Source organism: Manis pentadactyla, chromosome 4 (assembly GCF_030020395.1).
Source record: "Manis pentadactyla isolate mManPen7 chromosome 4, mManPen7.hap1, whole genome shotgun sequence".
Classification (NCBI taxonomy): Eukaryota; Metazoa; Chordata; class Mammalia; order Pholidota; family Manidae; genus Manis; species Manis pentadactyla.
The window spans coordinates 96,264,227-96,508,019 of record NC_080022.1 but is presented as its reverse complement, the minus strand read 5'-3'; the positions used below and the strand labels follow the sequence as shown (position 1 = coordinate 96,508,019).

General features: G+C 37.6%; 6 protein-coding genes and 1 non-coding gene across 21 annotated transcripts; 1 reads left to right on the top strand and 6 right to left on the bottom strand.

Annotated features, from left to right (window-relative positions):
- Positions 1-584: 584 nt before the first annotated feature.
- PHTF1 (putative homeodomain transcription factor 1) lies at positions 585-57,558 on the bottom strand. Of its 6 annotated transcripts, XM_036923402.2 has the most exons (19): positions 57,081-57,555; positions 56,731-56,805; positions 56,041-56,097; positions 35,685-35,754; positions 35,048-35,206; positions 22,812-22,968; positions 21,452-21,586; positions 14,027-14,186; positions 12,821-12,994; positions 12,619-12,708; positions 11,404-11,625; positions 8,491-8,619; positions 7,831-8,103; positions 7,058-7,189; positions 6,480-6,566; positions 3,279-3,434; positions 2,198-2,293; positions 1,648-1,773; positions 585-1,110 (listed from the first exon to the last, which is right to left on the bottom strand). In XM_036923402.2, the coding sequence occupies exons 2-19, from the start codon at positions 56,773-56,775 to the stop codon at positions 1,090-1,092; spliced, it is 2,289 nt and encodes a 762-aa protein (XP_036779297.2). In that variant the 5' UTR covers positions 56,776-56,805; positions 57,081-57,555; the 3' UTR covers positions 585-1,089. The 6 variants fall into 6 exon arrangements, with proteins under 6 accessions (XP_036779297.2, XP_036779300.2, XP_036779301.2 ...); XM_036923405.2 differs by lacking the exon at positions 8,491-8,619 and having other exon boundaries at positions 57,081-57,558; XM_036923406.2 differs by lacking the exon at positions 7,058-7,189 and having other exon boundaries at positions 57,081-57,557.
- A 2,041-nt stretch (positions 57,559-59,599) lies between these two features.
- RSBN1 (round spermatid basic protein 1) lies at positions 59,600-108,311 on the bottom strand. Its single transcript, XM_036923401.2, is given in 7 exon segments — positions 59,600-64,180; positions 64,804-64,912; positions 68,935-69,102; positions 75,025-75,167; positions 75,566-75,703; positions 96,799-97,472; positions 107,591-108,311. Coding segments are annotated over 7 exon segments (2,412 nt in total). The 5' UTR covers positions 108,297-108,311; the 3' UTR covers positions 59,600-63,706.
- On the bottom strand, positions 92,716-92,818 carry LOC118931198 (U6 spliceosomal RNA). Its single transcript, XR_005032300.2, has one exon. It is a non-coding gene; the product is annotated as a U6 spliceosomal RNA (small nuclear RNA).
- Positions 108,312-110,249: 1,938 nt separating the features above from the next.
- On the bottom strand, positions 110,250-175,512 carry PTPN22 (protein tyrosine phosphatase non-receptor type 22). The gene is made up of 21 exons (XM_036923398.2): positions 175,328-175,512; positions 151,018-151,126; positions 150,678-150,754; positions 150,420-150,515; positions 149,945-149,983; positions 148,277-148,348; positions 148,101-148,160; positions 147,368-147,510; positions 146,023-146,089; positions 145,125-145,202; positions 142,628-142,714; positions 130,679-130,755; positions 129,358-130,175; positions 127,732-127,815; positions 127,448-127,578; positions 124,955-124,982; positions 122,282-122,365; positions 121,917-122,032; positions 118,438-118,468; positions 114,130-114,207; positions 110,250-110,368 (listed from the first exon to the last, which is right to left on the bottom strand). The coding sequence occupies exons 1-21, from the start codon at positions 175,457-175,459 to the stop codon at positions 110,304-110,306; spliced, it is 2,472 nt and encodes an 823-aa protein (XP_036779293.2). The 5' UTR covers positions 175,460-175,512; the 3' UTR covers positions 110,250-110,303.
- A 12,965-nt stretch (positions 175,513-188,477) lies between these two features.
- Positions 188,478-195,238, bottom strand: BCL2L15 (BCL2 like 15). Its single transcript, XM_036923397.2, has 4 exons — positions 194,626-195,238; positions 194,207-194,328; positions 191,407-191,631; positions 188,478-190,773 (listed from the first exon to the last, which is right to left on the bottom strand). Exons 1-4 carry the CDS (start codon positions 194,750-194,752, stop codon positions 190,756-190,758), a joined length of 492 nt encoding a protein of 163 aa, XP_036779292.2. The 5' UTR covers positions 194,753-195,238; the 3' UTR covers positions 188,478-190,755.
- A 23,648-nt stretch (positions 195,239-218,886) lies between these two features.
- Positions 218,887-229,929, bottom strand: AP4B1 (adaptor related protein complex 4 subunit beta 1). 7 transcript variants are annotated; one of them, XM_036923391.2, is made up of 11 exons: positions 229,858-229,929; positions 229,296-229,485; positions 227,647-227,871; positions 227,053-227,183; positions 226,529-226,676; positions 225,450-225,946; positions 224,365-224,448; positions 222,663-222,766; positions 221,761-221,968; positions 221,271-221,552; positions 218,887-221,014 (listed from the first exon to the last, which is right to left on the bottom strand). In XM_036923391.2, exons 2-11 carry the CDS (start codon positions 229,406-229,408, stop codon positions 220,587-220,589), a joined length of 2,220 nt encoding a protein of 739 aa, XP_036779286.1. In that variant the 5' UTR covers positions 229,409-229,485; positions 229,858-229,929; the 3' UTR covers positions 218,887-220,586. The 7 variants fall into 7 exon arrangements, with proteins under 7 accessions (XP_036779286.1, XP_036779285.1, XP_036779284.1 ...); XM_036923390.2 differs by lacking the exon at positions 229,858-229,929 and adding an exon at positions 229,685-229,794; XM_036923389.2 differs by lacking the exon at positions 229,858-229,929 and adding an exon at positions 229,645-229,763.
- DCLRE1B (DNA cross-link repair 1B) lies at positions 229,031-235,357 on the top strand. Of its 4 annotated transcripts, none has more exons than XM_057500522.1 (5): positions 229,043-229,211; positions 230,167-230,416; positions 231,089-231,254; positions 231,611-231,793; positions 233,469-235,357. In XM_057500522.1, the coding sequence occupies exons 2-5, from the start codon at positions 230,228-230,230 to the stop codon at positions 234,533-234,535; spliced, it is 1,605 nt and encodes a 534-aa protein (XP_057356505.1). In that variant the 5' UTR covers positions 229,043-229,211; positions 230,167-230,227; the 3' UTR covers positions 234,536-235,357. The 4 variants fall into 4 exon arrangements, with proteins under 4 accessions (XP_057356506.1, XP_057356505.1, XP_057356504.1 ...); XM_057500521.1 differs by having other exon boundaries at positions 230,154-230,416; XM_057500523.1 differs by lacking the exon at positions 230,167-230,416 and having other exon boundaries at positions 229,031-229,215.
- The last annotated feature ends 8,436 nt before the right edge of the window (positions 235,358-243,793 follow it).

Genomic DNA, 243,793 nt, shown 5'->3' with positions numbered 1-243,793 from the left:
TATGTATAACTGATACACTGATTTTATATAAGCACATACTTTACATATAGTAACCAAGTTTGTAAATTATTTCCATTTAAAAATTCACAAATGCTTACCACGAAAATGTCCAGGCTTTTAATTTGCCTCAAAAGATTCTTCAAAGCAGGTAACTTAATGAGCAAGAATAATACGTAGACTACTACAGTTTTCATCAACATATGTATATGCATGTGTAGGTAATGAGGGATGCTGATAAGAGAATCTACACCATCAAAGGCATAACTTGGCTAAGTACATACACTGAGGTCCTGAAATTGTACTGAGGGTTGGATATATTAAGTTGCATAACAGATAAACTATTAATAGGAAACACCTCAGATGATTTACATTGAAACCATGTTGTATGATGGACATGGATGAATATGCACATACTTGCATTTCTCATGCTAAATAACATGGCCTAATATATGCATGACTCTTTCACCACCACTTACTAGCATTAACTTCAAAATCATAAACTAACAAAATTTCTTCATAGTTTAACAGAAATACAGTTTAAAAGCTTTTCCCTTCAACAACAAAAAAAAGCCTGGAAACTGAAATTTTCCAATAGTTATTTATTTGGGTTCAACCTAAAATAGTTTAAATTTGACCTCCTTTTACTAGAGAAATTTCCAATTCCATAGACTGTAATAGAAAAGTACTGAATTTGCATATTTCCAATAAAGGGTATTTGCTTCATGCTTCGGGCATCTACCATAGTAACCCAAAAGACTACTTCCAGTAAACATAACTTTTGCAGCACTGAAATGCCCACAATAAATTTCCTAATGTAGAAAATTGTCCCTATGTTACCATAACAGTCTTTAGTCTCCTGACTATTCATATATTGTTTGAAAACCATGAAAATACAAGTTTTTAGCATGCATTCCCAGTTGGAAAAGGATTTGTCCCTCTGAAAACCATTCGTTAGGTTAGGCCGAGCTTAGGGCACCTCTGTGTGTGAACAGGCAGGTGGGTTATCTCATGGTTTCTGCAGTCCTCTCTCTCCTTAATGGGTCAGAACTGATGCGAGCAAGGGGACAGGCTCCAGGCACATGACTCAGCTCATGATTTAATTTTCCACAGCTAAGAGAAGAAAACCACCAAAATAAGTTAGTTTTAAGACAAATAGGAGGGGTGTACACCCTACAGGTACACTTACATGACTATGAAACCAAGAACCCTTTATAAGAAGGAAAGGTATCAACTCCAGCAACAGCCACCATAGAGAAAAAAACATGGACAATTTTTCCAGGATCAAAAATGACATACTTCAGTTCATGGATTTTTGGTTTTCATTCATTTGGCCTCTGTACATTTCCCTAAATTAGATATGACCCTATCCAGACCATGCTATTAAAGTAACATGAGAGTCAAACTTGATTTTTTGTTCCATTCAAGAGAATAATCTATTGTGCTTGTGTAAAATGAGAAAATATAAACTGACCAGTAACCAAGATGTTTATTTCCTTACCTCGAGTTATTTCCATGCCAGTCTCTAGTCTTACACACACACACACACACACACACACACACACACACACACACAGTGTGAAAAGCAAAGATTATTATATATAATTTTTAAGACAAAAGCAGATGTTACAGAGTGATAGTCACACTTACTCTTATATTAAATCCTAGAAGATCACTTATAACACCTGAGACAGCAGAAAGGATAACTACTCGTGTGATATTGTAGATTAAGGGATTCATTGTCAGTCCATAGAGTCTAAATGGTGTGTCCAGCTCCTATAAAAATACGGAAAAATTGAGATGAAATACATGGTTTCTCAATAGCTGTCAGTAATTTCTGGGCTGTTTTCTAAGTCTTGGGTAAAGATGACAGCTTATGGCCATCTTTCCTTGAAGTTCAATAGCTACCTTCAAAAAATGTGTAATGGATTCTCACCTACTTTTGACTAGCTAAGTTTTTAAGGCAGATTCAAGCAATATGTTATTTGTGATTTTTATGAATTTATTTTAACAATGTGACAGATATTAGCAATTACCAGAACCTGGGTAACAAGATTGGAAATTTTTTCTTACGTAGTCATTAACCTAAGATTCTCAAGTTGGCATTCTGAATCTACAAGTCTGGCATCTATCTGTTACTCCAAGAAGTAAAACTGATTTAATTTAAATGGTAGTAAAAGTATCATAGGATATGACTTACTTTCAACAACTTGGTAGACAGTTTTAAGACATTATTTACTAGAGTAAGCTGTTCTTTCTTATTTGGCTTTTTTTCCATCTTAAGATATAAATTAATCTAAGGGGAGGAACAGAGATGAAGGCAAATGTCATCAAAAAAAAAGATACAGATAGACAGATAGACAGATACGATATTACATCTGGCACATTTCAAGGGTAATGTTTTCAAGTAAAATAAATTTTGAAATTCCAACATCTATTTCTAACAGAGCACATATGTCACTCACCCTAGCCTCCATACCTAATCAGTCACATGTGCCAAAGAGAAGTTATTCAGTGAAGAAAAAAGTGATGATGAAGCAATTTAAATGTCAAAGTGAAAAATTTAATATTAATTATAACAATTAACATGTAAACTGTTAACATGTAAACTCCTTGAGTTCAAAAACTGCATCCTATTCATCTTGATGTCCCCCAAATAATCTAACATCCTCATTAAACATTTATGAGATGGAAGCTGCTTTTAATTTACTAATCCCTCATTTTTTTCCCTTATGGAAGGAATTCTCCACTATAATTCTAAGGTGGAAAAAAAAAACCTGATACCAAATGTTTTTATTTAAAATTTATTTATAAGAAGGAAATTAAAAACAACTTTTACTACTCTGTATTTACAAGAAGCATTTCCCCATCTTAATATCTATTCACATACTAAAGAGCAAGTATTTTCCACACTGAGTATATCCTATGGCTGATACAGAGGAAATTCAAAATGCTTATTAAACAAAGTTAAATGGTATGTATTCTAAAGATGTACTACTTGATCAAGAATAGGAAGCATACTCTACTTCTACCCATACAAATATCCTTATAATATACAAAGTATTTCAATCCATTAAGTTTTAATTACAATCCTGGGAGCAAGTGGGGAAGAAATTATCCTCATTTTATAAGGAGGAAAAAATTTACATAGCGACAAAGTAATTTTGTAAGGTCATCGAGCTAGAAAGTGATAGCATCTAGACTCAACCCTGAATCCTCTGCACAGACCTTATTATGCCATCCCTAACCACTGAACAAAATTGACAGGGACCAATAAATACCTGTTCAGTAAGTAATATTGAAACATTGCTGTATTTCTTATTGGTTTCAGACCCCAATGAGGCCAGGCGCAGTAAGAAAAGTAGTAAAGCTGTTTCCCAGATCAAAAATTCCCAATTATAAGCATCATTCAGGAAAGTTTTATGTCCTTGGAGAACCTAAACAAAGGAACCAAAAAAAGTAAAGTTTTTCATTTGTTTTAAAATCTGTAATTACTCCTTTTCTCTAGCAATTTAAAAAATTTACAAGTTACCAATATTTAATTCACAAAGCATTAGTTAATACTCATAAATTGTTATTTAATTAGTTATTATGCATTTCTCTAAGTTCACTAGATTTTTTCCTTTGCATGAACGACAGAAAGGGTCTAGAAGTAACAAAAGAGGAAAACATAACAGAATAAGTAAAATAAGATAAATACATTTCCAGTCTCCTTAAGCACTAGTGTGCCCACTCACAATTACATGGTGGCCATTTTGCAAAGTATTAAATTTGCTTTATGACTAGTACAACTCCCTAAAACATGTGGCTCATCTCACTCATATGATTAGAATATCCTGAGGATCAGTTCTTTGCTCCATTTTAGAATCTGAATAACAACTGCAGCAGCTACCAGTTATTGAATCCCTGTTATGTGTCAGGTTTTCTGGCAAACATTTTTGTTTTTCAAAAGTTTTCTATTGATTGAAAAGTAAAGAAATTTGCTCAAGCAAGCCCAAGGTAAAATGGAATTTTCTGAAAACATACAGAGAATCTTTACAGAAACCAAATGCAGGCCTTTTGAAAAATAGTAAGTCACCAAGCAGCAAACCCCCTTGTCTCCCACTAGGGAGAATCCTTTGCGACTTACATCTCCACTCCTCTTAGGTAAGCCATGGCCTTGCAAGATGCTTGTTTACTGCTCCCTCCTAACTTTGACTTGTTCCAGCTTTGATTTGTCATAGCACCTAATGGCCCCACTAACCCCTACTGACCTTTCTTCTCCAAAGGCTACCACTGATATCTCAGGTTTTTAGTTCTAATTTCCAAAAGGGAAAATAAATTTAGCTTAGTCTGGGTCAGGCGTTTACCCCTGCAAATTAGTTATAACTAGGAGAGAAAACAGCAGCAACTAATAGTAACCTAGGTGACCTCATCAGCAGGATGATGATGATACATTTGTTGTGCAACAGCAATAAGTAACTAATACACAAACCATGGCCACATTGCTATAAAACCGAACACAAAGAAAAACTTTTAAAACCAGCCAGTGAAAAAAAGACAGCACTTTTAGAAGAGCAGCAATAAGACTAATGGCTGACTTCTGAAGATAAAATATGGAAATCAGAAGACAAAAGAATTCTAAAAATGCTGAAATTAACTAGCAACCTAGAAATCTTTACCCAGTGACAATATCCTTCAAACATGAAAATGATAAAAGACATTTTCAAACAAAAACAGAGAGTTCATCACCAGTAGATTCTTCAAGCAGGAGGAAAATAATCCCAAAGGAAAAAAACATAGAAATGCAGGAACTAATGGAAAGGGTAAATATGTAGATAAAAATAAATAACTGATTACAAAAGCAATAAAAACTATGAATTATGAGTTATACATAAAATAAAAATGAAGGACACCAATAGCACAAAAGGGAATGGGTAAATGAGATAAAGTATTCTAAGGTCCTAGCATTACTGAGGAAGTGGTAAATTAATAATTTTATTGACTATAATAAATAAAGGAGATATGTTATAATATAATAAAAGAACATATAACAAGTTAATGAAGGATTAAATGTAATATTAAAGAATATAATTAATGAAAGATGACAAAAAAAGAAAAAGGAAAATTAACAGGTGGACAAAATAGGAACCAAACAGTATTTGTATTCATAGTTTATATTGTTTAAATGGGTCAGATACTCCAAAATACTAAGACTGTGAGGGTGGATTAAGAAACTAGCTACCAAAAAAGGATATATTGATTACAAAAGATACAACTCAAATATGAAGACAAAGATAGTAACATTCAAAATTAATAAGACAACTGATAAAATTAATATCAAAGGGAGTTGATTTTAAGAAGTATTAGAAATTGAGACATTTCATAAGTTCATGAAAGATATAAGAAATCTGACACTATTGTACAACAGAGACTAAAGTGATGTGATAACTAAATGCAGTATGTGATCCTAGATTGAGGAAAAACATAACCCTAAGGAGCATGAACGTCAATCCACCAAGATGGATGACAATTCTAAATCTGTATCATCCAATAACACAGCTTCAAAATATATTAAGAAAATTGACAAAAATAAACCCACCATCATAGCAGGCTCAAACACACTGCTATCATTGGCTGACACAGGAAGCAGACCAAAAGAATGAGTAAGGACATAGGAGATGTCAACAATTCAAGTAATAAACCTAGACTAATTCATATAGAGGGCTTTGCTCCCCAAAATGACAGAATACAAATTCTTTCAAATGTTGATGGAAGATTTAATAAAATTGACCATTTGCTGGTAATAAACCAAGCCTCTACATTTTTCAAAGGATTGAAAACATTCGGAGTGTGTCCTGACACTAAAAATTAAGTAAAACCCAAGTGGGGAAGTATAAAATAAGCCTTGCAATGAAGGCTTCTTGTAATGAAGCAAGCACAGAAGTGAAAAAAAAAAAAAAAAAAGATACAGGGACCTGTCAACAGGACACAGGAAAGGGCTCTAAGTATCTCCCACTGGCCAAATCTAGGACAATTTAAGGCATCAAACAAATATGATAGATTATAATCCACTGGATAAAAATAATACATGAGTCCATAGTATAATAAATAAATGAGTGGGAAAGGAAAGGTCTACCTTAAGAGTGACAACTAGTAATTACCAATTAAAATTAACTTAGAGTGACCTTAGAGTCTTAAAGGACTTCAAAACTACCTTTATTCTCATTCCAAAGTTAGGAAAATTAACAAGTGTTCAAAATAGCAAAAGAAATTTAGACACATTAAAAATACACATACTTCAACATAACTATGCTGGCACCCTCATCTTAACAATTACCCAGCCTCCAGAGCTGTGATAAATCCATTTATTATATATTAAAAATAAAAAATATACACACATACACACAAATATACACTTAAACACAGAAAAAAATTTGAACCTGTCTTACAATGAACCCTGCTGGAATTTCTATTTTTCATTAAAAGATACGAAATGTTACCTGGGCACAACAAATGAAAGCAATCGAAAGTGTCAGTAAGAAGACTGAAGATACAACCACATCAACTGAACGCTGTGGACCCCGTCTCTGTGGAGTGAGACATATATGTTACTGTCTAGCACTGGAGACAGCAACAGCCCTCACACATTAACATTCTGAATTTTATTATGTTAATGTGAAAACAAATGCTTTTTATAAGAAGTTTTTAACATAGGAGTTTACCATATTTTAGACAATTTTAAATAAGCACTGAAATCCATACTGTCCCAAGTTAAAGGCATAATTGATCATTGACATATTTCAGCTAGAATATTTCTCAAAAGTCAGAAAAAGATGCAATATTCAACTTACTACGTCTTTGCCCTAGGAATTTAATTTTTTCCCCCTTTCTAAGCTCTGGCTTATTTATCTCTACCAGCTTTGCAGATAGAGCACTTCCAACTTGATATCCAGCAAGACTATCAGCCACTGATACAATCTTCCCAGTACACAGAACTACACTGCCTATTGAGTATCTGCTGCCAGAAATTTCAGTGAGCATGTTTGCTGCATATTCTAGTTAGTCAAATAAAACTCACCTTAAGAAAGGAACGCAGTGATAACCATATCTTAATGTTCTCTACTTTTTTAAGTCTGAAATGAGGTATTTCATACTTCCTAGCTTTCCTGGCAGAAGTAATATGGCTGAAGAGTTTTGCAAATAAAAATCTCTAGAGGAGGTTAAAAAAAAAAAGTGAAATGTACATACATCTCTGTGTACATATTTAGATATCTGTAAATAATATCCCCAGCATGTTAAAAGGATGAAATTCTAATCAGTGATCACTAAGACAGACAGTGAAAAAACTCTGTCCAGTTTCTTCTCCTTGGAGACTTTGTGAATTCCCAACTTCACAAACTCAAATGTTTATATAGAATTCTGGCTAACTCTCAAATTACATTTCCATTCAAAATCACATCTCTTACACATAACACCAACATACTAAGTCCTCAATCCCTCTTATAAAATTTTAATAAATTTAATTATCACTTCTGTGATATTTTTCACAAACATTTCCCTTTGAGGATTACTACATATGCTATGGATGAAAATAGCAAAGGTACATTGAGGTGCAGGTGCTAAGCAGTCAGCTAGGCTCACTCACTTGCTAAACCACTTCTACACATGGGTTCAGCAAAATTTCAGATTACACTATGTCATTTATGAACAATCAAATCACAAGGGCTAAACCCACAAATACCCAAAGCCTTCACTTGCCCACATTAACTTTTGGAGAGAGAACAAAAACAACTTAATGGAATATCATATACAAAAGCATAGGGAAGAAATCTTACTCAGTTTTCTACCAACCTGTTTATATGTTCTCTCTGCCACACACATCATGAAAAAAAATATCCAAGTAAGACACAATCTTTCAAAAAAATTAATTAGAGACAAAATAATAATAGGTGTAACAGGTGGTGCCCCACAAAAGAGAGTTAAGATCTCCTCAGCTGGAATGGACTTTAGCTGGTCAAGGCTCTTCTCTCGGAAAAGTCGATGTAAAAAAGGAAAAAATGCTAATCCAATGGTGACGACATTTCCTAGCATCTGATAACCTACTCCTTGCTGATATGCATTCACCTGGGAATTAATTTAAAATGTTCATTATTATTGCATAGCTAAATGAAGTTACAAAGCAGTATTTATCAAATGCTATTTAGATTATTAAAAACTAAATTTGTTTTAAACCTAAAAGTACAAATAAAAATGATGCAGGGATTTATAACTTTTAGATCTTATTAAAAATTAGACTTAAATAAGATAAGGAATATTTGTAGAGTATACCTGGACAATTGATCATGCTCATAAAGACTATGGTAACAAATACAATATATAATATTCTTCCCTCTCTAAGTAACAAGTAAAACTCTGACTAAATTAAAAATATGTATTTGTGTTTCAAAAACAGTGTCAGGTTGTGATCACTAAATGTGTTCTATGAAACAGCTGAGAATCTATTAATCTTACCCTGCTCATGATGATGCCACTTATTTCCAACACAGACATATCCATCTTTTTGCACTCACTCCCTTCCCAGATTATTGCACTAACTCTATCAGAGGCAGGACTTGAGTTCTGAAGCCAGAATAAATGGTTCTGAAAAGAAAAAAATTAAGTTGTTTCCATCTACTCCTTCTTCCTTTCCTCCATTAGGTTTTTTTTTTCCCCTTTGCCCAGTTCCCAGGCTACATTTACCCATGTTCAGCCTCATCATTCTATTATCTCCTTCACAAAGCTCATCACTCCTATTACCATCTCTGTGATGCTGACTTCTGGGCACTTTTTCTTTCTTAAGCCATTTTCTCACCTGGAGAGAGGCTAAATGTCTTCTGTGGTGATGAGAGGTAGGATTCCATGATCTCCAAAAGTTGTTTCCCTCTCTAAACATTTGGCAGTGAAGGTAAGCTTGGTACATACATGGGCTATAAAGGAGGAAAGTATTTCTCAATCAACGCAACTATACTGGGGGTAGTAGGATGATAGGTAAGGGAGGTGGTGCTAATATATCTTAGGTTATCTAATGAATGCTAAGGAGTTAAAACTTTCTCTGGTATAATCAGGACATAGAAAAGCACAGAAAGCTCAACACGAGAAGGTCATAATGAGCGAGTCCCCATTTTCCTCTGCCATGTCACATCTTATTCCTCAAGTACTAACTCAAGTCTCATTCCATCGACATGGTCCTCTGACTGCCATAATCTTTGCTTGTTTTGCCCTTCTCTGAAATTAAAAACCCTTATGGTCTATATAAGATAAATTATCATCTAATTAATGCTGCTTTTATAGTGTCCTGTAGTTATTTCCCATATAATCACCTTCTTCCTCAACTAAAATAGAAGTTGCTAAAAAGGGGCCAGATAGTGTATTTCTTCTCTTTCCACCATGATGTTTAGCATAATGCTAATAAATATTTATTGATTTATTCAGATTTAGCAAAAAATAAATTTATTAAGCACCTACTATGTAACATGCACTATGGATATAATGGAGAACAAGATAGATGTGGTCACTGACATCAAGAATTACAAAGGAGACATGCTTAAATCAAGTTACTACAGAGGTATATAGGGTTATATAAGAAAGTCTTCCTAAGAAAGTATCATTTTATCTAATACCCCAGCTGAAGGAATGATTATTAGAGAAAAGTGTGTTCCAAGCAAATAAACCAGTCTCTGTAAAGGCCCAGAAGCACATGAGAAAGGGTACATTTCAGAAACTAGAGAAGTTGAGTTAAAGTATATATACCATGTGAGAAGCAGGGAGGGAATGGTCAGAAATTATAGACTGCATCAGAGCAAATAAAGAACAGAAACCAATAGTCAAGAAGGGAAAAACAGCATTTATAGGATTTTAAGGGGAATGTAATCAGATTTGTATTTTAGAAGCACCATTCTGGCTGCAGTATGGAAAATGAAACAAAGGGCAGCAAGCCTAAAGAAGCCATTGCAGCAATCCAGACAAGAGCTGATGAGGGTCTGCACCAAGCAGGGGCACATAAGTGGCCAGATGCAGATACTGTACAGCAGAATCAAAAGAATGTGACGACCGATTAGAAACACGGTGGAAAGGGTAGGGTCAAGAATGACTCCAGGGTTTCTGGCTTGGGTGGCTAGTGGTGGCATTCAGAAATATAAAGAACAAAAGAACAGGTTAAGTGGGGGAACTGGGAAATGATGAATTCTGTTTGACAAGGTGAGTTTAATCTTATTGAATTTTCTTATATATGCCTTAAAATTATACTGTAAATCTCAAAAGTGCAAAGGAGGACAAGTTCATCATGATGTCATGTATAACTACTAAGTGCTAATATAATTTAGATGAATCCGCAGACTAAATATAGGAATATTTAGATTCAAGCTTTGATAGCAAAATTGGAGAAGGAAGCTTAAAACTTTAATGAGAAAATGTATGTATGTGGTTTCCAGTTTTTTTTAATTGTATACATTTAATGAAGTAAGACTTTTTTTATGAAACTGTATAACCTAAATCTTGAAATCAATAAAATTCAATAATTAAACAAATCAATATCTATGATCCACTATTTGTAAGTCACTGTGGAAATACTGAGCCTAAATAACAAAAAGCTAAGAATCATGCTCATTGTGATTAAACATCTGACAAGATGATGAGACCCATTTCTTAATCATTCAGTCTCTCCAGCAGCAGAACAAGCTGTCTCAAGAAATAACAGTCACTCCAGCTCCTGAAGTATTTAAGCTGAGGCTGACTGACCATCTGATGGGAATAACAATAGTAATGCTAACATTTATTGGGTGCTTACTCTTCTCCAGTCATTGTGCTAGGCACTTTATGTTGTCTCATTAGATAGATCACCATATTCCTAAGAAGCAGGAACTATTATTACCATGTGGTAGATGTTAAAAAAAACTTTTACAGTTGTAGAATGAATTCCTGTGTTGGTTGTAAGGTTGAAATACCTTCTAAGGAATCTCCAATTCTAGGCTATCTGACTTGATATTAATATAAAATTTAAAATTAAAAGAATCACTTGGTTTACGCATTATTATAGAAGCAAGCAATGCCATTTCCTAGTAATTCATATATAAAACTGCGATGTCTGTGAAAATATAAGGTACCATTCAAACAACCCTGCTTATGTAAAATGAACGTTAAGGGTTGTTCTAAGGAAAATAATGAGAAAAAGTACTATGAAGAAAAACGTAAGGTTAGGGCAACTCTAGAGTGCTTCCCCCTGAGTTCTAATTCCAACAGCTTCACTGACAAACTATGCTCAATTTCCTCATCTTTAAACTAGAGATAATAATAGCATCTATCTCACAGGATCAAAGTTGAATACAGTGCCTGGTACATGGTAAGTACACAATAAATATTAGTTATTATATCACTGCCTTTGCAGACCTGCTGAAAAACATCCTCTTTGGGGTCACGTTTGGTTCCTGAGTGGAGGGTATTCACATGCGCCCCCTCACTATCACTGCTGACAGATGACCGGCACTCTGGGCCATGCAGCAGGTCGTCCCATAACATATCCTCGGTCTCTGAGTCGTGACGGGTGCTTTCTGAGTCTCTTCTCAACATGTTGAGGCTTCGAGAGCCGCCACTCACACCAGACCTAGAGCCCTTTAAAGGAAAAAGAAAATTGTTTTCATTCATTTTTTTAAACAATTATATATCTGAAATAAAATTAAGACAAGTTAATTAAGGTGATGGCTGGCAAGCTTTCATAAGTTGATCACCATGTATTCATTTGTTCACAAGCCTTCATATAACAATAATACATTTTAATATTTAAATGCTAAACTCTAATGACTCTCTAACAAGCAAGTCTTTAAAGGGACTCCCTCTAAGAAGTTACTGCCAAGTCATGGGATTGTTCAACTAAGGTGCCCTGGGATAGGAGTGACTCCTGCAAGGAGTTCACCTCCGGAGGACCCACCCTGCATGTAGGTGTGGCTGAGCCTTTGACTTACCCAAAATGCCCCCTCCTCTAAGCAACATGAACTTGCTTATAGAGCTTGAGTCAAACTTTGTCCACGACCCCAACTGCCTTGTTAATCAAAACAAAAACCACACTACCATCATGTACTCTGCTCACCTCTGAATGACAACATTCCAAACATACAACATACCCATTAGCTTTCATGATGAGATTTACTGCTCCCATGTCTCAGAGGTCCTTTCCCAAAAATCTGTCCTCAGCCTCAATCCCATTTACATTGGAATGATGCTTAAGAATAAACTCCATATTCCAAGTTAATATTAAGTAGCCTTCTCATCATTTGGAGTCTGAGGAATCTTCCTGAGCATCATCTATGATACTTTTAAGATTAGAGTCAAAGTGAAAAAGAGTTCATGCTCTTTCAGCACACCTGGGACCAGTGAGAGTGACCCTGGCCAAGCTCTTTCCCCAGGAATCACGCTCAGGAATTCACCATTCTCATTACTCATTCACCTATGAGTAGTCATATAAAAGCTGCTAGATAGATAGATAGACAGATGGAGGCAGGAAGGACAGGCAAATATAAACACTATTTTAGGTCAGAAAAGGAAATGATGAAGCTATTACATTCAAGAGTATATCTTAAATAATGATCTCTCAAAAAGATACATTACCTGACCGAAGGCTGCAGATTCAAACTCTGATTCAGCCAGACTATCCGAATCTCGCACAATATGACAGCATTTAGTAGAGGTCTTCTTTACCTGCCAAAAAACCAAGGCAACAACACAACAGGAAAACATGTTAAATACCTTGTTACTATTCAGTGATTTAGGAGTTAATGCCTATACTTTTATAAACTAATATAAAAATTACCTGAGTGTTTAGGTGCCTTGACAATATTGACTTTCTAGTTTTAACTTCACAACCATTGTCACTTGAGGCCCCTTCCACACTCCTACGCAGTATCATCATCTGTGTCTGGGCTTCACCATCTTCCTCACTTGACAGATCATCTGAAATTCCATTACCCAAACGCCTAACAGCCTCCTATAAAGAGAACAGCAATTTCTTCATGGGGAACAGCCCAAAATACTCTTTATGTGTAAAAACTAAGAAGCAACAAAAGTAAACTAAACCAAAACTGAACAAACCTCTATATTACTTGGTCTCAATAAGAAAAATATTGAACTTTCCTGAAGCTAAATAGCCTAAATGATAAGGCAGTGTTACCGAGAAGTTACAAGCATACTTGAGTCAAACTCTATGTCTGAATCCCCAGCTCTTCCTTACTAGCTATGTAACCTTAGGCAAGTAACATCATTCCAATGTAAATGGGATTGAGGCTGAGGACAGATTTTTGGGAAAGGACCTCTGAGACATGGGAGCAGTAAATCTCATCATGAAAGCTAATGGGTATGTTGTATGTTTGGAATGTTGTCATTCAGAGGTGAGCAGAGTACATGATGGTAGTGTGGTTTTTGTTTTGATTAACAAGGCAGTTGGGGTCGTGGACAAAGTTTGACTCAAGCTCTATAAGCAAGTTTCTCTGAGGCTCAGTTTCCTCATCTGAAAAGTGCTGATAATAAAATCACCTATTTCAGAGTTGTTGAAACAATTCAATGAGTTACTACATGTAAAGCACTTAGTAATGGATTATAGTAATGGCTCAAGAAGATTAGCTATTATTGTAATTACTAAATGCCACAGTCTAACAAATGAGAAAATATTTTAAGACCATAAAATAGAAGTGCAGTGAGTTTTACAGCAGAACATCTCTACTAAATCTAGAAAACAGTTTTCCAAACCTTACCATACTATCACTGCCTCACACTAACCTATTAAATCTAGCAATCTACTGCTAAGGCTGGGGCAATAGCAGATGCAATAACAAGTTCCAGTCCTAGAAATTTGAACAATGAGCTAGTCTTTATGTGATATTCTCCTTTTCATGTCCTTTATTTATTTCATAGACAAATTACACAAACCTAATAGTATCTGTTTTGTATAGAGCCTAAGAATAGCAACATTTCACATGGGAAAGAAAAGGTTTTGTTATATTTGTACTCTTCTAAACCTTACCCTCCAGCACTTCTCTCCATCTGAAAATTTTGCTTTCTCTCTTGTTTGCCACATTCTAATCTCTGGTCGGCACTGCCTCTTCTTAGTCACAGGATGCAGACAACTTGAGTCATTGTCAGTTTCAGTCCCTTTGTTGCTTATTAATTTTTCTCTTTTAGTCCTATTTTTTAAAAGGAAAAAAAGAAATTACCAACTAGTTCTCTGAAAGTAGTATTTCTATGAAATCATTCTTTTGGGAATACAATGTATTATTCTAAAAACCAAGAAAATTCAGAAATCATATTTTTCAAGTTCTAACTCGTTCAAGCGTATATAGGAAGCCACAATATAATTATCTCTAGTCTCCAAAGACGCATCTCAATTGGTTGAGAGTAAGCCTGTTCTCTGAAGTTTTCCAAGTAAGTAGGTTCACAGCGTTTACCACTTTCTCTCTCAAATATAATGCTGCCTCCTACCTCATGTCACTTGTTTATGCCACTTCACAGAATGTCTTCCCCTCTCCTGTCCTTCAAAGCCCAGCAACTCTCAGCCCCTCCATGACACCTACTGGCTACTTCACTCCATCTGCTGAACTGCATGGCCTTTAGTCAGCATGTAATAATTTCTAATACTCCAACACTGATGTGACTTCATCATACCTACTACTCTTATCTTCCTAATTAGATGGTAAAATCAGTGAGAACAGGGATGCATGTATTCAACATGAAGAACTCAAACACTTCAACTAAAGAATGTAAATACAGCTTTAGAAAAATATGTAACCATCTGGGTACCCTCTGCCTTTCAAAAGCTCACATAATACCACTCTGCTTTATAAAAGACCCTCATCAGTACCTGTTCTAACTGAAAAAAGTCCCAAGAGGACTTTCAAGTTTGCAAAAAAGGCAAAAAAACAAATAAACACAGCGTTCAGAGTTTGTCTTGCAGCAAGCACCTGTAAGGGCAGCGCAGCCCGTTCCGTGAGTGGCCCCACCTAGCTTCTTCCCAGAAGTCGTGCTCAGCAGCTCACCATCAAGCTGCCATGGCTTTGAACTGTGCCTGTGAGCATCTGTGCTTCATCTCAACTTATTTTGTGCATCCCTTAGCAAGAGGCATGTTCAGGTATAAGAAAAGCTGAAGAGAAGTTATTTTGAGGGTCTGGAAACACTCAAACAAATTTCATAGAAATTAACAGTAATTGCTTCTCTGCTTTATGCTATTTCAGCTTAGGAGGGATTCACAGGAATGCTCTACTTTCCACACAGTGGGGGAAACCTGTACTTCATCTTCAGAAAAGGAACTACAAAAGAACTTTATTTTTGACTCACAATCATCAATATATGACAAAATAAGTATTTCTTTGGGTTATACTAGTGCTCTCACAAACTGAAAAATGAGAGGCAGAATTATCCAGGATCCATTTCCCTTTCTATCCTACAGCCAATCCACACCAGCCTCTTGTCCTGTATCCCATTTCTGAAGAGGTAACGGATCATTTTTAAATCCTTCTCTTCCTTAAGATGTTAACTGATATTGTTTAAATATTATCCTTTCAGAGTACTTAAACTTCTGTAATCTTGTGGTCTAAAAAATCATTTTCCATATCCAAAAGCTGCCACAGGTGAGCAGCTGCCCGGCACAGGCAGAGAATGCCTGGGCAAGGAGCGAAGGGGCGCCGTTCTCGCAGGAGAGCACACAGGCATGCCTGCCTCTCCCCTCGGGGCTCGGGGCTGCCCCACCCATCACGGCTCAGGAAATTAACCCGGAATCTGCTCCCAGTGTGCGGGTAACTGGCACAGGCAGTGGAGAAGGGCACGGCAACCAGCAAGCAGGAAGGGACTTTGTTCTCCCAGCTAACACAAGTGCTACCTGCCTATGACTACCTCTATCACCATGAAAAGGTAGAAGGATTTGGTCCAGTCCAGAATCACCCAGGCAACCCCCAAGAGAGGGCCTGGGGACACAGATGTAACCAATCTTCCTGTAAAAGAATTTAAAATAAAGGTCATAACCATGCTGATGGACCTGCAGAGAAATATGCAAGAGCTAAAAGATCAAGTTGGGAGGGAGAATACAGAAATAAAACAATCTCTGGAAGGCCGTAAAGCAGACTGGATGAGGTACAAGAGGCTGTTAATGGAATAGAAATCAGAGAACAGGAATACAGAGAAGCTGAAGCAGAGAGAGATAAAAGGATCTCCAGGAATAAAAGAATATTAAGAGAACAGTGTAACCAATACAAAAGGAACAATATTTGCATTATAGGGGTACCAGAAGAAGAAGAGAGAGAAAAAGGGATAGAAAGTGTCTTCGAAGAAATAATTGCTGAAAACTTCCCAAAACTTGGGGAGGAAAGAGTCTCTCAGATGATGGAAGCCCACAGATTTCGCAACATGAGAGAACCAAATATGACAACACCAAGACATATAATAATTAAAATGGCAAAGATCAAAGACAAGGACAGAGTATTAAAGGCAGCCAGAGAGAGAAAAAAGGTCACCTACAAAGGAAAACCCATCAGGCTATCATCAGACTTCTCAACAGAAACCTTACAGGCCAGAAGAGAATGGCATGATATATTTAATGCAATGAAACAGAAGGGCCTTGAACCAAGAATACCGTATCCAGTACGATTATAATTTAAATATGAAGGAGAGATTAAACAATTCCCAGACAAGCAAAACTTGAGGGAATTTGCCTCCCACAAACCACCTCTACAGGGTATTTTAGAGGAACTGCTCTAGATGGAAGCACTCCTAAGGCTAAACAGATGTCACCAGAGAAAATAAAATCACAGCAAAGAAAGCAGACCAACCAAATACTAACTAAAGGCAAAAAATAAAATCAACTATTCAAAAAAGCAGTCAAAGGAGACACAAAAGAGTACAGAATAAAACACCTAACATAAAGAATGGAGGAGGAGGAATAAGAAGGGAGAGAAATAAAGAATCACCAGATTGTGTTTACAGTAGATTAATACGCGAGTTAAGTTAGACAGTAAGATAGTAAAGAAGCTAACCTTGAACCTTTGGTAACCATGAATCTAAAGCCTGAATGGCAATAAGTAAATATCTTTCAATAATCACCCTAAATATAAATGGACTGAATGCACCAATCAAAAGACAAAGAGTAATAGAATGGATAAAAAAGCAAGACCCATCTATATGCTGCTTATAAGAGACTCACCTCAAACCCAAAGATACACACAGACGAAGAGTCAAGGGATGGAAAAAGATATTTCATGCAAACAATAGGGAGAAAAAAGCAGGTGTTGCAGTACTTGTATCAGACAAAACAGACTTCAAAACAAAGAAAGTAACAAGAGATAAAGAAGGACATTACATAATGATAAAGGGGCAGTCCAACAAGAGGATATAACCATTATAAATATCTATGCACCCAACACAGAAGCACCAACATATGTGAAAGAAATACTAACAGAATTAAAGGAGGAAATAGAATGCAATGCATTCGTTCTAGGAGACTTCAACACACCACTCACTTCAAAGGACAGATCCACCAGACAGAAAATAAGTAAGGACACAGAGGCAATGAGCAACACATTACAACAGATGGACCCAATAGACATCTACAGAACTCTACACCCAAAAGCAGCAGGATACACATTTTCTCAAGTGCACATGGAACATTTTCCAGAATAGACCACATACTAGGCCACAAAAAGAGCCTCAGTAAATTTAAAAAGACTGAAATTCTACCAACCAACTTCTCAGACCACAAAGGTATAGAACTAGAAATAAACTCTACAAAGAAAACAAAAAGGTTTACAAACACATGGAGACTTAACAACATGCTCCTAAATAATCAATGGATCAATGACCAAATTAAAATAGAGATCAAGCAATATATGGAGACAAATGATAGCAACAGCACAAAGCCCCAACTTCTGTGGGATGCAGTGAAGGCAGTTCTAAGAGGAAAGTATATAGCAATCCAGGCATATTTAAAGAAGGAAGAACAATCCCAAATGAACAGCCTAAAGTCACAATTATTGAGATTGGAAAAAGAAGAACAAATGAGGCCCAAAGTCAGCAGAAGGAGGGACATAATAAAAATCAGAGAAGAAATAATAAAATTGAGAAGAACAAAACAACAGAAAAAAATCAGTGAAACCAAGAGCTGGTTCTTTGAGAAAATAAACAAAATAGATAAGCCCCTAGCCAGACTTATTAAGAAAGAAACAGAATCTACACACATCAACAGAATCAGAAATGAGAAAGGAAAAATTATGACAGACCCAACAGAAATACAGAGAATTATTAGAGAATACTATGAGAATCTATATGCTAACAAACTGGAAAACTTAGAAGAAATGGACAACTTCCTAGAAAAATACAACCCTTCCAAGACTGACCAAGGAAGAAACAGAAAATCTAAACAGACCAATTACCAGCAAAGAAACTGAATCAGTAATCAAAAAGCTACCAAAGAACAAAACCCCCGGGCCAGATGGATTTACCACAGAATTTTATCAGACATACAGAGAAGACATAATACCCATTCTCCTTAAAGTTTTCCAAAAAATAGAAGAGGACGGAATACTTCCAAACTCATTCTATGAAGCCAGCATCACTGAAATACCAAAACCAGGCAAAGACACCACAAAAAAATAAAATTACAGACTAATATCCATGATGAACATAAATGTAAAAAGACTCAACAAAATATTAGCAAACCGAATTCCAAAAAACATCAAGAAGATCACACACCACGATTAAGTGGGATTCATCTCAGAGATGCAAGGATGGTACAACATGCAAAAATCCATCAACATCATCCACTACATAAACAAAAAGGACAAAAACCACGATTATCTCCATAGATGCTGAAAAAGCATTCAACAAAATTTGACATCCATTCATGATAAAAACTCTCAACAAAATGGGTATAGAGGGCAAGTTCCTCAACATAATAAAGGCCATATATGAAAAACCCACAGACATCATACTTAACAGCGAGAAGCTGAAAGCTTTTCCTCTGAGATCGGGAACAAGACAAGGATACCCACTCTCCCCACTGTTATTCAACATAGTACTGGACGTCCTAGCCATGGCAATCAGACAAAACAAAGAAATACAAGGCATCCAGATTGGTAAAGAATAAGTCAAAACTGTCACTATTTGCAGATGACATGATATTGTACATAAAAAAACCCTAAAGACAGCACTCCAAAACTACTAGAACAAATATCTGAATTCAGCAAAGTTGCAGGATACAAAATTAATACACAGAAATCTGTTGCTTTCCTATATACTAACAATGAACTAGCAGAAAGAGAAATCAGGAAAACAATTCCATTCACAATTGCAACAAAAAGAATAAAATAGCTAGGAATAAACCTATCCAAGGAAGTGAAAGACCTATACCCTGAAAACTGCAAAACACTCTTAAGAGACATCAAAGAGGACACTAACAAATGGAAATTCATCCCATGCTCTTGGGTAGGAATAACCAATATTGTCAAAATGACCATCCTGCCTAAAGCAATCTACAGATTCAATGCAATGCCTATCAAAATACCAACAGCATTCTTCAACGAACTGGAACAAACAGTTTTAAAATTCATATGGAACCACAAAAGAACCCCGAAGAGCCAAAGCAATCCCGAAAAGGAAGAATAAAGCAGGAGGAATCTCGCTTCCCAACTTCAAACTCTACTACAAAGCCACATAATCAAGACAATTTGGTACTGGCACAAGAACAGAGCCACAGACCAGTGGAACAGAATAGAGACTCAAGACATTAACCCAAACATATATGGTCAATTAATAAATGATAAAGGAGCCATGGACATACAATGGGGAAATGACAGCCTCTTCAACAGCTGGTGTTACAAAACTGGACAGCTACATGGAAGAGAATGAAACTGGATCATTGTCTAACCCCATACACAAAAGTAAATTCGAAATGGATCAAAGACCTGAATGTAAGTCATGAAATCATAAAACTATTAGAAAAAAACATAGGCAAAAATCTCTTGGACATAAACATGAACAACTTCTTCATGAACATATCTCCCCAGGCAAGGGAAACAAAAGCAAAAATGAACAAGTGGGACTATATCAAGCTGAAAAGCTTCTGTACAGCAAAGGACACTATCAGTAGAACAAAAAGGCATCCTATGGTATGGGAGAGTATATTCATAAATGACATATCCGATAAGGAATTGACATCCAAAATATATAAAGAGCTCACGCACCTCAACAAACAAAAAGTGAATAATCCAATTAAAAAAATGGTCAGAGGAGCTGAACAGACAGTTCTCCAAAGAAGAAATTCAGATGGCCAACAGGCACATGAAAAGATGCTCCACATTGCTAGTCATCAGAGAAATGCAAATTAAAACCACAATGAGATATCACCTCACACCAGTAAGGGTGGCCGACATCCAAAAGACAAACAACAACAAATGTTGGCGAGGCTGTGGAGAAAGGGGAACCCTCCTACACTGCTGGTGGGAATGTAAATTAGTTCAACCATTGTGGAAAGCAGTATGGAGGTTCATCAAAATGCTCAAAATAGAAATACCATTTGACTCAGGAATTCCACTCCTAGGAATTTACCCTAAGAATGCAGCAGCCCAGTTTGAAAAAGACAAATGCACCCCTATGTTTATCGCAGCACTATTTACAATAGCCAAGAATTGGAAACAACCTAAGTGCCCATCAGTAGATGAATGGATAAAGAAGATGTGGTAGATATACACAATGGAGTATTATTCAGCCATAAGAAGAAAACAAATCCTACCATTTGCAACAACATGGATGGAGCTAGAGGGTATTATGCTCAGTAAAATAAGCCAGGCAGAGAAAGACAAGTATCAATGATTTCACTCATCTGTGGAGTAGAACAACAAAGAAAAAAACTGAAGGTGCAAAATAGCAGCAGACTCACAGAACCCAAGAATGGACTAACAGTTACCTAGGAGAAAGGGACTGGGGAGGATGGGTGGGAAGGGAGGGATAAGTGGGGGGAAAAAAGAAAGGAGTCATTATGATTAGCATGTATAATGAAGGAGGGGGCACAGGGAGGTCTGTACAACACACAGAAGACAAGTAGTGACTCTATAGCATCTTACTACGCTTATGGACAGAGACTGTAATGGGGTATGTGGGGCAGACTTGGTGATGTGGGGAGTCTAGTAAACATAATGTTCCTTATGTAACTGTACATTAATGATACCAAAAAAAAATCATTAAAGCTAAAACAGAATAAACTTATTATGGTAGATTACTAGACTTCCAGGTAACATGGCAGACAGTAGAGACATTTCAATTAAGCAAATCCTTCTAGAACCCTTAAAACTTGCACCACAATGATAATACATTTACACTGCAATCTCCCATGACCTAACCAGAGTATATACAATGTAAACACTGATGTGAATACAAAATCAAATAAAAGTTCCAATGTAGCACTTCCCACCTGTTGCCAAAGACAGTCCACCAAAAACCACCAATGAAGGGTGCAGATTCCAAAGTTTCTACTCCTCTGATTTTGTCAGAGGCATTACTTCCATTTTCTCGGCTCACATCACCATTTACAGTTTTCCGTAATTTTCTACAAAAAAATATTTCAATAACTTCAGATCATTCAATATCCTTTCCATTTCTACTCAAAATATCCCTACAGAAAATTATACCAATGGATTACTACCTGAAGTTAAATATAATGAAGTTCATATAATGAGGATAAATTATGCAAGAACATTTCTGACTTAAGGGCAAAACAGATTCCAAACTAAAGCCCTGTATTACCATGCTGTTCAATATTTAAAGAAATAGAGCTATTATTCACTACTAGAAGGAAAATTTTCACATGTATGACCAATTTTTTCAGGTACTTTCAACACCACTAGCAGAAGGAAGAATTTCTTTAAATATGAATGTCAGAAATCTAACCCATTTGGGACATTTATCAGTAGAACACAAAATAATAGTAACTGATCACCTTTTACTGATATACTATGCAGATAAAAAATATTGCCTATAAATACCAATGAGACACAACCCAGCATTTGATTTGATAGAAATCTTTAAATCAATTGAACTTTCAAGGAATCTTTTCTTTTTTGGAAATAAAAAGTGAAAATAACATTTAAAAATAAGAATGAATATGTTGAAATTCATTGCACCAAATGAAAAAAATCTTAGTTACTGCTTATGGAAATAAAAATCTATATATTTTGAGGAAAGAGAATAGCACTTGGAAGATAATAACACATATACCTTATAACCCTGAACAGTTCCAGGACCCATATGTAGCACATAACCAATAAAAACATGACATGAATTAATGTGTAGAAAAGTCAAATATATCTTTATTAAAAGTTTAAAACACATAGAAATCCATTCTTAGTATACATTATTGAAAAGGTAAAAACTTTAGCAGTATTAACCCTTGAGCAATTCTTTAGTAGCACCAACCCTTTAATAATATAACCCTATGTACTAAGATCCTTGTTTACATAGTGAATTTTCACCAAATTTTGATTGACTGAATGAATAGGAATGTTTTTCAAGATCATTATTTAAGAATTTAAGATTAATTGGAATTTTCCTTTTAAACAACTGTATTGAATGACAAAATCCCACCTGGGATTAAAAGTTCATGACAATCTTAGCATCAGGGAGAAAAGTGAAAAGTAAAACATTTTTAAGACAAAAAATAATGAAAGGTATACACAAAGGAGGAAGACTTTCTATTAATTTAACCAAGGATTTTTGTAATCTCTACAATGCTTCTCCCAGAAAATACACAACTACAGTGTAATTTCTCATCTCACCTTCTTCTCCGATTTCCATTGTTTCCTGATGGCCTTGTTATCTGAGTAGACACAATTTGACAGTGGACAGTTCCCATGAGTAACATAAGGCACAAGGGTCCAAGTACTTCACTTACATTCACAATAGGCATCATAAAATATAACACGAGCGCTATGACTGAAAAAAGAGGTTTCAAAATTAGAGCTTATCTTTAAAACTAATTCTGGTTACTATATACATTATTTCTATAAAAATCTATCATTTTTAAAAGTGCACAGTAAAATCACTGAATTTCCTACAGTACAATCCACCTGCACATTAGATGAGGGAAAACCTGAAGCCTTAGATCACAGAGCAAGTAAAGAATAATGTGTTCAAAGGATCTGCCTTTCTGGCAGTATGATAATCTAGGTATTTCAAAAGGCTTTCCACCAAAAAACAGCAAGATTCTGTATAACATATATACTTTGAAGTGTTCTGCTCAGAGGAACAATGGTAATACAGGTAGCAATTAGTAAAACTGAGATTTGAACCCAGGCCGTAGGGCTCTGAACCCTTACCTTACTCTTAACTACTAAACTAAATGGCCTCTTTGTATACGTATATGAAATGTACAAAGAAATAAATGACGAAACAGAAAATAGAACAAAATTATCTCCAAAAAACTTCCAGATAGAATCCTACTGATGAGTTCTTTCTCAGACTTTAAAATAATGATAATTGTTGTGCTATATAAACTATTCCTATATGGAGAAAAAACTGTCAAATTAATTTCATGCCCTAATACCCTGATAGTCAAATAGCACCAAAACAATAAACTAAAAAATATGATTTGTGAATGCAGATATAAATTTACCACTAACATTATTAGGCACCATGAAGGGAGGGATTTTTGTCTACTTTCTTCATGGCTACACCTAGGTCAGTATCTAGCACATAGTAGGCACTCAGTATTTGTTGAATGGATTGAAATACTGTCAGTGTAAATCCAACAATACAACAAAAGAACAATTCAGCAAAACCATGTATGGTTTATGTTAGAAGGATAGCTGGAAATCTACCTCACAGCCTGTAATAGTGCTTGGTACAAACATGGTAGGCACTAAAGTATTTGTTGATGGAACTGATTTAATCTAATAATTTAATATGATGTAATTTTGGACACATACATACAAATCATCTCAATTGACAATTGTGTAAAAGGTCTTTGTCTTGATTCCTGAGAAGTAACCTCTAAGCCCTTGAAATTTCCCAAGTGATGGAAGTATCTTTGTTTTTCATGGTGACCCCCTTGGACCATACCTGATAATTTATGCTAATGAGGTGACAAGATGGGGGTAGCTATACTAGAAAGATCAAGCATGTGATTAGAGGGTTGGGGTTTTGAGTCACACTGTATCAGCCTGAGTTCTGGATAGTGGGAGGGAGTAGGGGAAAATAAAGATTGAGTGCAACCACTTAGCCAATGATACTATCAATCATATCTAAATAAAAGCGCCTCAGTAAAAACTCTTGAGTACTGGAGTTTGGATAAGTTTCCCTGATTGGTAATGTTCTGTGCATACTGCTACCCATTATGGCTAGAAGGGTAACATATCCCTGAGAATGATGGAAAAATTTCTCTTTGGAACCCTCCCAGGCTATGCATCTCTTCTAATGTGTATTCTTTTGCTATTAAAAAAAAAAACTGATTATAAGTATAGCACTTTCCTGAGTTGAGTCCTTCTAGCAAATTAATGAATCTGAGGGAATGAGTGGGGGACCGTCAAAACTGAAGCCCACTTATCAGAAGTAAGGGTAGCTCTCCGGACTCCCAGAGTGAGGCTGGTGTCTGAAGTGAGGGCAGTCTTGCAAAGGACTATGCCTTTAACCTGTGAAGTTTGGTCCAACTCCAAAAGTGAAAAAGCACTTAACCTTAAATGCCAATATTTTCTAAATACTAGGAATATAAAAAATATTTCCCTAACATACTAAAGAACATACAAGAAAAATCAACATACATCATATTAATGAAGACATTCTGAATCAGAAACAAACCAATGATAACCATTCTTACTGTTATTACTTAACACTGTTCTGATAATGTTGCCTAAGTCAATAAAAATGAGTGAAAGTATAAAAAAGGAGACCAGATTTACATTATTTGGCAACAATACAGTTGTATAATTAGAAAATCTGAGAGAAGTACTGGTAAACTATTAAAATTAATGAACTAAAAAAAGTGACTGGTTATCACAATTTTAAATAAAAACTAATAGCTTTCAAAATGTGACATTACCCAGTTAAATTCATTAAAAAAATTTTACAAAAGCAGCAGCAACAAAAATTAGAACATATGGAAGCCCCCAAGTGTCCACTGATAGTTAAATATACAAACAAAATGTGGTATATACATTCAATGGATTATTATTCACCCTTAAAAGGAAGGAAATACTGACTCATGCTACAAATGGATGAACCTTGAAAACATGATACTAACCAGAGTAAGCCTGTTGCAAAAGAATAAACACTGTACGATTCCACTTATATGAGGTACCCAGAGTAATCAAATTCACAGAGACAGAAAGTAGGATGCTGGTTGCCAGGAGGGCAGACGGAGGAGGAATTGGAACTAGGGAGTTGTTACTGATTTGCAGGTACAGAGTTTCAGTTTGAAAAGCTGAAAAAAGCTCTGGAGATGGCTAGTGGTGATGGTTGCATAACAATGTGAATATACTTAATGCCACTGAACTATATACTTAAAAATGGTTAAGATGGTAAATTTTGTGTCATGTGTATTTTACCACAGTAAAAAAGGTTTAACTTCAAAATGATTTAAGCAGGTCTTATAAGAAAGAAAAAACCTACAAAGCTTTACTAAGAGAGATAGCAAAAGACCGAGAGATATATCAATTTTTTCCCATTTTCCTCAAAATGTATCTGTATCTATATCGGGAAGAGAGGTGAATTCCAGTCGAAATTCCAACTTTTGGTGGGGCTGATCATGATAAAATGATTCTAAATTATCTTGGAAAGAATAAGTAAAAACACCCCAGGAAAATGTTGAAAAAGCAGAAGAGGGAAATACCTGTCCTGTTCAATGTTACCACATATTAAACAACTGTAGTAATTTAAAAAATGTGGCACAATCTCCAGGAATGAAACAATGTTAAGAGAACTGTGTGACCAATCCAAAAGGAACAATATCCGTATTATAGGGGTCCCAGAAGAAGAAGAGAGAGGAAAAGAGATGGAAAGTATCTTAGAAGAAATAATTGCTGAAAACTTCCCCACACTGGGGGACGAAGTAATCGAACAGACCACGGAAATACACAGAACCCCCAACAGAAAGGATCCAAGAAGGACAACACCAAGACACATAATAATTAAAATGGCAAAGATCAAGGACAAGGAAAGAGTTTTAAAGGCAGCTAGAGAGAAAAAGGTCACCTATAAAGGGAAACCCATCAGGCTAACGTCAGATTTCTCAACAGAAACTTTACATGCCAGAAGAGAATGGCATGATATATTTAATACAATGAAACAGAAGGGCCTTGAACCAAGGATACTGTATCCAGCACGACTATCATTCAAATATGATGGTGGGATTAAACAATTCCCAGACAAACAAAAGCTGAGGGAATTTGCTTTCCACGAACCACCACTACAGAACATCTTACAGGGACTGCTCTAGATGGGAGCACTCCTAGAAAGAGCACAGCACAAAACACCCAACATATGAAGAATTGAGGAGGAGGAACAAGAAGGGAGAGAAGAAAAGAATCTCCAGACAGTGTATATAACAGCTCAATAAGCGAGCTAAGTTAGGCAGTAAGATACTAAAGAGGCTAACCTTGAACCTTTGGTAACCACGAATTTAAAGCCTGCAATGGCAATAAGTACATATCTTTCAATAGTCACCCTAAATGTTAATGAGTTGAATGCACCAATCAAAAGACACAGAGTAACAGAATGGATAAAAAAGCAAGACCCATCTATATGCTGCTTACAAGAAACTCACCTCAAACCCAAAGACATGCACAGACTAAAAGTCAAGGGATGGAAAAACATATTTCAAGCAAACAACAGTGAGAAGAAAGCAGGGGTTGCAGTACTAATATCAGACAAAATAGACTTCAAAACAAAGAAAGTAACAAGAGATAAAGAAGGACACTACATAATGATAAAGGGCTCAGTCAAACAAGAGGATATAACCATTCTAAATATATATGCACCCAACACAGGAGCACCAGCATATGTGAAACAAATACTAACAGAACTAAAGGGGGATATAGACTGCAATGCATTCATTCTAGGAGACTTCAACACACCACTCACCCCAAAGGATAGATCCACTGGGCAGAAAATAAGTAAGGACACGGAAGCACTGAACAACACAGTAGAGCAGATGGACCTAATAGACATCTATAGAACTCTACATCCAAAAGCAGCAGGATATACATTCTTCTCAAGTGCACATGGAACATTCTCCAGAATAGACCACATACTAGGCCACAAAAAGAGCCTCAGAAAATTCCAAAAGATTGAAATCCTACCAACCAACTTTTCAGACCACAAAGGCATAAAACTAGAAATAAACTGTACAAAGAAAGCAAAGAGGCTCACAAACACATGGAGGCTTAACAACACGCTCCTAAATAATCAATGGATCAATGACCAAATCAAAATGGAGATCCAGCAATATATGGAAACAAACGACAACAACAACACTAAGCCCCAACTTCGGTGGGACGCAGCAAAAGCAGTCTTAAGAGGAAAGTATATAGCAATCCAAGCATATTTAAAAAAGGAAGAGCACTCCCAAATGAATGGTCTAATGTCACAATTATCGAAATTGGAAAAAGAAGAACAGATGAGGCCTAAGGTCAGCAGAAGGAGGGACATAATAAAGATCAGAGAAGAAATAAATAAAATTGAGAAGAATAAAACAATAGCAAAAATCAATGAGACCAAGAGCTGGTTCTTCGAGAAAATAAACAAAATAGATAAGCCTCTAGCCAGACTTATTAAGAAGAAAAGAGAGTCAACACAAATCAACAGTATCAGAAACGAGAAAGGAAAAATCACGACGGAACCCACAGAAATGCAAAGAATTATTGGAGAATACTATGAAAACCTATATGCTAACAAGCTGGGAAACCTAGGAGAAATGGACAACTTCCTAGAAAAATATAACCTTCCAAGATTGACACAGGAAGAAACAGAAAATCTAAACAGACCAATTACCAGCAACGAAATTGAAGCGGTAATCAAAAAACTACCAAAGAACAAAACTCCCGGGCCAGATGGATTTACCTCGGAATTTTATCAGACATACAGGGAAGACATAATACCCATTCTCCTTAGAGTTTTCCAAAAAATAGAGGAGGAGGGGATACTCCCAAACTCATTCTATGAAGCTAACATCACCCTAATACCAAAACCAGGCAAAGACCCCACCAAAAAAGAAAACTAAAGACCAATATCCCTGATGAACGTAGATGCAAAAATACTCAACAAAATATTAGCAAACCGAATTCAAAAATACATCAAAAGGATCATACACCATGACCAAGTGGGATTCATCCCAGGGATGCAAGGATGGTACAACATTCGAAAGTCCATCAACATCATCCACCACATCAACAAAAAGAAAGACAAAAACCACATGATCATCTCCATAGATGCTGAAAAAGCATTTGACAAAGTTCAACATCCATTCATGTTAAAAACTCTCAGCAAAATGGGAATAGAGGGCAAGTACCTCAACATAATAAAGGCCATCTATGATAAACCCACAGCCAAGATTATATTGAACAGCGAGAAGCTGAAAGCATTTCCTCTGAGATCGGGAACTAGACAGGGATGCCCACTCTCTCCACTGTTATTTAACATAGTACTGGAGGTCCTAGCCACGGCAATCAGACAAAATAAAGAAATACAAGGAATCCAGATTGGTAAAGAAGAAGTTAAACTGTCACTATTTGCAGATGACATGATACTGTACATAAAAAACCCTAAAGACTCCACCCCAAAACTACTAGAACTGATATCGGAATACAGCAAAGTTGCAGGATACAAAATCAACACACAGAAATCTGTGGCTTTCCTATATACTATCAATGAACCAACAGAAAGAGAAATCAGGAAAACAACTCCATTCACAATTGCATCAAAAAAAATAAAATACCTAGGAATAAACCTAACCAAAGAAGTGAAAGACTTATACTCTGAAAACTACAAGTCACTCTTAAGAGAAATTAAAGGGGACACTAACAGATGGAAACTCATCCCATGCTCGTGGCTAGGAAGAATTAATATCGTCAAAATGGCCATCCTGCCCAAAGCAATATACAGATTTGATGCAATCCCTATGAAACTACCAGCAACATTCTTCAATGAACTGGAACAAATAATTCAAAAATTCATATGGAAACACCAAAGACCCCGAATAGCCAAAGCAATCCTGAGAAAGAAGAATAAAGTAGGGGGGATCTCACTCCCCAACTTCAAGCTCTACTATAAAGCCATAGTAATCAAGACAATTTGGTACTGGCACAAGAGCAGAGCCACAGACCAATGGAACAGACTAGAGAATCCAGACATTAACCCAGACATATATGGTCAATTAATATTTGATAAAGGAGCCATGGACATACAATGGCGAAATGACAGTCTCTTCAACAGGTGGTGCTGGCAAAACTGGACAGCTACATGTAGGAGAATGAAACTGGACCATTGTCTAACCCCATATACAAAAGTAAACTCAAAATGGATCAAAGACCTGAATGTAAGCCATGAAACCATTAAACTCTTGGAAGAAAACATAGGCGAAAACCTCTTAGACATAAACATGAGTGACCTCTTCTTGAATATATCTCCCCGGGCAAGGAAAACAACAGCAAAAATGAGTAAGTGGGACTATATTAAGCTGAAAAGCTTCTGTACAGCAAAAGACACCATCAATAGAACAACAAGGATCCCTACAGTATGGGAGAATATATTTGAAAATGACACATCCGATAAAGGCTTGACGTCCAGAATATATAAGGAGCTCACATGCCTCAACAAACAAAAAACAAATAACCCAATTAAAAAAATGGGCAGAGGAACTGAACAGACAGTTCTCCAAAAAAGAAATACAGATGGCCAACAGACACATGAAAAGATGCTCCACATCACTAATTATCAGAGAAATGCAAATTAAAACTACAATGAGGTATCACCTCACACCAGTAAGGATGGCTGCCATCCAAAAGACAAACAACAACAAATGTTGGCGAGGCTGTGGAGAAAGGGGAACCCTCCTACACTGCTGGTGGGAATGTAAGTTAGTTCAACCATTGTGGAAAGCAGTATGGAGGTATATCAAAATGCTCAAAACAGACTTACCATTTGACCCAGGAATTGCACTCCTAGGAATTTACCCTAAGAACGCAGCAATCAAGTTTGAGAAAGACAGATGCACCCCTATGTTTATTGCAGCACTATTTACAATAGCCAAGAATTGGAAGCAACCTAAATGTCCATCAATAGATGAATGGATAAAGAAGATGTGGTACATATACACAATGGAATACTACTCAGCCATAAGAAAAGGGCAAATCCAATCATTTGCAGCAACATGGATGGAGCTGGAGGGTATTATGCTCAGTGAAACAAGCCAAGCTGAGAAAGAGAAATACCAAATGATTTCACTTATCTGTGGAATATAAGAACAAAGGAAAAACTGAAGGCACAAAACAGCACCAGAATCACAGAACTCAAGAATGGACTAACAGGTACCAAAGGGAAAGGGACTGGGGAGGATGGGTGGGTAGGGAGGGATAAGGGGGGAGAAGTAGGGGGGTATTAAGATTAACATACATGGGGGGGTAGGAGAAAAGGGAGGGCTGTACAACACAGAGAAGGCAAGTAGTGATTCTATAACATTTTGCTATGCTGATGGACAGTGACTGTAAAGGGGTTTATAGGGGAGACCTGGTATAGGGGAGAGCCTAGTAAACATAATATTCGTCATGTAAGTGTAGATTAGTGATACCAAAAACAAAGCAAAAAAAAAAAAAAAAAAGGGCAGTTCCTGTGTGGTAACCTCCAACGAATTCTACACAAGGGTATAAAGGGCATATAAAAGTGTAGGCAAAGGGTCTGTTTGTGTTTATACAGAGGATCAAAGCCTAATTGGGCTATCCTGAAAATGAACTAAGATACGATATGAAAAAGAACTTCCAACATCTGCACTCTCTGGAAGACTCATGCCAGAAGATGATCATCAAAAAACCCCAACAAAGATCCACGCACTGCTACAGCAGTAGATGCACTCATCCCACCAGTTCATGGACTTGCCATGGGAATGAGGAAGGAGATATCTAAGCTGGCCTGTGCATACAGTAAAACAACAAATTTGACTGGATCTATACTGTTGGAACTCAACCAAGAATTTGGAGAAGTGCAAATTGTAGCGCTCCAAACTCTTACAACTACAGACTATTTACTGTTAAAAGAACATATGGCATGTGAACAGTCCCCAGGAATGGGTTGTTTTAATTTGTCTGATTTCTCTCAGACTGTTCAAGTTCAGTTGGACAATATCCACCATATCATAGATAAGTTTTCACAAATGCCTAAGGTGCCTTAATGGTTTTCTTGGTTTCACTGGAGATGGCTGGTAATTACAGATATGCTTTGGTTATGTAACTATACTCCTATTATGTTAATGTGTGTGCGCAATTTAAGTAGTAGCTTAAAACCTATATATGCTGAAGTTACTCTACAAGAAGATATGTCAAAGAAATAATCAATCTTCCCATGTTTTCTGCCGCCTGCTACTTCTATAACTTTTCTTCTTCCTTCCTAATTACAACCCTTAAATAGAATTCGTGCCTCATATCAAATTTACCGAGTATCATAACTCCTCCAAGTGGTAAAGATACCTCAAGACAAATGCTGGGCATAGAAGCCACAGGGCATAAATATGCAAAGAAGTAAAAAGCTAACCTTTTCAAACAATAAGGCTTCTCTCTCACTTACCAACTCTACATTTCCCTGTATGGCCCTGGAAGATGACTGGTTAGCCAGAGACGGGTAAGATTCCTCAAGGGAGGAACAACCTAAGACAGGCACAGTCGCAGGGGGGCCATCAGGTGAGAAATTGGGGATCAACAGAGGTGAGGCTTAGAACCTCACCCCCCCTGTTCTGAGAGAAATCTTCTGCATACGTGGATGTTTTATTGCCCTGGTCTAGCTTGGATTAACACATAGTCTACAGGCACACACCTGATCATCTACATTTGCTCTCTTACAACACTAAACTATGTTTTCTACCTTTATCTTGTATCTACCTACCACTTCAGCATTTTATTAAAAATAGTAATAATAAAGAGAGAAATGTGGTATCCACATATAAATCAAGTATAAAAACCAAATGAGTATTCATATTTGAACTGACTGTTTAGAGTTCATAATGCATGAGCAAAACCAAAAAGTTTCTGTGATGACTGCCCTTGTACTGTTCACCATGTAACTTATTCATTATGTAAGAATTTGTTCTACATGTAAGAACTTGTTTGTTATGCCTCAGAAGATTTGAGACTGACGAAAATTAGGCTTGGGGTGGATTAATGATTGTGCATTGAGCATTGACTCCCCTATACAGAATTTTATTGTGGTTAACAACCATTTGATCAATAAATATGAGAGATGCCCTCACAAAAAAAAAAAAAAAAAAGACAAAAAAAAAAAAGGACAGACTTCCAATGGTAAAATAAATAAGTAACCGGGATGTAATGTATAGCATAAGGAATATAGTCAAGATAATGTAACAGCTTGGTAGGGTGATAGCTGGAACCTCGAATTATGTATATAAATGTTCTACCACTGTGTTGTACACTTGAAACTAATGTAATGTAATACTGTGCGTCAACTACCCTTCAATAAAAAAATAATTATTAAAAAAAAAAAAAAAAAATGTGGCACAGAGATGAGAATAACAGACAAATCAATGGTGCAGAATGTGTAGTCCAAAAGTAGACCACGGTGTAGATGCAAATTTAATACATATGGTTTAAATACCTCAATAACAAAGAAATAAGTTCTTCAATAACCAACACATGGAAAAATATTTAACTTCAAGTGACCAAAGAATTGCACACTAAATGAGCAAAATACTATTTTGTGTATATCAAATTAAGCAACAACTTTTAAATTGTAATAATGCTGGTAAGATTATGGTAAAACAGGCACTCTCATCTACTACTTTCCAAAGGACTGTACCACCAGCAATTTCACTAGATGTACTAAAAACCTTAAGATGTTTATATTCTTTGATATGTTAATTCTATTTCAGATAATAAATTCTAAAGCAATAACATAAAATATGGAAAATCTTATTCATGATGGCATTATTAGCAGGAAAAAAAAACCCAGGAACCACCTAAATGCTCACAATATAGGAACAGTTTATAAATTATGGTACTTTGATATAATGGAATATTAAACAGCTATAGAAAAAGAGTTTATGATAAATCCTTATGAGAGATTCCCAGAGACACTGAAAGGATAGTTTTAAATGATGGTATGTCCATATGATGGAATACTATGCAGCCATTAAAATGACAGTTATGAGGACTTAATTATAATTATGCAAAATTAAAAATTCAGTTCCTTATTCATGCTATCTACATTTAAGTAGATAGGCACATATGCCTAACAGCTACTACACTGGGCAGGGCAGAAATAGAACATTACCATCATCACAGAAATTCTGTTGGACAGCACTGTGTCCAATAGATTGGACTTTAAAAAATTAAACTTCTAGATTTGTAAACTCATAGATACATCTTTCACTCTATAACTTACACAACTCAAAAAAATGACACAGATAAAGAAAACAAAAATCACCCCAAATCCCTTTACCCTAAACCAACCTACACCTACTCTTTGTTCTAATTCATGTCTTTTTATTCAAGTATAACCATAGATATGCTGTCCACTTTCAGAAAGTATACCTGGTAGACAATTGGGCAATACAGTGGTAAGGAGAACACACTGGGTCCCTGTACATAGTGGGAAGAGGAAAAAATAAAAACAAAAACATCAGGTAGTCATGTGTAATACAGAAATTAAAATAGATTCCTGTGATAGTGATGGTGAATGGTAGGACTATTTACAAAGTATAGTTAGGGATGGCCTCTCTATCAAAGTTACACCTCAGATCTTAGCTACAAAAAAAGACAGCCCTGTTAAAAGCCTTAAGATCATTAAGAAAGCAAGCTCTGCGTGAGGAACAGAAAAGGGGCCACTGTGTTCAGAGTAAGCGAGGAGGAGAGTGGTACGATGCAGCACCGAGAGGCCGGCAAAGGACAGAGCATGTATGGCACTGCAGGCCATGGTAAGGACCTGGATTTTCATTCCAAGGGCAATGAAAAGTCTCTGAAGGGCTGTAAGCAGGAAGTTATGGTTTCCATTTTATAAGATTTCTCTAATTGCTGTGAAAAGAATGGTTGGTAGAAAGAAGGCTCAGAGGAAATGTGATTCCAGGTCTAGGCTCAGAGATGCTCGTTCTGTGGACTATTATATGACGGTGGCAGTAGAGACTGAAATAAATAGTCGAGACATATTTTGGAGATTGAATTTAGATTTGGTGACAGATTGGTGTGAGAGCTGATGGTAGAGTAGAATAAGAAGATAATTTCTCACTTGAAAGCTGGTTGGTTGATGATATCATTTAACAAGAAGAGGAAGACCTGAAGAGGAATAAGTCTGTACAAAAGAGTTTGTTAAAAAATAAATCAAGAGGTTGATTTTGGATATGATTAATCTCAATACCTTTTAAATGTTCATATGGAAATGTCAAACAGGTTTACACATCTGAAGTTCAGCAGAAAGATCTGGCCTGAAGATATAAATTTGAGAATCACCAGCATATCAATTATATTCAAAGCAGTGGGGCTACATCAGAGAACCCAGAGAACAGAAGAGAATCTGAGATCAACTTTGAGGTAATCCAATTTTCAGAGGTCAGAGAGAAGAAAAGATTGAAAAAGCCTGGCCACTGAGACAAGCAGAAAGAAATTTGAGAGAAGAGCAAAATAATATTTTTCGCTCTCTCTGAGCAAATAAATTTTTTTAAGTCTCCAAATGGTGTATGCCCCTTCATTTCTTCGTACTTCAAACCATCAAATGAAAAGGTAAATGTAAGAAGAGTAAGGTCTGCATTATCTCATAGCAAAAGCAACAAACAGAAACTTTCATAATTTATTCTAACTCCTTAAATTACCTTGCATGAGGTAAAGCAGTAGCAGCCAAACAAAGATTCTTAAAGAGGTAACCTGAATCCACCAACTGCTGAACAATGGGAAAAAAACGACTCGAACGAGCCCCTTCCGAGTCAGAGATGTCCATGGAATTTCAGGCTTGGCTTTGGCAAATGTTGAGCCTTTAAATATACAATAAAACAGAACACGAAACATTTATATGGCACTATACTAATGCACACTTGTAACACTGCATTAAAAACAGGTGAGAGCAAAAATCAGCACATAACCTGTTCAGTTAAAAAGAATCCGCTTAGATGTTGATTAAATATAGTAACTTCTTGCCTCAATCACTAGGACAGGAGTTCAAAATAAGTGAGGATCACCTAAATGTTATAAAATATATTTTTCTTAATTACACAACAGTAAATCTTCAAGTTCATTCCTCTTGCACCTTTATGAAAATCATGTAATTTACATAGCAACACAGTACTAAAGCAAAGGGGAAAAAATGCTGAAGCCTGAAAGATGAGGGCAAAACATTACTTTTGTAAATTAAAATACATCACCATATAATGAATATACCTAAAAAGAATCTTTAGTACCACTAGGAAATAATAGAACAACATATGTAAGAAACAAACCAACTTTAGAACTCACCTCTGATTAAGTCAACATCAATTAAGTCTGGCTTTATGTGACCCATCTTTTTTGGTTTGTTTTTGAAGCCCTAGGGAAAAAAAAAAAGTAACAAAGTAAAAAAGTCCTCTGAAATACAAAAGGTAGGCTTAGGCTTCTTTTTCTCTGACTTCTTTTACTGGAGGCACTTCAATCCTAATGTTCCTTAAAGGAACTTGTCAGTATTCGTTTTAGTTTTTAGCTTTATCAAGTAATGCATGCAACATTTTTATCGTTTTTAAATATTATCAGTGCCACATCACTAATTATCAAGGAAATGCAAATTAAAACCCCAATGAGATATCACCTCACACCAGTTAGGATGGCTAACATCAAAAAGACTAGGAACAACAAATGCTGGCAAGAATACAGAGAAAGGGGAACCCTCCTACAGTGCTGGTGAGAATGTAAATTAGTTCAACCATTGTGGAAAGCAGTACAAGGTTCCTTAAAAAACTAAAAATAGAAATACCATTTGACCCAGGAATTCCACTCCTAGGAATTTACCCTGAGAAAACAAGTTATCAGATTCAAAAAGATATATGTACCCCTATGTTTATTGCAGCACTATTTACAATAGCCAAGATATGGAAGCAACCTAAGCGTCCATCAGTAAATGAATGGATAAAGAAGATGTGCTACATATACACAGTAGAACACTATTCAGCCATAAGAAGAAAACAAATCCTACCATTTGCAACAACATGGATGGAGCTAGAGGGTATTATGTTCAGTGAAATAAGCCAGGAGGAGAAAGACAAGTGCCAAATGATTTCCCTCATTTGTGGAGTGTAACAACAAAGCAAAACTGAAGGAACAAAACAGCAGCAGACTCACAGACTCCAAGAAGGAACTAGCGGTTACCAAAGGGGAGGGGTGGGGAATGGTGGGTGAGAGGGAGGGAGAAGGGGATTGAGTGGATTGAGGGGTATTATGATTAGCACACATGGTGTAGGGGGGTTTACAGGGAAGACAGTGCAGCACAGAGAAGACAAGTAGTGACTGTGGCATCTTACTACACTGATGGACAGTGACTTCAATGGGGTATGGGGGGGACTTGATAATATGGGTGAATGTAGTAACCACAATGTTTTTCATGTGGAACCTTCATAAGAGTGTATATCAATGATACCTTAATTTTTAAAAAAGCAAATAAATAAAAGTAAAAATATATATATATATTATCAGTGCCAAAAGATCTGTAAGTGAAAAATAGTAGTCCCTTAGCTCACCTCTCTCCTCCTCCCAATTTCATTCATTAAAAACAAATAATTTTCATCTTTTTTAGCTGTTTCTCTGGGCATTTACTTCTGTACTTCTAAATAATGTTTGTACTGTTTTTTAATTTATTGACTTTAGAAATCATCTGCCGACTCCTAATATAGTATCTAAGAATTGAGCTCTTATACCACTAATACCCACATCCTGACTTCCATCCCCAAAACATATATCCTCACAATAGTTATATAAATTTTTGATAAATCAATAATCAGTACAGTATGATCACTATGGAATATCATTCCCTGTAAACTATGTTCTTCCGTTTATTCTATGAGGTTAGGAAAATATTTCTCATTTTCCAAGTACTCAAATGCCAGAAAATTAATCAAAGTCTTCTCGGATTTTTCCTAAAAAATTTCTGGAAACACCCTTCCCAGAATCCTCTACTTCCTGCTCCAATAGGACTAGTTGCTCGCTGGGCCTGCTACACAGCTGTAATCTCAGGACTCCTCTTCACCATCATCCTGACACTTCCCTTCACCACTCTCTCTGCAGAACCACTACTTCCTATATCCCATGTCTTCTTGGAGAACATCCTTCAGTAGCTTCCTGAGAAAGGGGTCACAGAAGATAATTTTTTAAACTCTTGCATTTCTGAAAATGAATTCATTCTACCCTCATGCCTAATTAAAAGTCACACTAGATACAGAATTCTACATTGTTAATGATTCTCCCTCAGGAATTAAGACATCATTCCACTGTTTTTTAGCTTCCAATGTTGCTACTGCAAACTCCAAAGCCATTCTGATTCTTAATTCTTTGAACATGAAATGTTTCTTTCCTCTGAATCCCTGCTTTATTCCTGCTTTTCAGAAATTTCATAATGATGTGCGTTGATATGAGCCTCTTATCATCTGCTGTTCTGAGAATCCCTTCTATATAGAAATTTGTTTCTTTCAGTTTTGGGGAAATTTTTGTATAGTTTATTTTTTATGTTTCTTTTAACTTAAAAGACTTACTTTTCTCACCTACTTCCTACCTCCTTTGTCTTTTTTGCTCTGCTTTCTGGAAACTTCCTCAAATTCCTCATTAAATTTTTCATTTCAATTTTTTGGGTTCATTTCCTTCTATTCCCTTTCATATTGGAGGATGCTCTCCCAAACTACAGTTCTCCCCCATATAATTTTATCAGTTTTATTGAAATCAATGTTTGATGTTTACAATGTTCTAATTACACAAATATTGTTCCCAGCTAAGTAAAGTAGTAAATAATGATTATATTTTTCTTTAAAATGTTGTTTATCCTAGAATTGTAATTGCCTCATTTTTTTCTTTTTCCCCCTACTTTTATTGAGATATGATTGACAAAAATTGTACATATTTAAGGGTACAATGTGATGCTTCTATATACATATGCATTGTGAAATTATTATCACAATCAAGTTAATTAACATACCTATCTCCTCACATAGTTACCATTTTTTTGTGTGTTTTGGGAACACTTGAGATCTATTCTCTTGGCAAATTTCAAGGATACGATACAATTTTATTAACTATAGTCACCATGCTGTATATTAGATCTCTCGAGCTTATTCATCTTATAACTGAAAATTTGTACCCTTTGACCAACATCTCCCCATTTCCTCCATCCCTCAACCCCTGGTGACCATTCTATGTTCGAGTTTCTGAGTCTGATTTTTTTTAGATTCCACATGCAAGTGAAGCCATGCAGTATTCACTTTTTCCCTTTGGCTTATTTCACTTAGCATGTCCTCCAGGTTCATCCATGCCATGAATGGCAGGATTTCCTTCTAGCTTAAGGTTGAGTAATATTCTATTGTGTACATGTGTATACACACGTGTGTGTATATATACATTTACCACATTTTCTTCATCCATTCATCCATCAACAGACACAGGTTTTTCTATATCTTGGCTATGTGAATAATGAGGAAATGAACACAGGGTACAGGAATCTCTTCAAGGAAGCAATTTTATTTCCTTTGAATAAATACCCAGAAAAGGGATTGCAGGATTGTATAGTAACTCTATTTTTAATTTTTTGAGGAGCCTCCATACTGCTTTCTATAATGGCTAAGCCAATTTACATTCCCTCCAATAGTATAGTTTCCCTTTTCTCTACATTCTTGCTGCGTACTCTCTTTTAACTTTCTGATAATAGTCAGCCTGACAGATATGAGCTGATATGTCACCATGGTTTTGATTTACATTTCCCTAATGATTAGTGATGTTGAACACCTATTGGCCATTTGTATGTCTTCTTTGGAAAAATGTGTAATTGGGTCCTTTGCCAATTTTTAATTGGATTTTTAAAACTATTGAGCAGTACGAGTTCTTTGTATATTTTGGTTTTAACATTTTATCAGATATATGGTCTACAAATATTTTCTCCCACTTCGTAGATTGCCTTTTCATTTTGTTGACTGGTTCCTTTGCTGTGCAAGACCTTGTAGTTTGATGTAGTCCCACTTGCTTATTTTTGCTTTGGTGCCTATGCTTTTGGTGTCAGATCAAAAAAATTCATGCCAAGACCAATGTCAAGGAGCATATTCCTTATGTTTTCTTCTATAAATTATAGTTTCAGGTCTTACATCTAAGTCTTTAATGGATGTTGAGTTTATTTTTATGTATGGTGCAAACTTAAGGTCCAAAATAATTCTTTTGCATTAGCATACACAGTTTTCACAATATCATTTATGGAAGAGACTATCCTTCCCCTGTTGTGTATTCTCAATACCTGTGCCAAAGATTAATTGAGCTTATGTGCACAATTTTATTTCTGGGCTCTCTATTCTATCCCATTAGTCTATGTGATGTTTATGCCGGTACAACACTGTTTTGACTACTGTCACTTTGTAATATAATTTGATATCAGGAAGTGTGATGCCACCGCTTTGTTCTTCTTACTCAAGATTCCTTTAGTTATTCAGGGTCCTTTGTGGTTCCAAATCAATCTTGGGATTGTTGTATTTTTCTTTATCTGTGAAAAATCCCATTGGAATTTTGATAGAGATTGCTTTGAACTCTAGATCACTTTGATAGTACAGATATTTTAATAATATTAATTCTTCCAATCCATGAATATAAAGTATCTTTCCATGTATTTGAGTCTTCTTCAATTTCTTTCATCAGTGTTTCATAGTTTTTGGTGTACAGATCTTTCAACTCCTTGGTTAAATTTATTTCTAAATATTTTATTAATTTTGGTGCCACTGTAAATGGAATTGTTCTCTTATTTTTCAGACAGTTCATTGTTAGTGTACAGAAATTTTTATTTCCATTTGACTCTTATCGTATTTCTCCTTCAACCTAGTGGTTGTTCAATAGTGTATTAATTTCCAGATACTTTTGAATTTTCTGGTTTTCCTGCTGTTACTGATTTTTAGTTTAATACCATTGTGGTCAGAAAAGATAACTGATATGAATACAATATTCTTAAATTTATTAAGCCTTCTTTTATACTTAACATATTATCTAACCTGGAGAAGGTTCTATGTGTACTTGAGGAGAATGTGTGTTCTGTCACTGTTGGGTGGAATGTTCTGCACATGTCTGTTAGGTCCATTTGGCTTAAAGTGTAGTTCAAGACCAACATTAATTTTCTGTCTGTATGATCTATACATTGTTGAAAGTGGAGTACTGAAGCCTACTATTATTGTCTGTTTCTCCCTTTGGGTCTGTTTATATTTGCCTCATGAATTCAGAATCTCCTATGTTGAATGCATAAATATTTACAAATTGTATATCCTCTTGCTGTTTTCTCAATTTCTCTGATAGTTCATTCTAGTGTATAGAAATGCAACAGATTTTTGTATATTGATTTTGTATCCTGCAACTTTACTGAATTGGTTTATTAATTCCAGCCATTTTTTGATGGAGTTTTTAGCATTTTCTAAACATAGTAGCAGGTCATCTTCAAACAGTGACAATTTTACTTCTTCCTTTCTGATTTGGATGCCTTTTATTTATTTATTTTTGCTAATTATTCCGGCTAGGACTTCCAATAATATGTTGAATAAAAATGGTAAGAGTGGGCATCCTCTTGTTCTGGATCTTAGAGGAAAAGCTTTCACCTTTTCACCACTGAATAGGATGTTAGCTGTGGGCTGTAAAATCTTGCCATTTTCAACAACATGGATGGACATTATGCTAAGTGAAATAAGTCAGACAGAGAAGGACAAATGTCAAATGACTTCTCTTAAATGTGGAAACTGAGAAGAAAAAGAAAGAAAAAACCAAGCTCATAGATAGAAATTGGTGGTTGCTAGAAGTAGTGGGTAAGAGAAAAGGGTGAACTCAATTTTTGGGGGGAGAGTTAAATATGAATAAAAATTAAAATAATAATAAGGAAATACTGGTCTTAACACATTTGACGAGATTAACTTAACAGATATACACAGAATATTCCATCAAAAAAGTAATAGAATATATATTCTTCCCAAAGGAACATGAAATATTCTCCAGGATAGACCATAACTTAGCCACAAAACAAGTCTTAATAAATTTAAGATGACTGAAATCATAGCAAGTGTCCTTTTTTACCACCATGGTATGAAACTAGGAATCAAGTACAAGAGGAAAAATGGAAATTCATAAATATGTGGAGATTAAGTAACTTGCTACTGAACAATCAGTAAGTCAAAAGAAGAAATCAAGAGAAAAAAACACCTTGAGAAAAATGAAAATGAAAATACAACATACTAAAACATAGGATGCAGCAAAAGCAAGGCTAAGAGGTAAGTTCATAGTAATAAATGATCACCTTGAAAAACAAAGATCTCAAACAACACTCAAATGTACCCCTCAAGGAACTAGAATAAGAACAAACTAAGCCCAAAGTTAGTAGAAGGAAGGAAATAACAAAGAGCAGAGCAGAAGTAACTAAAATAGAGATAAAAAAGACAACAGAAAAGATCAGCAAAACTAAGAGCTGAATTTTTGAAAAGTTAAACAAAATAGACAAAACCTTAACCAGACTGAGAGAAGAGAGGACTCAAATAAATAAAATTGGAATTGAAAGAGAAGTTACAACTGGTAACACAGAAATACAAAGGATAAGAGATTACTATGAACAATTATATACCAACAAATTGGACAACCTAGAAGAAATGGATAACTCTTAGAAGCATACAATCTACCAAGACTGAACCATGAAGAAATTAAAAATCTGAACAGATTGATTATTAGTAAGATGGAGTAAATAAGTAATCAAAAACCTCCCAATAAAAGTTCAGAACTAGATGGCTTCACTGGTGAACTCTACCAAACATTCAAAGAATAATTAATACCAATTCTTCTCAAACTGTTCTAAAAAACAGAAGAGGATAAGAGAGAACACTCCCAAACTCATTTTCCAAGGCGAGCATTACCCTGATACTAAAACCAGACAAGAACACTACAAAAAAAGAAATTACAGGGCAATGTCCCTGATGGATATAGATGCAAAAATTCTAAAAAAAAACCCAACAAACTAAATTCAACAATACATAGAAAAGATCACACACCACGATCAAGTGGGATTTATTCCAGGGATGAAAGTGTGGTTCAACACTTGCACATCAATGTGATACACATTAACAAAATGAAAGATAAAAATTATATCATCTCAATAGATGCAGAAAAAGCAGTTGATGAAATTCAACATCCATTTATGATTAAAAAAACACTCAAAAAACAGTGGATTTAGAGTGAACATACATAAACAATGATAAAAGTCACACATGACAAGCTTCATTTTTTTCATTCACTTAATTTTCTACATATCTACTAATAATTCATCTTGAAACTCCCTGTATTACAAATCTGTTCCCAATGTGCTCAAACAACAAATACTGGTTTCTTTTTTCTCCCTTGAAGGGTATCTATACCATAGTTTTCTGTACTCCTGTTCCAATCTGGTCTGGTTGTTTTCTAGGATTGATATAAACTGTCATCCTGGGACATCTCTTAATGACCCTAAAATTCCCTTTTATACATAAAATTCCTTTTTATCTATAAAATTCCCCCTCTCTGCGTTAGCTATCCTATTTCCTGATACTACAGATTCCTCTTTTTTGGTTTACTCATGCATCATAATACAGTATGTCTTCCCATGCTTTCTGAGACAGGGGACATAGGTAATACTGTTTTGGGGACTTTGAAGGTCTGAAAACATCTTCATCTATCTTTATATTTGGTTAATAGTGAGGGAGGGCATAAAGTTTTAGGTTCAAAGTCATTTTCTCTGAGAAATTTGAAGATTTCATTGTCTTCTAGCTTCCACATGAGCTAAAAGTTGCTGCTGAGAGGCTCAATGTCATTCTAACTTTCAATTTTGTATATGATCTATTTTTATCCTTCTCTCTACTCCCTGCTTCACTTCCCTTTACTCCCTTCTGACTCCAAGCTTGAATCCCAAATATTCTTGTGGTATTATGGTTTATAATAAATATTAAATTGGTCTCTGTCCCCAGTTCCTGACACAGGGCTCCTGAAACCCTTAGAATTTCCTGGGTGATAGGCATGTCTTTGTTTCTAATGAAGTGACTCTGGGAGGGCTCCTGGACGGATTTCAGATGAGGGCTGGTCACCAGAAACAACAAAAACCATGATTAGCAGCTTGGAATTTTCAGCCCTACCCCCCATTCTCTTGTGAAAGAAGAAGGGCTAAAAACTGAGTTATGATGGGTCATGCATACATTAAAATCCCAATACCGCTCAGAGTTTCCAGGTTGACAAACACATCCACAGCAGGAGGATGACACATCACAGCTCCACAGGCATAGAAGCCCCTGTGCTCTGGACCCTCCCCGGCTTTGCCCTACATATCTCTTCATTAGGCTGTTCACCTGTATACTTTATCATATCCTTTAACAAACTGGTAAATGTAAGTGTTAGACTGAGGGAGTTAACTTGTTTGCTACTGGCATTCCCTCTTAGATATTTAACATTGTTACTTTCTTTACATTCACTTTCCAACTTTCAAAATTGTGTCAATAGCTCTCACTTAGCTATAGTCTTCACTCCTAGAATTTTAATCCTTGTGGACTGATATCTTTTTCCTCTTTGTTGTAATTTTAGAGAGATTTCAGAAGAGATCAGATGGAGATAAATGCACATATTCAAACTGTTACCTTTAATAGTCTCATCTGTTATGTACCCTCCATCTGGCTTAAGAAATAAATAAAACATTACAAAAACAGCTGAAGTCACCTCTCTGCTTATGATCGGCCTTTTAAATTTTTCTAGCTATAAAATCATGTCAATTTTCAAAAACTGGTTTCTGTTACTGTACTAACTAGAAAAAAAATCGAAGAAAAATATTTTAAAAGATAGTACTAGAATGTTTTCCTCATCTTAGCAAATATATCTCAGTCAGCATGTTAAATAGTACTAATAGAGGCCATTCTTGTTTTATTCTTTTTAAGAGGTACTAAGTTGAGCTTTATTGAAAATAACATTAGACCTTAGATTTAATATATTCTCTCAATGAAGAAATTTTAGAAGACAATTTTCATTAGGAATATGTATGACTTTCTTATGTACTATATTATGAATGCTATTTTTTTCTATTGTGATTTAAGAAAATAGCTATATTGTAATGTAACTTACATACTATAAAACTCACACATTTTTAGGTGTACAATTTTAGTAATTAATTAATCTAGGGGACTTTTAATAAATTTGTAAAGTTTTGCAACCACCATCACAATTAAACTTTAGGACATTTCCATCACCTCAAAAACAAGAATGGCAGTAAATCTCTGTTCCTATACCCTAGCCAGAGGCAATCATTGATCTACTTTCTACTTCCATAGATCTGCCTTTTCTAGAAGTTTCATATAAACTGACTTATACAATATAGTCTTTCATTATATATCTTTCTGGCCTCTTTCACTTAGCTTAACTTTTTTGAGGTTTATCCATGTTGTAGAATATATTGACAAATTTTATTACTGAGTCATTCTCCACTGTATGGATATAACACATTTGTTTATTCACCTACCAGTTGATAAACATTTGAACTTTTTTCCACTTTTTAGGCTATTATGACTAGTATTGCTATGAACACTTGTATGTGCTCATGTTTTTTTTTTAACTTTTTTATTTTGATATCATTAATGTCCAATTACTTGAACATTATGGTTACTAGACTCCCCCCATTATGAAGCACTCCCCACATACCCCATTACAGTCACTGTCCATCAGCGTAGTAAGATGCTATCCAATCATTACTTGTCTACTCTGTATTACTGCCTTTCCCGTGACCCCCCCTACATTATGTGTGCTGATAGCAATGCCCCATTTTCGCCCTTATCCCTCCCTTCCCAACCACCCTCCCCAGTCCCTTTCCCCTTGGTAACTGTTAGTTCATTCTTGGGTTCTGTAGGTCTGCTGCTGCTTTGTTCCTACAGTTTTTTCTTTATTCTCACACTCCACAGATAAGTGAAACTTGTCTTTCTTTGCCTGGCTTATTTCACTGAGCATAATACCCTCTAGCTCCATCCATGTTGTTGCAAATGGTAGGAATTGTTTTCTTCTTATGGCTGAATAATACTCCATTGTGTATATCTACCACATCTTCTTTATCCATTCATCTACTGATGGACATTTAGGTTGCTTCCAATTCTTGGTTATTGTAAATACTGCTGTGATAAACATAGGGGTGCATATGTCTTTTTCAAACTGGGCTGCTGCATTCTTAGGGTAAATTCCTAGAAGTGGACTTCCTGGGTCAAATGGTATTTCTATTTTGAGCTTTTTGAGGAACCTCCATACTGCTTTCCACAATGGTTGAACTAGTTTACATTCCCACCAGCGGTGTAGGAGGGTTCCCCTTTCTCCACATCCTCACCAACGTTTGTTGTTTGTCTTTTGGATGTTAGCCATCCTAACTGGTGTGAGGTGATATTTTGCATTTCTCTGATGATTAGCGATGTGGAGCATCTTTTCATGTACCTGTTGGCCATCTGAATTTCTTCTTCGGAGAAGTTTCTGTTCAGTTCCTCTGCCCATTTTTTAATTGGCTTATGTACTTGTTTGTTGAGGTGCATGAGCTATTTATATAATTTGGATGTCAACCCCTTATGAGATATGTCATTTATGAATATATTCCCCCATACTGTAGGATGTCTTTTTGTTCTACTGATGGTATCCTTTGCTGTACAGAAGCTTTTTAGTTTGATATAGTCCTTCTTGTTCATTTTTGCTTCTGTTTCTCTTGCCCAGGGAGATATGTTCATAAAGAAGTTGCTCATGTTTATGTCCAAGAGACTTTTGCCTGTATTTTTTTCTAAGAGTTTTATGGTTTAATGACTTACATTCAGGTCTTTGATCCCTTTTGAGTTTACTTTTGTGTACAGGGTTAGACAATAATCCAGTTTCATTCTCTTACATGTAACTGTCCAGTTTTGCCAACACCAGCGATTGAAGAGGCTGTCATTTCCCCATTGTATATGCATGGCTCCTTTATCGTATATTAATTGACCATATATGCTTGAGTTTCTATCTGCAATCTCTATTGTGTTCCACTGGTCTATGGGTCTGTTCTTCTGCCAGTACCAAATTGTCTTGATTACTGTGGCTTTGTAGTAGAGCTTGAAGTCAGGGAACATAATTCTGCCTGCTTTATTCTTCCTTCTCAGGATTGCTTTGGCTATTCAGGGTCTTTTGTCATTCCATATGAATTTTAGAACCATTTGCTCTAGTTCATTGAAGGATGCTGTAGGTATTTTGATAGGGATTGCACTGAATCTGTAGATTGCTTTAGGCAGGATGGCCATTTTGACAATATTAATTCTTCCCAGCCAAGAGCACAGGATGAATTTCCATTTATTAGTGTACTCTTTAATTCCTCTTAAGAGTGTCCCATAGTTTTCAGGGTATAGGTCTTTCACTTCCTTGGTTAGGTTTATTCCTAATATTTTATTCTTTTTGATGTAATTGTGAATGGAATTGTTTTCCTGATTTCTCTTTCTGCTAGTTCATCATTAGTGTATAGGAATGCAACAGGTTTCTGTGTATTACTTTTGTATCCTGCAACTTTGCTGAATTCAGATATAAGATCTAGTAGTTTTGGAGTGGATTACTGGAGGGTTTTTTATATACAATATCTGCAAACAGGGACAGTTTGACTTCTTCCTTGCCTATCTGGATGCCTTTTATTTCTTTGTGTTGTCTGATTGCTATGGCTAGGACCTCCAGAACTATGTTGAATAAAAGTAGGCAGAGTTTGCATCCTTGTCTTGTTTCCGATCTTAAAGGAAATGCTTTCAGCTTCTCATTGTTAAGTATAATGTTGGCTGTGGATTTGTTATATATGACCTGTATTATGTTGAGGTACTAGCCCTCTATACACATTTTGTTGAGTTTTTATCATGAATGGATGTTGAATTTTGTCAAATGCTTTTTCAGCATCTTTGGAGATGATCATGTGGTTTTTGTCCTTTTTGTTGATGTAGTGGATGATGTTAACAGATTTTCAAATGCTGTACCATCCTTGTATCCCTTGCATAAATCCTACTTGATCATGATGGATGATCCTTTTGATGTATTTTTGAACTTGGTTTGCTAATATTTTGTTGAGTATTTTTGCATCTATGTTCATCAGGGATATTGGTCTGTAATTTTCTTCTTTTGTTGTGTCTTTGCCTGGTTTTCATATTAGAGTGATGTTGGCCTCGTAGAATTGAGTTTGGGAGTATTCCCTCGTCTTCTACTTTTTGGAAAACTTTAAGGAGGATGGGTATTAGGTCTTCACTAAATGTGTGATAAAATTCAGCAGTGAAACCATCTGGTCCAGGAGTTTTATTCTTAAGTAGTTTTTTGATTACCAATTCAATTTCTTTGCTGGTAATTGGTCTATTCAAATTTTCTGTTTATTTTTGGGTCAGCCTTGGAAGGTTGTATTTTTCTAGAAAGTTGTCCATTTCTTCTGCATTATCCAGTTTGTTACCATATAATTTTTCATAGTATTCTCTCATAATTCTTTGTATTTCTGTGATGTCTGTAGTGATTTTTCCTTTCTCATTTCTGATTCTGTTTACATGTGTAGACTCTCTTTTTTTCTTGGTAAGTTTGGCTAGGGGGTTATCTATTTTGTTTATTTTCTTAAAGAACCAGCTTCTGCTTTCATTAATTCTTTCTATTTTTTATTCTTCTCAATTTTATTTATTTTTGGTTTAATCTTTATTATGTCCCTTCTATTGACTTTGGGCCCCATTTGTTCTTCCTTTTCTAGTCTCATTAATTGTGAGTTTAGACTTTCATTTGAGATTGTTCTTCTTTCCTGAGGTAGGCCTGTATTGCAATATATTTCCCTCTTAGCACGGCTTTCGCTGTGTCACACAGATTTTGTGTTGTTGAATCATTGTTGTCATTTGTCTCCATATACTGCTTGATCTCTGTTTTTATTTGGTCATTGATCCATTGACTATTTAGGAGTATGTTATTAAGCCTCCATGTGTTTGTAGGCCTTTCCGTTTTCTTTGTGTAATTTATTTCTAGTTTCATACCTTTGTGATCTGAGAAGCTGGTTGGTAGAATTTCAATCTTTTTGAATTTACTGAGGTTCTTTTTGTGGTCTAGTATATGACCCATTCTTGAAAATGTTCCATGTGCACTTGAGAAGAATGTGTATCCTGTTGCTTTTGGGTGCAGTGTTCTGTAGATGTCTGTTAGGTCCATCTGTTCTAATATGTTGTTCAGTGCCTCTGTCTCTTTACTTATTTTCTGTCCAGTTGATCTGTCCTTTGGAGTGAGTGGAGGGTTAAGTCTTAAATTGCACTGCATTCTATTTCCCCCTTTAATTCTGTTAGTATTTGTTTCACATATGTAGGTGTTCCTGTGTTGGGTGCATAGATATTTACAACAGTTATATCCTCTTGTTGGACTGACCCCTTTATCATTATGTAATGTCCTTCTTTGTCTTTTGTGACTTTCTTATTTTGAAGTCTATTTTGTCTGATACAAGTAGTGCAACTCCTGCTTTTTCCTCCCTGTTAGTTGCATGAAATATCTTTTTCTATCCCTTTACTTCAGTCTGTGTATGTCTTTGGGTTTAAAGTGAGTCTCTTGTAGGCAGCATATAGACGGGTCTTGTTTTTTAATCCATTTAGTGACTCTGTGTCTTTTGATTGGTGCATTCAGAGCATTTACAGTTAGGGTGATTATTGATAGGTATGTACTTATTGCCACTGCAGGCTTTACACTCATGGTTACCAAAGGTTCAAGGGTAATTCCCTTAATATCTAACAGTCTAATTTAACTCACTTTGTGTGGTATTACAAACACAACGTAAAGGTTCTCTTTTTTTTTTTTTTCTTCCTCCTCCATTCTATGTTATGAGTTATATTCTGTACTCTTTGTCTATCCCTTGGGTGACATCTATTTAGTCTTAGGGACACTTCCGTCTACAGGAGTCCCTCCAAAATGCACTTTTGAGGTGATTTGTGGGAGGTAAATTCTCTCAATTTTTTCTTATCTGAAAATTGTTTAATCCCTCCTTCAAATTTAAATGATAACCTTGCCGGGTATAGTATTCTTGGTTCATGGCCCTTCTGCTTCATTGCATTAAATATATCTTGCCACTGACTTCTGGCCTGTAAGGTTTCTGTTGAGAAGTCTGATGATAACCTGATAGGTTTTCCTTTATATGTGATCTTTTTTCTCTCTCTCTAGCTGCTTTTAAAAGTCTGCCTTTATCCTTGATATTTGCCATTTTAATTCGTACATGTCTTGACGTTGTCTTCCTTGGGTCCCTTGTGTTGGGAGATCTGTGCACCTCCATTCCATGGCTTGAGAAACTATCTCCTTCCCCAGATTGGGGAATTTTTTAGCAATTATTCCCTAATCTGGGGGACACTTTCTATCCCTTTTTCTCTCTTCTTCTTCTTCTGGTACCCCTATAATATGAATATTGTTCTGTCTGGATTCATCACACAATTCTCTCAATATTCTTTTATTCTTAGAATTCTTTTTTTTTCCTCTTTGTGCCTCAGCTTCTTTTTATTCCTCTTCTCTAATTTCTATTCTATTTACCATCTCTTCTACTACATTTAATCTGCTTTTAAATCCCTCCATTCTATCTTTCATTTCAGATTGAATCTCCAACTTAAATTCGTTCCTGAGTTCTTGAATATTTTTCTGTCCCTCCATAAGCATGTTTATGATTTTTATTTTGAACTCTTTCAGGCAGATTGGTGAGTTCAGTTTCACTTGACCCTTTTTCTGGGGTTTGTGAGATTTTCGTCTGAACCATGTTCTTCTGATGTTTCACATTTCTGTGTGGTGCCCACTAGTGCCCAGAAGCTCCAGTCTCTGGAGCTGCTCAGCCCCTAGAGTGAGATTGCAGGGCATAGGGGAGCAGAGCTGGTGCCTTGGTGGAGGAAAGATCCATTTCCTGATTCTTGTCTGCGGTGCCTGTCTCCAGTGTCAGAGCCAGTGGGCCAAGCACACAGGTGTAAGCCTCTGTGCTTTGCGTCTCTAGCTGTTGTAGGTGAGGCCTCCCTCTGGCTGGCCTGATGCCAGCACAGTGACTGGAGTTTTGTGAATTGGTGTTGGCAGGCTAGGAGGGAGGCGCAGCAGGCTGCGTGTCACAGTGGGGGGCCTCAGAGCTGAGTAGGCAGCCAGGGGGATGCAGCACCTGGAGCTCCTCAAAGTTCCCAATCAGCTGGGCAGAGTGCCCCCAGACAACCTTGTCCAGCTCTCCCCTCCCCCACGCAGCAAGCTCCGTGAGAACACCACTCCTTCAGCAGCCCTCTCACTGCTAGGAAGCCTCTCAGACTGCCTACCTTTCCCATCTTCCAGATCAGCCAGGTGTGGATCCCCTCCTCCATAAATGGCTGGAATCTGTCTCTCAAGCACTCCACCCGTCTGAGTTCCCCAACATCCAGAGCACCACACAGTGTAGGGTTCTGCTCCCAGAGCAGACCTCCAGGGCTGGGTGTTCAGCAGTCCCAGGCTTCCACCCACTCCCCCACTCCGTTTCTCTTCCTCCTGCCAGTGAGCTGGGGTGGAGGAAGGGCTTGAGTCCCGCCTGATTAAGGCTTTCAGTTACCCTGTTTCGTGAGGTCTGCTCTGTTCGTGAGGTTTGTGTGCAGTCTGGTTCAGCCTTCTTTCTTGTTGTTTTAGGGTTAGTTTTATCAATTAACTACATTTTCATACTGTCTGTGGTTTTGGGAGGAATTCTCTGTCTCACCTCTCACACCGCCATCGTGAATCCTCTGTGCTCATGTTTTTATTTCTCTTGGGTAGATACTAGGAGTGGTAATGCTGGTCACATGGGAAGTACATATTTAACTTTTTAAGAAAGTGTCAAAGTATTTTCCTCTTTCCATTTCCAACAGCAAGTCTATGAGAGTTCAAGTTGCTCCATGCCCTTGCTAACACGTGGAATATCAGTCTCTTTAATTTTAGCCACTCTAATAGGTGCATAGTAGTATCTCATTGCAGTTTTAATTTGTACTTCCCTAATGACTAATAATGTTGAGCATCTTTTCATGTACCATTAGCCATTCATTTGCCTTCTTTGGTGAAATAGCTATTCAAATATTGCCCATTTTTAAATTGGGTTTTTCATCTTCTTATTGAACTGTAGTAGTTTATATATTACAGACACAAATACTCCATTATATATATATATATGATTTGAAAATATTTTCTCCCATTCTGTGGCTTGTCTTTTGATTTTTTTTAATGGGATATTTTGAAGAACATTTTTAAATTTTGATGAAGCCAAATGTATCAGTTTTTTTCTGTGTTTCTATGAAATCTTTGCCCATCCCAAGGTCACAACAATACTCTCTGTTTTCTTCTAGAAATATATATATATATATATTTTTTAGTTCTTATATTTTAAGACCCTTCAGTTTATGGATCTACTTTAAGTGATTTTTGTGTATGGTGTGAGAATCAAATTTCATTTTTATACTTATGGATATCCAATTGTTCTAGCACCATTTGTTGACAAGAGTATCATTTCTTCATTGAACTGCTTTGGTATCTTTGTCAAATATCAGTTTATCAAAACTATAAGGATTTATTTCTAGATCTTCTATTCTGTTCCACTGACCTATTACTCATCAAATACTGTACTACCTAGGTTGCTACAGGAGTAATTACAGTAAATTTTTAGATCCAGTAATGTAAGTCATCTCTGTCCTTTTTAAACTTGTTTTGAATATCCTAGATCCTTTATATTCCTTATCAATTTTAGAATTAGCATATCTGTTTCTACAAAAAAAATATATTGATGGTATTTTGAAGGGATTATATTGAATTTATAAATATTTGGAGAGAAGGACCATCTTAATAATAGTGTGTCTTTCAGATCATGAACATGAATGTTACTCCATTTGCTTAGATCTTTAATTTCTCTTAGCAATGTTTTGCTTTTAGTGTACAGGTCTTATACTTCCTATGTTAAAGTTATTCCTAAGTATTTTATTCTTTCTGACACTATTATGAGTGAATTATTTCCTTAATTTCATTTTTGGATTACTCATTGCTGTTGTACAGAAATACAAATAATTTTTGTATATTAATCTTGCATCTAGAGAACTTGTTAAACTAATTTATTAGTGTTAGTAATTTTTTTACAGATGCCTTACTTTTTCTAAATATGGGATCAGGTCATCATGAATAAAGGCAATTTTCACTTTCTTTTCGTTGCCTTCTTGTACTGGCTAGAATCCCCAACACAATGTTTTATAGATATGGTAAAAGAAGACATCCTTGCTTTATTCCCAATTTTAGAGGCACAATACTGTCTTTAATCATTAAGGAGTGATGTTAGCTATAGGTTTTTTGTACACACCCTTTGACAGATTGAGGAAATTACTTTCTATTTCTAGTTTCAATGGAAATTAAATTTTGTCAAATGCTTTCTTTCTAGCTCTACAGAGATCATGTCGTTTTTGTCCTTTCTTCCATTAATATGGTATATTACATTATTTTCAAAAGTTAACCAATGTTGCATTCCTAGGATAAATACCAATTGGCCATAATAGATAATCCATTTTATATGTTTTGAATTTGACTTTGTTAACAAGTATTTTGTTTAAGATTTTCACATCTATGTTCACAACGAATTTTCTTATCTTTGTCTAGCTTTGGAATCAGGGTAATACTGGTCTCACAAAATGAGTTGGGAAATATACTCCCTCATGTATTTTCTGAAAGAGTTTATGTAGGATTAGTGTATTGGTTCTTGACCTAATTAACTAGTACTTATTCTTTAGATCTTATTTGAACCATCAATTACTCAGGGAAGGATTCTCTGACCCCCTTGACTAGGTCCATTTCCCTTTTATATAAGCATAATAGCTTGTAAATAATAACTGTCCTTCTTAGTGTTTACCACAACATAATTTTTATTCATTCATAGTATTATTTTATTATTGTTTCTCTCCCACTTTACTAGAAGCTCCATGAAAAGGAAAATATTGAGTGTTTTTGCTCATCATTATGTAGACATAGTACCTAGCCTGCTGCCTGACACATGTCAGGTAGGTACTTAGCAAATAGTTTATTAAATGAAGGATACATAATGACTGTTTTAATTTTTGATGCTTTGTTCCATTCCTTGACTTACTGTTTTTTTTCTCCAGATTTTTCATAGAACCACTTGAATCACTGTAACTCTATCAATCCAGAGATTTTTTGTTAATACAGACATTTAGAGTGATAATTTCATTAAGCATTACTTTGGAAGTACTCCATAGATTTTGTTATAATATCTATATTTTTATTTCTATCCTTCAAAAATACAGATATGATATGGTCCTGCTACTCAAATAACAAAAATTTTTCCATTTTCTAAAGAAAGTTCTTAGTAAAGCAGCCAAATCAGTTTCAATCCGATTTATGTCCCATCATCTCATCTACATACTTAAACTGCAATCAGACTGGGCTACTTACTCTTCTCTTAAACAACTACTATACTTCTTTTTATAAATACCTTTACTCTTGTGCTCAACATACAGCAAAATACTTTTAACATAGTAGCCCAATAAGTGTTAGTGGAAGAGTTCATACCACTCTTCATGATCCAAGTTAAGATTTTTTAAATTTATATCTTTTATAATTTTTAATATTTTTATTATGTAATCTCTAACTTTATTGTACTGACCTGATGTTAATATTGTTTATTAATTTTTAATTTTCTTTTCATTTTTTGTTTTCAAAATATATTTCTATAATTTATTTTTAACATGAATTAAATATTTCTTTGTATCCTATACCGTGCTGTGGTCAATTTTTGTCTAAGACTTAAACATATTTAAAAAGATATCATAGTTTCCTCCTACCACCATTCATGAAGTCAAGAACCATGTGTGTCTTGTTGGCTGTATTCTTAGCACCTAGGACTGTTGGTACATTAGCTTAGTAAGTTTTTAGAGTTGCCCTTAATTTTACTCTTTCCACTGCTGCTAAATTAAAAAGTATACACTAAGGAGTTGTTAGGTAGATTACTTTATGAGAGAATAATGAATAAAAATATTCATAATAGATGGGGTTCAATTGAATACAATAGACGCTGAGTTCCTAGTATGAATCAAGATGCTCTAAGAATGGTATACAAACACAATTCCTGCCCTTGAGACTTATAAAGGCATACAGATTTACAAATAGCTTTGATTGATATGATATACTAAAAGGAAGGGATGTATATAATGGCATGGAAGTTAAGAGTTACGGAAATCTTTAAATTATGTAGTGGAAGAAGGTAGGTAAGAAATTTTGTGGCAGAAAGTAAAATTCTTTTAAGGATAAGGAAACCAAAACCCAAACAAACTACAGTGCTTGTTCAAGATCACAGAGCTAGAGAACACAAAAGGAGATCTAACTCCCAGTTCTGTGCCCTTTCCATTATACCATACTTAGTATCAATACTTTTTAGCAGCTCAAAAAAGAACAAGGGAACAGAATTTAGAGAGTTAAAAACTAAAATTTGCAGATTTAGTCATCCTAACGTCATGTCCTACTAATATAAAAAGTCAAGACTGTACACAATTATGAAAAGCTAGCCAAGTACTATGTAAGTCAAAGAACTTTCTAGTTGACTGGCCATTTAAAAGAATGCACCCTAAAAGTGTTGGTTAAATGTATTTCACTGGAGATTTAAACATCCCAATCTAATCAATGTTACTTAGATGTAAATAAAACAAATGATTAAGTTGTATTACACCAACACATACATATTTTTTTTAAGTGTTAATAGAGGGTCTGCACCAAATCTTTAAAAATAAAGGCCCCCAAAACAAGAATCTGCCAGCCATTATTCAGCAATTTCCAGGGAAGTAGACTGTGAATCTGTAGATCGAAGCACTGAAGTCAATAGAGAGAGACATTCTTTCAGAGGCAGGAATGGTGTTTCCACACCCCTCAAAACTATCCAGTTACATTTGACTTACTGAGAAAGCTTTCTAGGACTAATCTGCACCATCCTCTCCCCCAGTACATGCTGACCCCTCAACCCTGACTTTGAAACATTATGTAACCCTACCCTCACCTACTGAAAAAAATTAATAAACTGGAATTCTGAATCCACATCACTTTTAGGTTGCTTGGTGAGCATGAATTTGCTCAGTTCTAAGAGCACTGTAGAAAAATGTTTAAGACCTGAAAAACTTAACACCATACTACTCTAAACCAGTAACTGAAAAGTGATTCAGGCCACAAATGGGTTTCCCTGGGCTCACAAGGGCAGGAAGAAAGAGAAGAGGAGCAGAGGAGAGAGAAGAGGAGGGGGAAGGGAGGAATGAATGTGTGTACATTTTATACATATAAAATGTATATTCCCAGCTTCTCTTGAAAACTCTGGCAATACTGGGGCTGCAATGCCACAAAGTAACAGCAGCTGGAGTTAAGTAGCCATAGCTCCATTTACATGTGACATTTGCTTTCAAATTCATCATAGACCAATCACTTCTAATTTCCCTGATATTGAGGATAAATGTCAATTGCCATTTATCATTCTGCTTGCAGTGATGTTTTCTTTATAAACTTCAAAGAATGCCACACTTGATGGGTAAGTGCAGATTTTTTTAAAGTATGTACAATACACTCTTCCATTAAAGCAGTAAAACAAAGCTAGAATTTTAAAAAATCAATTTACCTTAATCTGAGTCTGCTCGATTGACTTTTCCCATATCTGCTGATCATATGCTCCAATCTGAAATAGAGAGCAGGCTTTTTAAATGATGCAGAGGAAATCCTTTTATTTCGGTCAAGTCTCACCAAAGTCATGGGACTATTAAGTATCTATATGGTTTCTGGAAAATGCGCTTCTCAGAGGTTAGAATAAATTAATATTTCCAAGGTCTGTTTCCTTCAAAATTCTAACATAGCTGGATCTAAAAGTAAGTTAAAAATCAATGTTCAAAATATTTCAAATTAAGTATTATCTGAAAAGATATGTCCACTTTTTAAGGAAAACATCAGTGGTAAAACTAGAGAGGAATAAAACGTATTCAACAGCTCAGTAAGACTGTTGCCAGTACAAACCTGAGCTGCGCAAATAAAGTTTCATGTCTGAAAAAACAGCAGTTGGGTCAGAAGCAAACTATCAAAGCATGGCTGTGGCATTGCGTGTCCAGCATGGAGAAGGGAGGTGACTTGAAAATCTTATTCGGGGACCTGGAGCTAAGTTCAAAAGACCTGATGACCTTGTACATCAGTTTTCCATTTATGTTGAGAGATAACATGCAAGAATACCTGGCAATACCAAGTTCAGGGAAAACGAACATCTTCTCTGTGGGAGCTTTTTACAGGAAGTATGTTTTACGAATAAAAATATTGATACTACCTTCTTTTGGTACCACGATATAGCATCTCTCTCATTTGAGGCCATCTGTGTCTCCAGCCAGAGAATGGGATTTCACTGAAAATGAAGGGAAGCCAGTCGGTGAGTCCAGTTGCTGAAAGGTACTCTTCCAATTTGGGTAGAACTCTAAGACCACTTCGCTCAGCCCCTCCATGAGCTGCTGTCGTTTTCGCCGGCTGCTTGCCGGAACAAAAAAAAGCCAACCCCAAAAACCTCTGGCGCAGTGGCGACCGGAGAAGCCTCTCTGCGATATTTTGTGCGGGTGTGCTCAGGAATGAGGGGGAGGGGAGGCGAGGACGCAGGAGCCTCCGCGCCCAGCGTCGGGTTCTCACCTGGTGCCTGCTGCCCCTCAGCCCGGTGGCCGGGACCTTCCTCCTCAGTGGCCCCGGCCGGGCCGTAAGGCCGGGGGCGAGGCGATGCGCCCGGCAGGCCCCATCTTCTCCCGGATGCGGAGACGCCAGCGGGGCCGTTACCATGGAGACCGCGGAAGCCGCCCCAGCTTAGAGGCAACCGGCCGCTCAGCGCCCAGAGGAGGGCAGACCTGGTGCCCTCCAAACCCGACCTACAGGGTCACCAGAGACTGACCCAAAACAAATAAAAGAACGAACTTGGAAAGGAAGGGGATAAAAAGTGAAGGGAGTCCTTGCTAGGCCGCTGGTCGCCACGGCAATGGCAAAAGGCTTTTGCCGACTGGAAAAGTCAGGTGCAAAGGCCGCAAGACCCGGAGGAAGATGCTTGGGGGCGGCGGACGCGTCCTCGCTCGGCCGGGCCTGATGCGGCCATGACTCAGCCGGCCGAGAGCCGGGCGAGAGAAGCGCGGCAAACCACGGGGCAGGCCGGCCGCAGCTTCCGCTTTCCGGGTTTTCCAGCAAGGGTGGCCCCGCCCTCGGCCGGGCCTTCGCGCGGCGCCTCCGCCCGGCTGCGGGATGGAGCGGCCTGCGTATTGCGGCAAAGCGATCTAATCTGAGCGCAGCTCCCCCGTTCACCCTTCGGATCACTTCCTCAGAAATGACTTTCCCAGCCATTGATCTGAAGGACGTCGGTCCCGGTATTCTAATAGATTCCCGTTCGTTTCTGTTTAACACTTTTATGTCCTTTTTTGTGCTTCATTAATTACTGTCGGTTTTCCCCAGTGCGCCGTGGTCTCCAAGAAATCAGAGACCACGGCCTGGCACGAGCCTGGAACATAGGTTTTCCCATCTCTGCCGAGTAAACGAGTGTTTTCATGAATTTACGCTGACCTGGAACGAAGGGCCTGGTAGGCTGCTGTTTAGTAATTCCCTTCCTCTCCCGCCCCTCAGCAGTTCGGGGGCTTTACTTGCTTTCTGGATACTCAAGCTTAAGGGAAGAGGAGGAGCAAGGCTTCGGGCAGTTCCAGGGCCCTTTTCCCAATTAGGGTAGGTAAAGGTGGCCGTGGGGAGGTTTCTAGGTTAAGAATTAAAGCAGGCTGAGAGGTCAGGAGAAAGGAACGGCACCCAAAAATGAATATTTAAGGAAACGTTAGTAAGGTTTAAGCCTTTTTCCTCCTATATACATTTCTTGGCCATTAACAGAAAACTGACTTCTTACTATCATTCTCACCTCACCCAGAGCAGAGTACTTTCCCAGCATGTAGCATTTGGGTCGGGTAAAGCTACTGACAGACAAATTGGTTAGATTAGCTACCACTGAAAGCCTAAGTGCGGTTCTAAATGTTTCACAACATCACTGAATCATCCTCAGGTGGATGTCATCCCCATTTTACCGATGAGGAAAATCCTGCTAAGAAAATTAAAAAACTCCACAAAACTCCACAAAAAAAAACCAGTTCACCCAGGTTTGTTTTTCTATTGCATACATTGGGTGTTTTCCTTTTTGCTTTCCCTTCCTTAAAGCATTACAATTCTGTTGGGTTTTAAGACAAATGCCCAACTTAAAAAAAAAAAAAAGATAAATGACAAATGGAAAAAAGTCAGTTTTTGTCTAATATTTAAGATGTACATTACATTAATAGCAAAAACATTTTACTTCATTACCTAGCACACAGAGGCTTTTGGAGTTGGTAGAACATGGAATCAGGTTGAGTTCATTAGGGAATAGTACTAAGCAGCAAATCATCTTTCAGGAGCCCCTGAATAAACTTTTCAGTGTATCATAAGGCTGCCACTTACCAAAGCATGAGTTTTGAACCCAGAACTGAATTCAAATCCATGTTCCAAATAACCAAATAATGTGAGCCTAGGCAATTTATTTAACCTAACAAGTCTGTTTTCCCACCTGTATTATGATGGAGACTGGATTGTTACCTTCCTACTGAAGGATAATGGATTAAATGAGATACCCTCAAATAAAATGCCTGGCCCACTGTAGTTAACTAACCTTAGTTCCCTCCCTTTTCCTTTCCTAATCAGAGCCAAGGGTTCTGTGCTTAGGACAGATAACTCAATAAGTTCACACAAAAACTGATGAGGAAAAAAATCCATTGCATTGTGACACTTAACATATCAATGACATCTGAAAAACCTAGACACCTTCATTAACACTGCATACATGTACTTTAAAAAATACCATCACCAGATTAAAAATTTGATCATCCTCTCATAAAGATATAAACCAATTTAAGCATCAGGCAGGAGGCATAACTGCCACAAATGCCAAGCGTAATTTTTTCTTCTTCTCCAAAACTACTTGCATCTCAATGTGTATGGAATTTCTCCAGATACCTACTACCTTTTTAGGAAAGAAAAGTCTCAAGATTTTCTAAAATATTAGAAAATAATAGGGGATCACAGAAGGATTAATACTTTAAAAACATTTTGATTGCAGGTAGCTAAAATTCACATGTGCTATTCATTTTGTCATGAAACATCAGTAAAGGACAAATCAGACTTTGTTTATTAAAAAAATACTTTACAGGAAAAAAAAACCTATGCATTCCATTGTCCTATTTTACAAAGAAATAGCTTAACAATTTAACACACTTAGACAGCTACAAAAAAGCACTGTGTTAAAAGGATTATTATTCACACAAATTTAGATTTAAGACTATTCATTAAAAACCTTTTTAAAACACTTGTTAATGTCAATAAACAAACTAAGGCCACAAAACGCAAATAGTCCGCCAGGCAAATTATACATTTCATCTATATGCAAAGACCTCTTGGATAAATTAAAGCCACAGGAAAAAAGTCTTAGCTGCCAATCAAAATGGAGTTTAGTCACAGAAAACACTATTACATGAAAATTTACAACATGTGATAGTAGTACATAAGTATTTCTTTAGAGAGAATTGAAAAGTGCTATATTAAGAGACAGTGGTCTCAATTACATGCACAAGTGGATCCTAAAAAATGTATGAAGAAAATGGAAGGCCATAATATTTATGGAGAGATACTTGCTTTTAAAGCAACAAACTTCCAGGATGAGGATAGGTCCCTTATGTGCTAAAGAAAAACATTTGTACATTTCCTCTACTTACTGCATGACCAATAAATACAGCTACAACCTGTTTAAAAAAAAAAAAAAGAATTAGCAGAAATAAGAACCTCTGGCATGTACTAGTGCAAGGTTCATTTTTTAAAAACCTTGTAGCAATGCCAAAACATTACAAAGACATAAACTCAATTATCCTAAAGATATAATAAATGCAAATAAATTTTTAATGGCAAATACAGATGAAAATATAATGGGCTAATATTAATAATCAAGAATATATTCACTAAGGGTTTTCTTGAATTTTGGAGTCTTGCTCCTAAGTTAGCTTTCATTCTAGACAATATTTATAGAGGGGAAGGCAATAAGGAAAACGGTTCTCCAGTCATTAAGTCAATTTATGCCTATTAAAACTTACACAAGATGATGCTATACATCTCCTAACATTAGTAAAGGATTTTATTTAATAAACGTCCCCCTGCCCCGACAAGAGCTTGTTTGCAATATTAGTCAACTGATTTTCCAACTGTCTCTAAGGGGAAAGGGCACCTTTCAAGTCTTCGAAAATAACAAACTACCAGTGAAACAAATTATAAGTACAGAATAAGCAAACAAAGTACAATTAAGCCTAGGAATTCACCTTTAAAGAGTTAAAACTTTGGAGGGGGAAACTAATATGTAGGTTATTATTATTATTGCTTTATGAATTTGGGACACCTCTTTGAATCATAATCCTACTCTTAGCATATCTTGGTAAACAGAATGACTTCTGGGGCAGGGGAAGACTTTTATCCTTTTTAATGAATACCATAAAATCGCTCTAGTTACTAAGTTAGGAATATTCATTTATTGGGTCCTTTGCATAAGCACATTTTTAAAATATCCCTCTGCTCCACAAAATACTAAAACTTATAGCCACATTCTGCAAGTAATCTCAAAGAGTTGGCACAACAGATAATATACCAAAAAGGAAGATAGACTGAAATTTCAGTTACAACTTCACTGCCATCACTACTTTACAAATCAGAAGACGCCAGATTGCCCCATGCCTCACTCCACCAAACCAAGTAATTTAAAGATTTAGAAAAGTTGCAATCATTTGTATCACTAACTAGGATACAGCTTTGAAAGCAGTAAGAAACTCAAAACTTGCTCTTTTATATTCATCAGTCTTTAAAGCATGCTATTAAAATCTAAACTCACATAGGACATTCAGTTTCCAGATACATTACTAGCTAAGTGTTTCTCTCTCCATTCTATTGCAATTCTAACATACAATGAATTTATTAGTACATGATTTTAAACATTTTTATACTCCTTTAATGTTTTTATATTGGAGGTGAGGGTAGACTGTTTTATAAAAGGAAAATGGGGATTTGCTTTTGATTGTAGGTCTTTGCAGATCCGCTGGTTCCTGAGTGATTATACACAGTGCTGGCTGTCAGGAGACAGTCTCCTTGTTTATTAGCAATGACCAGCTTAGATGACAGATGGCATCTGCTGGACGGCAAGTGGGAGATGGGGAAATCGGATCTTGGAAGACAAGAAAAATAAAAATAAAGTTTTTGCTTTAACAACCTTGTTCTTTATGATTATTTTAAAAAGCAAATGTTGCCTGAGAAGAATTTTACTTTGCACAGCCTAGTAAAGCTCTATGAAATTCTTCTGGACAGAAAACAAATACAAGAAATAACCCAAATCTGCATACTTTGTGATTATCTCCCTCCCCTCAAATAACAAAAACACCCTAAAGTCAAGTCCCTTAAAAACTAGTCTTGCTAAACCACTTTACCCTAGAATTTATACCCAAGATTTTATAGCACCCCTGCAATAAGCACATTACTTTTCATACCATTCTAATTACCTTATTTACAAAGATAACTAAAACCAACATCAGTTCCAATTCACAAATGGTTTACACTGAATGTTTCTCTATTTCTTCATCCTTTGTAACAGAGAATACATACATATACATATATATAAGGAATAGTACAGATTCTAACTAATCACTGCAGTATTTGCTGATGGTTACTTTTCTATCGGTTTACACAGTGACCTTTCTACTTTGCTAATATGCATTTAACTACACAATATTGCACAAAGTAATATTTATATAAGATTTAACCTATTTCAGAATATTTTAGAGAAAATTCGTATTTGATATTTCAAAAGATGCAGCTAAGTTTTCATGGTGACAGACAATAAAGCAGCATCTTTTTTTTGCCTATGTTAATGTAAATATTCCAAATCTCACCCTCCAAGAAAAAGAAAATCTCCAATTGCACTATAACCAGGTAGATACAAGAAATCTGGTCTTAGGTGTGGGGAGTACTCTCCCTTTAATAAACAAAAGGTCTACTGTATTATTAAATAAGAGAAAGCGAAATGTGTATTACATTAACATTCTAAAATAACAGGAAGTTAAGACTACACTAGCTATATGAACTGTGCCTGTTTGGAAAAAAATTTAAATACTCAGGCACTAAGCATTAGGATACCTGAAACTCTAGGATGAAGTCGAGTGCCATATTCTTTATTAGTAGCAACACAGAGTAATAGTAAATAAACCCAGGTTTCACCAGTAAAAACTGAAGTGTCTCAACAGATCTTTATCATGAAGAGGTTGATGCCAGCTGACAAAAATGGTTTTTCCTAAGTTTCACGCACAAAATATGGCAGCTTCATCAGAAAGATTGGTATCATTCTCTATGTTTGATACTCGTGATCAGTTTAAGGAAGCAAAAGTATCCACACAAAATGTGAGGATGCTAGGAAGCAGAACAATAGAGTATCATGTCAACATTATCTTTTACCCAAAATATCTTCCACAGTTATCATCTATTCTAGAAGAGATTAATGAACCATGGATAATGAGTGACCAAGGACTATTCATCTTTATATATTTTTAATTGAAATGTCCACTGGGCTTTAAATAACAGATACAAAAAAGACAGTTGGATCAGAAAGTGCTGTGCTTTCTCTTTTGTTAAGAAACCAGAGAGCCACTGAATTTTCCTTATAAACTACCTGTTTTTTATGGTTGGAACCAGATAACTTACTTGCCCAAGCACAAGATGCAGGAACTCTTGCCTGCAATGTATGCCATTTTTACTGTAGAAACTGAATCTGTGCCATAAAGACACAAATACTAAACTATAAACCTGATCTTCTATCATAAAAACAGCAAATATGGCAAGAGACAAGGCAAGATAAAATTAAGGGAAGTGACTAATTTACCAAATAAGAATCTGTTATTCCAGAGAATTCTCATTTTGATTTGAAGAAGAGATTGAATTGTTACCTCACACCTTAAAACAGAAAATAGCAGCAGACCCACTATTACATACTGCACTAACGGGATAAGATACAACTCTTAACTTTGCATAATCTGGTAAAAAAGATATGCTTGACATTTGTGGAATGTCATTTCTCTTTATAGAATTATAGGCAAGATTTCTCCAATAAAACTTAACTTAAGCCAGTTATAAAACTATAACTTCACATCAAAATTTAAAAAAGTTAAAAAATGTGTTTGAATATGTACATATCACACAGGAGTGCTTGAATGTTCCTGTAGATTGTGTTGCTGGTCAGAGTCCAGTCTACCTTCCACCTTTAAAACTGGAATAGGCTGAGTCATCTGATCTTGCTGCAGATTAAGTTCTGATGAAGGTGGGAAGGATGACGAGGCAGTTGTCAAAAGCTGCATCTCTGTGCATGTTTCTTCAGATTCAGTTTTTATCCTCACACACGGGGGTTCAACTTCTAATTCTCGCTTTCCAGTTAAATCACAGTCCATGTTAGAACTACTTTCTGTGTTCTGAGTGGCTTCCACAACAGGGTGGTACTGTTTAAGCCTTATATGCCAAGCTAAGCTGCACACTGCTGACACTGTTTTGAACTGATGAATGACATTTCTAGGGATGAAGTAAATATCATTGTCGCATAGCTGAATTCTAGCATAACGAATGCCTTCTCGCCTCATTTGGTTTAATTTAGCTTCATCCACCCACTGTACACACTGAAGAGAGGAAAAAAGCTGTATGAGACTTTAAAATATGTAATAATTTAGTCAAGTTAAATATTACAATTAGCACAGGAAAACAGGGACAAATTAAAGGCAACCATTACTAAATGATACACAATTTCCTAATTTTCCCATAATCCATGGAAAACATTTTTCCTCTTATTTACCTCCTCACTAGTTAACAATGTACAAGTTAAAGTCAATATGACCTAGGGAATCATTTAAATAAGTATTCGAAAGTGCAGCCAAATATTAATATTCTTTGCAATACATAAGGGCAACTTTATCTGCTCTTTCAACCTCTGGCATGTGAGGGCACACAGTACCACAGGGTTAACAGCTGAGACTGCTTATGGCCCCAACAGTGCAGCCTGGGCCCTGTGACTATCCCAGGCTTACCTAGCATCCCAAAGATTGATGTGATCTTAAGCATTCCAGTTGGGAAGTTGTTTTAATTATTTCCAACACCCTCCACCCACACACAGCCTTTAACTGTAGTAAAATTTAGTTCACTATTTCATGTATCTAACTTTAAAATAAAAAGCAAAATAAAATGGGTACAGATACTTATTTCCAACATCTCATTCAAAGGGTAACAAAAAACCAAGAGTTATTACCTGGGAAACTGGAGGTTCATGAAGGTCTAACTGAAGTCTCTGTACAACATCAGTAAAATCCTCAGCATGAAAACAAATCACATCTTTGGTTATGCGAGGTTGGTCACTCCTACGATTAACAAAACTGAGCTTTAGAAGCAAGTATCCCATAATGGAAAATGATGACAAATGTTAGTTGTCCTGTTCCTGGAAATGCTACTACTAGCACAGGAAAGGATGTATAGTTCCTAAGGACAAAGTATATATTTGCTTCTTTAGTCAACTTTTAAAAAATAAACAAAACACAAAAAACTACCTAAGAACAAAACCCCTGAACCAGAGGGTTTCACTGATAAATTTTATCAAACATTTAGTGAAGACCTAATACCCAATCTCCTCCAAGTTTTCCAAAAAGTAGAAGAGGAGGGCATACTCCAAATTCATTCTACGAAGCCAACACAACTCTAACACCAAAACTGGGCAAAGACCCCACCAAAAAAGAAAACTACACACCAAAAACCCTGATGAACATAGATGCAAAAATACTCAACAAAATATTAGCAAACCGAATTCAAAAATACATCAAAAAGATCATCCATCATGATCAAGTGGGATTCATCACAGAGATGCAAGGATGGTACAACATTCGAAAATCCATCATCATCCACCACCACAACAAAAAGAACAAAAACCACATGATTATCTCCATAGATGCGGAAAAAGCATTTGACAAAATTCAACACACACTATTGATAAAAACTCTCATAAAATGGGTATAGAGGGCAAATACCTCAACATAATAAAGGCCATATTGACAAACCCACAGCCACAGCGAGAACCTGACAGCTTTTCCTTTAAGATTGGGAATAAGACAAGGATGCCTACTCTGCCCACTTTTACACAATATAGTTCTGGAGGTCCTAGCCAGGGCAATCAGACAACACAAAGAAACAAAAGGCATCCAGATTGGTAAGGAAGAGGTCAACTGTCCCTGTTTGCAGATGACATGATATTGTATATAAAAAACCCTGGAGAATCCACTCCAAAACTACTAGATCAAATATCTGAATTCAGCAAAGTTACAGGATACAAAATTAATACACAAAGATCTGTTGCATTCCTAGACACTAACGATGAACTAGCAGAAAGAGAAATCAGGAAAACAATTCCATTCACAATTGCATCAAAAAGAATAAAATACCTAGGAATAAACCTAACCAAGGAAGTGAAAGACCTATCCTCTGAAAACTACAAGACACTCATGAGAGAACTTAAAGATACCAATAAATGGAAACACATCCCATGCTAATGGACAGGGAAGAATTAATATTGTCAAAATGGCTATCCTGCCTAAAGCAATCTACAGATTCAATGCAATCCCTATCAAAATACCAACAGCATTCTTCAATGAACTAGAGCAAATAGAACCATAAAAGACCCCAAAGAGCCAAAGCAATCCTGTGAAGGAAGAATAAAGCAGGTGGAATTACACTCCCTGACTTCAAGCTCTACTACAAAGCCACAGTAATCAAGACAATTTGGTATTGGGACAAGAACAGAGCCACAGACCAGTGGAACAGACTAGAGAGCCCAGATAGAAACCTAAGCATATATGATCAATTAATATACAATACAGGATATGCAATGGGGAAATGACAGCCTCTTCAACAGCTGGTGTTGGCAAAACTGGACAGCTACATGTAAGAGAATGAAACTGGATTACTGTCTAACCCCATACACAAAAGTAAATTTGAAATGGATCAAAGACCTGAATGCAAGTCATGAAACCATGAAACTCTTAGAAAAAATATAGGCAAAAATCTCTTGGACATAAACATGAGCAACTTATTCATGAACATATCTCCTCGGGCAAGGGAAACAAAAGCAAAAATGAACAAGTGGGACTATATCAAACTAAAAAGCTTCTGTACAGCAAAGGAAACCATCAGTGGAACAAAAAGACATCCTACAGTAAGGGAAAATATATTCAAAAATGACATATCTCATAAGGGGTTGATATCCAAATTATATAAAGAGCTCACGCACCTCAACAAACAAAAAGCAAATAAGCCAATTAAAAAATGGGCAAAGGAGCTGAAGAGACAGTTCTCCAAAGAAGAAATTCACATGGCCAACAGGCACATGAAAAGATGCTCCACATCCCTAATCATCAGAGAAATGCAAATTAAAACCACAATGAGATATCACCTCACACCAGTAAGGATGGCCAACATCCAAAAGATAAACAACAACAAATGCTGGCGAGGATGTGGAGAAAGGGGAACCCTCCTACACTGCTGGTGGGAATGTAAACTAGTTCAACCATTGTGGAAAGCAATATGGAGGTTCCTCAAAAAGCTCAAAATAGAAATACCATTTGACCCAGGAGTTCCACTCCTAGGAATTTACCCTAAGAATGCAGCAGCCCAGTTTGAAAAAGACAGATGCACTCCTATGTTTATCACAGCACTATTTACAATAGCCAAGAAATGGAATCAACCTAAGTGTCCATCAGTAGATGAATGGATATAGAAGATGTGGTACATATATACAATGGAGTAGTATTCAGCCATAAGAAGAAAACAAATCCTACCATTTGCAACAACATAGATGCAGCTAGAGGGTATTATGCTCAGTAAAATAAGCCAGGCAGAGAAAGACAAGTATCAAATGATTTCACTCATCTGTGGAGTATAACAACAAAGAAAAAACTGAAGGAACAAAACAGCAGCACACTCACAGAACCCAAGAATGGACTGACAGTTACCAAAGGGAAAGGGACTGGGGAGGATGGGTGGGAAGGGAGGGATGGGGGGAAACGGGGCATTACGATTAGCATATATAAGGTAGTGTGGGCACACAGGGAAGGCAGTATAACACAGAGAAGACAAGTAGTGATTCTATAGCATCTTACTGCACTGATGGACAGTGACTGTAATGGGGTATGTGGGGGGGACTTGATAATAGGGGGAGTCTAATAACCATAATGTTGTTCATGTAATAACTGTACATTAATAATAGCAAAATTTTTAAAAAGTGCCTTTGAAAAAAATAAAACACCAATAAAGCTATTTTTTAAAATAAAATTGAGATTAGTTGTTAAAAAACTAAAACAATGACTAAAGATAAATATTTTTATTTTAAATCAGTTGTATTTTCATCCTCTCACCACTATGCCCAGATACCTCCATGCTAGCCTATTTTAATGTCACCATCAGGATGGACTAAAGTAAAGAGAACACATCTCAGCCACACGAAAATCATACCTTCCAGTTTCCAAAGTAGCAAGTGGGAAAATATGCTAAATAATCTTTAACTTGAAATACTTACCAAGCTGCGATTGAACTATACTTCTAAAAAAAGTGAGATCAACTTCATACTGAATACAGAAGGCCCTGAAGTCATAAATATGAAAAAAAAAGTAAAAGTTTTTTTTAATAAGCTAAATTCTATGTTCTGAGCTTTGTCAAAACTGTGCCCTAACTGAATGTAAAAAGGGGCAGCCAGTATGGAAAACAGTTTCCAATAATTAAAAATAGAATCATACTGTATGATACAGCAATTCCACTTCTAGGTATAGGCCCAGAAGACTTAAACCAAGGACACAAGAAATATTTGTTCATAGCAGCCAAAAGGTGGAAGCAACCCAAGTATCCACTGACGTATGAATGGATAAACAAAATGTGGCATATACATATGATGGAACACTAACTATTTAGCCTTAAAAAAGAAATTACGGCACATTGTACAATATGGATGAACCTTGAGGTTATTATGCTAACTGAAGTAAGCCAGTCACAAAATGACACTGTATGATTCCAACTTATATGAGGCATTTAGAGTAGTCAAATTCACAGAAACAAAAGTACAGTGAGGATTATCACAAACTGGGGGAAGATGAAAATAGGGAATTATTGTTTATTGGGTACAGAGTTGCAGTTTTAGAAAATGAAAAAGTTCTGGATCTGTTTCATAACAATGTGTATATACTTAACACTACTGAACTGTACACAGGTTAAGATTTTAATTCGTAATTTTATATTATGTGTATTTTACCACAGTTTTTTTAAAAACCTGGTCCCCAACCTCTTAAATCACATTCTCATCTCCTTAAACATTAACCAATCTTGCAGGTGAGTTCCAGTAACTTACCATTCACCAAACTGTACAGCTTTCAAAACCCCAACAGCAGCCGTACTCTGCCAGTCAAACCCCTGACCTACATGATCAGCATGAGCTCTTGTCCTATCTTCAAAGAGGACTTCACGGGGTTCACTGGTCCGAGGTAGGTACTGGAGATTTTTAATTTCATTCATTGATCTGGAGTTGATTTGGTTGTGAGTAAAAGGGGAAAAAAAAGTGTTAATAGCCTTAAGTCAAAAAATTCTGCTAAAATACCAGATTTTTAATAAGATGGGGGCTGTGAAGGGATCAATGACTTTGATAATTAGCATTTAACACACTATATTGTAATGTTTAATGTTATTATTCCTCCCTCATTATGTCATAATATAGAGATGCTATATCTTTGATTTGACTCAAATGTAGTGCTTGAATACATATAATTTAGTTGTCTAGCAACAGAAAATACAATTCAAATTCAAGACTGTACATTTCTTTACCCTGTCATTTGTTACTTCTCAAAATATTTTTAATATTTTTAATTCTACAAACATTCTACTAGACTTGATGCAAGATGGCAAACTGACCATCTATTATAATATCCTTCCACAGTAAAATGAGAGTGAAAGGCTTTAAACTAATATGGTACAGGTAGAAGAGAGTGTAGATGGGGAAATGGATGGGAGTATAAATTAAACAATTGGCTGTGAGATGATAACTGTTGATATTGAATACATGGGAGTTCATTGTATCATCTGCTTTTTGTGTCCTCTAAATTTTCTAAATACAATCATCTAAAGATGATAGTAAAGGAATGAATAAGAAGTAACAAAGAAAATGAATCAGTGAATGAACATCAACAAACTTTTGGAAGATGGAAAATGATTGTATCATAGACTAATAAAACTGAGCAGAAAAACCACAACCTAGGATATATAAGAAGGGAATGGCTGCTAAAAAGGGAGCAGGCCTTAGAGAAAGCCCTACCCAACAGACCTGGAAAGGCTAACAGTCCAAAAAAAAATGCTAAGTATAATGACAATAATCAAACAGAAATGAAGGCTGAGAAAGGGGAGATTAAGGTGAAATTTTGCAAATAAACCAGTCACCCAACACTCCTGTGGGTAAAAATGTGGATAGTGAGGCCTTCACCCCCATGGAGAAGACTATGAGTGCCCCACCCATCTTCCATCCCTTATCTTTATTTCCCTGTCAGAACTCTTAACTGTCATTAGGTATCTGCTCCTCCTCCATATGAAACCTCATTCACAAGCTCAATAGTTAGATCCTGATAAGTCCTGACAAACTGTAGTACACTCATTTTCCCTGCCAATGACTGATTAAGGTATACAGGAGTGAACTGATTCTGGTGAGCGGTGTGAGAGGAAATATGCTAAGGAGATTTCTGGGAAGTTTCCTAGATTCTAAGAAAGAAGTGAAAGATAATCTCTTCTATTAGATACAACCAGATCTAGATATGATGACTAGAACTACTGCAGCCATCCAACAACCACAAAGGAAGTAATTATGAGTACAAATTCTAGGCAAAGAGAATGACAAAGCATAGAAAAAGAATGGACCTGGTTCCTTGATGACTCTACATTGCTGGTTACTGACCATATGGTGCTTAGAGTCAACCTCTATGGACTTGATATATAGGACGACATTTTATTTTATGAACCAGTGTGAATCAAGATTTTTGCTGCTTATAGCCAAATGTAAAATGTATCCTGATAAACTTTCAGCCAAAAAAATCCCTATACGTTCTTCTCTAGACACAGTGAACTTACAATATGAATAGAACTAATGTAATCTTCTGGCATTTGGACATATCCTTTAGTGACCAGCTCTATACCTATTAACTCTAAAATGAAATCTACCTATTGACAAACCTTAAAACACCCAGTTAGCCCAATGCTTTATTCCTATATATGAATGGGTCAACCAAAAATCACCAGATATGTGAAGATAGTATGTAGCAGTCTGACAAAGACCATAAACAAAGCTAAAATTTAAGAATCAAGAGAAAGGTTAGAAGATAAAAGTTAGGTATATGTCTCAAAATCAAAAGAAAAAGATAATAGGAAATATGAGGATAATCAAACTGGGAGATCTATTATTCAACTAATAGTAGTTTCTGAAAGAAATAATCGAGAAAATGAAGAAACTACCAAAGTAATTAAGCAAGAAAAATTCCCAGAAATGAAAAGACATGAATCTTTAAATTTAAGAGATCTACCAAATAACAAAAAGGATTTAAAAAATTACTGTAAGATTAGAATAAGAATGAAAGACCCTAATAAAGACTTATCATTGTGAAATAAAGTTTTCAGTGAGGAAACACGTTGCCTACAAAAGAATGAAAAATACAATAGCATTCATAATTCACATAAACAACATTAAGATACCAGAAGACAGTGGGACAATGCTAAAAACCTAGGAAGAAAATAATTGTAATTCAGAAAAGCATTCAATAGGAAGTCCTAGGTTGCTAACTGCAAAACAAGCTTTTCACAGTGAAGAGAACACAGAGCTGCAAAAGATTTTCAGGTAAAAAAAAATGATGTGTTAGAGCAGATAGTATGAATTCTGAATTCTTGAGGACATGACAAAAGTACAAAATGCAAGGTAATTACCAATAATCTATCCCAAAAAAAGCCATATAAAAAGCCATAGTCAACACAGAGGAGAAAGTCAGTGCGATTCTAGAAGAAAATGTATCTTAGGAAATAAAAAGAATAGAAGATATTAGAGATATGGTCAAGAACACTGTTTGTCTGCCCACCTCAGAATCGGGCAATCAGAAACTGTAGAGAAAATAGAACAATTCAAAAAAAAATTGGCGCAATCCAATTACAAAACAAACTAAAATGTGGCAAGATTTTCATTATCTAGGTGAAATACAGGGAAAAAAAGATTCTCTTGTATATTATTCCTTTGAGTGATGATAACAAAACACTGGAACTGAACCTCTTTTTGGCCTACTAGTTGGGTCTGTAGTAAACTCACCTAACCATATTATTATAAATGACGTTTATTGGCTATCCAATTTCAGAATACAACTATTGACAAAGCATATAAAACCTAATTATGGTTTTAAAACAGAATATGCATTAACTTTAACAATGCAGAAGGAGGGAAGAAGGGGGTAAAGCAGAGGTCATTTATTTGGACAACTCCTGAAGGGAGGAATACCTATCATACCAAGAAATTGACAAACTTCCTGTCAAAGCCTTGAAACAAAATAAAACAAAAAAGGCATTAAAAACTGAAATGGTTTTTGACTTTGGTAAAAAGATGTTTGCCTCTGGAGGGAAAGGTGGCCAGGATTTTATTATGAACCCTACTGTACTCTTGATTTTTTTAAAACCCAGTGCATGTATTTCTTTTAACTCTAGAGTTCACAAATTCAAAGCTCTTCATTAGCACTACCCTTGATAACTAGACAGCTTCTCACACTGGTTCCATAATTTTCAGCAACAGGTGTTCTAACACAAAAAGATAACATTAGTGTTTAACTTCTCACTTATTCACTCTAATTCAAAGTGCTTTTGAATGCCTCACTTAAGTATATTTAATCCCAAAAGAAATAAAATTTGACAGTACCTCAGATTAGTGGAGAAATAATAAATTATTAAATAAATGATGTTGGTACTCCTGCCTAACTTGGAAAAAATATCAAACCTCTCCCTCTATACTGAAATCAATACTAAGTAGATAAAATACACAATACTAAAAACACAGAAATATGAGAAAATGTAGGTGACTATTTTATAATACTGAATAAGAGAAGGCTACTATTAAGAGAGAGACCGCAGAGGAAAAGATAGGTATGATCTGACATCTGAACAAAAATTTCTGTGAATAAAGCAAAAAAAAGGAAAAAAACTGTGACTAAAGAAAAAATTGAAGCTAAAAGAAAAAAAGAAAAACTTGCAACATAAGAAAACAACATAAGAAAAAATTCCTAACACATAGGGAATTTTTACAAAGAAAAACACCCCAAAAGAAATATGAAGAAAGTTAAAAAGGAATCACAAAGAAATACAAACCCTTCAAAGGAAACTAATTAAAATGAGACATTTTTGTTCAATCAGACAAAGTTAGAGAATGTTAGTGGAAGGTATGAGTAAAGAGTACTACTGTCTTACTATATGGGTGGAAGTGTAAATCGGAACATTTGTGGAAGTCAATTAGAAATGTGCATATACATTGAGCTTTTAGGAATTTCTACTAAGAAAATAAGCATACATATGAACAAAAATATATCTACCTACCTATAACCACCAACCTGCCAGCCACAGCCATCCAGCCAACCATCCATCCATCCATCCTCCTATCCACCCATCCAACTCACAATCAGTGAAGTGTTATAGATGTTTAACAACTAACTTGTGGGGAGATCGTAGCATTGTGGGGAGATAGCCAATCTGTAGCTGATTTGTTGATTTCTGTGATATAAATACTCCCAACACGGTGGTCAATTTCAAGCTATAATGAGACCTCACTCAATGTGGAATTAAGAGGCTAATAATGGCACTGTAGGTCAGTACAAACTGGCTCTAGCACACTACTGTCGTATTTGTCAAAATACTGTTTTTTTTAACTGAAAAACTGGGAACAATTTCAAGTGAAAGGTAATTGGTTAAATAACTCTTGATATAGCCATACTGTAAAAACTACACAGTCACTTAGAAATGATACAGTTCCATCCTGATATAACATAAAGGGGAAAAAACCCAAGTTTTTAAGTACACATCATGTAAAAAATGAACCCATTTGTGATACTTCAATTAAAAAAAAAGAATAAACCCATTTGTGTACAAAGAAAATTTATAAGTATATATAACTAAAATTTGAACATTAATATGCCTAAATAAGTGGGATTATGGGTACTTTCTGCATTCTTTCTACTTTTTTCTATTATCTGATTTTTTTAAGCTTATAATAATCAGGAAACAATAGTCATTTCCTTTTTGGAAAGATTACAGAACAAAAATGTATACAGTACTTTAGAATTTCAATATTCATCACCATGATGTACAAAAACTGCTGGGGTTTAGCAAGGTGCGTAAGTTTCAATATACTGCCAGGTTTTACCATGCTACCACCTTGCATACATACATAGTTTTTACAAAGTATTTTCACGTATTATCTCAGATACACAAGGTTATTCCATACTTTAGTATTATTCTCCTATGTGCTTCAAGGTAAGGTCTAGACTAGTCCATTTAATTCTAAGTATATATTTTGAGTTACTATTTCCATATGCTAAACAAACATAAATCATTTTCAGTCTCATTAAATGAGACTTTTTATAGTACTAGAGTAAGTTAATCTTTATTTGTTTTTGTGTCTGAAACACAAAGTACGCTAGCCCAATATGAATTACTATAGACGACACTGCATAATTATGAGTATAGACGATATCACTCAGCACACACTAATCACCTGTTACGTGTCATGAAGACATAGAAAAATAAAATGAAGTCCCCATCCTCAAAAAGCTCAAAATTTAATAAAAAACAAAAATATGCAAGCAGATCATTAATGAACAAAATGATGTGTGAGCAGAGCTGGTAGCAATTAGTTGTCTAAAAGAACAAAAAATGAAAGCTTCACAAAGGAAATGACATTCAAGTTAAGTTTTAAAAATTTTATATTAAGAGTTTGTCAGGCAGAGAGGAAGATGGGGGAGGAGATGCTATTCCAAGCAAAAAGAACACTGCAAAAGCATTATGAACGACTATGGTTTGGAAACTGAATTCAGTATGGCTGGAGTGGACTACAAGCACATACATCTAGAAGAGGTACTGCTGGGGCCAGATTATAGAAGATACTTGTAGACTACACAAATGAGTCTGGACTTTTATCTTACAGGCAGTTAGGAACCAGGTTTTAAGAAAAGAAGTAAAAATTAAATTTGTTTTTTAGGAGGATGCTTTACTCTGAGAACTGTGTAATGAGTAGACTGAAGTAAGGAACTGACCACTAGAAGAAACTGCTCTTCAAATAATCTAGACAAATAGCTTTCAAACTGTGCTCAAGTCTCAATCATTTTTATAAGCAACCAGGTAAAAGAAAAGCACTTTTGCTTATTTGAAAAAAATAAATATTTACCGTCGTCTTTTGAAGGGTGACTTTGGCATATCTGCTGTAGGGATCATCTGCTCTCCTGGCCTTACCCACATAATAGGCCCATCATCACTCTGGGACCTACACTGGAGTCGCAGGCTGGAAAGGGTACCCCAGGGCAAAGTCATCTAGAAGTCAGATGAATGAGTCACATTAAAAAAGAAATCTCATAGACTATTCACAAGTTAACTGCCACCACCCATCCCTATCCCAAAAGAAAGCTCTTGGGAAGCCTATTTTGTGTGTGTATACATATATATATATATATATATATATATGTTTTATATATATATATATATATATATATATATATGTATGTATGTATATAAAGAAACAAATGCTGTGTTAGTAATTTCATGTAAAAAAGAATAACTGAAGTTAAGTATTTTGTACCAATAATTTTCTAAACATTCCTAGTCAAAACACTGGATAAAATTTAATTTTAATAGACAAGATTAGCTTAATACTTTTTAATGGGAAGTGTCCACTTAAGATCAGAACTCTAATAATCTGAATTAACACTCACTTTCAGAAATGGTGATTCTTCTAACATATCAAGGAACTCTGGGAAGTAATCACCGACTTCTTCATCTACTGCTCCAACAAGACTTATCTGCCGCATAGGACCTGCTCGGTAGGTGCCACAGCAGTACGTCCTGTTGACCTGAGATAAAACGAAAAAGGGAGGAGAAAGGACTGAAATACACTATAACATAATTAAAGAATTAGGATAGGATATTGTTTCCAATGTTGCTATTTCTTCTACATACTAAAACTCAATGGTCAGTACCTTGGATAAAGTCCAGTTACAGAAAGGTTCCCTAGCACACTGATAAATACACTGAGATATGACTGCTATGTGCCACAAACAGAAATGTCAAGATGTGAGTTGGTCTATGGTCCCAACATCTCAAAAAAATACTGAAGACATTAAGATGTACTTGAACTTCTCTGAGAATGATGATTTTTAAACTCTGCAGACACTTCAAAGTGATCTCTATTTAGGAAAAGAAAAAAAACAATAATCAACAGTAAAATTGGCAGGCCATAAAAGAAAAAAAAAGACCATGATCAGATTAATCTTCATTTTGTACTCCCTCGCTTGGAAGTTTTCACATCAAGCCAGACACCAAGCTTACTGTTATTAAACCCAAGCTCCCATTACTTCCAAATAAGATCCTCTACCCAAAGCAGACTGACCTTTTTCTCTACCCAATTTATGCCAAACTTATTTCTACCTGCAGTGACTTTCCTTTTGAATCTGCCCTTCTTGGAATGTCCTCTTTTCTGTAAACTCAAGTCTTATCTATCTTTCAAAGATCAGTTCAAGACTTCTTTTCTTCTGGAAGACTTCCTGATCACCCTTCATGATCTTTTTTCCCTTTTCTGAAGTCTAATGTTACCTGTAAGGCACAGAGGTATTTTCTCTATATCAACTCTTTAGTGAATTTAGGGCACATTTTAAACAAATTTGTAGCTGAGAATCCCAGCATTCAAATGGAACCTACCAACTGATTCAATACAGACTGATACTATTGTTCTAGTCATTTCATTATGTTTATTTTATACCCAAAAGAGAACAGTTAAGATGATTAGTGACTTGAAAACCATATAAATTGAAAGAAGAGTGAAGAAATTTAAAGTATTTTGAAAGTATTTAATTTAAAAAGATTAAAGTGGGAATACAACAATTTTCAAACACTTGGAGACTTATCACAGAAGAGGAGATTTATATATAATCTTAAAAAAAGAACAGAAAGCACAGGAAAGTCAGTATCATTCATTAATAAAAGTATGCCAGGCACTGTCCTAAACACAGATGCAGCAAACCAGACCTGTTACTGGCTCCCAGAAGCTCAGCCTAACAGGAGAAGCAGAGGCTAATCTAAACAAATATTTAATTATAAACTGTGACAAATCCTCAGAATGGAATGTGTAAGACATATATATATTCCAATATATAACATATATTTCAGTACGATCGTTCTTATACTTCCACCTCCAATTTAGAATGAATGGTTCTCAAGGGTAGAGACAGATCCCATGCATACAGATGACAGAAGATTCTAACCATCTAATCCAGAAGATGCTGGATTCTAACTAGGATCTCCACCTCAGATCAGTACCCTAGCATTTCCTACTTTAGTTAAGATGAAGATTAAGTTGAAAAGCCTAACATAAGTTGTCCCTGTATATATCGGTCTCTATTGAACATTCAAACAAATTTTTTTAAGAATCACTTGTTACTGTTTAAGTACCTCCTATTTTGCTTCAACACAAAACATAAATGACCATCTAGTACTGCTTACACAATTCTTTACTATATTAGTTCTTCAGCAACATTTTCAGAATGAACCCACTGTTTTCCAACAGATAATTTAACATCACCCCTAACCCATCCACATACACACAGAGAAAAAGTCTTAGATCTTGTTCTCAAAAAGCAGGGATTTCTTAGTTCTTTACAAATTTTTCCCCAACATCACCTTGGGTGATCCTTAAATAGCAACTGCCCAGGCAAAAATTATCTCACATGTATTTGCATGAATTACCTTCCATTCCTTTGTATAATCATCATGATATAAAAAACCAGGAGAGGCAGACTAGAAAAAGGAAGATCATGGTATATAGAAAAAAGGAAAGGGAAGTGAGGCAGCTTTTCTAGGCAGTATTCTAACCTTTCTAAGGCAAGTACCCTAACATAACTAACAGATTTAATCTTCACTACTACTTCTAGGAATTATTTGCTTTCAGGGGTAATATGAAATATGTCTTCCCCAAACACCTCTCCCAACTATTCCCAATTATCAAAAATTCCTTTACCAAGAAAGGCTTTCAAATTAAACTGAATAGTGGAATTTTATGTGAGAAATATGCTAAAGGCCTATCACAATTTAAAGTTCACATAACTCAAGACCAATCCTGAAGTACACTGCCATGTGGCAGTTTTCAATTTACTTGGCCTGCTGCCTTTGAGATTATGCAACTCTTAATGTGTTATTAATCTGAAGAAATTCACATTACTTTAGATTTTGCACACAAAGTGAGACTCAGTATTTTTATGTTATAGTACTCCAAGTTTACCTAATTTAAATATCACTAAACTCAACAGTAATGAACTTATCAGACAATTTAAAATGCAAACACCTAGAATAATTAATATGTGACATGAAGAAATATAAAGCATCCTTTTCTATGTGGAAAGAGAGAATAAACCTGACAATGAGGAATTACTGAATTTATGTTTACTTAGGCTAGAAATGAAGTAATCTGCCATTAAACTCAGGTTCCCCAACACCCCTCACACATACACACAAAAGGTAGTAATAATAAAGTTGATTAACAGTATCTACCCCTGGTGAAAAAAAATTTACTAAGTGCTATGTTTGTTTAATAAATGCTAATGTTTGCATTTAAATAATTAACAGCACAAGTTAGAAGATGGACAGACATTTATGACCAGAAATTCAACATGTATCAACTATGACACTAATGCCAAACAAGCAAACTACGAATTGTCCCCAGTATCTACCCTTCTTCTTTTAAGCAACAGAACTTCCTGGGCATACTGCTAATGAGTTAGCTCCTTGGCAGTTAAGTGTAGCCTGTGACTAAGTTCTAGCCATTGAGATATTAGCAAGAGTTACATATACAATTTCCAGAACAGGCCTTTAGAAGTTAAGTAGCTTGCTCTCTACTTCCTCTTTTTGTCTTTTGAGGGCCAGGTTCAACCATGCACACAACACTGAAGGGATGGCAAACCTTAAAGACAGAAGGAATGTAGAATCCTGGATGGCATCATCCAACAGAGCTGCTTACCTCTGGACTTATCAGTTGAGAGTGAAACGTTTATTCTGTTCTACCACTGTATGGGAAATCTCTTTGTTATGGTGGTTTAGCTCTATCTTGTATACTGTGTAGTAAGGGAGGCAATACTCTCAGAAGAAATCTGGAGTATTATCTCCTGCTCTGGGCTAAAAAGAAATCTGTAACTAAGAGCAAACCCAAAAGAGAACAATTAAGATGATTAATGACTTGAAAACCATACAAATTGAAGGAAGAGTGAAGAAATTAAAAGTATTTTGTAAGTATTCAATTTAAAAAGATTAGAGTGGGAACACAACAATTTTCAAACACTTGGAGACTTATCACAGAAGAGGAAATTTATATGTAATCTTAAAAAAAAAACAAAAAATGCAGGAAAGTCAGTATCATTCATTAATAAAAGTATGGCAGGCACCGTCCTAAACAGATGCAGCAAACCAGACCTGTTACTGGCTCCCAGAAGTTCAGCCTAACAGGAGAAGCAGAGGCTAATCTAAACAAACATTTAATCATAAACTGTGACAAAACCTCAGAATGGAATGTTAAGACATTATGAAAGAAACCCACAGCCAACATCATACTTAACAGTGAGAGCTGAAAGCATTTCCTGTAGGATGGGGAACAAGACAAGGATACCCACTCTCCCCACTTTTATTCAACATAGTTCTGGAGGTCCTGGCCATGGCAATCAGACATCACAAAGATATACAAGGAATCCAGACCCATAAGGAAGAAGTCAAACCGTCACTGCTTGCAGATGGCATGATATTGAACATAAAAAAACCCTAAAGAATCCACTCTAAGACTACTAGATCTAATATCTGAATTCAGCAAAGTTGCAGGATACAAAATTAATACACAGAAATCTGTTGCATTCCTATATACTAACAATGAACTAAAAGAAAGAGAAATCAGGAAAACAATTCCATTCACAATTGTATCAAAACGAATAAAATACCTAGGAATAAACCTAACCAAGGAAGTGAAAAACCTTTATCCTGAAAACAAAAAGACACTCTTAAGAGACATTAAAGAGGACACTAATAAATGGAAATTCATCCCATGCTCTTGGGTAGGAAGAATATAGCCAAAATGGTCATCCTGCCTAAAGCAATCTAAGAATCAATGCAATCCCTATATCAAAATATTGACAGCATTCTTCAACGAACTGGAACAAATAATAAAATTCATATGGAACCACAAAAGACACCAAATAGTCAAAGCAATCCTGAAAAGGAAGAATAAAGTGGGGGGGATTACACTCCCCAAGTTCAAGCTCCACTACAAAGCCACAGTAATCAACAATTTGGTACTGACACAAGAACAGACCCACAGACCAATGGAACAGACTAGAGAATCCAATATTAATCCAAGCATATATGGTCAATTAATATACAATAAAGGAGATCTGGACATACAATGGGGAAATGACAGCGTCTTCAACAACTGGTGTTGGCAAAACTGGACAGCTACATGTAAGAGAATGAAACTGGATTACTGTCTAACTCCATACACAAAAGTAAACTCAAAATGGATCAAAGACCTGAATGTAAGTCATGAAACCATAAAACTCTTAGAAGAAAACATAGGCAAAACTCTCTTGAATATAAACATGAGCAACTTTTTCATGAACGTATCTCCCCAGGCAAGGGAAACAAAAGCAAAAATGAACAAGTGGGACTATATCAAACTAAAAAAGCTTCTATACAGCAAAGGACACCACCAGTAGAACAAAAAGGCATCCTACAGTATGGGAGAATATATTCATAAATGACATATCTGATAAGGAGTTGACATCCAAAATATATAGAGCTCACGTGCCTCAACAATCAAAAAGCAAATAATCCAATTATAAAATGGGCAGAGAATCTGAACGGGCACTTCCACAAAGAAGAAAGGCAGATGGCCAACGGGCACATGAAAAGATGCTCCACATCCCTAATCACCACAGATATGCAAATTAAAACCACAATGAGATTATCACCTCACACCAGTTAGGATGGCCAACATTCAAAAGACAGACAACAAATGCTGGCGAGGATGTGGAGAAAGGGGAACCCTCCTATGCTGCTGGTGGGAATGTAAAATAGTTCACCTGTTGTGGAAAACAACATGGAGGTTCCTCAAAAAACTCAAAATAGAAATACCATTTCACCCAGGAATTCCACTCCTAGGAATTTACCCTAAGAATGCAGCAGCACAGATTTAAAGAGACACATGCACCCCTGTGTTTATCACAGCACTATTTACAATAGCCAAGAAATGGAAGCAACTTACATGTCCATCAGTAGATGAATGGATAAAGATGTGGTACATATACACAATGGAATATTATTCAGCCATAGGAAGAAAAAAAATCCTACCATTTGCAACAACATGGATGGAGCTAGAGGGTATTATGCTCAGTGAAATAAGCCAGGTGGAGAAAGTCAAGTACCAAATGATTTCACTTCTCTGTGGAGTATAACAACAAAGCAAAAACTGAAAGAATAGAACAGCAGCAGACTCACAGAACCTAAGAATGGACTAACAGTTACCAAAGGGAAAGGGACTGGGGAGGATGGGTGGGAAGGGAGGGATAAAAGGATTAAGGGGCATTATGATTAGCACACATAACATAGGGGGGCACAGGAAGGCAGAATAGCACAGAGAAGACAAGTAGTGACTCTATAGCATCTTACTATGCTGATGGACAGTGACTGTAATGGGGTATGTGGTGGGGACTTGATAATGGGGGGAACCTAGTAACCACAATGTTTCTCATGTGATTGTATATTAATGATACCATAACTGAAGAAAAAAAAGACATTATGAAAGAGCAAAAGCAACACTGAGCTAAAATCTGTAGAACAAGTTTCAAGGAAATAAAATTCCTTAAGCATCTCCCTTACTAGGATGTAAAAGGTCTAGGGTCTAAAAGAAAGCTACTGATACTAAACCAAAAACAATAAATAAATAATAAACAAACATTGGAGCCAAGATGGTGGCGTGAGAAGAGCAGCGGAAATCTCCTCCCAAAACCACATATATCTATGAAAATATAACAAAGACAACTCTTCCTAGAATAAAGACCAGAAGACACAGGACACCATCCAGACCACATCCACACCTGCGAGAACCCAGTGCCTCGTAAAGGGGGTAAGATACAAGCCCCGGCCCCACGGGACCCAAGCTCCCCTCCCCCCAGCTCCCGGCGGGAGAAGAGTAGGCAGAGCGGGAGGGAGACGGAGCCCAGGACTGCTGAACACCCAGCCCCAGCCATCCGGGCCAGAGTGCAGGGCCCTCGATACTAGGAAAACAGGGCAGCAAGAACAGTGAGCGGGTACCAGAGGCCTGGCGCCGGAGGACATAAGAAAAGCGAGCGGCCATTTTGGGTTTTTTTTTTTGCTGTTTTGTTTTGGCGAGCGCTTTTTGGAAGTCTTAAAGGGATAGGGACCCCAATACTAGGGAAACAGGGCAGCAAGACCGGTGAGCAGATGCCTGAGGCTGGCGCCAGAGAATAAAGAAAAACGAGCGGCCATTTTTTATTTTATCTTTTTATTTTTTTAATTTTACAAAAATTTTTTTTTTGGGGGGGGTCGTTGTTTTGTTTTGGCGGGTGCTTTTTGGAAGTCTTAAAGGGTCAGGGCGGGACACTTAATCCAGAGGTAGAGAATCTGGGGATCTCTGGGCACCATAATCCCCTGGGCTGCAGGGAGCTTGGAGGCCCCTTACGGAGATAAATAGCCTCAAGGCCGCTCCCCCTCCAATGGGAATCCACCATTTTGGAGTAGCTGCCCGAGCCAGGCCACGCCCACAGCAACAGCGGAGATAAAACTCCATAGCAGCTGGGCAGGAATCAGAAGCCCTGTCTGCGCGCAGCTGCCCAGCACAAGCCACTAGAGGTCGCTGTGCTCCCAGGAGAGGAGGGCCACAAACCAACAAGAAGGGAAGTTCTTCCAGCCGTCACTCGTCCCAGCTCTGCAAACTATTCCTATTACCATGAAAAGGCAAAACTACAGGCAGACAAAGATCACAGAGACAACACCAGAGAAGGAGACAGACCTAACCAGTTTTCCTGACAAAGAATTCAAAATAAGAATCATAAACATGCTGACAGAGATGCAGAGAAATACGCAAGAGATATGGGATGAAGTCCGGAGGGAGATCACAGATGCCAGAAAGGAGATTGCAGAAATGAAACAAACTCTGGAAGGGTTTATAAGCAGAATGGATAGGATGCAAGAGGCCATTGATGGAACTGAAACCAGAGAACAGGAACGCATAGAAGCTGACATAGAGAGAGGTAAAAGGATCTCCAGGAATGAAACAATATTAAGAGAACTGTGTGACCAATCCAAAAGGAACAATATCCGTATTATAGGGGTACCAGAAGAAGAAGAGAGAGGAAAAGGGATGGAAAGTATCTTGGAAGAAATAATTGCTGAAAACTTCCCCAAACTGGGGGAGGAAATAATCAAACAGACCACGGAAATACACAGAACCCCCAAGAGAAAGGATCTAAGGAGTATAACACCAAGACACATAATAATTAAAATGGCAAAGATCAAGGACAAGGAAAGAGTTTTAAAGGCAGCTAGAGAGAAAAAGGTCACCTATAAAGGAAAACCCATCAGGCTAACATCAGACTTCTCGACAGAAACCTTACAGGCCAGGAGAGAATGGCATGATATATTAAATGCAATGAAACAGAAGGGCCTTGAACCAAGGATACTGTATCCAGCACGACTATCATTCAAATATGATGGTGGGATTAAACAATTCCCAGACAAACAAAAGCTGAGGGAATTTGCTTCCCACAAACCACCTCTACAGGACATCTTACAGGGACTGCTCTAGATGGGAGCACTCCTAGAAAGAGCACAGAACAAAACACCCAACATATGAAGAATGGAGGAGGAGGAATAAGAAGGGAGAGAAGAAAAGAATCTCCAGACAGTGTATATAACAGCTCAATAAGCGAGCTAAGTTAGGCAGTAAGATACTAAAGAGGCTAACCTTGAACCTTTGGTAACCACAAATTTAAAGCCTGCAATGGCAATAAGTACATATCTTTCAATAGTCACCCTAAATGTTAATGGACTGAATGCACCAATCAAAAGACAGAGTAATAGAATGGATAAAAAAGCAAGACCCATCTATATGCTGCTTACAAGAAACTCACCTCAAACCCAAAGACATGTACAGACTAAAAGTCAAGGGATGGAAAAACATATTTCAGGCAAACAACAGCGAGAAGAAAGCAGGGGTTGCAGTACTAATATCAGATAAAATAGACTTCAAAACAAAGAAAGTAACAAGAGATAAAGAAGGACACTACATAATGATAAAGGGCTCAGTCCAACAAGAGGATATAACCATTCTAAATATATATGCACCCAACACACGAGCCCCAGCATATGTGAAACAAATACTAACAGAACTAAAGGGGGAAATAGACTGCAATGCATTCATTCTAGGAGACTTCAACACACCACTCACCCCAAAGGATAGATCCACTGGGCAGAAAATAAGTAAGGACACGGAAGCACTGAACAACACAGTAGAGCAGATGGACCTAATAGACATCTATAGAACTCTACATCCAAAAGCAACAGAATATACATTCTTCTCAAGTGCACATGGAACATTCTCCAGAATAGACCACATACTAGGCCACAAAAAGAGCCTCAGTAAATTCCAAAAGATTGAAATCCTACCAACCAACTTTTCAGACCATAAAGGCATAAAACTAGAAATAAACTGTACAAAGGAAGCAAAAATGCACACAAACACATGGAGGCTAAACAACACGCTCCTAAATAATCAATGGATCAATGGCCAAATCAAAATGGAGATCCAGCAATATATGGAAACAAACGACAACAACACTAAGCCCCAACTTCTGTGGGACACAGCAAAAGCAGTCTTAAGAGGAAAGTATAATAGCAATCCAAGCATATTTAAAAAAGGAAGAACAAGCCCAAATGAATGGTCTAATGTCACAATTATCGAAATTGGAAAAAGAAGAACAAATGAGGCCTAAGGTCAGCAGAAGGAGGGACATAATAAAGATCAGAGAAGAAATAAATAAAATTGAGAAGAATAAAACAATAGCAAAAATCAATGAAACCAAGAGCTGGTTCTTCGAGAAAATAAACAAAATAGATAAGCCTCTAGCCAGACTTAATAAGAGGAAAAGAGAATCAACACAAATCAACAGTATCAGAAACGAGAAAGGAATAATAAACAAACAAAAACAATAAATAAAAACAAATAAACCAATAAATAAAAATAAAGATGAGACTGGAGAAATGAGCCATGGCTGGATTCTGTAGAGCCTTGAAGACCACATTTAGGATTTTGGGAAATCACTAAAAGATCTAAAGCAGTAGAAGGAAAGACCTGGTGTTTTTTTAAGGGAAAGGGGGACTGCTTTGTTACTGTTTTGTTTTCTCAGGGGAGCACTGAAAGACAAGAATCATTTAGGAGGTTTCTGTAATATTCCAAGTAAGAATGATAAACCTAAGCTAATAGAAGTGGCATTGATTTTTTTTTAATTAAAAAAAATGATTTGAAAAATATCCAGGAGCTAAAACTGCCAGGACTTGGAGAAAGACTAGATATGATAGAGAAGAGAAAGGACTATCAAGGATATCTCCCAGGTTCTGCCCTTTGCAAGCAGACGGGAAAATACCTTCTCTAGTGGAGGAAGTACAGGTTTGGGTGAGGAAGATATCTTCAGTTTGGGACATGATGAGCTTGAAGTATGTGGTAGGCTGAATAACGGATCCCAAAGATATCCAGGTCCTAATCCCTGGAAACTGGGAATGTTTCCTTACATGACAAAAGGACTTTGCAGCTGTGAATTAAAGCTCTAGAGATGGAGAGATGGGTCCTGAATGTAATCACACTTATAAGAAGGAAGCAGGAGGAGTTTTTGATGATGGAAGAATAGACTGGAGCCACTGCACTTTGAAGATGCAGGAAGGAACAAGCCAGGATATATAGGCACTAGAATTAAAGAAGGCAAAAACAAGACAAGACAAAAAAGCACACAGATTCTCCTTCATAGAAAAACTGTAAGAGACTAAATTTGTGTTATTTTAAGGCAACTATGTTCATGGTAATTTGTTACAGCAGCAATAATAACTAATACAAGGTACCTTTGAAACACCCAAGTGGATACATCAAGAAGGCAGCTGGGTCTAAAATCAGAAGTCTGGACTGAGGACAGAAATCCTGGTCATTGGCAGAAACTGGAACTTTAATCTTAAAGAGACTTGATTAGAGAAAATATATAGAGTTCAAAGAGCAGTGGTCTTGGAAAGCTCCAATTTAAAAAATACAAAAGGGAAGAGAAGTTGACAAAAAAGAATGTAAAGGAATTCTCAGATGATCAGAGAAGTTACAAAGAAAACTAAGAGAGCACAGTATCATGAAGTTCAAAAAGAAAGAATTTCAACAGGAGTTTAGTCAAAATGCTGAGAATTCCAGTAAGATGAAGAAGAAAAATGCCTATGAGTGACCTTAACAAGAGATGTCTCAGAGAAATTGTGAGGGCAGAAACCAAATCAGTGTGGTCTGAGGAGAGATAAGGAAATAGGGACAGCAGTGTAAACAATTCTTTCAAGAAGTTTAGCTGCGAAAATAAGAAAGGTTGGTAGTTAGAGGAAATGATCAAGGGAGAATTTTTAAGATGGTAAAGACTGAGCAACCCCCAAAAGGTGTGTAAATTTTCGATCCCACCAGCAATGTGAGAAAGGTATGTGTTGCTCACCTCATGAATAGAATGCTATCAAACTTTTGGATTTTTTTACTAATTTGATCTTTTCAGACATGAAAATTAAAGGGCCATTTGCATTTGTTTTTCTGCAAACTGTCTATTCACAATGCTTGCTTGTTTTTATAGTGAGTGAGCTAGTATTTCTCTTCTTTTTCTGGGGCTCCTTATAGGTTAGGAAGGTTAATCGTCTCAATGATATAAATTGTAAATAATTTTTCAAAATTCATCTTTTGACTTTGTTTAGTGATTTCTGTTTTCTTTCTGTCATACTTAGCTCTTTCCCACTCCAAAGTTATGAAAAAATTCTCCCATGTTTTCTTCTATTACATTTACATCTCCATTTCCTACACTTAAACTCTTTGATCCCTTTTGGAATTTACCTTGGCATACAGTGATACAGATACAAAGATAAATTCTAGATATATACCCTTATACCCCAAGACCAGCTTTTCTCTTCTATCAATGATCTGAGATGCTATCACTTTTATATATCACATGCCTATATGTACCTGGGTTTATTTCTGGACTTACTATTCTGTTTTACTGAAAAGGATTCATAAAGTAGTACACACTTAATAATTAAATCTTTAGAATATATTGGTATCTGATAGGGCACTCCTCCATCATAGTTTTTCTTTCCCAAAGTTTTCCTGGTTGTTCTTGCCCAGTTACTTTTTCATATAAACTTCAAAAGCAGCTTGGTTGTTCCAGAAAAAAACTATTGATATTTTTATCGGGATTGTGTTCAACTTATTATTTAGAGAAAATCGTCATTTTGGTATTGGTTCTTCTTAACCCAAGAATACAGTTTATTTAATCTTTTGGGTGATGTTTTAATGCTAATGGGAAGAATCTGGTAAAGGTAAAAAACTGCAGAGGGCTACTAGTTAAACATGACAGACTGAGCACATGACTTATTTCTATTCATTATCAAAACCTCACTTAATGAGAATAAAACAGAAAGGCTATAAATCCCAGAAGCTCAAAGAGAAAAGTAAAAAACAACAGGTACAAGCTATCAAAACATTTATAGAAGGTCAAAAGTATATAGGGAAATTGGCAGACTAAGGACTTTCAATACTGAGTAAGTACATAGAAAATACCCAAAGCCAGTTTGTGCTACATAATCTGGTATCACAAGATGGGAACAAAGCATGGAACTGAAAAAAGAGATGGGTTTAGAATCTGTACAAGGGTCCAATGGACCCCTCCACTTACCTTCCAGCTCCCCATCCCATATTTTTTCTCACCCTATTTTGTGGAGAAATTGAATCAAAAAGACTATAGAAACCAAGATAGCACATGGATTGAAGAGGGCCATTATATTGAAAATAGGGAATTATGTATAATTCCATACTTTTAACAATGAAATCATCTACCTACTTCCATGGTTCAGCTCTAAGAATTCTAGCAGACAAGGGTATAACCTGCTTTACTACTGTGGCAAAAAATATGGTGGACTCTTATCTGTAAAAATTAAAAGCCCCAGAGAAAGATCCCTAAATGTTGACATTTGGAGTTTTTCTTACAATAATATGGCCAGATTCCCTACTCAGTCATCAAATGATAAGTCCCACCTATGTGCTCACAGAGTTTTCTAATCATATTGTACTGGTTGATGTTTAACTCTAAACAGATCACCAGATGTTTGAGGAAAATATCTACATAAACAGAAGATTAAAACAAAAAAGAATTTGTTGAAAAATAAACAACTAGTAGAATAAAAGAGAATTTCAAAACCAGTATAATTAATATTATCAGAGAGGTGAAAGATTTTTTTGTATCCAATAACAAGAAGTTATCAGAGAAAAAATAACAAATAGAAAATGAGAACAGTCTTAAATTCAAAACATTACAGCTGAAATGAATCAACAGGAAGACAGTTAAATCTCCCCAGAAAGTAGAACGAAGAGACAAAGAAAAGTAAGAAAATTAAGTAAGAAAGTAAGAAAATTAGAGGTCCAGTCAGGAGGCCTAATATCCAACTAATAAAAGTTTTAGGGAAAAAAACCAGTGGAAACTGAGGTAAGGAAATTAGCAAAGAAATAATATAAGAAAATTTACCCAAACAGAAGGATATGCATTTCCATAATGAAAAGGCCTAAATGCTCATCAGAGTGAATATAAAAAGCTTCACACCAGCGTTTTTGAGGTCTGAGAAAATCATGGGAGCTTGTGGGGGTGGCCTTCAACTGCATTAGTGATGTTTTATTTCTTGCACCAGGTGGTTAAGAATACAGGTGTTTATTATTCTTGTACCTCTTTGTATGTCAGAAATATTTCATAGGAAATTAAAAGACAAAAAAACACAACAAAACACCCATCTCAAGGCACATTATCCTCAGTATTCTGAAAATTTTCAGTAAAGAGGTTTTGGAAGCTTCCAGAAAAAAAAAAAAAAAGACACCTAAAAAGCATCAGGAATCATATGACACTGGATTTCTCAGCAACAACAACAGAAGCTTAACTAAAGAGATGGAGTAAAGCCTTTATAAATCTGAAGAAAAATCACCTCCAGTCTAGAATTCCACACCTATCTGAACTACCAAATAAATGGAATTGTAAAGGAAGACTTTCCAGACACACGAGGTCTCATTTGAGTCATTATATTCAGGCAACAGAATAGTTATAGAATCTCAGGAGAAAAAAGCAAACAGGTATCTCAGGCTATACATACATAAGATACATAGGATGTATCCAGGATATACATCCCAGGACAAACCTCCACATATATTCTTACTGCAACACAATAATATTATAAAACTGTAAACAACCTAAATGTACAAGAACAGGAGAATAAAAAGTGATACAGTCAATTAACAAAATACTAAATACACAGGTTAAAATGCATGAACGAGAGTTACATGTATCATATAATTATCAAGAGCAATGCTGAACCAAGGCAAACTGCATGATGATACATGTAAAATACTACTTATAAAGTGTTAAATCACACAGAAGTTTATATGTTCATACATGCATAGCAAACATTAGAATATGCAGGAAAATGATAAACCACAAATTCAGAGAAAGCTGAACTGTGTCCCCAATATGTATACCTTTTAAAAAGGACATCTTAAGTCAGTTGTAAACTTAGAGGATAGTAGCTTTATTCATACTTTGACAAAATTTGGAAGCAACCAAAATGTCCTGCAGTAAATGAACAGATAAATAAAACTGTGGTACCTCTAGACAATGCAGTATTATTCAGCCCTAAAAAAAGAAATGTGCTATCAAGCCATGAAAAGACATACATGTTCCTAAGTGAAAGAAGCCAATCTGAAAAGTCTGTATGATTCCCACTATACCGTATTCTTGAAAAGGCAAAATTATAGACAGTAAAAAGATCAGTGGCTGCCAAGGGTTGGGAGGAGAAGGAATGAACTCAGTACAGGTTTTTAGGGCAGTGAAAATACTCTGTGTTACTGTAACAATGTATACATGTCATTCTACATTAGTTCAAATCAAAGAATACATACCACCAAGAGTGAACCATAACGTAAACTATGGACTTTGGGTGATTGATATATAAGATAGGTTCATCAAATGTTGATATAACACTCTGGTGGTGCATGTTGACAATGGCGGAGGCTATGGAACTGGGGGCAAGGAATATACAGGAAATCTCTGTACCTTCTCCTCAATTTGGCTCAATTTTGAACCTAAACCTGCGCTAAGTAAATCAATAATTTTTAAAAAACACACAAAAAAAATAGAACACCAAGCTAGAAATACACTGTTTGAGAAACCCTGTGTTTATGGGGAGGCAGGGAATGGTAAGGATTCCATTCCCTAGTTAAGCCTAGTTAAGCTGATTGTTTAAAAAATAGAAAGGAAGAAGCTAGCCAGCAATCTTCCTAACCTTGTGACCTGTGAATAGAAAGGCATTCATTCCCACTTTAAAACAGTGAAAAAGCAGTGTGAGTCAAAATGAGTTTATTATTAGCCATACTTAGAATGAGAGGAAAAAAAACCCCAAAACCTACCATTTTCTGTTTTATTTTATAAAGTCAGTAGTTAAAGTACTTATTTCTCCTTTTATGTAACACATTGATGTGTAGTTCCTTATGAGCTTCTCAGGTATCTACCAAGCTACAAAGTACTCTACTAGTTCTACTCTCTCAACTAGTACTACCAATTCACTATATATCAATAAAAAATGGGGAACTAATAAGCCCATTTTAGGCCTTGCCACAACATACAATGAGGAAATAATGTTTGTTATTTCTTTGGACAGTAGACATTACCAATTCATAGTAATGAAAGTAACATTTATAAAAGCTTCTGCTACCACCTAAATAAAGTTAAAGAGCTATGATCCTCAGTGAGAGACTTCAATATTGTATGTATACAGACATTTTTTTTAAAAAACAACTTAAAATGTACACATTTGCCATATAAAGAGCATAAAATCCTATTTTAGTATATGTGCTTTTTTAATTAATCCTCTCTCCCCCCAGCACATGCATATATACACTGTTCTCCATATACACCCTTCAATTACTTAGTTGCTAATGAGATGAAAACAGTCTCCAATGGTGATACTTAAAACAACTCCCCATTTTTCACTACATTTTTAGTGTCTTGTTGCTTTTGTTTGAGTTCATTATAGAATTCAAGACCTACTGCCTTGCTGGTTCCTGGACCAGCAATATCAACATCATCTGAGATTTTGTCACAAATGTGGACTAAAAAAGTCCCAACTCAGACCTACAAAAATCAAAATCTGCACTTTATATGCACATTATAAAGTGTTAAGTCCTCATCCCTATAGAACTTGATACCATTCAAAGACAGAGGGAAAAGAATTCCTCTTAGAAAATCGGCCACTGTTTAGCCTTGGGGAAGTTCACAACCAAAATGTGACCTCATCTATAAAACAAAAGCTTTGAAATGGCTCCTTACCTGCTCTAAAATTCTGTTAGTCCATAAAATGACTAGAAGAATATTTGAATCAGCTTATCAGCTGCCACTGAATTTTTATAAGGCGGGAAGTCAAGAACTGCACATTTCAAAACCTAAAACCACTAAAATAAGTTCTCAAATAGCCAATAATTCAAGACAATAACAACACCTAAGCAAAAAAAAAATCAAATCATACTTGTTTCTCAAATATATATACTTATTTTAGGGAGAAATGTATTTCTAAGTAAACACTAATTTTTCTCCGTTAACTGACCAAAAGACTCCACAAACACAAGCTTTTGATCAAAGCTGTTATTTAGCAAATGACTATTTAAAACTTAACTGGACCTGAATAATCCTACAGATTTATAAAATACCATACCGTGTCAATACATATATAGTCCTTCAGATTAGAAAGTCAACTTTACAGAGTTACCCTGTATCAACTGCAGAGAGTTAAGTAATCAAATTTGAGGTTTAACTTGGTGCTTCAACTGATATTTATCGTGAACTTACCTCCTCTGGTGTTAGAATATTTAAAAGAATATTAAAAGAAAACAAACTATTATCTGCATCCTAGCTTTGCCACTACAATAATTTAAAAATATAAAAATAACAGAAGCTATAATTTTTCTTGCACAAAACAAACCTACATTTTACTTCCTCTAGCTAATGTGGAGTTCTAAAAGTACTGCTTCTCAAACCTAAATATGCATACGAAATCACCAGGAGACCTTGAAAAATGCAGATTCTGACTCAGAAGATCTGGGTAGCAGTCTGAGAGTCTGCATTTCTGGTGATGCCAGAACTCATACACAGAGCAAGCAGCAAGGTTCTTTAAAAAAAAGCAAAATTTACAATATTTAGATGGCCAGGGTTTGCAAAGCACTCCTTTTGATGTTTCCAATTAAATTTCTAATTGAGCAACCTAACATTTTCCCATCCTTATCTTACTTGAGCCCTAAAAAAAGATGTGATATTTAATCACCCTATCAGTTTTTTTTAATGTACTGTTGCTATACAATCTTATACTGGTTTCAAATACACAACACAGTGGTTCGACAGTTACTCATATTATTAAATCCTCACCCCTACTAGTGCAGTTACTATCTGTCAACACAGGAAGATGCTACAGAACCACTGGCTATATTCTCCAAGCTATACCACTACCCCCCCGACCAAAAAATATGGACTTCTTTGAGAATTTGCATGTTATCCTTGTGTAAGGACCATACTAATCTTTTCTGCACCATTCCAATTTTAGTACACGAGCTGCTGAAGCAAGGACAACTCTATCATTCTTAAAACCTAGAAAACCTGTATCCTAATCTTCTTTCTATCCATCTTTCTTTTTTTCTTCCCATGTTCCTCATACTTACATGTGGGTGCACCAGAGGACTCCACTCTTAGCTTCATCTGTTTTTCACTCTAATGCTGTCCCTGTATCACCTACATGCTAATGAATCCAACTTCTCCATCTTCAGCCTATAGGTCTCCCAATATTTAGATTCATATAGTCAACCACCTAATAGACATTTCTAACTGTTAGTTTTCACAGGTACCTTGTGGATAAAATTAAGTTTCCTGTGGCCAGGATTCTCACCTGGCCCTGGTTGGCTAGCTCACTACAGACATGTGGGCAATGCGTCCTTATTGACTCTATATAAAGAGCCCTGCCCAGTGCTCTGGGCGACACAGTGGCACGGCTGCAAGGCTGCAGAAGAGAGGCCCAGAGGCAGAGACTGGCTTGCTGCATGCAGACTCACTCTGAGTGAACAAGATTTTAGTGACTGACCTGCTACCGTGGAAATAAAGTTGGGTATAACCCTTTCACCCCAAGAACGTTCTAGTGTCATATTTTTGGTCATTGAATTGAATCCATAGTGGACTTGCCCGGGGCTGAAACCCATTGGCAAGACATACATCCAACATAAAATACCTCAAAATGAACTCATCAACACCTTCCACCTTTAGAAACCAGTTTTTTCAACAATGTATTGACTTTGTGACCAGTACCCCCATCCCACCCATTTGTCAGAACCACATTTTGTCGCTAGCTTTCTCTCTCACCAAGTGCAATTAGTCTCATCTAATTATTTCTCAAAGTTCATTCCTTCTAGTGTCAACAGAAGTTTGGACATGGATCATTTCTGATCTGGTTACCATAGTAATCTACCTAGTCTTCTTACTTCCAATCTCCTTTTCCTCCTCAACCCCATTCTCCACACTATTGCATAATCTTTGCAAACATAAGTTGATAACACTCCCCTATTAACATTTACTAATTAATCCCCGTTACCTTTAAGAAAAAGTACTTTTTCTTTTTTAGCACATCGTATAGAATTCTTCACAATCCTGATTTTGTCTCTGTTCTCAACTCCCACCACCCCTTAATACTCAGCATATACTCTTGCCATGTCAGGCTATTTGCAGCTCCCTCATAGTGCCACATTCTCTAATGCCTCTGTGATTTAATAAGTTATTACTCCCTTTGCCTGATATGCTCTGATTAAGCTAAGTACTAATCTTCTTTCAAGACTCTACTTATAAGCATCACATGCTTTAACATGCCTTTCCTAATCACCTCAAGTCTGAGTTAGGTAACACCACAAACTGTGTTCCCTCTATTACAGGGTTTTTCCTATGCATACCTCGATTCTAGTACTTATCAAACTGTATTGTACTGCTAGTTTATTCATTTTCTCCACTAGACTGAGCTCATCAATTAGTCTTTTTAAGAACAGAATGGCCAGTACATAGTAGGTTCTCAATAAATGTTTGCTGAACAACCTGTCTTGAAATAGCAGGAATAATTATTATGGCTACATATTTAAACTATAAATAACTTCCAATAACTGTGCCTCTAAGGTAACAAAAAATTTACTTCACTTTATTTATAGACTAACAGAACTTCATTAAGACTTCAAAAACACAGAAGTCCAAAATACTTAGGGTATTCAGTTCTCAACAATCTAAAGGTATTTGTTAAAAATATTACAATAGTCTTCTGAATACTGTTGTTAAACCGAGATGTTTTAATTTCACTGACTTCTACTTATTAGACAAAAGCACTAGACTCTTCTTCAAGGACTGAAGTGAGGAGGAGGAGTATGGGAAAATGATAGGCATATTTGTTTAGGTGGCCTAGGTTTGTACCCTGACCTCTTCTACTTATTTGCTACATGAACTTAGACAACAATGAATATTTCCAAGCCTCAGTTTTGTTGATGGAAAACAAAATAAATTTCTTGCCTATCCCACAGGTTGTTTCAAATATCCAGACATGAATGTGACAGCATTTCTATAAACCATGAAGTGTTAAATTAATGTGAACTAGTGTGCTAGCTACCATCCCAACATTTATAGGTGCAAATTTAAAGTTTCATGGTCTACTTCACCCTCCAAAACCTACCTCATATTTCTAATGACTGAAAATTCATAAGTAAAGGTAAGTTCCAGGATCCCTGGAACATGAGACTTGATACACCTTAATATTCTTATATGGTTGAAGTGCTTAATCTTACCTAATTTAATAATAATCTGGTATGTTCTTAAAAAGTAGCTATTTTGTAAATCTCAAAGCAAATCTTAAGGTAAGTTGTTGGTACAGTCATTGAAATTTCAGCTCCATTTAAAAAAATTAATTGGAGGACAAAAATCAGCAGGGAATTTTTAGAGATATTTTCTTTTATTAACTATTCTGATTGGTAACTGGCTACAGACATATAAGCTTGATCCACTTTAGACTAATTAATATGAAAGTTAAAAAGTCACCATTACAAAACCAAGACTTTTTCCCCCCAAGTTTCTGACTTCTCAGATATGCTTGCTGGTCTATCAATTAGAAGAGAAAATTTGCTGCATTTTTTCTTAATTAAAAAAGTGATAGAGCATGTTAACTCTGCTCTCAGCAATATCTTTCTTTGTTAAATAGGGACTTACAGGGATTATAAACTTTATTAGAAGTGTTTTCAGTCCCTTCTGCAATGTTTATAAAAATAAGACTCCTTAACTTTCAAAGGGCAAAACTCCTTTACAAAAAAAAAAAGAAAAAGAAAAAACAAAATCTACTACAAAAGTCAGCACTTCGGTACCTGATTGTGGTAACAAGGCCAAAATCCAAGACGAAGCCTTTTATTGCACATCGTGTTCCAACGTCATGAGCAGCCCCATCTTGCGACCTCTCCAGATTGGCTGCTCCTGCTCTCTCTACTGCAGAGAGAACTTCAATTAGAGAAATTCTGAAGCTCAGAAATCTAAACTGGATACTCCCCTCAGTGGAGGTAAGGATGGTAAGAATAACTAAAAAGATTCAAGTCAGAGGAGGTTTCGAAATGGCTTGAAACCACTATAATGCAGGCAGCTGAGAGTCTTATTATGCAACAGTCTATTTACCTAAAAAAAGTCTTAAGGAAAAGAATGGCAGCATATTGTTAGAGAACCTGAAAAAACAGGTTATATAACCACAAATCTCTAAAAAGTGAAATATTATCCACTAAAATTGTATAGGATTTATATCTATAATACAGACTTACAGCTGACCATTCATGTTCATAATCCTTATGAGAAAAACAAGCAAGAAAAACTAGGACATATAATCAACTTCTTGTTATGTCCTAAAATAACTTCATTGAAAAAAGGTCTGGTTAAAACCCACTGGTTAGGAAGGAGAGGTTTCCCTGCTGACTTAAGCCTAGCTGCCCAAGCAAGGCTTTAGAAAATGTCTTCACCTACAACAGTGCATAGGCAGAAGGAGCAAAGGCTATGGCGGTCTTCCTAGTGACACTTCCAAGTCACATATAAATGGGATATATTTCTGGGATAGACTGCCAACAAGTTACTGAAAGAAGAGAAACAAAAACAGCAAAAAACCTGGCAAAAACAGTCCAATGCCCTCACATGTTTTATTATGACACAAAAGGTAAGTATTAACTAAAACTACTTTGAAGCTACCAGATCTAAATGACATCATCCATACTAACATACCTATCTGTCAAAAACTAGATTCACTTTCAAGCTGGTTTTCTATAAAGACTTATGATCATGTATAACATGTATAAAGCATTTCTTAGACCAAGCAAGTAACAAGTCACCAAAGAACTCCAGCAATTCAGATTTTTCAGTTAGAGAAATAAACAAACAATTTGAACCACCTTTACTACCATAAATTTTTATCAAAAGTGTGCTGGTATGTCCTATGCAACATAACAATGTTAATACTGTTGACGTACTGTTACTAAATATTAATGATGATTTTACCTTACCTGAGTGTGAAAATTTGAAATGGTGGTTGTTTCGATATCTTTCTTGCCCAGAATTTCCATTTTCACTGGAGTGTTGGGGAAATTAAAAGCAAAGTAATCCAAGAAGTCTGGGAGATAAGCAGCCGCTCCATGCACTATTGCTAAAGCATAGTAAGCAGCATTTTTGTCATTTTCACTGAATGTCAAAGCAAGAAACTCCTCAGAAAATCTCTCCATCTCCATTGGAGACAAAAATGAGAGTTCATCCATGTAAGCATGAAGGACAAGAGCACCACCATTGGACTGGTGTTCCTCATGGATAAAGTTGCTAAATTTAGTACCTGTTTTTAAGAAATTTCTACGAATAGAATGTTCCTGGTGAGTCATAAAAGGTGTTTGTACTCCCTGGGGTACCCGATATTCTTGCATGCCCAAATTTAATCGGCACAGCTGTTCATCTTTCAGATACCTGAAGGATTCCTTATTAACTCCTGAAGTGCTATTTATTTGTCCTTGGGTGAGGATTTCCTTACTGATGCGGGTCAGACCAGCACAGACGGTTTGGACTTCCTTATTGTACATTTTAAGGCGTCTTCCTCTCATATCTTCTCGGTGTTTCTTTTTCTTTTTCTTCTTTATTTTCTTCAAGACAAAATCGTCAGCTCTCTGGGTTTTACCATTTTCATCTGGTGTTTCTGGCCACAATAATTAAAAAGAAGTTAGTTGCTAGGCCTAGTGTCAACATACAAGCTTCTTAAGGTACTTTGATCTCAAATTAAATAGCCTATTCTCAGTTTCTCTACATTTGCCATTATAACTTACATGTTTATAAAACAAGTGAGACAAAGAGCTTAAAATACAGCAATATTCTGGGTTGAAGAGTATGCTAGAAAGTAGATAATACAAAGGTAAGCATATAATTTAATATGACTGGCAACTGAAACTACAAGAAATAGTCAAGTAATTTCATATATGCCGTACTCCATGGAATATCTATTTAGTAACCATTATAAAATCCAAATTGAAGCTCATCATATTTTGCTGTCCATCAACAGATTACTATGATGCATATAGGCAAATAAAACAAAGGCCAATTCAGCTGTAAGACAGCATTTTGCCTCCCAAATTCGCAAGATGTTTTTTATTTTAAATACTCTCATATACTGTTGCTATAAGTATAAACTGGTACAACTTTCATGGCAAGATATTTGTTGCCCTCCAAAATGGATATGTACCAAAAGGCTTGAAAATATTACCCAGAAGTCAACTAACACATAAAAATTACCTAAGAAAATAAATGAAGACACATAAAGAGATCCGTGAAAGTGTCACTTAGGGACTCCCCTACATATGTAATAAAAGAATATAAAACTCTGGTGCTTACATACTAATAAAATACTGTCCAGCCATTATGAATTATACTACAGATGAAAAGAACTGCCCAATTACAAGGTTACAGAATGCTTACATTGTCACTCTTCCAGAAAGCCTTCTCTAGCAACTCTTTCCCACCCAATGTGGATAGCGTACTATCCTGAGTACTTACCTCCCCATCATATCACTTACACATTCTGTATAGTATGTGTTTCATTTCCCACCTTTCCTATAGACTGTAAGCAATCTAAGGTAAGTGACATATATCTTAACTTTTCTTTCCAGAGCATCTATCTAACACATATATAATCTGACCTCATTTTTATTTCATTCACTCAAACAACTATTAAGTACTTACTATATGCCAGGGATACTTCTGGGCACTAGGAATGTGGCATTGACTAAGACAGCCACAATTTCTACTTCTGAACCTTACAATCTAGTTGCACAAGAAAAAGCAAGTATCAGTAGGCTACTCTAGATGCTGAGGAAGCTCTTTTTGGGAGGGGACATTTAGGTAAAGTCCTAAACAGTAAGACAAGCCAGGCATGTTTTCTAGGTAAAAATATTCCAGGGAGAAGCAAAGGATTGAAGAGAGGAAAAAGTCTGACTGATCTGTATGTTTTGCATATATACAACACAGAAATATATCCAGAGAAATATATACCAAAGTGTTAATGGTCGTTATCTACACTGGTAGGATTTTAAATGTCTACCTTTTATCTGTATTGCTCATTTGTCTTTTCTAACTTTCTACAATAAATATATATTACTTTAATAATTAATAAATTTTATTTTTAAAGGATTAGCATGGATGACAAACCTAAAATAGAATGGCATCTTTTATTTACTAGTTGGAAAAAATTCCTATCAGGAAATTTTTAGGATTAAATAGCAGGTGTAGTCCTGACCACCTTCAAGCTTGGTGTGGTATTTACTGTACAGAATTTATCTACCCAACAGCAGTATTTCTAGTATGATTCAAGTACTTCATTGTTAGTAATTCATTCTAACTCATTAAGACAGATAATTAATCCAATTATTAAATCTAAGAAGAACAAGTTAAATAAATTTTATAGCAAAGAATTTACTTGGTGTAATATGTAAGTATGTGACAGTTACAGGATGCTATACCAAATCATTCTATATCACCAGACATTAAAAGTTATGAAACCATCTTAAGAAAATATTCAAAAGTGCAAGTCAAAAGACTAAAGCTGTACAGATACCAAATGACTTTAATTCTGTTTAGCATTTGCTTTTAAACAACAGAAAGAAAACCCTTCATTTGCAAACATATAATTAAGCTGAGATCACACACCAAAATATGCATGTTATCAGACTGCTTCAATTGGCAAGAGAAAAAGCAATCTTTTATTTAATATGCAACTAAATCTTTGAGAATTTGTTAAAACAATTATTTTTCTTACCAAATAAAATTAATCTAAATACTTTCACATAATCAAATCAGTAATTTAGGCAATTCTCCCAAGCAACTAAATGTTAACGCCATTAAAGGTCAAACTAATTTTAAAACAGTAATTTAATTACCTTCTGCTAAGTGTTTTAGCAATTTCATAGAAAAAAAGGAAAGAAAATACCTCTGAATAGTTCCTGTTATTTTAAGCTTCAAAGGAGGTATTTGGTATGCAGAAGATGAATTGTGACCTAGATCTGCCACTGAAATTAACATGAAGAAGGAGCTGCCTTGATTGTAACACATTTTCTGTATTACTATCAGCTTACCAATGATATTCCTAACATGGCCAAGTCTCTGTGGTTTTTATTCCAAAACTTATTTATGTGAGAACCATTCAATTAGTCCAGTATGACTCATTTCAAAAAAACACTGTGTAAGGAAATGAAAAGGACCTTAAATTGATTGTAATCTCGTATTTCAACATGATAAGTTTAAAATATGAAATGAATTTCATATTCTAAGAAATGAGTATGAATAAAACATGAAATATTTAAAAATAAATAAAATATGAAATAAATCTACCTCCTAACTAATCCTGTTTTCCTAATCTAAGGCTGAGATATAGAAAGCTAGCTTTTGTTTTCAGAGAAATTTGAGACTATTTTTTCATACTAGTTAATGAATTTCCATGAATCAACAAAATTTATTTCTGAATTATTGTGGTGACAACTACTGAGAATGGCATACATATACAAACTTGTTAAAGATTATTATTATTATTATAAGTTAGCCACTGCTGCTTTATGAGAATGACATAGAGGTTGCCTTGCCTTGAATTAAAAACGTTACTTAAAAATGTCCTTTCCATATAAATTATCAAATCAGTATGTTATTATACCCTGAGGTATACAATGTGATCTGTCAACTGCATCTCAATGTGATATGAAAACTGCATCTCGATTTTTTTTTTAAGTCAGTATCTAAAGTCTTCACAATCTTTCCATTTCTGGAGGAGTGTTTTAACTTCCCAACAGAGAACATATTCAGGAGTTCATTTTGAGTACTACCCTACAGAGAAAAAGCTCAAAGTTATTAATATCAGTTCTTTTATAGAGAAAGAGCCAAACTACACCATACCTGTAATTAAGGAAAGCTTTCACATGTCAAATCATGAGATTAAATATAAAGAGAAGCATATAATTCTACAGAGGAAGATACAGGCATCCATCTGAGACAAATTGCTATTTTAAAAAAGGTCACTAAAACTATAACTAGATTAATATAACACCATCAATAAAATCCTATGTGCTATTATCAATATTATCAACTATCCAATAACATAATTTATTCATATCATTATTGATAGTTTTCATTAATGTAAAATTACCTTTTCATGACATTTTCTTACACTTGAATTACAGCTTAGAACCAAAAAAAGACCATGTAATATCCTCAATTCCTAAAAATAATGCTAAATAAGCAAAAACAAAACTACAATTGCTTATATTTTGTTAATCATAATAAAGAAAAAAGCTAAGGTTGTTTTCTGAAAAGAAGTTCTTGTTGATCTCAAGAATTCTTTCAATTCTATATAAAAACCTGACTAAAAAGGAAAAACAAAAAACTGTTCATTTCAAAAGCCATAATTTAACATCATTGTATGTTTATAACATTGCCTTATTTTACCCCCCTCTAAATTAGTGTTTCAGAGAAGCTGGCAAGATTCAAATTCCTGTCCTACCACTTCTAACGGTTTTACTATTTTCAAGTTATTTTCTCTGTACCTTCCTGCTCACTGGTAAAATGGGGGAAAGTAACAGTGCCTCCGCATAAAATCAGTGTGCAGGGTAAATGAATGAAACAAAGCATACAAGTACTTACAATAGTCATAGAACAAAACAAATATTCAATACATGATGTTAACTACCATTATTACCCCAAAATAGGTGAATTGTGGAGGCAGTAGTGTGCTATTTAAGAGCAGGTGCTTCACAGTTGAGCAGACCTAGTTTAATGTCCCAGGTCTACTGCTTACTAAGGGCTCTGGGCAAGCTCATAAATCTCTTTAAATTTTAATTTTCTCACATTAAAATCTCAGAGTTACTATAAGGAGTAAATGAGACAAGGACTGTAAGTCCCTCATCCCAGTATGTGACACACAGTAAATGCTCACCATCTTTATATTTTCATAATGGTAGTATTTGATAACATTCTTTGAAGTAACTGGCAATAACTCTGGGATACCAAAACTAGAGCTAGAAATTACCAACCTAGAGTACAATGCAGTGTACCACAGAGAAAAGAAAAAGAAAAAAAGTTATCTTAAAGAAGGAAGAAAACTATTATTCACCTAGTATCTGCTGGAGATCATACAGTTTACCTCATTTTAATCCTCAAACAAACCATGAAGTAGATGAATATCTACTATCACTTAGATTAGGTCACAAAGTTAGGTGACAACCAAGATTCAAACTCTCACCTGTCTGACTCCAGAACTTAAGCTCTTCCACCACACTACGCTACAGTCTCTTCCTTTTTGCCTTCTCTATCAACTCCTCGATGCAATACTCCCATTAGATCATCAACTATAATTATCTAGTTAGAATTACCAGACTTAAGACAGCCTGGAAGAACCTCCAATAAAGGGAGCACTACTTCATTCAACAAATATTTTACTAAATGTCCACTACATAACTCTGCATGATCACAAAGATGGCATTATGTTATGCAAAAATTTTCATGCCCTTAAAAGCTTTTTTTTTTTTTTGCCTCTTTCTGGATGAGTGAGGAAAAATTAGTCCCTGAAGTTGTTGCTCTGATAAATGAAATCATCAATTTCAGTTCTCTGTACAAACCCAAAATAATTTCCTATTCTTATCACCAAAAACAAAAACAAAAACAAAATTCCTGCCAATAACTTTCCGACATCACAGAAATTTTCAATTAGTTGTGCGACTTAGGGACAGAAGCTGGGCAGTTGGTCAAAGATGAAAAAATGTTGAGAAGGGAATATTTAAGAACAACCCTGATATTTGATGACAATGGAGAAGACAGGTATGGCAATCAATGCCTCTTCCTCTTAAAAAACATTAAAATTTTACTGAAGTAATAAATTTACTAACCAAGAAGTTAAAAAGAAGCATTACTTCTTTTGATGGGTTCTTCTGAGAAGTTTGTTCTGTGCTTTTTATGAGTGTTAGGAAGGAGAAAAAAAAATTAAGATTTCAAAGGATACAGATAACCATCAGTTTAATTAAGACTCAAACCTGTTGCTTTTAAGAAATAAAAACATTCTAACATCTCTTTATTAACTAACAATCCAAATGTGCTTGGTGGAAAGTGTAAACCAACTAGACCATGAGTTAAAAAAAATGGGTTCTAGATTAGGCTCTATAACTTAATAAGTAGAAAATTTTAAGCATGTTACTTTAACTCTTCAAAAATCACTTTATTTCCTATGAAGCAAATTTACCTTAGCATTTACAGATTAAATTTTTGTTTCACGCAACTCCAAACATCTGGAATCTGAAATTTATGAATAACTTATACATGAATTTGGACTGAGTACTGTTGGACTAGTGTGCAGGAACATGTCTCTCAGCTGAAAGATCTACCTCAGGGGACAGCAAAATTTTTCTATAAAGAGCCAGACAGTAAGTTTTACAGGCCATTGGGTCTGTCTCAACTACTCTTCTCTGCTATTGCAGTGTGAAAACTATTATAGACGATACATCGGAATGAGCAGAGTGGTGTTCCAATAAAACTTTAATTAGAACACTGAGTTTGAATTTCATATGATTTTCACACATCATGGGCTTTTTCAAACACTTGAAGTGTAAAAACCATTCTGAGCCAACAGGCTGTACAAAAATAAGCAGTGGAACTAATTTATGACAAAGGTGCAAAAGTAATTCAATGGAGGAAGAACAGTCTTTTCAACAAAATAGTCTTTTCATCCAATTGCTGCACCAACTGAATATACATAGGAAAAAAAAAAAATTCACCTTGACCTAAACCTTTCATCTTATACAAAATTAACTCAAATGGATCAGAAATTCAAATGTTAAAGTTAAAATTATAAAAATTTTAGGAAAAAAAAAAAAAGTCTTTGGGACCTAGGATCTTGGGACCTTAGACATGATACTAAAAGCATTTCCCATAAAAGAAAAAAAATCAGTAAACTGGACTTAATCAAAATTTAATAAAAGTTCTGCTCTGTGAAAGACCCTATTACAAGGATGGAAAGACAAGCAACATAGTGGGAGAAAATATCTACAAACTACGTATCTGACAAAGAATTTGTATCTGTAATATACAAACAATTCTCAAAACTTAATATTAAAAACCAACAAATTCAATTAGAAATGGGCAAAAGACATAAACAGACATACCATTTTACTGATGAAGATATATGGACGGCAAATGATGACATCAAAAGATGTTAAGTATCACTAGCCATGGGGAAATGCAACTTAAATGAGTTATCACTACACACCTATTAAAAATAGAATCAGTAAAATAGTAACAGTACCACATCCTGGTAAGGATGTAGAGAAAGTGGATCTCTGATACACTTCAGATATGATTGTAAAATAATTCAGATATTCTAGAAAACTGGCAATACCTTTACAAAAAATTATAAAGAGAACTAAATCATATATTTACCATATGATCCAGCAATTTCTTTCCCAGAAAATTTATATCCACTCAAAAACCTGAACATGAGTATTCACAGAAGTTTTATTCATAATAGCCACAGTGGAAACAACCAAGATGTCCTTCAATAGGTGAATGGTTAAACTTGACATACATGCAATGCAGACTACTACTCAACAATGAAAAGAAGTGAGCTATTGATACATACAACTTGAATGGATCTCAAGAACATAATGCTGAGTGGGGGAAAAAAACTCAAAATATCACATAGTGTATTATTCCATTTCTACAACAGTCTCAAAATGACAAAATTACAGAGTTGGAGAACAGATTAGTGGTTGCTAAAGGTTAGAGAAGGTGGGGATACATAGCAGGTGCCTAAGATTATAAATGAATAGCACAAGGGAGATCTTCGTAGTGATGGAATAGTTGTGTATCTTGATTGCAGCAGTGGTTAGGTTAATCTACAGTTGATTTTTAGTGGCACAGAACTATCCACACACTGGGTTGTACCAATGTCAATCTCCTGGTGTTGGTATTATACAACAGTTATGTAAAATGTAACCATCAGGGGAAAATAGCAAAGGGTAAGGACCTCTCTACTATTTTTGCAATTTCCTGTGACTATATAATTACCTCAAAATAAAGTTAAAAGTTTCTGAAAATCTGAGGAAAAGGGAAGAGAAGACATAGCTCTGTAAATAACAAGAGTGTAGAGACTCCTTATTAATCTTAAGAGTTGTTTCAAGGGCCAAGCACAATAAAATAACAAAAGTTTAAACAGTACCTACTATCAGCCAGATACTTAAAGTGCTTTCCATATTATTGCCCCCACTTAATCCACATAACATTTTATAAAAGAAATACAACAACCCCACTTTACAGAGGAAAACTGAAGCTGAAGGAGGTTAAAGTCAATTTGTTCATGGTCACACAGTGAGTGGTCAAGCCATGACTTAGACTCAGATTGACTCCAGAGACATGCCTCCTGCATACCACTGTATCAAGTAAAAAGATGTTCAGTGGGGACAAAAAAGGTATCCTTCAAAGAGTGTGCAAAAGCTTGGATTAAACAAGGTTAAACCAGTTTATCCTCCGTAGGGTTCTCAGAACTTTTAAAATGCCAGTGTGTATCTTTATTTAGAAGGCTATGATACATGGTTTTTCCCTCAATGTATTTGCTCAGGGAATCCTTCCCCCAGAATATATAATCCAAGAGCCTCTCATTCAAAAGTCAAAATGTTTAAACTAGACTTGTAGCAATCATTTCACTATACATTGAATCATTATATTGTACACCTGAAACTAATATATACACCAAATGTATCTCAACAAAAAGGAAAAATATTTAAATGACTTAATTTTAATCCTGTTCTCTGCTTCACATATTGGCAAACTACAAATGCTTCAAGCTGTGTTGTCAATGTGGTGGCCTCTAGCCAAACTATTTAAATAAAAAATTCAGTTCTTCAATCACACTAGCCACCTTTCAAGTTTTCAAGTTGGCTCAAGGGCCACATATGACTAATGGCTGCCATATTGGACAGAACAGATAATAAAACATTTCCATTATTAGAGAAGTTCTGCCAGACACTAGGCTAAAGGTTTTTGTTTTTTAAAGAATATGGGCCTGCCCAATCCTCAGAGAAGCCACGCTATGAGTTATACATGTAATTGCCACTATACCCCTATAAAAGGGGGCTGGGTGAGAATTTTTTGGTAAGGCTGACTACCGCCACTCTGAGGCCAAGGCAAGGGAAAAAGGTAAGCAAAGAAGTGGAAAAAATAGCAAAAAGAGAAAGCAACCATATGCAGCTGGGGAATGAAGCTTGAACTGGGATTCAGGAGACCTGAACTCTACTCCCTACTTTGCCAGTGATTCATTAAAAGAAAAACTTTTTAATTTTTATAGGTGGTGCTAATCAACTGTGACTTGATCAGACAAGTCTCTTCACTACTTTGGGCCTCAGTTTCCTCTTCTACAATACAAACTTGAATTGGATGATCTCTAAGATTCTCTCGAGCTCTGTATGGTCAACACATACACACACAGACACGAACTGAGAAAGTGAGAAAAAGGGGCAAAAATAAGAGACTGGTGGTGGAAACTGGCATTCTTGTCAGGCTGCCACATTTCTATTCCTGAGGATAAGATACGGATACTACCAAAGAAAGACTTAATTCAATGAAATAAATACGTACTGAGCAAATATTTGTAACAAACTGCACTATCTGGAAGTAGCACCACACTCACGCACACACGCACGCCAAATATGATTAGCTTGAAAACCAAAATACTTGAAGGAATTCAAGACTCACAAAACTTTAGATTGAAAGACTGGTTCTTTAAAGTGTAGTAACTGGCCTACTGTTAAGAAACATTTAAGTATCTTAAAATCTTGAGATAAAATTAATCAATTACATAAAATCATATACAAAGTACAAACACATGGCTTAATCAAAACTCATACCCCTCACCCCTCACCCCACCTCTTATAGACATAAACACAACGGGTTACTTGGGCATAGGAAGACACCAATTCTGGCCAATCTTATTTTTTTTCTAAAACCCACACTTAATTAGGTAGTCGTAAACTTTCTGGGTTAAATATTCATAATTTTACTGAGTGTGCTGGAATTAAATAAATTTTCAATTTGTTATGCCAAACAAAATAAACTGCAATTGGAATTCTTTACCGTCTACTTCCGCGCACGTCTTACTTTTCAAAGGCACGGTTGGTCCTGTTCCCTAGTATCAAAGGGGAGAGAAAACCCTCCCCCCACCTCTTTTCTGAGAATCAAGATTCCGTATGAAAATTAAAAATGATTGTTACCTCCAGATAAAAAAGAACCAACATAAACTGCGTTTGATATTTTACGCTGCAGAAGCTAAGGTAAACAGTGAGTTGACTAACCTCTGGAAGAATTCAAACTCATTAAATCATCAAACCACAGCCATGAATATTTGGGAGCAAGAGAGACTGAGTATTAACGCATTACATCAAGAGACAAACCTTTAGTTTATAAGGGCAGTTTTTAAATACCCCAGTTACTAATCCTACGCTGAGGACCGCGCGACGCGGAAACCCTGGCAAATTTGAAAACAAACGTTGGTAAAGGCTGGGGGTAGTGCGTGGGGGATACTGGTAAGGGGTTAGTACTGACAGCTGGGCCTCGAAGCGAAGAGCCTCAAGTAGGTCAGACTGTTGTCAATGGTTTGAAATCCAGAGTCCACCCCAGTGGGCGCACGGGAGTAGAGCAGCAGGAGGTAAGCAGGGGTTTGGTGTCTTTCAGCGCTTAAGGGCGAGACATCGGAACTGAGAGACCTAGAGCCCAAGCTCGGGGCAGTTCACCTGCTCTCACCTCTCTTGGGGGCCTTCATCACAGGAACCCCTCCAGTCCTCTCGCCGTTTTCCTGCTTGTCCTTGTGCTTGAAATCGCCAGGAACGCAGGAGCCGGGGTCGCCATCGGAGCCGCGGTGGTGATGGTGCTTGTGCCGTTCCTTGTGGCCCTTATGCTTGGGCCCGCCCGCGCTCACCGTCAGGGGCGAGAAGGTGAAGAGGGCCGAGGTGCCTGGGGCCGGGAGCGGGGCAGCAACAGCGGGCCCAGCGGGTGCGAGCGAAGGTGGCGGCGGAGGCGGCAGGAGCAGAGGCTCAACAGGGCCTGGGACGGTTGGGGCAGCATTCGCTGGCGGCAGCGGCCCGGGATGTTGGCGGCTGCGACGCCGCCGGTGAGGGGGAGCGAGAGGGGGGTCCTGGCTCGGCCGCCCCCGCTTCTCCTGAGATCCCCCACTGCTCGCCCGGCGCTGCCGCTTCACTCCCCGCGGCGAGACCCCAGCCTGGGGTTTCTCTTTCCCTTCTTTGTCCGGCTCCTCCTGCGCCGCCACCGCCCGTACTACGCGCACTGCTCCGACCTGCGCAGCCATTTCACCCACAAACACACATTTAAATGGCCCGACCGCCCCCCCGTCCGCGTATCGCGCAAGCGCCGCCCGCGCACGGCCCGCTGGGCATTGGAGTCTCGCCCCCGCCCTCCGCTTCTCGGCCGTTCTTCATCCGATGCTGAACATGCCGGAAGCGGCAGTTCCGGCGCTTTCTCCGCAAGCCTCACCAACCCAGCTCTATTGTAAAGCACCCTGGGCCGCGCAGAGCCTCATGGGAGTAGTAGTTCCCTTGCGCCCCCCGCCAAGGCCCTGGCTGGGTGAGCGGAGGAGCCGAGAGAGAGCGTGCGCCGAGTCACGCTTCTGGCCGCGACGCAACTGCCGCTGGGCGGAGAGTTGCCGCCAACCGCCTCAACGGCCTAAACAATGTTAGTGGCTTTCAGAGTCTGTCGGCGCGTTCTCATTATTATCTTCGTGTGCCCCTTTGTTATTTTACACGGAGTAGGTAGTCTCCATACGTACTTTGAAAGTTCATATTCCTCTCATAACCTTTGTGAGATAAAAATATCCGGCCTTTTATTTTGGACAAGCGGTGAATGAAGAGGAAAGGGGAACTTAACATGTAAAATAAGGGCAATTTTGCTTTAAAATCTAATGAGGCTGCAATTCAGCAATTTTTTGATCCTCTTCGTGGGCACTGCTATGGTTACAGCTGCAGGCGTAACAAGGCAGGTGCTAGAACTGCCTGGGAACCTGGTGAGCGCTGCCCAGCATCCCCTCTAATGCCAATAAAGGTAGAGTCCATCATTTATTTCGAAGTCATCCTTACAGTTAGGAAAAAATTCTAGATGGAAAACAATATTTTAAATTTTTTTTCGTAGGATTTTTTCAAATTATAAGTGTAACGTTGCATCAGTCTGAGAAGTGCGTCTATCAGGGAACGCTCCAAAACTCGTAACTGCATCAAGGTCCCTGCTCAGGAATTCATTTACAATTTCGTCAACTTAGATTTTATTTACCTAAGATTCTTTTAATATATTTGGTCCTTGGTAAAGATGTTTGAAAATAATTGGTTACTATAAAGTACGCAGATAACATCACTGTGTTTTGATACACCAGTGTCTGAAGAAATACTCAGCTAAATTAACAATACACTAAAGATAGTTGAAAAACAAAAAAGTTTATTGAGCACCTACTGTATACATTGTACTACAATAAACAGGTAACAATATTTCATCCGGTTTGCACCAGCATTAGGCTTCCTAAAAAATACTGAGTAACAGTTTAAATACCTCATTTTTCTGAAAGTTTTAAGTAAGCTTTTTAAAATTAAGTTAAATCATTAAAACTAAGGGGAATCTTTTGTAATAGAAATTACTGTTACATAAAATTGGATTTGAAAGATAAGATTTTAAGACAGATCCATATTGACATCGAAATTTTTAAGTAGGAATACCTCTGGCTATTTGGATGTAAGCTGCACGTGTTTATATAGAACCTTTGAAATAAGGAAAATGCCACCAGAAGATAGCTATTTTGTTGATAATTCTTCTAGATTTGGTAATTGACTAACTTCAGTTATAAGTTATCATAAATGTAGGTGAACATTTTGTTAGTATATCCTAATACTAAACTATTTACATTTTATTCTCTTAAAATACAACTTTTCTTACTACTCTACATTCCCACAACATTTTGTTGAGAAGAGGTACAATGTATACTTCATTTAGGCAAAAATTACTACCAGGGAATAGTCATTGTGACAAGCAGTAATTTTGTACTGCAACCACAAGTAAGATTTTTTTAAACCCTTTTTATAGTAAATTATAGCAAGGTGGACATTTAATTGAGATCCAATTCTTATATACCTTTTTAAGTTTATATTTATGTAGAAACATACAGTAAAACTAACTTACAAAAATGAAAAATCAGTTCATGCTAAAATTGTTTCTCATACAGCATTCTCTACATAAACTCAAGTGAAACACTTTAATTTGTGGTTGCCAGCCCAATAAAACTGAGATGAAAATGTAAAACTTCTAGCACTTGTTTATATATTGTTTTCCTTTTAAAAGCTATTGAAACATTATCATATCTTTGTTGTTGAAATTACGAATGCCGAGCAATTATTTTAGCTAGCAGTATTCTAGTACATTTTTTTGCAGATGCACTTGCAGCCTATATTCCAAAATTGTGTTAAATATTCCAAGTTGGTGGTGGGTTCCTTGGTCCTTTGGGTTTTGAAAAACGATTTGCAAAACCTGGGAAAGACAACAAAAAATTGAATGAGAAAGATGTTTGTTTTTTTTTCTGTAGAAATGAATACTTGGACTTTAGAGTGTGTTATAATGTATGCAAGTACATGGATTTTTTTCAAAAGGGTAGGCAGCAGCGTCTTTGATCAGTTTAGTAATAGATTGTAAAGGCATAGTGATTAAGCTAATACATGGTAACAATAGAATACTGATAACATTTTAAATTTGTAGAACACCAATTTAATAATGGTAGTAATTAGATGAAGAACCCTTGTTATAGTAGTCTTTGGTAATTCACCATATAATATCTTTTTTCCTCAGCTTTATGAAGATACTATTGACAAATAATATATATACGTTTAAGGTGTGCAACATGATGATTTGTTACACCTACATACTATGAAATGATTACTACATTCAGTTTAGGTAACACTTCCATCCCCTCACATAATTACCATTTTTTTGTGGTGATTACATTGAAGATTTACCCTTCTTAATGTTCAAATATATAATACAGCACTGTAAATACAGTTGCCATGCTGTACATTAGATCCCCAGAACCTACTATATTATAGCTGGAAGTTTGTACCCTTTGACCAGCATCTCCCCATTTCCCCTAACCCCACCCCCAACCCTGCCAGCCTCTGGCAATCACCATTCTACTCTGTATTTCTATGAATTCAGCTTTTTTAGATTACACATGTAAGTAAGAACATCAGTATTTGTCTTTGTATCTGACTTTCCTTGTTTGGCATAATGCCCTCAAAGGTCTATATCAAAAGGATCACAAAAGGCATGATTTCCTTCCTTTTTTTGGCTTAATAATGTTCATATATGTGAAATAAAATTTTTTTCTTTATCCATTTCTTTATCTGTCAGTAGACACTCAGGTTGTTTCTGCATCTAGCTATTGTAAATAATGCTGCAAAGAACCTGGGGTGTAGATATGATAGTTCTATTTTTAAATTTTTGAGGAATTTCCATACTGTTTACCTTAGTGGCTGCACCAATTTATATTCTCACCAACAGTGCACAAAGGTTCCCCTTTCACTAACACTCATCTGTTGTCTTCTTGATAGTGGCCTTTCTAACAGGTGTGAGGTGATAGCTCATTGTGGTTTTGATTTGCATTTCCCTGATGATCAGTGATGTCCAGCATCTTTTCATGTACCTGTTGGTTGTGTATGTCTTTTTTTGAAAAATGTCTATTCAAGTCCTTTGCTCACTTTTTTAACTGGATTGCTTGTTTTCTTTTAAATAATATCCTTTATCTACATCTTCTCACACACCTCCCACTCATCAAAAAAAAAAAAAAAACAGGGAAATTTCAATTTCAGAAAAATAAGCACTATTGCTTTACAAAATTATCGTTAAATACAGTTATACTTCTACTTGAACCCAGAAAGCCCTCAATTTACTAAAGTACTAAGTTTGAAAAGCTTAGGGGAAAACAGTAATAAACAATCTTGAAAAACTAAGTAACTGGTCATTTTTATTTCGCTCTCTCCCTCAAGCACTCTCCTTCTCCCTCCCAAGGAAGGAAAAGGAAATTTTCCATGACCAGTGAAGGCTATTTTGGGGTTACTTTCAAAAGATTTGCAGGATGAAAACATTGGTTATCACTTCAGCAACACATGACTTTTCTTTGATGGAGGTATATTTTCAAGGTACTCTTACACTTGGTAACTTTAGGGGCTCAAATTGAGCAATAAAAGTTTTGAAATATAAGGGGAGAACAGAGAATGGAAACCTTTAATTTCATCAGCCTACAAAATTATATACCTTACAGAATGGACCAAAATGTGATGAAAGGATCAGATGCTGTATTTGTTAAAGCATCCAGCACAATGCCTGGCACAATGTAACTACTCAAGTATTACTTAAATCTGAACCACAAAAAAATATACCAGAACTGGAAGAAAAGGAGAATGGGGAAGAGGAAAAGCAAGCAAGATAAAAACAAGAAAGCCACTAACATTTACTAATGGTGATGGTAAAAAAAAAACTGGTGGTACACAGCCTAGTTGATGTACATTTTAGTCCCCTGAGTAGAAAAAGAGATAGAAGGAAAAATATTTCAGGTTAAATAGTTTGAAATAATAGTCACAAAAATAGTCACAAAATCATCCATTTGATGCAGGTAGCTGAACTGTAACCCAACTGGACTGAGACTAGATGTAAGAACATAATATGCAAGTACTAAGTATCTGAAATTTGAGTAATACCTACATTCTGTCTCTTTCAGCTGATCAGTTCTCAATAGTTGAGAATACTGAGTTAACTTCTTTTTGTATGTAGGCCAATTCAGGAAAAATAAAAATGTCTACCAAGCACAAAATTTTTTCATTCGAATTTAAATACTTCTCTGAATACAATATTTTCCTCCCTTTATGAAAGAGAGCCAATGGAAAAGTTAAGTGCTGCTTTTGAAGTATGTAAAATATTCAAATCTAGGCATATTTGAGAAGAAACCACATAGAGGCAGCATTCTAATATTTTATGCTCATATTAGATTACAGGCTGTTATAAAGTTAGATGGGCCATGAGTTACTCAAGTGGTATCACTGAGGGAAAAGAAGGAAACAAGGAACATTTATTTGTATTCCAGGCAAACTTTGGTATTTTTTTCATAGGTTATATAATATACTCTATGAATATTTTTAAATGATTTCAAAGGAATAATAACATTTTTCTAATAACATTTCAAACCTTAGAGTTAACATAATCCATATAAAATTTTATGGTCCAACAAACACCAGAAGTTTAGTTAAATAGTTTGCCAAGGTAAGATAGGGACCATAACCCAGGTGTGGCAGAGATCGCTATCTGTCCACCAAAATCTTTCTTTACTTCTTCTTTAACAGAATTGTAAATGACAGCTGTCTGCCTTGCATTATTCTATCTCCCAGTTTCTCTCTCTTGCAATTTGGATATAGTACATGTCTAAAGGGAAGGTGAGGTGACATAATGTTGCCATTTCCAGGCCAGTGCCTTAAGACCAAAAACACTTGGTCTTAACACCTATTTCACATTTTTTCCTCATCTTCTTGCCACCTGCAATCTGAATGTGGCAGCAATCCAATTTTGGCCATACAGAAGAGGACAACACCATAGAGCAACAGTTCTCAAGTGATCCATATGGGGGTGCCCCAGACCCTTTAAAGGGGTCTGTTTTCTGGTTAATAATTTTTAGTAGTAATAGCCTACATAAATTCCTACACTTCTTAGACAAATTTATCATCATACTAAAATATGAATTTATATCATAAAATAATAGAATGATTAATATAAAATCATATTAAGTTTATAGCTTACATTTAAGGGTGATTGAACAAGTACTTGCTTTAAATTGTCTGAATTGTGTTTCACCTCCTACTGTTGAATGAATTATACAAGATTTGATAGTAGCAACTGCTGTTCTTTTCATCACACTTGCATATTTTTATAACTTTGCTTAGATATGAACTAGACTATTAAAACATCTCAAAATTTCTTCATTTGGCTAGTCACATGCGTTTACTACAGGCCAACATAATTATTTGGTTACCTAGCTTTATTTTCTGCCCATACTAGGCAATTCAGTCCTACATAAGATGCTAAGAAGTAGCTGAGGTAAAAAATAGAAAGCTAAGTTGCATGGAAAAGAATATAAATACAAGGACCTATAGATGCAATCCTAAATCATATTTAAAGTTGTATCTCTGATATTGTAAATGAGTAATTTAGGTAAACATTTTTTTAACTCTGCTGGAAAATAACACACATACCAAAATTCAGGAAGGAGCTAGAGTTACTTGACCGAACAGAGTCTGCAGGCTTGTTTGATGGGGAAGAATTACAGATACCTACAATCAAAAGAAAAAATGTATGGGAAAAAATGAAAACGGATTCAGATTACTACTTATCAGACCTCATAATTGTTAAGAATAAACATTTCCTCCAAAGTTATTAAAACTCCCAAATAAGCATCGCTTCAAATGTAACAAAACAAAATGGGTTGACATTAAAACCTTATTTTTGTGTATTTTTTTAAAGTTTCTTTTCTTCATAAACAGATTGTATAGTAAAGCCCAACACTACAGAGAATCACCAAAGCATCTGGAGTAAAATCAGTTATATTGTGAATCAGCTTATTAGGGATTCACATTTTGGCTTTTGATTTTATCTTACTGCATACTCTAACTACTCTCAGTATACTTTGAAACAATTTGTTCTCCATATTAGTTCATCCATCACAAGTCTGTGATTTTTCTTACATTATTCTCTACCCCTGGAATATCTTTCTCCACTTTGTAGCCCACTTTTTTCCCCATCATTTCCCCACTAGGCCCCTTAGAAACTCTCAAAAGCATTGTTATGTTGCTTTATTTTGCTATTTTACCTAAATATAGATAGGGTTAAAAATATATTTCTCTTCCCAGCATCTTAATATATTCATACATCAGTTTCTGCCCAGTTTTTAAAACAATCCAAGAAAACATGGTCCACATTTTGCACATGTACTGTCCAGCAGTGAAAAATGATAATTTAAGGTTTACATATCTTTCCAAAAACAGCACATAATCAGGGAGAAATTATTAAATATTCATTTGTTTTGGTTTTTAACATTTTTTAGAATGTTGTATGAGGATTGCATATGTATTTGTACACACATACCTAATACTAGGGTTCTAGAAACACTTCCCCCTTCCTGGAGATAGAGCATCAATCACTAAAGTACATAGTGAATTTCAATCAGATTCAATTAAAGTATATATTTATTGAATACCTACCATGTGCCAAGCAGCGGGCTAGGCACTGAGGATAGAGATTAATAAAAAGTAGGTGACAGTGAGAAAGATCAGGAGATATCAATCACTTCTATACTATGTATGGGCTGAGTGTTGTATACATCCTTTAGAAAGAAAACTATTGTCCCAAAAGAAATACTGGATATTTACATGAGACAAAGATTGTGCAGATACATTTCAGATGGAACTGGTATTTTGCATATTGGCTTGTCACAGCTTTTTTGTGGGGTTTTTTTTTTTTACACAAAACAGCAACACCATACAGTTGAACCTAATGTAAGTACTTAGTTGTATTATTACATAACAGGACTGATTGTCCTGTAGCTTACTTTTCTCATTTAGTGAAATGTCTTGGTTTTTTAACTAAAGCAGCTCCAGTGGAACTACATTATGTCATAGATACATTTATGTTGCCTGCCTAATACTAATGCCTCCCTTCTCTGATAGTGAAATTTGGAGAAACCATTCCTCCCCAATATTCAGCTCCCATACTTATGAGTGGAGCTGATACTACTCTAGATAAAGGAACTGACCTAGGAATAGGGCTAACTCAGTTGATTAGCTGCCATGGCACAACAGTTGTTTAGGACTGAACTCATTCCTTCTTGGTCAGTTTCCAAGTGTAACAATTATTAAATATTGTTATGACCCTGTCTTGCTTAATCAGGTCATTGAATATACTGGCAATAATTGGTTTAGGGATGGGCAGATGAACCAAACCAAGACAATCAGGCCCAATCAGCACTAGTCACCAGACTGTTGCATGAGCAACCAGGAAAGATTATTTTTTTTCCATCGTAAGGCTGAAAACACATGGTTAAATCCTGTCTATGAATGAACTAACACAAAGTTAAGCAAAACAGGAGATATGGACTGAGAAATTACATCTCAATTACATCGTTCCCCTTTTCTACTTAAGCTAGTTTAAATTGGGTTTTCTGTCACTTGAAACTGAAGGATTTCTGAGCAAATTGGAAGTTTCTCACCCAAAGCAGTCATCAGGCATCATGGTTGAAAGCTTTAACTCTTGGTCATTCTATAATTCATTCTCCATACATCAGCAAGAATGATATTTTTCACAAACAGATCATGTAACGTCTCTGCCTAGAAACTCTTTTATGTTGTGCCATTACACTTAGAATAAACTCCAAGTTACCCATAAGGATCTAACACCTCTTTCCCACCTCCACCATCTTTTCAGCCACACTTTACAATCCTTTCTTCTCTTAATACCCTGCAGCTATGATGGCTTCCTTTGAGTTCCTACAACACACCATGCTCACACCTCACAGCTTTTGTATATATTATTCTCTCTCTCTGGAATGCTCTTCTCCCAGTTCTGCTCCTGGTTGGCTGCTCCTTCATGTCTCAGGTTTAATCATCACTTTTTTGAAGACTCCTGGATCACTCATTCTAAAATAGGCCACTTTTGTTATTCTTATAATTACCCTCTTGGTTTCCTGCACAGTGCTTTTCACAATGTGTTATTATGTATGTATTTGTGAATGTATTTGCCTAATGTCTGAATCCCTCACTAGACTTAAGCTCAACAAAAGCAGAGCCTAATATCTGTTTTGTTCACCCTTATATACCCAGTGTCTTGCAGAATGCCTGGCCAGAGTAGGAACACAATGAATATTCAATGGTGAATGAATGAATGAAGAAAGAAAGAAAGACATTAGGCTTAGATGCTAGCTTAAAATAACAAACGAAGAATCCTAATTTCATTAAAAGTAGGACCAGCTTTAACTACAGACCAATAAGAGATTCAGGCCAACAGGAGAACATATGGAGTTCAGGTGTCATGAACCATCTGGAAGGGGAAGAGGACACGTTTCAAAGTACAGGAAGATAAGTCTAAAGCTTCAAGATCAGTTTGGAGGGCCATGTTTTGTTCTTCATTTAAGGACAAAAGATCAGAGGATGAAAGCAACTGAGAAATAGAAATTAACCTGAATCTAGAGAATGATCTAGGAGGTTTTAGTTAGAAATAAGACTCAGAGTTTCTGAGAATCCCACTATATCTCGAATCTATGCCAACCTACATCCACCTGAAGTTTCTGTAACTTTGACATCCCTAAGACAAGGTTGGAGACAGAGGGGAAAAAAAGGGTGTGGGAGGGTTGTTTATTGTAGTGAAAGAAAACTGGATGTTTCATAAGCTCAACTGATTAAACCAATCTGGCTAGCTACTCATTTCTTTCTTTTCACTATTTTATTTTCCCTATTTTATACTATAATTTCCTCTTGAAATGTTTAGATTCTCATTTGACCAAATTTACAGGAAAGAGTACATTTTCCAATCATACTTTAGCCATCATAGGTGAGAAATCGATTGACTTCAGAGATCAGGCGTGGTGGCAAAGCAGACTAGCACATGTTTATGGATAGGGAGATAGAATTAAAACTCAGTTAAGATTCAGCTTTCTTATTTAGACAATAGCTTAAATCAAGTTTTCTCAGTGCTCTTTGTCCCTCCCTATAAACCCAGCATAATACCTGAAGGCAATTCTGGCGCGCTAAGACCCCCATCCCTTAAGATCCAATCACCACCCACCAGATGGTCGCCCACCCCTTCAGATCCAGTCACCAACGCAGAACACACCGTACCCCTACTCCTTAAAAACGCGCTTTCTCACCCACAAGCTGCTGCTCCCTCTCTCTGGGGGCAGCCATTTTCTCTTTCAGATAATAAAATCTCTTGCGGGCAGTGTCTCCTGAGTGGTTCTGGGGTAAGGAGGGTCGCGGCGAGATACCCTTTCAATACCAAGTAGTTATTTGGTCCTTGATGATTAGCCAAATGGATCAAGTTTGTAAAAAGTATATAGCCCTGTTTTACATACTTTGCAGTTAGTTGTGAAAAAGGATCTCTAAGATAATTTTCCACAGTTTTTGGGTTTTGTTTTCATTACAATCTAGCAAAAATAGTAAGAAACAAATTTCTATTGCTAATAATACATGGTAAAAATGGAAATGTGTCAATACTTACTTCATTAAAGCAACACATTTGTTTGACTGTGGCTATTTTTAAAAAATACGTCTGAGGCTAGATTTCTGGGAATTTAAAATAAAAGTCATATAACAGCACCTTAGGATGGGTAGAAGGTGCCAAACATTATACTATTATTCCTCTCTGTTAAACAGGAACTTGCCCTCCCCTCACACTCTACTCAATATTAGCCTTGTGGAGCCCAGCACCACTTCATGGAGTGGTTATGTAAGAAATAATTACATAATTGTGAAAGTGGTATAAATATTCTAAACAATAAGTATAAAGAAACTTACTCTTTTTCATGTTGCGTAAAATTTTCAAACTCTACAAAAAGAAAAAAGGAAAATGTTAGTTTTTTTTCCTGTGAAATAAATACAAAGCACTTTAAGTAGAAATAGTGACTTTAGTAAAAGGATTAATTTCCTTAAAAATAGCCACCAAAGTGCATAAAATTACTTTCCCATCTTGTAATTTTAATTCAGTGCAAAGTCTCCACCTGATTTCATCTTGCTATTTTTCCCATCCTTATAAGAATCACACTGTGTATTTAGAAATAGTGCTATCAGAATACCAGGGGAAAAGATGGAGGTTCCTGCTTCTCTTCTGCATTCTGAAATCCACAGTGACTTCTGAAGCTAGGTTGATACACAGCCATTCCCATTCTAACCAATAATTTTTGCGAATCATACTCTACCCTCAGTTTACTAAGGTCCACTCCATGCTGTTACCGTGCTGCTTCCTCCCCCTTCCTTTTGGCAAACCCACGTCCTCTGCCTCCATCATGGTGGAGTCTCTGACTGACTTCTCCCAGGGACCTACCCGGATTTCTTTTCTTCACATTACCCCAGCATGAATGTTTTTAATCTGTTTTGTGGTATTTTACTCTTCTTGATAATTTTCATGTTGTTTCTCATTCTAGGTATTCTGCTCCAATAGATTAACTGTACTCTTTTCGAGGGCTGTAGATATCCTTTGTGAAATTTCTATTTTCCTAACACCTAACAGAAAGTACTTTTCTATATAATAAATATTTTTAAAACTTTCTATATAATATTTTTAAAATCATTTAATAAATGATTTTTTTTAATCTCAATAAAATTTTCCTCCCCCTGCAGATAACCATTGTTGTTAGTTTCCTGTGTAACTTCTCAGTTACTTGTGCACATATAATCCAAATATAGACCATATTTTCTCCCTTTTAAGCAAAAGTTAATGAATTGTACATAAATATACTGACAGTCATCATTCTTTTTTTAGCAGCATTAGGTCTTCCATTGTATACATATACCATGATTTGTGATTTATTTCATCAGTTTCCCTAAAAATTAACATTTGTGTTAATAATAAGTTCCAATTATTTGCTCTTATAAATATTCTAATTTTAATTTTAATCTAATTTCTCATCTTAATGCTGGTAGCAGGGTGGAGCAGAGAAACACCTTCAGTAATGGAAAGCCTCTGGCTTGTTTCCTAAAACTCCCATGTTCTTATTTTTTTAATTACCCATTGGACAACTGGAGTTTTAAAATAAATTAATATGTGCAACCATCACCACAATCTAGTTTTATTATTATTATCTTAGCTTTTCAGAAGTTTATTTTTTATTATGATGTCTTTTTATTAAGGTATCACTGATATACAACCTTATGCTCAGGTTTCACATGAGCAACACCACAATCTACTTTTAGAATGTTTTGTTCCCGCCAAAAGAAATCCCATACCTATTAACATTTACTCTCCACTGCACATCTCAAAACATGTCCCGCCCCCGTCCAAGGCAACCACTTATCTACTTTCCATCTCTGTAGAGTTATCTATTCTGGGTATTTCCTATAAATGGAATCATATATCATGTTGTCTTTTGTGACTAGCTCCTGTCCCTAGGCATAATCATTTTGAAATTCATCTATGTTGCATGTGTCAAAAAGTCATTCTTTTGTTGGTGAGCAGTGCGCCACTGTATGGTCACGCCACACTTTGTTTTTCCTCTCAACTCCTGGTGGTCATTTGAGTTTGCTGATGGACGATATTTAGGACTACTACAAATATAGTTGCTTGCAGTATTCGTGTGCAAGTCTGCATGTGGATGAATGCTTTCATTTCTCTTGGATAACTGCATAGGAGAAGAATTGTAGGGTTATGCGGTTACTCTATGTTTAACATTTTGAAAAACTGTCAAACTGTTTTCCAAAGTGGCTGTGCCACTTTACAGTCCTACTTATGAAATGAGGGTTCCAGTTTCTCCAGATCCTCACCAATACTTGTTTCCATCTATATTTTTTTATTACAGCCATGATAGTGGGTGTGGGTGTGAAGTGGTGTCTTACTGTGATTTTGATTTGCATTTTCCTAATGACTAGTGATGCTGAGCAAATTTTGATGTCTTTATTGGCCACTGGTATAGCCTCTTTGGAGAAATGTCTGTTCAAATCCTTTGCCTATTTTTAAATTTGGGTTGTGTTTTTATCATTGAGTTGTAAGATTTATTTAAATATGTTCTGGATGCAAGTCCCTTATCAGATATATGATTTGCAAATATTTTCTCCCGTTTTGTAGACTTTTAACCTTCTTGATGGTATGTTTTGTTTGCAGCACAAAAGTTTTTAATTTGGATGAACACCAAATTCATATAATGTTTACTTTGTCATTTGTGCTTCAAGTGTTGTATCTAAGAAACCATTGCCTAACTCAAGATACAATTACTCATATGTTTTCTTTTCTGATTTTGCTCTTCTTTTCAAAATTGTTTTTGTTTATTAGGGTCGCTTGAGATTCCATGTGAATTATAGAATGGGTTTTTCTATTTCTGCAAAAAAGGTCATTGAGATTCTTCTAGGGATTACATTGAATCTGTAGATCACTTTGGGTAGTAGTGTCATCTTAAAAATATTAACTCTTCCAGTCCATTAACACAGGATGTCTTTCCATTTATTTTTCTCTTGCTTAATTTCTTTCAGTAACATTATAGTTTTCAGTGTATAAACCTTTTGCCTCCTTGGTTAAGCTTACTGATAAGTATTTTATTCTTTTTGATGTATTTTAAGTAGAACTGTTTTTTTAATTTCCTTTTTGGATTGTTCATTCTTTTTTCCTTTTTAATATAAGCATTTACAGCTATAGCATTCCCTGAAGCTGTAACTGCTTTAGCTGTACCCCATGAGTTTTAGTCTGCTGTGTTTTTGTTTTCATTCATCTCAAATTATTTTTTAATCTTCTTTATGTTTTTTCCTTCATGCATCAATTATTTAAGAGTATGTTGTTTAGTTTCTACATATTTGTGAATTTCTCAAATATCCTTTAGTCATTGTTTTCTAATTTAATTCTATTTTGGTTGGAGAACATACTTTGTGTGATTAATCCTTTTACATTTTTGAGACTTGTTTTATGGCCTATTGTCTACTCTGGAGAATGTTCCATATAGACTGAAAACTAATGTGTATCCTATTTTTGTTTGAGGGACTGTTCTATAATTGCCTATTAGATCTGCCTGGTTTATGGCATTGTTCACATCTTCTGTATCCTTGTTGATCTTCTGCCTGGTTCTATCAATTAACAAAAGTACAATATTGAGATCTCCAACTATTATTACTAAATTGTTTATTTCTCCCTTCGATTCTGCCTATTTTTGCTTCATGCATTTTGGGATTCTATATGTGTATACTTATGATTATTATATCATCAATGGATCAACCTTTTAATCATTATAAAATGTCCCTCTTTATCTGTAGTAAGATTTTTGTTTTCAAGTCTAGTTGGGCTGATATTTCTTTACCTTACTCCTCGTGAAACTTTTTCCAAGAGTCTTCAGTGTCTGTTTTGAAGATGTTGGATTTTCCATGGTGTTAGGGCAGCTAGTTGAATAAGTCTCTAGAGATTGAGTCAGCATACCTTTAAAAAAAAAAATGTTTTGTTGCATACCTTCTTAAGCCTTCAAGTTATATATAGGTATCTATTCAGGTATCCCAACTTGGCTTTTTTTATGCATTACTTTTACAATATATTATGGGTTTTAAAAATGTATTATTTTATCTTATTTAATAATTCTTTATACCTTTTCCATTTAGGTCCTACTTTATTGTTAACCTTTTAACAGTGTCATTTTTATAGTTTTTTTGAGAGGAAAGTACTGCCACTTACAATCTTCATCAGCAAGAAAGAAGGACTCTCGGGTTCTTTCTGGCAGTGGAGGTGGTGGAGGAGAAGAACGATCTTGATGTAAATCTATGGTAAGAAAAGTATACAACAGAACAAAACAAAAATCATCAGTTAAAAGTCTTAAGTCAAAACTCCTTTTTGGTTTTCTATAACTTTTCCAATTTTTTCAAAGATTAATCAACAACCAAATAAAAATTTATCTACATGATGAATGGAACCTCAAGAACTTTCTCAGTCTAGCTCTTTAGCCAGTGAGCCTTTATCAAAAACTTATAGCTCACTTATAAAAGTATTCATCCAAAGTAATTGGACCTGAATTTGATCAAATCTAGTTCTAGATTGATAGGGAGAGAAGAACATGTTAAATAAAACCATAAGGATACAAAAAGCCAATCCAGATTATTAGCAGTCGTTAGGACAAATGACCCACTCTCTTTTACAAATAATGGCAGGAGAAAATATAAAAAGAAAGGAAAATTATTACCGATTTTAAAAGACTTAAGAACCATACAAACCAAATGAATATGGAAATTTTGTTTGAATCCAGATTCAAATAAACCAACTGTAAAAATAGATTTTTGAGACAATTTGAGAAAACTGAACAAAGTCTGGATATTAGATAACACTTAGGAATTATTGTTAATTTTATTGGTATGATAATGCTATTATGGTAGGTTTAAAATGTGTATTTGAAATTTTCCATAATAAGGAATTTTAAGTAGTGGAGCTATTTTCCCACAATGTACTCCTAAAGATATAAATGGTGTATAATGTTCTCATTATACAGTGCTAAGTATAATTATATACTATATTAAAGTCTTTTGAAAATGAAAATAGGGTTGAGTGCTAGAGTTTCATTTTGGTCATTGTGTTTTTTAGGCCTTAGGATTTGTTCACAAAGCAAATTCTCTTGTTTATTTCTTATATGCTGGTTAATATACAAAAGTAAAGTACAAAACTTATTTCCAGCACCTAATACAATAACTGGCATATAATAGGCACTCAGTAAATATTTGATAGCTACTCTGAAGTAGCTTATCATATTCCAGTTGCTGTTAGCAGATTTTCTGAGCTAAAGCTAACTTTCAGTTAGTAATATCCTGCCAAAAAACTTCCTAAAATACCATTTTCATCTTAATACTCTTCTGATGAAGAACCTACAATGCTTATTACTTACTGTATTAAATCTCAATTCTTCTGCCTACCTTTGTGTATCTATAATAAAGTACACATAACAAAATTTGCCGTTAGTGACAGTACATTTGCAATGTTGTGCACCCATCACTCTGATCTAGTTCCAAAACATTTGCATCACCCTAAAAGGAAACTCCCATTTAGCAGTCACTCCTCATGCCCTCTAGATTAGATGTGCAACCACAAACTGCTTTCTTTCTCTATAGATTTACTTGTTCTGGATATTTCATCTGCCTGGCTTTTAAATCCCTCAGAATCTTCCTACGTTTTATCTATCCAAATTTATTTTCCATATTTCCCAAAATAGAACCTCTATTGCAATTAAATTAACCTACTCAGTATTTCTCTGGACTCATCATGCTTATTTCTACATTTGAGATATGGTTACCCAGATCCCTCCTCCTGGAATTCCCTCCTTTTTCCTCTGTCTACTCATATTCTTACATTTCGGTCTTCTACTCAGTGAAGCCTTTCCTAACCACTCCAGGGATACGTTTTCTTTTTCCAGACTACTAGTGATTATAATCAGTGCCACACAGATTATCACTAAATAGCTCCAAGTGCATATTAATTTTGTCTACCCAATTTGAAATATAAACATTAAGCAGTACCTTTACTTATATATCCTGCCCATTCTGAGACTGTCATAAAGCACACAGAATTTGCTTAGGAGTTGCTCACTTAATAATTATTTACTTAAAAATTCTCATAGGGAACACTTAATGAGAGCTTATTATTATGACAACCACGGTGCTAAAAGATTTATATAATTACAATCCTTACAAAAATCCTCTTAAGAAAGGAAATCTACTATCCTCATTTAATAAATGAGAAAAAATTGATACAGTATATGATTTAACCAAAGTTTTGCATTTGATAACTATTGGTAGGCTGGGGATTTAAATTAAAGCCTATTTGACTCCAAAGCCCATGCTTTTTAACCTTTGTTATACTACTTATATATATATATATTTGAACAATTTGTTAATATGAATAATTACGTTAAGGGCAGCTACCACCAGTTACAGCGTCTGCCCAATAAACGTTAGCTGTTGATGTTACTCAGTGTATAAAACAAGCAAAGGTCAGGAAAATACTGAAGAAGCAATGGCAAGTTGAAGATCTAAATGGCCAGAAATAATTTTTTTAGAATCACACTGTTAACAGTGGTAAAACTTATAAAACAGAAATGTTGCAAAGTTTTAGGAGATTCTATCTGAAATAGTTTTTTGAGGCTTTTTTTGAGGATTATATATCAAGGAGCAGAATTCTAAAATTCTGTCTTTACCTTGCCCTTAACAGAACTCCTTGCCTGCGAAAAACCAGAAATCAATAAATAGTGGAAACTATTATGGGACCCTTGACACCTCCTAAGGTGAATTACTCTAAACTTAATGAGCCATTCTTACAATATAAATTTTTTGGGATTAAATGTCATCTAAAGCCAAAGGAAATTTTTACCTGATTTGATACTCCGGAGTTTTACACTCTAAAAAAAGAAGAAAGGAAAAGTGAAAGAAGAATGTGTACACAAATTTAAAACTCATACCAACAAATGGCATTTTTGAAATGTATGCCATATACCTATAGAGAAAGTATGAAATGTTGACCCCATTTTTCCAAATTTCTAAGTATACTGAATTACGAAAAAGCATCCTTAGCTTTTTTTAAATTATTGTATGTTTTTTAATTAATTTCTTTATCATTAATCTACAATTACATGAAGAACATTATGGTTACTACACTCCCCCTTTCACCAAGTCCCCCCCTACAAACCCCATTAGTCACTGTCCATCAGCGTAGTAAGATGCTGTAGACTCACCACTTGTCTTCTCAGTGTTGTACATCCCTCCCTATGCCCCCCCAACATTATACATGCTAATCATAAGGCCCCCTTTCTTTTTCCCTGCCCTTATCCCTCCCTTCCCACCCCTCCTGCCCAGTCCCTTTCCCTTTGGTAATCGTTAGTCCATTCTTGGGTTCTGTGAGTCTGCTGCTGTTTTGTTCCTTCAGTTTTTCTTTGTTCTTATACTCCACATATGAGTGAAATCATTTGGTACTTGTCTTTCTCCGCCTGGCTTATTTCACTGAGCATAATACCCTCTAGCTCCATCCATGTTGTTGCAAATGGTAGGATTTGTTTTCTTCTTATGGCTGAATAATACTCCATTGTATATATGTACCACATCTTCTTTATCCATTCATCTATTGATGGACACTTAGGTTGCTTCCATTTCTTGGCTATTGTAAATAGTGCTGTGATAAACATAGGGGTGCATCTGTCTTTTTCAAACTGGGCTGCTGCATTCTTAGGGTAGATTCCTATAAGTGGAATTCCTGGGTCAAATGGTATTTCTATTTTGAGCTTTTTGAGGAACGTCCATACTGTTTTCCACAATGGTTGAACTAATTTACATTCCCACCAGCAGTGTAGGAGGGTTCCCCTTTCTCCACAGCCTCGCCAACATTTGTTGTTGTTTGTCTTTTGGATGGTGGCAATCCTTACTGGTGTGAGGTGATATCTCATTGTGGTTTTAATTTGCATTTCTCTGATGACAAGCAATGTGGAGCATCTTTTCATGTGTCTGTTGGCCATCTGAATTTCTTCTTTGGAGAACTGTCTGTTCAGCTCCTCTGCCCATTTTTTAATTGGATTATTTACTTTTTGTTTGTTGAGGTGCGTGAGCTCTTTATATGTTTTGATGTCAACCCTTTATTGGATCTGTCATTTATGAATATATTCTCCCATACTGTAGGGTATCTTTTTGTTTTATTGATGGTGTCCTTTGCTGTACAGAAGCTTTTCAGCTTGATATAGTCCCACTTGTTCATTTTTGCTTTTGTTTCCCTTGCCCAGGGATATATGTTCATGAAGAAGTCGCTCATGTTTATGTCCAAGAGATTTTTGCCTGTTTTTTTCTAAGAGTTTTATGGTTTCATGACTTACATTCAGGTCTTTGATCCATTTCTTATTTACTTTTGTGTATGGGGTTAGACAGCGATTCAGTTTCATTCTCTTACATGTAGCTGTCCAGTTTTGCCAGCACCCATCCTTACCTCTTAACAGTGGTTTTATGTTATGGCAATGGGTCCTAAACTGATCCTTTTTGGATTTATTTCCTTCCTACTCAAAATGTTTCCCTGAAGACTTAACTGGAGGTAAGTTGTAGAAATTGAAATTACTTCATGACAGTGGAAAAGGGGTGATTGTTCTTTGTGCTGGCAGTTCTTAAGTATGACCATCATGTGTGTGTATGTTATTAACAATAATAATCGCTAGCAAATTTAAAGTGTGGTTAAAAGGTAGAGAGTATATGCTTACCAGCATTGCAGTTGTAGGCCCTTTGAAATGTTTGTTTAGTTATTTATTTTTCTGAGATCTAGGGTTTTAAAATAGCTGGTTCTAAAATATATACAAATGCATAACAGATTGTTGAAACATATTTCTTCCAGAAATGGGGAACACTAGTCCAAAAGATTTTTTTTGAATAATATGGACATCTGTCATTCAAAAAATTACTTTCTATAATGTTATCCCAGCTAACATAATACAGCCTCTCAAATGACTCTAGTGAACAAGCTACCTATTTATGAAACATTTGTTTTTGCCTGCCTTAACTGTCCTTCAAGAGTCAGCTCAAATGTTTCCTCTTTTACTGAGTTTTCCTTGATAATTTCCAGCCTGAAGGGTTATCTTTCATGGCGCTTACCATATTTGCCTTGTTATAATAAATATCAACAAAAATAAAAACTTGTGCACACATCCTGTATCTCCACTGTTAGGCTGTAAGTTTCATAGGGCAATAATTGTATCTTATCCCTCTTTTTATCCCCACATCCCCTTAGCAAATTGTTTTGTAAATAGTATCTGCTTCATATTATTGAGTAGGAGGTGATAAAAATACAAGGAGTATTGAGTCCAAAAGAATAGAATAAGAATAAAAAGTTATTAACCTTGCTTGGTCTAAGTCTCACACAGTCATCAAATTTCTTTGTTTCAGATGTTCCACCCCATTCTAGTGATGTTCCAATTTTTACATTCATAGCTGAAGATAAGGATTTGGGAATACTCAGTGGTAATTCTCCTGAAAGAAAATAAATATGGTCCAATTCTTATGAGTGTTATATTGTTTTAGAAAGCAAATATTGCTCAGCAATAGTACCCAGAACACTGAAAGGACCTGAGCAGTAATCTAGTTAATTCACACTTTATTTTACACTCGCTGAACTGTACTCACCAGCTTCCACTACGACAATAAAAGATTCAGGTGTCCGTTCAGGAAGGGGAGGGGGAATTTCATCATCTATCCTTGGAGAAGTTGCTATCCAAAATGTCAGAAATAAAAGCACAATTTTTAATTAGAAAAATCCAAAGAAAATTCTTATATTCTAATCTTGATATAAATTACATCAAGAATTATTACAGAATTTAAGCTGATACCTGTTCATTCAAGGAAAAGGCAAAATTCTCTTCAGTTGCAAACCCAGGAGGTTTGTGTTGCTTCTTCAAAATTTTTTACTTTCTTTTAAAAGCCCAGAAATATCGACTATCAGGTAACATAATATAAAACATACTGATTTAGGGAGTGTTAGACTCTTCTACACAACTCTTGTTTTACATAGAATATACAACAAAGCATACACTTTGATATGCCAAACATTCAATACAGAGTAGGTTAAATCATAAAGATTTTAGTGTCTCTTCTTCAGTCTGTTAGAATAAAGAATATGGATTTTTTCCTTTTTACAAAACAATGACATAATACAGGTTTTTACATTTCCCATAGACACTCATTTTTTTTTTGAAAAATGCAAATGCTATTATAAGAAACAGCCACCAGATGGCACACATGTCAAATGTTGCTACAATTTCTGAAGATAAGGATTTGTTTTTTAATGATGTTGATGCTCAGAGAAGTTTAAGGTATTATCAATAGCTAGAAAAATTAAATTTCTTTAAATTGAAAAACAAGATCAAAGCATATAAAATAACCAAAGAAGGAACAAGATCCAGATAAAATATTTTTGTAACAAAAGCTACACATCTCCATGTGTTTGTTAAGAAACTGTGCAATAAATAATGTTATAGAGCAAAAGCTTTCTCTACTTTCTATTCAGATAGGATGTTCTTTATACGTTTCTAATAATATACCTTTGAGAGTTAAACTTACTCTTTGCTTTCCTTCGTCTTCCAAATCAAACTATTGTAATAATCTCTAACAGGTTATTTACTTCTACTTTCCAACCATTCAGTAAAACAATACAATATACACAATAAGCAAAAACCCAGAATTATAAGGGTAATAAAGTATGAAAATAAAGGCATATATAAGATTGAATTTCCACATAGAATACTGAACACATATTCTTATCTATGTTGTTATAAAAGGACAGGAGGAAATCAGGTCCTCCTCTTCCAACTTCTGCAGGAAGAGAATCCAAATCCTAGCAATGTGTTCAACTCAGTATAGCCACATGATTATACAGTAAAAATTCTGAGTGACCATGTAATGCTGTTGATCAAAGCTGTTCTGCTGTTCTCTTGTGAGTTCATTCTGTATTTTATGGGTAAATTGTGGACCTTTGATATACATTTTTAGGAATGAGGAAGCACTACTGTTGGCATGGATCCTGCACCAGATCTGACTGCCTCCACTGTTGCCTGTTTTATGGAATATTACATGTTTGTTATTGCAGTTTTTCAACTTATCACATCATTAAAATACCCCTGGAATCTATTTCTTTGAAGAAGAGAAGAAAGAAGGAAGAAGGAACAGAGAAGAAGGGGGAGGATGAGAAGAACCCAAATCTGTAGAAACAATGGGAAACCCAAAATGCCAGATAAGTTTCTAAAAATAACTTACCAACTACTGCTGTCTCTTGGTTCAGTGGTGTGACAGAACTGGTTAGAGAATTCAGTGCTAAAGAATCATGTGAATTGTTGTAAGAAAAGAGGCTTGTAGAGCATGTTGGTAATGAAGAACAAGGTGAATCAGTTCTATCTTGCTTCTCCAGTAAATTAAGAGACATCTTAGAACCAGTGCTACTTGGACACAATGATGAAAAATAAGGATCTGCTACAGACATGGAAGAATCTACATTAAAAGCATTGGAGTCATGCTGCGTTGCATTAGAGGCATTACATATTCGGTGCTTAGAGTCATACAGCAGTGAATGATTCAGTTCTGCTGAAGAGACGTGCATCACTTTTTGAGCCTGCTCAAGACAAGAGTTGTGTGGTTGAGATTCCAAATAAGAAAAATTCTCCTTAACGTCCAGCTCCTTGGTGTCTCTCTGTTGTATCAATTCAAAGGGGGTTGATTTGGTCCGCGTTATTGGTCTCTTTGAATTAAAGTATCTTCCTGCTGCATTTACAGGTTTAGAATCAGGACATGCTCCAAACAAAATGGAGCTCAAATCCAAACTCTGATGCTTCTGAAGAGGCTCCCCAGCTATCGGAAGTAACTTTGTCTCCCATTGCTTGTTAGTGTCAGCATTTTTGTTACAACCACAGTTTAGCTCCAAAAAGTCCAAAGATGTGCTCTGTTTAGCAGGGTCTAAAACTAACTTCTCCTTTTTACTTATTTCAGAAGTCCTCAGGTCACAGGAAGAAGCTTCTGAATTTTTCATCCTTATCCTTTGTTTGCTCTGCGGGTTCATTTTTTTTGTTTCTTTTATGCTGCTGAAACAAAAAGGAAGTAATGATGATACCATACCCCAAACAGACTTCTTCCCATATCCTCTTCCCAGTATTACAATGAATTATAAGCATGAGATTTGCCCCCCAGACATAATTAGATAACATTTAGATGTTGTAGGTCCAGGGAGAGGAAATCCCGGGGCAAAATACCTTTAAAAACCGAAATCAGTCAAAGGGAGAAATAAAGTTTAAAACCCGTTTATTGCTTACAAATTGCAGTCTGGCCCATTTCTCTCTCCTACCCCAGCAGCAGCAAAACCAGCACTCCCCTCACCTCTCAGGTACAGATAAGCCCTCTGTTGCCCAGGTGATTACCATTAATATGGAGATGAACTTCTCTCCACCCCTAAGGAATGATACAAATGCACTAAAGCCATACTTCTTTCCACCTCTAAATGCCTACTGATATGCAGATGTACTAAAGCCAGGCGAGATATTCTGGAAATACTACAATTTTACCCACAGATGTGTAAAATAGTACTCACCTTTTTGATAAATTAGGAGAATAAGAGTCTGCTTCTAGGGTAGGATTTTGGTCAGGAACTGAATACTTTCCTTCAATCTTCAAGAGAAATAGGTAGGAGATTGCTTTTCAGTGAAGCAATGGCAATGAGATATTTTAACATCCATAAGGCTGAGAAGTTATTTTCCAGAAAACATAAGTATTTTAAATAATTCATGAAAAGATATTGGTTTTCAAAATTTTGGACCCAACTAGAGTTTGTTCACATAGTGATATCAAAAGGATCAGAATAAAGGATTTAATGGTGCTAGAGAGACTAGAAAGGATTTACTTAAAACCTCACCTTTTCAAATGTAGGAATTTTAGAATGTTCTTGGGGTAACTTTATTCTCAAAAACATACTACCTTCAGAAATTGCATCATCTCCACCCTTAATGTTAATAGATGCTTATTAGAGCCCATACTTATCTTGTTCTACCTTTTTCTTCCTCATTTTGCTCCAGGTAGACTGGTTTACTTACCATTCGTTATACATATCAAACTCGTTTCCAATTCAAGGCTTTTGTATTTACTAATCCCTCTGACTGAAATACTCTTGCTCCAGATTTTCCATGGATGGCTCCTTCTCTATCTAAATGTCATCTGCATAAGGAAACTTTTCCTCACCACTCAACCTAAAATCATACTGCCACATACATGTGCAGCCACCTCAATCTTTATTTCCTTCATAACAATGACATATTATGAAATTTGTTTCTGTAGCTCATGGAATCTAAGATACCATCAATTGTAAAATATATCCTGATAACCAAGATGTTTAAATGTTTAAAAAAAAAACTTGTTAGCAATTGTAAGATTTCTCCTCTTATGGATTTAATTATTATGAACTTAATTTTCAAAAATATATGTTGAAATATAACCCCTGATATCTGTGAATGTGACTTTATTTGGAAATACAGTCTTTTTAGATGTTATTAAGATGAGGTCACACTGGATTAGGGTGGGCCTAAGAAAGCACAGACTCAGAAACACACAGGGAGAATGCCATCTGATGACAGAGGCAAAAACTAGAATAATGTATTTTTAAGATAGTGAATGTCAAGGAGTGCTGGCAAACACCAGAAACTAGGAAGAGGCAAGGAAGAATCTTTCCCTAGAGCTATGAGAAAGAGCATGATCCTTCTGACACCTTAATTTTTTAATTCTGCCTCCAGAACTGTGAGAAAATGTGTTGTTTTAAGCCCTCCTTAGTTTGTGGTACCTGTTATAGCAGGCCTAATAAACGGATACAGAGATGTTAATACCCTACTTTCAAAAATGGATAGAACAGTCAGACAGAAGACCAATAAGGAGATAGAATGCACACATGAACAACACTGTAAAACAATTAAAACCAAGAGACACATATAGAACACTCCACCCAGCAGCATACACACTCCTCTCAAACATATATGGAACAGTTTCCAAGATAGACCATATATTAGGCCACAAAACAAGTCTTAATGAATTCTAAAAAATTAAAGTCATCAAACTATCTTTTCCAGTTATAATGGACTATAACTAGAAATCAATACCAGAAGGAAAATTGGAAAATTCACAAATATGTGTAAATTAAACACTTAAAAACACCAATGAGTCAAAGACAAAATCATAACAGAAATTAGAAAATACTTAGAAATGAATGAAATACAAAATAACCAAAATGTATGGGATACAGTGAAAGCAGTGCTCACAAAGTATTTATAGCTGTAAATTCCTATGTTAAAAAAAAAGATCTCAACTCAATAACTTAACATTACACCTTAAGGAACTAGAAAAAGAGCAAACTAAACCCAAAGCTAGCAGAAGGAAGGAAATATTAAAGATCAGAGCAGAGATAAATTAAATAAGAACAAAGAAAACAGTGGAGAAAATCAACAAAAACAGAAGTTGATCCTTTGCAAAGATCAATAAAATTGGCAAATCTTTAGCTAAATTGAGGATAAAAGGGAAGACAAATTAGTAAAATCTCAAATTATAGAAATAAAAGGATATTGCTACCAATTTTACAGAAATAAAAAGTATTATAAGACAATAATATGAACAGTAAATCCAACAAATTGTACAACTTAGATGAAATAGATAAATACTTAGAAATCAACCAAAACTGACTCAGGAAAAAAATAGAAAATCTGAATAGACCTACAACTAGTAAGTAGATTGAATCAGCAACCAAAAGACTCCTCAACAAAGAAAACCTGGTACCAGATGGCTTCACTGGCGAATTCTACCAAACATTTAAAGTAGAATTAACACCTATCCTCCACAAAGTTTTCCAAAAATCTGAATATGAGGGAACCACTCACTAACTCATTTTCTGGGGCCAGTGTCACCCTGCTGTCAAAGCCAAACAACAGTACTACAAGAAAAAAAAACTATAAGTCAATATCATTTATGATTACTGATTATAAGTCCTCAACAAAATACTAGCAAACTGAATTCAGCAGCATATTAAATGGATTATATACCATGACCAAATGGTATTTATTACCAGAATGCTAGGGTAGTTCAATATACAAAAGTCAATCAATGTAGTATACCACATTAATAAAATGAAGGGAAAAAACCCACATGATCATATCAATTGGTGCAGAAATGAAGCATTTCACAAAATTCATGATAAAAGCACTAAACAAACTAGAAATAAATGGGAACTTTCTCAACTTGATAAAGACCATACATGAAAAACCCAAAGCTAACATCATGTTCAATGGTGAAAGACTAAAGCTAGCTAAAGACTAAAGACTAAGGCCAAGGATGCTAACTTTTGCCACTTCTACTCAACATAGTCCTGGAAGTTCTACCAGGCCAATTAGTGAAGAAAAAAATAAAAGGCATCAAAATTGGAAAGGAGGAAACAAAGATACCTTCATTTGCAGATGACATGATCTTGTATGTTAAAAGACTCCACACACAAAAATATTCTACAGCTAATAAATGAATTCAGCAAAGTTGCAGAATATATAATCAACATACAAAACCAGTTTCATTTCTACACACAGGCAACAATCTGAAGAGAATATTAAGAAAATAATTAATTAGCATAAAAAATACTTAGGAATAAATCTGACCAAAAAAGTAAAAGATTTATATACTGAAAACTACAAAACTTTGCTGACAGAAATTAAGTAAGACATAAATAAATAGAAAGACATTCTGTGTTCATGGAGTGGAAGACATAATATTGTTACAAAAACAATATTACCAAAGTGATCTATAGATTCAAGGCAGTCCTTATCAAAATCCCAATGGTGTAATGCATAAATTTAAAAACTCATCTTAAAATTCATACAGAATCTCAAGGGACCCTGAATAGCCAAAACAATCTTGAAAATAAAACAAAGTTGGAGGACTCATACTTCCTGATTTCAAAATATGCTATGAAGCTACAGTAATAAAACAGTGTGGTACTGGCCTAGAACAATTATTTAGACCAATGGAATAAAATAGAAAGCTAGCAATACTCACACATGTAGGTAATTGATATTCAGTGAGGGGGCCAAGATCATTCAATGGAGAAAATTGGTGCTGGGAAAACTGGACATCCATATGCAAAAGAAAGCTGTACTTTTACCTTATGGCATATACAAAAATTAACTCAAAATGGATCAAATACTTAAACATAATAACTAAAACTATAAAATCCTTGGGAGAAAACATATAAGGTTTCATGACATTGGATTTAGCCATGATATCTTGGATATGACACCAAAGGCACTAGCAACTAAAGAAAAAAGACAAATTGGACTTCATGAAAGTTAAAAGCTTTCATGCAACCAAGAAATGATTTAGAGAGTAAAAGGGTAACCCACAGAATGAGAGATTATTTGCAAAGCACATATCTGATAAGGGATTAATATTCAGAATATACAGGGAACCCCTAATACTCAATAGCAACAAACCTAATTAAAAACTGGATGATGGACATTTTTCCAAAGCAGGTATACAAACAGCCTATGGGCACATGAAAAGATGCTCAACATCACTAATCAAGAAAATTGAACCCAGAACCACAATGAGATACCACTTAACACCCATTAGGACAGCTACCAAAAACAAACAAAAAGAGAAAATAACAAGTGTCAGCGAAGATGTGGAGAAATTGTAAACCTTGTGCGTTGATGGTGGGGATGTAAAATGGTGCAGCCACTGTGAAAAGCAGTACAGCGGTACCTTAAAAAAGTAAACATAGAATTACCATATGATCCAGCAATTCCACTTCTGAGTATAAATCCAAAAGAACTGAAAGCAGGGACATGAAGAGAGATTTATACACTCATGTTCTTAGCAGTATTATTCACAATAGTCAAAAGGTGGAAGCAAACTAAGTTCCATTGATGGGTGAAAGGACAAACAAAATGTGGCCATGTATGTACAATGGAATATTATTCAGCCTTTTAAAAAAGGAAATCTTTTTTAAAAAGGATATACAACACTAATGAACCTTGCTAAGTGAAATAAGCCAGACACAAAAGGCAAATATCATCATTCCATTGATAGGAGATACCTAGAGTAGCAAAATTCATAGAGACAGACAGTAGTATGGTGGTTCCCAAGAGCTGGGAGAGGGAGGAATGGGGAGTTATTATTTAATGGATCTGGAGTTTCCATTTTGCAAGATGAATAGAATTCTGGAAATGGATGGTGGTGATGGTTGCTCAACAATATGAATGTACATAGCATCATATAAAACTGATTAAAGTGGTAAATTTTATGTCTATTTTACAACAAAAGAAGAAAAGAAAAAAATGGGCAAAGGACTTGGATATACATTAGTCTAAAGAAGATATAAAAGTGGCCAATAAGCACACAAAAAGATGCTTGACATCACTAATCATTATGGAATTGCAAATCAAAACCAGGAGATACCAATTTGCACCCATTAGAATGGCTATTACCTAAAAAACAAAACCCAGAAAATACCAAGTGTTAAGGATGTGCATTGCTGTTGCAGATGTAAAATTTTGCAGCCACTGTGAAAAACAGTTTGACAGTACCTAAAACTTAAACAAAATTATTGTATGTTTATAGCAATTCCACTTCTGTGTATATACCCAAAAGAATTTAAAACAGGGATCTGGACAAATATTTGCACACCAATTTTTATAGCAGCATTATTCATAATAGCTAAAGGCAGAGAGACCCCAAGTATCCACTAGTGGATGAGTAGATAAACAAAATGTGGTATATATACACACACAATGGAGTACTGTACAGCCATAAAAGGGAACAAAATTCTAATACATGTTACAAAATGAACGAACCTTGAAAACAATGCTACATGAAATAAGCCAGATACAAAAGAATAAATACATGACTCCATTTATAGATGTACTGGAATAGGCAAATTCATAGAGACAGAAAGTAGAATAGAAGTTTCTAGATGTTGGGGTAGAGGGCATGGAGAGTTTCTGTTTAGGATGATGAAAATTTTCTAGAAATAAATAGTCATGATGGTCACACATATTGTGAAGGTACTTAATGCCACTGCACTGTACACTTAAAATGGTTAAAATTATATTTTTAAAAATATAAGTGAGTGGAGAAATATCTCCTCCTCTTCTTTTTTCAGGTACAGATTGTGTAAAATCGGTGTTAATTCTTCCTTAAATATTTGGTAGAATTCTCAAGTGAAACTATGTGGGCCTGAGATTTCTTTAGGGGAAGTTTTTAAATTACAAACTCAGTTTCCTTAATCATTGTGGGGCTATTCAGATTACCTATTTCATGTTAAGTGAGCTGTGATAGTTTGTGCCTTTACAGGAAGTAATCCTTTTTGTCTAAGTTGACAAATTTATGTGCTGAGTTCATACTATATTTCTTTATTATTCTTTTGACATCTGCAGAGCCTGTAGAGAGATAATGATTCACTCCTGATATTGATCATTTTTATCTTTCCCATTTTTTATTAGAGGTTTGTCAATTTTTTTATCTTTTCAAAGAACTACTTCTTTGGTTCACTGATTTTTCTCTATTGTCTTTCTGTTTTCAATTTCTTTGATTCTCCTCTTTACTTTTTCCTTCCTTTTATTTTCTTTGGGTTTATTTTGCTCTTTATTTCCAGATTCTTAAACTGGAAGCTCAGATTAGTTTACTGTTTTCTAATGTATGGATTTAGAGTACTATTAACTTCCCTCTCAGCACTGCTATAGCTATGTCCCACAAATTTCAGTACATTTTCATTTTTATTCAGTTCAATGTGTTTTTTAAAATATTTCTCTTGAAAATTCCTCTTTGACTCAATGGATTATTTAAAAGAATGTGGTTTGATTTCCAAGTGTTTTGATCTTTCTCTTTTATTGACTTCTAGTTGATTCCACTATGATCAGAGAATACATTCTGTATGATTTCAATTATTTTACACTTTTGAGATTGTAAAATTTATGGCCCAGGATATGTTCCATCAGCATTTGAAAAGAATGTATTTTCTTGGTATTGTTGGATGGAGTTTTCTACAAATACCAGTCTGATCCTGTTGATGGATGGTGTTGTTGAGTTCTCCTATATTCTTGCTGATTTCCTGTCATTTTCCTATCAATTATTGAGAGGGAAGTATTGAAGTCTTCAGTTTAACTGTGGCTTTGTCTTTTTCTCCTTTTAGTTCTATCAGTTTTGCTTCACATATTTTGCAGCCCTGTTTGGTCCATACACACTTGGGACTGCTGTGTTTTATTCGTGGATTTGCCACATCAGACAGTGTTATAATTTTTACTCTAATCATCAAACAGTTTAGAAAACTCGAGTGGAGAAGGAAAACCTATTACATTTACCCATGGTTTTGTTCTTCCTTGGTTCATCATTTCCTTTCTGCTTAGAAAACTTCCTCTGCAATTTTTGGGGGGTAGGCCTATTGGCAACAAATACTCTTAGTTTTCCCTCCTGGAGAATGTCTTAAGTTCCTTTTCATTCCTGAAGGATGTTTTCACTGGGTATAGAATTTGGGACTGACAGTTCTTTTCTTTTAGCACTTGAAAAATATTGTGCCACTTACTTCTGGCCTCCATGGTTTCTGATAATAAAACTACCAACATTATAACAGTTTTTCCCCCTAACATTAAGATAATTTTTCTCTGGATGCTCCCCAGAACTTTTGTTCTTAGTTTTCAGAAGTTTAGTTATGATGAGTCTTTCAGTACATTTTTTTAAAGCCTTTTTTCCCCTCTCCTTCTTGGACACAAATACTAGGTTTTTTGTTATAGTTCCCTGAGACTCTTCCCCCCCCCACCATTTTATTTCCATTATTCAGACTGGGCAATTTCTATTGTTCTATCTTCCAGTGCGTTAATTCTTGCCTCTGTACTCTATATTCTGCTGTTGAGCCCACCTACTGAGCTATTGTGTTTCAGTTACTGTATTTTTCAGTTCTAAAATGTCCTTTTGGTTCTTCTTTATATCTTCTGGTTTTTTGCTGAGTCTTTATATTTCTTTGCTGAGCCTTTCTATTTTCTTATTTGTTTTAAGCATGTTTGTAATTGCTCCCTGAAGCATTTTTATCTTGGCTGCTTTAAAATTTTCGTCAGATAATTCTTACATATCTTTCATCTTGGTTTTGTCATCTGTCAACTGTCTTTTATTCATTTGGTTGGAGATCTTCCTGGTTCTTCATATGACAAGTGATTTTCTATTGAAACATAGACATTTTTGTATTGTTGTGAGGCTTTGGATCTTAGTTAAACATTCTCTTAGCTGGGTTTTGTTTACTTTTGTTTTGTTTTTTACTCCCCTCTGACAGGGAAAAGAGTGGGTGGGGGGCAGGTGCTGCCTTATTACTGCCTCGTTACTGCCAGGTGGATTACACCTCTGTTAACACCCAAAGGGAGATACCGTGGGAGAGGCTCCCCATGCGGCCTCTGCTGACACGGTGGTGGCAGTGGCCTCATTACTGCTTCATGATGGTAAAAGTCCTAATTTTTCTCTAGGCCTCTTCTGATACTACTTCAGGAAGAAGGCACTGGGGTGCCGTGTTACTGCCAGGTGGAAGCTCAGGTTCCCCATATGGTCTCCACTGACACTATAGGGGAACCTCATTGCAGGCCTGGAGGGATGAAAGTGCTAGCTCTCTACCTGGCCTTCTCTGACACTACTTCAGCATTTAATTACTGTCTTGGGGGAAAGAGGGTTATCTAGGATCCCATTTGGCCTTTGCTGGCATAGGTGGGTTTGGGGGCCATTTTTTTTCTTTGGTGTTGACTGAAGGAAGTTGATTACTTTCTAAAACTTTCCTATCTTGCAGGGCTGCTGCTTTCCTGGTTCTTTCTCAAGAAAGAGCAGGCTTTTCTTGCTTTGTTTTGTCTTGTTTGTCTGCTTCCTCAGTTCCAAGTCTGAGATATATGATACAACAGAAACCCAAGGAACTCACTATCATATTTTTCCTCAGGTCTTAAGGTCCCTAGCTGGTCTATCTGCTCTCCATCTTTCAGAGTCTTCTTACATTCATTTTATATAGATCTCCAGGGTTTCTAGTTGTACTTAGTGGGAATAGGGAAAAGTATGTCTACTCAACACTTCCCAGAAACAGAAGTCCTCCTTAGCTAGCTTTAACCAATTCCCTTTCTAGGAAGTTGAATTATTTTCTATGTTCCCATTTACTAACTAAGGGCCCCTCCAAGCAACCCAACTGTCTGGAGCCACAGCATTATTACAAGATAAGTTTGGGCATTGGCATTTCCTGGAACCTAAATAAAATATTAGCCCATGTACTCCAGCAATATATTTTTTTTAATTCTTCATTCAAGAAGGGTTTATTTTAAGAGTACAAGGATGGTTTGATATTAACAAATCCTATTATATGACTGTATTAATAAGTCAAAGGAGAAAATCCATATTATTTTTCCATAAATGCGAAAATACACAATTGACAGAATTCAACATTTTTTCTGAAACAAGTTCTTAATAAAATAGAAATTAATGAGTATCATTCTTTCAACAATTTAAAAATAAATATATCCAATTGAGTTAGCAAAAAAAACTAAAGACTGCACCAAAAAAACTATTAGAATTAATAAATGAATTCCATGGGAGAGGCTCCCCATGTCACAGGATACAAAAAAAATATGCAGAAATCTGTTGCATTTCTATATACAAATAATGAACTAGCAGAAAGAGAAATTAAGAAAGAAGTTCCATTTACGATTGCATCAAAAAGAATAAAATACCTAGGACTAAACCTAACCAAGAAAGTGAAAGACTTATACTCTGAATACTATAAGACCTGGATGAAAAAATTGAAGATGACAAATAAGTTTAAAGATAGTCTATATTCATGGATAGGAAGAATTAATATTGTTAAAATGGCCATATTATCCAAAGCAATCTATAGATTCCATGTAATCCCTATCAAAATACCAATGGCATTTTTCACAGAAGTAGAGCAAAAAATCCTAAAATGTTGAACCACAAAAGCAAAGCAATATTGAGAAAGAAGAATAAAGCTGGAGGTATCACACTCTTGATTTTAAACTATATTACAAAGCTACAGAAATCAAAACAGTGTGGTGTTGGCACAAAAATAGACACATAAATTGGTGGAACAGAATAAAGTACCCAGAAATAAGACCACATTTATAGGTCAGTTAGTATATGACAAGGGAAGCAAGAATCTACAATAGAAAAAAGACAGTCTCTTCAACAAATGGTGTCGGGAAAACTAGACAGCTACATGCAAAAGAATGAAAGTAGATCACTGTCTTACACCACTCACAAAAATAAATTTGCAGTAAATTAAAGACCTAAAAATAAGATTTGAAACCATAAAACTCCTAAAAGAAAATATAGGCAGTAAATAGTTGAACAACAGCATTAGTAATTTGTCCTGTATCTGTCTCCTCAGGCAAGGGAAACAAAAGCAAAAATAAACAAGTGGGACTACACTGAACTAAAAAGCTTCTGCACAGCAAAGGAAACCATCAGAAAATGGAAAGGCAACCTATTGACTGGGAAGATATATTTGCAAATGATATCCAATAGGGGGCTAATATCCAAAATACATAAAGAATGCATACAACTCAACACCATAAAAAAAACAAATAAGCCAATTAAAAAATGGCCAGAGGACCTGAATCAACATATTTCCAAAGAAGACATACAGATGTCCAATAGACACATGAAAAGATGTTCAAAATCACTAGTCATCAGGAAAATGCAAATCAACACCTCAGTGAGGTATTACCTCACACCAGTCAGAATGACTAGTATCAAAAAACAAAACAAACAAGAAATAACTAGTATTGTGAGGAATGAAGAAAAGAGAACACTTATACACTCTTGGTGAGAATATAAATTGGTGCAGCCACTATGGAAAGCAGTATGGAGGTTTCTAAAAAAAACTAAAAACAGAAATACCATCTGACCCATTAATTCCATTTCTCAGAATTTCCCTGAAGAAAACAACATCACCAATTTGAAGAGATATATCTACTCCTATGTTTATTGCAGCATTACTTAAAACAGTCAAGTATGGAAGCAACCAAAGCGTCCATTGATAGATAAACGAATAAAAAAAAGATATTGCCATTTGTTTCAGCATGGGTAGACTTAGAGGGTATTATGCTAAGTGAAAGAAGTTAAAGACAAATACCATATGTTTCCTCTTATGTGTGGAATCTAAAAAGAAAAACAAATAAACAAACAAACAAAATAGAAATAAACTCAAACACAGAGAACAAATTGGTGGTTGCCATAGGGGAGAGGGAGAGAAATGGTCAAAATAAGTGAAGCGGTTAAAGTACAAACTTACAGTTATAAAACAAAGTAGTCACAAGGATGAAAGTATAGTATAGAGAATATAATCAATAATGTAAAATGTTTGTATATTAGCAGATGATAACTACACTTATTATGGTGATCATTTAGTAATGTATATAATTGTAAGATCACTATGCTGTAAACCTGAAACCAAGATAATATTGTATATCAATTATATGTCAATTAAAAAGAAAAAAATAGAATAACAAAAATTAGGTCATCCATATCACCCTCTATTATTTAACCTTGATCTGGGAATACTAGCCAGTGAAATAGCCATGAACAGGATATAAGTTACAATTTCTGGCAACTATATTCTTCTTTCCATGTCCTTCCACCACCTTGTCTCTCCTTCGAGTTAACTATGGAATTAACTATAGGATTGCTTAGTTCATTCTCTAGCCTGACCAGTTTTTCTGGCTTTCTTTCCCTCTCCATAATTCATCATTCAACTGATAGGACTTATGACTTACTTTGTATTCCTAATGCTGTGAAAACAGTAGGTCCTCAGTGAATTTTTCAGATTCATAATCCATGTAACATTAAAAATCAATATGTGTATATTACATACACCTTGAAGACAAATCGGTAATTTTGTCTTCTTTACGTTTGTTCAGAACCTAATACTTTGTGATTACACAGTAAGTATTTGATTTTTTCAAGTTTTGTGATGAGATCAAAATAGTATATCCTAGAATGCTCAGATTTTAAAGTTGGAATTTGGTCAAGTCATAATTGTTTTTATACTAAAGACCTTCAGCTAAAAATACTTTGGGCATTCTAAAATATTCTCAATGTTTGATCCTCAAAATGTGCAATCAAAATGATTCTAGATTAACCTGAAAAAATCACATCTGTACTCAACTATGATTTCATTTTGTAATTGTCACTCACTTCTAACTCACCACATAACTGTGTGACTTGGGAGCAGAATATATGCTTGCCCTTTGACTCTTATTCTTTCTAAATTTAGCTAGAAATTGTATGTAATAGATTAATCAAGAGATTCATTAAGTTAAAGTACTTCATAGAATTTTTACTTCTCAACAGGAGATTGGCAGTGCGGCCCCATGCACACCTGACACTAGTTTTGAAGATAAATAATAAATCCTGTAACTAATCTGAGATCCTTTGACCAAAATAGAGCATGGGGGAAAAAACTTGACAAAGTATCAAGCTTAATGTTTACCTCTGTTCTAGAGTGTTTATCCGTGAAAACATCCATCTGTCTCTTAAATAGTTCCAGCACAGCATTGTAGACCAATTCATACTGTTCCTGAAAGGACATTACAAACCAGAAAAAAATGGAAACAAACAAAAACTTGGTGAGCTGAAATCTGGAGAACCAAATTTCAGGAATATGAACACCAGTCAAATCCTAGTACAGGAGACTTGAAAAGGCCAACAATATAAGTTTAATTATAGTGCCTTATGTTTAGGTAGCCCATTTCAGATTTCAAAGCACTTTCAGGCTGCTGGAAACAGCTAAATATTTGAGCCAGCTAATATGCAAGGACATGGTAGCATGTTTTTTATGTTCTAATCCCACTTTCTTACTTATCGTTTCCTCCACCATCATCTCTCTAATTCTGTTTCCCTTGATCACATTTAAAATTTTTTGTTTCATCCAGGATGTATGTTTTTGTAAGCCACTTTCATCTTTTCTGGAAAAAGGTGTATCTATAAGCCTCAATATGTATTATTTAACTTGACCCTCACAATTGCTATATAATGTAGCTAGGCTACGATCCCTAACCATTCAGATGTAATTCCAAGACTTGGGTTAGAACCTGAATCTTCTGACCCTTAGTACATTGCACTTAGATCAAGCTGCAGAAATTGTGTCCTAGCAAAGATACCAAAGAAAAGTAGACCACTTAACACTTTGGAAATTGGTGGTTATAAGGATAATAGAGAAATGAAACTCCCATAATTATAAGGTTTATGGGTTTTTACTACTCCATTTTTGCCTCTGTACCTGCACTTGATATAGGGTCTACTTTTCATCTGAATGGACCTACTCAGGGTATTCCCTGAGACTGTATAAGGTTTTTATACAAATAAGGTACACGTTCTCCAAAGATAATATTAGCAGGAGAACGGGGCAGAGTTTACATGACCCTGCACAGCCATCAGTACACTTTTCAATTTTTTTAGAAAAGAGAAACATCAGACAGGAAGCACTCACCTGGTCACAGTGTTACTTCCTGGGTAGAGTAGTGTCAAAAAAAACAGCTACAACTGGTAAGATATTTGTTCAGCTAGTCGCTGATAATGCCAAAACAGGAAAGCTAACCTAAAATTGTTTCAGCTATCTTCCAGCTCTTAAAAGTAGGCCTAAAATGTACTTTTTCCAAAATGGAGCATGGTTTTTATTTACTCACTCAATATTACAATTTAATATTATACAACTGGGTTGCATACTTCCCGGAGTCCATACATTCACATGGATATGTCTTATTTAAGTGCTAACACAAAACCAACCAATGCTTTCATTTCACATAAACTTTCCCCCTCACAAGTTGAATATAGAAAACACCTACAGTCAACACATGAAAAAAGTTTTTTCCACTAGCTATTAGTGGAAAAACCTGTGGGGGCCAAACAGAAAGTTTGTATTATAATAGCTCTTCATTTTTTCCCCTCTATTCACTATTCTAGATGAGACTATCTAAACTGCCACTGTCAATTGTTTTACATCTAAACTTATGTGCAAGTTCATATTTAAGTGTTGTAAACACTTTAAAGTATTGCTATTTAAGCAGCAAAAAGTAGTTCTAACAAATTATGTGAATGTGTCTGTTACCTAATACCAGTAAACATTTAATGAAGGAACGAATGGCTGAATGCTAAACTCCATCTTAAAGACAGAAACCATTTATAATGTGGGTAAAACTATTGATGTAGAAATGGAGATGAGATTAATATTTTGGGGAGCGAGAGCTTTGTGCTGGGAATATTTTACCTAAGAATTAGAACTTAAGCTGGAGAGAAGAGGAGAAAACAGAGGAAGAACGTTCCAAATGGAGTAAGTAACTGTGAACATATTCATTCACATACATATGGAGTGAGTAAATCCGGTGGGTTAAAATATTGTACTATATATTATCATATATATAGTGTGATTGTTCTTTTTTTAAGTATGCATACAATAAGGACCAGGAGAGATTATAGAAAAATAGTAACAGTGGGTACCTCTAGGTGATAAGATTATAGTGGATTTTATTTTATTTTTCTTTATTTTGTAAAATGATCATATAGACTATTTTCTCCAGATTCTGTTATCACCTCATAAAGGACAAATTATAAATCCCTGATTTTCTATGGCTTCAGAAATGAATTACTACTACAAAATTTCAAGTTAACCTGGCTTAGCTTTTTCTTTCTAATAAGTCAAACAGCTTGTTAAATTTTTTTCAACATCTTTTGTAAGAAATATATTGGTTTCTTAATATTTTCTGAACAGACTGTAAAATATAAGGAATGAAAGGAATTTGACCCAGGACAAAGGATACAAGAAAATATTTGGATATTTTGAGTCAGAGGAAATGGGACTGTATTAAAGCCCTTAAGAGTAAATTGGTGTTATAGCTAAGCAGTTAGCTGTTTGGGGTTGCCTTACTATTAAACAGAGAGATAGAGCAGAACTCAGCACATATTGTGATACATTCAACCACAGTCCATACCTGAGTTTGAACTAATGAAGGCCTCTGTGTTCGCATTTCTTGGATCAAACTGAAAACACTGAAATTCTCAGGAATTATCTATCAAATAAAAGGGAAAAGAAGCTTACTTCTTTGTTCCTACCTTTGTTAATAAATTATTGCCACTTTCGCATAGGCTTGTTACTTCCATGATATCTGCTTTCCAAACATGGGATAATATCAGAAAAAGAATGCATTTTTAAAACTAACAAGGTTTCTCATCACTTATGCCATGATTTAGAGCCAGGTGTTTTCCCTAGAAAAGTCTGAAGAAACTCTTCATAATGATTTCACATGGGTTGACCAAATATCTAAAGTTGAAGATATAATGAGGAAGAAGGCCTGGTAGATGATTAAGGATGAGAGTTTTATGAAATAGTGGGCAGATAGATCCAAAGACCATATTTAATTCTTCCCAATTTCCTATTAGACTTTAGAAAAATGACTTACAGATTGGAATACACAGTTTGATTGTGGTAAATTGAGTCCATCTACTAAAACAGTTTGGATAAAGTAACTACATAATTTAGGGCAGTGGTTCTCAGGTTATTGTATGCATCAGAAGCACCTGGAGAGCTTGCTGGCTACCCCACCTCCTGCCAACCTCCAGACTTTTTGCTTCAATTCATGTGAGGTGGGGCCCAAGATTTTGTTAGATTTCTAACAAGTTCTCTCATGATGCTAATGTTGCTTGGCTAGGGACCACACTCTGAGAACCATCCACTTAGGAACTAATTTAATCATCTGTCAAAGTGGGTCTACAAGTGAATATTCTAGAAAAGCTGAATCATGGAGATAAATGTTTTGAAGAACCAAACAATTCCTAAGTTTGAAAGTTGCAGAGTGAGCAAGTGGGAAGTGCCTGCCTGGGGAAACTCACCCCATCTTTCAGCAACATCCATGTATAATCAATAGCACAGATAACACCAGTCCTTCCACAACCGGCACTGAAATGAAAGATTACAGAAGTGTGTATAGTTGCAGAGAATGGATCATTGACAGTAGCTGGAAATATTCACTAGCAGATTTGAGGAATAAGAAACCTGGCAGTAAAACTTTCTAAACTTTACCATTTCCAAGAGCATCTTTGTCAATTGGCACATGTCATGCTGAATCTCAGGACAGATTCTAGGCAGTTTCTCTCTACAGTCTCTAGAACTGTACTGTTCACAAGGAACTTAGAAAAATATTAACTTAATGCTGTAGAGAAAATTAAAGCTCCTATGGCCAGGATTCTCACCTGATCCTGGTCCTCTTGCTCACTACACACATGTGGGCAATATATTGTTACTGACTCTATATAAAGAGCCCTGTCCAGTGCTCTGGGCTGCTGCACGGCCACAAGAGAGTGGAGACTGAGACGGCTGTGGGAGCGGAGAGGCCCAGAGGCAGAGACCAGCTTGCTGCATGCGGACTTACTCTGAGGTGGATGGAATTCTAGTGTTTGACCTGCTGCCATGGGAATAAAGTTGGGTATAAACCCTTTCACCCCAAAAACGTTTCATTGTCATTTTCAGTCTCACCCAATGAAGGGTGAACTTGCCCTAGGCCGAAACCCCCTGGCAGGACAAATGCTCAAACTGAATTTATTATAATTTGTTTCTGCTATTGACTTTTTCTCTTTCAGTTACTCATTTGTAAGCTTCATCTCATTTTTGATCAACTAGAAAAGGTGAGGCTTGGATTAGGAGCCTGCATCCTATTGCTCATACCACCTTAAATTCCAACAAAGTCAGTCTTCCTTCAGTTAGAGCACAGTCCTGCCCGGACTGTGACATTTGCTTTGTTCTGGGTATCTGTGGATAAAATGAAGGTTCCTGTGGCCAGGATTCTCACCTGGCCCTGGTTGGTTAGCTCACTATACACATGTGGGCAATACATTGTATTTGACTCTATATAAAGAGCCCTGCCCAGTGCTCTGGGTGACACAGTGGCATAGCTGCAAGGCTGCAGGAGAGCAGAGCAGAGGCTGGAGTGGTGGCAGCACCGAGGACAGAGGCCCAGAGGACGGCTGTGTGAACAGAGGGGCTCAGAGGTAGAGACTGGCTTCTTGCATGCAGACTCGCTCTGAGTGAACAGGATTCTAGTGATTGACCTGCCACTGTGGACATAAAGTTGGGTATAACCCTTTCACCCCAAGAACATTCTACTGTCATTTCTTTGGTCACATTGAATCCATAGTGAACTTGTCTGGACTGAAACCCACTGGCAAGACAGTATCACACCTGCAGTGAATGCATATGGGAACACTGTCATCCTCTTGGTAGCAACGCACGTCCCCAATGAGCTCAAGAATAGGCTCTATAGATGAGGGCACATCATGGTCTGGCCAATTCTTGTAATGAAACTGGTAGATAGTTCGAGTTTCCTATAAAAATAGCAAAAATAAAAGAGTTTCAGAATAAAAGACTAGGATTCCACCTCATTCTACCACAAAATTACTCTGACCTACTAAGCAGCATTTATATCCTATTTGCAATTTGTGCAGTTTTCTTCTCTGTAGATCTCTGGTGACCATGTGTCTTTTGAGAACAATTAAAAGTGATTTCAAGTCTCTTACTGTGGGACTGTCCCTATCTGCCCCACTCACAAGAGGAGGTAGATATGAAGATGGTCCAAACCAGAGCTTCCCAACTGGTGTGCTTCAAGGGGGTCACAGGCATGCTGATATATCAGATCCCTTTGCTTTCAAGAGATTTGGGAGCCTGAGCTCCCAAGTTGGCTCCCAGCCTCTATTCACCCTACAGACACCATTATTTTATATGTATGCTATTCTGTGGAATAGATTGGGGAGCACAGATTACACCAAAGTGCTCTTTTGAATATGAGTTTTTGCTGAGAACTTCAAAGGCCCCTCCACCCTCCACAGACTTATGCCCAATCTGAGTCACAGGCATATACATTTACCTGCCTGATTTCTGTAGACTTTTGAGTTTACCACTCCTGTTCTATACTTACGCCATTGAACTTGGCTTTTAGAGTCCTGATTATGTAATCAGATTTTCTGTTTTCAGCTTCCTAAGAAGTAAATTAAAATATTAGTTATTTCAAAGACTAACATTCAAAGACTACTCTCTGTAAAGTAGATCCTGGAGCATTTGCTCAGCCATAATGGCAACAGGCACCATACTTACACAGGAGACGGAGAAGGGGCCAAGCTGCAGTTGTACCTCTCCTGGCTCAGCCCAGTAGCGCTCACACTTTTTCTGTTGCACAAAGCAGAATGCAGTGATTTCCCTCCATATAGTCTAGTCGTTTCTGGGCAACAACACCCGCTCCCTCATTTGGAAGCAAAGTCGGCTTCCTCCTTCACCTTAGGTTAAGAACTTCTAACCCCCTTGGGCTTTGGCCCCAACATCACGGTCTGGAATTTCCAAGGATGGGAAAACAAACATTAAAGGACAGATAAATTACAGACTTCTTAGAAGTCTGAAAAAGTGAAAATAGGGATCTGGTATTTTCACTACAGTATTCCCTGCTGTACCCATGGTTTCATTTTCCACAGTTTTGTTTTCCATGGTTTCAGTTACCCACAGTCAGTCCCGGTCCAGAAGCAGGTGATCGTCCTTCTAATCAGAACGTCAGTAGCAGCCTGACACTACATCATAGTGCCTCCGCTACTCACCTCCCTTCATCCCATCATGTAGGCATTTTATCATTTCACATCAACTCAAGAAGAAAAATGAGTACAGTGTAATATTTTGAGTGAGACCACATTCACATACTTTTATTACAGAATATTGTTATATTTGTTCTATTGCTGTTGGGTATTGTTGATCTCTTACTGTGCCTAATTTATAAATTAATCTTTATCATAGGTATGTATGTATAGGAAAAAGTAGTATACATAGGATTCAGTACTATCTGTGGTTTCAGGCATCCACTGAGGGTCTTGGAACATATCTCCAGGGAATAAGGGATGACTACTGTATTTCAAAAGGTTAACAGAAATCACATGCCTACTAAAACAAAGCAGCACATGCTAACTGAAACACAAATTTCCCTTGATTTTAACTGAAATTGTATCAACTCAGAATGGCAACAGTGGGTTAGAAGAGCAGTGTTCAATAGAAATATAATTGGAGCTACATATATGATTTTAAGTTTTCTAGTAGCCACATTCAAAAATGAAAAAGAAAGAATTTTAAGGATATATCTTGCTTAGCCCATATATCAAAAACCATCCAATAAAGATAAAACACATATTAAATATTTGATATTTTTCAAGTCTTCAAAATCCAGCATGTATTTTATATTTATAGCACATATCAATTGATATATTACATTTTCATTGGAAATATTTTATTTTTGTTAAATTTATAGTTGAAATAAATTCATATACCTAAGTTGTTCCAAACATAGTTTTCCAGTAACTGATTGGCTCTCAGTTTCTCAGTTTAAATTCATTAAAATAAAGCAAAACACTTGAGTTTCTCAGTTACACTAGCTATATTTCAAGTGCTCAGTACCCACGTGTGGCTAGTATGGATGTCATGTTGGACAGCATAGTTAGAAGCTCTGACTGACAGTTAAAGATGTTTGACTAATAAAAATGGGAAAATGACTTGGTACTTGAAAAAGCATACCTTATCTTTACTATAAGACATAGTCGACTGGGAAAATGGACAAAAGGGGTTCTCAGGAATAAAAAAGTCTTGGGAGTCATTTGGCATTCTCAAACTGAAAACTAGGAAGGTGAGCGTAATTTTTACCGAGGTACACATAAGGAGAGCTCCACTACCAATATCCCCCCTTCTTTTACTTCTTTCCTTTTCCTTTAGGTATACTAGAGAGTGACTCACCTTCCCCATTTCAAACTCCATGCATGCCATAACAATGATCTGGGGGAATGAAAGACAGAAATTTAAAGATTGATATTGTTAGAGAGAAGCAGTTAATACGGGAGTTCCAGGGTCAGAAAGTGTTAATTATTCTTTTTTCTGTTTGGTTGTGTTTGTTAACCAAAAAAGAAATCCCGAGAAATTATAAAATATTGCTCCCACCCTTCTTTCTGCCCTCACTTCCCTTTTCTCTATTCAAATCAATAAGTTCTTGTTAACAAATGAACCTGTCAAGATGAGAACTTTCATTTCCTTGAACAAGAGTGATATTGTGATTTTTGACTAAAAGGTGCCTGAATAATGAAATTCTAGCAACTGACCAAAAAAAAAGCACTGATTTTAGTACATAGGAAACATCAATCAAATATCCCGACACTCTACCCTCTCCTTCCCTAAAAACTAGAGAATAGAATAGCAAAAGCAACTGTACACTTACCAGGACACTATATTCCCAAATCATCCTCCAGAAGTCCAGGAGAGTCATAGGCAGAGGTCCTTGGGTGGCAATATAAGCCTTGGGTCCATAAACTCCCTACGGGGCAATGGAACTTAACACGGGGTGGCTACAAATAATACCCTCTTCTTCTTGTCTAGTATCCCCCCCAACTTTTCTTAGGTACCTAGAGAAATATTGTCTAGGATTGCCACCCCCTGCTTTTTAGGTGCCTAGAGAAATACAGGATTCAGAATGTACCTTAATGAAGTTGGCATTGATGTAATTGGACTCCTCGTCCGAGATTATCAGGGACAGCTCTACTCGGCTATGATCATCTATAACACAAAAGAGAGACATAGTATAATTAAGAGGCCTTAGTCAGAGGGTTCCTGCAAGTCAGCGACTAATACTGGAAAGAGTGGATGTTCCTAAGTGATGAATGAGTGAATGAATAAATATTCTTTTGTAGTCATAAACAGTACAAACTAATTTGTCAAAGCCATGTTCCAGTATTAGGAACAGCAAGAAATGAATAAAAACAAATAGGAATAATTGAATTTGGGGGAAGTACAAGCTTATAGGGAGAAATGAAACTTACAGGGCAAGATATCCTTATATCTATTTTTCTTGATATTCTTGGGCCTCTCAGCCACAGTTGCAGGATAGGTTTTGTCTGCCTTGTACTTGGTGGATTGTCTTTTCAGCTTCTGTAATAAAATTCCAATAATTAAATCTTCCTAGATAGAAGAGGAAAAAAGCTATCTCCAGAGAGCTTTCCTTCTCCATTACCCAAACATTCCACTTCCGCCCTGTTAGCATCTTCTAGGGCTGATTCCATTCAGGCCAGAGCCCTAGGGCGTAAAAACAGCAGAGTTCAGCGACATTTGGAGAAGTGAAAAGATCACACTTGCTGCCACTGAGCCACAAATAGCTAAAACTTAGAGGTGAAACTGATGAATATTTTATAAGCCAATACCTTCTGAAAACAAACTATGCTCCACGCAAAGGGTCAGATACTAAAAGTCTACTTTCTTTCCAGCTACTACTGGGCTATTTTAAGTAGCAATGGAGCTTCAGCTAAATAAAATCTCCCTAAACCTAGCAACATTTCAGATTTCAGTCCCAAAAGCAGAAATTTTTTTAATAGGATCCAGACTTTAAGCCTACCCCTCAACCAAACAATAATCTTTAAATAGTATATTCTGTTGGTAGAATATGATCTGACCCAGGCTAAGTTAGAGTAATATTTGAACCCTTGTTTAACAAAATCTCTCAAGACAGCAAAGTAACTCCTTGAAATTATTACCATTTCTCAATATTACACTACAGACCAAAATTTCAGGTCAGAGGAAATGATAGTTCCTCTTTAGTTCATTCTTATGAATCAACCTTGTCCCAAATTTTAACTCCCTTATCAATCAAACAAACCACATTTAATAGATCTGACCTTTGTGAACCATTACTCAGTTTGAGAAAGATAAGGGAAAAACATCTGCAATAGTCAAAAGTTTTTTACTTGAACTATATAAAATAATTTTCATTATTTGCTCACTGCTTAACTGATCACATGAAGATCAGTAACTACTTGCTATGGGTCAGATACCTCAGCATCTACTCAGTCTTCATTCTCTTTAACTTTCTTCTTAAAATTTCCTCTTTCCCTAGCCCTTATTGGTCTAATTATATTGGTTGTCCTCTTTTTTCACTGACTTCTCTTTCCTATTTCTCACTCTTTTCTTTCTGTCTCTCTGTTTCTATCTTCTAATTGTGAATTATCTGAGGTCCCAAAGTTCTCAACAATCTACTCTTCTCTTACTACATACATTTGCTCAGAGATATCATATGCTCTTATAGAAGTCATACCAGTGTTTTTAAAGACTGACTTTAAATAACTGACTGTTATTTAACTGACTTAAATTGAATTATAATTCCAACCCCTATTGGTTAGCTCTCATGCTTCTATATTGAGATGCAATTACTAAGTTCTAGTCCTGAATTCCCAACCATATCCTACACATTTACACTTGGGTGTCTTATTACAACCTGCAACTAGCATATTTAAAACTAAAACCATCATCATCTTGACTGCTAATGCCAATGCCACTGTCATTATCCCAGGCAACTGTGCTCTAGAAACTGAGAGTTACTTTAGGTTTCCCCTTCTCACAATTCCCACTTCTAGTTTGGTCAGCAAATACATGCAATATCTTCCATCAATCTTCCTTCCCATGCCCACTATAGATACCTTAATTCAGGCCCTTTCCCTTAAAGCTGGAACTCTTAAGAGTTGCTTCTTAACTGATCTACACACATCTTTATCTTTCCCTTTTCAAATCCATTAAGCATATTTATTAAGCCAAATTAACCTTATTAACATACTGCTTTCTTTGTCTCTCTCATGCTCAAAACAACTTTAGTGAATCCCCTTTGCTACTAGGAAAAAGTCCAAACTCTTTACCAGGTACTTAAGATTCTCCCCAGTTGAATGCCAAGCTAACTTTCCAATATTTCCCAAAATCCTACAGTTATGAGGCTTCTAAAAATTGACTTCCAGGTTCTTTCAAGATTGTACAAATTTATGTTACTGAAAATTAGGTGTAATATCACTCCTTAAAACTATGGCTTCCCTTTTCTTTCTCATACATGTATACCCAATACTGCTTTGCATTTCCCAGCAGTGATTATGGTCTGTTTTGTTCCACAGGGTAAACTAATAAAGAGAAATAAGGAAATAGAGAAGGAACTTTTCTTATGTGATCGGCAACAAGAAAAAATAAAAAAGAATGAGAGTGTTAATTATCATTACTTAGTTGCTTTATTTCATATAGTGTTTTCTCATAATTAAGATGTATGTCTATTTGTAGGAGTTCGCTCAAGGACACTTATAACTTAAGTCATTTAAAAAAATGGATGAGAAAAGGAGAGCCTAAAATAAAGGTATGATGACAGAGAGAGAGAGAGATAAAAGAGATAATAGAGAATAGAAATTTGTTCCAACAGGTCATCCAAATACATAATTAGGTTTCAAAATTAGGATAACTGAGTCTGCAAGAAGAGGAAAAAGTTGGGGTCATGAGATATTTGTTAGTTGGGGGTTCATAACTGAAAGAATTATTAAAAATGTAGAATCTAAATTAAATTGATACTTTCTACAGTAAAAAGATCATTAAATTATCATAACAACTCAATGCATAGGAATTTAAGCTTCTTCTCACACAGGAAGACAAATGGAATTGATAGCCACTGCCTGCTTATTCGCTGGGCCACAAATGCCAGCATGTATTATTCTAATGACCAATTTTTCTGTTTCTAGAGTTAGATCAGACAGGGGGCCTATTAAAATGCTATATGGTCCGTTCTTAAGTCCTGGTTTTTCTTACCATGGTTTGAATTCCTGTGGATTTTCAGAATTAGATTTAGGAGGAGAGATGCTGAATTGATAACTATATAGTATATTTTTACACCAAGATGGATGCAAGTGGGCTAGTTTGGGAATTTAACTAAGCACATAACACAGACACATGAAAGACTATAAAATATTTCCACTCAAGTTATACTAATTTTCCTGCTCTCTCTGCTCTTATGAACCTTCTGGGTGATCATTCTCAGTGGCCATTGATTCCACAGTTGCTGAAAAGATGTCAAGTTTCAGAACACTACTAGAAATTTGCTACTAGAAATTTCCAGAACACTGAGGCTAATACATACTCCTTGTTACACTGTTTTTGTTTGTTTTGCTTGCTTGCTTGTGGAATACTTTCCAGGAAGAGTGCTCTAGGCAAAGCCCTTTTTGTAAGATATGCCTCAATTAATTTGGTAAATGTCACAGATAAAGGTTATATGTGTATGTATAAACTTAGGCTTTAGCTGCTTTGAGTGCCACCTTCAACAATGGGACAAAATTTTGTTTTGGTTTTTTTCTACTTCATTCCTCCTCCTGGAGTCATCTGGCTGGATGACAAGAGGAGATGCTCTTTTTTCAGCAAAACAGCAAATAGGAAATGTCATTAGAATTGTTAATTTGGAAAGTGTGGAAGGTTTCTCCCCAGATATCCTACCTTGAAGTCAAACTACTGTAATGGCCTCCTCTTTTTCATTCCCCTTCTCTCCCTGCCAGAACTCTAGGTTCCAACACCCGTAAGATAACAAAATGGAAAAGAGTTAGGACAGAGGAACTAGTAAACCTCACCAGAAAAGGAGAAACTCCAAGAGCAGGAAGCAAAAGGGTATAAAAGAGAAAGCAGAGCCATGGGGGTAGTTGGGGTTGGGGGAGTAAAGACAGGTCAAAGCGAAAAGTATTTCTCTACCAACCCCAAGGTAGGGCACGTGAGTTCCCTAAAGGCACCAAGAAGACAAATCAGGAACAGTTGCTGAAAGGATTAAAGAAAGGGGGGCCAGGATCCCTTGTGGGCCCTCATAGGTAGGAATTTATGACAAACAAGATCCTGTGTGTGCTCGATAAGCCAATAGTAGGCTCATTTGATTTGTGGACTATACTACCTACCCCTTTCCTTTCCAGACAGGAAAACAGAACTGAGGTCTAGCCACAAAACTCTAGAAATCAGGACTGGATCTGTTGTACATTCTTCTAGTAAATTAGTTACTAGTACATGAACAAAGGTCACTCGCAAAAGAGAATAGAAAGAAAAAAGAAAGCACAAGACCACAATATCCTTGTTCTGGAGGGCGACATCGTTGTGTAGGAGACGAAGCAGAAGTTATATTCTGGAGTGGAAAAAATCATACTTGGCTCTTCTGTGGTAGGTGGGAGAGGGAAATCAAAGTTAGGCTGTTTCCAGAGATTCTCAAGGTAATTCCTCAGCACCTTACAGCTGCTAGTATTTATTATCTATAATTATCTATTCCAAGCTTCCTACAGGATAGAGAAAGCATAAATACTAAGGAATGGAATAAGGAGGTTGAGCTTCTCAACCCAGTGAACAAGAGTACCACTAGGAGGAATGGGGACAAGCCTAAGCTGCCCTTAGTGCACACAGTTCTCTCCAACCAGACAGGCAAACTTAGAGGGCTTAGGTTGCAGTCCAGCAGTCAGATAAGTCAGCAGGTGGGTGGCAATAGGTAAACTGGGGTGAGTAAGCCAAGAGGCTCAACTTTAGACATGTAAACTGTGAGGATATGACAGGAAATGTGTTTTTAAATGTCCGTGTGTGAATAACTGAAAATGTGGGACTGGATGGTCTCTAGTGAGAGGCTAGAGATGGAGTCGGGAGAAATTAGTTTTAGAGGTGAAGTGATATATTTATTCTGGTGGTAGCAGCAGAAACATTGCATGTTAACATGCCCAAAAGTCAGAAAATGCTGAAAAGTATGTTCAAGTGATAGGCTGAATCATATAAATGAGTTGTTTCAAATTGACAGGTGTTTGTGTACTTGCTATGCAAGAGGAACTATGTTCATGACTGGTGGGTTAGAATTGTTACTATAAATAAATATAGAATTAGGATGTATCTAGAGCTTCCTTGTTGAACTAAAATGTATCCAGGGCTTCTTTGGTTTGTTTCTAAGTCTCTAGAAGTTGCTGAAATACCCCGTCTGATTCTTAGTGTGTTATAAGCCAACATTAGCACCTGGCCTTCAGAACAGAGTATCTTCTTTCTGTTAGGACTCATTGACTCCTTCATATTTAATAAATATATCTTTGTATTTAATAAATACACTATTTACTTTTTCTACAAAAACATCTTGTCCTCAAGAAACAAAACTTATCTCTTTTCTTTAATTTTTATTATTTAAATGGAATCCAATGACACTAAAGGGAAGTCTTAAATATAGATTCTTTAAATAGAAAAGTAATGAATATTCATTAGAGACACTTTAGACTACAGAGAAATAAAAAGAGATGATAAAAGTCACCTATAATCCCACTATCCAGAGTTAATCATTCTTTCTGTAATATTACATTACAATTCTTTATGTGTGTGTAATAAAGACAGGATAATACTGCAGGGTTTGTTAACTTGCTCTTTTTATTTATCAATTTGTGTTCTACTACATTATTTTTAATGGTGGCAGAGTATTCTGTTGTATGGGATGTAACATAAATCACATACTTAATCTGTTCTTTTATATTATTGGGCATTTAAGTTGTTTCCAATCTTCCTAAACAATAATTCTAAAAAATATTACAATAGCTAGCCAAAATCTATATAAGTGTCTTTCATTATTTCTTTCAGTTGAGTTCTTAGGAGCGGTCAAAGAATTTGTCCATTTTAAAGGCTTTTGATCCATATTACCAAAAATATATCAGAAATAGTATATAAATTTTTCCTCAAAAAAGATTATGATAGCAATGTGTGAGACTTATATATAGCATTATATGACAGCATATTTCTGAACTTTGACCAACATTAGGGCTATAATGTTTTAAGTAGGTCCATTTGATAGGTAAAATTGGTATTTTTATGATTTGTGCTTCTATTTGCAATTTCTTCATTCCAAAATATTTTTTAGAAGGAAGAAGATACACCATAATCAAATTAACCTGTCTACATGAAGCTGTGTTCATGTTTCTGTATACCCATCCAGTCTTTGTACAAATACATAAAGACATCCTATAAGCTCATATGTGCATATTTAGCACAATACTTGATATTTACCAAGGTCTCACTTTTTATACACAATTCATAGTTTTACACATGCTTTTGAAATGAAGATGCTTTAACTACTTTGTATTTAATAAATACACTATTTACTTTTTCTACAAAAACATCTCATCCTCAAGAAACAAAACTTATCTCTGTTTTTAAATTTTTATTATTTAAATGGAATCCAACGACATTAAAGGGAAGTCTTAAAGAAAAAGCATATCTAAGGAGTTTTAAACATGAAGATGTGCAGCAAATTGACCAGTGTATAATAAATAACCAAGCCCTAACCTATATTTAATGCAATGGCTGAAATGTACATGTCATAAAACCACAACTAGCTGCACTAATTGGCAAAAGTGAATACCTATTCTTCTGTAAATTGTGATCTATTTTATAAAGAATGCATTAATGGAAGAGGATGGTTCTCATTAAGCTTAGAAGAAGTAAGATAGAGAACTTGTCGCTATGTCCCTAGTGCTGTCCAGAAAAGAGCAGTGGCCTCCAGCCTATGGGTTCAAACAAGGAGATGGGAGACTTCATACCATTGCAGTCAAGGCCACTAAAATCACCATTAAGCAACTTTCTGATTATTGTTGGCTTCTCACATAAGTTTTTCTCCAAACTATAGAATATGCTAATTGGTCAATGCAGAACATCTACTCTGTTTGACAGTGATTTTTCTCTTCAAAAAATTAATAAATTGGCACTCTTGTTGTTGGTGAATTTCTTTAATGTTTGCTTGATCCTGATCAACACTGGGTGTACTGACAAAATTGAATTTCTAGACTAGTAAAGTTAAAGCCAAGACACTGAACTGTGGTGATCCAAAAATAGTAAATGCTACCCTAAGGGACTAAATGACCTCTCTCCATACACTCTGTGATCACAACAGTAACTGTGTATATTGAACCTTGATGAAATTCATAAAAGTGATTAAGAAAAATAAAGACCCAGCTACATGCAACAACATGGATGGATTTTATAAACATACTGTAGAGTAAGAGAAGAAAGACATAAAAATCCAAATATGTAACATGATCTCATTTTCACAGAGTTCAAAACAGGTAAAACTGATCTCTCTTGTTTGGTGATAGAGCTCAGTCTTGAAGCTATGCAGAAAAACAAAGAGAAAACACATTCTTAGTATAATGTTTACCTTCAGCTTGGTGTGGGTTGGGGGGAGTTGGGATCTAGAAGGACATTCGGGGGATTTCTGGAGTTTGGGTAATGTTCTATTTCTTGATCGAGAGGTGCTTACGTGGGTGCCTGCTTTATTACAAATTGTTAAATTGTATATGTGTGTTTAAAACACATTTCTATCTATGTTATATTCTACAATTTTTTTTAAGTTTAAAAATTTAAGACCAGTGGATAAATTGGAAGCAATGGAGTGGGGAGGATAGTGAGGACAAAGTGTACAGGTTCAACAGTTGGATAGCTTTATGCAAATCCAAGTTCTACCACTTATGAACCAACAGCATGACCTCAGGCAAGTTGTTCAACCTCTCTGTCCCTCAGTGTCTACTACATGCCAGTCGCTGTGCTAGTCACTAAAAACATCAAGATAAGCAGAACTGCATATGAACCTTGTCTTTATGGAGATTCAGTTTGATGGGAGAGCAGACATTCATCAAGTAATTACACAAATAACTATAGAATTGAAACTGTGACAACCTTAGATCGGAGCTATGAAAACCTTAATAAAGCTGGGGGGCAAGGGAAGAAACTTAAAAAAAAAAAGACAGACTGGTGCTAATGAGAACTTATGATAGGGGATTTCATCTGTTCAGGGAGGTCAAGGAAGGTTTCCCTGAGGAAACAACCCCAAATTGAGATCTAAAGAATTATGAAGTGTTAACTAGGGCAAGAGGAGTATGAAGGAATATTCATGGAAAGGTAGCAGCATGTGTGCAAAGGCCCTGTGGCAGAGGAAGCATGACAAAGACAAGAGACTGATCATGCTGTAAGAAGCTGGAAAAGGAACTGAGCGGTGGTTGATGCAGGACTTAACAATGCTAGTCATTGTAAACAGTTACACTTTTTTAAATTTCGGTATTGTTAATTTACAATTACATGAAGAACATTATGTTTACCCCCCTTCACCAAGTCCCCCCCACATACCCCTTTATAGTCACTGTCCATCTGCATAGTAAGATGCTGTAAAATTACTACTTGTCTTCTCTGTGTTGCACAGCCCTCCCCATATAACCACGCACTATACATGCTAATCGTAATGCCCTCTTTCTTTTTCCCCGCCCTTATCCCTCCCCTCCCACCCATAACAGTTACACTTTTACCTATCATCAAAAGTAGATGAACAGGGGGGAGGAGCCAAGATGGCGGCATGAGTAGGGCAGCAGAAATCTCCTACCAAAACCATATATATTTTTGAAAATACAACTATTTCTAAAAGAGAAACCAGCGGATACTATAAAACAGCCAGGCTAAATCTACATCTGCGAGAACTCAGCATCTCATGAGGGGGTAAGATACAAGCCGCGAAGTGGTGGGACCCGAGTGCTACCCGCATCCCAGCTCAATGGTGGGAGGAAAGGAGTCGGAGCGGGGAGGGAGTGGAAGTGCAGGACAGCTAAATAACCAGCCCTAGTAATCCACACTGGGAGCGCAGACAGACATTGCATGGTGTGCTGGATATTAGGGAAATGGAAACGTAAAATTGGCGAGCGGGTCCCCACAGCTGCTTCCCATGGGACAAAAGGAAAGCGAGTGCTTTTTGAAAGTCTTAAAGGGACAGGGGCCACACAGCTGGATGGAATCGTTCTGGCACACTCAGCCCAGCAGGCTGGGAATTCTGAGGAGCTTCAGACACCACAGCCCCCTGAGAGACAGCACAGCCCTGAAGCCCCTCACAGCAATAAGCAGCCTCCCATTCATTCCCCACCAGCCAGAATGACCCCCACCACAGGGGCTGAGCATCCAGAGAACAGCCACTCCCACAGCAGCTGCCCAGAGCCTCCTCCCAGAGCGCAGCCACTCGGGCCAGACCCAGAGGCCGCTGGTGGCATGCAGTGACCCGACGCAGGCAGAGGAAGCCAGGACAAGGAGCAAAGGGGTGCTGTTCTCACACGAGACCACAACTGGCACATGTGCCACTCCCTGCAAGGCTCTGGGCTGCCCCAATGGCTGCCCCACCCAGGCTGGCTCGGGGAATTAACCCAGATGCTTCTCCCGGTGTGCAGGTAACTGACACAAGCAGTGGAGGAGGGCAAGGCAACCAGCAAGCAGGAAGGGACTTGGTTCTTCCAGCTGAAACATGCGCCACCTGCCTGAGACTACCTCTATCACCACAAAAAGGCAGAAGAATTTGGTCCAGTCCAAAATTACCCAGACAACCCCCAAGAGAGGGCCTGGGGAGATACATATAAGCAATCTTCTTGAAAGAGAATTCAAAATAAAGGTCATAACCATGCTGATGGACCTGCAGAGAAATATGCAAGAGCTAAGGGATCAAGTCAAGAGGGAGAATACAGAAATAAAACAATCTCTGGAAGGACTAAAGAGCAGGCTGGATGAGGTGCAAGAGGCCGTTAATGAAATACGAAGCAGAAACAGGAATACAGAGAAGCTGAGGCAGAGATAAAAGAATCTCCAGGAATAAAATAATATTAAGAGAACTGTGTGACCAATCTAAATGGAACAATATTTGCATTATACGGGTACCAGAAGAAGAAGAGAGAGAAAAAGGATAGAAAATGCCTTTGAAGAAATAATTGCTGAAAACTTCCCAAAATGTGGGGAGGAAATAGTTTCTCAGACCATGGAAGCCCACAGATCTCCCAACACAAGGGACCCAAAGAGGACAACACCAAGACATATAATAATTAAAATGGCAAACATCAAAGACAAGGACAAAGTATTAAAGGCAGCCAGAAAGAGAAAAAAAGGTCAGTTACCAAGGAAAACACATCAGGCTATCATCAGACTTCTCAACAGAAAACTTACAGGACAGAAGAGAATGGGATGATATATTTAATGCAATGAAACAGAAGGCCCTTGAACCAAGAATACTGTATCCAGCATAATTATCATTTAAATATGGAGGGATTAAACAATTCCCAGACAAGCAAAAGTTGAGGGAATTTGCCTCCCACAAACCACCTCTACAGGGAATTTTAGAGGAACTCCTCTAGATGGAAGCACCCCTAGGCTAAATAGATGTCACCAGGGAAAATAAAATCATAGCATAGAAAGCAGACCAACCAAATAGTAACTAAAGGCAAAATATAAAATCAACTATTCACAAAAACAATCAAAGGAAACACAAAAGAGTATAGAATAAAACACCTAACACATAAAAAATGGAGGAGGAGGAATAAGAAGGGAGAGGAATAAAGAATCATCAGACTGTGTTTATAATAGCTTAATAAGTGAGTTAAATTAGACAGTAAGATAGTAAAGAAGCTACCCTTGAACATTTGGTAACTACAAATCTAAAGCCTGCAATGTCAATAAGTACTTATCTTTCAATAATTACCCTAAATGTAAATGGACTGAATGCACCAATCAAAAGACACAAAGTAATAGAATGGATAAAAAAAAAAGCAAGACCCATCTATATGCTGCTTACAAGAGACTCACATCAAACCCAAAGACATACACAGACTGAAAGTGAAGGGATGGAAAAAGATATTTCATGCAAACAATAGGGAGAAAAAAGCATGTGTTGCAGTACTAGTATCAGACAAAATAGACTTCAAAACAAAGAAAGTAACAAGAGATAAAGAAAGACATTACATAATGATAAAGGGGTCAGTCCAACAAGAGGATATAACCATTATAAATATATATACACCCAATATAGGAACACCAACATATGCGAAAGATATAACAACAGAATTAAAGGAGGAAATAGAATGCAATGCATTCATTCTAGGAGACTTCAACACACCACTCACTCCAAAGAACAGATCCACCAGACAGAATATAAGTACGGACACAGAGGCACTGAACAACACACTAGAACAGATGGACGTAACAGACATCTACAGAACTCTACACCCAAAAGCAGCAGGATACACATTTTTCTCAAGTGCACATGAAACATTTTCCAGAATATACCACATACTAGGCCACAAAAAGAGCCTCAGTAAATTCAAAAAGACTGAAATTCTACCAACCAACTTCTCAGACCACAAAGGTATAAAACAAGAAATAAATTGCACAAAGAAAACAAAAAGGCTCACAAACACATGGAGGCTTAACAACATGCTCCTAAATAATCAATGACCAAATTAAAATAGAGATCAAGCAATATATGGAGACAAATGACAACAACAGCACAAAGCCACAACTTCTTTGGGATGGGTCGCAGCGAAGACAGTTCTAAGAGGAAATAATATAGCAATCCAGGCCTATTTAAAGAAAGAAGAACAATCCCAAATGAATAGTCTAAAGTCACAATTATTGAAACTGGAAAAAGAAGAAAAAATGAGGCTCAATGTCAGCAGAAGGAGGGACACAAAAAAGATCAGAGAAGAAATAAATAAAATTGAGAAGAATGAAACAATAGAAAAATCAATGAAATCAAGAGCTGGTGCTTTGCGAAATACACAAAATAGATAAGCCTCTAGCCAGCATTATTAAGAGAAAAAGAGAATTGACACACATCAACAGAATCAGAAATGGGAAAGGATAAATAAAGCGGACCCCACAGAAATACAAAGAATTATTAGAGAATACTATGAGAATCTATATGCTAACAAGTTGGAAAACCTAGAAGAAATGGACAACTTCCAAAAAAAAACAACCTTCCAACACTGACCAAGGAAGAAACAGAAAATCTAAACAGAACAATTACTAGCAATGAAATTAAATCGGTAATCCAAAAACTACCTAAGAACAAAACCCCCAGGCCAGATGGATTCAGCAATGAATTTTATCAGACATATACAAAAGACATAATACCCAGTCTCCTTAAAGTTTTCAAAAAAAATAGAAGAGGAGGGAATACTTCAAAACTCATTCTATGAAGCCAGCATCACTCTCATACCAAAACCAGGCAAAGACCCCACCAAAAAAGAAAATTACAGACCAATATCCCTGATGAACATAGATACAAAAATACTCAACAAAGCATTAGCAAACCAAATTCAAAAATACATCAAGAGGATCATACACCATGATCAAGTGAGATTCATCTCAGGGATGTAAGGATGGTACAATATTTGAAAATCCATCAACATCATCTACTACATCAACAAAAAGGACAAAAACCACATTATCATCTCCATAGATGCTGAAAAAGCATTTGACAAAATTCAACATCCATTCATGATAAAAACTCTCAACAAAATGGGCATAGAGGGCAAGTACCTCAACATAATAAAGGCCATACATGACAAAACCACAGCCAACATCATACTTAACAGAGAGAAGCTGAAAGCTTTTCCTCTAATATCAGGGACAAGAAAGGGATCCCCACTCTCCCCACTTTTATTCAACATAGTACTGGAGGTCCTAGCCACAGCAATCAGACAAAACAAAGAAATAAAAGGCATTCAGATTGGTAAAGAAGAAGTCAAACTGTCACTATTTGTAGATGACATGATATTGTACATAAAAAACCCTAAAGACTCCACTCCAAAACTACTAGAACTAATATCGGAATTCAACAAAGTTGCAGGATACAAAATTAATACAGAGAAATCTGTTGCTTTCCTATACTAATGATGAGCTAGCAGAAAGAGAAATCAGGAAAACATTTCCATTCACAATTGCATCAAAAAGAATAAAATACCTAGGAATAAACCTAACCAATGAAGTGAAAGACCTATACCCTGAAAACTACAAGACACTCAGGAAAAATTAAAGAGGACACTAACAAATGGAAACTCATCCCATCCTCTTGCCTAGGAAGAATTAATATCGTCAAAATGTCCATCCAGCCTAAAGCAATCTACAGATTCAATGCAATCCTTATCAAAACACCAACAGAATTCTTCAATGAACTGGAACAAATAGTTTTAAAATTCATATGGAACCACAAAAGACTCCGAATAGCCAAAGCAATCCTGAGAAGGAAGAATAAAGCAAGGGGGATTTCGCTTCCCAATTTCGAGCTCTACTACAAAGCCAAAGTAATTAAGACAATTTGGTACTGGCACAAGAGCAGACCCACAGACCAGTGGAACAGAATAGAGAGGCTAGCTATTAACCCAAACATATACAGTCAATTAATATATGATAAAGGAGCCATTGATATACAATGGGGAAATGACAGACTCTTCAACAGCTGGTGTTGGCAAAACTGGACAGCAACATGTAAGAGACTAAAACTGGATCATTGTCTAACCCCTTACACAAAAGTAAATTTGAAATGGATCAAAGACCTGAATGTAAGTCGTGAAACCATAAAAGTCATAGAAAAAAACATAGGCTAAAATCTCTTGGACACAAAAATGAGCAACCTCTTCATGAACATATCTCCCTGGGCAAGGGGAACAAAAGCAAAAATGAACAAGTGGGACTATATCAAGCTGAAAAGCTTCTATACAGAAAAGGACACTACCAATAGAAAAAAAGGCATCCTACTGCCTGACAAAGGGTTGACATCCAAAATGTATAAAGAGCTCATGCACCTCAACAAACAAAAAGCACATAATCCAATTAAAAAATGCTGAGAATTGCTGAATAGACAGTTCTCCAAAGAAGAAATTCAGATAGCCAACAACACATGAAAAGATGCTCCACATCGCTAGTCATCAGAGAAATGCAAATTAAAACCACAATGAGATATCACCTCACACCAGTAAGGATCACCACCATCCAAAAGACAAACAGCAACAAATGCTGGGAAGGTTGTGGAGAAAGGGGAACCCTCCTACACTGCTGGTGGGAATGTAAATTAGTTCAACCACTGTGGAAAGCAGTATGGACGTTTCTCAAAAAACTCAAAATAGAAATAACATTTGACCCAGGAATTCCACTCCTAAGAATTTACCCTAAGAATACAGCAACCCAGTTTGAAAAAGACAGATGCACCCCTATGTTTATCACAACACTGTTCACAATAACCAAGAAATGGAAGCAACCTAAGTGTCCATCAGTAGATGAATGGATAACAAAGATGTGGTACATATACACAATGGAATATTATTCAGTCATAAGAATGCAAATCTCACCATTTGCAACAACATGGATGGAGCTAGAGGGTATTACGCTCAGTGAAATAAGCCAGGTGGATACAAGTATCAAATGATTTCACTCATCTGTAGAGTATAAGAAAAAAGAAGAAAACTAAAGGAGCAAAGCAGCAGCAGACTCACAGAACCCAAGAATGGACCAAGTTACCAAAGGGAAAGGGACTGGGGAGGATGGGTAGGAAGGGAGGGATAAGGGGGAGGGAAAAGAAATGGGGTATTATAATTAGCATGTATAATGTGAGGGGAGGGCACAGAGAGGGCTGTACATCACAGAGAAGACAAGTAGTGGTTCTACATCATCTTACTATGCTGATGGACAGTGACTGTAATGGGGTATGTCGGGCAGACTTAGTGCTGGGGAGAGGCTAGTAAACATAATGTTCCTCATGTAATTGTAGATTAATGATACCAAAAAAAAGTAGATGAACAGAAAATTTATATGAAGAGATGCAGATTGAAAATTATCATGACAGCTAGGATTACTATAGAGCTCCATACACAAAAGTAAACTTAAAATGGATCAAAGACCTGAATGTTAAGTCATGAAACCATAAAATTCTTAGAAGAAAACATAGGCAAAACACTCTTGAATATAAACATGAGCAACTTTTTCATGAACATATCTCCTCGGGCAAAGGAAACAAAAGCAAAAATGAACAAGTGGGACTATATCAAAATAAAAAGCTTCTGTACAGCAAACGACACCATCAGTAGAACAAAAAAGACGTACTACAGTATGGGAGAATATATTCATAAATGACATATCTGATAAGGGGCTGATATCCAAAATATATAAAGAGCTCATGTGCCTCAACAAACAAAAAGCAAATAATCCAATAAAAAAATGGGCAGAGGATCTGAACACACACTTCTCCAAAGAAGAAATTCAGATGGCCAACATGCACATGAAAAGATGCTCCACATCACTAATTATCAACAAACTGCAAATTAAAACCCTAATGAGGTATCACCTCATGCCAGATAGGATGGCCACCATCCAAAAGACAAACAAAAACAAATGCTGGAGAGGATGTGGAGAAAGGGGAACACTCCTACACTGCTGGAGGCAATGTAAATTAGTTAAACCATTGTGGAAAGCAGTATGGAGGTTCCTCAAAAAAGTCAAAATAGAAATGCCATTTGGTAGAGGAATTTCACTCATAGGAATTTACCCTAAGAATACAGGATCCCAGATTCAGAAAGACATATGTACCCCAGTGTTTATCACAGCACTATTTACAATAGCCAAGAAATGGAAGCAACCTAAATGTCCATCAGTAGATGAATGAATAAAAAAGATGTGGTACCCCTAAATGTAAATGGACTGAATGCACCAATCAAAAGACATAGGGTCACTGAATGGATAAAAAACAAGACACATGTATATGCTGCCTACAGGAGACCCACATTAAACCCAAAGACATACACAGACTAAAAGTGACAGGATGGAAAAAGATATTTCATGCAACTAATAGAGAGAAAAAAGCAGTAGTTGCAGTACTTGTTTCAGATAAAATAGACTTCAAAACAAAGAAAGTCACAAGAGACAAAGAAGGACATTACATAATGATGAAGGGGTCAATCCCACAAGAAGATATAACCATTATAAATATCTATGCTCCCAACACAGGACCACCTACATATGTGAAACAAATACTAACTGAATTAAAAGGGGAAATAGAATGCAATGCATTCATTCTAGGAGACTTCAACACTCCACTCACTCTGAAGGACAGATCAGCCAGACAGAAAATAAATAAGGACACAGAGGCACTGAACAACACATTAGAACAGATGGACCTAACAGACATCTACAGAGCTCTACACCCAAAAGCAGCAGAATACCCATTCTTCTCAAGTTCACATGGAACATTTTCAAGAATAGATCATACACTAGGCCACAAAAAGAGCCTCAGTAAATTCAAAAAGATTGAAATTGTACCAAATAGTTTCTCAGACCACAAAGGTATGAAACTAGAAATAACTTATGCAAATAAAATGAAAAATCCCACAAACACTTGGAAGCTTCACAACATGCTCCTAAATAACCAATGGATCAATGACCAAATAAAAACAGAGATCAAGCAATATATGGAGACAAATGACAACAATAATTCAACACTGCAAAATCTGTGGGAGGTGGCCAAGGCCATGCTAAGAGGAAAGTATATTGCAATACAGGCCTACCTCAGGAAAGAATAACAATCCCATATAAGCAGTCTAAACTTACAATTAATGAAACCAGGAAAAGAAGAACAAATGAGGCCCAAAGTCAGTAGAAAGAGGGACATAATAAAGATTAGAGCAGAAATAAATAAAATTGAGAAGAATAAAACAATAGAAAGAATCAATGACAGCAAGAGCTGGTTCTTACAGAAAATAAACAAAATAGATAAGCCCACAGCCAGATTTATCAAGAAAAAAGGAGAGTCTACAAACATGAACAGAATCAGAAATGAGAAAGGAAGAAATCACAACAGACAACACAGAAATACAAATAATTATAAGAGAATACTATGAAAAATTATATGCTGACAAACTGGATAACCTAGAAGAAATGAACAACTTTCTAGAAAAATACAACCTTCCAAGGCTGACCAAGGAGGAAACAGAAAATCTGAATAAACCAATTACCAGCAACAAAATTGAACTGTTAATCAAAAACCTACCTAAGAACAAAATTCCTGGACCAGATGGCTTCACCACTGAATTGTATCAAACATTTAGTAAAGATCTAATACCCATTCTCCTTTAAGTTTTCCAAAAAGTAGAAAAGGAGAGAATACTTCCAAACTCATTCTATTAGGCCAGCATCACTCTTAATACCAAAACCAGGCAAAGACACTACAAAAAAAGAAAATTACAGACCAATATCCCTGATGAACATAGATGTAAAAATACTAAACAAAGTATTAGCAAACCAAATTCAAAAACACATCAAGAGGATCATACACCATGATCAAGTGAGATTCATCTCAGGGATGTAAGGATGGTACAATATTCGAAAATCCATCAACATCATCCACCACACCAACAGAAAGAAGGACAAAAACCAAACGATCATCTCCATAGATGTTGAAAAAGCATTTGACAAAATTCAACATCCATTCATGATAAAAACTCTCAGCAAAATGGGTATGGAGGGCAAATGCCTCAACATAATAAAGGCCATATATGACAAACCCACAGCCAACATCATACTAAACAGTAAGAAGCTGAAAGCTTTTCCTTTCAAGGATGCCGACTCTCCCCACTTCTATTCAACATAGTACAGGAGGTCCTAGCCACGGCAATCAGACAACACAAAGAAATAAAAGGCATCCAGGTTGGCAAGGAAGAAGTTAATTTGTCACTATTTGCAGATGACATATATTGTACATAAAAAACCCTGAAGAATCCTCTCCAAAACTACCAGAACTAATATCTGAATTCAGCAAAGTTGTAGGATACAAAATTAATACACAGAAATCTGGCATTCCTGTACACTAACAATGAACTATCAGAGAGAGAAATCAGGAACACAATTCCATTCAAGATTGCATCAAAAATAATAAAATACCTAGGAATAAACCTAACCAAGGAAATGAAAGACCTGTACTCTGAAACTACAAAACAGTCATGAGAGAAATTAAAGAAGATACCAATAAATGGAAACACATCCCATACTCATGGATAGGAAGAATTAATATAGTCAAAATGGCTGTCCTGCCAAAAGCAATCTATAGATTCAATGCAATTCCTATCAAAATACCAACAGCATTCTTCAATGAACTAGAGAAAATCATCCTAAAATTCATATGGAACCACAGAAGACCTCGAATAGCCAAAGCAATCCTGAGAAGGAAGAATAAAGCAGGGGGAATTACACTCCCCAACTTCAAGCTCTACTACAAAGCCATGGTAATCAAGACAATTTGGTACTGGCACAAGAACAGACCCATAGACCAATGGAACAGACTAGAGAGCCCTGATATAAACCCAACCATATATGATCAATTAATATATGATAAAGGAGCCATGGACATACAATGCGGAAATGACAGCCTCTTCAACAGCTGGTGTTGGCAGAACTGGACAGCTACATGCAAGAGAATGAAAATGGATTATTGTTTAACCCCATACACAAAAGTAAACTCGAAATGGATTAAAGACTTGAATGTAAATCATGAAACCATAAAACTCTTAGAAAAAAATATAGGCAAACATCTCCTAAATATAAGCATAAGGAACTTCTTCCTGAATGCATCTCCTCGAGCAAGGGAAACAAAAGCAAAAATGAACTCATGGTACTACATCAAACTAAAATGTTTCTGTTGGCAAAGGACACCATCAACAGAACAAAAAGGCATCCTACAGTATGGGAGAATATATTTGTAAATGACATATCCAACAAAGGTTTTACATCCAAAATATAAAATGAACTTACACGCCTCAACACCCCAAAAGCAAATAACCCAATTAACAAATGGGCAGAGGATATGAAGAGACAGTTCTCCAAAGAAGAAATTCAGATGGCCAACAGACACATGAAAAGATGCTTCACATCACTAATCATCAGGGAAATGCAAATTAAAACTACAATGAGATATCACCTCACACCAGTAAGGATGGCCAGCATCAAAAAGACTAAGAATAACAAATGCTGGCAAGGATGCGGAGAAAGGGGAACCCTCGTACACTGCTGGTGGAAATGTAAGCTAGTTCAGCCATTGTGGAAAGCAATATGGAGGTTCCTCAAAAATCTCAAAATAGAAATACCATTTGACCCAGGAATCCCACTCCTTGGAATTTACCCAAAGAATACAATTTCTCAGATTCAAAAAGACATATGCACCCCTATGTTTATTGCAGCACTTTTTACAATAGCCAAGATATGGAAGCAACCTAAGTGTCCATCAGTAGATGAATGGATAAAGAAGATATGGTACATATACACAATGGCATACTATTCAGCCATAAGAAAGAAACAAATCCTACCATTTTCAACAACATGGATGGAGCTGGAGGACATTATGCTCAGAGAAATAAGCCAGGCAGAGAAAGACAAATGCCAAATGATTTCCCTCATTTGTGGAGTATAACAATGAAGCAAAACTGAAGGAACAAAATGGCAGAAGACTCAGAGACTGCAAGAATGAACTAGGAGTTACCAAAGGGGAGGAGTGTGGGAGAGCGGGTGGGGAAGGAGGGAGAAGGGGATTGAGAGGTATTATATTTAGCACACATGGTGTGGGGGATCACAGGGAGAACAGTGTAGCACAGAGAAGGCACAAAATGAATCTGTGGCATCTTGCTACACTGATGGACAGTGACTGCATTGGGGTATGGGTGGGGCCTTGATAATGTGGGTAAATGTAGTAACCACATTGTTTTTTCATGTGAAACCTTCATAAGAGTGTATATCAATCATACCTTAATAAAAAAATTTTTTAAAAGATGTGGTGCCTATACACAATGGAATATTATTCAGCCATGAGAAGAAAACAAATCCTACCATTTGCCACAACATGGATGGAGCTAGAGGGTATTTTGCTCAGTGAAATAAGCCAGGTGGAAAAAGACAAGTATCAAATGATTTCACTCATCTGTGGAGTATCACAACGAAGCAAAACTGAAGGAACAAAATAGCAGCAGACCCACAGAACCCAAGAATGGACTAATAGTTACCTAAGGAAAAGGGACTGGGGAGTGTGTGTGGGAATGGAGGGATAAGAGGATTAAGGGGCATTATGAATAGCACACATAATATAGGGGGATCACGGGGAAGGAAGTATAGCATAGAGAAGCTTACTATGCTGATGGACAATGACTGTAATGGGGTATATGGTGAGGACTTGATAATAGGGGGAATGTAGTAACCACAATGTTGCTCATGTGAAATCTGAGCATAAGACTGTATATCAATGATACCTTAATAAAAAAAAAAGAAATTCATGGAAATTTTTCGGGCTCAGAAATTAAATTAGTAAATTTAACATAACAAAGTACTATTTTACACTAATTAGAGAAGAAAAAATATTACATGATATGATGCAGTGTATGTATAGAAGTTGAGACTTTGGAATCAAACAGACCAGAGTTTCAGATCTTGGCTTGCCATCTCATGGGTGAAATGAAGATAATACTTCCCTCTTGGGGTTGTTGTCATGATTAAGATCACATATGGTAAACCACTTAGATTGCCTAGCATATGGTAAGCCATCAAAAAAAATTATCTGCTATTATCTTTTATAGTTATTAAGACCAGCAAAGTCATAGAGAAGATGATAAATTCAGATATTAAAAAATAGAAAAAAAAACTCTTTTGGAAATACATTTGATGATATGTAACCAATTAGATGCAAATATTCTTTGACCCAGTAATAACACTTTTGGGGACTTAACTTCAGGATATAATCCAGAAGAAGGGGAAAACCACATGGACAAACATATTTATTGCAGTGTTATCAATAATCATGAAAAATTAGAAATACCTTAAATGTCCGATGATAGAGAAATAATTAAATTTTGGGGGTGTCTACTACACGTCAGGCATTTTATATATTTATTCTGATATTGTCACAGCAATCTGCAAAGTGAATATTATCTGTTTCTACTTTTTAGGGATTTTGTTCAAGGTCACACAGCTAATAATAGGCAGAACCTAAATTCAAACCCAGCTTTATGCAACTCCAAAGTTGTTAACAAGCACAAACAGTAAGGCAAGACTACCTGAATTTGAATCTGTTCCACCACTTACTAGATATGTGACCTTGAGCAAGTCAATCAACCTCTCTGTGTCTCAGTTTCCTCATCTATAAGATGGAAATAATAGTGGTATCTTCCTCAGTGGATTAGATGAGTTGATATATAAAAGTGTTTAGAAAAGTTTCTATAAGAGGTGTAGAAGTATAAGCTACTATGATTACTATTATTCTTCCATTATACCATGCTACATCAAAAGCCATAAATACAGATTTTAATCAGCATGACAAATGATTTTGGCATAAAGACAAGTGGAAATATGAGAACACAAAATTGTATGTATGCTCTAATTATAATACTCTAAGTGGCATTATGTAAATGGACAAGAACTAGAATTTTCACCACCACCCCCAAAAAAAATTATGTTGGGATGTTGGTATTATGGGGAATTGATTTTCTTTTCACTTGCAATATTACTATTTTGTAAGAATAATAACCATAACCACTTTTTTAAAGTACCTTTAAGAAGTTTTCCATCGTTATAATTCAGTATTTAATAGAGTGATTAGTTGGTTAATGTTTGCCTCTCTAAGACAGCCTCTAATATGAATTCCACCAAAGCACAGAGCAGTGCATTGCATTGCCAGCATCTAGCACAATGCTTTGCACATAGTAAGCACTCAAAAAATATGTGAACGAATGTATGAAAACGTTCTAGGAGTGGTCAGTGGCAGTTTCAACTACAGAAAGGTTTTGAATTTAGTCTTTTCCTAGGAAAAGGCCTCAGCAGTATGGTATCGACTTCATCTGTGATTGCAGGGTTGGCATGAAGATACCTGGCCAACAAGGAAGTGGGGACTGAAATCTTAGCCATGAGCCTGGCAGGGGGGGTGCGGTACACAAAATGTCTAACTGGAAGTAGAGATGACTTTTTGATGATTCCCACAAAGGCACCACCATTTAGGTCAGTGCTGGCCTTGTGCTGCAGAATCAGTCCTCAAACCTCAGAAATATCAAATCCTGGGAGAACACATTAAAGGATTTAAGGTGGGGGGTGGGACATGACCAAGTAAGTGGAAAGCCCTCCAATTTAATGGCAGTATTTACCTTGTCCAAGCAAGCAACATAGCCCCATTCGCCACTCCCCAACTCCCCCAAGATTCCCTCTGGTATTTCAGCTGAGCCTCTGGGTGGAGCTAGGGCAAGACTCCGTTTTTCCACTGGAGGACATGAGTCAGTGAACAGTGAGGCTCCACTTAATCACCACCCAAAAGAAGGCCTTAAAAATCAGGAGATAAAAAAGCAAGGAAGTGATTAAGAGAAAAGTCAGCGTTGTGATTATTCCTCGGACAGGGTTCGACAGGGTGGGGGTGGGGCGTGGGGCCTCATGGAGAAGGGAAATATAGAGATCTTCTGGGGTCTGACAATGTTCTCTTCTTGACCTGACTGGTGGCTGCTTTATAATTATCCTTACACACCTTTTATGTACTTTTCTACATGTGTACTAGAGTTCACAATTTTAAACAGAAAAAGGCACAAACTTTAAAATGTTTTGAAGTAGGGAGAAAATAACCAGATTTGTATTATTAAATGATCACTTGGCTATTGCATGGAAAATTGATTGAAAGTGGGGCAAAGCTAGAGGCAGAAAAAATAGGAGGTGAAGTGAATGCTGTAATTTGGTGAGAGATTATAGTGACTGAGCTAAGAAAAAGTGAAATATTAGGGATGTAGTCTATATTATTCTGAAAAACACAAACAACATAAAACAGAGGCTGGCCCTATCTGCTCTGGGCATTGGGTGAATTCAGCTCAGGAGTTACAGTCCAGGGGCAGGAACATGTTTAAACAGACACAAAGGCCGGGAGTTTTCCCTTTCCTGACTCTCTGGTAACTCTGCTCAGAGGGATTCAGATGGCCTGGCCAGTGGCAATGAGAGCACATTTTTCATAACACCATGGTATTCTACAAACTGAGCTCACGTAGAGGTTTCTATCATAATATATAATCACTCAGTCATAATATCAAATCATTTGAGACTACAGTGTCTTCACATCTACTATCTGGTCCTAGAAAGTTAGCTCCATGAGGGCAGAGGGTTTGGTGTTTGTTCACCGCATATCTGCAGTGCCTAGAACTGAACTTGGCAGACAGTAGGTGCTCAGTACATAATCCTGAATTAATGAATGCATTTAATTATTATTATTAGAGATGTTTAGTCATCACAAGAATCCTGTGAGGATAGGTGGGGCGTGAGTTATTATCCCCATTTTGAAAGTTAGAAAACATATTTGGGGGAGATCAAGGAACATGGAAATACTTGATAATTTGGTTGACAACAGAATCATGATTTAATTTCAGATTTGTACTTCAATTCCCTTTTCCTACTTCTTCACAGCTGAAGTGCTCAGGTTTGAAGTTTTGTATGAAACACCGGTTGGAAGTATTCCAAAATACATAATATGTACTCAGACCTGTGCTATCTGGTGTGCTAGCTTAGAGGATGAATGAGGCCTACCCAGCCACCCCTGCATCAATAATTACAGTTCCCTCAGAGGAGATACAGTGTTCCTCTGGATAACCTCCCCTAGCTGACCCCAGGCTACTTTGCTCTTACATTTCTCTCCACGTCCCTCACTTTATTCTACTCCCCATCCCAGTCATTCTGCCCCTCTAAGCAAAAGCAGGTTAAGGAAATCCCATTATTGAAAAAACATGCCTAATTTTTTTTCTTTTTTTTTAATGTGAATTTTTAAAATTTTGATATCATTAACGTACAATTACATGAGCAACATTATAGTTACTAGATTCCCCCATTATGAAGTCCCCACCACATACCACATTACAGTCACTGTCCACCAGCATAGTAAGATGCTATAGAATCACTACTTGTCTTCTCTGTGTTATACTGCCTTCCCCATGCCACCCCCTACATTATGTGTTTTTTTCTTATTAAACAAAAGAAAAGGAAAAATCAAGATGCAGTGGCAGATAGTTTTGGTGTTCTTCAAGAGCCCTTATTGTCCAAGTGGAATTGCTTAGGGAGACTAAAAACCATAATGTTCCACAAAAAAGTTAATCTTGGTCTCTTTTCTCTTAATATTAATTAAAATTATTCAGTTGAAGCATAAATGACAACTCAGATACCTAAGAACATTGGATGTTCAATTAATTATTAATATTATACACCTGGAAATATGTATGGCTTCTGTAGGCTTCCTAGTCAAATTCTAAGAGTTAGCAAACAAAACAATAACCATATTTTGGAGAGGGTATCTAAAACACACACACCACCCAGAAAAGTCAAACTTTTAGGTTGCTTTCCTCCCTTCTTCCCGGGCAAGGTCTGATGTCCACTTTATCCCAAGAGCAATTTGGTCTGGGAGAGTTGGACCACCATAGTCAAAATTGTCTGTGTAAAGGCCCTGTGCCTGTCACATGATATAAGACTCACCAGAAACTCACTGGCAAACTCTTCTTTGTTAATTTTCTTGTTTTGGGCCTCATCCAGGAACTTCTGCAGAATTTCTCTTTGGTCCATGCTGCAGGGCAAGAGAGACAGTCTGAGCGGGTTAAGGGAGGGCATGTCAAATGTGTGTCATGGCCAAGAGATATCATGAAGCCACTGCTGCCGCTGGAGCAGAGCATGTTGAAGCTGTGGTTTACTGACTGCATCACAAGCCCCAGAGGAAATTAGTACGTAACCAACCTCTGTGGTCACACAACAAAGCCATCATTGCACTCCAGGGCCCTAACGCCTTCCTGCTCAAGGAAGGAACCTGGTTAACAATTCGTTTCTAACAAACGAGTGGCTAACCAGAGCATAACGCTTAGCCTGCTCAGCTCTGAGACTGTTTCACTCTATTACCCTGAAGCCGAATTCACCATTTTTCTTTCTTCCTAGATAGAAGCTGAACTGCAGGTCTCTTGGATGGGTTCTGCCTCTTCCCCAGTGAGTATAAAGGTCCTGTGGACACCTTCTGTTTCCTCACATCCCAGCTGAATTCCATGAAGTTCCCTTAGGTCCTGAAAGGGAGGCAGACACTGGAGTTGACATCTTCTACCTGTACTGTTCTCCCGGAAGTTTCTCCTCATGTGATCAGTGGCCAACTTCTCTTCACCAGAGAAGCCATTTTTATTCAGAACTTTTCAGTCTGCCACATAGACCTCAATGTCTCTTTTGGATGAAACAAAGTCAGCTGCTTCTGACAGTATTTCTCCCCGGGGGTTTAGGTTGGAGAAGTGCTGACCTCATTATGGGAAGTTGATTTCAGGACCTCCCTGCCCCTCCAGTACTTTCGGGGCTTCACTTGGGCTCTGGATATAATGACTGAGAGTGCTGGGATCCAGGAGTATGGTGGTACAGTGCACATTTACAATAAAAATGTAGAGAAACATCTCTGTACAGGCTCTCCAGGGGAAGAACGGGGGCAGGGATGGTGGCTCTTCCTGGAGCCCACTCCCCACAAAATAATTTACAACCCAAGTCCATGGCTCAAAACAAAATTGGCAAAGGCAGCAAGGGGGTCCACAGCCCTGTACCCCTCCTCTGTCCAAGCTGATGCTCAGAATGCTGACAGCTGCACCAGGCTGAGGAGGCAGGTGGTGCTGGTGTTGTTTGGTCAGTGTAGGCCAGGCCCCAGGGCTCTTGGGAGGCCCTGAGGAGCACCTGACCAGGAAGTTGGCAAATATCCCTTGTATGTAATGCTAGTAAACTATGAAGGAGCAGAAAAAGAGTAAAACCAATCACCTTGCTGGCAATAGTATAGCTTTCAGGGCAAAAAGACTGAAGAACTATTTCTAGAGAAGACAATTCTACTCTGCAACCAGTGCCTTGGAAAAGGACATTGTTTCAGGAAGCCTTGCTGTGCATGTGGCATTTTAGCCTGACAGGCAGGCTGTTCCAGAAAAAGCTTCCACATCTCAGCCTGCATAAATTCTCTCTTCAGTGGGTACAGATCCGCCCAAGAGTGCCTGATTCAGTGTGAGAACAACCAAAAATCAGTATATAACCTCTATTTGAGGACAAAAGTTCAATAAATAATGTTAACAAAATTAGTCTGGAATAATCCTGAAGAAAACTGGGAAATGTGCTGTTAGAACTTCCGCTATTTAAAATATTAGCAATTCTTTCTGTTTTGCAACATTTCTCAAATTCCCTTTAGGAAATCATATTCTGAACACCATTAGGCTGCATCTACTTTATTTAACTTTACAACAGGAAAGTAAAGATAATTGAGATATCTTGCTTATAGACAAGTGAAGCCAATAAAGAATTTCAGTCCCAATCCACACAAAATGACTATAATTCTTCAACAATATTTGTTGAGAATAAGATAGTCTCAAATTATTCCCACCTAGAGAGAATTTCTTATTGCTCTAAATAATGCAATATTTAATTTGGCTCTTCTAAAACACATAAAATATGGGAGAAATTTTAAAAACACAAAATTCCAAGTTCACAATAATTAAAGTCATGTAAAAGTATGTACATGGTTAAATGAAGGCTAAAATATGCAAATAAAGAATCAGTTGTGTAAGTGCTGGGATTAAGGATGCTTTTTAAACTTCTTCTTTTAAAATTACTGTATCTTTTTTTTAAAGAAGAAAACCCCCCACAAAAATCCATTGATTTGTTCAACAAATGTTGGTTATATAATGGTGAACAAGCCAGAATATGGTGAAAAACACCTTTGACCAGTTAATAAAGCATTTCAGAAATAAAGATATAGACATAATTACTGATAAAGATTAGAATATCTCAAACTACCTTGCTTATTTGCAGAGTAGAAAAGCATAACCCTAAAAGGAAAATGATTTTTTTTTGTTTGGACAAATATGAGAAAAACAATTTCATAGTCTCTCCATCCCCTTAGTGTCTTTACATTCATCAAAACCAGAACTTTACTAATTAATAAGCAAAAAGATACCTAATAAAATAAAATTCAAATCCATTTGCCCCAAGCACATATTTCAGAACAATCTCTAACTTTATTCTCTTCTTAGGGAGGCGTAAGATGGAGAGAGATATGAGATAAGAAAGATAATTTGCTTAGAGGACCTCCAGAGTCTTTTTGCCAAAATATATGGATCTGAAAATACTGTAGTGTCTTAACAGAGCTGCAGATCTTTTTTAAAAAGCAAGCAGCAATTTTTAGGAGTCCATTCTATTCTAAAACCAAAAGATACAGAAACATCATGAAACAACCAAACCTCAAAAACCCACTTAGCTCAAGGCCATTTCCTGAGCAGACCACTCAAGCAAGCAAAAAACAAACTGAAGGAGAAAACAAAAACCTTCAGTTTTCTTTTTAACAAATCTAAGCTCATACTTAATTTTTCACACTTACTTCTACAGGTACTGGAGGGTAATAGGAGCCTAAAGCTTTCTGATGAAGATTCTGATGACTCATTTGTATCTTGTGGGAAGATCAAGAGCTGAGGACGCAAACAAGTCATGCAGCAAAGATTGGCAAATGCCCACAAGAAATTAAGAATTTATGATGAAACACTTGAACTGGTCTGGCATAAACCCTAAGTGAACACAACAATTCCATGCAGTAGAAGACCCATAAACACTTTGTCAGAACCATCAAGGGTGAGGTCTAGTGGAAGGTAAAGTTGAGAATGAGCACCTGCCGAGAAGGGACAAAGGCACATCCCCCTGCTGCCTCCTGTGGCTCCTGAGTTTGTTCAGAAGGAAGACAGCAACAGAGAGGAGTGCTGATCACACCATCACTGCGCCAACAAAAGAGGAGTGTGCCGGTTTCAAGGTAAACATCAGTGTCATGGAGGTTGGGATTTAGATGACAAAAAGCTTTAACCAAAGAGAATGTCAGGGGCGATTATGAGGACAAGATAAACTAGTCAATAGGAAGAACACTCAGGTTTCTCAGAATACCCTTCTCTCTATGAGGAGACGTGTTGTATCCTGGGAGAGCCACTTACCAATCTTTGCTTCAGTTTCATGACTCCTGCCTTTCCCCACATCCCAGGCTCATTGATTTGACATGGGCTATGTGTGTATTATCTGTGAAACACTCAGTCCTTGGTAAGCATCCTCTTGGTCACCAAGGCCTATCGGTCCTTCCTCCTCTATGCCATTTAGATTCAACCTGTCTTTTCCATTCCCACATTAACCACCATTCCTGTTTTCACATCTGTATTTCTGCAGCAACAAGCTCTGAGTTATCTTCCTATCCATACATCTTCCATTCTACCCTCTCCTGGTAAACAAGACTGGGTGAAAGTTCTGAAAAGTCCACCTTCATGTGGAAGAACCAAAGTACAATGAGTCCAGATTCCTCAGCTTGTCACCAAGCCCATCCCCTTCAAGCACCCCCGCCCATCCTATCCAATACATCACCCATGGACATTGTTCAGTCAGTGCTACTTCTTTTGCTACTTCTCACCTTCCCTCCTAATTCTCACCAAGATGAGAATAAAGCCGTAAAGCCTATTACTCTTTTCTTCAAAAATCCTGCCCCCAACTCATCATCTTGACAGTATCTTAGCCTAAATCCTTTCAGTAGAAATCTTTGTATTCAACTGTATGAGTTTTCTTAGTTTCTTCATATGTTCCTTGTCTTCCATAAGTTTATTTAACATGGAGTTTATTCAAAGAAACATAAAATGTCCCCTGAAGTTTGAAGTTTATCAAAGGCAATGATAGTGCCTTCTGTGCATTTGTATAACCCACAGTGCTTAACATGGTCTTGATCAAACCTGAAATAGGCCTACCATGATAAAGTATGCTATGTAGGATGGTTAGGCATCACTGAGAGGGTCCTTCTGACTTGGTTATTCACTGCATCAATTAACTCCAGGTCTCTTGCCTGGCATAATCTATGCTTCCTCTGGTTAGGCACTTTCACTATGCCAGGAGCAGGTGGGCCTTCCCTATGGGAGGTTCAGGAATCTGGCAAAGAGTACTTCCTTGAATGCTGCTGCCCAAGCAGCCTGGCTTTCTTATGCCAGGAATGGTGCCCCACCAAGGCAAGGAGTCCAATCCCGAAGGACTGCAGTGGCCAGCAGAAAAATGACCTCCTTTCTCTCTGCAATAGATCAATTTCTTCTCTTATAAATGGATGCAGAGGAGGCTTATAAAACACTCTGAAGGAAGCTTGTTTTCTTTGCTCATATTTTCACATCACCAACAGCAGGAAAGTTCCCTACCCATTTTCTAATCTGCTTCTATCACTACAGCATTCCAGGACCTCATCGAGTGCTTCAATTCACCTGCTCAGAACTTGCCACATGTCACCTGGGAATCATACTCTTTTTACTTTCAGAAACACAATGCCAGAGAAGCAAAGGTCTACTAATAATTTGCAATTGACATAGTTTACTTTTTTTTTTTTTAAGAGTCAGGACTCTTGGTGAGGCTTGGCATCTTGTTCAAAACATAATCAGACTTGGAGATTCTCAAGATGGCGGTGTGAGAAGGGTGGCGGAAATATCCTCCCAAAATGATATATATTTTGAAAATACAGCAGATACAACTATTCCTAAAAAAGTGACCAGAAGATACAGTACACGAGCCAGCTACATCTGCGAGAGACCAACATCTCACAGAAAAGGGTAGTATACAAAGGTGTGATCCAACAGGACCCGAGCACTCCCCTCACCCCAGCTAATCAGCAGAAGGAAGGGAATCAAAGTGGGGAGGGAGTGGAACCACAGGACTGCTAAATAACCAGCCCTGGTGGTCGGCACAGACTGGGCTTAATTTTGTGCCGACACACATTGTATGGTGCACAGACACACATTGTATGGTGCACTGGATATTGGAGGAGCAGAAAAGCAAGGTCCAAGATTGAGACTGGAAACAGGTTCCCACAGCCGGCCGCCCTGGGACAAAAGAAAAGCAGGTGCTTTAAAAGTCTTAAAGGGACAAGGGTTTAACAGGTGGACAAAATTGTTCTGGCACACTCAGCCCAGCAGGCTGGGAATTTTAAGGAACTTCAGGCATCCTAACTCCATGGGTGGCAACGCAGCTCCAAAGCCCCTTGTGGTGATAAGCACCCTGCTGTTCCTTCCTCCCCACTGGCACTGCAAGCAAACTGGCTGACCCACCATTGCTGCAGAACATCCGGGGAGCAGCCCCACCTATAGCAACCACACAGCTTAACACAAAGGCTTCTCCCTGCATGTGGTTGACCAGTATGGACAGCGGAGACAGGTGCAGTCCGAGAAGCACGAAGGGGCTCCATTTACTTGGCAGAACACACACCGCTCACCTGTGACCCCTGCCAGATACCTAGGCCATCACAAGGGCCACCCTGCCCATGGCAGCTCATGGGATTAACCCAGAGGCTGCTCCCTGTGTGCGGTTAACTGGCAAAGACAGTGGAGACAGGTGAGGTGACCAGCAAGCAGGAGGAGACTTTGTTCTCCCAGCTGACACAAGCGCCACTCACCAGCGACCACTCCCATCTCATGAAAAGGCAGAAGAAGCTTGTTCAGTCCAAAATCCCTCAAACACCAGAGAGAGGGTTTGGTGATACTGAAATCACCAATCTTCCTGAAAAAGAATTTAAAATAAAAGTCATAAGCATGCTGATGGAGCTACAGAGGAATATTCAAGAGCTAAAGGATGAATTCAGGAGGGAAATAACAGAAATGAAACAAACAATGAAAGGATTTAAGAGCAGACTGCATGAGGTGGAAGAGACTACTAGTGGAATAGAAATCAGAGAAGAGGATCACAGAGAAGCTGAGGGAGAGATAAAAGGATCTCTAGAAATGAAATAATATTAAAAGAACTATGTGACCAATCCAAACAGAACAATATCTGCATTATAGGGGTACCAGAAGAAGAAGAGAGAGAAAAAGGGATAGAAAGTGTCTTTGAAGAAATAATTGCTAAAAACTTTGCCAAACTGGGGGAGGAAATAGTCTCTCAGACCATGGATGTCCACAGATCTCCCAACACAAAGGACCCAAGGAAGACAACACCAAGACATATAATAATTAAAATGGCAAAGAACAAAGACAAGGACAGAGTATTAAAAGCAGAGAGAGAAAAAAGTTCACCTACAAAGGAAAACCCATCAGGTTATCATCAGACTTCTCAGCAGAAACTTTAGAGGCCAGAAGGGAATGGCATGGTATATTCAAGGCAATGAAAAAGAAGGGCCTCGAACCAAGAATACTGTGTCCAGTAATATTATCATTTAAATTTGAAGAAGGAATTAAACAATTTCCAGATAAGCAAAAGTTGAGGGAATTTGCCTCCCACAAACCATCTCTACAATGTATTTTAAAGGGACTCCTCTAGATGGAAGAATGCCTAAGGCTAAATAGCTTTCACCAGGGAAAATAAAACCACAGTAAAGAAAGCAGACCAACAGATACTAACTATATGCAAAATAAAATCAGCTATCCACAAAATGATTCAAGGGAAAAACAAAGCATACAGAATAAAACACCTAACATATAACGAGTGGAGGAGAAAGAAAATGAAGGGAGAGAAATAAACATCAGACTGTTTATAATAATGTAATAATTGCGTTAAGTTAAACAATTAGATAGTAAAGAAGCTGCCTTTGAACCTTTGGTAAACATGAATCCAAAGCCTGCAATGGCAATAAGTACATATATACTGATAATCACCTTAAATGTAAATGGACTGAAAGCACCAATCAAAAGACATAAAACTAAGCTGGTGGACAGTGACTGAAATGGGGTTTGTGGGAGGGGGGCGGTACGTGGTGAAGGGTGAAGCCTAGTAAACATAATGTTCATCATGTAATTATAGATTACTGATACCAAAAAAAAAAAGACATAGAGTATGGATAAAAAAAGCAAGACCCATGCATATGATGTCTACAAGAGACTCACTTCAAATCCAAAGACATACACAGACTGAAAGTAAAGGGATGGAAAAAGATATTTCATGCGACTAATAGAGAGAAAAAAGCAGAAGTTGCAGTACTTGTATCAGACAAAATAGACTTCAAAACAATAGAAAGTCACAAAAGACAAAGAAGGACATTTTATAATAATAAAGGGGTCAGTCCAACAAGAGGATATAACCATTATAAATATCTATGCACCCAACACAGGAGCACCTACATATGTCAAACAAATACTAACAGAATTAAAGGAGGAAATAGAATGCAATGCATTCATTTTAGGAGACTTCAACACACCACTCCAAAGGACAGATCAACCAGGCAGAAAATAAGTAAGGACACAGAGGCACTGAACAACACATTAAAGCAGATGGACTTAATAGACATATACAGAACTCTACACCCAAAAGCAGCAGATAAATGTTCTTCTCAAGTGCACATGAAACATTTTCCAAAATATACCACATACTAGGCCACAAGAAGAGTCTCAGTAAATTCAAAAAGATTGAAATTCTACCAACCAACTTCTCAGACCACAAGGTAAAAAACTAGAAATAAATTGTACAAAGAAAACAAAAAGGCTCACAAACAAATGGAGGCTTAACAACATGCTCCTAAATAATCAATGGATCAAGGACCAAATTAAAACAGAGATCAAACAATATATGAAGACAAATGAAAACAACAGCACAACACCCCAATTTCTGTGGGATGCAGCAAAGGCAGTTCTAACAGGAAAGTATAAAGCAATCCGGGCCTATTTAAAGACAGAAGAACAATCCCAAATGAATAGTCTAAAGTCACAATTATTGAAACTCGAAAAAGAAGAACAAATGAGGCCCAAAGTCAGCAGAAGGGGGAATATAATAAACATCAGAGAAGAAATAAATAAAATTGAGAAGAAAAACAATAGAAAAAAGTAATAAAACCAAGAGCTGGTTCTTTGAGAAAATAAACAAAATAGATAAACCTCTAACCAGACTTATTAAGAAAAAAAGAGAAACTACACACATTAACAGAATCAGAAATGAGAAATGAAAAATCACTACAGACCCCACAGAAATACAAAAAATTATTAGACAATACTATGAAAATCTACATGCTAACAAACTGGATAACCTGGAAGAAATGGACAACTTTCTAGAAAAATACAACATTCTAAGAATGATCCAGGAAGAAACCGAAAATCTGAATAAACCAATACCAGCAATGAAATTGAATCGGTAATTAAAAACTACCCAGCAACAAAACCCCCAGACAAGATGGATTCACCACTGAATTTTATCAGACATTTAGAGAAGATATAATACCCATTCTCCTTAAAGTTTTCCAAAAAAAGAAGAGGAGGGAATACTTCAAAACTCATTCTATGAAGCCAGCATCACTCTCATACCAAAACCAGGTAAAGACACCACAAAAAAGAAAACTGCAGACCAATATCACTGATGAATATAGATGCAAAAATACACAAAATATTAGCAAACCAAATTCAAAAATACATCAAGAGGATCATACACCATGATCAAGTGAGATTCATCTCAGGGATGTAAGGATGGTACAATATTTGAAAATCCATCAACATCATCTACTACATCAACAAAAAGGACAAAAACCACATTATCATCTCCATAGATGCTGAAAAAGCATTTGACAAAATTCAACATCCATTCATGATAAAAACTCTCAACAAAATGGGCATAGAGGGCAAGTACCTCAACATAATAAAGGCCATACATGACAAAACCACAGCCAACATCATACTTAACAGAGAGAAGCTGAAAGCTTTTCCTCTAATATCAGGGACAAGAAAGGGATCCCCACTCTCCCCACTTTTATTCAACATAGTACTGGAGGTCCTAGCCACAGCAATCAGACAAAACAAAGAAATAAAAGGCATTCAGATTGGTAAAGAAGAAGTCAAACTGTCACTATTTGTAGATGACATGATATTGTACATAAAAAACCCTAAAGACTCCACTCCAAAACTACTAGAACTAATATCGGAATTCAACAAAGTTGCAGGATACAAAATTAATACAGAGAAATCTGTTGCTTTCCTATACTAATGATGAGCTAGCAGAAAGAGAAATCAGGAAAACATTTCCATTCACAATTGCATCAAAAAGAATAAAATACCTAGGAATAAACCTAACCAATGAAGTGAAAGACCTATACCCTGAAAACTACAAGACACTCAGGAAAAATTAAAGAGGACACTAACAAATGGAAACTCATCCCATCCTCTTGCCTAGGAAGAATTAATATCGTCAAAATGTCCATCCAGCCTAAAGCAATCTACAGATTCAATGCAATCCTTATCAAAACACCAACAGAATTCTTCAATGAACTGGAACAAATAGTTTTAAAATTCATATGGAACCACAAAAGACTCCGAATAGCCAAAGCAATCCTGAGAAGGAAGAATAAAGCAAGGGGGATTTCGCTTCCCAATTTCGAGCTCTACTACAAAGCCAAAGTAATTAAGACAATTTGGTACTGGCACAAGAATAGATCCATAGACCAGTGGTACACAATAGAGATGCCAGATTTTAACCCAAACATATATGGTCAATTAATATACAATAAAGGAGCCATGGATATACAATGAGGAAACGACAGCCTTTTCAACAGCTGGTGTTGGCAAAACTAGACAGCTACATGTAAGAGAATGAAACTGGATCATTGTCTAACCCCAAACACAAAAGTAAATTTGAAATGGATCAAAGACCTGAACATAAGTCATGAAACCATAAAAGTCATAGAAAAAAACATAGGCAAAAATCTCTTGGACATAAACATGGAGCAACTTCTTCATGAACATATCTCCCTGGGCAAGGGAAACAAAAGTAAAAATGAACAAGTGGGACTATATCAAGCTGAAAGGCTTCTGTACAGCAAAGGACACCATCAATAGAACAAAAAGGTATCCTACAGTATGGGAGAATATATTCATAAATGACAGATCCAATAAAGAGTTGACTTCCAAAATATATAAAGAGCTCACACACCTCAACAAACAAAAAGTAAATAAGCCAATTAAAAAATGGGCAGAGGAGCTGAACAGACACTTCTCCAAAGAAGAAATTCAGATGGCTAACAGGCACATGAAAAGGTGCCCCACATCCCTAATCATCAGAGAAGTGCAAATTAAAATCATAATGAGATTTCACCTCACACCAGTTAGGATGGCCAACATCCAAAAGACAAACAACAACAAATGTTGGCAAGGATGTGGAGAAAGGGGAACCCTCCTACACAGCTGGTGGGAATGTAAACTAGTTCAACCATTGTGGAAAGCAGTATGGAGGTTCCTCAAAAAACTCAAAACAGAAATACCATTTAACCCAGGAATTCCACTCCTAGGAATTTACCCTAAGAATGCAGCAGCCCAGTTTGACAAAGACATATGCACTGCTATGTTTATCACAGCACTATTTACGATAGCAAAGAAATGGAAGCACCCTAAGTGTCCATCAGTATATGAATGAATAAAGAAGATGTGGTACATATACACAATGGAATATTATTCAGCCATAGGAAGAAAACAAATCCTACCATTTGCAACAACATGGATGGAGCTAGAGGGTATTATGCTCAATGAAATAAGCCAGGCGGAGAAAGACAAGTACCAAATTATTGCACTCATATGTGGAGTATAAGAACAAAGAAAAAACTGAAGGAGCAAAACAGCAGCAGATTCACAGAACCCAAGAATGAACTAACAGTTACCAAAGGGAAAGGGACTGGGGAGGATGGGTGGGAAGGGTGGGAAGGGAGGAATAAGGGGGGAAAGAAAGGGGGCATTAAGATTAGCATGTGTAATATTGGGGGAGGCACGGGGAGGGCTGTGCAACACAAAGAAGACAAGTAGTGATTCTATAGCATCTTACTACGCTGATGGACAGTGACTGTAATGGGGTTTGTGGGGGGGGACTTGGTGAAGGGGGGAGTCTAGTAAACATAATATTCCTCATGTAGTTGTACATTAATGACACCAAAATAAAAATTTTTTTAATTTAAAAAATGAACAAGTGGGACTATATCAAGCTGAAAGCTTCTGTACAGGAAAGGACACCATCAATATAACAAAAAGACATCCTACAGTATGGGAGAATATATTCATAAATGACACATCTGATAAAGGGTTGACATCCAAAGTATATAGAGCTCACACACCTCAACAAACAAAAAGCAAATAATCCAATTAAAAATTGGGCAGAGGATCTGAACAGACGCTTCTCCAAAGAAGAAATTCAGATGGCCAACGGGCACATGAAAAGATGCTCCACATCCCTAGCCATCAGAGAAATGAGATATCACCTCACAGCTGTTAGGATGGCCACCATCCAAAAGACAAACAACAAATGTTGGCGAAGATGTGAAGAAAGGGGCACCCTCCTACATTGCTGGTGGGAATGTAAATTAGTTCAACCGTTGTGGAAAGCAGTATGGAGGTTCCTCAAAAAACTCAAAATAGAAATACCATTTGACCCAGGAGTTCCACTCCTAGGAATTTGCCCTAAGAATGCAGCAGCCCAGTTTGAAAAAGACATATGCACCCCTATGTTTATCGCAGCACTATTTACAATAGCCGAGAAATGGAAGCAACCTAAGTGTCCATCAGTAGATGAATGGATAAAGAAGAGGTGGTACATATACACAATGGAATATTATTCAGCCATAAGAACAAAACAAATCCTACCATTTGCAACAACATGGATGGAGCTAGAGGGTATTATGCTCAGTGAAATAAGCCAGGTGGAGAAAGACAAGTATCGAATGATTTCCCTCATCTGTGGAGTATAAGAACAAAGCAAAAACTGAAGGAACAAAACAGCAGCAGATTCACAGAACCCCAGAATGGACTAACAGTTACCAAAGGGAAAAGGATTGGGGAGAATGGGTGGGATGGGCGGAAGGGGGAAAAAGGGGCATTATGATTAGCACACATAATGTAGGGGGGGCACGGGGAGGGCTGTACAACACAGAGAAGACAAGTACTGATTCGATAGCATCTTACTATGCTGATGGACAGTGACTGTAATGAGGCAGACTTGATAATGGGGTAGTCTAGTAACCATAATGTTGCTCATGTAATTGTACATTAATGATTAAAAAAAAAAAAGATTGTCTTGCCTTTGTGAGAGACAGAGTTAATGGAGAGAAAAAAGTCAAGCGAGAACTTTGTGAACTCCAAAATCACAGGGGCTCCAAATCACAGGTGCAGTGCTTAAAATATTCCAGGCCTGGGCTAAGCCCTTTACAAAGTATATTATGTCATTTATTCCTCATGATCCTATAAATTAGTTAAGTCAATCTTATGAATTATTTATGAATAAATTAAGTTAAAATCATCTCTATTTTATGATGGAGGAACTAAGGCCCAAAGGAATTGGATTACTTGCCCAATATCACATGATTAGTCTATGGTGAAACTAAGTTGCTAAAATTGGGCAATCCAAATGCATTCTTCATCTCCGGGCTAGTGTCTTCTTCCCACAGCCCAATCACCTCAGCTCTCCTAGGATAGGGTGGCCTAGCAACAGACACAACACCAGTCCAGAGCTGCTTTACCCATTTGCCTGGTTCAATCCCCCAGGGTACGAGATGCTCAATCTCAAGAAACTGCAGTGTACTTGGAGCTAGATTCAAATTTTGTTGCATTATGGGCAATGTAGGGTAAAAGAGAGAGCTGCTAGAGCTAAGAGGGAAAAGAAAAGAGAAAGACGAGGCTGCTGGCCTCTGACATTTATCAGTCAATTCTTTTTTTAATAGCTTTATTGAGATATAATTGACAGATAACATTTTATAAGTTTAAGGTATACTAGTTAACAATTTGATATGTATACATATGTTGAAATGATTACCACTGTAAGGTTAACACATCCATTACTTCATATAAATACACAATTTTGTGTGTGTCTGGTAAGAACTTTAAAAATGTACTCTCTCAGCAACTTTCAAATACACAGTGCAACATTATTAACTACAGTCACCATGTTGCACAGTATATCCCCAAAACTTTTTCATCTTTATACCCTTTGACCATCTTCACTTATTTCCCTTACTCCCCTCCCCCTGTCCTTGGCACCCACCGATGTGTTCTCTGTTTCTACATCATTCAGTTTAGATTGCACTTGCTGAGAATTAGTTCAAATGTGTAGACAGAAGAATTTTATTTCAAGAACAAAACAGCATTAGTCAAAGTGAAAACAGTGATTTCGCCTAAGAGGTCAAATACCACAAAATTCACCAAGTTAAGTTTATAATAATGTAAGTGATAAAGGACTATATTAAGTGTCTTAAATTGGTAGCAAAAAAGCTAATTTGTACTAAAGATAAATATGAAACTTCATTTCTGGATTACTAGCCTATTGTGATTTATCCAAGAATAGAGGAAATAGCATAACTTGGAAAAGTATCAGCAGCACTACATCTTTATTTCTATGCATTTAAAGGAGCCAGAGGGCTGGCTGGCTAAAGGGAGAGGATGTGGTTAGCTTTGCTAAACTTCAGTCAAAACCATTAATGCCTTTCTTCAAAAATAGATACAGCATTGCTTTTTCTTCTCAACAATCAGCTAAGTAGTATGGTTTTGGGGCTTATGGAAGAAAAAATATACTTGATGATTACTTACTGATCTATAAGATTTTTAAGGACTATTATTGAGACACAGAAGCCATAGAAACCGTATGCTTTGATTCCATTACTTTCAGTCACCTGTGGTAGGCCCAGGGACATGTATATTATCCTTTACTGACTACTCAGGAGTTGCAGAGCTCTCTAATTTGCTGAAGGTGCCAGAGAAAGTGTGGGCCAGGCAAGAACTAACAAACACTCTCAGACTAGTTCTGAAAAAAAGAGTTACCCTAACTACAATTGTGTTTGATAGGAATTATCAGGATTGTAACAGAGTTTAAATTATTCAGGGAGAAATCTTAATTTAGCTTTAAAGTGGGGGATCTGCAAACTTCTGTAAAGGGTCATATGGTGAATAATTTGAGCTTCATGGGCTAAAAGGTGTCTGCCATAACTACTCAGTTCTGCCACTACAGTGCCAAAACAGTTATGGACAATACGTAAACAAGTGAGTGTAGCTGTGTTCCAATCAAACTATTTATAAGAAAGTGGCAGCCCAGGTTTGGCCAACTCCTGCTGTAAAGTGATGGTTCTCAAGCTCTAAATGTGTGTCAGAATCACCTGTGGAAATTGTTATAAAGGTAGGATCCTAGGCCCCAGCCCACTCCTACAGAATCAGAATCTCTTAAGGATGGAGCCTGAAAATCAGCAATTTGTAAGGTTCACAAGTTGTATGTGAACCACTCTTTGAAAAACAATTTGATACACAACTAGCTTCACCTAAGCTAGGATGGCCCAACTGTCCTCAGTGTGGGCAGGACCTCCCATATCCTGTGTGGCAGTAAAAAATGAAGTAACTGTTTTCTTTGGCCTTTCTAGTACAAAGGCAGATGGACAAACTGCTATTTTTTGCTTTTGACCTTGAAAATGCCTAAAATAATTCTTCTTAAGTGAAATTAACAGGAAATTTGGGTTATGGATTTGAAAGAAAATCCTCAACTTAGAATGATAAGATTTCCCAACCATAAATTTCCCTGAAATCCTTTAGATTACAGAATTAGTAGACAAGACCCTAAGCAAAGGGTAGGATTAAACCCTAAGGAATAGTTGACTGTGTGCTCCCTTTTCCCCAAAATAGCTCCAGCAAATTCCTTGTTGCCTAGAAGTCCACTACTAGCAAGTCATTCCTTCGTGTTTGGAGATCTTTGCTTCAACAGAACCTCAGTAAAACTCACGTAAAAACAGAAAATAGAAAATCTCTATAGATCTCTGGGAGCTTCTCCCAGCTTTTAACAATCAGTAGAAACCAAATTATTCAACAAAGTTCAGTTCTGTCCAAAAGAAAGTGGTTTTCTGTTTGGTTGACTGTTTTAATTGCTGGAAATCAATCACCTGACCAGTCAAAAAGGCAGTGATGTTCAGGCTGGGAAACAGCTCTACCTCCTCTTCAGCTCCCAAGATTTTCCTAGGAAAGACAATGAATAGGCAAAGGGATGGTCTTCAGGAACTTCCTAAAGAAACCAGGAAAGATCTGCAGATACCTCCAGGGAATGCAGCTCTTATGAAGGCTTCTGTTGATCCTAGACCTGAAGGGGAGTGCTCAATGGGAGCAGACAGTCTAATGATTACTAAGACCTGGCTTAGAATGCCCCCTCGAGTTATCACTACAGCAAATGACACCAATTGTTTTTTGTTAAATAATAGTAACATGATTCTGAATGTCCTCAATACATACCCAAAGATCCTAGGAAAAAAGACCCAGAAGTTAACCAGGGAACAGCAGGAAGCCAGGTTGAGATTGAACTCCACCACCAATCTGCTTGACAGGTGATTATGTGTAAGAGGTGGAAATTAGCTTTACAGAGTTAGCAGTCAGTATCTCAGGCAGCATGGTTCTTGAGTCCAACTCTCACAGGTTGGGCTTCTGACTGCTCCCCTTTTCCATGACAAAAAAATCCTGCCGTTTTCAGGAAAGTAGGGAGGTCTGTTTTCCTGCTTGGTTTCCAATTTACAGAAAGAATCATGAATTGAAGTCTCAGGTATTAGTACAAAAACAGTGAAAGTGCCTAGCAAATTCAGGGACCCCCAACATACTTACCCAACCTCCCTGGCCCTGGATGAACTCCCGGAGGGCACTGTTCTCATTGATCATATTTGTCATGGGGAGAGCCACCTGTCTTGCCATTTTAGGAGCCATGCGGGCCACGTATTCAAGAAGTTTCACTGACACGGCCAGAAAGGCTCTCTCATAAACTAAACTGGAATCCTGAGCACACCAGGCCTGGCTGAGAGATTTTACTGTGTCCTGAAGTATAGCTCCTGCCTGGGGAGAAACATAGGATCAGTGGAGTGTCACTAAAATAGTACAAGAGGATACAGGGGCAGGGATCTAGCAAAGTAAGCATTTCCCAGAGCAGCAAGTGGTTCTATCTAAGGGTTGTAATTTTAGGGAGTAGATGGATAAACTTTTCTCATTTTATTATATTTTCATTTATTGTACCAGGTATTAGAAAAAATAAAAGTTTCATCAAACCCATGATTTCAGATATTGTTGCTTAGGATGAACAAAATGATTTAAAGAAAAGCAAAATGACTTAAAAGAAAAATATTAAGTATCTAATAGTATAGCCGGTCAAATTATAAAGGTATTGCTTGAATGACAAGTCTGGGAAAGTAGAAAAATAGATGAGATTTCCCCCTTCTTCTTTCCTTCTCAAAATATTTGGTCAAAAAGCTTTTAGCTGGGGCCAAGCAAGATCTATTTGTGATGTAGTGTAAGTGGGTCCACTACTCAAAGCAGGGGTGTCAAAAGTCCAAACAAGCTGAGAGGGGCATCTAAGTGAGAGCACCAAGTTTGGTTTCCAAGTATCATTTCCTATTTAAAAAAACCAGAGCTCCCTGGAGAATGGCTGATTTCAGGCAGGGGGTTAGAGACTATAAAATAATCTGTCAGAAATTAAAGAAGTACTCAGAGAATGAGGACATGCCAAAAAAACACAGCCTAGATTGAAAGGACTCCCACTGGCCAAAGCCGGGACAATTTGAGCATCCAAATAAATGATAGTAATAGATTATAACCCACTGAATAAAGCAGGAAATCATGAATCCATTGTAATATAGTAAATAAATAAATAGTTGGACATGTCAATGAGATATGGGATATGGGATATTCGCTTGGTTTCAAAGTATCTCTGTACAAAACCCTAATTAATTACAAAGGAGACAAGATTGACTTTATGTTGGAGAAGACTTGCCAACACCATCTTACTTGATTAAATAACACCAAATTGAAATCTGTGCCAGTTGAAGGATGCAGTGAGAAGAACACAGCAACATTTCTGTGATATTCCTACTGAAGGGACATACTCTGAATCTACTGAAGAGGAAACATTAAACAAATCCAACTCATGGTGGGACATTCTACAAAATAACTGTAGGTCCACAATCTTCAAGTGTCAAGTCTGTGAAAATCAAGTAAACACAGAGAAACTATTCCAGACTGAAGGAGACTAAAAAGACATGACAACTAAATGCACTATCTGACTTTGGCCCAGGTCTTTTTGCTGTAAGTGACCTCACTAGGATAACTGACAAAACTTGAATGGGATCTGCTGAGGATGAGATAATGATGTTAATTTCAATGCTAATTTCTTGGTTTTTATGCTTAGATTGTAGTTATGTAAGAGAATGTCCTTGTTTGAAGGAAATATAAAAGTATTAAGGGTGAAGGAACATCATGTCAGCTATTTATCCACATGATTCAAGAGGGAAATTCTTTACAACATATACAACTTTTCTATGAGTTTGATGCTGTTTGAAAAAATCTTTAATTAAAAAAAAAGTAGATTCAGCTATCAGCTACCTAGGAAACAGTGCAAGCAATTGGGTAGTAATCCAGTTCCGTCCTAATAGGCACACCACCCAAACTGTATTCAGTAGGCAGAATAAAGCATAATGGTTAAGAGCATGGTTCTGGAATGAGTCTTGGTTCAAATCCTAACTTCAACACTTACTGGAATAAACTAATTATTTGTTTCCCTATCCCTCAGTTTCCTTATCTGCGTAAATGGTTATCAAGTCAGAAAACAATTATTGAGGGCCTATTGTATATCAGATAGTGTTCTAAGTTATGTGAATACAGCAGTGAACAAAAGAGGTTTTATACGTTTGCTCTCACAGTGTTATATGAAGATGAGGAGAGGAAGTGCTATGGATAATAGTTTCTACAATACCTCATAGAGTGGTATAAAGATTAAATGACAAGTATAAAACATTTAGAATACTGTCTAGCACATTGTAAATGATGAGTTAATATTAGATGTCATTACTGATATTAATCAGCAACATCTTCTTGCATACTGTCTATGATCTCCAAGTCCAATATAGAATACAAGTGCTGCTGCTAGTAATCAGCATTCTGTTGAAAGGGCAGACACCCCAATAGTGGGTGTTGTAAGTACTTATGCTTCCTTGCATCAGACTTGTTAACTGTCTATCCTTCCTGTATATAATTTCATTTCTGGACCTTGGGGGAGAAAAAATGCAGCTCTCAGCAAAACAAACATTAAAACAGGTACATAAAAGAATAAAGTGCTTTAATAAGAATAAAATGCTAAGGATATGCTCTATGCCACTAAGCACAGCTCTGATGAAAAAAATGGCAACAATCTAAGGTTGGTAGGCTGATGCCAAAGGCTTTCCATGTCAGTAGCTGTTAGGTTTGATTGACTCCTAAAGAATTGGCAATTGGAGGGTTCCTGCTGTATTTCCTTAACTAATATACGTTCTCAAATCTTTCACAGAACATTTCTAGCCATAGTTATTAGAAGTAGTCTGAAAGGGCATTTGAAATAGAAAAAATAGCAGTAAACACTAGAAAGGAGTAGTAGAAACTTGACCTGTCCCCGAATGGCTCCTGCAATGACGTTTTTGGCTGAAGTTTCCACTTCTGCGTTGAACTGGTCACCCAACATCCGAAGGCGTCCAACAATTATGGCCACGTCAAAAGAGCCAGCCTCTCCTAAGACAGAGGGAACACATTTACATTTGTCAAAATGCTTGAAGGGGTAGCAAATCCTGGGAATTTGGGCACTGAAGAAAGTTCTTTCTCATTCTCTTCCAAGAACATCTTCAATGTTCTGTCCTGTCAACATTAGTAGTCAGAAAATGTCCCTTTACTGAGAATATCTTTCCCTTCCATGAAGACTTCAGGTATTGCTGAAAACTTAGAGTTTGCCTTTTGAATCTTAAGAGGAAATAAGAAAGCACACTCAGATTCTCTTACTGACCTGCAGTCACCACCTCAGGCCAGCCTTACCTGAATCTGTTTCATCTACACAATGTAGGTCTCGGTTAGCAACCTGCAATGTGGTGCCTAAGAAGTCTTCGAGTAGAAAGTCCACAATGCATTCTGTTTGCTCCTCAAAAGTTCGGGGGTGATTCATGTTAGATGTTTGCTGCTGAGTTTTGCTTTTCCACAAAACAAGCAGTTTTCAGCTCAGCAGAAAGTCAAAATCACTGGTAAACCAGCAGGTATTATCTACCTTGTTTAAAGCTTTCTAATGGGATATGTAGTCCTGGAGACTTTCCAACAACCTTTCTTCAACAGTAGCTATTCAGAATAGGGGTATAAGATAAATTCTAGCCAAAATAAGCAGGCAACAAGAGGCAACAAAGGGCCAGGCAGTTTATTTGAGCGCAATTCCCAGGTGATATTCCCCCGTCTGGCTATCACAGGCCGGGGAAGTCACACCCAGCAGGGCAGGCAGCGAGTTTTTAAAGAAGGTAGGGGAAGGCAGAGCTTAGATTTACAGCAGCGCGAGGATTGGCTAGCCTAAGGCACATTTTTCAGGTTGGGAGGGTGCAGCAGCTGGGGACTTTGGCACGTCATCAGTGTCCAACGTGCTCACCCCTCCCCCCAGTGCCTTCAACCTTACAAGGGGAACTTCTCTGAAGAGTTTACCCACCCAGAACTGGGGAGATGTGTTGAAGACTTTCAGTTCCTTATCTCAGAACCACACCCTATCCAGTACCTAAGATTAATGAGTAACTTTTATAGTTCGCCATTCTAGAACTGAGGAAGAGCCTCTTGGGTAATTTCATTAAGAAATACTTCCTGTTAAATTCTCTGTGTGATGTAATTTAAAGGAAGGTTTTGAAGTTAATAACAAGCATTCAACTCCTGATTAGGGCATTTATTTGCCATAATCATAATTGATTATTTACTGAGTACCTATGTGTAAGGTACTATACTTGCCACTACAAATAACACAGAATAATGACACACAGTTCCGGAGCTCACACTTCAGCATGAATGACAGATTTACATGACTAATTGAGACAGGGACCGTGGGTGTAGTCAGGGTCCAGTGAGGGCCTCCGGGAAAAGCAGGGCGGAATATTTACAGTCAGAGCAATGTAACAATGGGCAAAGAAGTCCCCATTGAAACTGTTAGGCATTATGCAAAGTCAAGGTCACACTAATTCTCTACAGAAAGATACCTAAGAATATAGACATCTTCCCTGAGATCAGTTAAAGGTCAAAAGGCCAGAAGCAACTTGGCCTGGAATGTTTGAGTGTTCTGCAAGGGTATCAATATAACCCGTGACTCCGTTGTTAGCCCTAGCAATCAGACTATGACCCAGCCCACCTTGAGGACAGGGCAGGTGATGCAAGTCCACACCCCTAAGTTTTTTTCATGTTCTCAAAAAATCCTCAACTGCCTATAAAACCCCCTAGACAACATACCACAGGAGCTCTATTCTCTCACTTTATTTCTAAATAAAAGCCTGTAGCTTGCTCTCCTACCTTGATTGTTTGTGAAGCTCATTCTTTGGCTCTGCAAACAAGAACCCTGGCATCATCTTTGGGGGCTCGTCCGGGATCACTTCGGAGATGAGTATCGGCATCCAAGCCTGCCTCTTCTTTTGCTGTCCTTATAGAAGGAAGCCGTCTGTGGCACACAAAATTGGGCGCTTGTCAGCCACTTAAATGGGACTAGGCTAGCTGCCGATCTCAAAGTCTCAAGCGACAGGTTTCCCTGCGTCTCCCTCAGTGGATCCCCTGTCTCCCTTGGGAGCTGGGAATGTCAGCTGAGTGGAGGCCAGGATTCCCTTTCAGAGGTATCTCCTCGGATGCAAGGGACTGAGGAAAGCTGTGGGCAACTGCGAGAGTCTAGGCTGAGGCTGCACTTCAGCGGCTTCTCAAAGGCCCGCGTGTCTGGAATCAGACCCCGACAGCCCAACTGGGTATCCGTGAAGAGCGCCTCTCTGTCTCTGTCTCTGACTTCCAACCTGCTTCTTCAAGCCGCCCTGGCCTCTGAGTGAGGCAGGAGGCGTTCCTAACTCTCTCCTAACTTCATCAATCTCACGGAACCTGATGCTCACCTCTGCAAGGTAGGAGACCTACGCTTCGCTCTTATTCCTAACTAAATGCTGTACTTTTTATCTCATAAAAATGTGTCTGGGCACCCGTTAGCCACTTAAAAGACTATTAGCGTCGGCTACCAGTCTTAAATCTTGGGTGAAAGGTTTCCCAGCGTCTGCCGCTCCTTGATCCCCCTGCCTCCAGACGGACGGGAATGTCGGGGAGTGGCTGAGCCAATTTCCTACTTTCCTATCCTAATCTGTGGACTCCGAGGGCAGACCGGACTAGTAGACAGTGGTCCTTGGATCTCGGCTCCGGCTGATTGATCCGATGGCGCTGAGTGAACCTCCAGCTGGGCTGCTACCTATGCAAGAGTCGCAGATGACCCCCCACCTCTTGTCTCAGTGATCAGATTTGTTATAGTGGGTGACTGGCGAGATAATTTCCAGGCAGTGGCAGAAACTGGTGTTTGAGTATAGCCCCCACGCCATAAATGTCCGTGGCAGCCCCTGAATTTTATTTCTGGCCTTAGCAAAAAGTTCCCTTGCTCTCCATTCAAAGCAGTCCTCTTAGGCCTGCGCCACTTTCTCCTGCATAATGTAAATGAGTCTGTAAAGTAATCAAGCTGAAACCTTAGACCAACATGTAAATGGCTCTATTCTGTTGATCTCCTTTCCTTAGAAGCAGTCATCCTGGGGCTAGGCATTTCCTTTTCTGCAGACCCGGGAAAGCAAAACAGGCTTGTGACTTAGATCAGGGCTCTGGCAGCAAGTCACACAGTCCCTGCAGTTATCAGACAGGCTGGGAGCGCTCAAAGAAAGCTCATGCAGAGAAAACTAGAGAAACTCCCAAAAGGCGTAAAGTAGCAGCACACTGGTAAGGTCCCACTAAATCCAGAGCTCCGAGGCGACTCTTGCTTAGTGGGAAGGCAAGAGGGGAATCAAGGCAAGGTGCAGGCCATGCTGGTAAGGAGTGGTTAAATCCAGTAGGCCAGGCAGAGGGGGTGATTGACCACTGTCACCTAAGCTCCAAGGTGAAGGGACGCCTCATAGAGAAAGAGGCTGATCAGGTGCTAGACACCTGTCTTTCTCTCTATCTTTCAGATGGGAGCATCCTCTCTTCAAGGTTAAAGCCAGACACGCCTCTGGCATGCATTCTGAAGAACTGGGAGCAATTTTGATCCCCAGACCCTGAAAAAAGTGCCTTATCTTCTTCACACAAGCCTAGCCTCAATACAAACTCCCTAATGGAGAGGCTTGGCCCCTGAGAGAAGTATGCAATATAACAAGGTTATGCAGCTAAATTTATTTTAATGCAAGGAAGGAAAATAGTCAAAAGTCTCATGAACTACTACAATGTGGAACTAGTTTTGTAAATTATTTTGGTAGAAATCTATTCTACTTATTGGGTTCATTATCTTCAAAAATTGAGAGGTTTTTAAACTGGACTCCCTGAAACAGAAGAAATGTATCTTCTGCAATACAGCCTGACTTTAAACGACTGGAGCTAGAATTGTGCTTGCATTTCATTTCCAGCCCCCTGGACACAGAGTCACTATCAGTTCAGAGCCTTCATCGGCCCTGTTAGTCTGGGGCCATCTAAACCTTAACCCGGTTACATAAACTGCTCGCCTGTAGAGTGTATTCTTGAAAACTGAGATACTTTTAGTCAAATAAGCTAAAAGGAAAGGCAATTAGATATCAGTAACTCAAGTCTCTGTGTCAGTTTATCTGTCTCTGTGTATATGTTCTTTTTATGAAGAGTGTTGCTAACTGTAGTCATTATGTCTCAGTCTGTATGTTTGTGTGTCTAAGCGTGTAGATGAAAGATTTTTCTTTCTCCGGATGGTATAACAAAATTGGTTTAAAGACAAGCACTTGTGAAAATTGGGCATTCTAAAACTTCCAGAAAATTCTAATGGAAAATATTAAGCATTAATGCTAATTCAAGTTGAACTGAAACGGACATGTCCTTATGGTTATCAGCTGCCTAAGTTTCCCTAAAGTCATTTAAGTTCATGTTACCTGCTAAATCTTTCAAGAATAAAATGCTTAGAGGCTTGACTTTGTCTAATATTCAGTAAAGGTTTTCTAAGTAGTCTAGCATAGTTGTTAAGAATGAGTAAACTAAATGTAGCAAGTGAACTTCTTAATAATTGTTACAGTGTGTATATCTACCTACAGCCTGAGAATCTTTGTGGTAACCTAAAACCTTAAAGTTTTGCTAAGTTAAGAAGATATACTTTGTGCTTAGTGAGAAATTGTGTTGTAAAGCTCATGGTTACAGAAATTATAAAATGTTCATAAATTTGTCAATCTAAAGAATGCTAGTGAAACAGTTTACAATAGCCTGCTTCTCAGTGTTTACTAAAAATTAAGGTACCTAATGGTTTTAAGTTCTAATTAAAACTACTTAAAGTAATAAGGAAAACATTTCTGCATGCTAAAGAATGTATCTTTTGACGAAAGAACGTAACTGTTCTAAAGTACAGTTGTTTATTTAGAGGGAGAACTCTAAATAAAAAGAAGGTTGTAGAAAGTTTTGGACGAATTTAATATGCTCATGCTATATAAAATTAAAGCAAATGAGTCTTGGTATCAAGTACACAGCAAAATTAGAATTTTGTTTTCAGTTAAAAAGACAAAGTTTTCTTAACCGTTAGTCTGCTCTTAATATTGAAAGATTACAAAGGGTTCTCTGTTTTATCAAAGCAGTTTCTCATGCTTAAAGTCTCAGTGAGTTGTCAGAGTGTTTAAGAAAATGAGATCTTAATATTGAAAGGACTAAAAGCTGAACCTTGCTAACAACTGTGTGACCTTCTTTATTTGCCTTTGAGGTATTTTGTTGTCATTCTGGTTAAATGGATAAGTATTGCTTCATGGCAACCTATAATCCTATTTAAGTAAGTGCCCCCCCCAAAAAAATCAAATTCAAAAAGGTACTTTTACCTCTAGTTAATGCTGATATTTTCCAGAGGGCCCCTGAAACATGTCAGAGGAACTTTTTCTCATTGGAGAAAGTATTTGGCTAATTTGGCTTATTTATCTGATATATAATTACCTGCTTAATTAAATAGAAAGCACTGTCAAAGGGAATAATGCTAAACTTTGTTACTGAATGTTTTGTGTTACAGAAATATCTGAATTTCCTTATGTCAATTGTCTTACAGTAAGCTCTCATCAGATCTTTAACCATTGTCATTTGTAAGTCTTTTGTCATTTATAGTCACTGTTTTATTACTCCTAAGCTAGTAAAGAACTAGATTTCGGCAGAACAAGTATTGGTTACATAAAAATAAGTAAACTAAGGAAGATGATTTTGTGGCTTTTGGTTTCAAATGTTGCTGATAAAGTGTTTAAAGCTTTTTCTCTTAAGCTGACTGACAACAATTTCATAAATGACAATACCTTTATAAGCAGAATTGAAACATTTATCTTTCTCTCTACCTGACCCCTCAAAATTTAAAAGCTTTCAGTATTTTATATTTCATGGCAGTATGTTTATTTGCATAAGTTCAATAAGAATCTGCTTTCCTTGTAAGAAGACCAATTAAAAACACAGGTTATACTACCAAAGCTTTGACTGGAATGTTATACCTGAGAGACACGTGCATAAACTCAGATATGAACAGCTTTAAGGAACTAAGGTTGACTATATAAAGCCAACAAAGCCCCTTGGAAGAACTGGCCTGGTACCTTGCTTACAGGGTTCCCAGCAGCCTTACCAGGCGAGTAAGGAAGGTCACTTCCTGGCAGGTGCAGGAACCTCAGGATGTCTTGGGGATCTGGAGAAGAGAGGAATTTACCCAAATCTACAGGTACTGCAGGCAAAACCTGATGGCAAGTCTGGCTTGGCTTTCTGACCTCGAGAGGACTTTAAAAGTTCAATCTGAAATTCCTTACAAAAAGTTCCAGCAAAGCACATTTAAAAGAGCCTATGTAATCAATTGCTCTTCTTGCTGCACTTATGCAAATAGTAAAGCCAAGTGTTAATTATTTTCTTAACCTGGTTACTTCTAATACAAATGAGGGTGATTTTAGAGAAAAGTATTGTTTCAATAATGCAGCCTTATCCATACTAAATCCTAATACTAGTCATTGGGACATAAACTAGATCCAGAATTCTAGTTTCTTCAAAATATCTGGCTGTGATTTTCCAGACGTTTTAGTTTCCTCCTTTCATTTCAATTAAAGTTTTATTATTACTAGGCCTCATATTCAGTGATGCATTCTTAATCTCATCAAGTTTGTCCTTCGAGAATGGAAAATCCAACTCCAGATGTTGCTACTTAACCTAATAACACAATTTGTTCTATCTTGCCTAGAAGCCACAAAACTGCAAATAGTAATAGAAATGGAACCTGGAATAGAAGTGCCCATCTTCTGAGGTCCTCTCAACTGACCACTGATGGAGACCTAACTGCACCCTTTACTGCGCCCCTTCTCAGCATGAAGCAGCCAGAGCGGTCATTGCCCCCTTTCCCTAGCAGCAGCTAGGGTCTCCATCTGTAGAGGGGGGAATGAGACAGGCACTGTGGGTGTAGTCAGGGTAGGGTGAGGTCTCCGGGAAAAGCAGAGCAGAATAATTACAGTCAGAGCAATGTAACAATGGGCAAAGAAGTCCCCATTGAAACTCTGTTAAGCATTATGCAAAGTCAAGATCACACTAATTCTCTACAGAAAGATACCTAAGAATATAGACATCTTCCCTGAGATCAGTTAAAGGTCAAAAGGCCAGAAGCAACTTGGTCTGGAATGTTTGAGGGTTCTGCAAGGGTATCAGCATAACCCATGACTCCGTTGTCAGCCCTAACAATCAGACTATGACCCAGCCCACCTTGAGGATAGGGCAGGTGATGCAAGTCCACACCCCTAAGTTTTTTTCATGTTCTCGAAAAATCCTCAACTGCCTATAAAACCCCCTAGACAATGCACCACCCTGGGCTCTCTTGTCCCCTCCTGGCATGAGCCAGGAGCTCTATTCTCTCACTTTATTTCTAAATAAAAGCCTGTACCTTGCTCTCCTACCTTGACTGTTTGTGAAGCTCATTCTTCGGCTCTGCAAACAAGAACCCCGGCATCATCACCACATAATTTATTGTGCTTATTGGAGGCAGTGATCACAGTGTGGAATCAGGGTTAGGAAGGCCTCCTTGAAGTAGTAATGAGGTAGGGCAGAGACATGGGACAAACATCATGATTAACTTTTCCTGCCTATGATGAAAAATGCTGAGATATAAACAGCATAGTAAGAACTGGAGGTGTTGGGGGGGAGGGGCGTTATTTTCCTTGGTTCTTGTTCCTGCGCCAACGAAGAATTGAAGGGCAGAGAACACCATATTGAAGTGGAGTAAAAGTTTTATTTAAAATTAGTTACTTAAAGAGAGAAAACGTGCAGGCTACCTCAGGGAGGAGAGGCACCTTGAAAGGTTTAAGTTTTATTTAAAGAAAGTGCACACTCAGAGAAGGGAGTGTGGGCTACCTCAGAGAGAGGTGCACTGAAAGACTGGGAAAAATTAAAGTTATGCACTTAGAAAGTGCTGGTGACCTCAGAGAGAGGTACTTCAAACTGAAAGATTGAGAAAAAGTTATAGTTATGTTAGGCAGGAAAAAAGATGTGAGCAGGGTGGAATGAGAACAAGGTCAGTAAAGCCCCCTAGAAAGGACTCAGTTAACCAGTTAAAACAGAAAAGACTCAGAGTTAAAGTTTATCAGTTAAAACTCAAAAGGTCAAGAGCAACTAGGCCTTGAATGTTTGAATATTCCCCAGATAAAGAGAAGTATCTGAGCACAGCCCATTTCTACATTGTGTCAATTAGATCATTGTAAGATTTACTCTAGCCTGCTAAAAGGCCCACCTGTAAACAGCATAATAAAGACAGGGAGATCCCACCTTAAAGTCAAAATGCATTTTGAAAAAAAACCAGGAAGTTTGAGAAGATTCTTACCATACTCTTTAGCAAGGTGATTGATATGCTCCCAAACCAGGAAGCTGCTATCCTGGGAGGGGAACAGAGCAGTAAATTTCTTGTGTTTAGCTAATTTTGCAGGATTACCTAGAAGACTGATAAGAAACTTAATGTCTCATCAAAGATACTTGAAACCACTTAACAAGCCCACAGCCTAACCCTTTGTCACATTCCTGAAAAATCCTTAAAAGGGGGAACCCCCAACCTTTCAGTGCACTCCTCTCTCTGAGGTCGCCCACACTTTCTAAGTGTGTGACCTTTTAATCTTAAAACTCTTTCTCTCCAACCTTTCAGGGCTTTCCTCTCTATCCTCTGAGGTCACCTGCACTTTCTCTCTAAGTAACTTTAAATAAAACGTTTACTCTGCTTCACTACTGTGTCTCTGCCCCTCAATTCTTTGTCGCAGGGGGGACAAGGACCGAGGAAAGTAACAACACCTCTCCCCCAACAGTTACACACTTAGAAAGTGTGGGCTACCTCAGAGAGGACGACAGTGAAAGGTTAGGGGTTCTCCCTTTTAAGGATTTTTCAGGAATGTGACAAAGGGCTAGGGGTGTGGACTTGGTAAGTAGTCTCAAGATGTTTATCTTTCTTATCAGTCCCCCTGGTAATTCTGCAAAATTAGCTTAATGTAGGAAATTTACTACTCTGGTCCCCTCTCAGGATAGCAGCTTCCTGGTTTGGGGGCATATCAATCAAGACTGCCTGCTCTTCCTCCAAGGTGGGCAGAGTTATTTGTTTGCTAAAGAGTATGTTAAGTTACTTCTTAACTTCTTGGTTTTCCTTTATTATGCTGTTTATAGCTGGGCCTTTTAGCAGGCTAAAGTAAATTTTATAATGACATCATCTTAATTGACACAATGAAGACATGGGTTATGCTGAGATATTTCTCTTTATCTAGGGAATATTCAAACTGATAAGGAAAATATTCAACCCAGCAGTCAAGGTCAGCAAACCACTTTTTTCCTCTGGTTGGCAAAGCACTCCCAGTTCCTCTTCTGCCCTGCGCATGCTGAAATGCCACATATCAAAATAATATAAATTGCTTCCCTTGTTTGGGCTCAGGGCTCAGACCTTGAGAGACTACTCCCCTCTGAGCCCACCGGTGTAAGAATAAAACCTCAACGCTCCAAGACCTCTGAGTGCCGCTTGGTTCTTCGGTCAGTGATCCAGTCCAGGTTTTCCAGTATTTTCCGTAACAAAACTTCAAGGCCAAGTTGCTCCTGACCTTTTGAGCTTTAACTGATTAATTCATTCACTCTGAGTCTTTTCTGGCTTTCTAGTTTTAACTGGTTAACTCTAAGTCCTTTCTAGTGGGCTTTACTGATGTTATTCTCTTTCTACCTGACTCATATCTATTTTCCTGTATAACAGAGTGTCTTGCCAATGGGTTTCAGCCCCAGGCAAGTTCGCTATGGATTCAATGTGACCAAAGAAATTGACAGCAAAACGTTCTTGGGGTGAAAGGTCATACCAACTTTATTTCCAGGTGGCAAGTCAGTCACTAGAATCGCAGTCACTCAGAGCAAGTCTGCATGCAGCAAGCTGGTCTCTGCCTCTGGGCCCCTCTGTCTGTACAGCCTTCCTCTGGGCCTCTCTGCACAGTCATCCCACACAGCCATCCTCTGGGCCTCTCTACACAGTAGTCCCACATAGCCATCCTCTGGGCCTTTGTCCTTGGCACTGCCACCGCTCCAGCCTCTGCTCTGCTCTCCTGCAGCCTTGCAGCCCTGCCACCATGTCGTGCCCAGAGCACTGGGCAGAGCTCTTTATATAGAGTCAACAGCCATGTATTTCCCACAGGTGTGCAGTGAGCTAGTCAACCAGGGTCAGGTGAGAATCCTGGCCACAGGAACTCTCATTTTATTCACAGACTCCATCATTATTTTACCCAATTTCAAGATTGGGCAATTACCCATAGTGGCTGCCTTCTTAATGTAGCCATGCCTAGATTTTGGGTTTGGGTCTCAGGAGTAACACTCAGACCTATCAGCCCTTCTAAGGCATTCTGACTACTGAACTAGTAAGAGATTCAAGCACAAACAGTTAGAAAACAAAATTCAGCTGAGTAAACTTGAAGATTTAATTGTCTTTAGTAAACAGGCAGCATCCCATCCAGCAAGAAGAGAGATGCTCCTAGTAGTTGCACAAAATGAAAATTTTTATAGAAAGGAGGGTGAAGCAAGATGTTATCAGCAAAAGAAAAGAAGGGATTGTTTCAAGCAAGCTTACTTTCTCTTAGGCAGAAACTCCTACACAAAATGACCTCACTAGAGATCAGGAAATTCCAGCCTGATTGGTTTAAAATTCTGCTCCTGGAAGAGATTAAAACTGCAGTTAGGTTAGATACTAAGTCTTGGTGGGGCTTAATATTAGTGACTCATCTGAGTCCTGTTTCTTTTTAACAACAGTAAGTCAGTAGTTCAGAATAGAATTTCTATCCTATAAAATAAACAGAGCCAATCTTCTGTTTTCTATTCCACTCTAAACAAATGATCATAAGTTGCTTTTGGACTAGGAATAGGAATTATGTAACTCAAGGGCCATTTTCATTTGTCTTTATCACTAGGGCTTGTTAAAAAGAGAACCATAGGCTGAACATGGGGTTACTTCTGCTAGGCCAAGTAACCAAACCAGAGCTTAATACCTAACATAACTGTGTTTCCAACCTCCCCCAGAAATGTCAGGAATTTTCTGGTCAGTACTGATAAGATAATGTTGAGACAGGGACGGTGGGTGTAGTCAGAGTAGGGTGAGGGTCTCTGGGGAAAAGCAGGGCGGAATATTTACAGTCAGAGCAATATAACAATGGGCAAAGAAGTCCCCATTGAAACTCTGTTAAGCATTATGCAAAGTCAAAGTCACACTAATTCTCTAGAGAAAGATACCTAAGAATAGAGACATCTTCAGTGAGATCAGTTAAAGGTCAAAAGGCCAGGAACAACTTGGCCTGGAATGTTTGAGTGTTCTGCAAGGGTATCAGCATAACCCTTGACCCCCTGTCAGCCCTAGCAATCAGACTATGACCCAGCCCACCTTGAGGGCAGGGCAGGTGATGCAAGTCCACACCCTTTAGTTTTTTTCATGTTCTTGAAAAATCCTCAACTGCCTATAAAACCCCCTAGGTAACGCACCACTATGGACTCTCTTGTCCCCTCCTGGTGTGAGCTGGGAGCTCTGTCCTTTCACTGTATCTCTACATAAAAGCCTGTACCTTGCTCTCCTACCTTGACTGTTTGTGAAGCTCATTCTTCGGCTCCACAAACAAGAACCCCAGGCATCAATGTCACATGAACTCTCTCCACCCACCAAAGGAAGAGATAATCCACCTAAGACCCTTTATCTCCACACAAAGGTGACCCACCCAAAATAATCCTCTTTTTTGTCATGACTTCCTTGTCTTGTCTTTAAAAACCTCTCCCTTTCTGTTGCCCTTCAGAGCATCTCTCCATTTGTTGAACGGAATTCATGAGTTGATTAATAAAGCCAATTAGATCTTCAAATATGCTCAACTAAATTTTGTTTTTTAACACTACTAAGTGCACTTCAGACCTCTAACATCAGAAGTTCCCTCAGGGATAATTCTAGACCAACCTCCTTTCACACTAGAGCTAGTTATTCACAATTTAAAGATCCTAACAAATATGTTTATGACATACTCCCAGTACAATACATAACCCCTCCCCCCCAGAAAAAACATTTATAAGATACCATCAAAATGGTATTAAATAGCTTACCCAAGGTAAGTGGCACCAGTAAGAGGCAGAATAGAAATTTAAAACTGAAGTCTTACTTCAAATAATAAACATTTTCCCACAATAATAAGCCACTTTCCTCATTTCACTAACAATATTGTTATGGGCAAATGATATCTTTGGGATCTAATCTTTGTGTTCTTACCTATCCTCTGTACTGTCTTATATAATCACTGTTAAAGGCTGCAGAAACAGAATGTAACTCTGGGGGCAGGGAGAGGGGGAGAAATTCTGGGTCAAAATACCTTTGAAACTGAAATCAGTCAAAAGGAGAAATAAAGTTCATTTCTTACAAGCAGTCGTCCTGTCTATCTTTCCTGACTAGGCTGCAGAAGAAAGAGCTCCACCCAACCTCTCTGGTCCAGACAAGCCCTTGCAGGCCCTTATAATGACCTGATATGTAGATGAACCACTTCTCTCCACCCCTTGAAACACCTATTGATATGGAGATGCACTAAAGCCAGGTGAGCAAGTCTGGAAATACTGCAATTTTGCCCACAGTCCACCCCTCCAGAAATCTCACCTCACAATCTACATGTTCCTCATCTTCTGCTTAGGCTCCTGTGGGAGAAAACTGGAGCATTGTAATCACGCTAATAACATAAAATAGCAACAGCAATAAAATCATGATAATCCTCAAGCCAGAGGCTTCAGCTAGGTTCAAAGTCCTAGGCAGATTAAGTCCATAGCTTGCCCATTCCACAGGCAGTCAGTAGCTAAACAGGTAGGGAGTTCAGAGCAATCATCACACAGCAGCTGCAGCCAGGGGGTGTATCCAGGCCACAAAGACTGTAGAAGAAAATAACCTTATTAATGACACCAGCATAGACAAATCTCATCTATGAGGTAGGATACATGCAAGCCTGGTCTAGTATACCAGACTTTCACCCTCTCCCTGGGAGGGTTACTGATGGGTCTATAAGTAGGGCTATGGGAGGCACATGCACTGGCTACAATGGTAAGACAAAACTTCCTGGTAAGATGCGCTTACCTTCTGGTCTTTTTGGTTACACTACCATCATCTTTGCGGGGGGTCACTCTGCTGTTACTCCAGGAACACACAGGAGGCCAGCTTCCAGACCTTTTCCCCAAGGTGCCAGAAGCGCCAGCCATCATTGGTCCATGTGCGGAAATATCCAAGGCCACGTAGTCTCCAGGTTGCTATGAGACTCAATCACACAGTGTACTTCTGACAGGGCTCTGCTGATGACCTCTTCAAAGGTCAAAGGCAGGCCCCACTGACAGGCGAGAGCCTACATTGCCTTCTGCCAGAGGCAGGCTGTGTTGCTAGCCAATGCACCTGGGCCAATATGAAAGGCAAATGGTCTACAAAGCACTACCGAGACCCCAGCCCCAGCATCTTCAGTCACATGGACATCCAGCTCACAGAGCTCTGATGGGTCTGTCTCACTCAAGACCTTCATGGCCTTGACTGTCCATTTTGTAACAGCGGAGGTAAATGCACACATTTCATGCCAGCCCCACCTGACACCCTTTTGTACCAAATAGCATAAGAGCTTCAGAATTTGTGCCAAGGGCGGAATAAACACTTTCCAGTAGCTACAAGACCCAAAACCTCTTGCAAAAATGCTACATTTATCTATAAGGTAATCAGACATGAGTGTAACATCACACACAGTATTAGACGCCCTGTTCCCAAGGGGATTTGGGCTTGTTCCACCCAGCCCCACCCTGCAAACAGTAGGGGGCGGAGTACCTGGAAAACCCTCCAGGTTGCAGTAAATCATAAGCATTCAGCTCCTGTGTCCACCAGGGCCAGGACACACTGCACATTAACTGGGGACTAATAAATATCCTTCTACATGTGGCCTCTGGTCCCCACCACATCCCCAAGGTAAGGGGCCTTGACCCTCCCCTCGATCAAACCACAACACCCTATCATCCTCCTGTGGGGTGAGGTCCCAGGCCTGAGTACTATTCCCCAGAAAGTCCTGCAGGGACACAGACCAGACATGGGGCCTTGCCTCTGGTTTCCGTGTCCTGGACCTCAGCGGCTAGAACTGCTGCTCTGGCTTTAATTGGTGCCACAGTTCTAATAAGATCCTATTGGGCTGCCCATCAAGTTTTTCTTTCACTACCCCTGCCTTTATCAAATCAACCCACACCCGGGTCCTCAACACCTTCACGGGGTCTTTTGCACCTCTCCTTTCAGTTGTATCCCGTACTTCCTTCCAGGCTCTTATTGTTTCAACCTCCCCCAGATCTGCTAAAGTACGAGTAGCCTCACTTAAGGGTTTCTCTATGTGAGGGGCAAGAATAGTCACTAGGCACCCAAAGAGAAATGGGGGAGCTGTATGGAGCACCAGATTTCTCATTCCTATGGTGAACAACTCCTTATCAGGGCCTGGGGCTCCATATTATAGATGATACTTTTCATGCCAAATTCCTGCAACACCTGTTGGAGCTCTGCATACTTTTCCAGCTAGTGGGTAAGTATGGTAGATCACCCTGATTAGTCCAAACTGATGGCTGCTGTTAGCCAATCCAGAGGCACCCATTCCCTGAGGTGTGATGGGCACTTTGCAACCACTGCCAGAGGGAAGGGTGAGTCGTCAGGCAAGCCAGCCTATCTGTCCATTTCAGAACCCGACATAACAATGTTTATCACCCCATATCCCAGAGACACAAAAGCCACATAGGCAGAGGTTCTGATGGCTTCTGCTGATACCGAACTCTCATGTCCACCAGCTCATCCAGGGTATAAGGGCGGAGCAAGCATGGAGCGCTCCAAAACCTGGGGAGGGGCAGCTCCTCCCTCTCAGGAGCCTGTGGTTGTGTTTTCACTTTCTTAATTACAAACAGGTGGGCCTTTAATGCAGGAGTGGATGGTGCCTCAGGCGGTGGCCTAGGCAACAGATCGGCCCTCAGCCCCACCCCCTCATCCTCTCCTGACACCTCCTCTATCTCCTGAGCTGAAAGCACCGCTCTTTCCTCCCCCTCCCCCACAACCTTCTGCAATGCGGACTTTCCTGCTGCACCCCTCTTGCTGCTGCTAAGGAATTTTCCAGGAGCGCAACCCATCCTCTCAATAACTGTCTCTCCTCCTTAAGGTCATCCCATAGGTCATCGCCCAGCTCCTCCAAGTGAGGCTGAAGTGCCTTTCTATTCTGCTGAAGTCTTTCTCTTTCCTCAATCACCCTCTCTCTTTTCTCAATAACCCTCTCTCTCTCCTCGATAATCCTCTCCTCATAACATTTTCCACCATCTCGACAAAAAGAGATCCTACAATGGCAGGTGCTACACAGCCACTCAGGGCTTCTATGCAGACTTCTATTTGATGGAGGGCTAATTCTACAGCTTCTGATGACTCCACTTTTCCCCAGATCTGGGGAAGGCTCCACCCCTCTAGGAGGTGCTTTACCCTAAACTATATCTCCACAAGGGGTTCCCCAATTGGAAGCCCCACCTATAAGGGGTTCCCAAGTGAAGCTGCACCCTCTACCGCTACAGCTATTGGGGCCTCCCCACCATCCCTAGAGGCAGTCCACTCAAGGGTCACACACATTTAGACAGATTTTGGGTTCAGAGGTCCTACTGACTACCACCAGATGTAACTCTGGGGGCAAAATCCCGGGGCAAAATACCTTTGAAACTGAAATCAGTCAAAGGGAGAAATGAAGTTTAAGAAACCAGTTTATTTCTTACAAGCAGTCATCCTGGCTCTCTTGACCAGGCTGCAGCAGAAGAGAGAGCTCCACCCAACCTCTCCAGTCCAGATAAGCCCTTGCATGCCCTTGTAATTACCTATGGATATGTAGATGGATAATTCTCTCCACCCCTTGGAAACACCTACTGACATGCAGATGCACTAAAGCCAGGTGATTCTGGAAATATTCTATTTTTATCCACACAGAGTATACCCTCTAATAATGGACAATGTGGGGTACATTTTCCTCCTTTGTATGTTTTTCTTTAGGCCTTCACTACAGCACACTCCCAAACATCCCTTTTCCCCAAGCCCACATACCCTTCACTTACAGTTCAAATATTATATTCCTAATTATTACTGAAAAACAAGTCCAGAATTTTTTCACTACCACTTGCTTCTTTTGCCATTCTGGCCACAACAATTCACATACCTCTCCCAAAGCCTCATATCATCAGATCTTTGGCCCAAAGTCCATGATCTTGTCATCTGCACCAGATCCACACATGAATGAGGATCCTTAGATACAGCTCCTCTCAATGTGGAGACCTATAGAAAAAAACAAGTAATTTGTCTCCCTTCCCCCAGACAGCCAATATATGAGAAAGGGATAGAATAATTGTACAGACTTCCCATTCAAAAACAGAGGGAAGGTGGAGGCATGTAACAGACACTGGCCCATAGCAATAAAATTATAGTCAGGAATTATGCAAATGATTTCCCCTGCAATGTTCCAAAGCACCATTGTCATTGGTGGCCACTCATTACATGTGTTACATAGCCTCTATTTACAGCACATCCTTAATCATATGCCTGCAGAGGTTAGAGAATGCTCCTAGGCACCAAGAATTTTTGAGTTAACTATTTAAGTTAACTTCATGGTACACTTAAGCTTTAGTCATTTTGTTTATAAATTAGTAAAACCAGGCTCCAGTTAAGAGAAATCACTTCCTCATTGAGATAATTTTAAAATTTCACTTTTCAAAAGCAACAATTTCATATTCTGCTACCCGCCCTTACATTATAGAAAAGTAACCAAGTAGGACTTCAACTTCTAAAAGCTCCACTACCATACTAGTTTTCCTTAGGTCAATACTTCAATATAGTCAAAAAGTCAATTTATTCTATTTCTACCATGTTTATCCTATTCCCCTGTAACACTTTAAATAGGTAGCAGTTTACTTTGATTTTATTTATTTTAGTACCTAATTAAGTATTCAGTTTTACCAAACAAATTAAAACATGGAAAAAGCAATTCTGAAGCTGTTCTGGTCCCTCTATTTCCAGTCCCTGGAGTTCCAAGACCTAGAACAGTTGTTCTCAACTGGGGGTGACTTTGTCCTCCAGGGCACCTTCAGCAATGTCTGGAGACATTTTTAGTTGCCAGAACTGGGGATTCTACAGGCATCTAGTGTGTATTAGACAGATATGCAGCTAATAATCATCCCACAGAGCACAGGAAAACACTCCACAACAAAGAATTATCTAGCCTCAAATGTCAATAGTGCCACTTTTGAGAAACCCAAATCTAGATGGAATTACATCTATTTTTTTTTATTTTGTTATCATTAATATACAATTACATGAGCAACAGTGTGGTTACTAGACTCCCCCATAATCAAGTCCTCACCACATACCCCATTACAGTCACTGTTCATCAGCTTAGTAAGATACCATAGAATCACTACTTGTCTCCTCTGTGCTATACGGCCTTCCCCATGAGCCCCCAGACCCACTGCTACATTATGTGTGATAACTGTAATGCCAGTTATTCCCCTTCCCACCCACCCCCACCAATCCAGTCCCTTTCCGTTTGGCAACTGTTAGTCCATTCATGGGTTCTGTGAGTCTGCTGTTGTTTTGTTCCTTCAGTTTGTGCTTTGTTCTTATGCTCCACAGATTAGTGAAATCATTTGGTACTTGTCTTTCTCCACTTGGCTTATTTCACTGAGCATAATACCCTCTAACTTGGTCCATGGTGTTGCAAATGGTAGGATTTGTTTTCTTCTTATGGCTGAATAATATTCCATTGTGTATATGTACCACATCTTCTTTATTCATTCATCTACTGATGGACATTTAGGTTGCTTCCATTTCTTGGCTATTGTAAATAGTGCTACAATAAACATAGGGGTGCATATGCTTTTTGAGATTAGGAAACTGCATTATTAGGGTAAATTCCTAGAAGTGGAATTCCTGGGTCAAATGGTATTTCTATTTTTAGTTTTTTGAGGAACCTCCATATTGCTTTCCACAACGGTTGAACTAATTTACATTCCCACAAGCAGTGTAGGAGGGTTCAACTTTCTCCACATCCTCACCAGCATTTGTTGTTCCTATTCTTTTCTATGTTGGCCATCCTAACTGGCGTGAGGTGATATCTCATTGTGGTTTTTTAATTTGCATTTCCCTGATAATTAGTGATGTGGAGCATATTTTCATGTACCTGTTGGCCATCTGAATTTCCTCTTTGGAGAAGTGTCTGTTCATATCCTCCACCCATTTTTTAATAGGGTTATTTGCTTTTTGGGTGTTGAGGCATATGAGTTCTTTATATATTTTGGATGTTAACCCCTTGTCAGATATGTCATTTACAAAATATTCTTCCGTACTGTAGGATGTCTTTTTGTTCTGCTGATAGTGTTCTTTGCTGTACAGAAGCTTTTTAGCATGATGTAGTCCCATTTGTTCATTTTTTATTTTGTTTCCCTTGGCCAAGGAGATGCATTCAGGAAAAACTTGCTCATGTTTATGTTCAAGAGATTTTTGCCTATGTTTTCTTCTAAAAGTTTTATCATTTCATGACTTACATTCAGGTCTTTGATCCATTTTGAGTTTACTTTTGTGTATGGGGTTAGACAATAATCCAGTTTCATTCTCTTACATGTAGCTGTCCAGTTTTGCCAACACCAACTGTTGAAGAGGCTGTCATTTCCCCATTGTATATCCATGGCTCCTTTATCATATATTAATTGGCCATATATGCTTGGGTTTATATCTGGGCTCTCTAGTCTGTTCCATTGGTCTATGGGTCTATTCTTGTGCTAGTACCAAATTGTCTTGATTACCATGGCTTTGTAGTAGAGCTTGAAGTAGGGGAGCATAATCACCCCGCTTTATTCTTCCTTCTCAGGATTGCTTTGGCTATGCAGGATCTTTTGTGATTCCATATGAATTTAGAACTATTTGCTCTAGTTTGTTGAAAAATGCTATTGGTATTTTGATAGGGATTGCATTGAATCTGAAGATTGCTTTAGGCAGGATGGCTATTTTGACAATATTAATTCTTCCTATCCATGAGCATTGGATGTGTTTCCATTTATTGGTATCTTTTAAAATTTCTCTCATGAGCTTCTTGTAGTTTTCAGAGTATAGGTCTTTTACTTTCTTGGTTAGGTTTATTCCTACGTATTTTATTCTTTTTGATGCAATTGTGAATGGAATTGTTTTCCTGATTGCTTTTTCTGCTAGTTCATCATTAGTGTATAGGAATGCAACAGATTTCTGTGTATTAATTTTGTATACTGCAACTTTGCTGAATTCATATATTAGATCTAGTAGTTTTGGAGTGGACTCTTTAGGGGTTTTTTATGTACAATATTATGTCATCTGCAAATAGGGGCAGTTTGACTTCTTCCTTGCCAATCTGGATGCCTTTATTTCTTTGCATTGTCTGATTGTGATGGCTAGGACCTTCAGTACTATGTTGAATAGAAGTGGGGAGAGTGGGCATCCTTATCTTGTTCCTGATCTTAAAGGAAAAGCTTTCAGCTTCTTGCTGTTAAGTATGATGTTGGCTGTGGGTTTGTCATATATGGCCTTTATTATGTTGAGGTACTTGCCCTCTATACACATTTCTTGAGAGTTTTTATCATGAATGGATGTTGAATTTTTTCGAATGCTTTTTCAGCATCTATGAAGATGATCAGGTGGATATTGTCTGTCTTTTTGTTGATGTGGTGGATGATGTTGATGGATTTTCGAATGTACCATCCTTGCATCCCTGGGATTAATCCCACTGGGTCATGATGGTCTTTTTGATGTATTTTTGAATTTGGTTTGCTAATGTTTTGTTGAGTATTTTTGCATCTATATTCATCAGGGAATTCCTACATCTTTGGCATTCCTATACACTAACGATAATTTTTCCTTTCTCATTTCTGATTCCATTTATATGTGTAGACTCTTATTTTTCTTGATAAGTCTAGCTCGGGGTTCACCTATTTTCTTTTTTTGTGGTGTCTTTGCCTGGTTTTGGTATTAGAGTGATGCTGGCCTCGTAGAATGAGTTTGGGAATATTCCTCCTCTTATACTTTTTGGAAAAATTTAAGGAGGATGGGTATTACGTCTTCACCAAATATTTGATAAAATTCAGCAGTGAAGCCATCTGGTCCAGGAATTTTGTTCTTAGGTAGTTCTTTGATTACCAGTTCAATTTCCTTGATGGTAATTGGTCTGTTCATATTTTCTGTTTCTTCCTAGGTCAGCATTGAAAGGTTGTATTTTTCTAGAAAGTTGTCCATTTCTTCTAATGTTACCCAGTTTGTTAGCATATAATTTCTCATAATATTCTCTAATAAATCTTTGTATTTTGGTGGAGTCCATTGTGAATTTTTCCTTTCTCATTTCTGATTCTGTTTTTGTGTATAGACTCTTATTTTTCTTGATAAGTCTGGCTTGACATTTCTCTATTTTGTTTATTTTCTCAAAAAACCAGCTCCTGCTTTCATTTATTTTATTGTTTTATTCTTCTCAATTTTATTTCCGCTCTAATCTTTATTATGTCCCTCCTTGTACTGACTTTGGGCCTCATTTGTTCTTCTTTTTCTAGTTTCCTTATTTGTGAGTTTAGACTATTCGTATGGGATTGTTCTTTCCTGAGGTATGCCTGTATTGCAATATACTTCCCTCTTAGCACAGCCTTCACTGAATCCCACAGATTTTTTTGTTTCTGTTTTTGTTTTGGTATCATTAATCTACAATTACATGAGGAACATTATGTTTACTAGACTTCCGCCATCACCAAGTTCCCCCCCCCACATACCTCCTTATAGTCACTGTCCATCAGTGTAGTAAGTTGCTGTAAAATCACTACTTGTCTTCTCTGTGTTGGACAGCCCTCCCCGTACCCCTCCCCTACATTATGTTTGCTAATAGTAATGCCCCCTTTCTACTTCCCCCCTGTTATCTCTCCCTTCCCACCCATCCCCCCCAGTCCTTTTACCTTTGGTAACTGTTAGTCCATTCTTGGGTTCTGTAAGTCTGCTGCTGTTTTCTTCCTTCAGTTTTTTTCTTTGTTCTTATACTCCACATATGAGTGAAATCATTTGGTACTTGTCTTTCTCCACCTGGCTTATTTCACTGAGCATAATACCCTCTAGCACTATCTATGTTGTTGTAAATGGTAGGATTTGTTTTCTTCTTATGGCTGAATAATATTCCATTGTGTATATGTACCACTTCTTTATCCATTCATCTACTGATGGACACTTAGGTTGCTTCCATTTCTTTGCTATTGTAAATAGTGCTATGATAAACGTAGTGGTGCATATGTCTTTGTCAAACTGGGCTACTGCATTCTTAGGGTAAATTCCTAGGAGTGGAATTCCTGAGTCAAATGGTATTTCTATTTTGAGCATTTTGATGAACCTCCATACTGCTTTCCACAATGGTTGAACTAATTTACATTCCCACCAGCAGTGTAGGAGGGTTCCCCTTTCTCCACAGCCTCGCCAACATTTGTTGTTGTTTGTCTTTTGGATGGTGGCGATCCTTACTGGTGTGAGGTGATATCTCATTGTGGTTTTAATTTGCATTTCTCTGGTGACTAGCAATGTGGAGCATCTTTTAATGTGTCTCATCCCACAGATTTTGTGGTGTTGAATTATTGTTGTCATTTGTTTCCATATAATGCTTGAACTCTGTTTTTATTTGGTCATTGATCCATTGATTATTTAGGAGCATGTTAGTAAGCCTCCATGTGTTTGTGGGCTTTTTCATTTTCTTTGTGTAATTTATTTCTAGTTTCATACCTTTGTGATCTGAGAAGCTGGTTGGTACAATTTCAATCTTTTTGAATTTACTGAGTCTCTTTTTGTAGTCTAGTATATGATCTATTCTTGAAAGTGTTCCATGCGCACTTGAGAAGAATGTGTATCCTGTTGCTTTTGGATGGATTGTTCTGTAGATATCTGTTAGGTCCATCTGTTTTAATATGTTGTTAAATGACTCTGTCTCTACACCTATTTTCTGTCTGGCTGATTTGTCCTTTGGAGTGAGTGGTGTGTTGAAATCTCCTAAAATGACTGCATTGCATTCTATTTCCCCCTTTATTCTTTTAGTATTTGTTTCACATATTTAGGTGCTCCTGTGTTGGGTGCATAGATATTTGTAATAGCTATATCCTCTTGTTGTACCAACCCTTTTATCACTGTGTAATGTCCTTTGTCTCTTGTTACTTTGTTTGGCTTGAAGTCTATTTTGTCTGATACAAGTACTGCAACTCCTGCTTTTTTCTCCCTATTAGTTGCATGAAATATCTTTTTCCATCCCTTTATTTTCAGTCTGTGCATGTCTTTGGGTTTGAAGTGAGTATTGTTCACAGCATATAGATGGGTCTTATTTTTTTATCCATTCGGTGACTCTGTCTTTTGATTGGTGCATTCAGAGTATTTACATTTAGGGTGATTATTGATAGGTATGTAGTTATTGCCATTGCAGGCTTTAAATTTGTGGTTACCAAATTCAAGGGTAATTCCCTTACTATCTAACAGCCTAATTTAACTCACTTCGTATGCTATTACAAACACAACCTAAAGGTTCTTTTTTTTTTCTCCCCTTTTTCTTTGTACTCCACTCTTTATATGTTAGGTGTCATATTCTGTACTCTTTTCTAACCCTTAATTGACTTTGGGCATAGTTTATTTGATTTTGCATCTGCTTAATAATTAATTGTTCTACTTTGCTGTGGTTTTATTTTCCCTGGTTACAGCTATTTAGCCTTAGGAATACTTCCATCTATAACAAACCCTTCAAAATGCACTGGAGAGGTGGTTTGTGGGAGGTAAATTCTCTCAGCTTTTCCTTATCTGAAAAGTGTTTAATCCCTCCTTCAAATTTAAATGATAACCTTGCTGGGTAGAGTATTCTTGGTTCAAGACCCTTCTGCTTCATTGCATTAAATATTTCACACCACTGCCTTCTGACCTGTAAGGTTTCTGTTGAGAAATCTGATGATAGCCTTATAGGTTTTCCTTTGTATGTGATCTTTTTCCTCTCTCTAGCTGCTTTTAAAAGTCTGTCTTTATTATTGATCTTTGCCATTTTAATTACTATATGTCTTGGTGTTGTCTTCCTTGGGTCCCTTATGTTGGGAGATCTGTGCACCTCCATGGACTGAGAGACTATTTACTTCCCCAGATTAGGGAAGTTTTCAGCAATTACCTCCTCAATGACACTTTCTTTCCCTTTTTCTCTCTTCTTCTTCCTCTGGTACCCCTATAATGCAAGTATTGTTCCATTTGGATTGGTCACAGTTCTCTCAATATTCTTTCATTCTTAAAGACCCTTTTTTCTCTCTGTGCCTCAGCTTCTTTGTATTCCTCTTCTCTGATTTCTATTCCATTACCGTCTCTTCTCCTACATCTAATCTGCTTTTAAATCCCTCCATTGTATGTTTCATTTCAGATATGGAATTTCTTCATTATTGAATCTCCATCTTAAATTCATTCCTGAGGTCTTGAATATTTTTCTGTACCTCCATGAGCATGTTTATGATTTTTTATTTTGAACTGTCTTTCAGAAAGATTGGTGAGTTGTTTCATTTGGTCCTTTTTCTGGGGTTAGTGAGATTTTGGTCTGAACCAGGTTCCTTTGACATTTCATATTTCTATGTGGTGCTCTCTAGTGCCCAGAAGCTCTAGTCTCTGGAGCTGCTGAGCCCCTGGAGTGAGGTTGGGGGTCGCAGGGGATTGTCACTGGTGCCTGGGGGAAGGAAAGAGCTGTTTCCTGATTCCCAGCTGCAGTGCCTGTCTCCAGTGGTCAGTGCCAGTGGGCCAAGCCCACAGGTGTTGTCCTCTGTGCTTTGTGTCTCTAGCTGTTATAGGCGGAGCCTCCCTCTGGCTGTCCTGATGCCAGCACAGTGACTGCCTGTTTGCAAGCCAGTCCTGGTGGCCTGGAGGAAGGCACAGCAGTGGGGGGCCTTGGAACTGAGTAGCCAGCCAGGGGGGTGGAGCACTGTAGCTCCTCAAAGTTCCCAACCTGCTGGGCAGACTGTGCCCAGACAACCTTGTCCACCTATCCCTTCTCCCATGCAGCAAGCTCCGTGCAAACCCCGCCCCTTCAGCAGCCCTCTTGCTGCTGCTAGGAAGCCCTCAGACTGCCTGCCTTTCCTTTGTCACAAAGCGGCCAGATGTGGATCCTGGTCCTCCACAAATGGCCGGAATCTCAGTCTCTCAAGCACTCTACCTGTCCCAGCTCCTCAACCCCACCAACCTCCAGAGCACCACAAAATGTAGGTTTGTGTTCCAAAGCAGATCTCCAGGGCTGGGTGTTCAGCAGTTCTTGCCTTCCACCCCCTCCCTGCTCCATTTCTTTTCCTCCCGCCGGTGAGCTGGGGTGAGCAAAGGGTTTGGGTCTCACCAGATCAAGGCTTTGGTATTACCCTGTTTTGTGAGGTCTGCTGTTCTTCAGGTGCATGTGGTCTGTTGCAACCTTCTTTCCTGTTGCTGTTTTAGGGTTAGTTGTATTAACTATATTTTCATACTATATGTGGTTTTGGGAGGAGTTCTCTGTCTCAACTCTCATGCCACCATCTTGAATCGATCTCCAATAAATTTTATTTAAGTTCCATTCTTTTAGCAGATTTCAATTATACAATACAATGTTGTCAACTCTAGTGAGGATATTTTACATTAGATCTTTAGACATCATTCATCTTACCCATCTATGTTTTTTTGTATAGTTAGTTAATGCAGTATAACAAATCACAGTTCAAACAACAATCCCCAAACAACATCAGAATCTAATTACTCACAGCCATCCATTCAATAAATACATATTGAGTAAGCACTACGTGGCAGGCACTGCGGAGATAGAAGGAAAGACAATCACTGTCCTTAGAAATTGTCCACTGGGGGACAAACAACTCACAAAACCTAGGCCTTTGCCAGATCAATTCAATATGGCATGTTATCTGCTCCTATTAAGTGCCTAGTTGGGAGAGGTGATGGATGAATTATTTGAAGGATATGCAGTTGATTTATGTAAAGTTGGATATCTGGACTACGTTATGTTACATCCTTAAAGAAATGCTCCCACTGAGCTCCATGTAAAAGTCATGCTCTCTGCTTTCATTAAAGAATACCGTATCTTGGGAAACCCATGGGAATCTTATACCTATCATACTCAGTGTCACCTATATGAAACTACATGTAAATTTTTCAGAAATTAGAATGGGAATGTTTCTTTCTCTCCCAAGACAACTATATCATTATTTCTCTTCACTCTGACTGCCAAATCACTGACAGAGCTAAATCTCAGGCTCAACTCTATCAAACAATAGGACCTTTCAGCCTAAACATTTGTGTCCTCCTCCATCCCTAACCCTGTTGGTCTTAACTGGTATTTGCATTTTCCCAGTTGCGGAGTCTCTGGTTATTTATACTTTCTTACCATTTTATTTCATCTGTTCTTGCCATAAGTTGTCTCAACTAAGGTATAAATCTGGTGAGGTCTGAATAAAATTAAAAGTAAAGAAGAGTGACAAGGAAACAATCAAAATAGTGCTGCCAGATATGCACTGACTGCTCTGACAGCCCGAGTAAGACCCTTAATGACGGCAGCGAGGGTCACAGAAAACTTCCAGAAGAAGTCCATGACTGAGCTGAACATTGAGACAGACTAGGTGTTACTTCAATAAATAAGGTATGAGGGTAAGGAAATGTTCTAGGCAAGATATAAAAGCAGGTGCCAGAGCACAGAGAGGAGAGAGCTTAGTGCACTCGGGGAACTCAAAGTGGTTTGTTTTTGCCAGATCAGAAGGTGTTTGGGAAGTGGTGAGACATGACACTGAGGAGGTACCACACTAAAGACTTTGGACTGGGACATAAAAGCATGATTAGAAATATGAGAACAGTAAGGAATTCACTGCAATTATCCAAGGAAGGAAAGATAACTCCAACAAATGACAACTCCATCAGTTTCCACATACTTCAGGAATTTAATTAGTAAAACAATCCCTAAAATTGATTAGAAGAGAATCCAAATCCTATCCTCCCCTTCCCATCCCCTTTCCAGCAACATTAACCTTTACAACATCACCCAGAAAAACAGGGTCATTCACCAATAATTATGAAAGGAGTAAATCAATGGTTTAGACAAAAATGTTAGAATCCTGATTCCTAGATTTCCCATTCTCCTTTGCATTTCATAGCATCTGGACTTACAAGCAGTTCAAATAAGAGAAAAAAAAAGGAACTCTGATAGCTATTCATCTCACTCAAGACAGGCAGCAAGAACCTGTTATGATTTTACGGCTCCAATTGTTCCAATCACAGTTTTTAATACAGAAATGAAACTGTTCAGTGTCTCAGTCCTCACCTCGTTTTGTTTCACAGAGATATGAATTTCCAAGTTCTTGGGGTCCAACAGCAGTTCTGTGAAGAATATACAGCCAGTATCATCCTGAGCACTGAGGTAGGCTTTCCATGGCTGAGCCCCAGCCCTGCTCATTGCAATGGTCTGGATGTTCACTACCTGCAGGGCCATCTGGAGGGTGTCAGGATGGACTGCTCCCTGCCAAGGGAACACTTGCTGATGAGCAACTTTGAGGCTAAGCCAGGTTTTCTCAAAATACTCAGCAGTAAGCTGGAGATTGGGGACTAGCATGAGGGCTCCAGAATCAGGGAGTTCTTTTACCCTCTCCTTATTCTCTGCAGGAATCAGGGGTCCTAAGAGACAGAAAGCAGGAGTAAGAGACGTTCTTAATCTACAGGAACATTTTTTACCTAGATTCCAAAAGTACACAATGTGACATTTACCTTTGGATAAATGGCTTAAATAACCAATGATGAACTACTTTCTTGATTACAAAGACTTGGAATTCAGGCAACAGTCTGAAATTTAGCTAGCGTACTCTACCTTCTACCAGTCATTGCAAAAGATAAAGATTTTTCATGACAACACAGAAGTAAGAACTATCTTTACCTGATGTGGCAAAGGATGCAGTGTTAGGAAGCTCTGGATTATGACGCTCTGCCCCCTGGCATTTAGATATGGCTGCCCAGCGGGCTTTGCCATATACAGGCACCAGTGTGTTGAAGGCTGAGGCCCAGCTATTCACAGGTCTTTCTGTCTGGTCCTCCAAAAGTCCAAGAGAAGGGTCAGACTTTGGGCTACACAGGATCCGCTTAACTTCATCAATGCCAGCCAAGAGGAGGCGATAATAGAAGAGACCTCGGTCCCGTACTGCCATATCCTTTTCTTCCTCTGAGGTAGGACAACAGATGAGTTAATTAAAAACAAAACAAAACACTCTTTTTCTACCCCTATGCCAGCTAAAATAGGAGGAAAAAAAAGGAGGGAGGAAACATTAACATTTTCTTCTTGGGTCCCAGACATGTCTTACCAAACAAAGAAGGCTGTGAGGCTTTTTACTACTGGACGTGCAAGTACGACTTCCTTTTGAAGGACCTACCTATGCAGTAATGTAACAAACGCCCTAGCGTGTCCTGGCACTCAGCAGGTCGTGAGAGGAAAAGGCGCAGCAGCGCAGTGAGCAGCTCCATCTTAACAGCTGGAAATGTCTCCGACTTCACGTTCTCTACAAAGTCTTCCAATACATATGGAGCATTGGCGATGTTTTCCCCATGGACTCCAAGTAGCCAAATAAGTGCCTGCTTCCCCTAGGGGATGAAGGGGTAAGAACAGGAGCTTGACACCTGGCTGCCCAAACACAGGGGACAGCAGACAGCTGCAGGTTTTGCTTTTCCCCTAATGTCATACTGAATTATACTCTTGTGTTTACTGCAACCTGCAATGTACCAACCCCCCACAATGTGAAATTCTACTATACAAAGGAGATCTCATAGCTAATGTTGTTTAGGCAATAAGGCTTCCTCACCTCTGAGGCCTCTGTCCCCATTGGGGATTAATGTTTCAGTGGAAGCTACTGAAAGATTTCTCTAAGTAGTGATTAACATAGCACATCAGAGTCATCTCTGAAGCGTCTTAAAAATATGTGTTTAGGTCAGCCCTCCTGACTGCTTCAGTCAGTAAACCTGTAGTGAAGCCAAATATTTGTAAAAATTCCACAAATGATTCTGATATTCACTGCAGCTGAAAATTCTAGGGACTGAGTTTCTGACTCAAAACAGTCCAAGAGGACAATGGTATCAAAGTATCTATAATAAAAACGAGATAAATCCTAATGATTTATAATTTATATCTCATCTACACCCAAAAAAGAACCTGAGGTGGCAATCAATTCTAATAATTTCCACTTCAGACAGTGGATAGAAAGACAGATTAGAATTCATTTCCCAAAGCAGCATCCTGAGTATTCTCCCTCTGCCCAGATATAAAAGAGAAGTAGTCTACCTCGCTATCTTGGATGTTCTCTTCACAGCCGGGCAGGGCCTGACACACAGCTTCCGTACACTGAGGGCACAACCACACCAGGTCTCGGAAAGTTTGCACCACCACTACAACACAGCTCAGAACACAAAAGCACAGGATTAGAGGCTCCACGGAGGAAGGAATCTTAAGAAAAGTCAGATATACAGACTAGACTGCTGGTGGTATAGTCAATGATTACCTGAGAAATGTCTGACACGGGCAATCATTTCTTAAATGAATATTGCTCTTACCAGATTGCCTCGAGGATACATGAGCTAATGTATGTGAAAGCACTTGGTAAAATGTAAAGCTGTTTGCAAAATGTGGGGTAGTAATGGTGTTGAATGATACCCTGAAGACAGGATAAATGGAGCCACCAGAGCTGGAACTACAAAGTGCCAAGGGTATAAAATTTAAGAAGACACGCAGAGTTAGCATTAGCATGAACACTAAAGAATGAGTGTCTCTTCGGGTAAGATTCCTCAAGGGAGGAACAACCTAAGACAGGCACAATCGCAGGGGGCCATCTGGTGAGAAAATGGGGAGCAGCAGAGGTGAGGCTTAGAACCTCCCCCCTCACGTTCTGAGAGAAATCTTCTGCATACATGGATGTTTATTGCCCTCGTCTAGCTCGGATTAACACATAGTCTACAGGCACACACCTGATCATCTACATTTGCTCTCTTACAACACTAAACTCTGTTTTCTACCTTTATCTCGTATCTACCTACCACTTCAGCATTTTATTAAAAATAATAATAATAGAGAAATGTGGTATCCACATATAAATCAAGTTTAAAAATCAAATGAATATTCATATTTGAACTGACTGTGTATAGTTCATAATGCATGAACAAAACCGAAAGCTTCTGTGATGACTGCCCTTGCACTGTTCACCATGTAACTTATTCACTATGTAAGAATTTGTACTCCATGTAAGAATTTGTTCGTTATGCATCAGAAGATTGGAGACTGACGAAAATTAGGCTTGGGGTGGATTAATGATTGTGCATTGAGTATTGACCCCCCTATACAGAAATTTATTGTTGTTAACAACTATTTGATCAATAAATATGAGAGATGCCCTCACAAAAAAAAAAATATATATATATATATATATAAACACACTTCCAATTGTAAAATAAATAAGTAACCGGGATGTATTGTATAGCATAAGGAATATAGTCAAGATATTGTAACAACTTGGTATGGTGATAGCTGGTACCTAGAATTATCATGTATATAAATGTTGAATCACTGTGTTGTACACCTGAAACTAATGTAATGTAATACTGTTGTCAACTACCCTTCAATAAAAAAAGAATGAGTGTCTCTTCAAATTTTTGCATTCTTGGCAGCTTGCTCGTCTCACCGTAGTCCCAGCCCTGGAAGCCACTGCTTACATAGTATGCTTCCATAAAGCAAAGTGAGAAAGTTGGAAATACAAAGCAAGCTCATCCTAGTACCCTTCATTAGCTGTAGAACAGACTTGTGGACTCATGGCAACCTAAACTCTTTCTACCCTGTTAGATCTACAGACCCTATGCTTCTCTGATGGCAACAAGTGATGATGCAAAGAAAAGTGTAAACGTCTATGTTATTCAACAACAAATAGTTGTTGAGAAACTATTATAGACCAGGCAATTGATGAAAAGAAAAAAAAACTTAGATAGGTAGCCATTACCTGTGGTAATGTGCTCTTGTCGAAGGCCCAGCAACTCTGTTAGAATCTGCACACATTGGTCTGTGTAGGTCCTTGCAATGCCACCTACAGAGGAAGGGAAAACAGACTAAAGTATTAAGTCAAACACTAACATCTCATCTAAAAAATTTCCCCATCAGCCAAAGACTAATAGGACCAAAAAAAAAAAAAATCACCCCTTTCTTGATGAAATAAGAATCTAAGTTTGCTATAAAGGAAACTTTGGTAAAAATGAATTTCCCATTGAACAAGGTTAAAAACTTTCAGCAAGAAAGGTATTTAAGTGGCAGCCAGATATATGAGACACCATTGGTTGTAGCACTCAGTGACTATCCTGTGAATATTCCTGCTGGAACACTTGACAGCAGGCTCCTGACTGCAGGACTTCCACTCTCCTTTGTTTCCTCTTGTCTGCTCCTAAAAATAACCATATTTTATTCTACATATGAGGGTTCTTCTCTTCTTCTACTTGAAGGCCTCCAAAACTTAGTTCCCCTCAGCTGCTTTCATTTGTGAGTCACTCCTGCCTTTTAAGCTCCAGACAGAGTAGTATGAAAAAGTATGAACAATTTAGGATTTATTCTGTGTTGGACTGTGCTCAGAACAATACATAGTCCAGAGCAGAAACTCAATGAACAACTGGTGAATTGACCTAGGACTCTGAGTCAGGAAAGCTGGGTTCCAGTCCCAGTTCAGGAACTATATGATCTTTTGGCAATTTAGTAACTTTTTGTGTCTGAGTTTCTTCATCCTTAAAATGAGGTTGATAACACTTGTCCACTTTTCCTGACTACCTCTCAAGACTGTTGTAAGATGATATATAAGAAAGCATTTTGGATAGTAGACAACAAAAGGCAACATACATTTTAAGTATTGTAGTTTGGGTTACTTGTATTCTCTATCCTGTAAAATATGACAACAGCAAGGTTGATAAAATCTGACACAATTCTTTGGAGCATGGTACTTTGTCTCTGAAGCAAGATTTATTCCCTTTTGCTTCCTATGGTTTCACAGCTTCCTAGCTGGTTGGTGTAAGCTCTTAAAAAGGAAATGCAGCAGACACCTACCTATGGCAAAGATGGCAGCCTGTGCAAAGTCGGCAGACACATCTGTACAGTATCCTTGAAGCTCCTCTAGCACCTGCTGCACGTTCTCATCATTCACCAGCTCACACAGCACCTCCACCTTCTGTAGCTTGATATAGTGGGGCTCCGAGTAGGAGCAAAAAAACTTTTTATAGTGGCTGCTAAAGTGACCTGGCAAACTGTGCAAGATCTGGCGCACATGACAGAGGGCAGCAAAACAGAGCTCACGGCTCTCTGAAGAACAGGCAGCCAGCAAAGTTCCCTTGACTTGCATGAGCACATCAGTTTGGACATGGGGGAATTTTTTTGCCAAGATCAGAAAGAGCTTGGTGGCTCCCATCACCACACCAGGGCTACTGCTCTTGAGATAGGTGTCCAACAGATTAAGAATGTCAAACAGCTCCTCCTCACTGCGGGGTTGGTAGCGTAGCAGAAAGTTCAATACTTCCGCCTGACCCCACTGGTCTAGCTTTGACATTCTATCCAAAAAAGAAAACCATATTATGATTTGGGCAATGAAATTAGGACCATCTTCATGCTACTGCCAGGTCACCAATCATCTGTTCATTATAACAAGGGAAGAATTCTTGAAAAATAGGCTGTGCCATAATTGAATTATTCTTTTTACATGCTATTGAAAGTTTACACAAAATAGGCTTTGAATTCCAAGATGAGCTTACACTACAAATGCATATTAATCTAAGGCCAAAGACATGATCACTATACCTCAGATGCAGATTCCATACATTTTAAGACAACATTAATGGCTTAGTTTGGGGGACAGGATGACTGTAGAATAGGACAGAGACTATCTCCACGGAATGTTTCTGCTATCTCTCTATAACACCAAAAAAACTAAGACAAATAAAAGATATCTCAATGAAATATGAGGAAGTTAGTGTCTTTACTACTTTTTAAAAGTAGTATTTAAAGTTAAATTTAAGATTAACTTTCTCTACTACTCTACAGAAGTTCTTCAAGACCTCTCCTTAATTCAACACATCAACAAGATCCCACTAGGATGCAGATTTATAAGAAAAAGAGTCCCGAGGCATCCAGACCGATTTAAGAGATGGTGGGCGATGGGCTTATTGATGACAACACCTCCTTCCTCTTTCAGAATTTCCTCTAGAGACCGCAGGCAGTTCACAACCACAATTGGATCCTGGTCACGCAGCAAACTGTATAATTCATTTACGAGGGCACCATCTATAAAAGAGAACAAAGATCTCAGATAAAGAAGAAAAGCTTCAGAGTCACAGGGATAGAGCCAGAGGAATAGCTCCAAGGAGACAAAGCTGAACTTCTCTGCTACAAAAATAACAAAGGCAATAATAAAGTGCAAGGCAAAAAAGTTGTCATCTCCAGACTGTTCTAAATAGCTCATGTAAAGGAGCTCACCTGGGCCCCAAAGAAAGCACTTCTCTAATACCAGAACACACCAAGCCCTGCATCCTACTTAGAGAGACATGTACATAAGTGGGGCCACATTATTATTTTCTACAAAAGCTACATAATCATTTACAAAGGCATACATATAATGGAGGCAAAAATAAATACCATGATGGATTATACTAAAACTTACCGACTTCAGAGTCTCCATGAAGATTATGCATCTTGGCACAACCAAGGACTGCTACCCTCCTGACATACGAAGCCTTATCCCGCAGACCATTGACAATAGGCTGTTGGATATATTCCTGCACACCAGGCATCCTAAGCAACACATTCTGGAGTCAGCCAGATCCTGAAATTCTAGGCTTGAGATAATTCAGCCGTGATACACTTAACAGAGGGTTTAGTAGAAGTCTGAATGGGTATCTATCAGATCATAAAGAACTGGAGAAAGCAGCTGCCAAACTTAGAGCCATGCTTGCCTTTTCACTTGGAATAATGCTGCACAGACAGCAAAAAATATATATATACACATAATTGTTTAGAAATCTTTATCCAAAACCAAGAACTATTTCACAGAGAGTGAGGATGGAAAACTCCCTTTAATGAAGTCATACACTGTAGTCTCTTAGGCCAGAGCAATGGTTAAAAACCTGTGTTCAGGTTACAACAGTATTTTCCCCAGTATTAAAGAACTCAATTAAATTGTTGTCATTAAAAATTGGCCCCTTGTCCTCCTCAATTTACCAGGCACTGAGAAATAGGCAGGGAAGAGGGTGCTCACCTGAGGCTACACATGCTGCGTAGTGCCAGCCCTCGCACCATCGGGTTAGGGTCCGAACAGTCTTTGCACAGTGTATTGATAGCCAGGAGTGCCAGATCTGGTTTCAGGGGGGCATATGTGCACATGTACAGATATACCAACTTCTTCTGAACAATATCTACAGTGGCACTGGCCTTCACCATTTCCATGAAAACACCAGACACATCCAAGCCCTGAGTCATGTGCCTGAAACCAACACATATAGCAGGAAGAAGTGAAATACACAATCCCCAATCTACAATGGAAGGCGCTTTACATATACATGTCTTGGTTATCCAAATGGATTGTGATCTCTTAGCGGGAAGCAACCAGGTCTTCCTTGTCTATTATATTACACAATGTTTCACACTATGGGCTGCAATGAATATTCTTCTATTTATTCAAACATTTATTGAATTCCTAGTACCGTCCAGCGAAATTCAGGTTTTACATTTCAGGGATATGTTCTGAGGATATAATATTGAAGAAGCCATGGTCCCAGATCTCTAGGTACTCAAAATCTACTGAAAAGCCACTCAAGAGCACCACTAATTACAGTACAGTAGATAAATAAGTATTGTAACAGAACTAATAGACAAAGTCCAGAGGGGATCCAGAGGACCACTGCTAAGAAATCATAAAGTTTCCACAGAGAAGTAATACTTTAGCTGAATGAGCAGGAGGTCACCAGGCAGGTATAGTAAATAGTTAATGATATATATACTATGAGGCATGTTGACATGAACAAGATTGGTACATTCTCTTGAGAGTCTGCAGGTAGTTGAGTTAGCCAGGTGTTCCTTGTGTTCTATGATAAGTTTGGACTTTATTCTGTAGATCACTGCTTCTCAAACTGTGGTCTGCCACAGGAATCAGATGAGATGCTTGTTTAAAATGCAGATTTCTGGGTTCCATCCCACCCTACTGGAATCAGAAATACTGGATTATATGAGAATTTACATTTTTTAAAAAGCACCCCAAAAGATTTCTGTACACACTAAAATTTGTGATCCATGCTGCAGAGCAAGAGTTATATGTTCAAATTCCTATGTTGAAAAAATCATTCTAACTGAAATGAAGAGGCAAGGTGACTGACTAGTAAGCTACTACAATTGCTTTGGTAATAAAAGCACAACAGCAGAGGTGCCAAAAGAAAAGGGGGGATGATGGGCATTTAGAAGTAGGAGCCCACACCATCTGACTTGAGAAGTGAAGATCAGGCGTCATCAAGATTGACTCCCATGCCTGGTCAACTGGGTGGTGACACTCACCAACACAAATATAAGTGGAAGAACAGGTTTGGGAAAGAGGAAAGGATGCAGCTGCTGTTTTGCATGTCTTTGAAGACATATCCGGGTGGAAATGCCAAGCAGGTATATATGGGTTTGAAGAAAAAAAAGGTCTGTACAAAATGTATTATAGAGCTAGAGTCAACAGTGTAAGCTCAAGATAGGGATGAAACTGCGCAGCGAAGAAACAAGTTAAGTCCCGCTAGGGAGAATAAGATGGCACTCCAGAGGAGGGAGACCAAATCATGCAACTGACACGTACGTAAGTCGATTGACCCTTTCAGGGTGGTCTGGTTCAGAGCCCTGATGGGGACTGCAGCGCAGGGACTTATTAGGTTATACCTAATCACTCGCTGGATGGCATTCCGGTAGCGCAACCTATCACCTTGAATGTGAGGGTTACACAAAGCCTTCTTCAGCTCCTTCACCGCGTCCTCGGAGCCAAGGTACGGCATCTCCTCCAACAGTCAGGTGCAGTTCCCACCGAATCTCTAGGTAATTCGTGTACTCCTTCTAGACCCGATGTGGCTGCCTAGGTAAAAGAAATGTCAGTCGGTGAAGAGACTTACGGGTGATCTCGCCCCAACCTTGGCCCCCCACGGCCGGCACCCTGGCCCTAACACACTCCAACTTCAACCCTCTCCGCTCCCCGGTGAGCCCCACCCTGGGTTCTTCGCTTCTTTCCCGAGACCTTCAGGTCTGTCGCTCCGCCTATAGATCTCTCCCGCTACCTCTAGGCCCTCAGCCCCATTTCCAGCCCGGAACCCACAGTCCGCAGACCCTTCCCTCTCCGGTTCCAGCCTTTCTGGCGCCTCCACGCGGTAGCGGTCTGGGATAGACCCAATCATGCTTTCTGCGGAAGTCCCGCCTCCATTAGAGACCCGGCAGAGCAGCTGCCACTCACCTTCACCCTGCGAGCGCCGAGCGTAGGCTGGACCGCGACCTCGGGGTGCCCTTCCCCCAACCTCTGGAGGAGTTGCGACGGCCAATCGGCAGTCGGCTACTTCGGCCTGTCTCCGCCCAGTAGCGCGCGCTTTGAGTGGAGTGTCGCGGCGCCGGCTCCCGCGCGCGGTTTAGAGTGGCGCCTGGGGGCTGCCACGGTCACTTCTTTCTGCCCACTGTAGTAACTTATTCCTTTACTGGGCTGGCTTTCCCCTTGGGTCTCCGGCCCAGTTCTTGCCCAGCATGACTTTTTTTTAGGGTGCCGTTGCAGGAGCCTTACGCAGGAGCTGTTCTCATGAAGACCCCACTGGTAACTCTCCAACCCCACCACCATGAACGGGGCCCTGATCCCCCATACACCCATCGCTGTGGACTTCTGGAGCCTGCGCAGGGCAGGCTCCGCACGACTCTTCTTCTTGTCCCACATGCACTCGGACCACACCGTGGGTCTGTCTAGCACCTGGGCGCGGCCCCTCTACTGCTCCCCAATCACTGCTTACCTCTTGCGTCGTCGGCTACAGGTATGGGTGGCTGGAGTAGGCCGCGGAGAGCTGGTACCGATATCTGGGTGGGGCTTCCGATCTGTCACAGCCTTGGAGCCATAGAGTAAGGGCCAGGAAGACTCATTTTTACAAATACAGGAGTTGTTTGTATCCAGGAATTCATCTGTAGCCCAGAATAGGAGTGTGGCTTCCAACTGGCCGACTTGGAATGTTTCAGTGAGAAGTTGGTTTTAGTTCAGCCAGTGAAATGGTTCCTTTCTTTTCACATAAACTAGGCCAATGTTTCCCAAACTTGCCTCATCAAGAGACTACACCTAATGTGCTGGGTAATACATAGATTCCCCAGTGCCTTCCCCCTCCCTCGTCTAATTTAGGGAAAGCTGGTGCAGATCCTGGACATCTGGTTGGAATTTTTTAAACAGGTGCCCTTAAGGGATTATTATGATAGAGAATGTTTGAGATTGCCTTCATAGAAAAACTAGACTGTTTTCTGGACTCTTAATTTAAACTTGCACAAAGGTTAGGGTGGAGAGTGGAAGAAGGAAGGGGAGATTGTTTGGGAATCCCCATTACAGCTTCTGCTGCTGAGTGGCCAAAGATTTGTCAGCTTCCCCTGATTTGGGAAAGGGATACTTGCTGATTCAGGGGATGTGGTCTGTGTTCACTAAGATAACCAACTGCTTTCCTCAGGTATCTAAGCAGTGGATCCGAGCTCTAGAGGTTGGTGAGAGCCATGTCCTACCTCTAGATGAATTTGGGCGAGAGACCATGACTGTAACCCTCATCGATGCCAATCACTGCCCTGGCTCTGTGATGTTTCTCTTTGAAGGATACTTTGGAACCATCCTCTACACAGGTGGGCCTCTGGAGGGGTTCCCCCCACCTTTCCAGCAGAGGCTGCTCTTCTTGAGCAGCCTTAAGTCATAATAGAAGTCCAGAGGCCTCCTAAGTTCATCCCATATGAGCATTTCTTAACTGATTTCCCACTCTCTCAGAGGCCAAACCTTGTAAAAATAATGAAAAAATGTAAAAACCTTATTAGGATGGAGACATTGCCACAGAGAAGCTATACTATATTAGTTCAGTGCCAGACTCCATGATGTTTTTCCCTGTACAGGCCAGTAAGCAAATGTCCATCTGTTGTTGGAGCTGGGAGAGCCTTGTCCTCCACTTTTGTTTCTGACTCTGCACCCCCACGTATTCCTCTTCCAGGTGATTTTCGGTATATACCGTCCATGCTAAAGGAGCCAGCCCTGAGTCTGGGGAAACAGATCCATACCTTATACCTAGACAACACCAATTGCAACCCAGCCCTGGTACTTCCTTCCCAACAAGAAGCTGCCCGCCAGATTGTCGAGCTCATTCACAAGTACCCACAACATAACATAAAGATAGGTGAGTGGTTTCCTTTCCTTATTCTTTCACCCATAGTTAGTGAATCTATGTTCTTTGTTTTCTCCCATCTTTCAAGTCTTTCTGTAGGTCTCCTCTCCATGAAACCTATTCTGATCACCTTATTTAAAATTGCAACCTTTCTCTTACCCTTGCTCCCACATTCCCATCCCCTGATGCCGGTACTTTTTTCCAACATATTCAGTACGTTTTAATATGCTATTGCTTATTATTGTTGATTCCCCCTTCCCTTGCCACACACACACATATACACACACATACACAGAAACATAAACTTCTTGAGAGCATTATGGATGTGGGAAGAAGTCTTGTGTGCTTGTAGAACAGAGAAGCAGCAGCCAATGTAACAGGCAGACGCACAGTGGGTGAAGAGGCTGGAAAGGCAGAAGTGCTTGTAACTTGATCCTAAATACAACCATGGCTTTTAGGACAAAGCTATTGAAGGGTGTTAAGTAGGAGAGAGACAATACTGCACACATCACCTTACAGTGAATGTATTATGTAATTTACATATTTATTGTTTTGAGTTTTTACTATCTTTTACCCCTGCTAGAATGTAAGTTCCACCATGGCAGGACTCTTTATTTTACATATGGATATATCCCAAATGCTTAGATTAATGCCTAATGAGGCATTCAATAAATATTTGTTATATGAGTGAATGAAACTGATTATGATGTAGGTATTCAAGTGAGTGTTGTGCTTAAGATTAGGTATATTGAAAAACCAACTGTATCTTGTTCTACTGATTCCACAATAGTACCAAACATGCTGGAGACTCTTAGAATTGCCTTTGGTGATAGTTTATGAAAATCAATGTTTGTTTTTAAAAATGTAATAGACTTAGTTGCAAATGATGCTTTTGATTGTTCCCCAAGTTATAATAAATCCACAAAAAGAAAAGGATTATTCACCATAATGAATATTTAAAAGGATATGCCCCAACTCTGAAAGGAGTGTTCAAGCTGGGTTAAACAAGGCACTGAAAAAATTACATAACTTCCAGGGTGACTACCAAATTGATTGAGGAATATCGCCTACGTTCAGGATTGCCTGACTGCTCATGAAGAAATATTTGTCCTAAGTGTTCTTGGGGTTTTCAGTGCAGAGTTTTCCTAGAGAGGCACAGCTGGCTAGGAGGGTACTAGAGTAGGGCGTGATGAGTTTTGTAACTATTTAATAAGCCCCTACTGTGTACCAAGTACAATGATAGGCAGCAGGAGTAGAAAAAGGAATAAAATATGAGGACTTACAGTCTAGTAGTAAAGGACCTAAAAGAGGTTAAGAAAAAAAAGTAGAGATTCAGAGGCTAGGGAGAGAGAAAAGAAAATCAGCTACATCTGTGCCCAAAGAGTGAGCCTTTGAACCATGATGAGAATAAGGTGGGTGTAAAAAAAACAAAATGCAAGTTCTTTAACGGAGTTCACAGTCTGGTTGTGAACTTGAAATAGACCTTCAGAAAAGGTCTGAGAACAACTGTTAAACAGCATCTCCCATATCTGTTGCCATAACCAAATGCCACCCACCTCCTACCTTAAAAACTCCCTGGTTGCTCCATTAATTTGTGATTGTTGTTACATATTTGGTTATTTGGATTCCTCAGTAGCTTCATTCTCTTCCTTCTCTTACTTTCTCCAATCCCTTTAACATTGTTCAGGACTGTATAGTCTGGGAAAAGAGTTGCTGCTGGAGCAGCTGGCCCTCGAGTTTCAGACCTGGGTGGTGTTGAGTCCTCGGCGCCTGGAGTTGGTGCAGCTGCTGGGCCTGGCAGATGTGTTCACGGTAGAGGAGAAGGCTGGCCGCATCCATGCTGTGGACCATATGGAGATCTGCCATTCTGCCATGGTGCACTGGAACCAGACCTGCCCTACCATTGCTATCCTTCCCACAAGCCGGAAAATTCACCGCTCCCACCCTGATATCCATGTCATCCCTTATTCTGACCATTCCTCCTTTTCTGAGCTTCATGCCTTTGTCTCAGCACTGAAGCCATGCCAGGTGGTGCCCATTGTCAGGCGACAGCCCTGTTGGGACTACTTTCAGGATATCCTGAGCCCCAGGCAGTCTGTGTCCCTGATTCCAGACTCAGTGCAGCAATACGTGAGTTCCTCCTCTGGAAAACCAGACATTCTCTGGCTGTTAGAAAGAAGGCCGAAGAGGCTGAGAACACAGGGTGTCGTGTTTGAATCCCTTGAGGAAAATGCTGATCAATCTCAAGCTGACAGAGACCCAAAGGAGGCCAAGAATGAGAACCTTTCTGGGGACCTTGAGAGGCAGCCCTCCCAGTGTCTTTTGCCGATCAAGACACAGTTGTCCCCAGACCCCTGCAGCAAAGAATGGGATGGGTCAGTCCCTTTCTCTGAGTCCCAGGAGACTACCCCCTTTGGTTTTTCAGTGCACTTAAGGTCTTCAGGAAATGAGGAATTTCTCTCTCCAGAAACTGGGGAGGAAGTTGGTCTAGGGCCTCACGTGGTACCCTGGGGATGCCAGGATGACTCAGCAGCCCTGAGGAACCAGAGTGCCTGGGTGGGTCAGGATTCCTCCCGGTCTCACAGCATCAAGGCTGCCCTTCTTCCTGCTCCTGAGTTGAGGGGCCCAGCCCGAAAATACCTTCTGACTCCAGTGAACTTTTTCCAGGCAAGGTTCTCTTCCAGGGGATTTGACCAGCAAGTGGAAAAGTACCATAAACCCTTGCTGAAGTGCAGACAGGAGAGTACGGAATGACAGCCTTGTTTGATCCAGCACTGCAGTTTGAAGATAGTGACTGATGGCTGGTAGGGAGAGTTTGTTTGGGACCTTACTTTTCTTTGAGGCTCACAGGATCTTCATGGGCTCATTCTGGAGCAATAATCCTCAAAGTATGTTCATTGGCATCCTAGTGCCTATGGCATCCTTAGTTTTATAGTTGACTGTTTAAGAAACTTCTCATTATAACCCCTTAACAGTATGCATTAGTTACACAGCACATTAAAGGTGCTGAAAGGTCCCGCAGGACTTAATCTGTTTAACTTTGCATAACGCAGTATTTCTCCAACTTTTTTGAACATGCAGTCCTCTTCTGGGGTGCAGAAAGAGAATCTGAATCAGAAAGGATCAGGTTATTCCCATTGTTGTTTTTGTGTGTCATGTGCCATTCCCCATGTCCCCTTCTCCCTCTTCCTAGATAAAAGTCCCTAGTTTGTGCTGCTTTTTTAAGTTGGGAACTGTGCTGCTGGAGGAGAAAGTGGTGATCCAGGCAGCACGTTCCAATCCTGAATGTCACAGACTTGCTGTGACCCCATCCAAGTAACTTCCTGTCTCTGCCTCTGGGAGGGAACAGGAAGCAATGAAGAACCTTGGAACATGCAGAAAAATTCCACCTCTGCCTCCCATAAGAGGTAGTTAGTGTCACTGGGGACCTATCTGGAATAGAGCCAGCTGGGGGATTGGGCACCCCTCACTAAGGCAGTACCTGGGCCCTAACTGAACCTGAGTCTTAGGGTACACTGGGCCTCCCAGCCACCTGGAGGCCCTGTTTGGCTGAAATAAAGGTACGAAAGATCAAAAGTGCTGCCAGATAAGCCTGATTGTTCACATAGCTGGGATATTTGCTGCTCCCGCCTCCCCTTGGGTTGAGTAGGGAGCCAGAGCACATAGCCTGTTTAAGGATCCAGGGTACAGACCAGGGAGCTGGCTGGTGGAAGACTGGGAGTGTGCAGTTCTGCCCTGTCATACCCTGACGACATGCCAAGCCAGTAAACAGGACAGCAGATACCATAGGCTCTGAGAGGGCACTAGCATGTGGAGCTGGGCACGTGGATAAAAACTTTCAGAAAGGAGCTTCACACCTTCACAATAAAGACTGTTTCTTGACCAGGAAAAAAAAGTTTTCTACTTGGGGAGGGAGATATGAAGAGTTTAAAAAGCAAAATAAGGCCTTGCTTGTGGGCTACGTGTACACATCTCTGTTTTGTCAATGATCTCCACTATAAGCTTCCCATGGGCCCACTAGGAGCTGCCCCATGTGGGGCAACAGGAAACATGGGCGTGATCCTGGGCTTGGATCCAAGGCTCCCTGGCAAATAGAGATAAATGCCTGAATAGCAGAGCCTCAGTTCCTCAACTGTGAAGGGGACTTAGACACCTACCTCAGCTGATTGCTATGGAGATTAGATAATTGGTAAAATGCCTAGCTCATTGCCTACCACATGGCTATTTCAGATACTGGTTTTCTTAGCTTCTAAAGCTTTAAAAAAAATTACTCTGATTATAAAATAAACCTTGAAAATTGCATAAAAATATAAGATAGAAAAATTAATTACATTTCTCCATGTACATCAGTTTTCTAGTCTTTCTATGCACATAAATGTATTAAATACATGTTTTTTCAAAATTTGGGTCATACTGTATATAGTTTTATATTTTGCATTTTACTTAATTTCTTAAGCATTTCTTCACCTTTTAAGTATTCAAAATGTCATTTTTAAAAGTTGTATAATACCCTATGATATGGGTAATTAAACCATTTCCATATTCAACATTTCGTGTGCCCCCTTTTTTCACAATTCTACATACTACAATGAACATCCGTATGCATATATCATGGCATTTTTTTGTTTATTTCCTTAGAGTAAATTACTGAAAGTGGGATTATAGTTTTAAGTTTGTGAATAAAATGAAGGTTCCTGTGGCCAGGATTCTCACCTGGCCCTGGTTGGCTAGCTCACTACACTTGTGTGGGCAATGCATCATCATTGACTATATAAAGAGCTCTACCCAGTGCTCAGGGCAACACGGTGGCGGTGGCATGGCTGCAAGGCTGCAGGGGAGCAGAGCAGAGGCTGGAGTGGTAGTGCTGAGGATAGAGATCCAGAGGACGGCTTTGCGGGTAGACAGGCCCAGAGGCTGGCTGTGTGGATTGAGAGGCCCAGAGGCAGAGGCAGAGACCGGCTTGCTGCATGCAGACTCGCTCTGAGTGGATGGGATTTTAGTGATTGACCTGTGTCTTGTCAGTGAGTTTCAGTCCCGGACAAGTTCACTATGGATTCAATGTGACCAAAGAAATAGCAGAACATTCTTGGGGTAAAAAGGTTTATACCCAGCTTTATTTCCATGGTGGCAGGTCAATCACTAGAATCCCGTTCACTCAGAGCGAGGCTGCATTCAGCAAGCCAGTCTCTGCCTCTGGGCCTCTGTACTCGGCACTGCCACCACTCCAGCCTCTACTCTGCTCTCCTGCAGCCTTGCAGCCCTGCCACTGTGTCACCCAGAGCACTGGGTAGGGCTCTTAATGTAGAGAGAGTCAATAACGACATATTGCCCAACCTGTGTAGTGAGCTAGCCAACAGGGCCAGGTGAGCATCCTGGCCACAGGAACTTTCATTTTATCCACAACCTGCCACTGTGGGAATAAAGTTGGGTATAACCCTTTCACTCCAAGAACGTTCTGCTGTCATTTCTTTGGTCACACTGAATCCGTAGTTGCCTGGGGCTGAAACCCATTGGCAAGACAAAGTTCTTGATGTAAATTTTGTCTGGTTGCCCTCCAGAAAGGTTTCCTTACCATCATTTCTGCAGAAGAGGATAGCATGAAAATACCTTGAAGACTCATAAGTTCAAATGATGTCATTAGAATGGTACATGTAAACATGGAAAATCATCTTGTGTGTCAATAAATATTTACTAAGTTGTGTAGGTAAGGCCTAGCCTGACTTCTGGGAGCATATAGCTGTCTCGCTTCCATGCTACCCGAAGGTGGCTGTGAGAGATACAGTAGTCTAGTGTAAGGGCCCCCAGATAGGTGTTATCTTCTAGCAACACGGGAACCTGTCCACTCTTGGCACACGCTGTGTCACACATGTTCCTTGAAGTGGGACCTAGAATTCAGATGAAGCAGAAGCAAAGGGCTTTGAGGAATTTAGTTTTCAGTGACATGTTTGTGTTTTAATATTGGAAAAATTCCATACTATTATAAGTAAATTTGACAGAATAGATACTGGCAGCTGCCTTATTTGGTTTCTCAATACTCTGCATTGCACATATTTTTTAAGTAGCCAATTTAACATTCTTAGAATCTAATGATGACCCCATAGATCTAAAAAGATCTTACAATTGGGCTTGAAGCTACTGGGAGAAAGGAAGTTCCCTAGAGATCAATTAGGTATTTATTTCATGATCTGTGGGAAAACTCATACTTTTCCACAAGGAGACTGAAAGTGGCTTAAGTCCCTTTAGAGAAAAATACCTGCCTGGCTAGCTTTGAGGGACCATCTCTTACTCCTGACCCAGACAGCCCTTTGTAGTAGGAAAAAGGAGATAAGTGAACCTGCTTGTTTAAGAAAAGGGATTTGGACCTGTGTTCTCTATCAAGTCCGTTCCCTCAGAGACAGTTCTTTCTGCATTCTTAGAGTGGTTCTTAAGCAGGAAAAATTCTGCCAGGGGGTTCACATGCACATATTTTTGATGCTATCACTAGTGAGTAGCTGCCGATTTGTTATCTGCCTCCTACCTCTCACCCTCCCTAACCAGTACCACAACAAGCTTCTTGTGTTAGTGGTGTTTCCCCTTTTCTCTGCCCCAGAACATCCCACCTATATCAATACAGAATGATTCTGCTCACCCTTATAATCTGAATCTACAGCAGCCTGTGGGGGATGCTCAGAATGGTTAGGCTTTTCCTTATTTTGACCACAGTGCATTTACTTAGCTATTCCCTTCCACCTTGATAATTTCATTCCTAGGTAACTCCCTCTCTGAACACATCCTTGACCCACCAGATCAGGATTTAGGCTTGGTTCTTTTCAAGGCCAGATAGCTAATTGAATCATCTTTCAATCACACAAAACTTCTGGCTAGCCCTGGGTTAGTTTTTCCCTTAAAATATTCAAATATTTAAAACACTGTTGTAATATGACAATTTTAGCAATCCTGAATCCTTCCATCTATTTATGGTAACTTTGGGGAATGAAGGATGAAGAGTTAGTCCTCAGTGCTACAATGCTGTTCTTAAAGTGCTCAAATTCTTCATGTGCCCACTGAAAGGTGTGCTTTTGAGGAACCAAGAAAACCGGGTCAAGCTCACTCACCCTACTGATCAGACTCTGTAGAAACAAAGCATCATCAGGGTAGGACCAGACTCCTGATGCCCATGGGGATTCAGGGATATAAAGGTTGGAGAAAACCTGCTAAAAGGTTCTGAGCACCCAATTCCTAAAAGGGGGGTTCGGTAGGGTTCTCTGACACCAGCTGGGTGTCCTATAATTCAACACAATTCTGACACTATCTGCCTGGAGATAGCATCAGATGCCACAGGTTAAGGGCCCCATCCCACAAGAGTGCCCACTTCCCCCACTTCAGACACCAATCTTAAGTCATCTGTGCTTCTCACCAACCAACTGTCAATGGAACGTTCCAGTGACACCTTCCTTGGGTTTGCTTAACTTGCTAGAGCAACTCACAGAACTCAAAGAAACATTTTACTTATTAGATCACCAGTTTATTATCAAAAGATATAACGCAAATGGAAGAGATGCATAAGGCAAGGTATGGGGAAAGGGCAAGGAGCTTCCCTGCTCTCTGAGGGCACCATGCTTCCCAAATCACATGTTCACTTCCTCCTTCTGAGCTATTTTCACTCTGGATGATTCAAGATTCTGGCCTCTCAGTTGCCTTGACCTCCTCATCTCCAAAAACTATATCCTTCTACCTCACCACCCTGTCATTGCCAGAAATTATACTACATCTAAAATCTCAATTTTAAATCTTCTTTTCTCCCATCTTATTTGCCCACGTACCTTCATTGCCAATATTTTACTGTTCATAAGCCCTCTCTGAGCTTCACTTCCTACCTTGACCTAACTGCATCCTATGATCCATCAATATAACTCCCTTGCTCACCCACAAACTTGCCTTGAAAAACTCCTGTTCTGGATAAATTCTACCATCTGTCTATTCTTTGCCTGCACAGGAGCAGCAAGATGTTAGAGAAATCACTCAACCAGGCTGAGTGGTTTCATTTTAAATTCATGGTTTCATACATCAAAATGGCCTTCCAAAAAATAAATAAATAAATGAAAAATAACAAACAAAAAAAGATGGCCTTCCATATCACTGAGCAATCCTATTTCTGATCGGCTTGGTTTCCCATTCTCCCTTTCTCTGCTTTCCCTTCCCACCCACACTACCATCTGTCATTAACCCATTGACTCTACCTTGAAATATATCCCAAATCTTACTTCTTTTCATCATCTCTTCACCTCTACTGTCTTTGTCCAAGCAACCTTTGCCTCTTGTCTGAGTTATTGCAAGAGCTTTCGAAATGTGCCCCCTGCTTCCAACATTGCCCCCGCCCCCAAATATACAGTCTAGTTACCCCCTGCAGGTATGATATAAATCAGATCATGTCACTTCTCTGCTCAAATCCTCCAGTGTCTTTCCATCTCACTCAGGATAAAAACAGAGGTTCTTACAGTGGTCTGCATGTCCCTGTGACCTGCCACCATATCTCCTATTGTGTAGTACTCTCTGACCCTTCACCTAAGCTAGGCACACCGACCTCCTTGCAACTACTCCAATGTGCCAGGTAAGCACTCACCTCACTTTTTCCCTCTCCTTACAAAGTTTTCTACTCAGATATCCACATGGCTCCCTTACTTCAAGTTTTTGCTCACAAAGGCTATCCTTGGTCATCTTATGTAAAATTGCAACCACTTTACCTGCCACTCCATCGCTCCCTTACTTGTTCTCCATACAGCACCTATGCTGTCTAACACACCATATCATTTACTTATTGAGGTTAGCGTGTGCCTCACTATACTAGAATGTGAACTCCAGGACTTTTTTTTTTTGGTCTGCTTTGTTGACTGCTGTATTGCTAATGTCTAAAACACATAGCAGGTTCTTAATAATAAACACTGACTGAATTAATCTGGCAGGATGGATGGATTGCACATCCTTTAGGTAATCCTCAATAAATACTATTTCTCTCAAACAGGATATTAGTACAAAGTATATTAGTATAAAGCAGATTAGTATAAAGCAGAGTTCTTAGCCCTCAAGAAGACAAGAATTATTAAAAGCTTAGCTTGGCAGGTACTTAAAAATATTATCTTTAAGTCTTGCAACTAACCTATGATGAAAGTAGTGTCTATAAATGCATTCATTCATTTTTTCATTCAATGAATATTTATTGAATGCCTTTTTTTTTTACTGAAGTATCATTAATATACAATCTTATGTTGGTTTCAAATATATAACACAGTGGTTCAACAGTTACCCAAATTATTAAATCCTCACCCCCACTAGTGCATTTACTCTCTGTCAACATAGGAAGATGTTACAGAATCATTGGCTGTATTCTCCACGTGTACTACTCACTCCCTGGCCAACTTATATTATGATTGAGAACTTCTGTGCCCCTTTGTTCCCCTCAACTCCCCACCCACCCTAATCCCTTCCCCATGGTAACCATCAGTCACTTCTCAGGGTCTGTGAGTCTACTGCTATTTTGTTCATTCCATTTTGCTTTGTTTTCATATTTCACAAATAAGTGAAATCATATGGTATTGATTTTTCTCTACCTGGCTTATTTCACTGAGCATAATACCTTGTACATCCATCCATGTTGTTGCAAATGGCAGGATTTCTTTTTTATGGCTGAGTAATATTCCACTGTGTATATGTACAACCTCTACTTTATCCAGTCATTTATTGATGGACACTTAGATTGCTTCCAAATCTTAGCTACTGTAAGTAATGCAGCAATAAACATAAGGGTGTCTATAACTTTTTGAATTGGGGATTTTGTTTTCTTCAGGTAAATTCCTAGAAGTGGAATTATTGGGTCATATGGTATTTCTATCTTTAGTTTTTTGAGGAGATTCCATACTGCTTTCCACAGTGTCTTCAACAATTTATATTCCCACCAACAGTGTAGGAGGGTTCCCATTTTTTCACATCCTCACCAGCACTTGTTATTTCTTGTCTTCTGGATAGTGGCCATTCTGACTGGTGTGAGGTGATATCTCATTGTGGTTTTGCTTTGCATTTCACTGATAGGTAGTGATGTGGAGCATCCTTTCATGTGCTGTTGGCCACCTCTATTTCTTCTTTGGAGAAATGTCTGTTCAGGTCCTCTGCCTATTTTTTAAATTGGGTTGTTTTTTGGTGTTAAGATGTACGATGTTAACCCCTTATCAGATAAATCATTTATGAATATATATTGTCCCATATAGTAGGTTGCCTTTTTGTTCTGCTGATGGTGTCCTGTGATGTACAAAAGCTTTTTAGTTGGATATAGTCCCACGTGCTCATTTTCTATTTTATTTCCCTTGCCTGAGCAGATGTGTCCAGGAAAAATTGCTCGTATTTATGTTCAAGAGATTTTTGCCTATGTTTCTTCTAAGAGTTTTATGGTCTCATGTCTTACACTCAGGGTATTTGATCCATTTTAAGTTTACTTTTGTGTATGGAGTTAGGCAATAATCCAGTTTCATTCTCTGGTGTAGCTGTCCAGTTTTCCCAACACCAGTTGTTGAAGAGGCTGTCTTTTTCCCAGTGTATATTTATAGCTCCTTTATCATATATTGGTTGACCATAGATCTGTGGGTTTATATTTGGGCTCCCTATTCTGTTCCATTAATCCATGCATTTGTTCTTGTGTCAGTACCATCCTCAGATATCGAAAGCTGAATATGGGGGTTGACCAGAATAGGTTTTATTTAGGTTAAGTTAAATTTACAGCCAAAGATGGAGATTGTTATTCTGAGATTTCCCAAACTCTAGGTGAATTTAACCTAGCTGGACCAAACCCTCCTTTCCAGTTTGTCAGTCACCACTCATACTACAAAAATTCCTTTGTTGGAACCACATCACTTCAGTCCCCACTATGCCATTAAAATTGCTCTTACCAAGATCATAGTGACTTTCTAATTGCCAAATCCACTGGCCACTATTCAAGTCTTATTCTCCTTTACTTCACAAAACATTTGGACACCACAGATTTGCTCCTCCTTCTAGAAAATCTTTCCAAGTTCTCTTCTGTATCAGTTAAGAGTGATTTTGGCCGCAAAGAATAGAACATTGTCTAACAGTGTTCTTAAAACATAAGAATATTTATTTACTTAAGAAATCTGGAAGTGGGCAGTTCTAGAATCATTTAGAAGCTAAACTATGTCATCAGGGACCCACTCTTTCTAACCATTTCCTTTGCATATTGATTATCTTCATCTTTCTTTGTTGTCACATTTATTGTCACAAGATAGCATGGGAGCTCTATGCCCCATGTCTTCATTCCTGTCTCAGTAAAAGCAGAGACAGGAGCAAAAGAAATTCTCTCAAGGTGCTTTTTTATACAAAAAGAAACAATTTCCTAGGAGCCTCCAAGCAGACTTTTTTTTTCATATTTCATTGACTGGAACTGAGTCTTATACTTACTCTTAGACCAATCATTAGCAGAGAGAAATAGAATTACTACGATTGCCTTAACCTGGTTGTGAGATGTAGTGATTTGGTGGGGAGGAACTTACCCCCATCATAGTAACCACTAGTCACTTCTCAGTGTCTATGAGTCTAATGCTGTTTTGTTCCTTCTGTTTTGCTTTGTTTTTATATTCCATAAATAAGTGGAATCATATGGTATTTGTTTTTCTTTGCCTGGCTTATTTCACTGAGCATAATACCCTCAAATGGCAGGATTTCTTTTCTTTTTATGGCTGAATAATATGCCATTGTATATATGTACCATCTCTTCTTTATCCATTCATCTATCGATGGACACTTAGTTCCATATCTTGCTATTGCACACAGCGTGGCGATTAACATAGGGTTGCATGTACCTTTTTGAATCAGGGACTTTGTTTTCTTCAGATAAATTCCTAGGAGTGGAATTATTGGGTGAAATGGTATTTCTATTTTTAGCTTTTTGAGGAATCTCCATACTGCTTTCCACAACAGCTGCACCAATTTGCAGTCCCACCCACAGAGTAGGAGGCTTGCTATTTCTCT

Bases quoted from the DNA above. Each gene is read 5' to 3' on its own strand.
- PHTF1 (XM_036923402.2), bottom strand. From the start codon at position 56,775: ATGGCCTCAAATGAGAGAGATGCTATATCGTGGTACCAAAAGAAG. The intron at 56,098-56,730 runs GTAGTATCAATA...TCTCTATTTCAG, and splicing joins TATCGTGGTACCAAAAGAAG to ATTGGAGCATATGATCAGCA. The intron at 14,187-21,451 runs GTGGGAAGTGCT...TTTAAAAAATAG, and splicing joins TGGACTGTCTTTGGCAACAG to GACTAAAAGAGAAAAATTAA.
- PTPN22 (XM_036923398.2), bottom strand. From the start codon at position 175,459: ATGCCCTCCCTTAACCCGCTCAGACTGTCTCTCTTGCCCTGCAGCATG. The intron at 142,715-145,124 runs GTATGGACTGTG...ATGTCCTTTCAG, and splicing joins CTTCATTAGTTCAAACTCAG to GAACAGTATGAATTGGTCTA. The intron at 130,756-142,627 runs GTAAACATTAAG...TTTCTCTTGAAG, and splicing joins ATAAACACTCTAGAACAGAG to ATTGAAGGAAAGTATTCAGT.
- BCL2L15 (XM_036923397.2), bottom strand. From the start codon at position 194,752: ATGAATCACCCCCGAACTTTTGAGGAGCAAACAGAATGCATTGTGGAC. The intron at 194,329-194,625 runs GTAAGGCTGGCC...CCTCTGTCTTAG, and splicing joins TGTAGATGAAACAGATTCAG to GAGAGGCTGGCTCTTTTGAC. The intron at 191,632-194,206 runs GTCAAGTTTCTA...GTTTCTCCCCAG, and splicing joins CAGGAGCCATTCGGGGACAG to GCAGGAGCTATACTTCAGGA.
- AP4B1 (XM_036923391.2), bottom strand. From the start codon at position 229,408: ATGCCGTACCTTGGCTCCGAGGACGCGGTGAAGGAGCTGAAGAAGGCT. The intron at 222,767-224,364 runs GTAATGGCTACC...GCTGTGTTGTAG, and splicing joins ACAAGAGCACATTACCACAG to TGGTGGTGCAAACTTTCCGA. The intron at 221,553-221,760 runs GTAGGTCCTTCA...GTCCTACCTCAG, and splicing joins TTTGTTACATTACTGCATAG to AGGAAGAAAAGGATATGGCA.
- DCLRE1B (XM_057500522.1), top strand. From the start codon at position 230,228: ATGAACGGGGCCCTGATCCCCCATACACCCATCGCTGTGGACTTCTGG. The intron at 231,255-231,610 runs GTGGGCCTCTGG...TTCCTCTTCCAG, and splicing joins TGGAACCATCCTCTACACAG to GTGATTTTCGGTATATACCG. The intron at 231,794-233,468 runs GTGAGTGGTTTC...AACATTGTTCAG, and splicing joins ACAACATAACATAAAGATAG to GACTGTATAGTCTGGGAAAA.